Genomic DNA, 228367 nt, shown 5'->3' on the forward strand with positions numbered 1-228367 from the left:
AGACTTGGTTGCCTGTAGCCTCCACTTCGGCACCCGTTAGGAGCATTCCACTTTCAAAAGGCAAAACGGGCGCTCCCAAGACTTGCAGCGCGTGGTCCTTTTTTGACACAGTTGCAGATGACATTTGCTTTGTCAAATGCAAGCTGTGTCATCAGAGAGTCAAAAGAGGGAAAAATGGCAGCAACCTCAATACCACTAATATGTGGAAACATGTGAGGACCAAGCATGAGCTGGAGTTACACAGACACACTGAAGACGTAGGCCAACGTACAGCACCACCTACCACCTCTTCAGCTCGTGTTGGGGCCTCTTCCTCCAGCTCACACACAGCTGGTTCGGCTTCCTCACAGGATTGCCAAGGAAGAACCTCTGGCACTGTTGTCCGGAGACCCTGTGACATTCCACCCACAGCACCACGTTCAAAGTCATCCTCACACTCCCAGGCCACTCGGCAGCCATCGGTAGCACAGGCATGGGAGAAAAGGCGGCCATACTCGGCAAACCATCCCCGAGCACAGGCTTTGAATGCTGGCATTGCCAAACTACTGGCCCTTGAAATGCTGTCATTCAGGCTGGTGGAGACTGACACCTTCCGGGACTTCATGGCATTGGCAGTCCCACAATACACCGTGCCCAGCCGCTTTTATTTCAGCAGGCGAGCCGTCCCTGCCCTGCAGAAACATGTGAAGGCAAACATAAAACATGCGCTACTAAACGCCGTCAGTAGCAAGGTCTACCTGACCACTGATGCGTGGACCAGTAACCATGGACAGGGACGATACCTTTCCCTCACTGCCCATTGGGTCAATGTTGTGGAGCCGGGTACAGATCTGGAGAGTGGCGCTCTACGTGTTCTGCCAACTCCACGGATTGCAGGAATCCAGTCTGTACATATTGACTCCTCCTCCTACTCCAGTTCCTCTGAAACAGCACAGCAGGAGCCTGTTACGACCGATATGAGCACAGCCGTGGCCAAACGTCATCAGGCCGTACTGAAATTAATTTCATTGGGGAATCGAAGCCACACAGCGCAGGAGCTCTGGAATGCCACCAAGCAGGAGAGTGACGTGTGGTTTGTGCCAGCGAATCTCCAGCCGGGCTTGGTAGTGTGTGACAATGGCCGAAACTCACATCCCATGTCTGGCACATGTGCTGAACTTGGTTGTGCAGGGCTTTCTGAGGGAGTATCCGGATCTTGATGCACTGCTGCACAAGGTCCGCATAGAGTGCGCTCACTTGCGTCGTTCCAGCATGGCAAGATCGCGCCTTGCTGCTCTGCAGCGCCGATTACGCCTTCCGGAACATCGCATCATATGTGACCTACCCACCAGGTGGAATTCAACGTTACATATGTTGGAGCGGTTGTGTGAGCAGCAGGCAGCAGTCATGGAGTACCAGCTGCATCAAGCGCAAACAAGTCGCAATGTGCGCCGGTCACACTACAGCACCACTGAGTGGGCCTCTATGAAGGACATCTGCTTCGTTTTGCGTGCCTTCGATGATTCCACGCGGATGGCGAGTGCAGATGATGCACTAGTCAGCATGACTGTCCCCCTTATCTGCATGCTTCAAAAAACACTGCAAGCACTAAGGGATGAGGTTTTGGAAGAGGTGGAGGATGAGGAGTCCCAAATGCCATCTGCTTCTGGACAGTCTGCGCTACGTGCTTCCTCACAAAGGCCTAGACAGGGGACACTTTATGAGGAGGATGAGGAGGAGTCGATGGAGGAGGAAGACATCGCTCCACAGGAGGGAGGTACACAAAGCTCTAGTCAGTATGTACAGCGAGGGTGGGGTGATGCAGAGCAGGCAGAGATCACGCCTCAAGCAGGGGACAGCGGTTCTTTGGCAGTTGGGAGTCTGCAGCACATGGTTGACTTCATGCTGCAGTGCCTGAGAAACGACCGCCGCATCGCCCACATTCTCTACACGGCTGATTATTGGGTGTACACGCTCCTAGATCCTCGCTACCGGGACAACTTGTAAACCCTCATACCAACGTTGAACCGGGAGCGTAAACTGCGGGAGTACCAAGACACACTGGTGCAGTCCATCATGTTTTCCATTCCACCCGACAGCAGTGGTGCTACTGCTTTACAAAGCACCTCTGTGCGTCGAGCCAGTGGAGGAAACTCGGCACAAAGAGGGAGCAGAGGCAGCGCCTCAGCACAAGGCAGGACCACTATGGCCCAAATGTGGCAAAGTTTTGTGTGTCCGCCACAACTGTCTACACCATCACTGACGACTCCAGTCAGCAGGAGGCAACGTTTCCATCAGATGGTGACAGACTACATGTCTTGCCCTGTGAGTGTACTCCCAGATGGCTCTTCCCCCTTCAAGTTTTGGGTCTCTAAGCTGGATACATGGCCAGAGCTTAGCCAGTATGCATTGGAGGTGCTGGCTTGCCCTGCTGCCAGTGTATTATCGGAACGCATCTTTAGTGCCGCAGGTGGTGTACTAACAGACCGTCGCACGCAACTTTCTTCCGATAACGTCGACCGGCTTACTTTTCTGAAAATGAACAAGGCCTGGATCTCCCCAGAATTTGCCAGTCCTCTTCCCGACTAAATAATTGGTTGGCAACTGTATCCAGGTCTCCTGTTGTGTTCATGTTTCTACCACCTGAACTATAATCCCTGGGCTTCAACACAGCCAGTTGTCGCTCAGATGTGTCGTCTGCACAGAGAAAAACACTAGCTCCTGTGTTAGTGTGGTTCAGTAACGCCAGCTGCTCCCCTGCTGTGTGGACGGCAAAGTCTCCTGCTCCATCCACATTCAAACTACTACTGATTTTTAACCCTGCTCCACTTAGGCCTCTGGCTCCACTGTCTCTAGTATTTCCCCTGGCCTCCAACCCCGCCAGTGACAGCTCTTAAGTGGCGTCTGCATAATCCACACTTGTTCCAGTGTTACTTGGCCTCAGTCACGTCAGTTGATCCCCTGATGTGTGTCCGGCAAGGTCTCCTGCTCTGTCCACATTCCCATTACTAGTAGTGTGAATGAGGACAGAGCAGGAGACCTTGCACACACATCAGGGGATCAACAGACGGGACTGAGCCACAGTTACACAGGAACAAGTGTGGATTGTGCTGACGCCACTTCAGAGCTGTCACTGGCGGGGTTGGAGGCCAGGGGAAATACTAGAGACAGTGGAGCCGGAGGCCATAGTGGAGCACGGTTACAATCAGTTGTAGTCTACTACCTCTATAAAACGTGCTGCAAGTTGGCCTCAGCCAGCTCCATGCCTCATCCTGGGCTCCAACAACGCCAGTTGGTGTTCAGAAGTGCCGTCTTCACAGAAAAAAACACACTCGCTCCTGTGTCAGTGGGGTTCAGTAATGCCAGCTGTTCCCCTGCTGTGTAGATGGCAAAGTCTCCTGCTGCCTCCACATGCCAACACCATCAGGCCTCAGCCTGCTCCATGCCTCATCCTGGGCTCCAACAACGCCAGTTGGTGTTCAGAAGTGCCATCTTCACAGAGAAAAACACACTCGCTCCTGTGTCAGTGGGGTTCAGCAATGCCAGCTGTTCCCCTGCTGTGTAGATGGCAAAGTCTCCTGCTGCCTCCACATGCCAACATCATCAGGTCTCAGCCTGCTCCATGCCTCATCCTGGGCTCCAACAACGCCAGTTGGTGTTCAGAAGTGCCGTCTTCACAGAGAAAAACACACTAGCTCCTGTGTCAGTGGGGTTCAGTAATGCCAGCTGTTCCCCTGCTGTGTAGACGGCAAAGTCTCCTGCTGCCTCCACATGCCAACACCATCAGGCCTCAGCCTGCTCCATGCCTCATCCTGGGCCCCAACAACGCCAGTTGGTGTTCAGAAGTGCCGTCTTCACAGAGAAAAACACACTAGCTCCTGTGTCAGTGGGGTTCAGTAATGCCAGCTGTTCCCCTGCTGTGTAGACGGCAAAGTCTCCTGCTGCCTCCACATGCCAACACCATCAGGCCTCAGCCTGTTTCATGCATCATCCTGGGTTCCAACAACGCCAGTTGGTGTTCAGAAGGGCCGTCTTCACAGAGAAAAACACACTCGCTACTGTGTCTGTGGGGTTCAGTAATGCCAGCAGTTCCCCTGCTGTGTAGACGGCAATGTCTCCTGCTCCATCCACATGCAAACTACTACAGATTTGTAACTTTGGTCAACTTAGGCCTCTGGCTCCACTGTCTCTAGTATTTCCCCTGGCCAACAACCACGCCAGTTACAGCTCTGAAGTGGCGTCTGCACAATCCACACTTGTTCCTGAGTTACTGTGGCTCAGTCCCGTCAGTTGATCCCCTGATGTGTGTCCGGCAAGGTCTCCTGCTCTGTCCACATTCCCATTACTAGTAGTGTGAATGAGGACAGAGCAGGAGACCTTTCCGGACACACATCAGAGGATCAACAGACGGGACTGAGCCACAGTTACACAGGAACAAGAGTGGATTGTGCTGTCACTGGCGGGGTTGTTGGCCAGGGGAAATACTAGAGACAGGGGAGCCGGAGGCCATAGTGGAGCACGGTGACAATCAGTAGTAGTCTACAACCTCTATAAAACCAGCTGCAAGTTGTCCTCCGCCTGCTGCATGCTTCATCCTGGGCTACAACACAGCCAGTTGTAGCCTGGAAGTGCTGTCCGCACAGATATAAACACTCGCTCCTGTGTCTGTGGGGTTCAGTAACGCCAGCTGTTCCCCTGCTGTGTGGACGGCAAAGTCTCCAGCTGCCTCCAAACTCACACTACAACGCTTTTTCTCCTTGCTCCAAGTAGGCCTCAGCCTGCTCGGAGCATTGATCCTGGGCTACAACACAGCCAGTTGTAGCCTGGAAGTGCTGTCCGCACAGATTGAAACACTCGCTCCTGTGTCTGTAGGGTTCAGTAACGCCAGCTGTTCCCCTGCTGTGTGGACGGCAAAGTCTCCAGCTGCCTCCAAACTCACACTACAACGCTTTTTCTCCTCGCTCCAAGTAGGCCTCAGCCTGCTCGGAGCATTGATCCTGGGCTACAACACAGCCTGTTGTAGCCTGGAAGTGCCGTCCGCACAGATATAAACACTCGCTCCTGTGTTAGTGGGGTTCAGTAATGCCAGCTGCTCCCCTGCTGTGTGTACGGCAAAGTCTCCTGCTCCATCCACATTCAAACTACTACTGATTTTTAACCCTGCTCCACTTAGGCCTCTGGCTCCACTGTCTCTAGTATTTCCACTGGCCTCTAACCCCGTCAGTGACAGCTCTGAAGTGGCGTCTGCACAATCCACACTTGTTCCTGTGTTACTTGGCCTCAGTCACGTCAGTAGTGTAGTGTGAATGAGGACAGAGCAGGAGACCTTGCCAGACACACATCGGGGGATCAACTGACGGGACTGAGGCCAAGTAACACAGGAACAAGTGTGGATTGTGCTGACGCCACTTCAGAGCTGTCACTGGTGGGGTTGGAGGCCAGGGGAAATACTAGAGACAGTGGAGCCAGAGGCCTAAGTGGAGCACGGTTACAATCAGTAGTAGTCTACAACCTCTATAAAACGTGCTGCAAGTTGGCCTCAGCCTGCTCCATGCCTCATCCTGGGCTCCAGCAATGCCAGTTGGTGTTCAGAAGTGCCGTCTTAACAAAGAAACACACACTAGCTCCTGTGTTAGTGGGGTTCAGTAATGCCAACTGTTCCCCTGCTGTGCGGATGGCAAAGTCTCCTGCTGCCTCCAACATCACACTACATGTTATTTTCCACTTGCTCCAAGTAGGCCTCCGCCTGCTCGGAGCATTATAATAATAATAATAAATTTTATTTTTATAGCGCCGACATATTCCGCAGCACTTTATATTTCAGAGGGGATTTGTACAGACAATAGACATTACAGCATAACAATAATCACATACAGTAGATTATAACAAATAACAAGAGGAGTGAGGGCCCTGCTCGCAAGCTTACAGTCTATGAGGAAAGAGGTAGACACGAAAGGTGGGTGGTAACAGTTGCTCTGATTGTATGGACCAGCCATAATGTTAAGTGTGTAACAGTACAGACACAGAGGGCTAATGGATGCATTGATCCTGGGCTTCAACACAGCCAGTTGTAGCTTGGAAGTGCCGTCCGCACAGATAGAAACACTTGCTCCTGTGTCTGTGGGGTTCAGTAACGCCAGCTGTTCCCCTGCTGTGCGGATGGCAAAGTCTCCTGCTGCCTCCAACATCACACTACATGTTATTTTCCACTTGCTCAAAGTAGGCCTCAGCCTGCTCGGAGCATTGATCCTGGGCTTCAACACAGCCAGTTGTAGCTTGGAAGTGCCGTCCGCACAGATAGAAACACTTGCTCCTGTGTCTGTGGGGTTCAGTAACGCCAGCTGTTCCCCTGCTGTGCGGATGGCAAAGTCTCCTGCTGCCTCCAACATCACACTACATGTTATTTTCCACTTGCTCAAAGTAGGCCTCAGCCTGCTCGGAGCATTGATCCTGGGCTTCAACACAGCCAGTTGTAGCTTGGAAGTGCCGTCCGCACACCTAGAAACACTCGCTCCTGTGTCTGTGGGGTTCAGTAACGCCAGCTGTTCCCCTGCTGTGCGGATGGCAAAGTCTCCTGCTGCCTCCAACATCACACTACATGTTATTTTCCATTTGCTCCAAGTAGGCCTCAGCCTGCTCGGAGCATTGATCCTGGGCTTCATCACAGCCAGTTGTAGCTTGGAAGTGCCGTCCGCACAGATAGAAACACTCGCTCCTGTGTCTGTGGGGTTCAGTAACGCCAGCTGTTCCCCTGCTGTGCGGATGGCAAAGTCTCCTGCTGCCTCCAACATCACACTACTACTGACTTTTAACCGTGGTCCACTTAGGCCTCTGGCTGTACTGTCTCTAGTATTTCCCCTGGCCTCCAACCCCGCCAGTCGCTGCTCTGATGTGCCGTCTGCACAATCCACACTTGTTCCTGTGTTACTGGGGCTCAGTCACGTCAGTTGATCCCCTGATGTGTGTCCGGCAATGTCTCCTGCTCTGTCCCCATTCCCATTAATAGTTGTGGGAATGTGGACAGAGCAGGAAACCTTACCGGACACACATCAGGGGATCAACTGACGTGACTGAGCCCCAGTAACTCAGGAACAAGTGTGGATTGTGCAGACAACTCTGCAGACCAGCAACTGCCGTGGTTGGAGGCCAGGGGAAATACTAGAGACAGTAGAGCCAGAGGCCAAAGTGGAGCACGGTTACAATCAGTAGTTGTGTACAACCAATATAAAACTCACTCCAAGTTGGCCTCAGCCTGCTGCATGATTGACCCCTGGGCTTCAACATCGCATGTTGCTGCTCAGAAGTGTGTTTGCCATGGGTACTCCCTCCTGCCCAGCCGGGTTCCAGCAACGTCAGCTGGTTCTCGGTAGTTCCATTGACTCTTGTAGCTAATGCTACCCATCCGGGTTCCAGCACCGTCAGCTGGTTCTCGGAAGTGTCTTTGGCACGGGTACTCCCTCCTGCCCAGCCTGGTTCCAGCACGCCTGCTGTTTCCGGGTAGTGTCAACGTCACTTTGCCACTGATACGTTGTCCTGTCGTGCTGCGGTCGGGTTAGCCGAGTCTATGGTGCCTGCAGTTTCAATGCTTCCTATGTGGGCTGCGGGTTCTGGTAACAAAGGCTGGTTCCATAGTGCCAATAGGACAAACACTCCCTGTAGGACTGTGGGTTTCGGTAACTGCGGCCGGCTCGTGGCCTTGCAACTTTGTTTTTCATGGGTACCTTCTGCTACCCATCCGGGTTCCAGCACCGTCAGCTGGTTCTCGGCAGTGCCTTTGGCTGAGGTGCCTCCTTGTCAGTATCCGAGTTCAAGCAACATCTGCTGGTCCATGGTAGTGCTTTTTAGCACAGGTACGTCCTACTTAGAAACCATGTTCCAGCACCGTCAGCTGGTCCACGGTTGTCCCATTGGCTCTTGTTCCTTTTGCTGCCCCTCCGGGTTCCAGCACCGCCAGCTGGTTCTCGGCAGTGTCTTTGGCACGGGTACTCCCTCCTGCCCAGCCTGGTTACAGCACGCCTGCTGTTTCCGGGTAGTGTCAACGTCACTTTGCCACTGATACGTTGTCCTGTCGTGTTGCGGTCGGGTTAGCCGAGTCTATGGTGCCTGCAGTTTCAGTGCTTCCTATGTGGACTGCAGGTTCTGGTAACAAAGGCTGGTTCCATAGTGCCAATAGGAAAAGCACCCCCTGTAGGACTGTGGGTTTTGGTAACTGCGGCCTGCTCGCGGACGCGACACTTTGTTAATCATGGGTACCTTCTGCTACCCATCCGGGTTCCAGCACCGTCAGCTGGTTCTCGGTAGTTCTATTGACTCTTGTAGCTAATGCTACCCATCCGGGTTCCAGCACAGTCAGCTGGTTCTCGGAAGTGTCTTTGGCACGGGGACTCCCTCCTGCCCAGCCTGGTTCCAGCACGCCTGCTGTTTCCGGGTAGTGTCAACGTCACTTTGCCACCAATACGTTGTCCTGTAGGACTGTGGGTTTCGGTAACTGCGGCCGTCTCACGGCCTTGCAACTGTTTTTTTCCTGGGTACCTTCTGCTACCCATCCGGGTTCCAGCACCGTCAGCTGTTTCTCGGCAGAGCCTTTGGCCTAGGTGCCTCCTTCTTGGTATCCGAGTTCCAGCAACGTCTCCTGGTCCTTGGTAGTGCTTTGTAGCACAGGTACCTCCTGCTTAGAAACCGTGTTACAGCACCGTCAGCTGGTCCACGGTTCTCCCATTGGCTCTTGTTCCTTCTGCTGACCCACCGGGTTCCAGCACCGTCAGCTGGTCCTCGCTAGTGTCATTTGCTCTTGCAGCTTCTGCTACCCATCCGGGTTCCAGCACCGTCAGCTGGTTCCCGGCAGAGCCTTTGGCCTAGGTGCCTCCTTGTCGGTATCCGAGTTCCACCAACGTCTGCTGGTCCTTGGTAGTGCTTTGGAGCACAGGTACCTCCTGCTTAGTAACCGTGTTCCAGCACCGTCAGCTGGTCCACGGTTGTGCCATTGGCTCTTGTTCCTTCTGCTGCCCCTCCGGGTTCCAGCACCATCAGCTGGTTCTCGGTAGTTCCTCAGCCTTCTTGTACCTTCTGCTACTTTTCCAAGTTCAAGCTTGTGGAAATGTTTTTTGATTCTCACTCTGGATCTCCCTGACAATGACCCTGAAGACGACGACCCTGAAGACCACACAGAAGAATACCTAAAAGATGACCCTAAAGAAGATAACCAAGAGGACAAAGAACAGGAAGACAACCACCATGATGCAGAACAACAAGAGACAGAAGACCAAAAAGCATAAAAACCAAAAGCTGAAGAACATGAAGCATAAGACTAAAAATCAGAGCAAATGATATTATCTAATTTATAAGCAGAAGAAGACTAAGCAGTGTATGGGGGTGAGTCCGTTCCTCCTCGTGGTGCCCCTGGAAAAGGCCTGCTGCTGCAGGCCAAACTGAACGCGGACAAATCCTGTTGTAAATCTTTTGTGACAAGCTGAACGGAAGGTGTAATCTTCAAACTTTTATAGATAACAACTACAGTATACACAAATAAGAATATGATGAAGAAGAATAGGAAGAAGATGAAGAAGTAGAATATGAAGAAGAATAAAAGAAGAAGAAGAAGAAGAAGAAGATACTGCTGCTGCTGAAGATGATGAAGGAGAAAGTGTGGGAGAAGTAAAAAAGAAGGTGAAGAGCATGGAAGTAGTGAAACATACATATCTGACAAAAAATTAAAGACTTTAACATAGTCAATATCTTTGTAACTACGAACGTCGTTAAAAAAAAATAAAATCCTGCTATTCCATTTGATTTGGCTAAATCTCTATGGCTTTAATGTCTCCTACACCTCCCACAATACATTCTACATTATTATTAGTTGTTTTTCTCCATGTAGCATTAACCAACAGGGAAAGAAAGGGTTTTTTTTAATTCCGATATTTCTGTTCCATTGACTTGAATGGGACTTCCGGGATCGGAATCGGCGATACCCGATACTTTTTTTTAGATCGGCCGATCCATTCCGATACGATATTTTTCAGTATCAGGTGGTATCGCTCAACACTACCAATGGTTCTAAATTTAAAATGTGGCAAATGTGTATGAGCATGTGATGTGTAATGAGAGCATCATAATACACACAGACGAGCTTACAAGTACTTACACACACGTTTTAAATGCCAAATATTTGGGAGGGCCCAAAGGAAGCCAATAAGTCCCTTACTCGAAGCAAACTCAGCTATGAAGGTAGCAGTAGGCTGTTGTATGCTGGTTAACATTACCTTATATGTTTAATTGGGTCTAGGGCTAGGGCTCAAACAAAATTTTAAACAAAGAAACTGAGGTTACACTACCTTAGGGGCTAACTTGAGCTAACTTAGCCTTCTTCCATGTCAGGCAGATTTCCCGTTTAGTACTTTGAGCCACATATCTATGTCATTAGAATAATCGGCCCAAGATGAGAGAATCAACATCCGTGTTACCCCGGCCTAAGAAGCACAAACACACAGTGACAGTGCTGCTGCTTTCTAGGAAGTGTTTTATCTCATCCCAGTTCAGGATTCACAGTCGCTCGGAACCGCTGTATACTACTGCTAATGAACATGTGCTACATAGACATAGGAGAGCAGGGATCGCTCATGTTTTTGTGTGCTGTGTATGGGATACTTTATCAATGCTGGTCTCCACTCACTAGCTGAGTGATAGCTGATAAAAAGAGATAAAGACAAACTATGATAAATTATTTTGAATTTTTATGAGTTTTCAACATTAGTGGTGTTTTTGCAAGCAATGATGCTCTTTTTTAGTAATATCTGTCCCACTGGGCTAAAAATATATAACTATTGTTCGGTTGTCTTTATGGAATTGTTTTTACACACAAAGTGTATCTGAGATGCACAAGATATTCTATGACCATAGGTTACAGTTCAGCATAACATACCTTATCTATAGAATATTATTATCAATAGAAATTGACCTTCAAAAGTCATGAACAGAGTAAAGGATAAGGTCCGATACAGTATAATACATTCACAGTAGAAGATAAAGTATCTTACATAGAGGTAATAAACGCAATTATTCATTAACTCCTCACTGAGTTTTAAGGCCCCAGAGTTGTAGCGTTAATCACTTTGAAAATTCACACAATTTTTTTGCGCCACTTTGAAACCGAACTAAAAAAATTGACCATTTCAATCCACTTTTGGCTAGCCACAGCAAATTGGGCAAAGCTGGGAATGGATGGGATGTGGTAACATCTGCCCAACAAATTTATCAAAAATGGCAGGATAGATTTTGCCAGAAATGTTAGGCCAGTCACTGACTGAAGTAACATTTCTGGCAAGACGCTCACGTTTAATAAGATGCGTTGAATTCATTAAGTGGCAAGCACTTAATAAATTTGGTGCAATCGAACACCCCTAATTTTATGAAATGCCAGTCTTACTGAATCAGGTCTTAAGGATATGTTCACATTTGGTCAATTTATTGCAGATGTTTGGGCAAAATGCATTTCATCTAAATACGTTGTTTCTGCAGCATGGGCATGTATTTCAGCCAGCCCACACTGTGCGAAACAATGTGAACATATCCTACAAGGCTCATTTTGAAAACTGTCAGATTTTTCCGCCTCTAACAAAAACTCAGAACATAAACTGTGTGAAAGTTCACATGTAGTTTTTTTTTCGTGACTTATCAGATATTCCATGCAAAAAACAACATGGATGCCACCCACGAGTTGCTTCCCATTTGAAAGGGAAGTCAAGTTTTATGGTCATACAATTTCTATGTGTAAGCCAGATTAGTGTTACGCAGGGCTTAGGTCAAAGAAGGCTGAAATACCCGGGGCCCCTGCGGAGTCCCTCCAACTAGGGAAAACCCTGTCTGACCCTCAACTCAGGGTTTTTGCTAATGGTGCAAATGCCTGAGCCTCCAACCTTTCCTTATCTCCTGCTCAGCCCTAAGCTGAACCCTCCACCCTCGACCCAGTGAGTTGTCAAACCACCAAAGCCCACACAGTAATGACAGACAGGGAGAACTTAAACCGCACCGCGCCGCATACACACAGGACAATACCGTAATGTGAACAGGGCAAAACAAAACACAAATATAGGAAGGCGAAAAGGTAACAACGGATCATACGCCACCAGCTACGAATTTCTCCCTCCAACACCTCCTCTCCAGACTGGAACCACTTGGCATAAAACACAAGCTATAATTGGCGACGCCCATAGGCCAGCACGACTATTTAAAGACCGTGGGCGTGACCAAACATCCCACCTTATTTCCAGCTAGATTAACCCCCAATAACCTGAGTAAAATCAAGCCGGCGCCACTGAGGCTATAGTGGACGGAGATGGAACTACCGCTGCCTGCCGGACGCTGTGGTGTGAATAGCGTCCGACATGACAATTAGCCCATGCTACTGTGTTAACTGCAAATCTACGGCAAAATAAAGGTTCAGCATCTCCACAAGGAGAAATGTTACCCTTTAGACCACAGTCAGAGGCCTATTATACAGCCAAATCAGATCTCATCTTTTGCACTGAGAAGGGACAACACCGCGAAACGCCCAAACTGAGATTCTGGATTTTATCATGTCATATGGCAAGGCTGGTTAAATGGTCAATATTTACTTTTAGGATTACAACTTCCAATAGGTGGCACTAGAGTTGAAGTCCTCTCCCACTCGGAATAGGCAATTTGCATATTTAATTTCCCAGAGGAGCAATGCATGGCCTATAAGTCTCCTTACACTGACATGATAGGCATGTCACTCTCCACAAGTAGAGATGTTACCCATTAGACCCAAGGTTCAGCATCAAAAATTCTGCCATTGATTTCACTTCAAAGACAGCACAATATTAATTTTTTCCACCGAAAAAATCAGCCAGGAGAGTGTACCATCAGTCAAAATTCATATTTACTTAGCATTTTGCATCAGTATCTATAAACCAAAGCCAGGAGTGGAACCCACACAGAGAAAAGGAATAATTGTAATTTCTTGACCAAATTAAATGCCAGCCTGTATAGCCCTACTACTGAGCGTCTCATTGAGTATCTGGAAAAAAATGATTGGTAATTAAAGGCAACCTGTCACTCGTTTTATACCTTATAAACCAAGCTCATTACTTCTTAAATAATGTAAACAGGGTTCTACAACCCCTTTATACCATCATAGCAAAGTTACGAAATGAGCAGGTGCCAACTTCACGTCACCAGCTCCCTGGCTGTTCGATAGGGCAGAGTGAGGCATGCCTGCGCATGTCTCAGCACTGTGTGGATGATATAGGAGATGTTAACCTCTTCTATCAAGATAGAAAAGGTGGCTCTTGAAAGGACTTGGGTGGCGCTGAGCGCGATCTGGATTCACCCATCAGACCGGACTGTACAATTTGCATGGAGCACAGAACATGAATAAAACACTTTTTGAGCAGTAGTCAGGGGTATAAAGGCCTTATAGGAACCCTATTTACATGCTTTTAAAGGGGATGACCATGGTTTATAATGTATAAAACTGATGACAGCTTTCCTTTAAACCTAAAGTTCTATGTTAAAGAAAACAACAGTAATGGTCACAGTAGAGCTCAATCCTTGTATGAGATATTTTATATCAGTAGACTTATGGGGACATTACATAACCTACAAAGGGACTGCTAGGCAGGCTCGGACTGGCCCACAGGGGAATCCCCCGGTGGGCCCCTGTGCGAATCTCTGCCCCCCAACCTTACTGTATGGGCAGTACTTGTCATATTTCACTTGATTGTCTCTGTACAGAAAAAGCAGCATCTCATTCATTAACCAAACTACCCAGTTTATTATACAGAGATATAGGTAAATTTGTGAACCAGGGTCATGTAATATTTGTATGCAAGAGAAAAGTGGGCCCCCAAAATCAATGTTACTGGTGGGCCCTTGGTTCCCCAGTCCGACACTGCTGCTAGGTATATGGCACTTCCAATTTCAAACACCAAAAACAGAACAAGGAAGCATATGCCAAAATAAAGTACACAAATCTTTATTCACAAATAATTCTAAAATTGATAGACTAAAAATAGAGACACAAATAAAAAAAACTGTCTCCAGGAACATATACCACTACGTAATGTGTAACACAAAAATCGAGAGCACTAGGAAGCCTTACAAACTCAGGAAATCTTGTTCACATAATATACAGTGGGGCAAAAAAGTATTTAGTCAGTCAGCAATAGTGCAAGTTCCACCACTTAAAAAGATGAGAGGCGTCTGTAATTTACATCATAGGTAGACCTCAACTATGGGAGACAAACTGAGAAAAAAAAATCCAGAAAATCACATTGTCTGTTTTTTTTTCATTTTATTTGCATATTATGGTGGAAAATAAGTATTTGGTCAGAAACAAAATTTCATCTCAATACTTTGTGATATATAATTTGTTGGCAATGACAGAGGTCAAACGTTTTCTGTAAGTCTTCACAAGGTTGCCACACACTGTTGTTGGTATGTTGGCCCATTCCTCCATGCAGATCTCCTCTAGAGCAGTGTTGTTTTTGGCTTTTCGCTTGGCAACACGGACTTTCAACTCCCTCCAAAGGTTTTCTATAGGGTTGAGATCTGGAGACTGGCTAGGCCACTCCAGGACCTTGAAATGCTTCTTACGAAGCCACTCCTTCGTTGCCCTGGCGGTGTGCTTTGGATCATTGTCATGTTGAAAGACCCAGCCACGTTTCATCATCAATGCCCTTGCTGATGGAAGGAGGTTTGCACTCAAAATCTCACGATACATGGCCCCATTCATTCTTTCATGTACCCGGATCAGTCGTCCTGGCCCCTTTGCAGAGAAACAGCCCCAGAGCATGATGTTTCCACCACCATGCTTTACAGTAGGTATGGTGTTTGATGGATGCAACTCAGTATTCTTTTTCCTCCAAACACGACAAGTTGTTTTTCTACCAAACAGTTCCAGTTTGGTTTCATCAGACCATAGGACATTCTCCCAAAACTCCTCTGGATCATCCAAATGCTCTCTAGCAAACTTCAGACGGGCCCGGACATGTACAGGCTTAAGCAGTGGGACACGTCTGGCACTGCAGGATCTGAGTCCATGGTGGCGTAGTGTGTTACTTATGGTAGGCCTTGTTACATTGGTCCCAGCTCTCTGCAGTTCATTCACTAGGTCCCCCCGCGTGGTTCTGGGATTTTTGCTCACCGTTCTTGTGATCATTCTGACCCCACGGGGTGGGATTTTGCGTGGAGCACCAGATTGAGGGAGATTATCAGTGGTCTTGTATGTCTTCCATTTTCTAATTATTGCTCCCACAGTTGATTTCTTCACTCCAAGCTGGTTGGCTATTGCAGATTCTGTCTTCCCAGCCTGGTGCAGGGCTACAATTTTGTTTCTGGTGTCCTTTGACAGCTCTTTGGTCTTCACCATAGTGGAGTTTGGAGTCTGACTGTTTGAGGGTGTGCACAGGTGTCTTTTTATACTGATAACAAGTTTAAACAGGTGCCATTACTACAGGTAATGAGTGGAGGAAAGAGGAGACTCTTAAAGAAGAAGTTACAGGTCTGTGAGAGCCAGAAATCTTGATTGCTTGTTTCTGACCAAATACTTATTTTCCACCATAATATGCAAATAAAATGAAAAAAAAACAGACAATGTGATTTTCTGGATTTTTTTTTCTCAGTTTGTCTCCCATAGTTGAGGTCTACCTATGATGTAAATTACAGACGCCTCTCATCTTTTTAAGTGGTGGAACTTGCACTATTGCTGACTGACTAAATACTTTTTTGCCCCACTGTATACAGACATATAATATGAGTAAATACTCATAAAAACTACTTATATGTTGATAATCAGTATAAGAAGGTATATCAATATAATGAAGGCTAGTTCCTGCCAGTGCTATGAGTAGGAGACGCTAGATGTAAATAAAGGGTTATGCATGACATCAATGAAATTAGTATAAGGCGCTTTGTGCTTATACATAAATGTAGAAGAAGCAATATGCTAAACGCGCGTCAGGGATCAGGACTGCCTCCATCAGGTCATATACCTTCTTTCCTAATTTATATACTTTACCTTTTTCTGCTGCTATCATATTGCACCTATGCATTGCTGTGCTTCATTGTGTGGGATATTGGTCCCTGGGATTGTATGCATGATATTTATTTGTGACATTTTTATGGCTATTGTAGTTGGATTAAGTACAAGTCCCATAACAGCTCTAGCAAGAAGTTCATAATATTCTGGAATGTAGGAGGTACAATGGACTCCTTGGTTCTGATGCACCAAATTAGAGAATGCTATCTTAAAGGGAAGCAAACATCAGAAAGTGACTTTTTGATTTATTAAGTTTTTCTTTAAATGCTATTTTTTAAATATTTTTGGCATAGGATAATCTGTATTACAAATAAGAAATAGAAATCTTGCATGGATAGCATCCATGTGCTGTACATGTTTAACCCCTTTACAACCTATGATATTTATGTATGTCATAGGTTGCCTCCCCCTATGTGATGGAGGATTCGACACTGAGCCCGCAATGATCTGATCAACTGTCATGTGCCCATAACAGCTGTGGCTGGAATAGCAATCCACTTGCAGCTGTTAACATTATTATTATTTTAATATTATTATTTATTATTATAGCACCATTTATTCCATGGCACCTTACATGTGAGGAGGGGTATACATAATACATACAAGTACAGTAATCTTAAACAATACAAGTCACGACTGGTACAGGATGAGAGAGGACCCTGCCCGCGAGGGTTCACAATCTACAAAGGGATGGGTGAGGATACAGTAGGCGAGGGTAGAGCTGGTCGTGCAGCGGTTTAGTGGATTGGTGGTTACTGCAGGTTGTAGGCTTTTTAGAAGAGGTAGGTCTTCAGGTTCTTTTTGAATGTTTCCATGGTAGGCGAGAGTCTGATATGTTGTGGTAAAGAGTTCCAGAGTAGAGGGGATGCGCAGGAGAAATCTTTTATGGGATTGTGGGAAGAGGAGATAAGAGTGGAGTACAGAAGGAGATCTTGTGAGGATCGGAGGTTTCATGCAGGTATGTACCAAGAGACGAGGTCACAGATGTATGGAGTACTCAGGTTGTGAATGGCTTTGCATGTCATGGTTAGGGTTTTGAACTGGAGTCTTTGGGTAAGGGGAAGCCAGTGCAGGGATTGACAGATTGGAGAGGCCGGGGAATAGTGGGGGGACAGGTGGATTATTTAACATGTTAAATACCGCTGTCAATCTCTGACAGCAGCATTTATCATGCCTGCGCCAGAAGTGCGTCACTAGCTCCACCCATCAGTACCCATTTCACATGATCATATGACCCGTTGAAGCGCAGTTAGCGCAAAACGGTCGTCGTCCACAGAAAGCATCTGCTCCTCTCCAGCTGTACAAGTGTTATGGACTAAATAAAGGAATGTTTTACCGGATGGTGAGTGCCACCTTTTTTTCTGTTTTTGGACTATAAGTGATTTATTTTTTTGGTGTGCACCCAGATTCCCACAGTTGTCTGGTGTCCAGCCTACACCCAGGTAAATTTCAATTTCAGGTGAGATAACCACAGAAATGCCGACAACTCACCTCTTTTTAAATGGACAAAAACAGAAAATCTCAAGGTGGTAAAGGGGTTAACATTGCAAAGTATATGAGAAGCTTAGGGTACCGTTATACATAGCGACACTCCAGCGATCCCAACAACTATACGACCTGGTAAGGATCGCTGGTACGTCGCTACATGGTCGCTAGTAAGCTGTCAAACAGGCAGATCTATTCAACGACGCAGCAACGATACGGCGATCTATATAACAACCTCGGCGGTCGTTGGGACCTTGTCACACTGCAGCTATTCTGACGACTCACGCCTGCGACCCTGAGTTCTGCGTTGCAAACGAGGTCGCTAGTCGTTGTCAAACACAGCGATGCATGTTGGCCAGCGGGACGCCAACGATCAAAAAATGGCCTAGGACATTCGAGCACGATCAGCAATATCCGGGGGGGGGGGGGGGGCGGTTGCCGTTATGTGTCACACATGGCGAGGTAGCTGTTGCGTCACAAAACCTGTGACGTTTCAGCAATCTCGCTAACGATCTCGTTATGTGAGACGGGGCCTTTATAATGAATATCTTTCTTTATCCATACTGGAAAAACAATGATTACACAATGATGGTAAAAATGGACACACTGGTTGAAAACACTGATGACACTGGTACTGATTTTATACGTTCTTGTTTCAACACAGACGTGTCAATGAGGCCTATGGGTATTAACGACAACATCAGATATCCAAAATTTGCTGTAAATGAAGGGATCAGCTTACATGCAGTGAAATTAAGTTCGTTCCAGGTAAAGACAGTGTAAGAAGGTGGCTTCCTCTCTCCTGAACACCTAGCGCATGTGTCACGTGCGGCACCCTGATGTTTTATTAATGCTAATATAAGGTGCGGTTCCCTAATGTTCATTAATGTGTTTCATGTTTTGTAATGTGGTGTACTAGATATGTTTAGGATTAGGGATAGAAGTTAGCATAGAGTAACAGCGGGGTTACAATAGAGGGGGACACAAAGAATAGCTAGGAGTGTTAGATACAGGCAGCATAGGGGTTATGCAGATGGGAGGAGTCAAAGAGCAGAGCAGCATAGGAAAGGCACTTACTGATTAGAGACGCCCGGGCACCTTGCCCAAGGGCAGGACGTGTGAGCACAGTATTACAGGCAGTGGGGATAAAGCTGTTGCAGTAAGGGGGCCCAGGATGCGAACCCGTTACTCTATAACTTGCAGCCGGACCTGGGACTGGTAGGAAGCTGGTGGGCCTGGAGCACTAGTGGGACAGAGATTGTCCAGAAGAGGGACTGGGATTGTCCAACAGTGACTGGAATCCGAACACTGCGGGGGGAATAAAGATAATTTCCTTCCAGCAGCATAGATCTAAGTGCCGGTGTTGGGCAGGTTTACTATGCTGTTAACCTGCAGAGTAACTCCATATCTGCAAGATAAGTGTTTTTTTACCAGGTGAATGGTTCCCTTTAAAATGTGTAAAAGAGCATGTAATGTTGTAGTTTGCAGCTCCACTCCAATCCTCTTTTCACTCACCTGCCTTATATTCCAACTCCCCAGATCACACTGGGGCCTATGGGTGAGCCAGAAGTGGCTCTTAGGCTATGTGCACACGTTGCGGATTCTGCTGTTAGCCTATGGATTTTAAAATCCGCTGTGCACATGGTGCGGATATTTCAGCGTGGCTTTGCTGCGGATTACAATCCGCAGCATGTTAATTGCTTGCGCGGAATCCACAGAGGTTTCACACCTTTAACATTGTAGAGGTGTGAAACTGCAGAGCTAAACCGCAGGCTAATCCGCAGGTCTTTTGACTTGCGGATTTACCTGCAGATTTTGCCAAATCCGCGCGGAAAAATCCGCAGCCCAATCCGCAACGTGTGCACATAGCCTTACGATGCAAGCCTTTGGAACATCAGGACAAGGCGCCATAGACTTACACTGTATGGGCTCATACCCATTTGCGAGAAAAAAAACGGTCCGATTTCCAGACCGAAAAAACGGACGAGTGTTATGCAAGTGTCATGCGATTTCCGTGCAATTTTTCCACAGAACATCCGTATGACATGTGTATGCAATCTGTATGCAATGCGATTTTAAGATAAGCTTTTACATACAGGAATTCTCTCTATGTAAAGACTCATGTTAAAATAGCATTGTAAAACACAACTGTACACATGGTTTTAAAACCAAATAATCCTCAAAACACAACACACACATATATATATATATATATATATATATATATACACACACACATATATATATATACAGTCATATGTAAAAGTTTGGGCACCCCTATTAATGGTAACCTTTTTTCTTTATAACAATTTTGGTTTTTGCAACAGGTATTTCAGTTTCATATATCTAATAACTGATGGACTCAGTTATATTTCTGGATTCAAATGAGGTTTATTGTACTAACAGAAAATGTGCAATCTGCATTTAAACAAAATTTGACCGGTGCAAAAGTATGGGCACCCTTATCATTTTCTTGATTTGCACACTCCTAACTACTTTTTACTGACTTCCTGAAGCACTAAATTGGTTTTGTAACCTCATTGAGCTTTGAACTTCATAGCCAGGTGTATCAAATCATGAGAAAAGGTATTTAAAGTGGCCACTTGCAAGTAGTTCTCCTATTTGATTCTCCTATGAAGAGTGGCATCATGGGCTCCTCAAAACAACTCTCAAATTATCTGAAAACAAAGATTATTCAACATAGCTTTTCAGGGGAAGGATACAAAAAGTTGTCTCAGAGATTTAACCTGTCAGTTTCCACTGTGAGGAACATAGTAAGGAAATGGAAGAACACAGGTACAGTTCTTGTTAAGCCCAGAAGTGGCAGGCCAAGAAAAATATCAGAAAGGCAGAGAAGAAGAATGGTGAGAACAGTCAAGGACAATCCACAGACCACCTCCAAAGACCTGCAGCATCATCTTGCTGCAGATGGTGTCACTGTGCATCGGTCAACAATACAGCGCACTTTGCACAAGGAGAAGCTGTATGGGAGAGTGATGCGAAAGAAGCCGTTTCTGCAAGCACGCCACAAACAGAGTCGCCTGAGGTATGCAAAAGCACATTTAGACAAGCCAGTTACATTTTGGAAGAAGGTCCTGTGAACTGATGAAACAAAGATTGAGTTGTTTGGTCATACAAAAAGGCGTTATGCATGCGCTGTATTGTTGACCGATGCACAGTGACACCATCTGCAGCAAGATGATGCTGCAGGTCTTTGGAGGTGGTCTGTGGATTGTCCTTGACTGTTCTCACCATTCTTATTCTCTGCCTTTCTGATATTTTTCTTGGCCTGCCACTTCTGGGCTTAACAAGAACTGTACCTGTGTTCTTCCATTTCCTTACTATGTTCCTCACAGTGGAAACTGACAGGTTAAATCTCTGAGACAACTTTTTGTATCCTTCCCCTGAAAAGCTTTGTTGAATAATCTTTGTTTTCAGATCATTTGAGAGTTGTTTTGAGGAGCCCATGATGCCACTCTTCATAGGAGAATCAAATAGGAGAACTACTTGCAAGTGGCCACTTTAAATACCTTTTCTCATGATTTGATACACCTGGTTATGAAGTTCAAAGCTCAATGAGGTTACAAAACCAATTTAGTGCTTCAGGAAGTCAGTAAAAAGTAGTTAGGAGTGTTCAAATCAAGAAAATGATAAGGGTGCCCATACTTTTGCACCGGTCAAATTTTGTTTAAATGCAGATTGCACATTTTCTGTTAGTACAATAAACCTCATTTGAATCCAGAAATATAACTGAGTCCATCAGTTATTAGATATATGAAACTGAAATAGCTGTTGCAAAAAACAAAATTGTTATAAAGAAAAAAGGTTACCATTAATAGGGGTGCCCAAACTTTTACATATGACTGTATATATATATACACACAAAAAAATGATCAGCACTTCCTAATGTGACCACGTGCAAGCTGCAAAAATGACATAATATAGACAAAAAAAGAACACAGCAGCACATGTGCATGAATCTAGGCCATGTGAAAACAGAAAAACATTCAAGATTCAATTTAGATTATATTTCTCAAAAAAAAATTTTTTTACTTACAGTAATAGATTAAAATGAAGGTTTTTAGCGAACAAATTGGCCAATTCATGTATGCTCATCAACCACGGCAAGGTGACCTCCCTCTGATGGGTCCCGACTCTACAGTATAGGCCACTTCTGGGCCACCAGCCTACAATTTTGGACAAACATGTCACTACCGGGCTTAAGGGCCCTTTACACATAGCGATATCGCTAAAGCGTCACCGATTTTGTGACGCAGCAGCGATATCGCTACATGTGATACTCATCTCCGACCGGCTCCCCCGATGGATATCGCTGATCGCGCGAGATCGGCCTGGTCCATTCCTCGTCGTCGGCTTCCTGCTGGCGCCGATGAGCGAGCCATGGACACGGGCGGAAGACTGTCACCATCGCCATGTCTGAAAGGCAAGAGCGACCGCCGACCGCTGCTGCATCGCTAGTGAGATCTGCCTGTTTGGCAGCTCACTAGCGACCATTTAGTGATGCACCAGCGATCCTGACCGGGTTGTATCATGGTCGGGATCGCTGGTGCATTGCTAAATGTAAAGGGGCCTTAAGCCTACAATTTATGGGCAGGTAGAGCTGATTACGACCACCTGCAAGGCCAATGGGAGGAGTGCAAGATCAGACTGGAGGCAGCCAGCATACAATAATTAAATAAGCAAAAAAAAAAAAAAAAAAACGATAAGCACTTCCTAATGTGAACAAGTGCAAGCTGCGAAAACTGCATAATATAGACAAAAAAAAAATGCAGCTGCACATGTGCATGAATCTAAGCCATGTGAAACCACAGAAAAACATTCAAAATTCAATTTAGATTTTACTTCTCAAAAAAAATTTATTTTTTTTTCTACTTACAGTAATCTGTCTGCCTGTTGTATAGCAAGATCCCTGCACTTGTAGACTTAATTGTAGGCTAAATATTGGGGCCTCAATAGCCTAAGGCCCTTTCATATTGCGTTTTTGCTACCGTTCGGTGGTCTTATCGTGGCTTATGTACCAATTCACCGCAAAATGGGATTCGGGCGTATGCACTGACAGAGTCAACATGTGCTCTGTCGGACATCACTTTCAGGCAAGTACGCCTGCTGGAGGTGGGCACTCAGACGTAGTACACTGCGTCTGAGTATCTGCCTGTAGTAAGCGTATATGACCGAAAATGATGCACGACAGAGTGCATGTTTTCTCTGTAGGCACCATTACCATTTTGCAGGGGGTTCGCACTCCAACTACGATAGGACCAATAAATGTGGGCAAGAACACAATGTGAAAGGGGCCTAAGGATCTATGAAATACCTGATGTTCAGTGGTTTACACTCAGGATTGTCTCCATGAACCCAATCAGGGTACCTTGTGCCAGGCCTGTCATGATCTACAGGGTTTCTCCACCCTTCTGCATATTCCAGTACCTGGCTCATTTGACTTTTCAACTGAATTTATGAAACATCATCTTAACCAATATGTGTAAGGCAACTATAGCACACTGCTAAAATCAGGGTTAGAGATGGTGCAAATCGATTACTAATGTGACAGATGGACAAGGTTGTGCCAATTTGTGGCTGATAGACAGGAGCCAAAAAAAACCCCACCTTTTACCTGATGACAGCCACAGCTCTTCTTTTGATTAGTTGGCCTGATGCAACATCATTATTGCATTGTGGCACCATTATTGCATCAGGCAAATCAAAAGAAGAGCTGTGGATGCCGTCAGTTAAGTTGAGGTTCACATGGCTCCTTTCTAGAGGCCACAAATTATATGGCCAAAGGAACTGGTCCAGTGAATCAATTCTAATCAGCGAGTCTGTCACTACTTTATGCTGCCTTTACTAATTACTGCTGATGACAAAGTGTCCACCTTGCTATGATCCTTGCAATCTCCTTATTTCTGAAGGACCATTCTAAAAAATGGAATTGTCAAAAATGGATAACACCTTTAATGGCATTACACTATGTAACGGGAAAGGAATTACAAAACCATACCTCGAATACATTTTTCGATTTGAATTGATAAAATGGGGTTTATATAACTAAAAAAACAATGTGTTGCAATCATCTCTTCTCCTGAGGTTGGACAGATAGGCCATGGCTTGCACAAAAGGAGTCGTTTGTTATACCATTCATGAAAGATTCTGAAACATCTCATGGAAATTTACCAATCTCATAAGCATTGCCATTCTTTGGATGCTAATCCAAGTGTTCCTAGGTAAGGGCACTACAAGTCTTGTGGAATAATAAAGCAATAGTCTTGACAGAGGAGTTTTAGTTCTTTAGTTTTTGCATAGGACATTAAAAGGGAGGTTGTCAAAGGGGTCTGCAATTGGGGGTAACAATTGAGGAATCTTTTCCAGACTCTGCAAGTAGTTTTCAAACTTAAAGATTAACTGAATTTATTTTTTTATAAATTTTGCCCAGCATGATAAGCTATGAAACTTTGCAAATCGTTGTTACAGGCGATTTGTCTTCATTCCTATATAAAAAAAATTGCATATAAATTGCTTAGAAACTTTGTATCTCAGTCTATTTGTCTGCCATCAGCTGCTTTGATATCAGAATTTACTCATTTAAAGTACTGATGATGGCAGTTAAATGGGTCAACACTTGTCTCCTAGACCAATCATTTCAGAACTTTCCACCTTTAGACTAGGGTCAAACAACAATTTTTTTCTTCATCTGAGAAAACCGGTCCAATTGCTAATCAGACTTTGATGAGAATGGGATCCGATTTTCTCGGAGGTTGAAGGAAAAAACTTTCCCCACCATCTCCATTATGTCCTTGTCATCTGAGTGCGGTCTGATTTCTTTCACGAGCCCAGCCCACAGACTTGAATGGACAAGTGGCATTAGATTCTCGGAGGCAAATTGTGAATACTGTGACGTTTTTCCTCAAATCACTCTGAGAAAAAAACAAACATGAACAAGACACCATAGTACAACAAGGGTACGAGTGCTATCTGTCAAAACCATGGATAGCACTTGCCCAATTTCAACGGTCATGAATACTTAATATCACCCATAATCTGCACAAATCCATTGACAAAAACTGAAATTATTCTGAGAGCGAAATAAAAATAAAACTAAATTAATTTGCTTGCATAAGTGTGAATGCCCTTTTATAATTGGGGATGCGATTGGGTTCAGAATTAGCCAATGACATTTAAAGGGGTATTCCCATCTCGAAGATCCTTTCCCATTATGTAGCAGGTGTAACTTGCAACTGTCGCTATATGATTGGTCATAACCATGGATACCTAAGCTAATTCAATGCCCTGCACATGGGGCAAACGTCATACTGAATCAGAACTTTACTACATTTCTAATTGGAGGTATCTGCTATTGTTATTATACCTACTACATATTGGGATAGGATCTTAGAAATGGGAATACCCCTTGAATTAGACTGTCTACCAATCCCGATATGTATGGGGGGCATTAGGCACCAATCTGAAAACTCATTAATGGATTTGTTAACCCCCCTCACGACATATCGGAAGCGTGTATATTGAGAGGGCTCACAGGGTGAACTCGCTCCATATTCGTCAGGTAATGGCTTGTGCTACAGCCAGAAGCTAACAATCACAGGTGGCACATTGTGAGTGATTGACAGTGGTATTTAACAAGTTAACAAACACTAACAGAGGCATTACCAATGTACCAGCATTGGGGACACATAATTCTATGCGCCCATCGGTGTACTCGTCACGTAATCACAGGTCACCGATGGGATATGAAAGCCAGGGGTCAGTTTAAGACCACCGTTCTTATCATTAGAGAGTTCCCTTAAAACACTGCCTATGGCAGAGATCATGATTTTTACTATATGCTGCAATACTGTGGAACTGCTGTGTATAGTACAAACGACAATCCCAAAGGGAACTAACATGTACTAAGTAAATTAAACCAAAAATATGTTTTAAAAAATATGAAAAAAAAACCCTTAACTAGGATAATAAATAAATAACACACATATGTGGTATCGCTGGATTCAGAAAGGTCTGATCAAAATGTAAAAATAATTAACCTGATTGGCAAAACCTGCAAACTGAAAAAATTTCAGACAGCCAAATTTACATTTTTTTGGTTACTGCAATACCACAAAAAATACTATAACAAGCGATCAAAGCATATCTATCCCAAAATGATATCACTAAAAACGTCTTTAGCCATGCAAAATATAAGCCATCACAGAGCTCCATCGACTGGAAAATGAAAGCATTATGGGTCTTGCAAAATGGTGACCTAACCCAAAAATGTTTCTTTTAGCTTATTTTTTTTCACCTCTAAAATAGGGATTTTTGTGTACTCACTGTAAAATCCTTTTCTCCGAGCCAATCATTGGGGGACACAGAGACAGTGGGTGTTATACTGCTGGCCACTAGGAGGACACTAATTAAACCAGAAAAAAGTTAGCTCCTCCCCTGCAGTATACACCCTCTCGCTGACTGAGATTTCTCCAGTTCGGTGAAAAAAGCAGCAGGAGCATAAACAGTCAATAATAACTATAACTAAGTCAAAGCCTAAGAATGCTACAGTGAGCCAATAGGCTAAACAGAGTGGGTGCTGTGTCCCCCAATGATTGGCTCGGAGAAAAGGATTTTACGGTGAGTTGACAAAAATCCCTATTTCTCCTACGCCTCATTGGGGGACACAGACAGTGGGATGTCCTAAAGCAGTCCCTGGGTGGGGAGCATACATCTGCTAATACCCCATGTACCACTGAGTCAACAGTGAGGTACTGCCGATTGCAGGCTGCATCCGCAGAGGCCTAAGAATGAATTAGGCAATGTTTGTAAAGGTATGCAGACTGGATCAAGTTGCAGCCTTGCGGATAGGCCTGAGAATGAAATTGGTAATATTTTGTAAAAAGTATGCAGACTGGACCAAGTCGCAGCCTTGCAGACCTGTTCTGCCGAGGCCTGGTGCCGAATGGCCGAACAGGCGCCCACTGACCAGGCAGAGTGTGCCTTAATCCCCACTGAGACAGTCGCGATCCTGATACAGTAGGACTACTGAATCGCCAGGGGAATCCACCTGGCTAGTGTTGCTTTGACAGGGCTAGACCCTTCCTATGCCCCTCTGGAAGCATCAACAGGGCATCTGACTTGTGGAATAGAGCCGTCCGCGAGATGTACCGCCTCAGCGCCCTAACCACAACCAGGGTGTGGAGGGCCTTCTCAATGCGATGGACTGGCGCCGGACAAAAGGAAAGGCAAAACAATTTCCTCATTGAGATGGAAAGAGGAGACGACCTTGGGCAGGAAGGACGGGGACGTCCTGAGAACTGCCTTTTCCTGATGAAAAATTCAGGAACAGAGAACGACAGGACAGAGTTGCCAATTCCAAAACTCGTCTGATTGATGTAATTGCCACTAGAAAGACCACCTTCCAAGAGAGGATGGACAGTGACACGTCCTGCGGCGGTTCGAAAGAAGCCTCCTGTAAGGCCACGAGAACCAGGTTAAGGTCCCATGATTCCAATGGCCTTCTATAAGGAGGCGCCACATGGGAAACTGAGAAACTCTCTGAATGAACGTCTTGACCTGAAGTTTGGTGGCAATTTTGCATCGGAAAAGCACTGACAAGGCCGAAATTTGGCCCTTGAGCAAGCTAAGCGCGAGACCTGATTTTAAACCAGATTAAAGGAATTCCAATATGGAAAAACACCAGAGGTGATCGACCATGATCCTTACACCACGAAAAGGTTTTCCAGGTGCTGTGATAGATTCACATGGACACAGGCTTCCTAGCACTAATCATGGTGGAAATCACGTCGCGAGAGAATCCAGCCTGTGCTAAAATCCAGGATTCAACAGCCACGCCATCAAAGACAGGGCCCCGGAGTTCTGTTGGTAAATCGGGCCCTGCGATTGTAGATCCATGCAATCTGGAAGTCGCCAGGGGACATCGGCAACTAGTTGTATTAGTTCTGCATACCATGCTCGGCGCGGCCAACCTGGCGCGACAAGGATCACTGGTACTCCCTCCGCTCTGATCTTCTTGATGACCCTCGGAAGCAAGGCAAGAGGAGGGAAGATGTACGGGAGCCGGAACCGGTGCCATGGCAGAGCTAGGGCGTCCGCTCCGATGGCGCATGGATCACGCGATCGGGCAATAAACCGAGGAACCTTGTTGTTTAGTCTTGAGGCCATGAGATCCGCATCCGGAGTCCCCCAATGATGACAAATCAGTTGAAAGACTTCCGGATGAAGAGACCACTTCCCCGAGGCAATGCCTTGGCGATTGAGAAAATCTGCCGCCCAATTTTCTATGCTCTGCCCAATGGAGGATGTGACTCGCTTTGTGCACGGCCATCCAGCTCCGGGTACCTCCCTGGCGGTTGATATACGCTATAGCCGTGGCGTTTTCGGATTGGATCCTGATGTGACCTGCGAGGAGACGGTGGAAACTCCGTAGAGCTAATCTGATTGCTTGCATCTCTAAAATGTTGATGGGGAGACTGACTCTCGGGTTAACCAATGACCCTGTGCCGTGTGGCGACGAAAGACCGCTCCCCAGCCGAGGAGACTTGCGTTGGTGGTTACTACCAACCATCTTACTGGGAGAAAAGACCTCCCTTGATTCAGGGAGGACCTCAATGTCCACCTGAGGGATTGCCTGACCTGCAGGGACAGAGGGATCCGACGGTCCAGGGAGAACGGGTTCTTGTCCTAAGCTAACAGCAACGCATGTTGTAAGGGACAGAGGTAGAACTGTGCAAATGGAACTGCTTCCATTGCTGACACCAACTTTCCTAGAACTCTCATGCCGAAACGAATGAAGTGAGGAAACAGTCGTGCTGCCTGTTGTAAGGCTTGGGTCCCTCCTGGAGGGAGAATGACCAACACGCGGGAAGTGTCCAAGATCATCCCTAAAAGGGAAATCTGCTGAGCCGGTTTTGGGAAAGACATTTCAAAGTTTATCTTCCACCCCAGGCGAGAAAGTGTATTTGCTGTTATCCATGGATTCCTCGCAGGCTGGAAGGGACGGACCCTAGATGAGTAGGTCGTCCGGATACAGTAACACCACCACTCCCCGATAGTGGAGAATGGCCATGACAGCCGCCATGACCTTGGTAAAGACTCTGGGGGCAGTGGCGAGTCCGAAGGGCAAGGCAACGAACTGGAAGTGTTCCTTGTGAATTGCAAAACGCAGGAACTGCTGGTGGGACGGGCAGATCGGAATGTGAAGGTAAGCGTCCTTGATGTCGATGGATGCTAGGAACTCTTCTTCCATGGAAGCGACAACTGATCGGAGAGATTCCATTCGGAATCGCCGTACCCTGACAAACTTATTTAACAGTTTGAGATCCAGAATGGGTCACATCGACCCGTCCTTTTTTGGAAACACAAAAAGGTTTGAATATAATCCTCTGAACCTTTCATGATGAGGGACCGGGATGATGACTGGGTTTCCAAGAGCGGTTAAGTCTGTTTGAGACCTGGGAGCCTCTGTCTCCGCGCGGGGACCGACCTGATCCGGGAGAGAATGTAGAGGAGGACCAACCGGAATTGTTGCGAGAAGATCAAAAAACTCATCGGCTGTTGGTTGCGAAACGGACGAACAGCCCCTATAGTTGAGGAAGGAATTTACTTTTTCCCCCGGTAGGATCAGAAATGAGTTGGTCCAGTTTCTCTCCAAAACGACCCGTTTGAAAGGGGAGAGAAAACAGCGATCTTTTAGGTGTGGCATCCGCCCGCCAGCTGCGGAGCCATAGGGCTCTTCTAATGGAGATCACATTAGCGGCAGTTTGAGCCACGCAATTGGCAGCATCAAAAGAAGCATCTACTACAAAGTCAGCTGCGTAAATTATCTGCCTGGCGACAGTGGTTGCCTCTGGAGGAAGATTGGTGCCTTGGAAGGAAGTAATCAAGACTTCTTCCCAAGCGGCCATTGCCGTAGTGACCCAAATTGCCTCGAAAGATGGAAAAAAATGCTGCTTCTGAAGCTTCAAAAAACTGAACGGGCAAGGTAGTCAATTTGACAATCGGAGGGGTTTCTGACTGAGGAACCCTCAGAAACAGATATGAGCGTTTTAGAAGCAAGACGCGATACAGGAGGGTCCACCGGAGGGGACTGTAACCAATCCTACATTAGGTCTGGATGAAAAGGGTATTTAGCCTGAGCAGACTTTTGCCCTGTGAACCGCTCATGTGGCCGATCCCTGTTTCTAGACGGCTGTTAAATAACGTGCGCACACGCTAGGTTTTCTTAAATGAGCTAGGGTGTGCTGGAGCGGGAATATTTTCCTCATCCAACCTCAGAATCCTGTTGACTGATTCTATGAGAATCAAGCGACTCTTGATCAGTTGGGGTATTCTGAGGGGCTGACGTGTCAGATTCTAATTCAGAGCCGTGCTCGCTGTGAACCTCAGGAGAGGGCGAGCGAGAGACAGGAGTCGCCGATGCTGAGGCGCTGACCGTCCCTTGGACGAGTATGGCCCCTTCTGGGGGATGGTTTCCGGCCGATGCCAGAGCCCTCCTCGGGAGGTAAGTATGCTTTCTGCCTGGGTCAGAGACTCCACCGACTGTGACAGGGATGCAGCCCACTCAGGGTTAAACGCAGGAGGCCCTTCAGCAGCGGCGGCGAGGGACATTGGAGCGCAGGTCACGGCGCAGTCCGGGTCGAAGTCCATGCATAATGGATTAGTCTGTGCACTGGGTAAGGCAGACTTGCAAGTGGTACACACGGTAAAAAACGCAGTGTGCTTTTTAACAGCCCTTTTAGCCTTAGATTGAGGCATAGCACTCCTGAAAGGGTTAACAGCAGTCTGTCTGCAGCTGCAGGGAATGTGCCATGAAGGAGTTAAGCTTTAATCTGAGGGCAGATGCAGCTTACCCGGTCCTGGCTGGGTCACCCGGGAGGAAAAAACGGTGGCCCGGTGGTGTCACCCGGTATCTGGCTGTCCAGAGCAGGCATAGCGCTCATGAAAGGGTTAACGGCAGCTGAAGACATGGCCCCCGAGAATAGAATTGCGCGTCTCGTAAGTAATGAGGCGCCAAGAGGGGGCGGCGACGTTAGCGCGGGCAGCGCTAATCAAATTGCGGCTTAGGCTGGTTTCACATTTGCGTTTTTTTGCGCTTGAAAAAAACGCATACGTGCGCATGCGTTTTTTCCCCTATATTTAACATGGGCGCGCTTACGTGCGCGCTGGCATGCGCACGTATGCGTTTTTCATGCGCTGCGATTTTTTGGGGTGTGCGTTTGTATTTTACAGACGCTACATGTTGCATTTTTTGGTCCGCCCAAGCACTGCAAAAAAGCGCATGCGCACGTTTTGCGCTAAAAATGGCCATTATGGCCTATGGATGCGCATACGTGCGCACTGGCATGCGCATGTATGCGTTTTTTTAGCGCTGCGTTTTTTTGGTGGTGTCCACTAGTTGTACTAGTTATAAAATTCTAAAGTAAAAAAAAAAAAGTCTATATAAAGGAGGTGCCTGCCAAAACTCTGCCACTACTACACTGACAGATTGGAGAGCAGACAGTCACCAAGGAACCCATCAGCGTCAAGAATGTGAGTATTATTACATCATATGCCTGTCCTTTTAAATTATGTATGTACTAATGATTTTTATTATTTTTACATGCAGTATGTCTTCAGAATCAGAATATTCCCCATCGCAGCAGGAATTGGCGCAAGCAGACCGTGAGGTGATTATTTTCGTGCATCTGTTAAGTATATCTGCTGCTACTCCAAATCTCTTACGTTTTTTTCAACTTTTTTAAGACATCATCATCATCATCTTCTGCGGACGGGACTACTGAGGGCGAAGAGCAGGAGCAGCGAAGCCAAGTCCCGGTGGTGATACGGAATGTATGTATCAAATGATTTGTAATGTTCTTTATTTTTTATCTTCTATTTTTACTCTTTTTTATGTTTCTTTTTTTGTAACTTTTTATTCAATTTAAATTTGATTATTCTAATGAATGTGTTTTGTCTAGGTTCCACAACGGGATGAAGACGTCTACCTGGATAATGAGCAGCTCATCAGCCTGGTCCAGGAGCGTGCGCCGTTGTGGGACAGCTGTGACCGGCTGTACAAGGACAATGTGGTGACCGGGCAGCTCTGGAATGAGGTGGCCGCAGCGTTGATGGATGGCTGGGACAGCGCCACAGCATCCTCCAAAAAGGCGTTTAGTGAGTATTTCCCTGCTCTGTATTGTGCCGCAGTGACTGTTGTCCTTGACGGCACTGTTGGGTTTCGTGCTAGGTATATTCTAGCAGGAAACCCAACAGTGTCATCGGGCTCTACAGTGACTGCTTTGAGTATTGTATTGCTGTATTGTGCCGCAGTGACTGTTGTCCTTGACGGCACTGTTGGGTTTCGTGCTAGGTATATTCTAGCAGGAAACCCAACAGTGTCATCGGGCTCTACAGTGACTGCTTTGAGTATTGTATTGCTGTATTGTGCCGCAGTGACTGTTGTCCTTGACGGCACTGTTGGGTTTCGTGCTAGGTATATTCTAGCAGGAAACCCAACAGTGTCATCAGGCTCTACAGTGACTGCTTTGAGTATTGTATTGCTGTATTGTGCCGCAGTGACTGTTGTCCTTGATGGCACTGTTTTTTTTTTCCCCAACAGTGGACAAAGTCCGAACACGTTGGCGTTCGATCAAGGACCGCTTCAACAGTGATGTTCGTGCTGAGGGCCAGGTTCGCAGTGGATCTGCGTCAAGGACCAGAACTAGATACCGTCACTATCACGCGTTGCAGTTCCTAAGACCGGTCCTTGCCACGAGATCGTAAGTATTATAAATTGTGGGTTTTTAGTTTTATTAATCTGTGTTTTTCTAATCCACAGCTGATGCTTCTTGTAAAGGCATGGTAGTAATGATTTTCCTTTCTTCCACAGCACCTGTAGCAGCACCCTGCAACCTGGCCCTAGAGCGGTCCTTCTTCGGACGTCCTCTGACCCGTCCCAGCCATCCGACAGCCAGGAAGCACCTTGCAGGTCAGCCACACACACAGCTGGTGACCAGGAAGCTGGGCCATCAGGTGTTCCCCTGTCCCAGGTCTCTGCCACTGGTTATGCGGGCACTACCCGCCAGCGGCAGAGGGCCTTGGACAGGAATGTCTTGCCCGAGTTTATGCATTTGAGAGAGGCCTTTAATTCCAGCCTCAAGTCGCTGTCCGACAGAGTTGAAAGCGGTTTTGCACTCATGGAACGTGGTTTTAACCACTTTGAACACCGCTTCAATTCTGTAGAACAGCGCCTTGACCGTCTGGAGGCCGACCTCAACAGACCAGCACACCATTTTTTTAGTAAGATTGAAAAGGGCATGGCGGAACCCCTTAGTCCTGAGCAACAGCTGAATGTGCTGCAGGCCTGCAACAATGCTTTCTTGCAGGCTATGCAGCATAATCGGTACGGTCAGCAGTCAGTGGTGTCATTTCCACCTGTGCCACCACTGACTCGCTTCACCTCACTACCGACTTGTGCTGCATACCACTGCACGGACACCTCTATTCAAAGCCAGGACACCCACCGTTACACCACCACAAGTCTGAGTGCAGCTGGTCACTTCACCGACACCACCATGGCAAGCGCTGCTCCTGTCTGGAGCACCACCGCCACTCCCATGCATGCGTGGAGCTCAGCCACCACTAGGCAAACATGGAACAGCCCTGCCGCTACAACAACATGTAGTAGCCCTGCCACCACCACTCCGCAAACCTGGACCATCACTGCCGCCACCAGTCCTCCTGCAAGGACGAGCACTGCCAACCAAGAGCAGCAGCAGCAGCCACCTCAGCAGCAGCAGCAGCCACCTCAGCAGCAGCAGCCACCTCAGCAGCAGCAGCAGCCACCTCAGCAGCAGCCGCCACCTCAGCAGCAGCAGAAGCAGCCACCCCAGCAGACGGGGGACCTACACTCAATATTTGCCCCAAGTTCAAGGCGAAATCAATCGAGGCGGGCATTGGGCCAAAGTCGGTCCAGGCACACAAGCCTACGGCGACATGCCATTACAACAAATGTACCTGAACAGATTTCCTCTCCTCCAAGTGTTCCTAGTTTAATTCCCTTAACTGGACTACCTTCCCCCACAAGTTTTGTTGCCCCTTCCCCTCAAACACCGTCTTCAACTGCAAGTGTTGCATATTCCCTGCACACCCCCAAATTGAAACCATCTGCCCCCAAACGCCGGAAAAAATAATTTTTTTGTTTATTTTTGTGATTAAAAATAAATTTACATTTGTGGTTCACCATTACAAAGTTTCATTAATGTTTGCGCCGCTCACACACACTGATGGGTACATGTTAAAAACCAACCCAAGGCCTAGTATAGTCATATGTGAAATAACACGGACTAGTATAGTCATACCAAGGCCTAGTGTAATAACTCTAGTTTTACATTTGTGGTTCACCATTACAAAGTTTCATTAATGTTGTTTGCGCCGCTCACACACACTGATGGGTACATGTTAAAAACCAACCCAAGGCCTAGTATAGTCATATGTGAAATAACACGGACTAGTATAGTCATACCAAGGCCTAGTGTAATAACTCTAGTTTTACATTTGTGGTAATACAAAGTTTCATTAATGTTGTTTGCGCCGCTCACACACACTGATGGGTACATGTTAAAAACCAACCCAAGGCCTAGTATAGTCATATGTGAAATAACACGGACTAGTATAGTCATACCAAGGCCTAGTGTAATAACTCTAGTTTTACCAACTAGAATCTGGTTTCATGAAAAACAAACTGTTGAAACTTGTCTATTTCTACACTACCACAATTTTAAATAAAAGTTGGAATTGAGCTGATTACATTCATCCACTCAATGCTGACTTGTATTCCCCATTGACTTTCATTGGGGTTGGGTTTTGAAAAAAATCACATACTTTTTTTTCAACTAGTTGGACAATTTTCTCTTGAAAAAAATTGGTTTCCTGATTCATGGCCTGCAGCTTTGCTCGTTCCAATATATTTCACGCAGACTAGCAATGCTGCATTTTAACTCATATGTGTATTTACCTGCCCAGGTGTGTGAACATCAAAAACTTCAGTTATACATGGGAAGTTTTTTTATTTAATTGGAGTTTAAAAAATATAGTGCACTCAGTAATGGTATCAAATAAGGTTTTTTATTACCATAAACAAACAAAAACATTCTTACACCATTTCATCTTGCCAGTGCACCCGTCCTACATCAGAAATAAAGTAGGCCGCAAATTGGTCCCTCATTTGGCCAACTTCAACGGATGACCTGAGAGGGTGCTGAGTGAATTCAGGCAATGGGTTAGGAGCATCATCGTCCAGTTCAAAGGTCGGGTGCTCTTTAGCCATCACAAAGTTATGTAGAACCACACAGGCCTTCACCACCTCATCGACTGTTACAAGTTTAAGATTAATGGCCGTGCCCAGAATTCGCCATCTGGAGACAAGAATCCCAAAAGCACACTCGACAGTTCTTCTGGCCCTGGTCAGCCTGTAATTAAATATTTTTTTGGTGTGGTCCAAGTCCCGGCTGGAGTAGGGTTTCAGTAAGTTTCCGCACATTTGAAAAGCCTCATCGCCAACCATTACAAAGGGCAGTGGCGGAGCTTCGGTGTGAGGAAGAGGCCGTGGCATAGGGAAATTAAATTGGTTGCCATACAACCTCCGGCCCATGTCTGAGTTTTTAAAAGCCTGTGAGTCAATACCACGGCCAAAGGCTCCAATGTCCACTGCTACAAACATACATCCGGCATCCGCAATGGCCATGAGTACTATTGAAAAGTACTTTTTGTAATTATAGTACTCTGATCCCGTTCTTTTGGGTTTGATGATCCGTATGTGTTTACCATCAACAGCTCCCAAACAGTTGGGGAAATTGCATACTGTCCAGAATTTGTCAGCAATTTCCATCCACTTTTCAGCGGTGGGCAGGGGCATAAATTCTGGACAAAGAACATTCCAGAGAGCCCGGCAGGTCTCCGCAACAATTCCAGACAAGGTAGAGATTCCAATACGGAACTGGAAGTGTAGTGAAGATAGGGTTTCTCCAGTTGCCAGGAATCTGTGAACAGAGAAAGAAGTTAAATTAATATTTATGTATATTATTTTAAAACACTATAAAATAAAATATTAGTACATTCACGAAAACTAATTACCCAAGGTTTTGAATATTAAATTTTTAAAAAAAAGCAATCAGACCGCACCCCTTGGTTTTTAAATATTACGTACCGTAATGTCACCAGTAGCCGTTCCTCAGGAGGAATCGCACGACGGAGCTGTGTGTCCTGTCTCCGGATGGATTGTTGGACACGAGCAAGCAAATCCCTGAAACTTTCTTGGGACATCCGGATATAATCTGTAAATTTCTCCGGGTTTGCCTGGAGCTCGCTGTAGAGGGTGTGGTATGCCCCACGGCTCTCCCGGAGTTCAACAATCGGATGTATCCACATACGCCGCCGCTGCCGTCTTCGCTGCCTCTCTCTCTTCCTTTGTTCATGGCAAGCAACTGCATACGCCTGAGCCATCGCGATGTCCAAATCCAAGTTGAAGTGAAAACTCTTCCAGCGCAGATCCATGGTCACGAGAAGAATCAAGCAAATGTAAAGAATACTGTAAACAGGGTCTATATATTAACATACCACACCCACAATGAAGTCCCATTGGTCTTGTGTGTTGTTGAATGGTTTGTTTTTCTTTTTTGGGGGGTTTTTCCAAAATCTGTAAAAAAACGCAAACGCACAAAAAACGCATACAAACGCACAAAAACGCTGCGTTTTTTTCCTGCATGCGCATAAAAATGCTTGAAAAAAACGCAGCGTTTGTATGCATTTGCATGCGTTTTTTCTATGCGTTTTTTGCGCTAAAAACGCGCTGGAAAAAAAAGCAAGTGTGAAATTAGCCTCAGTAGGCCAGAAAAGCCAGGGACTAAATTTTTGGCCTACCCGCGGTAGGCGCCGAGGGCGGCGCCATAGGCCTACCCGAGCGCTGAGAGCGGGGGGGGCCGCGATGATGTTAAGTCAGCGCTTCTCCCGGGGGGCAGGACCCGACCCCATACCTCCACTCCTGTGCTCAGGCAGGTTGTCGCTGTCCGGGGTCTTCTTGTCTCATCTCGGGCGATGTGGCAGAGCTGGAGGAGGTCTTAAAGGGGTGAGCTCAATCGATCCACCCTGTGGTAGGGGGATGGAGAGCTCTGGGGCTGATTCTGGGCATCCGAAAAAGCGCTGCTCAAGTCCTTCTCCATGCCCTCCTGTGCTACGTCCTGTTGTGCTTGCCCTTGTATCCGTGGAGTACCGACCGTAAGGTATACTCCGCGTGCTTGCCTGTTGTTGGTTCGGGGGAGAGCGGGCCATAGAAAGGAACCGTCGCCCCTTTCACTCCGTTAATTAAAAAATAAAAATTTACAGAAAATTCAAAAATAAAATAAAACCGGTGGGGTCTGAAACCAGACCCAAGTGCCTCCTACAGACACTAAGCAAAGAACTGGAGAAATCTCAGCCACCGATAGGGTGTATACTGCAGGGGGAGGAGCTAACTTTTTTTCTGGTTTACTTAGTGTCCTCCTAGTGGCCAGCAGCATAACACCCACTGTCTCTGTGTCCCCCAATGAGGCGTATGAGAAATAATAATAATTAAAAAAAACTCGACGTTTTGCATCATTGTAATCACACTTATGAGCAAAATCATATTGCAACGTTATTCTTCCCACTAAATGTACACCGAAAAACAATTTCCAAAAAACAATGCCAGAATTTAGGGTATTTTTTTTACAATTTCTCCCCACTTGGAATTTTTCTCCCATTTTCTTCTACATTATGTGGTAAAATTAATGGTGTCATTTGAAAGTACAACTTGTGCCACAAAATACAAGCCCTCACATGTCTATGGACAGAAAATATAAAAATTTCGGCTCTGGGAAGGAGAGAAAAAAAATGAATACACAAAACCGAAATTGACACTGTCGTGAAAGGGTTAACAGAGATGACCAGAGGGAGAAAAGTTCTTCCTAGTTTCTCCTCTTCCATGGTTACCCATAGTTTGTGTTTCATCACTAAAATTTGATTCAAATCGTAAAATGCTGCGGAATATGTTGGAATTATAGGAACAAAAACTATTTGGAAAAAAAATACAAAAATTACGGTATTACAAGTTTTAGCCTTTTGCATAACTTCCTATTGAATATATTGACTCTCCCATAAGGATTCTAATGAAATGACTGAAGTGACTGTAGTATTGTATGTAATAATTATACAATGTTTACTGAATGCTTTTTATTAACTATCCAAGTCTTAAATAAAAAAAGCAACTTTTCAGAACATTTTTTTGTAAAAGAAAGTATTTTAAAGTTTTTGATTGGCTGCAAAGTGAAAAAAATGTAATTTTTTCTTGAAATAATATATACAATATTGCAGAAAAGTACAAATTCTTAAGATGTCAGCTGTCATTCTCATCTCCAATGTCTTTACACTCTGCCTGAGTGGTGTCCTCTTCGAGCTCAGAATCACTGTCTATCTCATTCCCATCCTCTTGCGCAGACAAGTCATCTGCAGGCGCTTCAGATGCCCCGTCAATGGGGACTGCTCCCTTACGCAGAGGTAGGACGGAGAAAAAGGCTTCTTTCCAGTCTTTCTTCTCCAGGAAAGCCAGTATTATCTCAAACACTGAAAGAAAATGAAAGTAAAATTAAAAAGTCCCTTTATGAGAGGATAAGAGAACATAAAAAAAAGAGAAATTAATCCAGCTCACCACACTGCCTTGCTGGTAGGATCCAGATCCTGCGCACGGATTTGACTAGGCAGTCAATCAATAATAGGAAAGAAAAAAGAAGTTCCAGCGCCAGGAATGGAAAATTAAAAATCCATTTTATTGTGCCATTGCATATTAAAATTCCAGCAGGTACAGCATATCTGTCGGATGACTACAGAACAACGCGTTTCGACGCCTCAGGTCTTAATCATGTGCAATGGCACAATAAAATGGATTTTTAATTTTCCTTTCCTGGCGCTGGAACTTCTTTTTTCTTTCCTATTATTGATAAGAGAACATAGTTTGCTTCTTTGATTAGTACCTATAGTTGGCCAGTCCCCAGGTTATGAACTAAGTATGTTCTGTAGTTTGTTTGTAACCTGAATTTGTCTGAAAGTTGGAACAGGGCTGGCAAAAAAAACCAAAACTAATACTCATCTCATTGTCAACCTCTCTGGATACCCACCGTCTAGTCCTCATCATTACGCACCTTATCTCTGGCCTCTTCATTATAGGCCAGGACTTTCACCCATGTCAGACCTCAAAGGTCACTGTGTGTCATAAGGTTGCAGCGTACATTTGACAACATGATGTCGAGCCCTTACAACAAGCAGTAGCTTCCGAGGCCTGGATGCGGCCGGAAGGCCTGGGCTATGATCAAGATGCTGGAGATGCGGCACACAACAGTGAAAGAATAGTTCTGGATGGTGGGCAGCTGGAGACGTGAGCAAGAAGGTGTGTATTAAGTTTGGATAGCCATACATAGAGCTACCATACAAAGGAGCAGCACCTCTTCTATCTGTGTTCTTTATGAGAGAGCTGCCAACAGACATGTCGCAGAGAAAACAAAAGGTCAGTCTAAAATTGGACATGCCAGATCCCTCACATCCCCAACCTTCCATTGTCTGAGGCCTCCATAAAACATTAGATTGTCTGCGGAAACTGTAGTTATCGGTGGGTTCCGCCATCATGAGTCTAACCTCCCTACCCGATCTATCCATTATGGTAAACGGCATCATGCTCTTTCCCGCACCTGATATCCGCTGCCTCGGAGTAACTCTCGACTCTGCCCTGTCCTTCAAACCACACATCCAAACTCTTGCCACCTCCTGTCGCCTCCAACTCAAAAATATTTCCAGAATCCATCCCTTCCTCAGCCCTCAGATCTGAGATCTCGAGAGATGACCTATCAGCGCTGAGATCTCATCTCTCGAGATCTGTCCCGAGATCACCATCAGCGCATGCGCCACCCCCGGCGGTGGCAGCCATATTGCCGGAGCCAAAACAGAGGGAAACGAGAGGGAGCCCCGGGGCTCTGGCCTGTTGCAAAATGTCGGCAGAGCCCCGGGATTGGAACCGGAGACACCGCTGGGCACGTGGAGACACGGCTGGGCACCCGGAGACACCCACAGCGCCGACGGACACCCGGTAAATGTGGGCAGAGCCCCGGGCTGCTGCACAGACCCCCCTGGCAGCAGCGCAAGCCCCCCTGGCAGCAGCGCGAGCCCCCCTGGCAGCAGCACGAGCCCCCCTGGCAGCAGCACGAGCCCCCCTGGCAGCAGCACAAGCCCCCCTGGCAGCAGCACAAGCCCCCCTGGTAGCTGCACGAGCCCCCCTGGCAGCAGCACAGACCCCCCTGGCAGCAGCACAGCCCCCCTGGCAGCAGCGCGAGCCCCCTGGCAGCGTGCTGCACATCGGAGCACCCTCTCATCCCATCCTGCGGCCTGCAGTATCACCCCACTCCTGCCTCCTCCAGCAGCGACCCTGGGACCCCGCTTCACCGCAGCCACCACTCCCGGTAAGCAATAAGACACCTGGATTATAAGAGGCACCACCATTTTATTAAAAAAACGTTTTTTCCTATTTTTCTCCTCAAAATTTGTGGTGCGTCTTATAATCCAGAGCGAAAAATACGGTATGTATGTGTGTATCAGCAACCAATCACGAAGCATCTTTCATTTCACCAGAGCTGTTCAAAAGAAGCTCAGCTGTGATTGGTTGCTATGATCAACAGTTTTCCTTGCAACCAATCACTAGGCATCTCTCATTTCACCAGAGCTGGTTAAAAGTAGCTGAGCTGTGATTGGTTGCTATGAGCAAGTTTTGCCACTTGACAACACCTTAGCAGACACTGACATGGTGGGAGAAATCTAGCATCCCCAGGAACATAAGCTCCCAGCCATCGTCTGTCCCCCAGAAAGGAGCAGTGAGTACATGACAGAAATGAATCCCCTCTCCCATGTGGTATCATTAAGTGACACACATGAATGTAGGAAAGTGCACATATTAAATGTCATGTGGATTTAATATTTTCTCACAGACACTTTTATGCATTATTGATGTGTTACTGTGCTCTGATGCTGTGAGATTTTTTTGAAGTGCTACTTTCCCCATAATTCACCTGAATATACCCATATAACACGTAATGCTTTTCTCATAACAACCAATTAAATATGATACTATACTGCATACAGATGCTGTACATCCATGAGCAACTCAGCTGGACTGACGGTGCATGAAAATGTGTGTGAAGGTTTCTCTACTGTACTAATGTATAAGGTGTTATAAGCTCATTTTCTCCTTCACCTTTGATGTCCGACGAACTCCCTCTGCTGGTGAAAGGATGTAGTGAAATTGATTTGGATGGGAAAAACCTGTCATCTGAACAGGTGGAGTGTGATTGGACATCCGGAATCTCTGAGTGAATATAATACCGCCGACGCCCTGCTGGGTTGCTGGTGATCCTCTCTGCTCTGAGCTCTGGCCTCCAGTTTAGTCCTGTCTACTAAAGCTAAGTTTTTGCTCTGCTATTGTTCCATGAGATTTTGTCAGCTTTACTTAGTGTTTGTGTTCAGCCAGCCCTGGTTGGGACTGGCTGAACTCCATTTTTTGTCTCTGATCAGTTGATCTCTTTGCTCTGTTTTTAGAATATACCTGAGTGCTGATATAGTGATTTTGAAGTCTAGTGACTTCAGGGCCTTTTCTATCAGACGTGTTGGACATTATTTTTGGCAGGGTTTTTGCGTGATTGCAGACAGTTGCTTTTCTTTCCTGTCCTATCTAGTTAGTGAGGGCCCCATCGTTTGCTCAGCCTGTCTTTCTGTCTGTGTTTGTGTTTTCATCTGTTTTCACCGTCAATACATGTTGGGGGCTGTCTATTACTTTGGGGTCTGCTCTGGGGCAGTTTAGATTTCCCCTTTCTTTCTTTAGGTTTATTTAGTTCTCCGGCTGTGAACGAGGTGTCTAGGACCACCGTAGGAACACCCCGCGGCTACTGTTGTTGTGAATAGGATCAGGGGTCTGCAATCCGCTAGCTACCAACCTCTCCGGTTTTCTGGACTTAGCTTGTATTTTTGTTTTTTCCTCCTCCGGTGACTCATTCATAACAATAAGGTTTGTGCCTGTCCATTGGTGAAAAGCATGACTGATATTTATGGTGGCAGATAAGTGAGAAAATCAGCCTGATCAGTAGAAAACCTGGAATCTTAGTGAACCATGTTTCTGTGCAATTTCACTATTCTATTTTTACTGGCTTTGACGGGATGATGTGGGATATTATTGGTAGTAGTCCGGTGGCTCTGAGATGATGTGGGATATTAGGGGTAGTGGTCCGGTGGCTTTGACTGGATGATGTGGAATATTAGGGGTAGTAGTCCGGTGGCTCTGGCTGACGGGATGATGTGGGATATTAGGGGTAGTAGTCCGATAGCTCTGGCTGACGGGATGATGTGGGATATTAGGGGTAGTAGTCCGGTAGCTCTGGCTGACTGGATAATGTAGGATATTAGAGGTAGTAGTCCGATAGCTCTGGCTGACGGAATGATGTGGGATATTAGTGTTAGTAGTCCGGTAGCTCTGGCTGACGGGATGATGTGGTATATTATAGTGAAAGTGGCTATGCAGAATGGGCGGGGCTATACACTCAGCTTTATATAATATATATATTATATATATATATATATATTTCATTATAATTTGTTATAACTAACCGTAGTTAGTTACTATGCCTGGGCAGCGCCGGGCTCTTCAGCTAGTAAATAAATAACAACCTGCATGGTGGTGTGTGGGGGTGCTTAAAAATTTTAAAATTGGCGCTAGATGAAAGTTTTCATAATTTGTGTATACAATCTCCTAGTAACCAGCATTAGAACATAAAGGGGACATAATTATGCTTATTCTATTATTACCTTTGTCATGACTACACATCTCATGAACCAAACAAAAAAACATAAAAAAAGGTCAGTCAGTACAAAATACACAGAGACTCACCATGATTCACTGCTAGAACTTTGCGGCTATTCATTTTCACAAAACTCCCGAGAGGAAGCTGAGCATGGCTGATCCCAAGTGCTAGCGCTTGTTTATAAGTGATGCCCTGCAAGAATGACATCTCCACATCATGAACAGCTCAGAAAATGGTCACCTGCCAGTCACATATCCCTTGTAATTATGGTCTAGCTCAGCTTTGATACAAAGCGTCGATCACATATCAGGAGAAACGTTGCTATGAAAGCAGAGAAGGAACCTGGTGATGACCACGGACATAACACAGGGATCCATTGTGAAAACACGCTGAAGATGTGCTCCAACATGCCCCATATTGCTGACCGATATCAGGTATGCTGCTATGGAAACCAGCCTCAGATAGGTATCCATTATTAATAACACAGGTGTACCTTATGATGGTTATGATCCACTAGGCCCCCAATAATATAAGCTTTTCTTTCATCCAGCTCATGGAGCACTTCAGGGGAATCCGAGGTGAGATACACCAGGTCTTCAGGCTTCATCAGATCTTTGTAATGCTCACATTTAATATGGATATCCTAAAGAAGACAAATAAAAAGCCATATAAGCACCACCCTAACCAGTACAAGACTCTGCTATTTCCCCCACATACCTTACCATGCACATTTCAGGCTGTTTTATGGTACATATATTCGGTTTTAGGAGTTTTAAAACAGTTCTATCTTTGCTATTGAATTTTTTTTTTTGTGACACATGGGGTTTAATTTTTAGATTTGGATGTTTTTATTATAAAATATAAAGAAAAAAGGAAACATGTTTGCTTTTCACTTTTTTTAAGGATCACAAAAGGGCCATTAAAATACATTTTCAATAAAACATACGTTTTTTTTCACATAAAAGGTGGAACTAGAACAGTTCAGGTTGACAGTGGATACCCATAGCAGGGCTTCAGCCACTGGGCGGAGCTCATATACATACAGCTATGACAACCACAGGGGTATCCCGTGACCCGGGTTGTCATGCCAACCCATCGGCGACCCGCGTTCATGTGGCACGAGCGCCGATGGGCGGGGTTTGTGATGCGCTTCCGGCGCAATCATGTTAAATGTCACTGTCAGAGATTGATAGCGGCATTTCACATTATACTCTACATTAACCCCTTCATGACCGGAGGCATTTTCACTTTTTGTGTTTTTTGCTTCCCTTCTTCCCAGAGCCACAACTTTATTTTTCTGTCAATATGGTTATGTGAGGGCTTGTTTTTTGAGTGACGAGTTGTACTTTTGAACTACACCATTGGTTTTACCATGTCGTGTACTGGAAAACGAGAAAAAAATTCCAAGTGCAGTGAAATTGCAAAAAAAAAAAAAAAAAGGTGTAATTCCACAATTGCTTTTTGTTTTTCTTTTTTACTATGTTCACTAAATGCTAAAACAGACCTGCCATTAAAAAACATTTTCCAACACCCGTAGCGTCTCCATTTTTAGTGTTCTCGGGTTGGGTGAGGGATTATTTTTTTTGCCAGGCTGACGTTTTTAATGATACCATTTTAGTGCAGATACGATCTTTTGATCGCCCGTTATTGCATTTCAAAGCAATGTTGCGGCAACCAAAAAACACAATTCTGGCGTTTTGACTTTTTCTCGTTACACCGTTTAGTGACTGAGTTCATTGTTTTCTTATATTGATAGATCAGGCGATTCTGAATGCGGCGCTATCAAATATGTGTATATTCAAAACAGCTGACATGTAATGGAAACGATACGGGCTCAGCACTGGAGCCCACATCAAAGGGAGGGAGTCCGACATTGGTGTACATTTACGCCCGATGTCAGAAAGGAGTTATATCTCATTTGCCAAGTGTTTGCCCATTCAGTCATCTTATTCAGATCGTTTTGTAATATTGTAATGTCAAGGTCAGATTTTATTATCCTACATAGTTTGGTGAAAAAAAAATTCTGAAATTTTAAAGAAAGAAAACTTTCTCTTATGTCGCCATTTTCTTAGGTTCGTAGCATTTTCATTTTTCTGGATCTGGGGCTGGATGAGGGCTTATTAATTGCGCCCTCAGCTGACGATTTTATTGATACCATTTTGGGGTAGATACGATGTTTTGATCACCTCTTACTGCATTTTATTGCAGGTATTGGGGTTTTTTGCAGACCGCCAGATGTCATGACAACTCGTTGGTGCCCTGGGATCATGTAACAGGGGCTCCAACGGGCAGGATTAATGATTGAATCAGCTGTCTAGTTTGAGGAAAGATTTGGGGTCAGCGTCAAATATACGTCAAAGGTCGCGAAGGGCTGTACCTGTCAGCTGATACATGCTGCCCAAGCCTTGATTAGCCCCAAATAACTGCCCCCCAAGGGAATGTGCATGCGGACAAATATACAGAAGATTTTAAGGGTGAAAATTTGCTAAATATTACAATAGCAGCAATGTGGAGAAAATCCAGGGTAAGTTTTCCAGAATGTCGATTGTGCAGGAGATTTAAACTTTTGCAAATAAAACAGTGAAACATGGGAGAAATCCACATGAAATAATTCCCCTGTGGTCATAATGCTTCTTAGATCACAGACCCTGTGTAATTTCTCATTAACATACTAACCTTCCAATTGATCCATCCTTTGTCATATTCGTCCATGTTACTTTTCAGCTGTCCACCGTGGCTTGTTAGATAAAGCTTCAAGGAAGTAAAACAACGTCACTGCTACTGGCAAGATCTGCGCAATGCAAAGGGCATGAAGTGCAGAGAGACAATAGATTTTTCCTTAAATGCATGCATTTTGGGGAAAAAATTATTTTTACACTTGAGTTTCATTAAAATTATTGTACCATTTTCCTTCTGGACTGTGTTGCACTGTCTACTGTTGGCTGCAGAGTGAGTTAACTAAAGGCCCCGTCAGACACAGCGATTTCGCTAGCGAGATCGCTGATTTTGTGATGCCACTGTGTAACGGGGATCAGCGACCCCCCCCCCTGCCGGGTATCGCTGATTGTGCACTATCGTCCTGGGCCATTTTTTGATCACTGGTCTCCTGCTGGCCAGCGCGCTTCGCTGCGTGTGGCAACAAGAAACCGTGGCTCTTAGATACCCGATGTTTACATTGGAATCCAGCTTGCTCGCTGGTCCTGATCGCTGGAGGGGCTGTCTATGTGATAGCTCACCAGCAATCAGCCCAACGATCCCATCCATGTTGGATCGCTGGGACATCGTTATGTGTAACGGGGCCTTAAGATGTGTCAGTGAGCTCGTTGGGGCTGAATGATGGGAATTTGGAGCTCCTATCTGGCTTTTTCTGAGCTCCTCTCGGCTCATTCATGAGCACAGACCACATCACAGTTGAATCTGCAGCAAAATAGAGTCTGTAAAGGCCAGAATTTTTAATGAAACCCAATTGCAAAAATCTTTTGCCCCTAAATACAAGCATTTAAGTAAAATCAAATAAAAATTGTACCCAAAAATGAACACTCTTTAACTCACTAACACCTGACACACATCATTACGGTGTTAAACTGCCTAATTGTGCAGTGCCGCAAAACATGGTGCTCCATAACGTCAGCTTCATAAAAAATTTGAGACAGAGGACATCAAAAAGATAAGGGAATGAAGCTTATCTTCTGTTCCTGCCTCCCCAATCTCTATGTACAGCGCTCCCCATGCATTATATACAATGGTTGAAGGCAACCGCATTCAGCTCCGTGGACAGTCGGGTGGTCCTTGGTCAGTTTGGAGGAAAAAAAAGAAGCTATATCAGCTCTGTGTTCATTCTCATGAGCGGTGGGAATCCTGGAGTTCAGACCCGACAGATCATAAAGTGAGAGTATATCTTAACCATAGGGCATCAGATGGGAAAATCGCTATAACTAGACCCAGTGCCACCCTGACTGTGACGCTGAAACCAAGGTAAATCTCAGAAGTTACCTGAACGGGATGACTCGCCCTGCGATTCTCTGCATAACATCTTCGTATCTGTTTGTTTAACTTTTTAACATCCTACATGAGAAACAGAAAAACTCTAAATTTTGCAGGCGGAAAAATTAAAAAAAAGAAAAAGAAAAAAACTCATACATAAAATCAGCAACTTACCCTCAACGCCATTAAATCGTCAAAGCTGCAATCAATGACAAGCCGCACATTACTGGGCAGGATCTCCCGACACACTCTCTTGTGGACAGGGTCGTCTACATTGTGCGGCCCTTGGGCCTGGCGCTCCAGCTTCCTCTTCTGCCTTTTCTCTTTTCGTTTCTGCCTGAAAGAAAAACAAAACACGATAAATGAACCTGAATGAGGCAGGGGCCACACGGTGATGTTATGGTGTTACGATGTTAAGTCACACAATGGGGTCACTCAAATAGCAAGAAATCCAACTCGCAGGACTTCTTAGCAACTAGAGGAGCACAATGCTCCTTTCATTTTCATTGTAGCACCATCAAACTGCAATCTTTGGGCTTGAGACACGTGTCACGGCCAAAGACAGCACTTAGGTCCACCATAACGCTCTCGTTTTAATGTGTGTCCCTTCACAAACAAGAAAACACAATGGAAACTCACATTGGATAGCTCCTGTAAATGTAGAAAACTGCCATAGAACTGTGTCACGCAGTGTTATTGGGAATCTGTCACCGGATAATCAGGATTCAGGAACATGGCTTCTCCACTAATATCCCAACGGCCACAAAACAAAAAATCGTAGTTACTTACAGATAACGGTATTTCTCTGATCCCATGACGGCACCACGGAGAGAGAGGGATCCGCCCTCAGGGACAGGAAACCTACAGATGAAAAAGGCAGTACCTCTCTCCCACATCAGTTGGTTTACAGAGCATTACACAGAACTCTCAGCTGCAACTCAAACTGTTATAAAAAAAATCCAACATTAATCAAATTAAGCTTAACAAAGGCACCGCGTGGCTAAGTACTAACGCAAACTAACTCACTCTTATGTGCAGACCTGTGTGTGAAAGGGAGGGGATGTACGGGTGCCATCATGGGATCAGAGAAATACCGTTATCGGTAAGTAACTACGATTTTCTCTTTCCCCCATGACGGCACCACGGAGAGAATTACAAAGATTGTACATCTAGGGAGGGACCACCGCCTCCAGAACCCTTTTCCCAAAGGTGAGATCTGAAGAGGAGGTCAAGTCTAGACGGTAATGTTTGAAAAATGTAGAGGGGGAAGACCAAGTGGAAGCTCTACATATATGATCTATTGAAGCGCTGGCTTTCTCTGCCCAGGATGATGCCACTGCCCTGGTTGAGTGGGCCCTTACGTCCTCCAGTATGGCCGCCCCGCAAGAGGAGTAGGATAGGGTGATGGCTTCTCTTTTCCACCTCGCCAGTGTGGCCCCTCTTTTTTCCCTTTTTTCCCGGGATCGGCAGACTTCCTGGATTATTCACTGCCTCTCCCCACTCACCCTCAAAGCCCGCCGACCCCGATGGTGGTGCTTCTGGGGGGGAGCCTGTTCAAGGCCTCGACCCAGCCGAGGCAGGGAGCTCCGCTGCCTTATTGTCGGTCTGGATCGGTCCCCGGAATCCTGCGACGACTTCCAGGTATGTGCTGTAGGTTCCCCGTCAGGGACAGGAAACCAACTGATGTGGGAGAGAGGTACCGCCTTTTTCATCTGTAGGTTTCCTGTCCCTGAGGGCGGATCCCTCTCTCCGTGGTGCCATCATGGGGGAAAGAGAAAATACAATGCTGTTTTTCCAATGGAAGGGACTAATTAATCCCTTTGGAATCAGACAGTTTTTCAATTTTGCACTTTCATTATTTTCCTCCCGGTCTACGAGCAGCTATAACATTTTTTATTTTCTCCGTATAGCCATATGAGGGCTTGGTTTTTGCTGGACTAGTTGTAGTTTTGAATGACAAAATTCATTTTCCCATACATAGCACAGAAAAAATAGAGAAAAAAAATTCCAAGTGGAGTACACTGTAAAAAAAAAAACAAAAAAACTGTAATTCCACCATTGCTTTTTAGGTTTTGTTGTTACAGAGTTCATTGCGCAGAGAAAATTCACTGGCAACATGATTTTTCAGAGGGCTATGACTACGGCAATACCCAACTTGTATAGTTTGTTTTATATTTTAGTAAAAAAAAAAAATAAAATTCTTCAATTTGTAAATATATATATGCACAGCATATGACATGGGAGACGGGGGTTCAAATCCAGGCTCTGACCTGTGAAAATAAATTATATACTAAGGCTCGTTTTACACTTACCATATTTTTGCGGGCCGATTTTGCGGCCCCAATGCATTTCTATGGGGCCGCAAAAAATCAATGGTGCGCCGTGTGCCCGCATATACAGTCGTGAAAAAATATCGAACTTGCTTGATATTTTTATTCACAGAGTACGCCCATTTAAATCAACGGGGCCACAAAAACAAACCAGAAATTTGTTTTTGCGGTGCGCCATCACTTCCGGTTTTGCGGAACGCCTTTTTTTTCTCCAATACTATTTCCATAGTATTGGGAAAAAATCTGCGATCCGCAAACATTTTTTGCGGCCCGTTATTGCGGTACACCACAAAAAATGCGGCGATACGGCCCGCAAAAACGGGCCACAATAACGGACCGCAAAAATGCGGTATGTGTAAAACCACCCTTAGGCTCCTGACACTATAATACTACCTTAGGTGGCTGTTAGGCTGTGTGCACACGCTGCGGATTAGGTGCGGATTCATCCGCACGGATTTTGTAAAATCCACAGGTGAAACCGCAGGTCAAAATACCTGCGGTTTTACCTGCGGATTGCTCTGCGGTTTTTCATCTCCTCAATGGAGGAGATGGCAAACCGCAGCGGAATCCGCAGAAAGAATTGACATGTCAATTCTTTCTGCGGATTGAAAACCGCAGATAATCCGCGCTGAAAATTCCACACCGTCTGCATTGCGGTTTTTGATTCCCATAGGGAATCATGGTACTGTACACCGCAGCAAAATCCGCAGCGTGTGCACACAGCCTTATAGCTGTTAAAAGTGCACAACCACCAATGTGGTAGTCTGTGGGGTTCATACATAATATACCAGTAGTGGTCCTTGGGCAAGACTATTAACACTATAGTGCCTATCTCAATAAATATGCGAGTGTCATGAACAAAGAGTCATGCCGGCTTGGATGTCGCCCGGATTAACAAGGTCCGCGTCCGATGTCGAGAAACCAGGACAATCTGATGATAAATGTGCTACTGGAACAAACCATTCACGGACAAGGAAAGTGAACCTGAATCTGATGAAATGCTACTATAACAGCAGACCAAATGAAAGAGGATGTATGAAGTGTATGAGGAAACTCTGGATGGATATAATATCTACATGTCCACTAACTGAGAAAACAACTAGTCACCCAACGTTTCAATATCATAAAGAGAAAGCTATTATCACAACTTGAGATGGATCAACTGCACATACGCAGATCCACCCCACATGAAGACCTGGAAGAACAAAGTGTGCAACCCCGAGATCCAATCCTAGAATTAGAGAGCACTGCAGCGGATCTGAAACAGAAGATCTTAGATAAACTAAATACAATCAATACCAGAGATCGACTGCCAAGGCCAAGCAAAGAACCACCACCAGACAGTTTGCTACAAGATGCCAATAGAGCACTTGAATCAATACCTACCACCACCATAACTCAAACTAATAAACTGATCTATGTTACTGCCTCAGCAATCATGGAAATGCTTGGCTATACAACCAGCAAGAATAATAGAAGCATGTGCCCCCTTGGAAAAGAAGGCTGGAGACAAAAATCAAGGTGACACGAAGGGAAGTCAGCCAACTAACAGAAATACAGAAAGGTGTAAAGATCAAGAATAAGACTAACCTGGACAAGTACAAAGACCTGACCCCAGCTGAAGCCCTAGAGACAGCTAAGCAAAGGCTCACAGCACTCGCTGCAAGACTAGGGAGATACACTAGAGAAGCTGAGGCAAAGAAGATAAATGCCCTGTTCTCCAAAGAACCATCCAAAGTGTACTCCCAACTCCAGAACAACAGCACAAAGGCAGCAACTCCAACAATAGCAGAGACTGAACAATACTGGAGGGACATATGGGAGATGGAAAAAACACACAACACCAGTGCAATGTGGCTGCAAGATCTAAGAATGAAACACAGCAACCACCTAGAGCAAGAACCAGTCACCATTAGAGAAGCAGGGTCAAGAACATGAAGAGCTGGACAGCACCTGGCCCAGACATGATCCATACCTACTGGCTAAAGAAATTAACAGTGGTACATGAACGCATGGCAAAGCAGATGAACCAACCGCTAGAAGCAGGCCACCACCCAGCTTGGCTAACACAAGGTAGAACAGTGCTGATCTTGAAGGATCCTCATAAAGGAACAGTTCAATCTAACTACCGCCCAATACCCTGCCTTACAACAAACATGGAAACTCCTGTCAGGCATCATAGCCACCAAGCTGCAGAACCATATGAACCAGTACATGAATGCAGCTCAGAAAGGCATTGGGAACGACACCAAAGGCTCTAAGCACCAGCTCCTAGTAGATAAAGCAGTCGCTCAAGACTCAAGATCCAGACAGACCAATCTCAACACAGCCTGGATTGACTACAGGAAAGCCTATGACTTAATGCCACACACATGGATCTGTGAATGCTTTGCTCTCTACAATGTCAACAGGAAATTAAGAACCTTCCTCAGAAACTCAAATGGGGCTATGGAGAACATAATATGGAGAACATAATTGAAAGTCAACTCAAGACAACTAGCACAGGTGACCATCAAATACGGAATACACTAAGGTGATGCACTGTCACTATTGCTGTTCTGCATAGGCTTGAACCCCCTCAGTCAGATAATAACAGAGTCTGGCTATGGATACAAGTTCAAGAGTGGAAGCACCATCAGCCACTTCCTCTACATGGATGACATCAAGCTGTATGCAAAAAACGAATGAGACATCGATTCACTGATCCACCTGACAAGGATCTACAGTGAAGACATCGGGATGCCCTTTGGACTGAAGAAGTGCTGCTGGTTGGTAGTAAAGAGAGGTAAGATTGTCAAAACCGATGGAGTGGAATTATCAGCAGGGCACGTACAGACATGCTACAAGTATCTCGGCAACCCACAGGGATACGGTAACCATGATGAGGAGGCAAGGAAAGCAGCAATGTCCAAATACCATCAAAGGGTAAGACATGTTCTGAAGATCCAGCTCAATGGGAAGAATAAAATCCGCGCCATCAATACATATGCCCTGCCAGTTATCAGATACCCTGCTGGCATAGTGTGCTGGCCAAAAGAAGAGATGGAAGCTGCAGATGTGAAGACACGAAAGCTCCTCACAATTCATGGATGTCTCCACCTTAAAGGGAATCTGTCACCCTTTTTTTTGGCTTGCAGCTGCCGGCATAGACATCGGGGGCTTATCTACAGCATTCTGTAATGCGGTAGATAAGCCTCCTATGTAACCTGAAAGATAAGAAAAACACGTTATATTATACTCACAGGGGTAGGCGGTCCGGTCCGGTGGGTGCTGCGGTCCAGTCCGACGCCTCCGTTCTTCATGCGATGACGTCCTCTTCTCCCGTCCTGTAATGGCTGCGGCGCAAGTGCACTGCTCTGCCCTGTTGAGGGCAGAGCAGAGTCCTGCAGTGCGCAGGCGACGGGAGAGGTCCGGCGCCTGCGCCGCAGCCATTACAGGATGGGAGAAGAGGACGTCATCGCATGAAGAAGGGAGGCGTCGGACTGGACCACAATGCCCACCCCAATGAGTATAATCTAACCTAACTCGTTTTTCTTATCTTTCAGGTTATATCGGAGGCTTATCTACAGCATTACAGAATGCTAATCATAAGCCCCCGATGTCTATGCCGGCAGCTGCAAGCCAAAAAAAAGGGTGACAGATTCCGTTTAAGTCTAGCACCAAAAGATTGTATACCAACAGAAAGGAGGTCGAGGCTTGATAAGCATCCAAGCCACCATCACGAATTAAACAAGGAATATCCAGGAATACATCAGAAAAATGGCACCAAAAGATGAGATGCTGAGAGAATGCCTAAGGCAGCAACAATAGATCTGGAAGGAAGAACAGGAACATGACGCGCCATAGCAAGACAAGCAGATGCATGGCATGTACCATCGATAGATAATGGAGGTGGCTGACATGGAGAAATCCTACCAATGGCTGGAGAAAGCTGGACTCCGAGACAGCACAGAGGCATTAATCATAGCGGCAAAAGAGCAACACTAAGTACCAGATCCATAGAAGCAGGAATATACCACACAAGACCAGACCCAAGGTGCAGACTATGCAAAGAAACCTCAGAAACCATCCAACACAGTGTCAGGATACAAAATGCAAGCAGGAAGAGCGTATTCTGAACGCCACAACCAAGTAACGGGAATTGTATACAGGAACATCTGTTCAGCATATGGGCTAAGACCTCCTACGTCCATGTGGGAGACCCCAGAAAAAGTGGTGGAGAATGAAAGGGCTAAAATCCTGTGGGACTTCAAGATCCAGATGGATAAGTAGGTGTTGGCTAACCAACCAGACATTGTCATAGTAGACAAGGATCAGAAGACAGCAATGATAATAGATGTGACAGTGCCAAGTGACAGCAACATCAGAAAGAAGGAATATGAGAAGCTGGAGAAATACCAGGGCCTCAAAGGAGAACTGGAGAAGATGTGGAAGGTGAAGGCAACAGTGATTCCAGTGGTGATAGGAGCACTTGGAGTAGTCACCCCGAAGTTGGAAGGATGGCTACAACAGATCCCAAGTGCAATATCTGAGCTCTCTGTCCAGAAAAGCACAATACTGGGAACAACTAAGATCCTGCGCAGAACCCTGAAACTCTCAGGCCTCTGGTAGAGGACCCGAGAATAAGAAAGGACAACAAAGACCACCCCCATTGGGGGGTGAGAAGGAAGCTTTTTTTTTGCTTGTTTTGGGGGGGGGGTGATCATTTTCTGAGACCCATCATTTTATTTTTCAGTTCATGTAACTGAGTGAGGGTTTGTTCTTGTATATCCTGTATTGTAGTATTAATTAATCTATACCATTTTGAGCTACATACGACATATTGACCAGTCTTTATTACATTTTTTGAGAAACTGAAGTGACTCAAAAAATATGAATCTGAAGGTTTGTTTTTTTTTTCTTTCAGCATTCATCGCACGGTTTAAATAAGCTTTACATTTAGACAGACAAGACTTAAGGTTATGGTGATAACAAATATGTTTATTATTTTTTATTTCTTTAATTGTAAAAGGGAATCTGTCAATAGGATCAACCCTCCTTTAGCTGTCTATGTGGGCACGTAGGTCATAGGAAGCAGAATAACATGATACCTTGAAATCTGTGATTTGATGTTTTATTCCAGAGAAATCCATATTTGTCAAACATGTAAATGAGCTGTTCAGATCTATGGTCCGGACATAGATCTCCAAGAGAATCTGCCTCCAGAGCTTATTTTAAATGTATGGGGGTGTAATTTACATATTAATAAAAATGTGGAATTCTCTAGAATAAAACATTGCAGATACCAAGGTATCATTTTATTTCGCTTCCTATGGCGATCCTACTGACAGATTCCCTTCAAACTGGGAAAAAGCGGGTGAGATAAACTTTTACTTCATAATATTTTTTTAAATATCACTGCCCTTAACCTGCAATTGTTGCTTATACAACACACTGCATAACATGCAATATAGTATAAATGGCTGTCATCTCTGAAGCTCAGCCTCTAGCTAAACGTCAAAGGAATACCAAGATGTAGCGATGAGGGCCTTCAGCGGTTCCCAGGTTGCCATGGTAACCCATGACCCCCGTGATCGTGCTACATAAATGTCACTGTCCGTGATTTACAGCAGCATTTAAATAGTCATAAAGCGGCAATCGCTTATGCCTGCTGTTAGTGCAGATGCTGGCTGTGTATTACAACCAGCATTTGTCCTATATGTAGCAGGCTCAGCTCCTGAGCCCGCTCCATACTCCCTGGCAGTAACGTACACGTACAGCAGAGGCCGCAAAGCAGTTAAAGAATACAGTGGGCACATTGTTAGGACTCTGCGGTGTTCATACAAGGATTCCCACCCGTCATCCCTCTCAGCTGTGACAGATAGCCGATCACTGTGTTTGCCATAAGGAAACAGGGACTCATCTCACACTGGGTGAATTAATCATTTGCAATATCATAAACAACCTAGAGACAGGAGTGGCGCCATTTGTGGAAGCAGCCATTTTCTTTCACTCTTGTACCAACGTGGATCAATCTGTACTACCAGCAGATTAAGTAGCTCTGTAGGACGCGCAGATGTATAATTATAATGTCCAGGTCAGAGGTCGCGCTACATATTTTTCTGAGGAGTAAAAATACTCCTCCCAATATTTTTGAGGAGTATTTTTCACCACGGAGGAGTACACACACACACACCATTGCACAGACCACCCCCCACACACACACCATTGCACAGACCACCCCACACACACACACCATTGCACAGACCACCCCACACACCATTGCACAGCCCCCTCAGTGACATAATCCATTTGTTACACATATGATTGCTGATGCTCAGGAGCCAATTGTACACCGTCCATGATAACAATGGAAACAAATCAGTGCCCCCAGACACCGGTGGTCGGCTCTGCCTATAGCAGTCCGGCAGATAACAGCATGCACATACAGGTCACTGGCCACAGGCCTCAGCACAGCGGCAATAACAGCCCCCCTCCCCCTGCGAGTCCCCGGGGATTAGTACCGTACAGGCGACCTTGCTATGGATGGAGGGCGCCCTGCGCGACCACTTTCCCTCCCCTGTATATATGGCTCCGCTCCCACTCTCCCTCCCTTGTATATATGGCTCCGCTCCCACTCTCCCTCCCTTGTATATATGGCTCCGCTCCCACTCTCCCTCCCTTGTATATATGGCTCCGCTCCCACTCTCCCTCCCTTGTATATATGGCTCCGCTCCCACTCTCCCTCCCTTGTATATATGGCTCCGCTCCCACTCTCCCTCCCTTGTATATATGGCTCTGCTCCCACTCTCCCTCCCTAGTATATATGGCTCCGCTCCCACTCTCCCTCCCTTGTATATATGGCTCCGCTCCCACTCTCCCTCCCTTGTATATATGGCTCCGCTCCCACTCTCCCTCCCTTGTATATATGGCTCCGCTCCCATTCTCCCTCCCCTGTGTATATGGCTCCGCTCCCATTCTCCCTCCCCTGTGTATATGGCTCCGCTCCCATTCTCCCTCCCCTGTGTATATGGCTCCGCTCCCATTCTCCCTCCCCTGTGTATATGGCTCCGCTCCCATTCTCCCTCCCGTGTATATGGCTCCGCTCCCATTCTCCCTCCCCTGTGTATATGGCTCCGCTCCCATTCTCCCTCCCGTGTATATGGCTCCGCTCCCATTCTCCCTCCCCTGTGTATATGGCTCCGCTCCCACTCTCCCTCCCTAGTATATATGGCTCCGCTCCCATTCTCCCTCCCCTGTGTATATGGCTCCGCTCCCACTCTCTCTCCCTTATATTTATGGCTCCGCTCGGCTCCCCCATCCTCCCCATCATACTTACCCTCACGTCGCTGAACTTCCTTCCCGTCGCTGCACGTCCCTGCATCTCGTGGCGCTTCAGCTTCTTCCTGTGCGGAGCGGTCACGTGCTACCGCTCATTAAGGTCCATGAATATGGATGCCACGCCTATGGGAGATGAGTGGCGTCCATATTCATGACCTTAAATGAGCGGTAGCACGTGACCGCTCAGCGCTGGATGAAGCCGCCGCGGGATGCAGGGTATCAGCTGCTGTACCGCCCCCCGGCTCCTCTTGTGTCCGCGGACCGGCAAGGGCACTGCAACGGCCCGGTCCTGGGCCGTGGACCGGTGGTTGGGGACCCCTGGCTTAGAACGATGCGTCCCGTGGACGTATCGTACTAATCTGAAGGCGTTTTTTCGCCTGCCTGTGCGTCATAGACGCCTAGACAGGCGTTAATGCGACCTCTGGTCCAGGTTTTACCATCATCCTGTACCATCCCACAGTGTCCTGTACTGTAAGACATAGCTAAGAACGTACTTCCGGAGCTCTCGTTGGTCTTCCCATTGCTTTTGTTTGATCAGTTTCTTCATTTGCCTCTTGGACATGACATCGGGTCCTTTGTGGCCCTCCACACATTCTACATTAGTAGTGTCTGAGGGGAGACGGTCGCCATTTTTACTTCCATCCCTATAAGTGCATTGTACAGTAGATTTATTGCTCTCAGAGAGGAGAATTGATGACTCTGTGTCCATAGTGATCTGGCGGGAAATGTTCCATGAAAGTCCTGTGCTTTCTACCTGTAGGGAAAACACAAGACAGAGTAAAAGCATAGAGCAATGCAGAGGGAGCTGTGACTGGGACATTGGCAGCAGTGATGGGGGTGAGGGAGGGCAGCGATGATGGGGGGAGAGGGACAGCAGTGTTGGGCGACGGAGGGCAGCGATGATGGGGGGAGAGGGACAGCAGTGTTGGGCGACGGAGGGCAGCGGTGATGGGGAGAGGGACAGCGGTGATGGGGAAACATTGGCAGCGGTGATCAGGGACAGCGGTGATGGGCTTCAGTGGCAGCAGTGATGAGGGACAGGGGCAGTGGTGATAGGGGACAATGACAGCAGTGATGGACTTCAGTGGCAGCGGTGATGAGGGACAGGGACAGTGGTGATGGAGGGCCAGAGGTGACAGGGAGACAGGGACAGAGGTGACGAGATGACAGGGACAGCGGTGATGAGAAAACATTGGCAGCGGTGAAGAGGGACAGGGACAGCGGTGATGGGATTCAGTGGCAGCGGTGATGAGGGAGGGACAGTGGTGACGGGGAAACATTGGCAGCAGTGATGGGCTTCAGTGGCAGCGATGATGAGTGACAGGGAAGGGGTGATGGGGACAGGGACAGTGGTGATGAGGGACAGCGGTAATGGAGAAACATTGACAGTGGTGATGTGGAAACATTGGCAGCAGTGATGGGCTTCAGTGGCAGCGGTGATGAGGGACAGGGACAGTGGAGATGGGAGGACAGGGACAGCGGTGATGGGGGGGGGGGACAGGGACAGCGGTGATGGGGAAACATTGGCAGCAGTGATGGGCTTCAGTTGCAGCGGCGATGAGGGACAGGGACAGCGGTGATGGGCTTCAGTGGCAGCGGTGATGAGGGAAAGGGACAGTGGTGATGGGAGGACAGGGACAGCGGTGATGGGCTTCAGTGGCAGTGGTGATGAGGGGACAGGGACAGCGGTGATGGGGAAACATTGGCAGCAGTGATGGGCTTCAGTTGCAGTGGCGATGAGGGACAGGGACAGCGGTGATGGGCTTCAGTGGCGATGAGGGGACAGGGGTGATGGGGGGGACAGGGACAGCGGTGATGGGGAAACACTGGCAGCAGTGATGGGCTTCAGTTGCAGTGGCGATGAGGGACAGGGACAGCGGTGATGGGCTTCAGTGGCGATGAGGGGACAGGGGTGATGTGGACAGGGAAAGATCAGAGCCACCACATGATTCCTACACAATGACAGTAAGCAGAGATTGTTCTTTTATCCTGCCATCCCTAACTTGTGTCTAAGCTCCGCCCTTCAGGTTGTAAGTTACCAACACATCACTCAGCGTTCGCCAGGCTGCACCCCAGGAAAAACTTTATTAATCACTGAGCCACCACATTACAGCATCGGGCACATCCCAGCCCAACCCTCTCCCTGTGGTCACCGGTGGATAATTCTTATATGACAGACGAGCGCACCAAACATTGTCACATCTCTTCACCCAACGATGGCAGTGTCACCTGCATTAAGGAAGAGCACAGAAAACTGTGCAAATTGTCAATATATAAAGAATTATTTTTCCAGAATGGACAATCCCTTTAATAACAGAGACTCCTGTCTCACAGCTCTGTGCCAACCTGCCCTGCATATTATGGTACCCCGGGCCATTATGGCCATTTGCAGACTTCCGCAGGTATTCGGGGTGACCGATGACGCTGACGGATTAATCCCTCAGAAGACCCCAACCACAGCGCACCGTCTGGGCAGTTATACTACATGCTCCAGGGGCCGCACAACACGTGGGACACGTGTGTGTACATGGGCACGTACGTACCGCTACAGAGCGCTGCCAGCCGGTCCAGCAGCGGCGATCACACACCGTGCAGCCCGCACACAGCCGCGATCACACAACGTGCAGCCCGCACGCACACAGCCGCCGCGTCGCGCCTCTGACGTCACCGGCGCACAGCTTAGGCGCTAACTGAGTAGCCGCCATACTTGAGACTGGCGAAAGTAACACGGCTGCTGTTCTAGTGTGGCTGACTGGCTGTAGGTTGTGCACGCGTGTCAAGATCAGGATGTATTGTGTGTGATAATGCGACTCCGACTACGTGTACACATAATGTAACCCCTACAGCTGTACTCCTAGAGTTATCACAGTAATTTGGTGTTACGTAGGACTGCAGGTAACATATAGTAAATGATCTGTACTCCGAGTTATCACTGCGTGTTATCTGTAGTCGGTGGTGTAACTATAGGATGATAGACCCTAATGCAATATTGCCCCCGTTGGTCAGATGTATGGGCCCTTGTAGCGTTCTAACTTCGATCAGGAGATAAAAGTTGCGCCTTGTCCCCCATTATGTAGTAATGTCCCCCATCTTTTGCGCTTTCCTGGTATATACGGATGCTTCTCACTAAATTAGAATATCATCAAAAAGTGAAGCTCATATATTATATAGAGTCATTACAAACAGTGATCTATGTCAAGTGTTTATTTCTGTTAATGTTGATGATTATGGCTTACAGCCAATGAAAACCCAAAAGTCATTATCTCAGTAAATTAGAATACTTTATAACACCAGCTTGACAAAATGATTTTAAAATCCAAATTGTTGGCCTACTGGAATTATGATCAGTAAATGCACTCAATACTTGGTCAGGGCTCCTTTTGCATCAGTTACTGCATCAATGTGGCATGGAGGCGATCAGCCTGTGGCACTGCTGAGATGTTATGGAAGCCCAGGTTGCTTTGATAGCAGCCTTCAGCTCATCTGCATTGTTGGGTCTGGTGTCTCTCATCTTCCTCTTGACAATACCCTGTAGATTCTCTATGGGGTTAAGATCAGGTGAATTTGCTGACCAATCAAACACAGTGATACTGGTGTTTATAAACCAGGTACTTTTGGCAGTGTGGACAGGTGCCAAGTCCTGCTCAAGAATGAAATTTACATCTCCAAAAAGCTTGTCGGCAGAGGGAAGCATGAAGTACTCTTAAATTTCCTGGTGGACCTCTGCGCTAACTTTGTTCTTGATAAAACACGGTGGACCTACACCAGCAGATAACAGGGCTCCCGAAATCATCACTGATTGTGGAAACTTCACACTAGACCTTAAGCAGCTAGGATTGTGCGCCTCTCCACTCTTCCTCTACACTCTGGGACCTTTATTTTTAAATAAAATGCAAACTCTACTTTCATCTGAAAACAACACCTTGGGCCACTAGGCAATAGTCCAGTTCTTTTATTCCTTGATTGGATTCAGGTCTGGGGAATCCATTTGTATATACACTGCTCAAAAAAAAAAAGAACACTAAAATACCACATCCTAGATATCTCTGAATGAAATATTCCAGCTGCAAATTTTAATTCATTGCATAGTAGAATGCGTTTAGAACAATAAAACTTAACAATTATCAAATCTAAATCAAAATGAATATCCCATGGAGATCTGGATCTGGAATGATACTCAAAATCAAAGGGGAAAATCAAATTACAGGCTGATCCAACTTCAGTGGAAATGCCTCATGACAAGGAAATGATGCTCAGTAGTGTGTGTTGCCTCCCCGTGCCTGTATGACCGCCCTACTGTACAACGCCTGGGCATGCTCCTGATGAAGCGGCGGATGGTCTCCTGAGGAATCTCCTCCCATACCTGGACTAAAGCATTCGCCAACTCTTGGGCAGTCTGTGGTGCAATGTGACATTGGTGGATGGAGCGAGACATGATGTCCCAGATGTGCTCAATCGGATTCAGGTCTGGGGAACGGGCGGGCCAGTCCATAGCTTCAATGCCTTCATCTTGCAGGAACTGCTGACACACTCCAGCCACATGAGGTCTGGCATTGTCCTGCGTTAGGAGGAACCCAGGGCCAACCACATCAGGATATGGTCTCCCAAGAGGTCTGAGGATCTCATCTCGGTACCTAATGGCAGTCAGGCTATCTCTGGCGAGCACATGGAGGGCTGTGCGGCCCTCCAAAGAAATGCCACCCCACACCATTACTGACCCACTGCCAAATCGGTCATGCTGAAGGATGTTGCAGGCAGCAGATCGCACTCCATGGCGTCTTCAGACTCTGTCATGTCTGTCACGTGCTCAGTTTGAACCTGCTTTCATCTGTGAAGAGCACAGGGCGCCAGTGTCGAATTTGCCAATCCTGTTGTTCTGTGGCAAATGCCAAGCATCCTGCACGGTGTTGGGCTGTGAGCACAACCTCCATGTGTGGATGTCAGGCCCTCAGACCATCCTCATGTCTGTGCAGACATCATGCACATTTGTGGCCTGCTGGAGGTGATTTTGCAGGGCTCTTGCATTGTTCCTCCTTGCACAAAGGCGGAGGTAGCAGTCCTGCTGCTGGGTTGTTGCCCTCGTACGTCCCCCTCCACGTCTCCTGATGTACTGGCCTGTCTCCTGGTAGCACCTCCAGCCTCTGGACACTACGCTGACAGACACAGCAAACCTTCTTGCCACAGCTCGCATTGATGTGCCATCCTGGATGAGCTGCACTACCTGAGCCATTTGTGTGGGTTGTAGAGTCCGTCTCATGTTACCAAGAGTGTGAAAGCGCAACCAACATTCAAAAGTGACCAAAACATCCAGAAAGCATTGGTGTGGTCCCACCTGCAGAACCACTCCTTTATTAAAGGTGTCTTGATAATTGCCAATAATTTCCATCTGTTGTCTATTCCATTTGCACAACAGCATGTGAAATTGATTGTCAATCAGTGTTGCTTCTTAAGTGTACAGTTTGATTTCACAGAAGTTTGATTTACTTGGAGTTATATTCTGTTGTTTAAGTGTTCCCTTTATTTTTTTGTGCAGTGTATATGACCTCCATCCTAGTATATATGTTCCCCTTCCTGGCCCCATCCTGGTATATAACTCCCTTATTTAGGTATACATCCCCCATCCTGGTATCCTGTACATTTCCCCATCTTGATATACTTGCAAAAGTGTTTCCCCCATCCCCTTTGCTTTTTAACCTGTGTTTTTGTAATCTGATTTGTGTGTGATGCATTAGCACTAAATTGGTCTAAGTTGGAGAAGTAATATGAGAAACATGTAGGCAAAAATTAAATTTAGGGGGTCAAATAACTAAAAATTCGCATGTGCATATGTATTCACCCCTTTGGCGATGAAGCCCCTAAAAATTTCTGATGCAAGCAATTACTTTTATAAGTCTCATGCTTAGTGAAACGAAGTCCACCTGTGTGCAGTCTAAGTGTCACATGGTCTGTCATTATGTACACACCTTTTCCGAAAGGCCACAGATACTGCAACACCATTAACCAAACCATGAAGACCAAGGAAATCTCGAAACAAGTCAGAGACAGAGTTGTTGAAAAAAACAAGTCCGAGTTGGCTTATAAAAAAAATCCCAATCTCTAATGATCCCCCAAAGCATCATCAAACCTATTATCATCAAATGGAAAGAACATGGTACCACAACAAATCTGCAAAGAGAGGGCCACCCACCAAAACGCTCAACCTGGGCAAGGAGGGCATTAATCAGAGCGATAGCACAAAGACCAAAGGTAGCCCTGAAGGAGCTGCAGCGATCACAAGCAGAGACTGAAGTATCTGTCCACAAGCCTTTGACTCCATATAGGTGGCTATAGATGGGCAGAAAAAAAGCCTTACACACAAAAATTGTAAGGTTCGTTTTGAGTTTGCCAAAAGACTTAGGAGACTCCCCAAATGTATGGAGGTAGGTGCTGTGGTCAGAGGAGACTAAGATTGAACTTTTTGGCCACCAAGGTAAACGCTATGTCTGTCGACAAACCAGCACAGCTCGTCACCCCAATAATATCATCCACACAGTGAAACATGGTGGTGGCAGCATCATGCTGTAGGGATGTTTTTCAGGAGCAGGGACAGGAAAAATGGTCCAAGTTGAGGGGACGATAGATGGTGTGAAATACAGGGATATGCTTGAGCAAAACCTGTTTCAGTCTGCCAAAGATTTGAGAATGGGACAGAGGTTCGCCTTCCAGCAAGACGACCCTAAGCATACTGCTAAAGCAACACTCAAGTCGTTTAAGAGGAAACTTATAAATGTTTTGGAGTGGCCTAGTCAAGGCCCAGACATAAATCCAATTGAGAATCTGTAGTCAGACTGGAACATTGCAGTTCATCTGAGGAAACCATCTGACATGAAGGAGCTGGAGCAGTTTTGTCTTGAGAAATGGGCAAAAATCCTTGTGGCTATATGTGGAAAGCTCATTGAGATTTATCCAAAGTGACTTGTATCTGTAATTACCTACAAAGTATTGACTTTAGGGAGGTGAATAGTTGTGCACACTGAAGTTTGCAGTTATTTTATCCTATTTGTTTGCTTCACAATAGAGAAATCCAAATAAATGTTCACAGTTGTAGAATGTTCTCGACCTGAACTGATGCGAACCCTCAAAAAACAGTGAAATTGCAGGTTGTGATGTTGCAAAATCCCCAAAATGCCAAGGGGAGAAAATACTTTCACAAGTAACTGTATATATACTAAGATGGGGGTTTCACAGTCCAAATCTCACATCGGGGTCCTTCGGACTCTATTTACGCCACTGCCTCTATGTCTCCTTATGATCGCTTGGCACTCTCCACAAGGCCTCTCACCTAGTTAATTCAGATCTGCTTTGCACTGAGGAGGGGCAACACCCTGAAACACGTGTGTGCAAGTGCAGTTTCTGGTTTGACTTATTAACTTAAATCCTGTGGAAAGCTTGTTAAAATAGTTTAAAATTACTTGGATTGATACATTCAATAGGCGGCGCCAGAGGTAAAGTCCACTTCATTTTATTTTGTGATGTACCACAAAGTGAGTTACAAATTCCAAGTGTGGAGAAATTGCAAAAAAAGCTCAATTTTGAAATTGTTTTCGGCGTAATTGTTTTTACAATGTTTGTTATACAGTATAAATGACCTGGCAGTATGAATCTGCAAGTCAGTCCGATTGCTGTGATACCAAATGTGGTTAAAAAAAATGTGGAAATTCGTAAAAAAAAATTGTTGTCATTTTTCAAGACTAATAATGTTTTAATTTTTCAATTTTTGGAACTGTGAGGGCTTTTCTTTTGCTGCCTGAATTAAAGATTTTATTCATCCCATTTTGGGGTAGATACAGTGTTTTGATTGTCTCTTAATTCAATTTTTGCAGTGTTTCAGGTGCTGAGAAACTGCACTTCAAGGGTGTCTATATTTTTCACATTACAGTAATCTGGTTTATTTATTTTATATTTTTATAGACCGGAGGTTTAAGGAAGTGGAGATACCGCATATGTGTATTTGATAACTTTTTAAATTTATTTTGGATTGGGGAAAAGTGGGTGATTTGATCTTTTGGTTATTTTGCTGTTTTTGTTCTTCATATTTTTAAAAAACCTTTTTTATTCTAGTAGTACACTTAGGAGAATTGAACCTGGCCTCATCTGATTGCTTGTTTTATACACATTATTACCACAGTATTGCTGTATTCAGCAGAAATCTCAGTTTGCTATGAATGCCAGCCATAGGCTGGCTTTCATAAGATAATCATCATGGCAGGCATGGGGGCTTTCAGCAGATCTCAAGCTGTCATGGAAACACGTCGGTGCTCCACGATCGTGTCACAGTGGTGCTAATAGGCAGTTACATATGCGTGCTGTGAATGCCCCTATTCCAGATTGTCAGTGATATTTAACTAGTTAACAGCTGCAGGCGGAGTTCTACTGTTACAGGCATATGGTTGCTGAATAATACAGCCATCATCTGTCAGGAAAGTTGCGGGCTCGTATTAAAGACAGTGAGTCTACATATAAGGTACCATTACGTTGTATGTCGGTAAGAGATTTAAAGTTTTTTGATTGCTGCCGTAGATGGAGCAGTTCCCGATACTGGCTGATTGCACATTTGTCCGTAGTGTAACATCACACTCGATGCAGATGGAGCGGAGCAGGCCTAAAGGCCCCGTCACACATAGCGATCTCGCTAGCGAGATCGCTGCTGAGTCACAATTTTTGTGACACAACAGCGATCTCACCAGCGAGATCGCTATGTGTGACAGCTATCAGCGACCGGCCCCCCTACCAGTATCGCTGCAGGAAAGGCCAGGACTTTTTTTTTTTGGTCGCTGGTCTCCCGCTGGCCAGTACGCATTGCTGCATGTGACAGGTGGGAGACCAGCGATCTGCTTGCAACTAATGTACACATCGGGTATCCAAGGGACGTGCGTCCCTTAGATACCCGATGTTACGTTAGTTACCAGCGCGCTGATGCAGGGAGCTGGTAACTAACGTACACATCGGGTATCTAGGGACGCACGTCCCTTGGATACCCGATGTGTACGTTAGTTACCAGCTTCCTGCATCAGCGCGCTGGTTACTAACGTGCACAGCGACGCTGGGCGTCGCTGTGCTGATCGCTGGTGAAGCTGTCTGTTTGACAACTCATCAGCGATCACATAGCGATTCACCAGCGATCCTGACACATTGATATCGTTGTCAGGATCGCTGGTGAGTCGCTATGTGTGACTCCAGCCTAACTCTTTATTAGGTATAGCTAATTTTTTTGTGTTATCTATAATCTAGTATTGCCACTCTACTCTTTTTGTTTGGGGCCATATCAGATTTCACTTTGGACTTTAGAGGCGTTGTCCTGTATTTTACAGGGAATTGGTCACCAGTTTTTTACTCTACATCTGAGAGCAACAGGATGTTGGGGCAGAGACCATGATTCTAGCCATGTATCACTTTGCTGGTTGCTGCACTATTTAAAAAAAACCTGTAAGTTTTAACATTACAGTCAAGATACATAAAAATGTTAATATAAACATATGATTAAAGGAGTCATAAGGGGGGCAGACACACAAAAGGGCAGGAAGAATAGGGAGATGGAGGGTAGGGAAGGGGGGCCCGAGGGGGGTGGGATGTCATGAGTGTGTCACGTGTTCCTCGGAGATCTGTGATTAGGTGATGATTATGTATTCTGAATCGCATGTCTTCCATTTAGACTGTGTTTTGTTCCTCATATTAAATGGATTTCGTTTCCTTTGGCACCGAAGAGGTTGGTTAACAACTATTTGTATACTGGTTAGAGACATGCAGCTCCATCTCACAGCTACTCCTGACTTGCTCATTTTCTCTCTCTTTAAAACCTGGCCAGACCTTTTCATCCAAGCCTGTGAAAATTTACTTCCTGGCTTGCTGGAGTTGGTGTGCTGAAGTTGCAATTCGTAGTTGCTGCTGGAGATTGTTGTATGCTGTTTTTGGATATATGCTTTCTCCATTAACCTATTCCTGTTTTGGTTTGTACGTTCCTATCCTTCCCTTTATTCCTCTCTAACCTTGGTGAGTGTTTTTGTATGCAATTTGCTTTTTGTTATCCCTGTTTGTCTTTAGTATTTTTTCACTAGCATATCTTTCCCAGACCTCTTGGGAGAGGGGACATTAACAGGAGCATATTAAGGTCGGAGACTTTGACCTCTCTACCTTCAAGAGTACCCCCGGGACAGGAATAGTTAGGGTCCCAGTTCCGCAGACAGTTTGAGGCCCCTCTTCCTAACTGAAGAACGACATAGCGTGGCAGGAGATTTGTTAAGTCTCACGATTACTGGGTATTTCCAAAAGGATCAAAGGTGTCAGTTGCTTTTAGGCATAATAGTGGTGTGGCCAAAGTTTCACAAATTTAGGGACTTTTTCAGAAAGTATGGCTGTTAATTTTTCATTAGTCGTGTAACGTGAGGATTTTTTTCACTTCAGATAAATCTAGGCCTAATTTTTTTTCCAGGCTGAGGCTATGGTTTGTTTAGCTGCTAGAAATATAAATGAGATGAGAGCGTGAGAGTGTCTGGGGATATCAGATATACTTAAAAAAGTAAACCTTCCCAAAGTTTTTTTTTAGGCTAATGTCTATGACGGAGTTAATTAGAAAGTATACTCTAATCCAGAGTCTGTGGACTATGGGACAAAACCACCATATAAGATATATATCACCGGTGTAGTTGCAGCCCTAAGGCAATTGGGCTAGTTGAGCCGCTTTTTAGTATTTCAGGACCTGTCACACTAAGAGATATTGCTAGCAATATCGCTATAACTAGTGACGTTATAGCGATATTGCTAGCGATATCGCTGTGTGTGATACTTACCTACAACCCGCTCCCCTGCTGGTTATCACTGATCGCGCGAGAACGTTCAGGACTGTTTCTCGTCGTCAGCTTCCTCCAGCGCTTCCTGCTGTGAGGACGAGCGACGCGTGGAGCCGGGCGGGAGGACGCAGGATCGCCTGGTGTGACAGGTAAGTAGCGATCCCCGCCCCCAGCGATGTCGCTGGTGAGATCTGCCTGTGTGGCAGCTCATTAGTGACCACTTAGCGATGTACCAGCGATCCTGACCGCGTCATATCGCTGGTCGGGATCGCTGGTGCATCGCTAAGTGTGACAGACTGGGAACTCCCAGATCCCCTTTCAGGCGGTGACGATATAGTGTGACTCTGGGGAGGCCACTTTTCCAGATGAAGATATTAACTAGGCATTGAGTAATACACACAATAAGGTAAGTTATTTGGGGAATAGAGTCATTTTTAGCGCTCGTATGCGGCCCAACCATGAGGGTTAAAGCTTCCCCCATGTTTGGAGTAGCGAGCATAGTTTACAAAGCATTTGAGGGTAGTTCGCAGAAAAGAGGGATTCTATATTATACATTAATTTTACACGTAGATAGTCCAAGTGATTTGAAGCCCATTGAAAGGGAAAGCCTTGTTTGAGCTGTGAGATCGTGGTACCAGCAAGGAAAATGTTCATACCGCACGATTTTGTATGATTAATCTGTAGGCTAGAGACTTCTATAAACTTCTGAAGGGATTGGAGCAGGGCAGTTAGGGAAGTCTGTAGGGCAGTTAGGAGGAGCGAAATGTCATCAGCAAACATAAAAAGTTTGTGAGAAATCAACTCAATTTCTATGCCTTGAATCTCTGGGTTGAGATGAAGGTGGGTAGCCAATGGCTTAATCGCGAGAAGAAATATAAGTGGAGATAGGGACACTCTTGGCAAGTACCTCTTGATAGGGAAAATGCAGGAGAAAATCCATTACAGCTAACATGAGCTGAGGGGTGACTGTGTTAATCCAAGAGAGGGTATAAGGGGTGCACACCTTCTGAGGAAGAAACCGAAACGCGCGTCAAGGGGTACGTTGTGGCGGTTTTTGGACGTTGGGTAAATATATGCATCCTTCAGCCTCCTTATAACCATGTATTTTTTGCTATTGATTATCTATCTTCACACTATTTGATTACTTACTAATATTTTAGGGTTGGCTATGGTGTGCAAAAAATCTAGTTTTACATTTATTTCAGGCTCTCTTTTTAACATTTGCACAATAATATCTGTGAATTCAAGATAGAATTATTTGAAAGCCTGTATAAATATATAACCCATTTGTCTGTCCTCTGGGATTTATTTTGAGCCTCCATTTATTTGTATGACATTAATTCCATTTGATCTATTGTAAAAACTTTATCTTATTATTATCAGGAATTTTGGTTTAACTGTTTTATACTATATATGGGGCAAAAACTCATCCTCCCGCACAATGTTTGCAGTGTTTTTCTGTGTGTTATCATCCCTTTTAAACGAAACTTTTTATGACATGGTTCAATAAAATTCTTGTTTTTATAAAAAAAAGTCTATTGGAGGATCTTTTCTCACATGTAGGTTTTTGTCTCTCACGGTCCTCCGTGTTATAATTCTGGGTAGCCTTTTTGCCCAAGGTAGGAGAAGGAAGGGAATTATCACACACTCAAAACCTAGCAACAGTCACAGGTAAATCCACCAAATGCCTTTCTCCAATAACCACCAGCAACAACCTCCAGCCATGCAGTACAAGCTACTCTGACAATGGTGCTAGCCAGGGCCCAGTTTATATAGAAGATAGGAGTGGCTAACAGTGCACAGCTGAGAGCATTAGCTCCAGGAGCTCTCAACAGAGCACATTAACCCCTGCACTGCCCCAAAAAGTGTACACCATTTAATAAGAAGGTGAAGTGCTTCTAATCCATGCAGGAGTAGGAGAAGTCAGACGTTGCAGTCTTCTGGCTCCTCTCTGTCACAATAAACCAATGACAGCAACCTTATAAAACCAATAAAAAAAAACACAAAGTCTTAGGTAAAGTAAAAGGCAGTGGTAACTGGCAGCTGCATACAAAGTAGGCACTTGTCCATCCTGAAGACGCAGCGAACCATTAGCAAATGATTTAGAATTCAAAGTGGCGCTCTAATGAAGTACCTGGAACAAGAATACTCTGTAATACAGTATGAAGCATCTTGAGTCTAGTGAGGCATTGTGGTAATTGTGAGTCATTTTAAACAAAAACGTTAGGTGTCTTTTGCATAAAACACTGTACAATAAAATTTGAAGGGAAAAAAGGTTTTTCATAAGCAAGTCATTTTTTTTTTCTGGAAATTAGGTAGAGCTGGACCAAGCAGCATCAAGTTCAAGGAGGGATGAGTGGGTCGCATGGTCTGGAGCGACGATCTTTGCATTGTTGTGGTGAATATAAAGTTTATGGTGGTTCCACAAGCTGTAATTTAATGGAAGAGGACTATGTAGACCCCAACCAGGTGGGTAAAGATCAGTTTGAATGGGAATCCCCAACGATATATGCTGTCCTTGAAGTGGAGGATTCCCAGGTACGTTTTCATGGCCCATCTCTTATCAATGGCTGTGGGGGCACATCTGGGAAAAGTTCTTAGTTGTAACCTTGAAACTTCAGACGTGAAGGATTCCGGGCTGTTAATAGTAGTTGTTCTTTTGTTTTATAAAAGTGAAGTTTTATTTATTCTGCTTTGCATATATAACGCTATCATATTCTGTAGCACTTTACATACATTATCAATGCTGTCCCCCATGGAGCTCACAATCTAAATTCCTTATCAGTATTTCTTGGAGTGTGGGAAGAAACCGGAGTACCCAAAAGAAACCCATGCAAACACAAGGAGAATATACATACTCCTTACAGATCTTGTCCTCCGTGGTACTTGAACCCAGAACCACAGCACTGCAATATTGCAGTGCTAACCATTGAGCCAACCTGCTGTCCAAATTTGAGGATAATGTTGCGAGGTGGACCATCAGGTTTGCTTTACTTAGGGCTCTGTGGATGCGGTCCATCTCTAGTCATTCCATGGGGATTCCAGATAGGAGTTCCTGAAATAAGGCTGTAGCGGTGAATCGGATTTCTAATTGAATTGGTCTGAGGTAGGAGTGCACGGTATTCTGGTTGTGGATGCTGGAATTATTTCTGGGTCGACTCTGTCTGGCGTAGAGGAGCAGGATGATTCAGGTGGAGAGTGTGGTTCCGGAAGACATATTGTCGCTAGAGGCTGATTCCTGTGGTTAAGATTCACTGAAGCGGTTCTGTACACCTTCAATATGAGGCCAGCTATTGATTGTTAGGTAATCCAGTAGCAATAGCCCAGCACTTGTTAAAAAAGCCAAAGGGAAAACATATTGAGTTTTGTGCTTTACAGGGTGAAGAGGTGAGAGGGTTAGGTCATAATGGAAGTTCCGGGCTTCAGCCCGTGGAAGTAATTGGTTTTAAATACATTTAATCTCAGATTGAAGAATATAGTCAGTTAACGAGGTCACAGACTGATGTTTTTCTTGTCTGGGCAGCATGAAAAATTGTAGGTTGTAGGTAGCAGCTTCTGTGATTAATGTTGTACTTATAACTAGTAACCACTAGATGTCAGGAGAGACCCACAGGATATTTCCATAAGTGTAGGATTAATTCATATAAGGTTGGACGCTTAGCAGCAATACCAAAGTTTATGAAGCATAATGTTCGGAGCCGAGGAGACTCTAAAGGCCCTTATAGCTTCAGTCCTGAAGGGGTCCTAGTTAGGAGACTGTTGGGAGGCCCCTGTGATGGTCTCCTATTTGTGAATATCTGAAGCCTGGAGGCTATTGATGGAGATTGGTCAGCAGGGCTTTGTAGTCAGTAAGCCAAACCTCCGACTCTGACTCCTTAATGTCTCTGACTCCGATTCCTGACTCCGACTCCCTCACACATGGCTCATATTTAAGTGATACATTTACTGTAGTAAAATGGTAACATCAGGCTTTTCATCACCATTATGATACAATAATCACACTATTTCTGTTCAATCTCCAGTTCTGAGATGAGTGAATTCATTCCTTCCCAGTGCCTTTCTCCTTTGATCTGTAGAGAAGGAGCTTCACTACAGAGCATGTACATAAAGGGCAGTACAGATTAATTTCCACAAAATACCGAGATCCTTACATCAGGAATAGAGCAGACATTTATAGAACATTTCTTAACTTTCCCAAATTCTTATGAAAATTTATTCAGCACATCCTGCATTGAACTACTGTACCCAATTTATTATATATTTTAGGAGTCGGAGCTGGTCCTTTTTATATCAACTCTGACTCCACCAAAATGGTCACTGACTCCAGGACTCTGAACCACAGACAAGTGGTCAGAGGCCCAAGAGGGCTATTAGTATAGCCAGTGGGGAGCTCTTGTTGGTAGGGGGTTTCCCTCCCTAGCAGTCATACCACGCAAGAGAAGGGGATCTGCTGGGAGCAATGTAAGCCTCAGCGCGCATCAGTGCCAGCACCCGTACTGCTGGGAGACAAGGCGACGGAAATCCCCCTTGCAGTGAGGCACAGTGATCTCTCACCTCTGGAGCCTTGTTGCTCACCAGACACCGCCAGTCAGGCCACCCTTTGCTGGAGGAGAATAGAGGGAAGAACGCCACTAGAACTGGGCAGGCACAGGAGAGGCCCTGGTTTCAGGCCCACAATTTGGCTTCGATGATGACCTCACTGACACAAGTTACTACATCTTCAGGGCTATAACTAAAAAAAAGACATGGACCGAATATACAAACCTTATACATTAATCTATTGCAGCTAGGCAAGAATTTCCAAAACTGAACATGAAGTTCTTAGTTTAACATTTAGATCAGACTGTATGAAGCCCACAGCCACATCATGGTGAAAAGCTCAGTGGGTCTCTGAAGTAAAAGGTGCAACGCCATGCTCCATCCACCGCTGAAGCTTTAGTGCGCCAGCAGAGGGAATGACATGATGGCCCACAGTACCTATGCTGCAAGGTAAAGACCCCACAGCTGCAAATCACACCACTCAACAGGCAAAGCAATACAACAGCAATGGAGACACAGCACCAGCACCAAGTGAAAGAAATTAAAAAAAACTCAACATGTTCTCAAACTGTGAGATGAGAGATTCACCTTGACGTATCAGTGAGCTTCATATAGTCTGATCAGAATTTTGAACTAAGAACCTCATGTGACAGTGAACCCAGGGGCATGACTGCCGCGGTCGTAGCTGCGACGGAGCCCGGAGTGCTTAGGGGCCCAATCGCGGAGCTGCAGCCGCTCATTGGCTGTGCAGCTCTGTGCTTTGATTGGCTGCCAGGCTACAATTGGCCTGACGCGATGGCTGCTCTGTGAGCACAGGACCTGTGATGAGGTGACAGGAGGGGAGGAATCAGGGGTCACATGATTAGGAGCTTCCGTGTATGCAGGACTCTGCTGTGGTGGTTGTCATGGTGCTGGATGAGGGTAAGTTTCTGTGTGTGGTCAGGAGGGGTTTACAGGGAGGATGTAGCAGAACCGTATGTGTACAAGGTGTATGGAGCGGAGCCATGTGTGTACGAAGTGTATGGAGCGCAGCCGTGTGTGTATGGAGAGAAGCCGCATGTGTACGAAGTGTATGGAGAGGAGCCAAGTGTGTATGAGGTGGACGGAGCGGAGCTGCATGTGTACGAAGTGTACAGAGCGGAGCTGCATGTGTTTGAGGTGGACGGAGAGGAGCCGCGTGTGTACGAGGTGTTCGGAGCGGAGCCACATGTGTATGAGTTGGACGGAGAGGAGCCGTGTGTGTACGAAGTGTACGGAGTGGAGCCGCATGTGTATGAGGTGGACGGAGAGGAGCCGTGTGTGTACGAAGTGTACGGAGCGGAGCCGCATGTGTAAGAGGTGGACGGAGAGGAGCCGTGTGTGTATGAGGTGGACGGAGTGGAGCCGCATGTGTACGAAGTGTACGGAGCGGAGCCGCATGTGTATGAGGTGGACTGAGAGGAGCCGTGTGTGTACGGAGTGGAGTCGAACGTGTACGAGGTGTACGGAGCGGAGCTGTGTGTGTACGAGGTGTACGGAGCGGAGCCGCGCGTGTACGAGGTGTACGGAGCGGAGCCGCGCGTGTACGAGGTGTACGGAGCGGAGCCGCGCGTGTACGAGGTGTACTGAGCGGAGATGTGTGTGTACAAGGTGTGCGGAGCAGAGCTGCGCGTGTACGGAGCGGAGACGTGCCTGTATTTTGGCATGGGGGGCCCCATTTGAAAGTTCGCACCGGGGCCCATAACTTTGCAGTTATGCCACTGAGTGAACCTCTCATTTCACAGTCTGAGAACTTGTAGAAGGTTAGTTTTTTAGCTACTTTAACTTGGTGTTGGTGCTGTGTGATGGCCATTGTTGCTGTAGTGTTGTTGTAGTGTTGTGCCTGTGAAGTTCTGTTGCCTGAAGCCATGGGGCTTTGCCTTGTAGCATGAGCGCTATGCTGCAGCAGGACACTGCTCCTGCTAGTGAGTAGTTGCTTTGGCTGTGGTCGGTGCATTGTGTTGCATCTTTTAGGTCAGGGACCCACTGAGAGGTTCGCCATTATGTGGTAATGGAAATCACAGGCCAGTGATACCAGGAAAGATCTTGGAACAAATTAATAAACACTGTGAATGTAAGTACTAAGATAAGACTACAGTAATTAACTAGAGCCAGCATGGGTTTGTAGCAAACAAGTTATGCCAGACTAAAGGCCCCGTTACACGCATCAATGTCCCAGCGATCCCACCCACGCTCCGACGTGGATGGGATCGCTGGGACATAGCTGATCGCTGGTGAGCTGTCACATAGACAGACCCACCAGCGATCAGGACCAGCGAGCAAGCTGGTTTCCAAGGTGAACAGCGGGTAACTAAGAGCCACGCGGCTCTTAGATACCCGCTGTTTACATTGATAACCAGCTCCCACCATCGCTGATCGTTGGTCTCTCGCTGTCACATGCAGCGATGCGTGCTGGCCAGCGGGAGACCAACGGTCAAAAAATGGCCCAGGATGTTCGAGCGCGATCAGCAATACCCAGCAGAGGGGCCGGTCGCTGATACATGTCACACACAGTGATCTCGCTGTGGCGTCACAAAATCAACGATCTCACTGTGTGTGACGGGGCCCTAATATGATTGAACCACTGGCTGGGTGGATGAGGGAAATGTGGTAGATATATCTTGACTTTAGCAAAGCATTTGATAAAGTAGCTCACACCATACTTATTGAAAAAATGATCAAGTATGGGAATGATAAGGCTACGGGTAGGTGGATTCATAACTGGCACAGTGATTGTACTCAAAAAGTGGTAATAAATGGTTGCACATCCAATTGAAAAAGTGTTTCAAGTGAGATACCACAAGGCTCTGTTAAGTTGCTCCACATTTTATGAATGATCTAGATAAGGGAACTGAAGGTAAACTAATCAAATTTGCAAATTGTGCAAAGCTAGGAAGGATAGCTAACACTAGAGAAGACAGAGAAAAACTCAGAAGGATCTAGATAAGCTTGATCGATGGTCAGCGACTAATAGAATGATATTTAACAGGGAGTAATACAAGTTTCTACATCTGGGAAACAAAAACGAGAAAGACATTACAGAATGGGAAGAACAGAACTAGGCAACAGGGCGTGTGAAAAAAATCTTGGGTATACTAATATATCACAGACTGCACATGAGTCAATAGAGTGATGCAGCAGGAAAAAAGGCAAACACAGTTCTGGGATGTATTAAGAGAAGTATAGAGTCTTGATCACATGAAGTAATTATCTCTCGCTACTCTTCCTTGGTCATGCCTCATCTAGAATACTGTGTCTAGTTCTGGACACCACATTTTAAAAAAGACATTGAAAAACTGGAGCAAATTCAGAGAAATGCTACCAGGATAGTGAGCGGACTCCAAACTATATCCTACGAGGAATGGTTTAAAGATGTGGTAATGTTTAGCCTGCAAAAAAAAACACTAACAGGAGACGTAATAGTTGTGTACAAATATCAGAAGGGATTTCACTGTGTAGAGGGATCATCCTTATTCTCAGTTGCACATGAAAACACGAGACGTAATGGAATGAAACGCAAAGGGAGAATCTACAGATTAGATATTAGAAAAAACATTTTTCCATCATACATGACGGCACCACGAGAGAGGAGATCCGCCCTTCAAGACAGGAAACCTTCAAGATAAAAGGGGCGGCTCCTCTCTCCGCATCAGTTGGTTTCCTGTCCTTGATGGGGAACCCTCAAGATGAAGACTCTTGAAAACTCTTGTAAAAAGAAGAGAATGCCTGGGCTTGGGTCAAGTGGTTACTGGCAGCACTGGTCTGCTACATCCGTCGCCAGGTACCGGTAGTCGCCTCGGGGGCCATGTATTCCCATGCCCCCGCTGAGCGAATGCATGGCCACAGCCCGTGAGGCAGATGCCCGGGTGAAGTTTAAAGCCTCGGATGTCACATTGGGTGCACCCTCCCTGATGCCGACATGCCCCATGGAAGTCCTCGGAGGCCACTTTCTGTGCCTCTCCCTGTTGAATATGTGGCCATGCAGCCCGTGAGGCACATTGGTGCCCGGACAGAAGTAAAACTCCTCGGAGGTCTGATTCATCTACCCTCCCTGTTGAGCCCAAGACGCTAGTCATCGTTTTGCCCATACTAAAGAAAAGAAGCAGTACCTGCAGGAATCAGTGGTGGCTAGCGGCATGATTGCTCCCTCCAGGTGAAGGCCAGACTCACAGGTATGGAGGAGGTGGCGGTGCCGGGTGTCATGGTAGCCAGGCGTTATGGAACGCCAAGACGGTGCAGCATCAGTGCCCCCTCCGGTCAAGTCCAGGTATGGAGAGGGCAGCGGTATTAGGTGTCATGGCGGCCGGGGGTCATAGAACACCGAGAATAGGCCGAGAGCCGGCACTCATCGGAAGTGACGCTGGGAAGCACATCAGAAGCCGGTATGTGCGGGGAGCACATACACCGGGAGACAGAGGACGCACCAACAACCAGTCACGGCATCCCGAGCGCTGAGAGGGTGCGCACACCGGGAAGAGTTCAGCGCGCATCGATAGTGATTACCGGGTGCGCGCACAAGCCAGGCATAGTGCGCATGCGTAGGGATAAATCCAGAAAGCACAAGCAGCCGGCAGGTGCAGGATCAACCAGGTGAAAAAAAAAATGGGGTCATGCTGTCAGAAGTGCTGGCATATGTCACCAGCCATTCTGGGTTGAATGTGACTGCTCTCATCAGGAAGCAGCAGCAGCTAGACAGCTGGTAAGATTGAGAACCTTTCACCAAAGCACTTACAGCCGCACCAGAAGGCGCAAGAGTGGCGGTCTGGCTCAGATGAGAAGAGCCAGACGCGCCAAAACAACAGTGGAAGCCGCTCGGACAGCGTAAGTAAGGGCTTTGCAGTCAACGGACACAGCAAAGCAAGGGATAGGCCAGCCCCTCGTTGATCTCTCAGGAGGGCTCCACAGGATCAGAGGAGGACTCAGTTAAATCTCGCTAATCAGAAAGTAACTCAGATGAGAAAGATACATTCCTAGTGGAAGCTACAGTACAGACAAGCTTATTAAAGCAGTCTGGCCTACCATGGGGCTGAGAAAGCAAAAAGCCATAGAACTCATGTTCGACAGCGTGTTATAAGAAAAGCGTAGAGCCTTCCCTATTAACTAACAGTAGCAAGGACTCATTAAAAGGGAATGAGAAAAACAGAGAAGTCCCAGATAATCAATTCCCTGAAAAGGAGGTACCCCTTTGAAGAAGAGGCTTCCTCATCCTGGGATAAGGCTCCAAAGATTGACGTAGCGATCTCAAAGGTCGCCAGAAAGTCCTCCCTGCTCTTTGAGGATTTAGGTTCCCTGAAAGAACCTCTGATAGAAAGACAGATAATTGTCTTAAAAACAGCCTGGGAGGCCTCGGCTGGGGCACTAAGGCCGCCTATCATGGCCACTTGTGTGGTTAGATCCCTTAAAATATGGATTAATAACCTGGAAGATCAGCTAGAGCAAAGAGTCCCTAGGGAGTCTATCCCAGAAGCAATACCGGCCATAAGAGCAGCGGCAAGGCTAGCAGCAAAATCAGCAGTCTGTGTGGGACGCCGTGCAGTATGGCTTAAATGCTGGCCGGGGGACACACAGGCAAAGATGTAACTGCTCTTTACCGTGTGAGGGAAATTTCCTGTTTTGGACAGGCATAGGATGACATATTAGGAAAAGCCGACAACAAAAGAAAAATTTCCCAAAAAAAGCCATTTCAAGCCTTTTCGGCGCTCCTTTCAGAAGGGCCGGAAGTCCAGGAGACAGCAATATAAGGATCGAGACAGAAACGACTCTGACAAGCAATCCAGAGGTGGGAGAGGCTTCTACTTTGGCAAGGCCTCCAAAGACACCAAAAAACCCTCCCAGTAACAGGCCTTCTCAGGTGTACTTCCTCCCAGCTTGGGAGAGGATCTCGTCCAGCACCTAGATCCGGCAAATTGTGGGATCAGGTCTGGAGTTAAGGTTCCACCACTGGCCTCCACGAGGATATATGCAGTCCTCTCAAGAAAAACAGTCTGGAAGGGGAAGTAATCTCACTCCTAGACAAATATGTCCTGGAAGAGATTCCGGTAGAAGGGTAGAGTTTTACTCCCCTCTATTTCTAGAAGAAGAAAAAAACGCACCCCATACAATTCCTGGAGGACAATTACAAATCTGGAAAGACCTCAAACAGGTATCTGATAACCCCGTCTTCCAAGATGGAGACGATAAGGCCAGCAGTAAACTCCTCCTTCATCAATGTTATATGGCAGTCCTGAACCTCAAGAACGCTTATCACCACATTCTGATCCGGCAATAAGGCCGCAAGTATCTCAGAATGGCAGTCCAGATGGGGTCTCAGTGGTGTCACTTTCAATACAGGGCTCTGCCCTTTGGGGTAGTGATAGCCCCTCAAGTTTCACAAGATTAATTGCAGAGGTCACAGCGCACCTCAGAGAAAAAAAATATATATATATACTCTGGTGATGACATATCTGGACAACTTCTTGATAGTGGGAAGAAATCTCCCTTACTATCAAGAATAAGTTAGAATAGTGATGGAAACACTACAGACGCTGGGATGGCAGCTGAACCCAAACTGGAACCAGCAATGAAGCTATAAATGACTCTGTGAAGGACCATGTCGGTGTTGGGGTCCCTCACCTCCTGCATACCAGCGGTGAAATGGGCCCAGTTCCACAAAAGGGAACGGCAAGGGTGTGTGCCGCAGAACAGCCTGGAACTTCAGGGACGGTTAGAGCAGAAGCTCACCTTCCCGGACTCTGTACCCCGATCACTTAGGTGGTGGTTACAGATAAGTCATCTCCGAGAGCAGTACCCTGCACACACACACAGCCTCCAAGGTAGTCACAACGGATGCCAGCCCTTGGAGGTGGGGAGCCCACCTAGACACATTGTGGCTCCAGGATCCCTAGGCCCAGGAGGAAAGAAAATCTATCCTCGAATGATTGGGAGCTTCTAACAATCAAAAGGCACTAAAGGAATTGTTACCACACTTAAAGAGGACACCATCTGAGAGTCCTATCAGACGACCAAACAGTGGTTGCATATGTAAACCACCAGGGAAACACCCTTTCTCAGTCCTTGATGCAGATAGTCACCGGCCCTTATAGGCTGAAGGTGACTGCTCTCATCAGATGGCCTCCGCTAAGCAGCTTGAGGCTGGGCCAGAAAAAAACAAAGAGGATCATGACTCTGGCAGAACACCAGTTCCTCTCATTATCGGCCCTGCATATCCGAGGTGTAGACAACCTGAAGGCAGACTTTCTGAACAGGAACCACCCGAGACAAGGAGAATGGTACCTAAAAGAGTTCATTTTTTAACGGATAGTGCACATATGGGGAAAACCCAGTATAGATCTCTTCACCTCAAAAGCCAACAGGAAGGTTCAGAAATTCTGTTCCCTAAGTCCAGGAGACAGGCCATTGGCAGTAGACGCCTTCAGGATAGAGTGATCATCAGGTCTCCTGTACACCTTCCCTTCAATATGCCTCATACCAGCGGTTCTGAGGAAGATCAGGGAGGACAGAGCCAGAGTGATTGTGATAGCCTCCTTTTGGCCGAAAACACCATGGTTCTACTGGCTGAGAGTAATGTCAGTGACGGACCCATGGGTACTCCCAGAGGTCCAGAACCTTCTAACGCAGGGTCCCTTCAGTCACCCTCAGAAGTCCGGGCTGCATGTAACAACCTGGAATGTGAAAGGTCACTACTAGAGAAAAAGGGATTCTCAGCAGGGTTAATATCCACCTCACTCAGTAGCAGAAAACCAGTGACAACAAAAATTTATGGGAGAATGTGGGAAAAAATTCTTATCTGTCTCAGGCCCAATACGGGAAGGGGAAGTCCCGATGGTGGCAATACTGGAATTTCTGCAGAAAGGTTTAGAGTTGGGGTTAGCTGTCAGTACCCTCAAAGTACACGTCTCAGCCCTGGCAGCTTTATTCAGCTGTGACCTGCAAACAATAGGTGGGTGACCAGGTTTATCCGAACCTGTACTAGAACTGACTCTGTCCCTTCTCCTCCTCCTCCTCCTTGGGATCTAAATTTAGTCTTAGAGAGTCTGTTTGAACCACTAAACACAACATCAGATAAGATTCTAACATTAAAAACAGCCTTATTAGTGGCGCTCACATCGGCCCATAGGTTGAGGATTTACACACATTATCAGCAGACCTTCCCTACACTCAGGCTATGGACCATAGAGTTGTGGTAAAATTAGATCCAACATACCTTCCCAAGGTGGTATCAAAATTCCATAGGGCACAGGAGATAATCTTGCCATCCTTTTGTCCTAACCCTAACAACCAGAAGGAGGAGAGGCTTCATTGCTTAGATACGAGAAGATGTCTCCTGCAGTATTTAGAGGTAACAAGACCTTGGAGAAAGCAGATGGCCTTATTTGTCTCATACCAGTGGACAAGGAAGGGCCTTAAAGCCTCTAAACAGACTATAGCTAGATGGGTGAGAAAGGTCATTATGCCAGCATATAGCAGTCAGGCAGGGCTATTCCAGAAGGTATAAAAGCCCACTCTACGAGGGCCATGGCGACGTCCTGGACGGAGAGAGGAGGCGCTCCCATTGACCAAAAAATCTGTAAGTAGGCCACTTGGTCCACTCCGTCTACCTTTGTCAAACATTATAGGTTAGACTTATTTGCTACCTCTGATCTCACATTCGGGAGAAGAGTTTTACTAGCAGTGGTCCCTGCCTAAGAGAATACAAATCTCTGTAACTCTCTCGTGGTGCCGTCATGTATGTTGGATAAACACGGGTATTACATACCTGGTAATGTGTTTTTTCATGAGACATGACGGCACCCTTATATTCCCTCCCTATTGATCACATCATTAGTGGGATGCATTATTAGCATAATACACTCCCTTGGGTGTTGGAAATTTAGCAGTGTAAAGGATGTATTATTTATATGTACACTAACCTGCAGAGTTCCTCTCGTGCTCTGTAAAACAACTGATGCGGAGAGAGGAGCCGCCCTTTTTATCTTGATGGTTTCCTGTCCTTGAAGGGTAGATCCCCTCTCTCGTGGTGCTGTCATGTCTCATGAAAAAAACACATTACCAGGTATGTAATACCCGTATTTTGATAGTGAGGGTGAGAAATGAGTGGAACAGGCTGCCATGAGAGGTGGTGAGTTCTCCTTTAATGGAAGCTTTCAAATAGAGTCTGACAGACATCGGCATGAGATGATTTAGTGAATCCTGCATTGAGGAGGGGGTTGGACACGATGACCCTGGAGGTCGCTTCCAACTCTAACATTCTATGAACCTCATGTGTTGCTTTGTCATTTTTGGCTTAGCCGCAATAGATCAACACATGATTCTTGGATGTGCAGTCCATGTCTTTTTTTCTACAGTTATAACTTCTTCATATTCTTATCCGTCCCACTTCAGCTATAGCTGCCACTATAGTGCCTCTTTCTGCTGTAAATAAATATAGGCTTCTGAGATATGAAATGACTTTGGGATTTGGTCTAGATTTATTAACAGTTCTTGTCTGGGGTATATAGTCGTTTCAGGATTTGATCTGAGACAGGAGAGGATGTACCATTAATGTAGCCTAAGAAGCCATACGAGGACTCAAGAGTTAAGGGGGCCCACTTCCACCTCCAAAGAAGGAAGAATAGTCCATTATGACGATCTGTGGGACTGCAAAGGGCCCATATATTGTTCTTACACATAGACCTTCATCTGTCCACACCTGATCTGAGAACTAAATAAAATAGAATCTGGCCTTGGCCCAAATTTATTTTGGTGTCCAGGTTGAGTTTAAGGTTTGGTCTAGCCTGTGAAAAGACTAATTTAGTTTGAAGTCTGGATTTCTTTTGAGGTCTGCTCTGGAGTCTAGATTAGTTTTGGGACCTACTCTGAAGCCTTGAGCAATTTTAAAGTCTGAATTATTTTGGGAGGTCTGAAGTTTTTGGAAAATTACTGCAAGAAAAGGGCACATTAAAATCAAAGAAATGCCACAGGAATATGTCTGGTATATATGGCATGGAATATGTCACGCAATGGAGCATCATTTTATTTTACTAACAGATTCATCAGGTTGCCGTCCATATGAAATCATAAATCCACGGTGCTACGATAGGGTCTTCTAGAGAATGATGGAAACCATATACACGTTTGTATAATTTTTCATTGCAGAGACAATTTGGAAGATATATTATTCTAAAGTGAAATTTGTGACCAAAAATTGTCTTTCATGCATTGTATCACATTTATTATACATTTTTGCACCTTGTCCAACTATTTTCCTTAACCCCCTCCAAACATGATCAATTTCTGTTTTTGCCTTTTTGTTTTTTTCTCCCCTTCTTCCAAGACCCATATCTTTTTTTAATTTACTGTTCACATATAGGCATGAGTGCTTGTTTTTTGTTGTAGGTTGAATGACACCATTCTTTTTATCACATAGTGTACTGGGAAAATGGGGGAAAAAAAGTACGGTGAGATTGCCAAAAATAAACAATTTTGACATTGTTTTTACGGTTTACATTGTGTAATGAAAATGACTTGACGATTTTATTCTACCCATTAGTATAATTTTGGGGATACCAAACAGAATTTTTTGTTATTATTATTGTTTTAGTGGTGAAAAAAAATGAGAAATTTGTAAAAAAAAAAAAAATTTGATTGTGTAACCATATTCTGAGACCTGTAACATTCATTTCATTGGTTGACTGAGCTGTGTGAGGGCTTATTTTTTGTGGGGCGAGACAACATTTACATTGGTATAATTATTTGACAGTTATGACATTTGAATTGCTTTTCACAGCACTGGTATTGCAGCGACCCAAAAAAATTGCAATTTGCCGTTTATATTTTTCGCTATGCTTACAATCGTTACCAATTGGGTTAATTATTTTTATATCTTAATACATTGGAGTTTTATGTACTTGTCCATACCTATTGCGCACAGCTGCCAGTAGCTCACATCCTTGTAGGGATATCTATTGACCACACTCAGTCCGGTGACTTGTGCCCTGTGAGGATGGGTGGGTGGAAATTCTCATTTTTCTTCACCGATAAGATTAATCTATCTTACATTTAGATTAAGGCCTCTTTCACACTTCCGTTTTTGACAATCAGTCAAGATCCGCCAATTTTGAAAAAAAACGGATCCGCCATTTTTCTTTGCGGATCCGTTTTTTTCCCCATTGACTTTCATTATTGGCGGATCCTGACTGATTGCCGTCCGTTGCATCCGTTTTTTTGAGGATCCGCCACGATGTTAGTGTCCGTCAACATCCTCAAAGATTTCCAAACGGAGCTTGCAACGTTTTTTTCTCCGGCGGATCCTCCAGACAGTGAATTAACTCCAAAATCTGTCTGGGTGCCGGAAAAAAAAAAAAAATCTCTCTCTCTCTCTCTCTCTCTCTCAACGTGTCAATGCCAAATATATGTGTGTGTGTGGGGGGGGGGTAAATTCTTTTATTTTCAATGGGGCAAAAAATGGGGAGGGGTGATATTACCTTTTTTTATTATTTACTTTTTACAGTACTTACTAGTACTTGAAGTTGCGATCGTCCGATTGCTTGTGCTATACAGAGCAGTACATCAACATTGCTCTGAATGAGCAAAAGTCACAATTTCCTATGAACGCTCTGTTTTAGCATGTGGTTTTGCCCCTCCATTACGCTTATCTCCGCTGACATGTTGCTCTTCTCATTTTACTCAACACAGACTGACAGTCATCTCTGGTTTGTCACATGGTGAGCAGGTATCTGTCTACCCATTAAATAGGGATTGCACGAGTTCCAACAGCAGCTGCAAGATAAAGAAAGTCGTGGCATCGGCATGGCATCACCTTGAGCACATCGTCCATAATGGGACAACCATCCAATACAGCAATATCCAGCCCCTCCAATCCCTGGAGCAGATGGCATTTTTGTCTGGAACAAGCTGATGGGTGAGCATCAAAACAGTGTATAAGATTGCTGCCCGAGCTCCACATTCCTGGAGGAGCTGAATTCACAGGCGGTTGTGAAGCCTGTTCCTTTTCAATCTTCTAGAAATTTGGATGGAGAACCATGTCTGCAGCCTGAGCCTGAGTACATCTGATCACACTACGTTCGTGATGGCAGCATGTTAAGGATTAAACAAACCCGATGGAGGACCGAAACCCCTAGGGGTTTCAAGGTACGCAGGCTTGTACAAGCACCATTCATTAAATCTTCCCTTGCTGAAGGGGTTCACCGTATATCTAAAAGACACCCTGGGGGCAACTGACTAAGCGGAAGATTACAAACACGGGAAAGTTTCTTTATTATGTGAACCCCAGAAGTGTTGTTTTTGAGTACTTTAAGAGGCCCTGCAACGTCAGTGAGATTTTGAGCAAGCTGGCCAATCTACTACTGTCCAACCGCACCACCCTTAAGGTTTTAAAGCATGTCTCCAGAATCACCCAGTACCAAATGAAAGCCACACCAGTAAACATCCAGAGACCTAAGCTGTATAAGGCCTGTGAGGTCTTCATAAATTTTCCAACAGACTTGCAGAAGAAGCTATACAGTGGAATCTACAGAGAGGTGGTAAGCAAGAGGTACACAGTGCAAGAGGCATACCACCCAGACCAATGTTGCCCAGTCTTGGCCAATGGGTCACGTAAAATGCAAGGGGAAGAACGTTTTTTTTAACTTCCTCCACAGCGACAATTCAACGACGTGCCCCTCAAAGACAACTGCACAGTGCCAAAGACTATTGGAGGTTTCAAGACCAATATTTTTACAGTGCATAAAGGCTGTCCAAAATGGGAGAACAGATGGCATGGAAGTCACCTTCTACCTACAGGCCCTCCTCATTCTCAAACACGTCAAAAAGCCAGGTGTAGTGGCTCACATGACTGTAAGTTATGATGTCCTACTCAGTCATCTTCCATTGCTATACAACTTTAACCATTTCCCATATTTCACCACACAGGTTAAAAAGTGGAATGCGAAAACGCATTATGTGCATGGCTGCAGTCGCAAGCCTCTTATCAGTGTAAAGACACACAAATCTTCAGCCACTCAAGTGGCCTCATTCGTCCTCTCAGAGGATGAAGAAGCGGTGATTTCACCACTGATGCCCCCATTCAAAATCTGAAAGGTACCCTCAGACTCGATTAGGTTAACTGTGGATTTTTCTTTTACAGTGGTTTGAGATCTACTCAGAATGGGTCAAACCCATTATCATCTCTGGTCAGAGTGCCATCAAGAACTTCTTTGTGACGATCACCTGCAGGGCCATCAGTAAGCCATCTAATGGCACCCTGAAATATCCATAGACTTAACATGGGGTCGAGTTGCCTCAATTCTTAGGGCTGCTGCTAAACGAAGAAAAGATCAATCCTTCTAAATTTTACAGAGTTTGTACAGGACAGATAGTGCTACAAGAGACAAGTTTTGGATTTTTGATCATGAAAAAATGATGATGAATGAACTCATGGAGATCAACATCCAACACTGCGGAGACACCATCACATGTTTCTCAACGCAGTGATTCTAGAGCAATGCCCCCATCCCTTATGGGAAATATGCAAAAACATGCAAAACACAAGCCGCGGAGACACCATCACATGTTTCTCAACGCAAGCAATGACTAGCCAGGTCTTTCCCCGGGAAGGAACAACCACGGGAAGGGCAGTCTCCAATGAAGGAAACCACCTATGCCAAAACATGGTATCCATCCACAGACAGCTGTTTCGGGGTATTGCCCCTCATCAGTATGGAGTAGGAAACTGGCTAGTAGGAGCAATGCCTAGTAAAAGACTGTGAAAAAATGAGGATGAATGAACTCATGGAGATCAACATCCAACACTGCGGAGACACCATCACATGTTTCTCAATGCAGTGATTCTAGAGCAATGCCCCCATCCCTTATGGGAAATATGCAAAAACATGCAAAACACAAGCCGCGGAGACACCATCACATGTTTCTCAACGCAAGCAATGACTAGCCAGGTCTTTCCCCGGGAAGGAACAACCACGGGAAGGGCAGTCTCCAATGAAGGAAACCACCTATGCCAAAACATGGTATCCATCCACAGACAGCTGTTTCGGGGTATTGCCCCTCATCAGTGTGGAGTAGGAAACTGGCTAGTAGGAGCAATGCCTAGTAAAAGACTGTGAAAAAATGAGGATGAATGAACTCATGGAGATCAACATCCAACACTGCAGAGACACCATCACATGTTTCTCAACGCAGTGATTCTAGAGCAATAGATTCCAGTCTCCAATGAAGGAAACCACCTATGTGATGGTGTCTCCGCAGTGTTGGATGTTGATCTCCATGAGTTCATTCATCCTCATTTTTTCACAGTCTTTTACTAGGCATTGCTCCTACTAGCCAGTTTCCTACTCCACACTGATGAGGGGCAATACCCCGAAACAGCTGTCTGTGGATGGATACCATGTTTTGGCATAGGTGGTTTCCTTCATTGGAGACTGCCCTTCCCGTGGTTGTTCCTTCCCGGAGAAAGACCTGGCTAGTCATTGCTTGCGTTGAGAAACATGTGATGGTGTCTCCGCGGCTTGTGTTTTGGATTTTTGATCAGATCTCTGGAAGTGGCAGCAATCGGTACCGGCAGTTCAGGTACTCCTGGGTCCACAAATCAGTGGCATGGCTCTTTGTGTTGCTCTAGATGTGCTCTATGTACTCTGAATGTTTGGTCAAACTTGAACCTTCTAATGCGGGGAATCTGGCACCGGAATGGGGTATCCCAAACCATCTGTAAACTTAACATGGGGTCATGGTGCCTCACTTTTTGAGGCTGCTGCTACTTAAGAAAAAGAGCAATCCTCCTAAAATTTACAGGGTTTGTACAGGACAATAAGAAACACATTTTGGATTTTCAATAGGAACCCTGGAACTGGGAGCAATTGGTACCAGAAGACCTGTTTCTCGGATTCATGGGGCCACAAATAAGTTCCACCTGTTTTTGTGTAGGACTAGATGTCCTCTATGAACCCTGAAAGTTTAGTGATATTGAGACCTACAGCAGAGAAACCGGCACTGGATGGGGGCATCCCGAACCTTCCATTGGCTTAACAAAAGGCCGAGTTGCCTCAATTTTCGGGTGCTGCGCCTCGATGAAAAGAGCAATCCTCCCCAGATTTTCATAGTTTGTAGGGGACATCTAGGGCTACAAGAGACAAGTTTTGGATTTTCTATCGGACCCCTGGAATCAGGAACACTCAGTACCAGAATTTCAAGAAGACCCCAGGAGCCACAAATAAGTGGCACCACTTCTTGTGTAGGTCTAGATGTCCTATAATATATCATTTCCTACACATCCTGTTCCTATTTTTTTGACAATTTCACCTTCTGTATTTGTCTGAATTGTGTGGTCTGTTGTTTGACTTTCTTTCCTCTCCTTCATTATAGAGCCTATTAGGGCGGTTTAGGGAGAGCCTACGTTGAGCGGGGTACCATTGCGCAGGTCTTAGGGTGCCAACCTCAGTGGCAAGGTAGGTGATAGACAGATTGCAATTAGGGATACTGTGCACTTTTGTATTTCATCCAAACAATGGATATTGTTTTTATGACCGTATGAATGTTTTGTTTGTTTGTTATTTATTATACTGTATATTAAAAGTTGTTTTATTAAGGGAATTACTAATCTAGTGTTTTTTGGTCGGTGATTAGTTAACTGCTGGGACAGTTGTATAGGTCCGGTCGTTCGGGACTCGGCGATACCAAATATGTGTACTTTTATTGTTTATATTTTTTTCGTACAAATATTTATTTATAGTTACAATATCTTTTATTTTTTTATTTTTTTGTAATCTTTTTACAATTATTAAACTTTTTTTTAAATATTTTTACTTTGTCCCACTATGGGACTATCATTTCTTTGCAGTCTGATCGCTTGTACAGCATGGGGATGCAGCAGCATACTCATGCTGTAGAAACTGTCAGCTCTGCACTAACAGAAACGTGCTGGTCATGCACTGCACATGATCAGCAACTTTCCTAGCTCTGTTTACCTGGATGTCATCATGACCACATCAGGTCACCATGGCATTGATAGAGACCCCGCGTCACGTTGTGGGGTCTCTGATCCAAAGGCAGAGGGGCTGTCAGCCCTCTGCCAGCTCCCAGAATGCTGCAATCATTTGATCACAGCATTTAGTGGGTTAAAGTGCCGGGAGTGGTGCATAACCACTCCAGGCACTTAGTGCCGGATGTCAGCTGTCAGAATCAACTGACACCCAGCGGCAGTCTCCTGCACAGAACCCGTGTGCACGGGCAATCGCAAAGATGTAATAATCCGTCGCTGGTCAGACAGACCCAGGACACTTGGACGGATTATTATGTCCAATGTCAGAAAGGGGTTAATCATAGCTATGGATCCAAATCAGGAGATACATATAAGATTCACAATATGTCATGTTTTCATCATCTGACACTGATTCCTGGAACTTTCTATAGATTTATTGGACAGTGACAGAAATTCTAGTAAATCTTAGCCACATTATTGCAAAAAAAACACATCCAGCAAAAAACTGCATAGAAGATCAAGACGAAAACAATGCAAGAACTCCGGATTCCATCAGAAATCGCCTCAGGAGAAGCAAGTGTTTTCAACACTGTATGTAGTTAATCTTTCGTCCTTTTTCCTTAAGGTACTGTCACACTTAGCGATGCACCAGCGATCCCGACCAGCGATATGATGCGGTCAGGATCGCTGGTACATCGCTAAGTGGTCGCTAGTGAGCTGTCACACAGGCAGATCTCACCAGCGACATAGCAGCGGTCGGCGGTCGCTACTTACCTGTCAGACGAGGCGATCCTAATGTCCTCCCGCCCGCGTCCACGCGTCGCTCGTCGGCGCCACAGGAAGCCGACAACGAGAAACGGCCCAGGCCGTTCTCGCGCGATCAGCGATAACCAGCGGGGGAGCCGGTCGGAGGTAAGTATCACACATAGCGATATCGCTAGCAATATCGCTGCTACGCCACAAAACCAGTGACGTTATAGCGATATTGCTAGCGATATCGCTTAGTGTGACAGGCCCTTTACAAATGCTGAAAATCATCTTAAATATATTTGCTGTCATTAAGGACATTAATCATTTTGTCTGGGATCTTATCATCAGGAAACATTTTTGGTCAGAGGACAAACATGACACTCCTGATCCTTCTCCCCAAGTTACTAATGTTTATAAAGGTCTCAGTTTCACTGAACAAATAAGTCTCATGTGCCTCATGGAATTGGACCAAGATTCATCTCCAATACAAAATGTGAATAATATCACCACTTTCCCCACAAAAAAATCTCATATCTATCATGATCAGACACGAGCTTCTGCTATGGACCATTTCCAGGATGACATTGAAAGAGATCTCAAAGCCTTGTAACGTGATTTATCACCACAGAAATATAACTTTTCCAAATCTGAACAAGAAGCTTTTGACAAGCTCTGCACTTGACCGGATATTGTTATAAAAATGTCAGACTATGCCTTCCAGCTGTAAGCACTCACCAGTATGCGCCAACGGGACATAGATAATAATGGTGCCGAAAAAGTCAACATGTGCTCTGATGTGCATTATTTTTGGGCATATACGTCTATTGGAAGCGGCACCTAGACATAGTAGAGTGCATCTGAGTGTCAGCCCCCAGCAGGCGTATACACCCAAAAATGATGCACGACAGAGCGCGCGTTGACTCTGTTGGTAGCATTATAGTCTACCGCCCCGACGGTGCATATGCCCAAATTTCGTTTTGGAGGGGATCCAGATTCCCATTCTTCTTCAGCCGCAGTGGAGCCTGCTCAGCAGATTATTCGGTCCCGGCGCTCTGCCCAGGCCAACTCTGTGGGTTTGCTTGCTGCTGCCACCTCTGGCACAGCTATGACAATGCATGCTGCTCAGCAGCGAGATTCTCCAGGGACTAAGTCCTCATGTCGGGCCACTGAGCATGCCCGTGGAGTGATCTCCCATTGGAGATCGAGAGTCACGTGCTCAGGTCCTGCTCGTGTTCAGATTGGCCCATCCGAGAAGCCAGGAAGGTCCCGGCTGCCCATGGCTATAAAAGGTTCACATGGCCGCTCGCCCATGCGCTAGGATAGACTGTATTTACAGACTATGTGGAGTGAGTGATGTATGCACGTATGAATGTCTCTGGTGAATGACTCATTAAGAAACCCCTACCCTTGGTACGCATGTGTTGTGCAGCCTAGCCTGCTAGCGCCCAGGCTTAGGCATAGGTAGGTCTGAGGTTGAGTCAGACATCAGGCCTCACCAGGGACTCAGCACGCCTCAGTGTACGTGCTCCATAGCCAGCGTCTATAGCGGTGCTCGCGGCAGCGACGCCGCGCGTTCAGTGGGCATGGAAGGACTCTAACCCTGTGTCCTTGGGGTAGAGTTCTGTGGCCGTACACTGTGCGCCCTTTTGGCCAGGCTCTGTGAGCTAAACAGGCTCCGGCATCTACTTTCAGCGGTGGTGCGGCTCTGTGCAGTAACAGAGTTCGCCCTGTTCACATTGGGTGACGTAACCCACGTGTGGCTGGTTTCACACCGCTTAATTCTTCCGCCATTACTTAGCAGCAGTGTACCACCTCTGCACGGTGGACCCCGGGCTGCGAACGCACCTACTATTATTTTATAATTTGGTGCGTTCCGCCAGCCCTAACACCTATATACCACACTGGTCATCCTCATCATTGCCACTCTTCTCAATGACCTCTGTTTTTACCATACATGTTTTGTGTGACACAATAACAATCACAGTTTAAATAATGAAGGTACCATCCAAAATAATCATTAACTAGAAGACCTTTGGTCAATAAAACTAACACATGGAGTTTGGAATCTGACCTTTACTACATCTAGATAATTATTGTTCTTCAGGCTGAATCTTTCCTTGCCTAGTCTGAGTCTCTCCCCAGTAACAACTGGTCACTGGTTCCTAGTGACTGAACTAAGGCTGCCATTGGAGTAGGAGATCGGAATAATGATATCGCTCACATTTTTTTTACTTTGTATATTTTCTACATTTTCTGCTTCCATTAAGGGTAAGTGTATTTTTACACAATGTAGAGACTTTCTAGTGAGATGCTTTCACCTAGGTTTGCTTAGATAGCACAGACTGATTGTGAGTAGTAAGTGGTCACAAGCCATATAATGTGTCACATATTCTATATATACATAGGCTATACATATCTGAAAATAGTTTGGTGTGGGATTGTATAGCATTCCTTGGTATGATGTGTTTGGAAATGTGGAGGGGAACTGTTGTTTGTTCTAGTTCTACCTAACATGTTATCATATATTGTGACTTTAGAGTAAGCAGAATATTTGATTAAAAGAAGAAAAATTAGCAAACTTATCAAACGATTTAAAACTTGGAAATTCTATGGTACTACTTAAAAAGTCTACCACTCACAAAGCGGTAATTAAACTGCTTAATGACGTTCTGTTGTTTCCTGAAGAAGTCAGAACTGACTTCGAAACACGTTGAGAAGAAACCGCATATCTTTTAAACATCAAAAATCCTGGATTTATTTATCTACCGGTAGCGCAGCACTACCCACCTTTCAGACAATTTATTATTATTATTTTTTTTTATTATTATAGCACCATTTATTCCATGGCGATTTACAAGTGAAAAGGGGTGTACATAATAAATACAAGTACAATAATCTTAATCAATACAAGTCACGACGTACAGGAGAGAGGACCCTGCCTACGAGGGCTCACAATCTACAAGGGCTGGGTGAGGATACAATAGGTGAGGGCAGAGCTTGTTGTGCAGCGATTTGGTGGATCAGTGGTTACTGCGTGTTGTAGGCTTGTCCGAAGAGGTAGGTCTTCAGGTTCCTTTTGAAGATTTTCATGGTAGGTGAGAGTCTAATATGTTGGGGTAGAGAGTTCCAGAGAAGGGGGGATGCACGGGAGAAAGCTTGTATGCGATTGTGGGAAGAGGAGATAAGAGAAGAGTAGAGAAAGAGATCTTGTGAGGATCGGGGGTTGCATGCTGGTAGGCACCGGGAGACGAGGCTACAGATGTATGGAGGAGAAATGTTGTGGGTGGCTTTGCATGCCAAAGTTAGGGTTTTGAACTGGTGTCTCTGGGTAATGAAGAGCCAGTGAAGAGCTTGACAGAGAGGAGAGGCCAGGAATAGAGGGGGGATAGGTGGATTAGTCGGGCAGCAGAGTTTAGGATAGATTGGAGGGGCTCGAGAGTGTAAGTGGGGAGGCCACCATGCAGGAGGTTGCAGTAGTCAAGGTGGGAGATGATGAGAGCATGGACTAGAGTTTTTGCAGATTCTAGGTTGGGGAATGTACGGATTCGGGAGATGTTTTTGAGTTAAAGTCGGCAGGAAGTGGACAGGGCTTGGCTATGTGGTTTGAAGGAGAGATCAGCGTCAAGTATTTCCTGAGGCAGCGAGCTTGTGAGACTGGGGAGAGTGAGCAGCCATTTACTTTAATGGATAGGTTTGTTGGGGGAGTCGAGTGAGATGGGGGAAAGATGATGAATTCTGTTTTGTCGATGTTATATTTTAGAAATCTAGTGGAGAAGAAGGATGAAATAACTTACAGACATTGTGGGGTTTTGGTTAGTAGGCAGGAGATATCTGCTCCAGAGCGGTAGATCTGTGTGTCATCATCATAGAGGTGATACCTCAAGCCATGAGATTCTATGAGCTGTCCCAGGCCGAAGGTGTAAATGGAGAAGAGCAGGGGCCCTAGGACTGAACCTTGCGGGACTCCGACAGATAGGGGACGAGGTGAGGAGGATATTGATAGGTTGAAGAAATGGGTTAGAGTTGGGATGAATACTGTGGTGAGGTTTGGGATGAAGTGGGATGGGATCTGGTCAAGTGCACAGGTGGTGAGATGTGATCTCGAGAGTAGGGCGAAAAGTTGCTCTTCTATAATGGTGCAGAAGCTGGATTTGGTGGAGGAGAGTTGAGTAGTTAGGAAGAGGGGTTGTAGCCCAAAGCTTTCTCTGATGTTATCAATCTTTTGTTTGAAGAATGAGGCAAAGTCTTCAGCTGAGATGAGTGGAGAGGGAGGAGGTGTTGGGGGACGGAGGAGAGAATTGAAGGTGTTGAATAGCTGTCTAGGATTGTGAGACAGGGAGGATCTGAGAGATGAGAAGTAGATTTGTTTTGCTGCAGCGAATGTGGCCTTGGAAGTAATGAGGGACTGTATGAATGCGATGAAGTGCTCTTTGGAGTGGGATCTTTTCCATCTCCGCTCAGCAACCCTGGAAGCCCATCTTAGTTCTTTGGTCAGGCTGGTGTGCCAGGGTTGAGTTAAACATTTATATATTTAACACCTATAAAAATGGTACCAGGCATATACAGTTTAACATTATATTTTAAGAAAATCTTTTATTTATGCAAATGAGGGTGCTTCAGTGCACCCTTAGCATGGCATATAGCTTGGTGTACCATTAAGCCCTCCTATTTACCTGTTATGGACAGTCCCCCATTGATTTTCAGCGCTTACTTGGCAAGAGTGAACGTTGTTTAAAATTGATCCAGTTTGTGCACTTGCGCACTGACAGTGGAGCAGCCGAGCGGCACTCTCACAGTAACAGTGCGATCGCACGCACAATATAGCTGCAATCGTGCTCTCGCGCATGGCTCCTGCCTAAGTGTGGCCACCACTCAAGTGAAGAGAGTAAGCGACTTCATAGAGGAGGTGAGGGTATTGAAGATTTGTGACGTAAGCCAAGAGCCAGGAGTCAGAGCGTGCTCACAGGCTTGTTATATATCACACTGACTCTGTGAGCACTCCGCTGAGCTCCAACAGTGGGATTTGCAGACTTTTGGCCACGTTCTGATTAGATGTGCTCGGCCTCACTCAGTTCACTTATACTCAGCGAGGCTGAGCACATCTAGTTGGCAAATGACCGCTTGCATGCAAACCTGATATTGCGGTCACATGACCACCCGCTTTCACCGGTGACACTGGAGAATCCTCGCAGTATGCGGCATGCGCTATAAAGATTCAGAAATCTGTAGCCATATAAAGTGACTGCAGACTTTTAGCAGAAGACCAGAGAACCCCTTTAAGTTTCATTTTCTATACTTTGCACTTTTATCCACCGCTATATTCAAGATCCTTCCTTGCTATTTGTGCATAGAAACATTATCTTTTACAACTTCTTCTAACACACAGCTGAGATTTTGTTACAATGTATTAATCTACAAAATCCCATGTGAGTTAAATACAGTACAAATCTTTTATTACTCTCTTGAATAGGAAATCTGTAGTTCTGGAGGAATATCAGGGAGAGGAATTTACAAACTTTATTGCAGGATAGTAGTACAGTAGCTACAGCTAGGATCATACTTACAGTATATAAACCAGATTCATCTGCATTTGTACATTGGCTCGGTTTTGAAGAAGTTGGCAATACGATCTCATTATTGTAAGAGCAAGGTTTTCTCTGTATTACACATTATCTACTATTTCTTAGTATTTTACTGCGCCTATTTATTGATTAAATCATCCTGTTCTGAAGGTTAGTGCTCCTGCAGAGATAACTTCCCATAGCTATTAGCTTGTAAAGACACTTGGTGGAGCAAGGTATTAAATCCAGGAGTTTAGATAAGTAGGATAGCTGAGGTTTCTGGGCACTAATTGATAATCTAGCTCTTGATAAACAGGTTACAGCAATGCTATATCATTTTTAGAACACAGACCTTATCAGACTGTTTCACCAAGTCAAGAAAACTTTGGACAACTGTCCTTATTGTGTCCTTGAGTTGTCACTTTCTATATTTCAGGTATGTCATGGAAAAAAAAGTCTACAGATTTAAAGAGTTGTTCCTATGCTCATTATTTTTCCGTCAATATGGCCATGTCAGGGCTTGTTTTTTGTGGGATGAGTTGTACTTTTGAACAACATCATTGGTTTTGACATATTGTTGTACTGGAAAATGGGAAAAATATTGCAAGTGCAGTGAAATTGCAAAAAAAAAGTGCAATCCCACAGTTGTTTTGCTTTTTTACCATGTTCACTTTATGATAAAACTAACCTGCCATCACGATTCTCCAGGTCATTACAAGTTCATAGACACCAAACATGTCTAGGTTCTTTTTTATCTAAGTGGTGAAAAAAATTCCAAACTTTGTTAAAAAGAAATACATTTGTGTGATATTCCAACACCCATAGCGCCTCCACTTTTCGTGATCTCAGGTTGGGTGAGGGCTTATTTTTTGCGTGCTGAGCTGACTTTTTTAATGATACCATTTTGGTGCAGATATGATCTTTTGATCGCCCGTTATTGCATTTTTATGCAATGTCAAGGTTATCCAAAAATCGTAATTCTGGTGTTTTGACTTTTTTTTATCATTACGCTGTTTAGCGAATAGGTTAATCCTTTTTTTTTTACATTGATAGAGCGGGTGATTCTGAATGCAGCGATACCATATATGTGTATGTTTGATTTTTTTAATGTTTTATTTTTGAATGGTGAGATAGAGGGGTGATTTGAACGTTTACATTTTTTATTTTTTTATATTTTTAAAAACATTTTTTTGCTCTTTTTGCATGCTTTAGTAGTCTCCATGGGAGACTAGAAGCTGCCATTGTTAGGACGGCGGAACACGCTTAAAAAAATATAAATAAAGCGTGTTCGCCGCCCGGGGTCCACCGTGCAGCAGGTGTGGAAACCGCTGCTAGAGAGGCAGAACACTTAAAGGGTAGTGTGCACGGGGTTCAGAATCACCCAAGTGCAACCAAGCAGTCTCTGTTTTAGGCTCACAGAGCTGCACAGGAAAACAATAGAAAAGGTACGCTGAGCCTGTTAAGTGCACAGGATCACAGCGGCACACATACGGTAGTCAGGGACCGGAGTAGTTTGGTAACGTCACTACAACTGAACAGACTTACCGCAACTGCGAATGCCTAAACGGACTGCAAGCGCAATATAGCAGGCGCAAAGCAGGACGCTGTCTGCTGCAACAGATGGAGCTTGAGCGCGCTGGCACTAGCGCTGCTACTGGCTGATCCAATCACTCACACACTCGTAATAACCAAGGAGGGGGATATTTAATGACCAGTCCAAGCATCCATCATCAAACACACAGCAGCAAGTATAGAAAATACTAGCACATGGCAGAACAGCCATGCGCACTTTTTATAGCGTACGGGACCTTCCGGAAATCTCCAGAGCCCAGAGCAGAGCCAATGAAATCAGGAGCAGGACCTGAGCACCTGACTCCTCAACTACAACTACTCAACTACTCAACTACTCTCAACTACAATGAGAGCTCGTCCCGTGAGCATGCTCAGAAGCAGGGAAAAAGGACTTAGCCTCTGGAGACAAATGTGAGAATCTGGGTCTCGGCATAGGCATAGAAGGACCCAGATTCCTAACAGCCATAACCTAAACTCCTCTGCTACATACAGGTGATCATCACTTGCTATGAGCGCCGACCACCGGGCGGCGCTCATAGCAATTCGGCAGTGACAACTATAGAGGTCTACAGGAGACCTCTGGTTGTCATGCCAACCCATTGGTGACCCGCGATCACGTGACGCCACACCACGATTTGCACAGAAAGCAAAAATACAAAGAAAAAACACAAAAATTGAGCTTAGTTGAAGTTGGTATACATGCAGCAAATAAACGCATGTTCACTTTGGCCATAAAACACTGCAAAAACCTACAAAAAACACAGCAAACAAAAACCCTGCTATAACTAAATAAGTAAATAGCAAGTGCTTTTAAATAACACAGGGTTCTTAGTAATACGATTTTTGATCAAAAAAAGCATGAAAGCCATCTCACCGTCGCCAAGATGACCCTGATCGAGATGGTCTTACACTGTCTAATATTAAAACCTTACCATGTGTCGAAGTTGACCTCAGTATGTGAATAAGGGCAGACAAAAGGACCAGATCCCAACCTAAGGACACCAGCCAGGGGAATCTTTTAAATGTGATTTACAGCCCAAAAGGGTGAGGCCACACCCCTACTTGCACAGAATGCAAAAATACAAAGAAAAAACACAAAAATTGAGCTGGCTGGTGTCCTTAAGTAGTGGGCCTGCTGCGCTGTCATGTTGCTCCAAGGACAGAGCACCAACCTTCCCCTGCTTCATGCGCTGTCTTCTCGCCAAGTCTCCAGCTCTTTTCCCGCTCACAGCCCCATTTATCAAAGACACGCCCCCTGTTGAACAGTGCAAAGGGCGGTCCAGGTTGGAAAGCTTTCCCCCGGGCAACAATGGTAACAGCCCCGACAGTTCGGGAAGCGGTGCAAGAGATGTATCCCCGGTCCGGTCCATCTTACATATCCCCTACCAAATCCCCTTAAAGTAAAGAGTTTATTTTTGAATAGTGGTTTCCCCCATTGAACTGAGAAACATCTGGTCCTGGCAGACCAGCAATATTTGTTACATACGGCCTGCATGGGCAAAAGAACTTCACAGTAAAAGTCCTCACACCCAGTCAGTACCTCCACTTTCATGTAACATGCTGGGGTGCCACAGATGAGTGCTTCACCCACAAATACCGCCCCGCAACATGTTAAGGTACTGTCACACTTAGCGATGTACCAGCGATCCCTCCAGCAATATGACGCGGTCAGGATCGCTGGTACATCGCTAAGTGGTCGCTAGTGAGCTGCCACACAGGCAGATCTCACCAGCGACATCGCAGGGGTCGGGGGTCGCTACTTACGTGTCAGACGAGGCGATCCTGATGTCCTCCCGCCCGCGTCCACGCGTCGCTCGTCGTCACAACAGGAAGCCCCAGCAGGAAGCTGACGATGAGAAACTGTCCAGGACGTTCTCGCACGATCAGCGATAACCAGCGGGGGAGCCGGTCGGAGGTATCAGACATAGCGATATCACTAGCAATATCACTATAATGTCACAAAAACCAGTGATGTTATAGCGATATTGCTAGCGATATCGCTTAGTGTGACAGGCCCTTTACACATTCTTCGATGCTATGCAGTACAGCATTCAAGGGGCGCAGTGGTACTGAAGCTGACCTCCAGCAATCCAGCCAGCTTCATTGCAGTTCCTACAAGCTCAATTGTCAAAAGCTTTTAGGCATCAAGCAGTGCCAAAACAGCAAATTACCCCATTTTATAATCTTTATCTCTGAATGAATCAATCTAAGGGTGAAGTGATCGTATTGACAAGACAGGTGTGTTACAGAATTTCATACCATTGGGCAGTGAAGAAAAAATAATTACATTTCTACCACAGAAATTTTGTTTTAGCCTTAGATTTTACATTTTCACACTAGGGAATGGGTAAAAATAGTTTCTGCTGATTGTGGCAATGCTCTATATGTGACTGTATAGTGCTGCTTAGCCACACAGAGAGACTTGGAAGGGAAGGAGCGCAACTAACTCTCGCAGAACAAATTATCGTAGAATAGTTTACGAACTCCATATATTACACCCTTAAGTGCCAGAAGAGCAGAATCCCTTCTCAAGTGACCCCATTTTGGAAATTACTCCCCTCTGGAAATGTATCTACCAGTGTAGTGACGATTTTGACTCCAGTGGTGTTTTCCAGAAACAAGCAACAGTGGTTGTTGCTGATTGAAAATTGTAAATCTGACGTTGTGGTGCTCGTACATTGCAGTGCCCAGTAAATTATAAGTATGAGAGACCAAGGAGATTGTTGACCAATCGTTTGAGCCATCATTCAGTCAACAGTCAACTAAGGTATATAGATGGTATATAGGTGACTTATTTATCTCTGGTTTCTGGAGTTTATATTATTTTGAAACCTCATTACCAATTTATTTATTTTACTCACTTATATAGAGCAATTAGTTTTACAGCGTTTTTCATACATTATTGGCGCTGTCCCCATTGGGGCTCACAATCTAGATACTCTATCAGTATATTTGGTGGGATTTTCACCCAGGAACCCAGTGCTGCACTCCTGCAGTGCTAACCTCTGAGCCTTCGTGCTGCCCAATATGTATTATCATTGGTCACACAGACCAATATGTCTAATTGTCAGCATTAAAATGCAATGGCGCTTACTCCTTTATAAGATCTTTTTTACGCATAAGGCTGGTTTCACATTAGCGCTTTTTAAGCGCACGCACGGCCGCTAGGAGGCGGCGCTACAAGCAAGGGGCGGGCACGCCGGGCAGAGAGCCGGCTCGGGGGCGGAGCTACCCCCGGCCGTGCGTGCGCTTAAAAAGCGCTAATGTGAAACCAGCCTAACACAGTGTTGATTACCCCAAATTCCCTCACAGTCATTTTTTTGGCCTACTTATCTCCTTGATGTCACTTTCAGTGTGTCCATTGCTGGTTGTATTTTCTCTCCACTTCCTCTCTTTATATCAGGGTTTTGAAAGGTTTAATATTGCGCCATCTCTCCTTCCACAGTCCTAGTTGGGGCATACTTTCAGCAGTTTTGGTGTTCAGTGCTATCGTGGTAATAATACACAATAACATATATCACTGCTCTCATTTTAAATGCTCTAGTGGGTGCTTGTCATCTGTCAATTTATGTCCTCCTTGTTATCTCAAACTCAGTCTTTCAAAAACTGAGCTTCTTCTTTGTCATTCTTCGTATTCTTCACTTAAATCTGATGTCTCCATCTCCCCTGGTGACCATCATCCTCATCTGACACTATGCAAGAGTTATTCTTGACTCTGAGCTCACATTGTTTCAGTCTATTGGAAAACCATGTTGCATTTACCTCTAAAAACAATAACTATCCACTGACCCTACCAGATCATTAATCCAGACCTCAATCAATTCTCAACTCAATTACTGAAATTTAATACTAGTGTAGTTGGCATAAAACAGCTCTGCTTCAGTCCATCATGATTGCAGCATGCAGAGTGATTTTTCTGTTTAGCGATTATACTAATACCTCTAAAGGGCATGTCACACTAAGCGATATCGCTAGCAATATCGCTATAACTTGTGACGTTATAGCGATATTGCTAGCGATATCGCTGTGTGTGGTACTTACCTACGACCGGCTCCCCCGCTGGTTATCGCTGATCGCGCGAGAACGTCCTGGATTGTTTCTCGTCGTCAGCTTCCTGCAGCGCTTCCTGCTGTGACGACGAGCGACGCGTGGACGCGGGCGGGAGGACGCAGGATCGCCTGGTTTGACAGGTAAGTAGCGACCCCCGACCCCAGCCATGTCGCTAGTGAGATCTGCCTGTGTAGCAGCTCACTAGCGACCACTTAGCGATGTACCAGTGATCCTGACAGAGTCATATCGCTGGTCAGGATCGCTGGTACATCGCTAAGTGTGACAGTACCTTAACACTATTTCTTAAATTCTAAATTCTCCTACTGTGCTTTGCTAATATGTGTATGTATGTATATATATATATAGAGAGAGAGAGAGAGTGTGTAGGGAAAAAAGTATTTAGTCAGCCACCAACTGTGCAAGTTCTCCCACTTAAAAAGATGAGAGAGGCCTGTAATTGACATCATAGGTAGACCACAACTATGAGAGCCAAAATGAGAAAACAAATCCAGAAAATCACCTTGTCTGATTTGGCAAGTTTTATTTAGCAAATTATGGTGGAAAATAAGTATTTGGTCACCTAAATACATGCAAGATTTCTGGCTCTCACAGACCTGTAACTTCATCTTTAAGAGGCTCCTCTGTCCTTCACTCATTACCTGTAGTAATGGCACCTGTTTGAACTTGTTATCAGTATAAAAGACACAATTGTGAATACCACAACGCAGGCCATACATAGATGTTGACATCGACACACCCTCCCGGGCACCAAGGCAGCAGCTGGCAGAAGAGACAAGGCAGGTGCCAGGATGAGTGGAAGGGTTGGCGATCTGCGTCCCAAGCAGGAGGAGGCCTTAGGCAAGTTCCGTGAAAATGTGAAAGACCTTCTGCCCCAGCTCCCTTCCTACTGCCAGGATGACTACTTTCTGCTGAGCTGGCTTCGGGCCCGATGCTTTAACCTGCAGAAATCAGAGAGTATGCTTCGAAAGAATATGAAGTTTAGAAAGCACATAGATTCTGACAATGTGCTGGAGAAGTGGCAGCCTCCAGAAGTATTTGTCAGGAGGACTATGTTGGTATGACCTGGAAGGCTGCCCTATCTGGTACGATGTTATCGGGCCTTTGAACCCAAAGGGTTTGCTCTTCTCTGCTTCCAGGCAAGACCTTATAAAGAGAGACTTTGAGAGATTGCATCTGGAATGCCGTAGGCAGAGTGAAAAGCTGGGTAGAAGGGTTGAAGAAGTTGTGATGATCTATGATGTTGAAGGATTGGGATTAAAGCATCTGTGGAAACCAGCTGTAGATTTATATTGTGAGTGTCATGGTCCAGTCCGGAGTTTATCTTCTGCTGTCTTCACTCCGGACTGGTCATGCGGGGGTTAATCTCCTCAGCCTCGTTCTGGAGCTAGCTGGGCTATTTAAATCCCTCACAGCCTGCTGACCAGTGTTAGTGATAGCTCAAGCTTGCAGTTTAGAGCCGCTGACCCTTGTACCCTGGTGATCCTCCTGCCTTTGACTGATATTCACATGTATGACCCGGACTGATTTCTGACCCCGTCTCTTGGTATTCGTCTCTGCTGTTACGTTCCCTCTCTGGCATCTGACTCCCTGGCTTGTACCCCGACCACGTATTTCGTCTCACGTTTTGGACCCCGTGCTCATGTTCTGGCTTTCTGACTCTCGGCTTTGGTATTTTGACTACGTGTTTTGCTGCTCCTTCTGGTACGTCTGCTCCTGCTAGTTTCTGACTCGGTTCGTCTGACTATTCTCTCTCGTTACCTGTGGCACCTGTGCTATTGCTCAGGGTTGCTGCTCTTAGTGTATAACCTCTCTTCCCTCACCAGCTCCCCCTGGTGGAGGTTTCACTACAGTGAGGTCATGCAAATGTTTGAAGATAATTATCCCGAGGCTTTAAAAAGACTCTTTGTGATTAAAGCTCCTAAACTTTTCCCCGTTGCATGTAACCTTGTTAAACACTTTTTGAGTGAAGACACCAGGAGGAAGATCATTGTGGTAGGAGACAACTGGAAAGAAGTTCTTCAGAAATACATTCCAGCAAATGAAATCCCCAAGTACTATGGAGGAACCCTAGAAGACCCAGATGGTGATCCAAAATGTAAATCCAAGATACATAGATGTTTGTAGTTTATTGTGTATCAATGTACTATCGTAACATAAATGGTAATGAATGGTTATGAACATACCCACAGGGAAAAAAAGAATAAAAAGCAAAAACATGAATGAAGTTAAATAAAAAGTAAAAATGTATATGAACAGATGCAGTGTAGTCAGTTTTAAGATGATCAGTGTTCCAACGTGTTACACAAAATAGTGTGCCAAGGTAAGGGTGAAGACAGGTAGGTACCCTTATAATAGGTTCACTAAACGTGCACTACAGCTGCACTGCTTATATCACACAATGGTAATAAAGAAGCATCAGTCAGTATATGACAATAAGTAAAAGATAATGGTTTTACCCATAACGTGCCAATGTGCCTGTGTGTGTCAGCAAAAACCCTGACGGACGTTTCGCGTTGGCTTCCTCGCGGGGGCCAGTATAGTATGTGTTAGGTGGAGTATAAAAATGAACCAAACCCCTGTCCATCAGGTGTATACAATATGCACCGCAATCAATGGGCGCCTGTGCACCGAACTTCGATGCATGTGAGGAGAAAGTTCCTGTGACGTCACGTGACAGGTATCGCTGCATACAGGTGTCCTAGGTGATGGGGCCGGGTAGGAGGATCTGTACAAATGCGCACCTAGCAGTGACATTTGTACTGCAGTAAAGGACGTTCAAATCTTTTCAAGAAAGCTTATATTGTAAAAATTACACTTCAGGACTGATTCTTCTCTGGGTCTTAACATTTATCCATCCTTCCATGAACTCTGGGCAGCTGCCACCACCATGTTTGACAGTGAGGATAGGCGTTTTCAGGGTGATGTGCAGTGTTAGTTTTCCACCACACATAGCATTTTGCATCTAGCCCAAAAAAGTTGTACATTGGTCTCACCTGAGTAGAGCATTAAATTACACACAGGTGGACTAAATTTACTAATTATGTTACTTCTGGGAGCAACTGGTCACTGAGGATTTTATTTAAAATCAATAGACTACAGAGAGTAGATTGCAAATGCATATAACAATTTTCAGATTTATATAAAAAAAATTAGAAAACCAAGTTCTTTTTTTTACACTTCACAAATACTCACCTTGCTTTCCTCTGTAAGTCTGCTCATGTGCCACACTCTTTTTGTTTAACTCAATGTCTCTGGAGCATTAGACTTGCCCTCAATATTTCAAGTTTAAAACTTGATTTGAAAATTCATTTTTTCCCACAACAAAACCTGACCTGATTTGCAGATAACGCCATTATTTTTCCTCAGCTTGGTAGCTTTGTTGCATCATTCAGTGACATATTTCTATATTGTAATAATATCTGGAAAGATAAAAAGTGCAATAGTGTCTTATCCGTGTTAAAAGAGGAACACAGGCAGAGAAAATGCTCACCTGGGGGGGGGTGCGAAAGTCACAACCCCTATGTTAGCTTCTACAGATATACAGTGGCTTGCGAAAGTATTCACCCACTTGGCTTTTTACCTATTTTGTTACATTACAACTTGTGTTTAAATATTTAGGTAATCTGATTTCTGTGTAATGCATCAGCACTAAATAGTTTAGGTTGGTGATGTGAAGTGAGAAAAATATAGGCATACAATTTAATTTATGTGATCAAATAGCTAAAAATTGGCATATGCATATGTATTCACCCTTTTTGTGATGTAGCCCCTAAAAATTTCTCGTGCAAGCAATTACCTTTATAAGTCACATGCCTAGTGAAAGGAAGCCCACCTGTGTGCAATCTAAGGGCCCTATGGTCTGTCAGTATATACACACCTTTTCTGAATGGCCACCCAGGCTGCAACACCATTAAGGCAACAGACACCATTAAATAAATAACACCATGAAGACCAAGGAGATTTTCAAGCAAGTCAGGGATAAAGTTGTTGAGATGTACAAGTCAGGGTTGGGTTATAAAAGATCTCCCAAGCTCTGATGATCTATTGGAGCACTATAAAATCCATTAAAATTGAATGGAAAGAACATGGTACCACATCAAAAATGCCAATTGTTCCCCCCTCCAAAATTCTCAGCCATGGGCAAAGAGGGCATTGATCTGAGAGGCAGCAAAGAGACCAATGGTAACCCTGAAAGAGCTGCAGAGTTCCCAAGCAAGAAATAGGAGGAAACCACTATGGCTAAATAGAGCTGTAAGGGGCGCAATAAGAGATAAAAATAAAGCATTTAGAGAATTAAAGCAAGTAGGTAGTGATGAGGCATTAAATAAATACAGAAGATTAAATAAATTCTGTAAAAAGCAAATCAAGACAGCAAAGATTGAGACAGAGAGACTCATTGCCAGAGAAAGTAAAAATAATCCCAAAATATTCTTTAACTACATAAATAGTAAGAAGCTAAAAAATGATAGTGTTGGTCCCCTTAAAAATAGTCTGGGTGAAATGGTGGATGAGGATGAGGAAAAAGCCAATATGCTAAATGACTTTTTTTCAACAGTATTTACACAAGAAAATCCCATGACGGATAACATGATCAGGGATAAAAATTCTCCATTAAATGTCACCTGCTTAACCCAGCAGGAAGTACGGCGGCGTCTACAAATCACTAAAATTGACAAATCCCCGGGCCCGGATGGGATACACCCCCGAGTACTGCAGGAATTAAGCACAGTCATAGATAGACCACTATTTTTAATCTTTAAAGATTCCATAATAACAGGGTCTGTACCACAGGACTGGCGTATAGCAAATGTGGTGCCAATATTCAAAAAGGGGACAAAAACTGAACTTGGAAATTATAGGCCAGTAAGTTTAACCTCAACTGTGGGTAAAATCCTGGAGGGTTTTCTAAGAGATACTATACTGGAGTATCTGGAGAAGAATAACCTTATGACCCAATATCAACATGGGTTTACAAGAGACCGTTCCTGTCAGACTAATCTGATAAGCTTTTATGAAGAGGTAAGTTCCGGACTGGACCAAGGGAATGCAGTGGACGTGGTGTACATGGACTTTTCAAAAGCTTTTGATATGGTGCCACACAAAAGGTTGATACATAAAATGAGAACAATGGGGATAGGGGAAAATATGTGTAGGTGGGTTAAGAGCTGGCTCAGGGATAGGAAACAAAGGGGGGTTATTAATGGAGCACACTCGGACTGGGTCACGGTTAGCAGTGGGGTACCACAGGGGTCAGTTTTGGGCCCGCTTCTTTTTAACATATTTATTAATGACCTTGTAGGGGGCATAGAGAGTAGAATTTCAATATTTGCAGATGACACTAAACTCTGCAGGGTAATTAATACAGAGGAGGATAATTTTATATTACAGGAGGATTTATGTAAACTAGAAGCTTGGGCTGATAAATGGCAAATGAGCTTTAATGGGGATAAATGTAAGGTCATGCACTTGGGTAGAACGAACAAGTTGTATAATTATGTGCTTAATTGTAAAACACTGGGCAAAACAGTCACTGAAAAAGACCTGGGTGTATGGGTGGACGACAAACTCACATTTAGTGGCCAGAGTCAAGCAGCTGCTGCAAAGGCAAATAAAATAATGGGATGCATTAAAAGAGGCATAGATGCTCATGAGGAGAACATAATTTTACCTCTATATAAGTCACTAGTGCGACCACACTTAGAATACTGTGTACAGTTCTGGTCTCCGGTGTATAAGAAAGACATAGCTGAACTGGAGCGGGTGCAGAGAAGAGCGACCAAGGTTATTAGGGAACTAGGGGGTCTGCAATACCAAGACAGGTTATTACACTTGGGGTTATTTAGTTTGGAGAATCGAAGGCTTAGGGGTGATCTTATTACAATGTATAAATATATGTGGGGACAATACAAAGACCTTTCTAATGATCTTTTTACTCTTAGACCTGTGACGGGGACAAGGGGGCATCCTCTACGTCTGGAGGAAAGAAGGCTTAAGCATACTCACAGACGCGGATTCTTTACTGTAAGAGCAGTGAGACTATGGAACTCTCTGCCATATGATGTTGTAATGAGTGATTCACTACTAAAATTTAAGAAGGGACTGGATGCCTTTCTTGAAAAGTATAATATTACAGGGTATATACACTAGTCTCCTTAATATTGCGTTGATCCAGGGAGCTAGTCTGATTGCCGTATGTGGAGTCGGGAAGGAATTTTTTTCCCCAATGTGAAGCTTACTGTTGCCACATGGGGTTTTTTTTGCCTTCCTCTGGATCAACATGTTAGGGCAAGTTAGGATAGGATATGGGTTGAACTAGATGGACTTAAAGTCTCCCTTCAACCTTAATAACTATGTTACTATGTTACTAAGCAGAGACTGGAGTGTCTGACTATAGAATCACAATAAGCCATACACCCCATATAAGTGGCCTTTATGAAAGAATGGGTTTAAAAATATGTTTATATACACACAAAAAATTGTAAGGCTTGTTTTGAGTTTGCCAAAAGACATGTGGGAGACTCCACAAATGTATGGAAGTAGATGCTGTGGTCAGGTGAGACCAAAATTGAACTTTTTGGCCACCAAAGTAAACACTATGTCTGGCTCCAAAACAACACAACTCATCACTGCAAGAACACCATCTCTACAGTGAAACATGATGGTGGCAGCATGATGCTGTGGGGATGTTTTTCAGCAGCTGGGACAGGGAAAATGCAGAATAAGAAATCCGGCACTCCCAAATGCAGAAAAAATAGTTTTGTTTTGGGACAGGGAAAATGGTCTGAGTCAGGGGGAATACAAATGGTGTGACATACAGGGATATTCTTGTGCAAATCCTGTTTCAGTCAGTGATTTAATTCTGGGACGGAGATTCGTCTTCCAATAAGAAAATGACCCAAAACAGACTAAAGCAACCCTCGAGTGGTTTAAGGGGAAACGTGTCAATGTTTTGGAGTGGCCTTGTCAAAGCTCAGACCTTAATCCAGTTGAGAATCTGTGGTTAGACTTGAAGATTGCAGTTCACTAGAGGAAACCATCTAACTTGAAGGAGATGTGTTTTGAGGAATGGACAAAAATCCCAGTGGCAAGATGTGTAAATGGAGACTTATCCAAAGCGACTTGCAACTGGCAGCTCTAATTTCCGCAAAAGGAGGCTCTATAAAGTATTAACTTTACAGAGGTATATAAGCTGGATAAAAAGTGGAGGTAATTGCGTGCTGCCAATGGTATCAAATTTAGAAGGAGACCGTACAGATTCAAGTTCTCCTTCTGCACTTGATACCTTTAACAACGCGGAACTACCTCCACTTTTTCTCGAGCTTCTATATGGTATTTCTACATTGACATCGGTAATGCAATCTTAATAAATAAGCTATAAGTCAACAGGTGGTCATCATACTTTCCATACATGGGACCCTCTACTATCTCTGTACAGTTTAGCTGTAAGCAAATGCTTAGGGTCCTCTTGCTGTACAATATTTTTTCTGTTAAAGGTAAGTAACAGTATCTAGTATGGACAGGGGTAATATGGAATGTGCTATTATTTTTTTCTCTGCAGTAGTGTTTATTAGTGTTAGAAACTGGCATCACTTTGGAGTTATCTAATGAGTTCTCTTGAAATACTGTTTTAAAAATACTTTTTAGTGAAATATGTTTGGCTGTTATTTTAAACACATAGCTTCTTGATTTTTCAAAAAGAATTTGGCACTGCTTCTCCTGCTGTCTTTAGCAGCATGACAAAATGTAACAGTGACCTAGGGTATTACACAAAGTCCTGTGTTAGGTGGCGCTGTAGAGTAAAAGTCCTCTTTCTTTCTGAAGAGGCAATTTGCATGTGTGTTATCAGTCACCTTTGTGCTCAAAAAATTACACAGGTATGCAAAATTTGGATTTATGAAAATCTTTTCAAATTCAATGACTGCGGATATAACTTATCTGTGCTAGCGCTGCGGGTGTCCGATGCTTGCCGCCGCGCTCTGTCCCTGGTGCTGCCAGGTGCTTGTCGCCGCGCTCTGTCCCCTGGTGCTTGCCGTCGTGCTCTGTCCCGTGCTGTGTGGAGGGCTCTGCCGTTCCACCCATGCTTTCCTGTGCGTGTGCAGTGGATTCCTTCCGGAAGAATGGCCGCCGGGAGGTGGCGCATGCGCAGATTAAGATCTCGACACTGAAATCTTGGGAGATGAGACTTCAGCGCTGAAATCTCATCTCCCAAGATTTCAGTGCCGAGATGCCCATCTGCGCATGCGCCGCCTCTTGCCGGCCATTTTTCCCGAAGGAATCCACCGCATACACACAGGAAAGCATGGATGGAACGGCAGAGCCCCCACACAGCACGGGACAGAGCGTGGCGGCAAGCACCAGGTGACAGAGCGTGGCGGCAGCACCAGGGACAGAGTGCAGCGGCAAGCACCAGGGGACAGAGCGCAGCGGCAGCACCCGGCAACACTGGGGACAGAGCACAGTGGCAGCATCTGACACCTGCAGCAGCGCGCCGCACATTGGAACACCCCCTCATCCCAGCCTGCGGCCTGTAGCAGCGTTCCACTCCTGCCTCCTCCAGTAGCAACCCTGGGATTCCGCTTCACCGCAGCCACCACCCCCGGAAATCAATAAGACGCATGGATTATAAGAAGCACCACCATTTTATTAAAAAAAAGTTTTCTCCTATTTTTCTCCTCAAAATTCGGGGTGCGTCTTATAATCCAGCGCTTCTTAAAGCGAAAAATATGGTACTTAAATTTTGGGTCTTTGTTGTTACCTAAGTACAGACTTTGTACACAGGTACTTAAAAGTCTAAATTCTCATAGCTTTCCTTCAAGTATACAGAATGTCCTATAGGCATTGAAGCGTACTCACTGCCATTGTGCAGTAGCACAGCTTTCAGACTTTTTATTTGATGAATCAATAAAGTGTTTCCACTTGCTCACATTGCCAAAAACATGGACACAAAGACACCACGTATCGATGAGCACACCCAAATATCAATAAAATATACAAAAAAAAATTATTGAGTAATGTGAACTACAGTAAAATCATTTAAAACCAAAGAATATCACTCTCAAATAACCACAGTAAGGCAATAATGTGTCAAGAATGTAACCCACAGTGTACAGTAACAATTAAGTAATGCATATCTAAACACATTAATGCATACAGTAAGCTGTCTCCAGAGAAGGTAGAGAAGCAATAAAAGACATGTAATGGACCCATAGCTGCGTAGACACAAAAATCACCAAAAAATGACAGTAAACAATGTATGGCATATATATCCTGTAGACTGTAGAAAAAGGTGGCTTTTCTGTCATCCTCTTCCACTATTTCACTGAGATTATTTTTGACGGGGGGGGGACAACACTATAAATTTTGAGTCTCCTAATCTCTTTTTATTTTTATAGGTGAAGATTACTTTGGAAACATTTTTACTTTCTTATACAATGAGCCTTTCTGTGTCCAACTATATTGCCTTGATTGGTCTTTAACACAATTTGTTTTTCTCTCTACAATTTTGCAACATCTTGTCACTGCCCTCTTCTTTACTTCTACAAACGCTTTCTTCTTGTCATTTATTGCAAACCTTACAGCTCTATTTAGCCATAATGATTTTCTCACTATTGACCTATTGGTTAAAATTAGATACAAATGCCCCTCGCTTTTGTTGGGTCCTGTTCTAGTTGTGAGAGGTAATTATCTTTAATGTTTTATCAAAAATCTGTTTCCTTTTCTGGACCTGCTCCTCAATTTCTATCAGGGTAGTTGAAGTCCGCCATAATACTTACTTAGTCCTCATATTCTGCCTCATCTATTTACCGTACTTTCTTGCTGCTTCCATTATACTTGGAGACCTATGAAAAATCATATTCTTTCTCCCTCCCCTTATCTCTACCCATGAGGACTCTACATTTTCATTGTCCTCACATATATTATCACTCAGGATTTGTATTATGGAAAATTTTACATATAAGCAAACCTCATCCCCTCGCTTGTTTGTACAGTCATTCCTGAATAGACTATAGCCCTTTAACTTAGCAGCCCAGTCATAGCCAGTGGCGGATTAAGTGGACTATGGGCCCGGGGCTGTTCATAAAACCTGGGCCCCTGTACCCCCCTTCCCACCTGAGCGCTGCGGTCCCCGTGCGGGAATTGACAGCCGTACGGACCGCAGCACTTGGTTTGCTGCGGGTCCATACGGAAAACCCGCCACCATTCCACCACGTGTGGACATGGCCTAAAAAGATGTTGCACATAAGCTGTAGGCCTACGGCCAATACGCACAAAATCGCCCAACATGATCCTGGCCATAGGGGATCCACTTTAATGTCCCCACTTTAATTTGAAGTCCCCTTACTTCATCCATTGCAGTCCCCTATCACCCACTCACTTCATCTGCAGTGCAGCTTCATCATTTGCAGCCCCTTATCCCCCCTTCCATTTTATCATGTGCAGTCCCCTTCCCCCCCAACTTCATGTTCAGCCCCACTACCCCATCATCATGTGCAGTTAATTTTACCCCCACATCATGTGCAGTCCCCCTTACCCCCAATTCATCATGTGCAGCCCCACTCACCCCCCTTCATCATATGCAGCCCCACTCACCCCCCTTCATCATGTGCAGCCCCACTCACCCCCCTTCATCATGTGCAGCCCCACTCACCCCCCTTCATCATGTGAAGCCCCCACTCATCCCCCCTTCATCCCCTTCATCCTGTACAACCCCAGTCACCCCCCCTTCATCATATACAGCCCCCAGTCACCCCCCCTTCATCATATACAGGCCCCAGTCACCCCCCCTTCATCATATACAGCCCCCAGTCACCCCCCTTCATCATATACAGGCCCCAGTCACCCCCCCTTCATCATATACAGGCCCCAGTCACCCCCCCTTCATCATATACAGCCCCCAGTCACCCCCCTTCATCATATACAGCCCCCAGTCACCCCCCTTCATCATATACAGGCCCCAGTCACCCCCCCTTCATCATATACAGCCCCCAGTCACCCCCCCCTTCATCATATACAGCCCCCAGTCACCCCCCCTTCATCATATACAGGCCCCAGTCACCCCCCCCTTCATCATATACAGGCCCCAGTCACCCCCCCTTCATCATATACAGCCCCCAGTCACCCCCCTTCATCATATACAGCCCCCAGTCACCCCCCCTTCATCATATACAGCCCCCAGTCACCCCCCCTTCATCATATACAGGCCCCAGTCACCCCTCCATCATATACGGGCCCCAGTCACCCCCCCTTCATCATATACAGGCCCCAGTCACCCCCCTTCATCATATACAGGCCCCAGTCACCCCCCCTTCATTGTGTACAGCCCCCACTCACCCCCCCTTCATCATATACAGCCCCACTCACCCCCTCCCCCATTTAATTCATTTTATAAATAAAAAAAAATAAAAAAAGTTCCCCATACTTACCTCACAGCCGGCTCGCTCCCCAGCAGCGCCTCTGCTTTCAGCATCCTCCGGGACATGTCGGCGCGTGCACGATGACGTCATCGCGCACGTCCGACATCTGACCCGGAAGTACAGCCGGAGCTGAGCAGCCGTCAAGGTGACGGCCGTGCACAGCTCCCGGCCCCTCATAGAATGTGACGCGGGCGGCTGTCTGCTGCCGGCGGCATCACAGCACAGGGCACGGCCGGCCCTGTACAGGTGCTGGGGGAGCGGTCCGGGGGGCATTTGCCTCTCTGCCACCCGGCCCAGCCCGCCCCTGCCCCTGGGCCCCCAAAAAACCTTGGGCCCGGGGCGACCGCCCCATCCGCCCCTATTAAGATCCGCCATTGGTCATAGCTGACGTCCACCCAAGTCTTCGTTATCCACACAATACCATCATTTTTATACAACATTATTATTTTTAATTTTTCCATCTTGTTGGTGAGACTTCTTACATAAGTATAAATTCACTTTATAAATATTTTTAGTTCCTTGTAATACTCCTCTGTGAATTAACTGTTCTAACCCATGCTTCCATGCACCCCCATTTTAATTTTTTTTGGCCCAGGTCCCTACCTGCATTATCTTCCCCTCTTGAACAGTAATTACCCTCCCATCAATCCCTAATTTAAACACTCCTTCAACCTTCTAGCTATTTTTTCCCCCAGCAAAGTTGCTAACCCACATCCTGAAATCATGGCTAAGATTCGTCAAAGTGTTTTTCCCTGAATTCTGGCTTAAAACACTTTGATAAGAGGCAAAATCTTTACACAACTTGAGCATGTTCTTTTTCTTTATTTTTATGCCAAATCCGCCAAGCTCCACGAAAAAATAGATGAAGCTGGGGTGGAACTGGGGTATGATGCCACAGCTCGTCTACGGGGATCCCCCTTATTGGATGGTTATGTGTTGGTGGTCTGGTGAGAAGTGGGTGATGCCCGACGAGGAAATTGGGGTCACATTACGAGGGCACCCGGCAATGGTAGTCAGGTGCATAGTAAATATAGGTGGGTATCCGACGACTGTAGTCAGGTACAGGTTAACGGTGGAGGCAACCTCTTCCCTCGATTCATGGTGCTTCCGAGCAGGAAAAGACGCAGCTGGGAGCGAAGGGGCAATGCCAATGGTGGCACAATCACCAGACCAGGACAGTGATAGCTTCGAGGGGGGCCCACCAAGTGTCTTTAATTATTAATAAAAGTTGGCTGCTGTGGCCATCCTTATCCAAAGTTGAACGTGTGGTGTGTACTTTGTTTAGAAATAGTAAAGGGGAATGCTGGGAAGGGGGGGTGAGTGGGGTGACAGCCATAGGAACTCAACCTTTCCAGAGTCAAGTAACCGCCGGACGAAACCCCAGAAGGGGGTTGGAAGTAGGCAGGCATGACACTGGTATGGAGGAAGTGACTGGGAAAAAAGGGGAAAAGGAATAGGGGGAAGTGACATGGACAGAAGAGGGATCAGGGACAACAAAAGGACTCATGAGAGGCCGGACCCCTCTTGTCGACCAGGACGCCAGCCAGCACGATGGAATGTTATTTTTGGTATGCCTGCTGAAACTTTCCGTAATGCCTTGTGCCATTCAATGATGGAAATCTCATTTTCTGCGACCAACCAGTCATTGCTACCGAGGTTGTTAATGTGGAACATACCACACAGTATCCCCCGAACATTGCATCCTATTTTTTAATAGGGAACTGTCAGCTGTTTTATGTGTACTGCCCTAACTACAGCCTGGATGAAATACAGGCAGGCTTCTTCCTTACTCTGAAGCCTCGGTGTCTTAGAAAACAATGTTTGAAAAACAAGTTAGGAAAGAGGAGAGCAGTGAGCTGATCACCTCCACACAACTTCTCCTTGCCCAGCTCTGCTTGACGTGGGGAGAGAGCTGCTATTCAAGCTCAGAAACCAGAGAGAACTTTGTAGTAGAATCCTGGGGGCCAACATCCTTATTTATTTATCTCTTTTGCAGCAATGATATTCACCGGTTGCATCTTCTGCCGTTTTCAGCAGTGCTCTGGTCAACTACAACCTCATGTGACCGCTCCATCACACAGTGTCTGCTGTGTGCAACAGATGTCACGTTCTCATTGCATGTCTATGAGGCTACTCAGAACATGCTCAGAAATTGCATTGGGAAAATGTAAAAAGTGACCTCTGCCCCACACATCACACATTGGTACATGTCATCCCCTGAGGAAGAAGCTTTTAACTTTGAAACGCGTTGGGAAATAAATGTTTTAAAGCACACAACTTGTGAGGAGTGATGGTCTGGCAGCGCACGGCTAATCCATAAAAATTCCTTCTTTGAAACTGTGTGATTTAGCAGGTCACAAATGCGATGACTTGATGCTGGAGTGAAGGGCCGAAGAGCGGCTGAAAATGGCAGAAGATGGTGAGAATGAAACTGCACTCATCACACATACACATATCAACATTGCTACCAAGGAGAAAAATGAAGAACTCACTGGAGTTCTCATTTCATGCTAACAGGAGAAATAGAAAAAAATACAGAGATGAGACCCCAGTGTGCACATTAGCACCATACATTGTATTAGTATCCTATGTCTTTAACAGCAACGACAAACTAGGACTTGAAGTCAGGCATGACATTTGAAAACCTGCGGGCCTTCTTGCTGTGTCGTGAGTAAGTAATATGTTTGCACGCTTGTGGTTCATGGCTGATCCGAGTGTTTATCACATTTATAGAATGCAATTTGTTGTACACTGCACTCTGAACTATAGACAAATGACATCATGTGAAATTTGAACTTTCTCCCAGCAAACTACCTCGATGTACTCTAGTGCACCGAGTTAGAGGATAATAAATGGCATGTTGCCCTTACGCACCCGCTTCCCTACAGGGAATATAGCTCTGCCTGTTACCGGAGAGCATTTAAATGTAATTCAAAAATGCAGCCCCTTGTTCTGAATTAAAAGACTGTATCAAACTACATAGCATAGTTTCCCCCAATTAACCAACACTATACACCCCCCCCGACCCTTCCCATAACAGTATAACTGCTCTGGAAAAGATATATGCCTATGACAACCCCAGTAATCTCGATCCCTGCGGCAGCCAGAGGAACTGATATTGCTGACGACTATGATATTAGTCTGAACGAATAGAGAGAGTGCAGCCAGTGATCTCTTTTATTATCACCTGTTCCCGCTACTTATTTGGGGCACTGACAAACCACAAGACACAATATAGTATATCCTACTATTAGATAAAGTGAAACACAGAGGTATTAAAAGTACCAGCATATCTTAGCAATAAATAAATAGACAGTAGAACACAAAGGCATAAGAAGTCAGCTAGAATCCAGTAATAGATAAACATAAAGTGTAGTGCAAAGACACTGTAAGTCCCAGCAAAACCTATAAAACAAAAAAGTATCCAACTCAGATCAGTGTAAACTGTGCTATGGGCTATGTACAGAAAGAAGTGTTTTATGCTGTGTAGCTGTAGAATAATGACTTTTTTTCACCCAGTACTAGTCTTAGGCTAATTGTCCATGCTGAATATTTAGTGAGATCTTGTGTATTTTCATACTGATCAGACCATGTTCCTGTATGGTGAAACACAGCCATTACACAGTACACAGCAGTGGCACATTTATAAGATTATCTCAGCACAGGAACATTTTATTTAAGCATATGCAATTGTGGAACATAGTATTATTCCAAGACCTATTGAATAAAATTAACTTTGTTCGTCGGAAATCTCCTTTAACTTTAGTTTAAAAAATCTGCTGTCAATCAAGACAAAACTGAGTAGGATAGGTGTTCCAGATAATGCAACCCCATCCACAGTGCACTGAACACCTAGTTTGCATATCAGCATAAAAAATGTTTTCTCCTAAACTATCAAGTAGATTTTTAAACTAAACTTATTGCTCCTCTTAGGGCTTATACTCAAATGCATTTAGAAAATTGGTCCTATGTCGGTCCCGACAAGTGTCATGTGAGTACAATGTGTCTCGGGGTTACAACAGCAACAGAGAGGAGCCTGAAGATCGCAGCGTCTAATTGTTCCTACTCCTGCACTTAAAACAAGCACTTCACCTTCTTTTTAAATGGTGTTAATTTATTTTGGCAGAACAGGGGTTAATCATCCATGTTGGGAGCTCTGGGAGTCTGAGCTCTCAGCTGAGCATGGTTAGCCACTCCCATCCCCTTTATAATCTGGGTCCTGATTGAAACCCATGTCAGAGCTAGCTTATGATGCATGGCTTGGAGGAGAGGTGTTTGTATAAGAAGGATTTTGGTTATCTGTGACTGTTGCTGGGTTTGTAAGTGTGATAATTCCCTTTCCTTCTCTTACATTGGTTTTTCCCCAACCTTCACTCCTCGGTGCATTCCTCTGTTATATGTGAGTGAATATTTGAATGCCTGGTATTTTCATTTACCCTTGTTCGCGTTGCCTTGTTTGTCGGGTTGAGTCGGTGCACGGCAGCTCCCCTCTTCCCGGGGTGGGGGAAGGGAACAGACGGAGGGCTTATTCAGGAGATAAGGCATGGGTGGAGGACCCAGCATCTTCACCTTCAGGGGTATGCAAAGGAATAGTGTAAGCTAGGGTGCCCCTAGTGTTAGGGACACAGAAGGAGCCCCTGGTCCTGGGTCACCCAACAGCTGAGTCGTGACACAATGTAATTTTTCTTGCCTAGCATCTGAATGAAATTTGCATGACATGCGTATGCAATCCATATGCAATGCGTTTTTGACATCTTTTACATACAGGAATTCTCTATGTCATTAGTTTAGGAACTAATAAAACAATCTTAGATACAAATATAGATAGATAGACAGATAGAATACATAGATACTGTGACAGAGTCACTGGTGCTGTATGTGAGGGGAGATATGTGTCACAAAGGTTGCCATGTTTTGTGATGTGAAATCCAGAAGTTTCTCCTCAGCATGATACGTACTGAGGAGTTAATCAGCCTTTACAAGGGTTTGTTTTTTTTGTGAGTAGGTGCAAGAGATGGGCGGGATGTCTATTCTCCATATCTCACTCTCAAGGGTGTGGTTGGGGATATTAAATGTATGTTTTTTCTCTGTTTTTTCTCTGCTGTATGTTTGGAGACTAAAGTCTCCAGGTGGTAGCTCCAGCAAGAGCTGAAGTGCACTGGATCCTGAGCGGGTAAAGCCCGTAGATATTTGGACTGTGCTACAAGTTATGTTTCATTTTGCCATTATGCCAGAAAGGCCATGTTTATTTTGTTAAATCTGCCATGGCTTATGTCGTGTATTAATAAACCAGCAGGCGATTGACCCTAGATGCGTTCCTTTATCTACCTATGAAAGCAGCTGAGTGAGTCAACCTACCACAATACTTAAGGGGGTTTTACACATAGCAATATCGCTAGCAATATCGCTAAAGCATCACCGATTTGGTGATGCAAATGTGTGATACTTACGATGTGTGATATTACTATGTGTGATACTTACCTCCAACCGGCTCCCCCGCTGTCTGTCGTTGATCGCGTGAGATCGCGCAGCTCCATTTCTCGTCGGGCGCTTCCTGCTGGCGCCGACGAGCGACACGTGGACGCGGGCGGGAGGACGTCAGGATCGCCGCGTCTGAAAGGTAAGTAACGACCGCTGTATCGCTGCTGCATCGCTGTGAGATCTGCCTGTGTGGCAGCTCACTAGACCATTTAGCGATGCACCAGCGATCCTGACCAAGTCGTATCGTTGTCGGGATCGCTGGTGCATCGCTAAGTGTAAAGGGGCCTTTAGATGAAATTGAGGCAATCAGTGCAGTGCAGCTTACTGTACATGTATTTAGTTCATAATTGAATATGTAAAAAAATGGTGTGTGGTTCCCAAAATTTTTAATAACCAGCTAAGGGAAAGCCAACAGCTGGGGGCTGATGTTTATTGCCCGGGAAAGGGGTAATAAACATAGAGCTTCTCGGGCTATTAATATCAGCTGTCTACTTAGTCTTTACTGGTTATTAAAATGGACCCCCCAAAAAATATTATGTGGGGTCCCCCTATAATTAATAATCAGCAAAGGCTAGGCTGACAGCTGCGAACTGATATTAATAGGCTAAGAAGGGGCCATGAATATTGGCCTTCACCCAGACTAAGAACATCAGCCCTCATCCGCCCCAGAAATGGTGCCTCCATAAGATGTGCCAAATCTGGCACTTAGCCTTGCCCTTCCCACTTTCTCTGATGTGGTGGCAAGTGGGGTAATAGGGTTGGGGTTGATATCAGCAGTTTTATGGCCGCTAACATCAAGTAAATATTAATGGAGAGACGGCTATAAAATGCAACCATTACTAACCCCATAGTCATATTGTAAAAAATACAATGCCAGAATAAAGTCTTTTAATTGAAAGAAAGATACAGACGCCTTTATTTTATATAAATACTCCCAGTCCCTCATTTTCCCATTTATTACGGTAAAATAAAAAATAATGATCCACCATATTCTTCACCTGTCCGCTGAGAATCTCTCCAGTTGTGTGAAAAATGTTTGCCCCTCTTCCTGATTTTCTATTATTTTGCATGTTTGTCACACTTAAATGTTTTAGATCACCAAACAGACTTAAATATTAGACAAAGATAACACAAATAATCACAAAATGCAGTTTTTAAATGAATGCCTTTATTATTAAGGGAAAAAGAAATCCAAACCTACATGGCCCATTGTGAAAAACTGATTGCCTGAAGGGCTGTGTTTTAGTTTTCCCTTCATGCCGCTATATAATAAACCAATAGAAGATTTAGGCCAGGGTCAGACTTGCGAGAAACTCGCACGAGTCTCGCACGTCAATACCCGTCACTGTCGTCGGCACTCTGGACTGGAGCATTCAGCTGCAAAGAAATAAAAGCAGCTGAACGCTCCGATCCGAGTCCCGGGTATTGACGTGCGAAACTCGTGCGAGTTTCTCGCATGTCTGACCCCGGCCTTAAAGAGACAGTGTTCCTGTTTTCTACCTCCGTGTATCGCTGAATGAGTTGAACTACCACAATGTGCATATAGAGACAGCTGTCAATCACTGATAAGACCGTCCATAGGACTGGAAATCTCAGAAAGAGCAGAGGTTTAAATGATTAATGCACAGGTTATACTGAGACTTTTCCCACATAACTATATAACATTCTACTCTGCTCCCCTGCTCTATAACATGGGGCCTGCAGATTGCACTTGTTAGGAGTTGGATTTCTGCGTTTACTTCGCAGGGATCCAGATCCTCACATTCTGCAGTCTCCTGCTCTTTATCTACTGTAGAGGAGATTGCAGAGGAGATTGCCTTGCAGCAAATCTCTCCTGAGGCTAAGTCCTTCTGTCTTCCTACTGAGCATGCTCATGGGACGAACTCCCATTGGAGATCGAGAGTCATGTGCTCAGGTCCCACTCCTGATCTCATTGGACCATCTCAGAGATCTGGAGGTTTGCAGAAGGTCCCAGCTGCTATAAAAGGCGCACATGGCTGTTCCACCATGCGCTAGTATAGTCTTACTTGCTGCTGTGTGTATGAGGACGGATGTATGATTCTGGTGAATGACTCATTATAAACCCCTTCCCTGTGATATTACGTATGTGGTTAGGGACTGAGTTAGAATCTGCGCCAGCGCTCCTCTGCTGCAACATCCACAGCTGCTAGCGTCCGACATTGTGCTTGCGTCATAGCATTGTCGTTTAGCGGCAGTGTCCACGCCACGCTGCAGTGGCAGCTCTCCTTAGCGTCTGCAGCTGCGACGCCGCACACGGTAGGTCTAGACGGACGTAGTGCCGCCGTCTTGGGCTACTCCTGTGACCGGATACCGAGGGTGTATTTATACTGAGCACTGTGACCTCAACAGGCTCTGTCTTTGTATTTGTGTTTGTTTTTGCATCTCTGTGACTTAACTGAGATTGCTCTGCGCACCTGGGTGAAGTTTACCCCCGTGCGCATTACCGCCATATTGCTCCTGCCAGCACTTAGCAGCGGTTATATCACCTACTGCACGGTGGACCCCGAGCGGCGAACGCACTTTATTATTATTTTTATTTAGTGCGTTCCGCTGTTCCTAACATTATACTAGCACCAGGGTCTGGCTAGTGATGGCAGAATAGCAGCAACTCTTACAGTGTATTCGGCAGCTTGAGGGCCACTTGGCCACTCTTGAGAGGGCTCTCTCAGCTGCACATTGCACCGAAGCTGCTGTAAAGGCAATCACAGACGCGGTTTCCCGTATGTCCACGTCCTCCCTCGCGCCGACAGTTACCCACCTCCCGTTGCCCAATAAGTTTTCTGGCGATGGCGCCTCCTGTACGGGTTTCATCAGTCAGTGCTCTATTCAGCTGGAGTTACTGGCTGTGCGATTCCCTACAGAACGGGCCAAGGTGGGGTTTATTGTTTCCCTTCTGTCGGGCAAGGCGTTTGAGTGGACTACGCCATTATGGGAGCGTGGTGACCCATAGGTTCGGACTGCTGCTCACTTTCTAACAGCTATTAAGCAGGTCTTCCTCAGGCCACGGGTCAAGCACGACACCTCTCTTCAGCTTCTTGCTTTGAATCAGGGTTCCCTCTCGGTTAGTCAGTATGCCGTCCGTTTTCGGACACTGGCATCCGAGTTGGAGTGGTCCGATAAAGCCCTCATCCCTGTGTTTTGGAGAGGTTTGGCGGAGCTTGTTAAAGATGCTCTCTCTACCAGAGAGGTTCCTGCAAGTTTGGAGGAGCTGATTGCCATTTCCACCCGCATTGACCTCCGTTTTTCGGAGCGCGGTATGGAGCGTGCTCAATCCAAATGGAAGGTTACCTCGGCTCCCAATTTTTTTGAGCCTCTGGAACTACCCGAGCCAGAGGTCCCACCCCCAGAGCCCATGGAGGTGTCTCGCGCCGTTCTCCAGGCACGTCCGGCACAAGACTCTAGTTGCGGTTATACTTGTCAACACGCTGTGTCTCAGAACAACAGTGCCCCGCAACTGCCAATTTCTGTGCTGCCGGGCAAGACCTTTGTTCCTCCCCGCCTTCAGCCGAAGGTGCTCGCGTGGGCACACGCGTCCAGGAGGGGTGGTCACTCTGGCTATATGCAGACCACAAAACTCCTGGCAGGGTCTTACTGGTGGCCGCACAGGGCTCGGGATGTTAAAAAATATATTCAGGCCTGCACCTTTTGTGCTCGGAATAGCCTCTCTAAACGAAGGGTGGAGATGCCTGCCGACACACGGTGGCGTTCCACTTTAACTTCTGCTCCCATTGTCTCCCACGGGTCCCTTCTCAGACCTGGCAAGTTTGTCGCCCCTGACGCCTTCCACTTGTCTCGGCTCTCACTGTCACCTACCGGGACATCAGACTTGCCTTCGGACGAGTCTGAGGCCTATATCTCTGGTGGGCACAAGTTGGTGGATCAGAAGGCTCAGGGAGGAGGGAGCCCTAGGAGGGGGGGTAATGTTAGGAGTCGGATTTCTGCGTTTTCTTCGCAGGGTTCCAGGTTCTCACATTCTGCAGTCTCCTGCTCTTTATCTACTGCAGAGGAGATTGCAGAGGAGATTGCCTTGCAGCAAATCTCTCCTGAGGCTAAGTTCTTCTGTCTTCCTACTGAGCATGCTCATGGGACGATCTCCCATTGGAGATCGAGAGTCATGTGCTCAGGTCCCGCTCCTGATCTCATTGGTCCATCTCAGAGATCTGGAGGTTTGCGGAAGGTCCCGGCTGCTATTAAAGGCGCGCATGGCTATTCCGCCATGCGCTAGTATAGACTTACTTGCTGCTGTGTGTATGAGGACGGATGCATGATTCTGGTGAATGACTCATTATAAAACTCCTTCCCTCTGATATTACGTATGTGGTTAGGGACTGAGTTAGAATCAGCGCCAGCGCTCCTCTGCTGCAACATCCACAGCTGCTAGCGTCCGACATTGCGCTTGCATCATAGCATTGTCATTTAGCGGCAGTGTCCTCGCCGCACTGCAGTAGCAGCTCTCCTTAGCGTCCGCAGCTGCGACGCCGCACACAGTAGGTCTAGACGGACGTAGTGCCGCCATCTTAGGCTACTCCTGTGACCGTATACCGTGTGTGTATTCATACTGAGTACTGTGACCTCAACAGGCTCAGTCTTTGTGTTTGTGTTTGTTTTTGCATCTCTGTGACTTAATTGAGATTGCTCTGCGCACCTGGGTGAAGTTTACCCCCGTGCGCATTACCGCCATATTGCTCCTGCCAGCACTTAGCAGCGGTTATATCACCTACTGCACGGTGGACCCCGAGCGGCGAACGCACTTTATTATTATTTTTATTTAGTGTGTTCCGCCGTTCCTAACAGCACTATAGTGCTGTCATGGTGACAGGTTCCCTTTAAACTCAAAATATGGCTCCTCAGTGCATTTGTCTGATCATAACCTTCAGCCTAAGCAGTTATTTCAGTCTTCTATGGATAAACATTTGTAAACATTTTTGTTTGTTTTAGTGTAGTCACAATTTCTAAGCTTTTTTTGTCTATAATCATATTTGTGTTGTAATGAAATATTACTGTTGCTACAAGCTAAAACTATTAGTAAACTATCCTTCAGTTATAAGACATGCATGGCCTCCTACATAACCCCACAGTCCCAGCTGTTGTTATCCTGTGACAGGATCTACTGCCCTATGACAGACTGAGTGCGAGAGTCCATGGAGCTGCATGTGTTCAGTGTGGGAGGCTGCTCAGTGAATGTCAGCGAGAATTTATCTTCTTGTTCCTCCTTAATAAGACTTGTTGTTAATGACATCTAATGTCAAGATAACCTATTAATACATATGCACTTCAGATCACAATGTATCATTGCTTTGTGTGCATTAGCACTGGTCCAGCCATACACTTACATAACCTCATTGAGGTATGCTGTATAATGGCTGTAAATCAAGAAGACATTCGATTCAAGAATATTCACCCCACATATTCTTCTCAATCAGTTTGTTTTGAAACATAAGTAGAAAATATCCATAAAATTGTAATCCAGCTCCTCCTCCTCCTCGTAATATTCTCCTTTACTTTCATAAAATTTTGTCTCCTATTACAGTTCAAGAAGTTGTTCACTACTGGGACAACTTTTCGCCATACCCCTCGCTTGGACCCATAAAATAATAAAGCTTATACTCAAATCCCGACACGCGGTGACAGCAGTCACTCTCCTAGGGGCTCTCTTGCAGTATTGTGACACGTGTCCCCGACACCCAATCAGCGCTGGCGTCACTGTCTCCACCTTTGGACAAATCAAACATGAGGAGGAACGAAGCCAAGGATCAGCCACAGCCAAGACTTCCTCTTCATGACCGATTTGTCCGAAAGCAGAGACAGTGACGCCGGATTGGGTGCCAGGGTCATGTGACACAGCACCGTGTGTGGGCCCAGGGAGAGCGAGTGCTGACACCGCAGGAACGGAGCCAGCATGGAAGGTGAGTATAGGTCTTATTATTTTATGGGGGCCAATCATTTTGATCAATAAGGGATTGCCCTACTAGTGGACTTTAATCCCTTCCCACTCCCACCACCAGTTTTCTTATTGTGCCTTATTTTTTCCTCCTCTTGCAAAATTCATAACTTTTTATCTTTTTGTCAACATAGCCATGTGAGGGCGTACTTTTTGCTGTACGAGTTGACTTTTTTCTTTTACTCTTATTTTTTTTAATTTCCCATAGGGGTCTTCAACCTGCTATCATTTGAATACTACTTTTATATATTGTAATGCGACTATTGTAATATATAGCTAAAATCATGGTCTCCATAGGCTTTACAGAAGTACCAACATACCAAGAATAGAGCCCTTGAGCAAACCCTCTGTTTCCATAGCAACCCATTGGCGCCTTAAGATTGCCTTAGATAGGGTGGGGAGTAGTGATGAGCGAGTGTGCTTGTTACTTGAATTTTCCGAGCATGCTCCAGTGTCATCCAAGTATTCTGGTGTGCTTGAAGATTATGTTTGAGTCCCCGCAGCTGCATGATTTGCGGCTGCTAGACAGCCTGAATACATGTAGGGATTGCCTGTTTGTTCGAGAATCCCCACATGTATTCAGGCTGTCTAGCAGCCGCAAATCATGCAGCTGTGGGGACTAAAACATAATCTCCGAGAACAAAATACTTGGAGGACACCGGAGCATGCTTGGAAAACTCGAGTAATGGGCACACTCACTCATCACTAGTGGGAAGCAATGGGCGTCTGAAACAGTGCTCCTCCAAAATGGTACATCTTAAATCTCACTGGCTGTAGGACAGCTGGCTGTAGTAGGAGCATTTCTCCTCTTCCTATGTCTGACACAATGATTGTAAGAATCCACCATTTTCTAATGCTCATCAGATGTTCCTCAGCTGATGGGATGGTTCTACAGGACTGTTTTTTCTTTTCACGTAAATCTCCTTTCTACTTTTGTCATTCATAGGTGTTCACTTTCAGAGTTGCTTTAACTCTTAGGTGTTTTAGCAATCTGCATTCTTCCTCCCTAGTTTATAATACTGCAGAGTAGAAGCACATGTTCTGTGAGGCCACTTTTATACATAGCATACTTGTAAAAATTGTATTAAGAATACAGGTGGACAGAGTTTTAGAAAACCCTATTCATAGGTTGTGAAAACATGTTTCTAGCTGATTTCATGTGAAGTTTAAACATGGATTTCTAGTGAGTCACCTGTTGCTTCCTAATGTCTTCAGTAGATGATGGTAATGGTCTGCAGGGCTGGAGCAAGGAGTAGGTGTGGGTTATGTCTGAGTGACTCATGGTAAAAAGTGAGAAGTGACAGAGAATTTAATAAATATCATTTCATTGTTAAAAGGGTTGTCCACAGGAGGATTTTACAGGAGGATTATTCTTTGGCTTGTCCGTTAATATATGTTTATTAGGGAAACTGGAATAGGTTATCAATATTTACTCCTTTAAAAAAGGGCACATAGTCTATTGTTGAACATTTTTTTTATCCACTCTTCCTCTAAAAATCACCTTTTCCGAAGACCAGACTCCTTTTGTGGGCATTGTTTAGACAAAGTCCTCATCAGAAACATCCTCTCGATTATTTGCAAACTGTCCCTCGCACCCTATGGAACAACAAACCTTCCCCTGTTGCTTCTGCAATGGGAAGATGACCTTGATCTTACTCTCACAACCGCCCAGCGACACAGGATTTTAAGAATTGCCCACAAAGCTTTTATCAGCTCCAAATTTCAAGAAGCGGGTTTCAATATCTTATCAAGGTGGTACATATTATTTATCCGCTTACATGCTCTTTTCTTAAAAGTTGACACCCCCTCCTGGAGTTGTGAGAAAGCAGTTGCAGTGCTGCATTTTTTTGGTCCTGCCATCAGTTGTCAGCTTTCTGGTCCGACATTTTTCTATGGGTGATAGAAAAATGACTAACCTTTACATTGAGATGGAGGCAGAGTTCTTTCTCCATCACTTTGAGATGTCTTTTTTGCTTACAAAAAGTTTACCTTAAGGCATTTGGTAATGGCTGCACACTCATGTATTCCTTTATACTAGAAGAGGAAATACCCTCTTCCCTTTGTGAATGATATTATGCACATAATATTGCTAAAGAACATTCATGATAGGTTCCGTAGATCCTGGTTTTACTACATGGAATCCTAAAACACTGTGAAATTCAAAGACCTCCTTCTGAAGTTCTTCAGCTCTAATATGAATTATTCAGATAGGTTCAAGTACTCATCACCTATTTTACTTTCTACAGTGGTACTCAAAAGTTTACATGCCCCAGCAGAATTTTTGCTTTCTTGGCCTTTTTTCAGAGAATTTGAATGATAACACCAAAACTTTTTCTCAACTCATGGTTAGTGGTTGGGTGAAGCCATTTATTGTCAAACTTCTCTTTTTAAATCATAGTGACAACCCAAAATATCCAAATGACCATGATCAAAAGTTCACATACCCCAATTCTTAATAACGTGTATTGCCTCCTCTAACATCAATGACAGCTTGAAGACTTTTGTGTTCAGATAGTAAAGCTTCCCACTCTTCTTGGCAAAAAGCCTCCAGTTCCTGTAAATTCCTGGGCTGTCTAGCATGAACTGCATGCTTGAGATCTCCCCAGGATTGCTCCGTGATATTGAGGTCAGGAGACTGAGATGGCCACTCCAGAACCTTCACTTTGTTCTGCTGTAGCCACTGACAGGTCGATTTGGCCTTGTATTTTGGGTCGTTGTCATGTTGGAGCCTCCAAGTACGTCCCATGCACAGCTACCGGGCTGATGCTTGCAGATTTGCCTCCAGTATTTGCTGATAATGTGCTGCATTCATCTTTCCTTCAACTTTGACCGAGTTTTCTGTGCCTTTGTAGCTAGCACATCCCCAAAATGTCAGCGATCCACCTCCGTGCTTTACAGTAGGAATGGTGTTCCTTCCATCATAGGCCTTGTTGACCTATCTCCAAACATAACATTTATGGTTGTGGCCAAAAAGTTGAATTTTGGTCTCATCACTCCAAATTACCTTGTTCCAGAAATTTTGAGGCTTGTCTCTGTGCTTTTTTTGCACATTGTAGGTGAGATACTTTGTGGCATTTGCGCAGTAATGGCTTTCTTTGGTGACTTGACCATGCAGCCAATTTTCTTCAAGTGCCTCCTTATTGTGCATCTTGAAACAACCACACTGCTAGTTTTCAGAGAGTTCAGTATTCGAGCTGATGTTATTTGTGGGTTTTTCTTTGCATCCCGAGTAATTTTCCTGGCAGTTGTGGACAAAAGCTGTATTGGTCTACCTGACCGTGGTTTTGTTTTTACAGAGGCCATGATTTTCCATTTGTTAATCACAGTTTGAACGCTGCTGACTTGCATTATCAATTCCTTGGATATCTTTTTGTAGCCCTTTCCTGTTTTATACAGTTCAACTACCTTTTCCCTTAGATCCGTTCATTATTCTTTTGCTTTCCTCATGACTCACAATCCAGAAACGTCAGTGGCTGTATGAAAGATGCAAGAGTCTGTATGGATCCCAGAAACTCACTCCGCTTTTATGCACACATACTGATTACAAGCAAACAGGTTACAGGTGAGGATGTTACCTTTAGTAGCCATTCAAACCCATTTGTGTCAACTTCTGTGCATGTTATCAGGCCAAAATCACCAGGGTATGTGAACTTTTGATCAGGGTCATTTGTATGTTTTGTGTTGTCATTATGATTTATGTCATTAGGATTTAAAAAGAGAAAACAGTAGTTTGACAATAAATGGCTTCACCCTTCCACTAACCATGAGCGGAGAAAAAGTTTTGGTGTTATAATTCATATTCTCTGAAACAAAAGGCAGAAAAAAGAAATTCTGCCTTGGTATGTAAACTTTTGAGCACAACTGTATATATACAGTATGGTGTTATTCATTTATATACGGAGAGATATATACTGTATATTCATTCAGTCATGGCCAAAAGTGTTGCCAACCATGAAATTGCCCCAGAAAATGAAGTATTTCTCCCAGAAAATTATTTTTTATTACACATGTTTTGTATCTATATATATATATATATATATATATAAATAGATATATATTTTATTTATTATTTTTTTGGAAAAAAAAAAACAGACAAATAAAAGGAAAATTGGACATCATGTCACATATAACTCCAAAATGGGTTGGCACCTTTCCAAAATTGTTGGTAAGCAACTTTGTTTCAAACATGTGATGCTCATTGAAACTCAATCGTGGCAAGTTACAGATGTGGCCAATATGAAAACTCCTGAAAACATACTAAGAACAGAAAAAAAAGAGAATTGTCTGAGGATTTAAAAACCAAAATTATTGAAAAATATCAACATTCTCAATGTTACAAGTCCATCTCCAGAGATCTTGATGTTCCTTTGTCCATGGTGCATAACATAATCAAGAGGTTTACAACCCATGGCATTGTAGCTAATCTCCCTGGATGTGAAAAGTGAAAAATTGATGAAAGGTTGCAACGCAAGTGGTCTCAAATGTGGATAAGCAGCCCCAATCAAGTTCCAAAGAAATTTAAGCTGTCCTGCAGGCTCAGGTGAATCAGCACAAACTATCAGTTGACATTTGAATGAAAATGAAATACTATGGCAGGAGACCAAGGAGGACTCCACTGCTGACACAGAGACATAAAAAAGCTAGACTGCAGCTTGCCAAAATGTACCTGAGTAAGCCAAAATCCTTCTGGGAAAGCATCTTGTGGACAGATGAGAGCAAAATAGAGCTTTTTGGAAAAGCACATCATTCTACTGTTTACTGAAAATTTAATGAGACCTACAAAGAAAAGAACACAGTACATAAAGTCAAATATGGTGGAGGTTCAAAGGTGTTTTGGGGTTGTTTTGCTGCCTCTGACACTGGGTTTATTGACAAAGCATCATTAAATCTTAAGATCAACAGATTTTGGGTTGCAATATAGTGGCCAGTGTCAGAAATCTGGGTTTGCTTCCTAGGTCCTGGGTCTTCCAGAAGTACAATTACCCCAAACATACTTCAAGGAGCACCCAGAAATAGATTAAAACAAAGCACTGGAGCGTTCTGAAGTAGCCATCAATGAGTCTAGATATAAATTCCATTGAACACCAGTGGAGAGATATTAAAATTATTGTTGGGATTAGACTCCTTTCAAATATGAGAGACCTGGACAGTATTCAAAAGAAGAATGGTCCTTCTTTTCCCTTTCATTTTCTCTTTCTGTTTCACCTTGACTCTACAACTCTTTCTATCTGAAGTTATCTTTTTAAAGACAAGAAAGCAGAAAGTTTTGAGCCCTTTCTTTTATGCTATCTCAAGTTGTCAACCTTTAATGATATTATATATGTCAATATCATGATATTGGTTTTGTCCAGTAGTAGTAAGTGGGGGGTGGTTAACTGAAATTTTCCTTTAGTTATGGTCAACATGACAGAGAGGGCCACCCGTCCATTCTTAGACTCTCCAGTAGATGATGGCAATGGTCTTCAATGCTGAATCAGGGAGCAGGTGTGGCATATGTCAATGTGGGACATAGTAAATAGGGGGAAGTGACAAGAGAAATAATAGGGGTCATGTATCAATCAATCTAAAAAATACAGACTGTTTATACAGTATGTCATTCTTTATACTCTGATTTTAGCCCTACGCACTGATAGAAACATTAGAATTTGGTATATAATACATATGTATGTTTGCCAGATGTCAAGTTACTTCAAGAAAATTAACTGTCCTGATAGATTTGAATAAATATACTATAATCATTACAAAATTGCTGTTGTAACAATTATCCTATTGGTACATGCCCTGTAATGTCACCTTGCTGGAGTATTTCTGTAAAGGCCACATTAAGTAAGACATAATTCCAGAAATACACTAAAACTTTTAGTCAAATGTCAAGTTGATATTGAGTACAAACGTTATGTAGAAAAGGAAAAATGTTTTATGAAATATAGGTGTGAACATTGGACTATAATTTTAGCAGTAAAAGGGAGGAACAGATTCTCCGATCATAGCGCAGATAACAGTAGTGATGGTAGTAGCAGACATAATCTTTACACAATATCCACCACACGGTAGCTGTTAAAGCAAAGTGATTTATGTGTAATCTACCTTAGGATCATGGATTGAAGTCTTCATGGGCTCATCTGCTGCTTTTACCATATATAGTAGACTTTCTGGGCAGGTTGGCAGGTCCTCCTGAAACACGGCCTGACAGATTCCAGTTCCAGTGTGTTACTGTTACTATTCAGGTTAATGATAGTGTTTTTGCTGCCACCATTTAGCACTAAAAATAAGTGGCTAAAGTATATTTGGATACATTTTGATACTTGATTATTTCTCTCGTAAAACTGGTCCTGGCAATAGTACTACAGCTTAATTTAAAGGGAATCTGTCAGCACATTTGTCCTATCTAAACTATTAATATGTGCATGCAGGTTATGTCTCATATCAGATGTGTTGTTGTTGAGAAATCATCTTTTATCACTTTATTTAAGTGACCTCTCCCAGGCTCCGGGGCGGATCGTGCCTGGAAGATAACTCTGCCTCTAGAGCTTGTTTTAAAGGGAATCTGTCACCCCTTTTTTGAGATATCATATAATGATATCATTCAATTGTGTGTCACATAAGGATTCTCTTAGTACTTTTGCTTCCCCCTGACCCCGCACCTTTCATGCATAAATACCTTTTTTATATCGGTTCAGATGTATGTAAACTGCCACGGTCCGGTCCGATGGGCGGGGCTTATTTAACTGCTCCCCCCCTCCCTGTCTTGCTCTACACAAGAAGAAATGCGAGAAGAAAAAGAACACTCCAGCAATATATGATAAATCAATATATTATATATTATACATAGTTTAATAAATTAGCAATGTGTTCCTTTAAGGTTGGATGGCAGACCATCCGGTATCAATAAACAAGGGAAAATTACCAAGTGATGTATACGAACCACAAATGATAAATGTGTATATATAGAAAATTAAGGAATTAATAAAAACCAAGTTCCCCCTGACGAAGGAGTTCTTCCGAAACGCGCGTCGGGGCGCGTTATTCTGGTAACCCGTTTCCACCACTGTCCTCTATTCAGCTAATTGGGTAATATGTTATGCTTTGTTAGGCTAAATGCACACTCTACTCTTGGGTGTTAGACACTCTGTGCATTGCACTATGTTAGAGACTGTTATCCTTTGCTGGCCCATTTTTACTACATAGCGCTATATGGCGATTTATTGTATCATATTAAGTTATATGTTTTACCATTAAGCGCTCTGCACAGTGACTCACACAAGTTCCTTCTTGTGTTGGCCCATTTTCTATATCTATTGCCGCCTGGCAGTTCATTCTAATATATTGGGTCATATGCTTTCTGGACTATAAGAGCGCTGGATCTTTCTCCTATTGTGCATATGGCGCGCTAGATTTCTGTTTATACAAGCGCTTCTTTAATTGCCGATTGCATTTCAGTGTTGACCCTTTTTATGCCATGTAGCGCTGTATGATTATTCATTTTATTATATCACTGTTATACATTATTTTTATGTGCTGGTTTATTATTGCCAGATAGCGCTGCATGGCAGCTTATTCTATTATATTGGGTCATATGCTTTTTATATTCTAGAAACGTTGGATATCTTGCTCATTGTATAGCTTTCTATTTAGTGTCCAAATTGTATATATAAGCGTTTCCCCATGTATCGAATATTCTAGCACTCCTTTGTGAGTTTAGTATTTTTCACCTTATCATCTTAGCAGCCGAAATTTTGTTCACAATTTTGTGTTCATTCACTTTCTTTTATCAACATACAATTGTTTTTCACATTTTATTTTTATTTTTTCCTTTTCTGTGAACCACACTGCAAATTTTGGTGTAGTTATATTTGATAATTTTATTATTATTATTTTTTTGCACTTACACACATTTTTTTGCTGCTTTATTTAGGGACTATATTATATATGCTGAATTTACATCTTATAAAAAAACCCTTTTTGTACAGTGGTGAGACTAATAAAATATGTTATTAGAGTATTAATATACCTACGGGTTCATTTTGTCATATTATAACATTTCTATATGTTTTTTATCTATTGTAGTTGTATATTGTGTCAGAATCTATAATAAATATTATTTTTGTTATATTCACTTGGTTTTTATTAATTCCTTAATTTTCTATATATACACATTTATCAATTGTGGTTCGTGTACATCACTTGGTAATTTTCCCTTGTTTTACAAGAAGAAATGCGTAGAGCAAGACAGGGAGGGGGGAGCAGGTGAATAAGCCCCGCCCAGCGGACCGGACAGTGGCAGTTTACATACATCTGAACCGATATAAAAAAGGTATTTATGCATGAAAGGTGCGGGGTCAGGGGGAAGCAAAAGTACTAAGAGAATCCTTATGTGACACACAATTGAATGATATCATTATATGATACCTCAAAAAAGGGGTGACAGATTCCCTTTAAAAGGTTTGTCTACTAATAGGACAACCACTTCTTAAACTAACTGTTCGGCTCCAATAAAATAATAAAGCCTATACTCACCTCCCATGCTGGTGCCGTTCCCGCAGTGTCAGCACTCGCTCTCTCTGGGGCTTTGAAGTGGTGTTGTGACACATGACACCGGTGCCAAATCAGCTCTGGTGTCACTGTCCCTGCCTTATGACAAAATGAACATGAAGATGAAGGAGGAAATTCAGGCTACAGATAATCCCTGGATTCCTCTTCATGTTCAATTTCTCCGAAGGCAGAGACAGTGACTCCGGAGCTTACTGGATACATTTTATTTCAACTGTATATACATATATATACAGTCCAAACCAGACATTTACATACATTATGTGAAAAAAATATATATTAATAATTATTGAAAAAAGCATCCATATTTGCCAAATGCCAGAATAATGAGAGAGAAAATGCTTTAAGGCATTTTTATTACTTACTGCAAAGTCAAAAGTTTAAATACATTTCATTAGTATTTGGTACCATTGCCCTTAAACTGAACGACTTGGGTCAAACGTTTGGCACCTCTGCATGATTTCCCTCCTCCCACCAGGCAGGGACTTTGGCTTAATCACTGCCCTGGTGGCAACAGCGCTCTCCTGAGCCGCCTCCTCCTCTGTGGATGCCACACTGTGTTCTGTGTTATGAATGAGTCACCGTAGGAGGCAAAAACAGAAATACTAGCTAAGTCCAGAAAACCAGAGAAGTTGGCAGCTATCGGATTGCAGACCCCTGAACCTATCAACAACAACTAGCAGTAGCCGTGGGGGGTTCCTACGGTGCCCTAGACCCCTCGATCACAGCCAGAGAACTAGATAGCCTAAAGACAGAAAGGGAAATCTAAACTGCCCCAGAACAGACCCCAAAGCAAAGGCAGCCCCCAACATATAATGACGGTGAAGCAAGATGAAAAAACACTCACACAGATAGAAAGATAGGCTGAGCAAATGATGGGGCCCAAGCTAACTAAATAGGACAGGATAGAAAAGCTGCTGTCTGCAATCCGCCAAAACCCTATCAAAACAAGGGCCAACAGGCTGATAGGGAAAAAAGCCCTGAAGACGCTAGGCTTCAAAAAGACTATATCAGTGCTCAGGTATTTTCTGAAGACAGAGCAAAAAGGAATTCAGCTCACCCCAGCAGGGAATGGCAGAAATCCAGAAAAACAAGGCAAAACAAAACCAAAACACAAATGCAAAAAGCAGAGCAGAAAACTTAGCTTTTGAGGAGCAGGAATCAAACTGGTCTCCTAGAATCCCTCAGAGAGATCACCAGCAAGGCTGAAGGGCATCGGCTGCCTTATATCCAGTCAGCAATTCCCGTCACCCAGTCATCATCATCCAGCTCAGGTGCTTGGTAATCAGCCTCACTACCTTCCTTCACCAGAAGAGGGAGTTCATCAGACCTCAATGGTGAAGGGGAAAATTAACTCACAACAGTACCTCCCCCTTGAGGAGGGGTCACCGAACCCTCATCCACGCCACCAGGGCGATCAGGGTGAGCCCGATGAAAGGCATGCACCAATCTTTTGGCATGAATATCAGAGGCAGAGACCCAGGAATTATCCTCCTGACCATAACCCTTCCACTTAACAAAATACTGGAGTCTCCGTCTAGCCAGACGGGAATCCAGTATCTTCTCTACCTCATATTCCATGTTACCTTCAACCAATACAGGGTCCGGAGGTGCCACCCCAGGAACTACTGGTTCAACAAACCTCTTCAACAAGGACTTATGAAACACATTATGGATTTTAAATGTGACAGGAAGAGCCAATCGAAAAGAGACCGGATAAATAATCTCCAAAATCTTGTAAGGTCCAATAAATCTAGGCTTAAACTTAGGAGAAGCCACCTTCATAGCGGTATTTTTTGATGATAGCCAAGCCATATCACCAACCTTAAACTGGGGACCAATGGTCCTATGTCGGTTGGAAAACCGCTGGGCCTTTTCCTGGGAGAGAGATAACTTATCCACCACTTGGTCCCAGATCTGGTGCATTCTCTCCACCACAGTGTCAACACCTGGGCAGGCAGAAGGCTCCACCTGCCCTGAAGAAAATCGAGGATGAAACCCAAAGTTACAAAAAAAAGGTGACATCAAAGTGGCAGAACTAGCTCTATTATTTAAAGCAAATTTGGCCAAGGGCAAAAATGAAACCCAATCATCCTGATCAACGGAAATAAAACATCTCAAATACGACTCCAAGGTCTGGTTTGTTCTCTCCGTCTGCCCATTGGACTGAGGGTGAAAAGCAGAGGAGAAGGACAACTGAAGTCCCAGCTTGGAACAGAAAGTCCTCCAAAATCTAGACACAAACTGAACTCCTCTGTCAGATACAATGTTCTCAGGAATCCCGTGCAAGCGAACCACCTGTTGCAAAAACAGGGGCACCAACTCAGAGGAAGATGGCAACTTAGGGAGTGGTACAAGATGGACCATCTTAGAGAACCTATCACAAATCACCCAAATAACAGTCATTCTCTGAGAGACAGGCATATCAGAGATGAAATCCATTGAAATATGGGTCCATGGCCTCCTGGGGACTGGCAAAGGCATCAACAACCCACTAGAGCGAGAACAAGGTTTAGACCGGGAGCAAGTCCCACAGGACTGCACAAAATTCCTGACATCACGAGACAAGGCGGGCCACCAAAATGACCGACTCACCAGATCTCTAGTACCAAAAATACCTGGATGACCAGCCAATGCAGAGCAATGAACTTCAGACATCACTCTCTTCTTCCACTGGTCAGGAACATACAACTTTCCACTGGGACAACGCTCAGGTTTGTCCTCCAGGAACTCTTCCAGGGCACGTCTCAAATCGGGCGAGATGGCAGAAAGAACTACCCCTTCACCTAAGATGGTAGCAGGCTTGGTCACCACAGGAGAATCAGCAAAGAAGCTCCTAGAGAGAGCGTCAGCCTTGACATTCTTAGTGCCAGGAAGAAAAGAGACCACAAAATCAAAACGTGTAAAAAACAAGGCCCACCTAGCCTGTCTAGGGTTCAAGCGTTTGGCCGACTCCAGGTTAAATCAAATTCTTGTGGTCAGTGAGGACCACGACTTGATGTTTAGCTCCCTCCAACCAATGTCTCCACTCCTCAAATGCCCATTTCATGGCTAACAGTTCCGGATTCCCCACATCATAGTTACGTTCAGATGGAGAGAACTTTCGGGAAAAGAAAGCACAGGGATTCATTTTAGATGTTACAGGATCCTTTTGGGACAAAACAGCTCCTGCACCAATCTCAGAAGCGTCCACCTCTACCTGGAACGGGAGTGAGACATCAGGTTGCCGCAAAACCGGGGCAGAAGTGAATCTTCACTTCAGCTCCTGAAAGGAAGAAACAGCCTCCGGAGACCAATTCAACACATCAGCACCCTTCTTAGTCAGATCAGTCAATGGCTTGGCAATACTAGAAAATTTTGCTATAAATTTCGGATAAAAATTAGCAAAACCCAAAAACTTCTGGAGGGCCTTCAATGAAGTGGGCTGAACCCAATCATAAATGGCCTGTACCATGGCCAGGTCCATTTCAATAGTTGATGGAGACAAAGTAAATCCCAGAAATGAAATCCTCTGTACCCCAAAAAGGCATTTCGATCCTTTGACATACAGGGAATTCTCCCTCAAGATCCGGAACACAGTCCGAACATGTTCCACATGAGAATCCCAATCCTTGGAGAAGATCAAAATATCATCCAGATAGATAATCAAAAATGTATCCACAAAGTCTCGGAAAATGTCGTTCATGAAGCACTGGAAGACAGAAGGGGCATTAGTGAGCCCAAAAGGCATCACCAGGTACTCAAAATGTCCCTCCGGAGTATTAAACGCCGTCTTCCATTCATCCCCATGCTTAATGCGGATAAGATTATACGCCCCCCTGAGGTCAAGCTTGGTAAACCAGCAAGCACCTTTAACTCTGGAGAATGATCGGAAATCAGGGGTAACGGATACTGATATTTAATAGTAATTTGTTGAGGGCACGATAATCAATACAAGGCCTTAATGAACCATCCTTTTTGGCCACGAAAAAAAAACCCAGCACCTAAGGGTGAAGAGGATGGTCTAATATGACCCTTCTCCAACGCCTCCTTAATATAGGATCGCATAGCCTCATGCTCGGGTACAGATAAATTGAAGAGCCGACCCTTGGGAAATTTACACCCCGGGCTCAGTTCAATTGCACAGTCATAACTCCTATGAGGAGGCAAAGACGCAGACTCGTTCTCACTAAATACATCATAAAAGTCCGCCAAATAGTCAGGAACATCATGCGACTGAGGAGAGGTGGAAAAAACCAGAGCTTCACTAAGGGCACACCGACAACCCCAACTCACCACAGACACAGATTTCCAATCCAAAACTGGATTATGAATTTGCAACCAGGGAAACCCCAGAACAATGGTATCATGCAAATTATGCAACACCAAAAATCTGCAATTTTCTTGATGGTCTGGCGCGACCCGCATTACCACCTGGGTCCAAAACTGTGGTTTATTTTTCGCCAAAGGAGTAGCATCAATCCCCCTCAAAGGGATAGGCGTCCGCAGAGGTGTCATCGGAAATCCACAACGTTTAGCAAAATCCAAGTCCATTAGGTTCAGGGCTGCTCCCGAATCCACAAAAGCCTTGGCAGAAAATGTGGACAGGGAGCAGATCAGAGAAATTGCCAGAAGAAACTTAGGTTGAACACCACCCACAGAAAACGTGTGTGCAAAACATTTCTCTCGTTTAGGCCAGACAGAAATAATGTGCAAGGCATCTCCACAAAAAAAACACAGCTTATTACGCCTTCTGAACTCCTGACGTTGCTCCCTGGACAAAACTCTATCACATTGCATAGGTTCAGACACTTGTTCAACAGGTGGCAACACCTCTCGTGCAGTCCTGCGTTCACGTAAACGCCGATCAACCTGAATGGCTAATGACATAGAATCATCAAGACCAGAGGGAACAGGAAATCCCACCATAGTATCTTTTACGGCTTCTGACAAACCCTTCCGAAAGAGAGCTGCCAAGGCATTATCATTCCAGGTAGTAAGGACCGCCCACTTTTGGAATTTTTGACAGTACAATTCTGCAGAATCTCGACTCTGGCTCAATGCCAACAGGGTCTTTTCAGCCTGATCAATAGCATTAGGTTCGTCATACAACAACCCCAAGGCTTGAAAAAATGCGTTCACATTAGTCAGAATAGGATCATCTGGTTTCAAAGAAAACGCCCAATCCTGGGGATCGCCACGCAGCAAAGAGATGACAATTTTAACCTGCTGCGCAGAGCTCCCTGACGAGTTAGGCTTCAAGGCAAAAAATAATTTACAATTATTTTTGAAATTCAAAAATTTAGACCGATCCCCAAAAAACACATCAGGAGTAGGGATCTTTGGTTCAGCAGCATGTGAATGAGCCAGGTAGGCGGAAATTCCCCGCATTTCCGCAGCGAGCTGCTCCACACGATCAGACAATTGCTTTATCTCCATTGAGAGAAAAAAAATTCCCCCTACGGCCTCAGAGATATAGAGGAAAAAATATACACACTTTTTTTTTTTTTTAACAATTCTTTCCTGCTATTGCGTACCCTAGGATCTGCGGTATGGCTGGTGATTCTCTAATGAATGAGTCACCGTAGGAGGCAAAAACAGAAATACTAGCTAAGTCCAGAAAACCAGAGGCGTTGGCAGCTATCGGTTTGCAGACCCCTGGACCTATCAACAACATCTAGCAGTAGCCGTGGGGGGTTCCTACGGTGCCCTAGACCCCTCGATCACAGCCGGAGAACTAGATAGCCTAAAGACGGAAAGGGAAATCTAAACTGCCCCAGAGCAGACCCCAAAGCAATAGGCAGCCCCCAACATATAATGACGGTGAAGCAAGATGAAAAAACACTCACACAGATAGAAAGATAGGCTGAGCAAATGATGGGGCCCAAGCTAACTAAATAGGACAGGATAGAAAAGCTGCTGTCTGCAATCTGCCAAAACCCTATCAAAACAAGGGCCAACAGGCTGATAGGGAAAAAAGCCCTGAAGACGCTAGGCTTCAAAAAGACTATATCAGTGCTCAGGTATTTTCTGAAGACAGAGCAAAAAGGAATTCAGCTCACCCCAGCAGGGAATGGCAGAAATCCAGAAAAACAAGGCAAAACAAAACCAAAACACAAATGCAAAAAGCAGAGCAGAAAACTTAGCTTTTGAGGAGCAGGAATCAAACTGGTCTCCTAGAATCCCTCAGAGAGATCACCAGCAAGGCAGAAGGGCGTCGGCTGCCTTATATCCAGTCAGCAATTCCCGTCACCCAGTCATCATTATCCAGCTCAGGTGCTTGGTAATCAGCCTCACTACCTTCCTTCACCAGAAGAGGGAGTTCATCAGACCTCAATGGTGAAGGGGAAAATGAACTCACAACAGTTCTGGTAGCGTGCCTAATGTGCATGTGCCCGTGTTCCCCTGCCATTAAAGGGGCAGTGCATGCTTGTGCTAAAATGCCCCCAGCTAGCAGGTGGGAGGCATGTAGTTAATGTGATCCCCTGCAAGTTGTCTTCCAGCCAGTAGCTGGGAGGCATCTTATATAAAAGGTCTAAGCAGCCTTATAGTTATTCTTAGTGTGTTGGTGTGTGCAGCTTTATGTTGCCAGGTCCCCTGTCCATAGTTTGCTAAAGTTATTCCCATATCCTGTGTTCCTGTTAGCCTAGTATAGTATTTCCATGGACCTGTGACCACTTTGACAGTACCCTAATCCTGAAACCATATCTGTGGTACTTATACCCAATCGCGTTGTCCTGGTGTGGCCAGTCCTGTGTCCGATATCACTGGTCCTAGTGCAGCCAGCTCCAGAACGGTATCCTGATATCTACGTGTGTGAACAAGAACCTATCTTCATTATACAAGCTGACCATACAGCCATCTGTCTCTGGTACCTGCTTGTCAGTGAACTCTGTCACATCTCCCCATGCCAGTGAACCTGGCCCCTGGGATTGGAAGCAGCAGTTCCAAGTCTGGCCCTGTGGCACAGTGGGTCCAGGAACCACATGCGCCACCTGCGGGTGTGACACTCTTCCATGAAGGCCATATTTGTGCAGGTTTCTCTGAACAGTAGAACAATGTACCACAACTCCAGAGTCTGCTAAATCTTTCTGAAGGTCTTTTTCAGTCAAGCGGCGGTTCTGATTTGCCTCTCTAGCAATCATACAAACAGCACTCACTGAAATTTTGCTTGGTCTTCCAGACCTTATCTTGACCTCCACTGTTTCTGTTAACTGCCATTTCTTAATTACATTTCAAACTGAGGAAAGGGCAACTTGAAAATGCTTAGCTATCTTCTTATAGCCTTTTCATGCTTTGTGAACCCCACCAATAGGTCGTACATAAAAAACGAGGCCCAGTGGCATGCTGCTGCCAGCAGAGAGATGGTCAGAATTCTCATATCTATAATAATAAATGCCCTAACCAGCTTCCGGTTGTAACAACTTCCGTCCAGTTGTAACCGGTGACGTCACCACACACACACGCACGTTAACCCTCAACACACCACACCGTCTCAACACACACTCCTCTCACCTTTCACCTCCACTCATGTCCACTCACTCTTTCACTCCACATACGTTCCTTTCTCTCACTCCGTTTCTCATACTCACACCGTCATCGTCGCTGCCCCAACATCTTCCTCCGCCGCCGCGATCCAGGATCCAGACGTTCTCCAGGCCGCCGACATCGGGATCCAAAAAGATGGCGTCGGCGAAATCTCGCGAGATTACGCCGACGCCATTTTGGATCCCGATGTCGCCCATGCCAGCAACATGTTGTTGCGGCGACGCCATCTTGAATATCGCGGGACTTCACGAAATTCAAGATGGCGTCCCGCAAGAACATGTCGGCGGCCTGGAGAACGTCTGGATCCTGGATCGCGGCGGCGGAGGAAGATGTCGGGGCAGCGACGATGACGGTGTGAGTATGAGAAACGGAGTGAGAGAAAGGAACGTATGTGGAGTGAAAGAGTGAGTGGACATGAGTGGAGGTGAAAGGTGAGAGGAGTGTGTGTTGAGGCGGTGTGGTGTGTTGAGGGTTAACATGGCAAGAGGTGTGAGGCTGTGTGCACACGCTGCGGATTTTGCTGCGGTTCCGCAGCAAAAATTGCTGCGGTGTACAGTACCATGATTCCCTATGGGAACATGTCAATTCTTTCTGCGGATTCTCCTGCGGTTTGCCATCTCCTCTATTGAGGAGATGAAAAACCGCAGGGCAAAACCGCAGAGCAATCCGCAGGTAAAACCGCAGGTCTTTTGACCTGCGGTTTCACCTGCGGATTTTACAAAATCCGCGCGGATGAATCCGCACCTAATCCGCAGCGTGTGCACACAGCCTTAACGACGTCGGCGAAATCTCGCGAGATTTCACCGACGCCATCTTGCATTCGTGAAATTGCGTCATTTACCTCACGCCGACTTGCTGTGCGGACGCTTGGCATTGCCTGTACCACCATAACTACTGCTGCCTTGGTCCTATGCCTGTTTACTGCCGGTGTCTAATTACAGGGCCAATTTGCCTATACTGCCATAACTATTGCTACCTTGCTACTCTGCCGGTGTCTAATTACAGGGCCAATTTGCCTCTATCGCCATAACTACTGCTGCCTTGCTACTCTGCCGGTGTCTAATTACAGGGCTAATTTGCCTCTACCACCATAACTACTGCTGCCTTGCTCCTCTGCCGGTGTCTAATTACAGGGCCAATTTGCCTCTACCGCCATAACTACTGCTGCCTTGCTCCTCTGCCGGTGTCTAATTACAGGGCTAATTTGCCTATACCGCCATAACTACTGCTGCCTTGCTACTCTGCCGGTGTCTAATTACAGGGCTAATTTGCCTCTACCGCCATAACTACTGCTGCCTTGCTCCTCTGCCGGTGTCTAATTACAGGGCTAATTTGCCTATACCGCCATAACTACTGCTGCATTGCTCCTCTGCCGGTGTCTAATTACAGGGCCAATTTGCCTCTACCGCCATAACTACTGCTGCCTTGCTACTCTGCCGGTGTCTAATTACAGGGCTAATTTGCCTCTACCGCCATAACTACTGCTGCCTTGCTCCTCTGCCGGTGTCTAATTACAGGGCTAATTTGCCTATACCGCCATAACTACTGCTGCATTGCTCCTCTGCCGGTGTCTAATTACAGGGCTAATTTGCCTCTACCGCCATAACTACTGCTGCCTTGCTCCTCTGCCGGTGTCTAATTACAGGGCTAATTTGCCTCTACCGCCATAACTACTGCTGCCTTGCTCCTCTGCCGGTGTCTAATTACAGGGCTAATTTGCCTATACCGCCATAACTACTGCTGCATTGCTCCTCTGCTGGTGTCTAATTACAGGGCCAATTTGCCTCTACCGCCATAACTACTGCTGCCTTGCTACTCTGCCGGTGTCTAATTACAGGGCTAATTTGCCTCTACCGCCATAACTACTGCTGCCTTGCTCCTCTGCCGGTGTCTAATTACAGGGCTAATTTGCCTCTACCGCCATAACTACTGCTGCCTTGCTCCTCTGCCGGTGTCTAATTACAGGGCTAATTTGCCTCTACCGCCATAACTACTGCTGCCTTGCTCCTCTGCCGGTGTCTAATTACAGGGCTAATTTGCCTCTACCGCCATAACTACTGCTGCCTTGCTACTCTGCCGGTGTCTAATTACAGGGCTAATTTGCCTCTACCGCCATAACTACTGCTGCCTTGCTCCTCTGCCGGTGTCTAATTACAGGGCTAATTTGCCTATACCGCCATAACTACTGCTGCATTGCTCCTCTGCCGGTGTCTAATTACAGGGCCAATTTGCCTCTACCGCCATAACTACTGCTGCCTTGCTACTCTGCCGGTGTCTAATTACAGGGCTAATTTGCCTCTACCGCCATAACTACTGCTGCCTTGCTCCTCTCCCGGTGTCTAATTACAGGGCTAATTTGCCTATACCGCCATAACTACTGCTGCATTGCTCCTCTGCCGGTGTCTAATTACAGGGCTAATTTGCCTCTACCGCCATAACTACTGCTGCCTTGCTCCTCTGCCGGTGTCTAATTACAGGGCTAATTTGCCTCTACCGCCATAACTACTGCTGCCTTGCTCCTCTGCCGGTGTCTAATTACAGGGCTAATTTGCCTATACCGCCATAACTACTGCTGCCTTGCTCCTCTGCCGGTGTCTAATTACAGGGCTAATTTGCCTATACCGCCATAACTACTGCTGCCTTGCTCCTCTGCCGGTGTCTAATTACAGGGCTAATTTGCCTCTACCGCCATAACTACTGCTGCCTTGCTCCTCTGCCGGTGTCTAATTACAGGGCCAATTTGCCTATACCGCCATAACTACTGCTGCATTGCTCCTCTGCCGGTGTCTAATTACAGGGCCAATTTGCCTATACCGCCATAACTACTGCTGCCTTGGTCCTATGCCTGTTTACTGCCGGTGTCTAATTACAGGGCCAATTTGCCTATACTGCCATAACTATTGCTACCTTGCTACTCTGCCGGTGTCTAATTACAGGGCTAATTTGCCTATACCGCCATAACTACTGCTGCCTTGCTCCTCTGCCGGTGTCTAATTACAGGGCTAATTTGCCTCTACCGCCATAACTACTGCTGCCTTGCTCCTCTGCCGGTGTCTAATTACAGGGCCAATTTGCCTATACCGCCATAACTACTGCTGCATTGCTCCTCTGCCGGTGTCTAATTACAGGGCTAATTTGCCTCTACCGCCATAACTACTGCTGCATTGCTCCTCTGCCGGTGTCTAATTACAGGATCAATTTGCCTCTACCGCCATAACTACTGCTGCCTTGCTCCTCTGCCGGTGTCTAATTACAGGGCTAATTTGCCTCTACTGCCATAACTACTGCTGCCTTGCTCCTCTGCCGGTGTCTAATTACAGGATCAATTTGCCTCTACCGCCATAACTACTGCTGCATTGCTCCTCTGCTGGTGTCTAATTACAGGGCCAATTTGCCAATACCACCATAACTACTGCTGCCTTGCTCCTCTGCTGGTGTCTAATTACAGGATCAATTTGCCTCTACCGCCATAACTACTGCTGCCTTGCTCCTCTGCCGGTGTCTAATTACAGGATCAATTTGCCTCTACCGTCATAACTACTGCTGCATTGCTCCTCTGCTGGTGTCTAATTACAGGGCCAATTTGCCTATACCGCCATAACTACTGCTGCCTTGCTCCTCTGCCGGTGTCTAATTACAGGGCCAATTTGCCTCTACCGCCATAAGTACTGCTGCCTTGCTCCTCTGACTGTTCACTGCCTGTGTCTAATTACAGGGCCAATTTGCCTCTACCGCCATAACTACTGCTGCCTTGCTCCTCTGCCGGTGTCTAATTACAGGGCCAATTTGCCTCTACCGCCATAACTACTGCTGCCTTGCTCCTCTGGCGGTGTCTAATTACAGGGCCAATTTGCCTCTACCGCCATAACTACTGCTGCCTTGCTCCTCTGCCGGTGTCTAACTACAGGGCCAATTTGCCACTACCACTTCATAACTACTGCTGGGCAATTACAGGGTCAATTAGTATCTGTTTACTCTACAATACTCCAGGACGCCTTCTTCACTGCCAGATAACTGCCAAATAGACTCCTTTACCTGTGCCAACATGAGTCATAACAAAAAGTATGCCAATGCCAGTGAAAGGAAAGCAGCTTTAGCACTACGACAAAAACAACGCCGTGCTAATGAGACTCCTGAGGAAAAACACCATCGCCTTGAGAAGATTAAGGCTTATAAACGCCGTCGCCTCACACACGAATCCCCTAACTCTAAATCCATAAGATTGGCTGAAGAAGCCTCTGCACGCCGTCACCGCCGACAACAGACGGCCTCTTCCTCATCATTATTATTAGACTCACAACAGGATGCTTCCACATCAGCATGTGGAACAATTTACTGCTACACTTCATCCCATATGCCGTTCACTGACATAACTAATCAGCAATCTGTTTCTGCCCTATCAATGCCACCATTCAATACCGATGCACAGTATGCCAATGCCAGTGAAAGGAAAGCAGCTTTAGCACTACGACAAAAACAACGCCGTGCTAATGAGACTCCTGAGGAAAAACAGCATCGACTTGACAAGATTAAGGCTTATAAACGCCGTCGTCTCACACACGAATCCCCTAACTCTAAATCTATTACATTGGCTGAAGAAGCCTCTACACGCCATCACCGCCAACAACAGACGGCTTCTTCCTCATCATCTATAATAATAAATGCCCTAAGCAGCTTCCGGTTGTAACAACTTCCGTCCAGTTGTAACCGGTGACGTCACCACACACACGCACATGTTAACCCTCAACACACCACACCGCCTCAACACACACTCCTCTCACCTTTCACCTCCACTCACATCCACTCACTCTTTCACTCCACATACGTTTCTTTCTCTCACTCCGTTTCTCATACTCACACCATCATCGTCGCTGCCCCGACATCTTCCTCCGCCACCGCGATCCTGGATCCAGACGTTCTCCAGACCGCCGACATGTTCTTGCGGCGACGCCATCTTGGATTTCGTGAAATCCCGCGAGATTCAAGATGTCGTCGCCGCAAGAACATGTCACTGGCGTGGACGACTCGGGATCCAAAAAGATGGCGTCGGCGAAATCTCGCGAGATTACGCCGACGCCATTTTGGATCCCGATGTCGTCCACGCCGGCGACATGTTCTTGCGGCGACGCCATTTTGGATCGGCGAAATCCCGCGATAGTCAAGATGGCGTCGCCGCAAGAACATGTCACCGGCGAGGACGACGTCGGGATCCAAAATGGCGTCGGCGAAAACTCGCGAGATTTCGCCGACGCCATTTTGGATCCCGACGTCGTCCACGCCGGCAACATGTTCTTCCGGCGACGCTATCTTGACTATCGCGGGATTTCACGATACTCAAGATGGCGTCGCCGCAAGAACATGTCGCCGGCGTGGACAACGTCTGGATCCAGGATGGCACCGGCGGAAGAAGATGTCGGGGATCGTGGAGCAGCGGCGATGACGGCGTGAGTATGAGAGACGGAGTGAGAGAAGGGGTCGTATGTGGAGTGAAAGAGTGAGTGGAGATGGTGAAAGGTGAGAGGAGTGTGTGTTGAGGAGTGTGTGTGTTGAGGGTTAACATGGCAAGAGGTGTGATGCTATCGCATCCTCCCGATGCGATAGCATCGGGCCATAATCTAGTAAATTAATAAATGGCAATCCCGAACATTGAAATCCTTTCAGCACACAACTGGATCACATTCTTCAAATAGATGCAGGGACCCGCATTTAACATACATTTATGGCATACTCTGTGAATATGCCAAACATGTACATAATGGAAATTTAACTTATGAATTCAGGTACATTGTTGTTGGTATATTTATAGCTGACGTGTAAGACCAACCAGTCCTCACCTCTACAGAGCAGGCGGGCTGACTCCTGATATATTGACAGCTGTTAAAAAGAAAAACTTTCCCATTCACTCCTGTCAAACATAATTGGAGCCTATTGCTTTCCTGATTGCCACCATTCACTGAATGCGAAATTCAATCAGTGTCAAAGCAACGTAAGTTAGCACTGTCACAACGATATATAAAATGGGAAATTATAAAGGTAAATAAAAATAATTTATTGCTTCCAAAAGGTTCTCTGTCAACATGCCTTATAAAGTATCCTGAATGTATAACATAAGAGTATGCTGGGCAGGTGACAGATATGCATACTTAGCATGTCACTGACTAAGCCCGAGACACTTGCTTGTGCATGCATTACAAAGATATGCAGGATTCTATGACATGACTTAATTATAGACCACACATACTTATGCAATTAGTGATCAGTAAATATTCTCAACTTGAAAGCGACATCTCCAACTATAGCATTGAAATGTATTTTCCTCTAATATTACAATTTAGGAAACGCAATTCAATGACAAACTGAAGACTCCATAAATACGCATTTTACCTTAAGGAATATTTTTCTTTCTAACTTTAATGTGTGCATCTTGAGCTAAAAAAATTTTTTTGAAATTGGATTTAATGAAATATTTTGCACCATTTTCCTTCTATAGATGTGTTGCACTATCATTTGCTAGCTGCAGAATGAGTTAACTAAGAATCTGTCAGTGAGTTCATTCTGATGGGGAGTTTAAGACAACTCCTTTATCTGTGTTTGGCTAAGCTCACCCAGCCCTATAAAAAATTGTCTGATTTTCATCCGGAAAGAAATGGACAATTATTCACCTATATTGTCATCTGTATGCCATCCGAATGTATATGGCATTCATTATTATACATCTGCTGTAAATAGAATTTACAAGACCAAACACAGTCTTCTATGATAATAATGGCGATGTATCCATATAAATCGGATGCTATATAGTTGATTCATATGAAATTTTGCACCTATACACTTGAATAGGAGAGTCTCTTCTGAAATACAGAAGACTAGTGCATGCAGGAATTATTTTCAAAAATTCAATCCATGTAAAATATAAAAAAAACAGTCATCTGAACAACCCAACTAAATAACATTGGTCTAAGTACTGTCCGCTTTTAGCACTGACAACGCTCGCAGTAAAAATGCGAACTCGTGATCGTGATTTATGATCTCAGCCTTTCATGCATGAGCTAACGCGTTCAGGCATTACATTTGTGGGGAAGGTGACTTGACGGACAGACGTGACTGGCAGTAGGAGGGGACAGTTTGTACAGGGGAGATTGGAGCCCGGGTGGGAAATTCCCCTGTGAGAGAGGGGATAAATAGAAGAAGGCGGGGCTCGAGGGGAGTCTAGTCCCGGGAGGAGCTCAGAAGAAGACTGGAAAGAGAGAAGAGCTCGGCCAGGGGACGGACAATGGAGAGACAGTCAGGGGGGTGGCTCTGACCCGACAAACCGCAGGACAGGCAAGGAGAAGAGACAGCCATGGGGAGACCCTGACCCGACAGACCGCAGGACAGACGAGGCCCCGGGGGTACCGATTGGAAGACGACCTCGGGCAGGTGAAGTGCTGGGGGTAGATTGGTCTAGGACAGCCCCCAGTGAAAGATCCGCGAGGTGCATTACTGCGACTGTAGCTGTAGAATAGAATAGGTACCCGGGCCTGGCGATACGGTGGTGTAAAGAAGCTGCGGTGCGTGTTTGGTGGTCGTCAGGAGGACGACTAATCCGGAACTGTTACAAGTGGAAGCTGTCTCCGTCTCGTCTTTGCCTCGTCTGGTAAGCAGTGGTCCTCCCCCCTATCCCGGCCCCTACCACACATTGCTGGATGCAAGCAGGGGCAGATTAACAGTAGCCAGGCCCCCAGGGAGTTTAGAAGGTGTGGGGCCCACCCAGGTATGCAATGTATCACGTGACATGTCACATGATCCCCTTTGATAGATCATAGCACACAGGTGCTCTGGTGCACATCTGTAGATGCAAAATGACATAGATAGGTTTGGCGTTGTTTTTCAGCCAATGTCACTTTGAACATTTCACCTTTTAAAGGTAAAAATTGAGTCAATTAAATTTCAACAAATTCTTGATGCAAACATAACACCATCTGTAAAAAAGATGAAGATGAAAAAAGGATGGCTTCTAAAAATGGATAATGATCCTAAACACACATCAAAATCCACAATAGACTACCTCAAAAGTCACAAGCTGAAGGTTTTACAGTAGCCTTCACAGTCCCCTGATCTGAACATCATTGAAAATCTGTGGCTAGACCTCAAACCAGCAGTGCATGCAAGACGAACCAAGAATCTCAAAGAATTAGAAGAATTTTCCAATGAAGAATGGATGAAAATCCCTCAGAACAAGAATTGAAAGACTCTTGGCTGGCTACAAAAACCATTTACAAGCTGTGATACTTTCACCAGGGAGTGCTACTAGGTACTAACCATGCAGGGTGCCCATAAGCTTATTTTCCTTTTTGCAAATTTTAAAATGTAAAAAATGACAATATCTTTATTTTTTTGCCTAAAATACAAAGGAATAACGTCATCTTCAACTTTAGCCCTTTTAGAGATCATTTTATCTTCAACTTGCTTAACTGTTCACAACAACAGTAATTTAGACCAGGGGTGCCCAAACTTTTACAAGCCACTCTACAGTATGAGTCTCCACATCGGGAGTACGCTGAGCCATGTATACAAGGGGGAGGACGCCAAGCCATGTATACAATGAAGAGGACGGGGAGGACGCCGAGTCATGAACACAAGATGAAGGACAGGGGAGGATGCCAAGCCATGTATACAAGGGGAGGACGGGGGGGGGACGCCGAGCCATGTATACAAGGGGGAGGATAGGGGAGCCATGCGTGCAACAGTGGGAGCCACACATACCAGGACAGGAATGAGGGGACAATGCATACCCGGCTTATACTCAAGTCTATAAGCTTACCCAGTTTTCCGTGGCAATATTACGTGTCTTGGCTTATACTTGGATCGGCTTATACTCGAGTATATACTGAAATTGAAACTAGAGAACTAAAATGGGAAAATAGAGGTGATGTCAACACAACACCAGCCATTCTTACCCTTGAACAACCAAGCCCACCCTTGCCCAGCCAGTGCAGAGAAAAGGAAAAGCGATAGGTTTTAACCATTTGTTGTCCAGAGTGTCATGAAATCTATACTCTATTTTATTAGTTCAAAGAGAGATAATGGCCACGATTCAGCAAAGCATTTATGCCAGAAATCTGAATAAACACTTTGAAAAGTCACAAAACTTTTGCGCAACACAGAGTTGTGAAAAAATGTTGTGATTGTCATTTTCTCCTAAATTCGGCTCCCTCCGCTGAAATGGGCGGAGAGAGGGTGGGACAAGGCACCTCCCACTTGTCTAGGTCTTGATTTATGGCGAGGCACCTCTCAATGAACCTGTCATGCCCCGCTGTATACTCACCCGGCCTCCGGTCCCGCGCCTCCCTCCTGACCTGGAAGCCCCATCGGAACAATGGCAGACCAGGCAGGGGTATATCAGGCCGCCCTCCTTTGATGGAGGAGCCTGATCTTCATGTTTGTTAGCACACTGGGCCCCTGTTCCATCGTACACTCGCTTGTCTCCTGCAGTCCAGCCTTCCATGTTCCTACTCCATCCTGCTGTCTGTGCCCCAGTCCCGCACTCCTACTCCGGTGTTCCTGTCCCATCCTGCAATCTGTACTCCATTCATGCCTTCCGTGTTCCTGCTGTCTGTGCTCCAGTCTCGCAGTCCTACTCCGGTGTTCCTGTCCTGTCCTACCATCTGTACTCCAGTCCTGCAGTCCTACTCCAGTCCTGCCTTCCATGTTCCTGCTCCATCCTGCTGTCTGTGCTCTACTCCCGCAGTCCTACTCCGGTGTTCCTGCTCCGACCTGCCATCTGTGCTCCAATCCTACAATCCTACTCTGGTCCTGTCTTCTACAGTCCCGTGGTCCTACTCCAGTCTGTTCTGAGCCGCCCCTCTCGGTACCGGCTATCGTGGTACCTGAACCCCTGGTCCTGCTCCTAATGATCCCTGTATAGGGGTCGGCTCCAACTGGCGGCTCAACCGTGGTCTCCTCGGTGCCACGATCCAGAGGGTCCACTTCTGGAGATTTTCCTTACCTGACCGTCCGCGGTAACAGAACCTGGCACCTATTACTCCACCGTGCTCCCTCATCAACACTGGTGTCTTGATGGACCAACACCAATATGTTTTGAGATAAAGCTGTTTTGATAGAGGTCAGAGGACAAGAAAGCCACAAAGCTACGATTAGTATTTTGTCTAAGGCCGGGGTCACACTAACCGACGCAAAATATGGTCAGTATTTTACATGCGTAATACGGATGAATGACCCCTAAATAGTTCTCCGTATGTCATCCGTAAGCAAGGTGTGGTCACGTATTTTGCGCATGTCAGCATCCGTATGTAATCCGTATGGCATCCGTATGGCGAGATGTTCTCGCAGGCTTGGAAAATGGACATATAATGGAGCCCTATGACAGGGTTTCTAACAGAAACCAAAGAATAGATATAGACACATAGAATGCATATATATATATATATATATATATATATATATGTATTCTATGTGTCTATATCTATTCTTTCGTTTCTTTATTAGAACTGTCAGTGTGAGTTTACTGTATAGCGCACTGAATTGCCGGCTTTGCTAAAAGACACCGGGTGCGTATTTCTCGCAAGTCACATGTGTTGTCTGTGTGTAATCCGTATTTTTTGCGCACCCATAGACTTGCATTGGCGTATTACGGGCGTAGTACGCTGACAATCGCAGCATGCTGCGATTGGCACGGACCGTAGAATATGGACGAGAAATATACGGCTGATGGGAGCTGCCCCATAGAGAATCATTGGTCCGTGTGTAATGCATGCTTTTAACGCCTCTCACTCGTCCGTATTCCTCGCTAGTGTGACCCCGGCCTAAGGCCTAAAATTGCAATATTATTTTCCAGTTTTATTTATACCCATATCTGAAGATAAATACCTATGATCTATCTATATAACCTAGTATATACTGAACATTTTGATATTACCTGTCAAGCTGATCACTGAGGGTTCCACCATCAGAACACTTGATTGGCCTATCATCATGTAAAGCTTTAAAAAAGGGATTATCCAAATCTACAATCTCTTTAATGTAAATAAGTAATCGACCACTGAGAATATTAGTGACCAATGCTCTTGGTCCATGCAGGAGGCACAAGTCTAATCATTAGCAGTTTGTCTTTAGAAGAAGTGGTCTAGAATTAGAGAGGGGCCTTATGGTATATACAAATATTTTAAAGAAAAGCTATCATTAGAGAATGACCTATTGTTGAAAGACGACCTGACACTATGTCAAAAGTAGCCAATATTAGTGTTTTTTTTTCAATCTGCCATAAGGTTCCAGAAACATGGTATTTTTTTTATTTAGAGCTAATTTTTATGGTCTTTAAGCTACTTTCACACTTGCGTTTTTTTTGCACCTCGCTGCGTGCTCAGTGCAAACGCACATAAAAAACGCATCATGCGTTTTTATGCATTTTCTTGTTTTTTTGCGCATGCGTATTTTTGCGCTGACGTGCGCATGACCATGTGCATGTCAGCGCACCCATAGACTATAATGTGTTTTTGGGTGAATTTCGTGCGCATTGCGTGCGCATCCTTTTTTTTGAGACAGGTCGGGCGCACAAAAAATGCAACAGGATGCATTTTGTGTGCCCGGGCGCACACTACAAAAAAACGTATGCGCATACAAACGCATGACTATGCGCACCCATGATAAGTATAGGGAAAAAACGCATGTGCATTTATGCGCAAAAACGCAGCGCAAAAAAACGCAAGTGTGAAACCAGCCTTACTAAGTGGGTCTCACAGGGTAATACAGAGCAGGATAAAAAATCCACCGTCAAAGAATCATCTGAGCTACACCCTATTTGTAAAGACCATAACAATTAGCACTACATAAAAAGGCCCATATCTCTGAAACCATATGGATTAAAAAAACAACTTCCTGCACAGGGTAGTAGAGGAAGAGTAAAAAAAATACTACACCTTCACAAGAAAAAGGACAAGCCATATTTCATTGTCAGAAATCAATAATAGAATGATTAGTCCTGCACTATAATCATTTTTCGTGAACATGTAGATATGCTTTTAATCGGGTTTTGATGTTAAGTATATAGATTTTTTTCATTTTGTCTTTTCAACCATCTGTATTAAAAAAAAAAAAATGAAATCTTGTATTTTTCACATTGGCCACTGAGGCGTTTTCAGACTCTAACTTCCTTTTGTTTCAGAAAATGCATATGAACATTAGCCACAATGAACATTAGCCACAATGAACAGACTCAATCTTTTGTATTGAAGCATCTAATGAGCGTGTGCAAAGCGTGTGAAGGGAAAGGGCGCAGGAAGTGCTGTGATATTGCCTATTTTGATTGGTGGTAGCTGTGTACACAGGTGTTACCTGTTATTTTAAACCTTCCTCTGATGATAAAGAGCCTGCTGAAAACTCTTTCTGAAAGGACAGAGGTTAGAGTCTAAATAAAACTCAGTGGCCACTGTGAAAATTGCAAGATTATTAATTATGCTGTTTAATAAAAAATCATAAATATGTGAAAAAATAAAAACAAAAAAAATACACGTAACACAAAAACGTGATTTAAACAATGTAATTTTCTGATGATAGCATACATTAAGCATGGATTTACGTTACGTTCCACTAAAAGTTACAATAAAACCATATTTCCCGTGTGCATGGATGTAAATGTTGGATTCCATTACTGCTTCTTGGCCTTCTGTTTGCATTGTAATATAGTGGTTGAATGCACAGTTTTTCCTTACTCAACAATTAGTCTATGAAAAATATCCTTGGAACGGGTCGATACGGGTCCTGTCGTTGTATGTTAATTGTATGGATGGAAACATTAGTTGGACTGAGCAGAATGGAGTGACAGAGCAGTAAATGCATGTTTTATAATGGCAGTTTTTTACTCTTTTTGATGCAGTACATACAGCGGGTCCAAGGCTAAACAATGACAAGGTATATAAATATGCCCACTCTACGGAAGTGCTGATCGATAAACCAAGAGGATCCCTAGAGGACAGCGTGGGCTACAAGATATTGTCAGACGTGGAAGTCAACTTGATATGGCGAAACCCAACCAACAAAGATGACCAACTCATCAAGATTGCGGTATTTGTACACATGAACCACTGACTGCGCGTTTTCAGCCCTTCTTAATGCCACGTTTATGAAAACAAGTCCAACAGTAGGTGCTCCATTATGAGCTGTGATAGGCAATGAGCCAATGCTAGAAACTATAGAGTTTTCTAGATTTCCCTTAGTCAGTTTGGATACCATGTAAGATAATAAACCAAATGGGTGGTCCTTAGGATGGTCCATCCCCAGGCACTCCCACTGATCCATTGTTACCAGGTCCAGCAGCAGCCTTATTGGCCACTCCCGGTACTGCAGAACAACTCCTGGTTATTTGACTGACCGATTATTTCCATTATGTAGTTTGTCTAACAATTCTTATTAAGTTGTTTCTTTTTATTATAGATGAAAAATATTAAAGTAGAAAATATACACATACGCCCACAAGGTCAGAATATTTTTACTGACACCAATGATGCTAAACTACTTGGAGAAAGTAACTTAGCTATCCTTCAGAAACCGATTCTTGTGCAGTGGACTAATGGAAAGGTAAGAGAGTAAAATTCATACTGCAGAAATATGATCAGACTATGGAATTACGCCATGCATGCCATTTTAGACTCTATTCTCACCAATGATGAAGGCTCAGGTAGGAGTGTGCAGGTGACTGGAGCAGGATGTTATTGGCTATTGGCTGACCACTGCAGCCAGTCATAGGCTTCAACAATTAAACCACTGGAATGGCCATCTTTGGCCATCTGTAATGCTGTAGATAAGCCCCCGGTCTGACCTGAAAGAAAAGAAAAATAAGTTTTATCAACCTGGGGGGCGGTCCCGTCCAATGGGTGTAGCAGGTCCTGGGTCCGGCGCTTCCCATCTTCATGCAATGTCATCATCCTGCTTGCTTCGTGCCGCGCTCCTGCCAGGCATACTGATCTTCCCTGTTGAGGGCACAGCCAAGTACTGCAGTGTGCAGGCGCCGGGCCTCTCTGACCTTTCCCTGCCATGCCCAAAAGAACGGGTGCTCAATCCGAAAAAAACAAATCCAATGTCCATATGAAAAAAATAAGAAGGATGGCACTCACCATTCTAAAATCCAAATCTTTATTTCATCATTAAAAAACTTTGGCAGAGGAGCAATGTGTTAGATATGGACCTGACACATTGCTCCTCTGCTGAAATTTCTCCATGATGAAATAAAAATTTGGATTTTAGAAGCATAATATAGAGTCCCCGATTCCAGAATTTGATATCATTAACAACTGGTTAAAGAAAGCCTCCTGTAGTTGTCACATATTAAGTCTTTAAAGACTTTAAGCATTAATGTGGAGTAAAACGAACCTTCTGTTATCAGATTGTACTAATAAAACTAATAAATTGGATATGTGTACAAAGGTCACACATAACCAATAAAAGAAAGCCACATGTACAAATCAGTGGAAGCCTTATCTGGATACTGTGGAAATGTGAAAAAAATGCAAAACAACTGCTTCCAGGATACATGGACCTTTATAAAGGAGGCTTAATTATTGCTCACAAACCTTATTGTGAAACGCGCCTTAGTCATAGGATCAACTGTTTCCTTCGTCATCTGTAATTTCAGGAAAGGAATTTCTTTGTGGACATTTTTTGCTAATATTTTGTTTTCCAAACTCTTACATTGTGTAAAAGAAGTCTATAGATAAAATGGGAATAAACATTTTGCAGATAAAAAAAAGCTAATGTTATATCGAAATTATTCATACAAATTAGATTTAAATTAACCTGTCAGCAATCTTTACCTCCCTCCCTCCATTAATTTGACTGTGTATCATTATAAAATATAAGCTTGTCGATGTCTTTATGACCTCAAAGTGCTACTCTAGAAGTGAGAAATCACATTTTGAAGTTCATTCTGGAAGTGCACTGGGCAGAAATGATGCACTTACAGCTCCTCACGCTCCCCTGTGTTCCAAAACTAGCAGCACTCTCCCTTGGCTGATGACAAGTTGTTTTCTCTGGTACACCAACCACTGACCTGTCAATGAGCCAAGGGAGAGTTCTACTAGATAGGGAATACAGCGGAGGCTGAGGCGCTGTAAGTGCATCTTCAATCCCCAATGCACTTCCAGACCGTACTTAAAAATGCAATTTATCACTGCTGAAGAAGAACTTTGGGGTCATTAAGAAATCGACTCCCAATAAGCGCATGTAGGCTGAGACCAGTCAATCCAGGGTAGCTGGTGGTGAGAGACACTGGCGGCTTTTAAAGTATGTACTCTCCCCAGGATATGCACGGAGGCATATGAAGACCATAGGTGTGCATGGCAGTCACGGGCGTAGCTGTGACTGCAATGCAGACTGATAATAAAAGTAAGTGTTGTCTTGGACATGTTAGTGTCCAAGGCAGAGGTACGGAAACCTGCTCTGGATGTTGTGTTTGAAGCAGACTGCAGGATAGTAATTTGTGCAGTCTGTTCCATTCCGGACCAAGGTTTTCCATGTGATTGAAAGCCACAGGTTTCTGTGATAAAAGCCCTGCAGGAAAGGGTTAGTGAGTTCAGACTGAGTGAGTGCTTAGTGAGTCTCAGGTGTGTCATTGCCTGGCAACCCACAGCATATATAGTGGTGCTGCTGTCCACGATGACTGGTCACGGATGTGGACAGGTCTTCTGCCCAGAGGTGAACCGGAGGTAGACAGTCCTGTGCCCGAAGGAAGGACCAGCTGCCGACAGGTCTGTGTACGGCTGTGAGTAGAGACTGTGATATAGCAGTGCAGGACACTCACGGGAACTAGTCAGAGGAGGACTTGCGTGTGTAGTGACTGCAATATAAAGGAGGCGTGGATTGGAACCTTTTCTGTGGGAAGATAACACATTAAAGAGACTTATGTTTGAACCTTGCGGGTCACTGCCTCATCACTGTGTACGGTGCTACCGCTGCCTTAAACCATACATTCATCATCTGTGTCTAGCTTTGCCGCACCACCCCATAAACTTCTTAAAGGGAATCTATTAGTATGATCATCTAGCCATCTATATGTGCACGTGCATCCATAAGGCTATGTGCCCACGTATGCAAGAAAATTTCTGCATGAAAACCGGACTCCTTCCCAGAAAACGGGCTGTTTTTTTCCGTGCGTTTTTGATGCGTTTTTTCCGCGCGTCCCCAGGCACATAGAAAATAGCTAAAAACGTGCAGTTTTCCGCAAAATTAATGAGCATGCTGCGTTTTTTTACCGCAAAGCGTTTTTTTTGCAGAAAAAAACGCATCAATATGCACAAAAAGTGCAAAATGCATCAAAATGAATGGGATGCTTCTTTTAAGCGATTTTTTCCGGTAAAAACGCTTAAACGCAAAAAAAACGCTTACGTGGGCACACAGCCTAAATGTAACATTTTTCCATCAATGGAACTATATGAGAGCTTATTGTTAGCGGTGTGGCTCTCACTTTCAACCTGAATGCCATTAGCTCACTCCTCCATCAATCTAACTGTGCGTCGTAGCTCTGGCATTACTATATCGTGCCCGCTGTGCAGATTTTCAGAGCACACATCATGGAGACCGGAGCAGCAGGGGAGCTGGGAGGGGTGAGTAATATACTTATTTTCTGTTAGAACAATTAGTACATTGTTCTCATTGAGGTGATGATGCTGTGTGTGGGGCCTTTATACTGCTTGGAGGGCTATGTGAGGACCATTAGACAGTGTGGAAGGCCACTGGACTGTGTGGGGTCTATTATACAGTGTGGAGGACTGGGGGGCCCATTATACCATGTGGGGGCTATTATACAGTGTGGAGAGCTGTGTGGAGGGCCATTATGCTGTGTGGACGGCTGTGCTTGGGCCATCATATTTTGTGGGAGGACTGAGTCGGGGTCATCATACTGTGTGTGGAGGACTGTAGGGGGCCATCATACTGTACTGAGGTCACTGTAGGGGCAATTTGGGTTCATCATGGTGTGCATGAGATGGGTAATGTGAAGTAATTCCATGTGAGATATCACACTGTGTTTTGGGGACACATTTGTTGGCATCATACTTTATGAGGGCCATGAAACGGGTACATTTTTAGTGGTTGCAAAGTTATGAGATATGCTCTTCTGTGTTCCCTCAGAATATTTTAACATTCTTTTTTTTTGTGGGGAAACCCAATTAAGACTTCTGCTATGGGGCCCATGACTTCTATGTACGCCCCTGGCTGTGTCTTTACTGGCAGCTGGGAGTAATCCGGGTCAGGAATTAGAAGCCCTAGAGTCATGATGCCATGTCAGGGTGAAGATGCACTGCTTTTTCATGTCCTTTTTTGTTTTCTTTTTAAAGAAGCAATGTTTTTCTAATTTAGTACAATCTTTTTAAAGAGAATCTGTAAGCAGGTTTTTGCTAGATAATCTGAGAGCAGCATGATGTAAGGGCAGCAAGCCCTTGAGCTGTGCATAGTATGCTGAGCTGTGCATAACCCCATCCGCACCCGCTGACTGGCAGCTGGCTGACAGTGTGCAGTGTACACAGGAATCCAACAATCAGTGGTGGGGCGGGGGTATACAGATTAGCTGAACTGACTTGCCCGTGACCTAGTCTGGCAGTGATAATATCCTGCTGATAAAACACTAATTGTATTAAAATTACAGCACACAGCCCCGTGAGTGAAACATCCCTGGAATCAGGCTCTCTTGCCCTATATTATGTTGCTCTCAGATTCCATAGCAAAACCTGTTGACAGATTAATGGTAACAAGGATTTATTTTTCTCAAATAGATTCTCTTAATGGCTGCAGATTATAATACTAGTTGGTTATCCAACAATCCACAACAACATTCTCAACTCCTGCACAAAACACTTTGCAACATTTTTTAAAAATATATATATACTCACCTCCATGGGCACTTCAGTGGCTCCTTTGCCTGGTAATCTGCTGTCTCTGTATAATCCAGCCATCTTTGATGGTGTCTTGTCGGGTGTCTGCACAACCACCTATGATGATGGCTCATATCATTCATCAAAGAAGGTCAGTTGGCATAGTGACTGGCAGACAACCAGGCAACAGAGCCCCAGACAATTCTGCACCAAAATTTGCACAGCTTGGTGTAGAGTTGCTCCTGCAGATGTCTCTGTAGTTTCTTGTGATATTGTCAATTTCTTTACCTTTCTTTTAAGTTTTGCTTAGTATTTATTACTAATGTGTTTTGAAAATCTAAATAAATGATCTAATGGAATGGTTTCCAGTAACTCGCGTATATTACAGTTTTGTGTGATCTCCAAACCATAGTCCATTTTATGACTCATGAGTCATCTTCCATAGATGAGGTTACACTAGGATAACACAAAGGGTAATTCTGAGAACAGTGCATTATTCAAAGAAATCAGTGTGCTTCATGAAATATGTGAGAAGCATCTCAGAGCCCAGTGCTCACAGTTACGTACATTTTGTAATACTTTTCTGGCTAAATTATAAGAAGACATAGACATTAAACACTAACCGTGAATATTATATCAAACATAGGTAAAACTGAAATTGACATAGACTAAATTGGATTTATATCATTAACCCCTTAGTGACACCCACAATACAAGTACTGTATGTGCCGTGGCGGACACAGATAGCAAAGGATCTCTGTGCAAGAACAATATATGGGTTCTTTGCAGTACAGTGGTTCTGTCTGTGAGAGAAGCTGTTTGCTGCTTTGGAAGTGATAGTGGCCTCTTTACGTCTTGGGCCTTTGTGTGGCTGTACAGGTTGCACCAGTGATATGCCCGCCCAGTGGCGGATTATAATGAGGTCAATTTGGGCAGTTGCCCCGGGCCCAGTGGGGTTAAGGGGCCCACAGCCCAGGCCAGTAAATTGCCCCATTATAATCCGCCACCGCGCAGGGCCGGATTATAGGCAGGGCAGGCGGGGCTTCAGCCCCGGGGCCCCCACCACAAGAGCTTCTAAGGGGGCCCCACCACATTCCTGCTGGCTGCTGCAATGGCACTCCATCTTCTCCCCACCTAAAAGTGAGTGACCGTGGGGGCGGCATTATGTGCTCTGCTACCAGCAGCATCTACAAGTAGCGTGAACGCTGATACTGCTGGTAGCGTGCAAAGGCTTGTGATGAGATCACAGGAGGTAAGGTGTCAGGGCCCCCGATCATGTGACCCCTGTCTCCTCCCCTCCTGTGACCTCATCACAGGTCCTGTGCGCACAGCACAGAGCACTGAGAGCAGCCATGTATGTGGAGTGTGGCTCTGTGGGTGGAGGTAGGTGCTGGAGGCTCCATTATTCTCTATGTGGAGTGCGGCTCTGCGGGTGGAGGTAGGTGCTGGAGGCTCCATTATTCTCTATGTGGAGTGCGGCTCTGCGGGTGGAGGTCGGTGCCGGAGGCTCCATTATTCTCTATGTGGAGTGCGGCTCTGCGGGTGGAGGTCGGTGCCGGAGGCTCCATTATTCTCAGTGTGGTGTGCGGCTCTGCGGGTGGAGGTCGGTGCTGGAGGCTCCATTATTCTCTATGTGGAGTGTGGCTCTGCGGGTGGAGGTCAGTGCTGGAGGCTCCATTATTCTCTATGTGGAGTGCGGCTCTGCGGGTGGAGGTCGGTGCTGGAGGCTCCATTATTCTCTATGTGGAGTGTGGCTCTGCGGGTGGAGGTTGGTGCTGGAGGCTCCATTATTCTCTATGTGGAGTGCGGCTCTGCGGGTGGAGGTCGGTGCTGGAGGCTCCATTATTCTCTATGTGGAGTGTGGCTCTGCGGGTGGAGGTCAGTGCTGGAGGCTCCATTATTCTCTATGTGGAGTGTGGCTCTGCGGGTGGAGGTTGGTGCTGGAGGCTCCATTATTCTCTATGTGGAGTGTGGCTCTGCGGGTGGAGGTCGGTGCTGGAGGCTCCATTATTCTCTATGTGGAGTGCGGCTCTGCGGGTGGAGGTAGGTGCTGGAGGCTCCATTATTCTCTATGTGGAGTGCGGCTCTGCGGGTGGAGGTCGGTGCTGGAGGCTCCATTATTCTCTATGTGGAGTGTGGCTCTGCGGGTGGAGGTCAGTGCTGGAGGCTCCATTATTCTCTATGTGGAGTGCGGCTCTGCGGGTGGAGGTTGGTGCTGGAGGCTCCATTATTCTCTATGTGGAGTGTGGCTCTGCGGGTGGAGGTCGGTGCTGGAGGCTCCATTATTCTCTATGTGGAGTGCGGCTCTGCGGGTGGAGGTAGGTGCTGGAGGCTCCATTATTCTCTATGTGGAGTGTGGCTCTGTGGGTGGAGGTAGGTGCTGGAGGCTCCATTATTCTCTATGTGGAGTGTGGCTCTGTGGGTGGAGGTAGGTGCTGGAGGCTCCATTATTCTCTATGTGGAGTGCGGCTCTGCGGGTGGAGGTAGGTGCTGGAGGCTCCATTATTCTCTATGTGGAGTGCGGCTCTGCGGGTGGAGGTCGGTGCCGGAGGCTCCATTATTCTCTATGTGGAGTGCGGCTCTGCGGGTGGAGGTCGGTGCCGGAGGCTCCATTATTCTCAGTGTGGTGTGCGGCTCTGCGGGTGGAGGTCGGTGCTGGAGGCTCCATTATTCTCTATGTGGAGTGCGGCTCTGCGGGTGGAGGTTGGTGCTGGAGGCTCCATTATTCTCTATGTGGAGTGTGGCTCTGCGGGTGGAGGTTGGTGCTGGAGGCTCCATTATTCTCTATGTGGAGTGCGGCTCTGCGGGTGGAGGTAGGTGCTGGAGGCTCCATTATTCTCTATGTGGAGTGCGGCTCTGCGGGTGGAGGTCAGTGCTGGAGGCTCCATTATTCTCTATGTGGAGTGTGGCTCTGCAGGTGGAGGTCGGTGCTGGAGGCCCCATTATTCTCTATGTGGAGTGTGGGTGGAGGTAGGTGCTGGAGGCTCCATTATTCTCTATGTGGAGTGTGGCTCTGCGGGTGGAGGTCGGTGCTGGAGGCTCCATTATTCTCTATGTGGAGTGCGGCTCTGCGGGTGGAGGTCGGTGCTGGAGGCTCCATTATTCTCTATGTGGAGTGCGGCTCTGCGGGTGGAGGTCGGTGCTGGAGGCGCCATTATTCTCTATGTGGAGTGCAGCTCTGCGGGTGGAGGTCGGTGCTGGAGGCTCCATTATTCTCTATGTGGAGTGTGGCTCTGCGGGTGGAGGTCGGTGCTGGAGGCCCCATTATTCTCTATGTGGAGTGCGGCTCTGCGGGTGGAGGTCGGTGCCGGAGGCTCCATTATTCTCTATGTGGAGTGCGGCTCTGCGGGTGGAGGTCGGTGCTGGAGGCTCCATTATTCTCTATGTGGAGTGTGGCTCTGCGGGTGGAGGTTGGTGCTGGAGTCCCCATTATTCTCTATGTGGAGTGGGACTCTGCAGGTGGAGGTCGGTGCTGGAGGCTCCATTATTCTCTATGTGGAGTGCGGCTCTGCGGGTGGAGGTTGGTGCTGGAGTCCCCATTATTCTCTATGTGGAGTGTGGCTCTGCGGGTGGAGGTCGGTGCTGGAGGCTCCATTATTCTCTATGTGGAGTGCGGCTCTGCGGGTGGAGGTCGGTGCTGGAGGCCCCATTATTCTCTATGTGGAGTGCGGCTCTGCGGGTGGAGGTCAGTGCCGGAGGCTCCATTATTCTCTATGTGGAGTGCGGCTCTGCGGGTGGAGGTCGGTGCTGGAGGCTCCATTATTCTCTATGTGGAGTGTGGCTCTGCGGGTGGAGGTTGGTGCTGGAGTCCCCATTATTCTCTATGTGGAGTGGGACTCTGCAGGTGGAGGTCGGTGCTGGAGGCTCCATTATTCTCTATGTGGAGTGCGGCTCTGCGGGTGGAGGTTGGTGCTGGAGGCTCCATTATTCTCTATGTGGAGTGTGGCTCTGCGGGTGGAGGTCGGTGCTGGAGGCTCCATTATTCTCTATGTGGAGTGTGGCTCTGCGGGTGGAGGTCGGTGCTGGAGGCTCCATTATTCTCTATGTGGAGTGGGACTCTGCAGGTGGAGGTCGGTGCTGGAGGCTCCATTATTCTCTATGTGGAGTGCGGCTCTGCGGGTGGAGGTCGGTGCTGGAGGCTCCATTATTCTCTATGTGGAGTGCGGCTCTGCGGGTGGAGGTCAGTGCTGGAGGCTCCATTATTCTCTATGTGGAGTGTGGCTCTGCGGGTGGAGGTTGGTGCTGGAGTCCCCATTATTCTCTATGTGGAGTGTGGGTGGAGGTAGGTGCTGGAGGCCCCATTATTCTCTATGTGGAGTGTGGGTGGAGGTAGGTGCTGGAGGCTCCATTATTCTCTATGTGGAGTGGGGCTCTGCGGGTGGAGGTCGGTGCTGGAGGCTCCATTATTCTCTATGTGGAGTGTGGCTCTGCGGGTGGAGGTTGGTGCTGGAGTCCCCATTATTCTCTATGTGGAGTGGGACTCTGCAGGTGGAGGTCGGTGCTGGAGGCTCCATTATTCTCTATGTGGAGTGCGGCTCTGCGGGTGGAGGTTGGTGCTGGAGTCCCCATTATTCTCTATGTGGAGTGTGGCTCTGCGGGTGGAGGTCGGTGCTGGAGGCTCCATTATTCTCTATGTGGAGTGCGGCTCTGCGGGTGGAGGTCGGTGCTGGAGGCTCCATTATTCTCTATGTGGAGTGCGGCTCTGCGGGTGGAGGTCAGTGCTGGAGGCTCCATTATTCTCTATGTGGAGTGTGGCTCTGCAGGTGGAGGTCGGTGCTGGAGGCCCCATTATTCTCTATGTGGAGTGTGGGTGGAGGTAGGTGCTGGAGGCTCCATTATTCTCTATGTGGAGTGTGGCTCTGCGGGTGGAGGTTGGTGCTGGAGTCCCCATTATTCTCTATGTGGAGTGTTCCTCTGCGGGTGGAGGTCGGTGCTGGAGGCTCCATTATTCTCTATGTGGAGTGTGGCTCTGCGGGTGGAGGTCGGTGCTGGAGGCCCCATTATTCTCTATGTGGAGTGTGGCTCTGCGGGTGGAGGTCGGTGCTGGAGGCGCCATTATTCTCTATGTGGAGTGTGGCTCTGCGGGTGGAGGTCGGTGCTGGAGGCCCCATTATTCTCTATGTGGAGTGTGGCTCTGCGGGTGGAGGTCGGTGCTGGAGGCTCCATTATTCTCTATGTGGAGTGCGGGTGGAGGTCGGTGCTGGAGGCTCCATTATTCTCTATGTGGAGTGTGGCTCTGCGGGTGGAGGTCGGTGCTGGAGGCCCCATTATTATCTATGTGGAGTGTGCCTCTGCGGGTGGAGGTGGGTGCTGGAGGCTCCATTATTCTCTATGTGGAGTGTGGCTCTGCGGGTGGAGGTCAGTGCTGGAGACTCCATTATTCTCTATGTGGAGTGCGGCTCTGCGGGTGGAGGTTGGTGCTGGAGGCTCCATTATTCTCTATGTGGAGTGTGGCTCTGCGGGTGGAGGTCAGTGCTGGAGGCCCCATTATTCTCTATGTGGAGTGTGGCTCTGCGGGTGGAGGTCGGTGCTGGAGGCGCCATTATTCTCTATGTGGAGTGCGGCTCTGCGGGTGGAGGTCGGTGCTGGAGGCTCCATTATTCTCTATGTGGAGTGTGGCTCTGCGGGTGGAGGTCGGTGCTGGAGGCCCCATTATTCTCTATGTGGAGTGCGGGTGGAGGTCGGTCCTGGAGGCTCCATTATTCTCTATGTGGAGTGCGGGTGGAGGTCGGTGCTGGAGGCTCCATTATTCTCTATGTGGAGTGTGGCTCTGCGGGTGGAGGTCGGTGCTGGAGGCTCCATTATTCTCTATGTGGAGTGTGGCTCTGCGGGTGGAGGTCAGTGCTGGAGGCTCCATTATTCTCTATGTGGAGTGCGGCTCTGCGGGTGGAGGTCGGTGCTGGAGGCTCCATTATTCTCTCTGTGGAGTGTGGCTCTGCGGGTGGAGGTCTGTGCTGGAGGCCCCATTATTCTCTATGTGGAGTGTGGCTCTGCGGGTGGAGGTCGGTGCTGGAGGCTCCATTATTCTCTATGTGGAGTGCGGGTGGAGACCGGTGCTGGAGGCTCCATTATTCTCTATGTGGAGTGCGGGTGGAGACCGGTGCTGGAGGCTCAATTATTCTCTATGTGGAGTGTGGCTCTGCGGGTGGAGGTCGGTGCTGGAGTCCCCATTATTCTCTATGTGGAGTGGGGCTCTGCGGGTGGAGGTCGGTGCTGGAGGCTCCATTATTCTCTATGTGGAGTGGGGCTCTGCGGGTGGAGGTCAGTGCTGGAGGCTCCATTATTCTCTATGTGAAGTGTGGCTCTGCGGGTGGAGGTTGGTGCTGGAGGCTCCATTATTCTCTATGTGGAGTGTGGCTCTGCGGGTGGAGGTTGGTGCTGGAGACTCCATTATTCTCTATGTGGAGTGGGGCTCTGCGGGTGGAGGTTGGTGCTGGAGGCTCCATTATTCTCTATGTGAAGTGTGGCTCTGCGGGTGGAGGTTGGTGCTGGAGGCTCCATTATTCTCTATGTGGAGTGTGGCTCTGCGGGTGGAGGTTGGTGCTGGAGGCTCCATTATTCTCTATGTGGAGTGGGGCTCTGCGGGTGGAGGTCAGTGCTGGAGGCTCCATTATTCTCTATGTGGAGTGGGGCTCTGCAGGTGGAGGTCGTGCTGGAGGCTCCATTATTCTCTATGTGGAGTGTGGCTCTGCGGGTGGAGGTAGGTGCTGGAGGCCCCATTATTCTCTATGTGGAGTGCGGCTCTGCGGGTGGAGGTCAGTGCTGGAGGCTCCATTATTCTCTATGTGGAGTGGGGCTCTGCAGGTGGAGGTCGGTGCTGGAGGCTCCATTATTCTCTATGTGGAGGTCGGTGCTGGAGGCTCCATTATTCTCTATGTGGAGTGGGGCTCTGCGGGTGGAGGTCAGTGCTGGAGGCTCCATTATTCTCTATGTGGAGTGTGGCTCTGCGGGTGGAGGTTGGTGCTGGAGGCTCCATTATTCTCTATGTGGAGTGGGGCTCTGCGGGTGGAGGTTGGTGCTGGAGGCTCCATTATTCTCTATGTGAAGTGTGGCTCTGCGGGTGGAGGTTGGTGCTGGAGGCTCCATTATTCTCTATGTGGAGTGTGGCTCTGCGGGTGGAGGTTGGTGCTGGAGGCTCCATTATTCTCTATGTGGAGTGGGGCTCTGCGGGTGGAGGTCAGTGCTGGAGGCTCCATTATTCTCTATGTGGAGTGCGGCTCTGTGGGTGGAGGTCAGTGCTGGAGGCTCCATTATTCTCTATGTGGAGTGGGGCTCTGCAGGTGGAGGTCGGTGCTGGAGGCTCCATTATTCTCTATGTGGAGTGTGGCTCTGCAGGTGGAGGTCGGTGCTGGAGGCTCCATTATTCTCTATGTGGAGTGTGGCTCTGCGGGTGGAGGTCAGTGCTGGAGGCTCCATTATTCTCTATGTGGATTGCGGCTCTGTGGGTGGAGGTCAGTGCTGGAGGCTCCATTATTCTCTATGTGGAGTGGGGCTCTGCAGGTGGAGGTCGGTGCTGGAGGCTCCATTATTCTCTATGTGGAGTGTGGCTCTGCAGGTGGAGGTCGGTGCTGGAGGCTCCATTATTCTCTATGTGGAGTGGTGCTCTGCAGGTGGAGGTCGGTGCTGGAGGCTCCATTATTCTCTATGTGGAGTGGGACTCTGCAGGTGGAGGTCGGTGCTGGAGGCTCCATTATTCTCTATGTGGAGTGTGGCTCTGCGGGTGGAGGTCGGTGCTGGAGGCGCCATTATTCTCTATGTGGAGTGCGGCTCTGCGGGTGGAGGTCGGTGCTGGAGGCTCCATTATTCTCTATGTGGAGTGTGGCTCTGCGGGTGGAGGTCGGTGCTGGAGGCTCCATTATTCTCTATGCGGAGTGTGGCTCTGCGGGTGGAGGTCAGTGCTGGAGGCTCCATTATTCTCTATGTGGAGTGCGGCTCTGCGGGTGGAGGTCGGTGCTGGAGGCTCCATTATTCTCTATGTGGAGTGTGGCTCTGCGGGTGGAGGTCGGTGCTGGAGGCCCCATTATTCTCTATGTGGAGTGCGGGTGGAGGTCGGTGCTGGAGGCTCCATTATTCTCTATGTGGAGTGTGGCTCTGCGGGTGGAGGTCGGTGCTGGAGGCTCCATTATTCTCTATGTGGAGTGTGGCTCTGCGGGTGGAGGTCGGTGCTGGAGGCCCCATTATTCTCTATGTGGAGTGCGGGTGGAGGTCGGTGCTGGAGGCTCCATTATTCTCTATGTGGAGTGCGGCTCTGCGGGTGGAGGTCGGTGCTGGAGGCTCCATTATTCTCTATGTGTAGTGTGGCTCTGCGGGTGGAGGTAGGTGCCGGAGGCTCCATTATTCTCTATGTGGAGTGAGGCTCTGCGGGTGGAGGTCGGTGCCGGAGGCCCCATTATTCTCTATGTGGAGTGTGGCTCTGCGGGTGGAGGTAGGTGCTGGAGGCTCCATTATTCTCTATGTGGAGTGCGGCTCTGCGGGTGGAGGTTGGTGCTGGAGGCTCCATTATTCTCTATGGGGAGTGAGGCTCTGCGGGTGGAGGTCGGTGTTGGAGGCTCCATTATTCTCTATGTGGAGTGCGGCTCTGCGGGTGGAGGTCGGTGCTGGAGGCTCCATTATTCTCTATGTGGAGTGCGGCTCTGCGGGTGGAGGTCGGTGCTGGAGTCCCCATTATTCTCTATGTAGAGTGTGGCTCTGCGGGTGGAGGTCGGTGCTGGAGGCCCCATTATTCTCTATGTAGAGTGTAGCTCTACGATTCGTGACCCCCCGTCACGTGACGAGGGGGGGCCCACAGAGTCTGAACTGCCCCGGGCCCTGGCTACCCTTAATCCACCCCTGTGCCCGCCAATAGCATGGCGCATTCATGCGGGAGTTGTATTGATAGTTGTAAGAGTCAGCTGTGGTGAATAGCCTCGCGGGTGGTGATGGGTTATTATTCCAGTTGGGGGCTTACTGAATGACCCCATGTCTTCAGTGTTACTACTCCATTGATGTCCAATAAGCTGCAGTATTTCAGTGTTTTCAACTACAAAAATATATAACAAAAAATAGTGAAAAAACATATTAAACTACAACTTCTCCAAAAAAATTACCAGACTCCTTTTTTAGATAACATACTTAAATTTAAAAAAAAAATCTAAAAATAAAAATGATTTGCCATACCCATGTCCTCAATTGGCCAAACTAATAAACTACCATAATAGCCTTTCTTCTTTGGTGAACACTAGGGATGAGCGAATAGCTTTGGATAAAACACGGTATTGACGGTATTAAATGAAGTATACTTAGAGCCCCATGAGGTAGAAAAGGATTGACCCGACTCGTCGAAGCCACCCAGTGTGGCAAAACGCGTCGGGTCATTCCTTTTCTACCTCATGGGGCTCTAAGTATACTTCATTTGATACCGTCACAGCAGTGTATTTGATTCCTCTTATGGGCAGTCTCCACAGCATATGCTACAATTTGTGCTGAGTTCCCACTGGATTGCTCAGTCTATATTAGTCTATATTATAGGCTTCATTAGCAGGGATTTCTGGTGGCACAGCAATTGGTTATTGTCTCTACAAATGGCTGTTCTGAGATATGGGCTGTTGCGGTTTTTTACTGCATGGTAAAACACACGTGTGTATAGGTCTATTATTTGCTTTGTGTTGCCTTATGCTTTAATTGTTTTTGATAATCTTGGGGTGCACTAAGGTATTTTTATCTAATTAAGGTATACATATGTGATTTACATTCAGACATTTGTATTAGCAGTAAAAAATTGTTTTGATGGTATGCTGTTTATATTTACACATATTGCCCACTTTTGAGTCCGATGGGTAGTGGCTTTATTATACGCCTATGTATTGTGTTTGTGTGTCACATGTGTGACCGTTTTTAATGGAATTTGTGTGTTTTATATGTCTAATAGAATTTCTATGCACCATTTCCATGCCTTGTGGTGATCCCCTCTTTTTTGGCCTATACTTTTCTCTGTTTTTGCTTGGACTATTGTTGTTATAGGCTGAGGTTGGATCCCTTGAAGATTACTCTGTGGTGCCCCCTCAATCTGATTTAAGCCTGTAATTCTGCTGCATAGAGGTGATCTGAGCATCACCTCTATGTAGCAGAGGCGATCGCCCTATGGAGGCTATTGAAGCATGCCAAAAGTAAAAAAAAAAGTGTTCAAAAATATAAAAAATAAAAAAAACATAAAAGATCAAATCACCCCTTCGCCCCAATCAAAATAAAACAATAAAAAAAAATCAAACCTACACATATTTGGTATTGCCGCGTTCAGAATCGCCCGATCTATCAATAAGAAAAAGCATTAACCTAATCGCTAAATGGCGTAGCGATAAAAAAAATCAAAACACCAGAATTACTTTTTTTGGTCACCGCGATATTGCATTAAAATGCAATAACGGGCAATCAAAAGATCATATCTGCACACGGTGGTATCATTAAAAACATCAGCTCGGTGTGCAAAAAATAAACCCGCAGCCAACCCGAGATCACGAAAAATGGAGACACTAAAGATCTCGGAAAATTGCGCTTTTTTTTTTTTTTTTTTTGCAAAAAAAGAGAACCTAGACATGTTTGGTGTCTATGAACTCGTAATGACATGAAGAATCATAATAGTGGGTCAGTTCTAGCATTTAGTGAACTTAGCAAAAAAAGCCAAACAAAAAAACAAGTGTGGGATTGCGCTTTTTTGAAATTTCACCACACTTGGAATTTATTTTCCGTTTTCGAGTACACAACATGGTAAAACCAATGGTGTCGTTCAAAAGTACAACTCATCCCGCAAAAAATAAGCCCTCACACGGCCATAGTAACCGAAAAATAAAAAAGTTATGGCTCTGGAAAGAAGGGGAGCGAAAAACGAAAACTCTCAAAAAGCTACGGTCATGAAGGGGTTAAAAACCTTACGTGATAGAGACTTTTGGAGCACATATTAGTGTTCAGCATATCAAAATCTATGATACAATAAAATTTTCTCCGGGGACAAGAACTTCCCTGAAATTTGTTGCGCAGTGTTACTATTGAGGTGCAGGATATATGCTTGTTAGATGACCCCACATATCTATAGTAAAGGGGTAGATTTTGCTAACAATTAGGCTGAGTTCACACGTGGCGTTTTTTTCGCATTTCCGCGGCGGTTTTAACCGCGCGATTTTGCCGCGAAAACGCAAAAAATAAGCATCCCATGCATTCCTATGGGATTCTGCAATGCAGTGCTAATGCTGCGGTTTTTACCGCGGCGGAATCGCTTCGCGGTAAAAAACGCAGCATGCTCATTAATTTTGCGGAATCGCGGCGATCCTGCACCCATAGGAATGCATTGTTCCGCTTACTTCCCGCATGTGGCTGTGCACACCATGTGAAAAGTAAGCAGAACAATTGCGGATGGTACCCACGGTCCGGAGAAGAGGAGACTGTCCTCCGTGCTTTGGGTACCATATCCCTGTAAAAAATAGAATTTAAATAAAAAATGGTGTTATTCGTGCAACGTCATCGCAAATTACCGGGATTACTGGGAACGAGAGCGTGGAGAGAGGCGGAAAGGCTGCTCGGGACGTCGGAAGGTAAGAATAACACCATTTTTTATTTTTTTTATTATTTTTTACATTTTATCTTTTACTACTGATGCTGCATAGGCGGCCTCAGTAGTAAAAAGTTGGTCACACTTGTCAAACACTATGTTTGACGAGTGTGACCAACCTGTCAATCAGTTCTCCAAGCGATGCTCCAGATCGCTTGGAAAACGCTAGCATTTTGCGAGCTAATTCCGCGGGAAAATCACGGGAATTTAAAATGCGATTTTCCCGTGGAATGGAATTCCGGAACTCTCACGGTAATTTCCGCGAGAGTTCCGCTACGTGTGAACTTAGCCTTACAGTTTTACTCATCACATCCAGTCAATTATAAAGCGTGGTATGAATTTGCTTTTGTTTATATCTTCTGGTGTGTTGAGCCTTAAGGCCCCGTTACACTAAACGATGCACCAGCGATCCCGACAACGATACGACCTTGGTTTCTAAGGTAAATATCGGGTTACTAAAACTGGTTTCACACTTGCGTTTTTTGCGCATAAATGTACATGCGTTTTTTTCTATCCTTAACATGGGTGCGCATAGTCATGCGTTTGTACGCGTTTGTATGCGCATGCGTTTTTTTGTAGTGTGCGCCCGGGCACACAAAATGCATCCTGTTGCATTTTTTGTGCGCCCGACCTGTCTCAAAAAAACGCATGCGCACGCAATGCGCACAAAATTCACATATTATAGTCTATGGGTGCGCTGCATGCATTTTTTTTTTTTTAAAAACCATGCACAAAAAACAAGAAAACGCATAAAAAATGCTTGATGCGTTTTTTATGCACATTTGCAAAAAACGCAAGTGTGAAAGTAGCCTAAGCGGCGCATGTCACTTAGTTACCCGATGTGTACCTTAGAAAACTGCGTGCTCGCACCGGGAGCTGCCAGCACGCAGGTTTCTAAGGTACACATCGGGTAACTAAGTAACACGCGCCGCTTAGTAACCCGATATTTACCTTAGAGACCAGCTCCCAGCGCCTGCCACACGCAGCGATGCGTGCTGACCAGCTGGAGACCAGCGATCAAAAAATGGCCGTGCACGATCAGCGATACCCAGCGGGGGGGCGGTCACTGATCCCGTCACACACAGCGATCTCGATGGTGAGATCGCTGTGGCATCACAAAATCAGCGATCTCGCTAGCAAGATTGCTGTGTGTGACGGGGCCTTTATGTGGAAATGTTAAGCTATCACCCTAAATCATTTATTCTTTAGATCAAGATAATACAGCTGTTATCTTTGTGCATAGAAGTGACAGCAAAGGTGACAGTCCTCAAGTGCACTAACCTGTCCTTTTTTGACTTTTCACATATATTCTAATTGGTGGCAAAACAGACATAAAGTAAAACTATATGAGGAGAGTTAAGATATTGATAAGATAGTGGCATCCAAATGATTCAGTCAACACACACCTATCTCTCCCAACATCCCCATGCACAGAAACACTCAGTTCTGCCAGATCATTCCAGTGTTCTCTATGTGAAGAGCAGAGTAAGCGACTGCCACAAATATCTGGCAGTGGCTTATTTTCCCACAGAAAAAAAAGGATCAGATAATTGAACTCCAACCACACGATCCTTGTGACCCCTCAAAATTAAGCAGGTTTCATTAGAATTTTATCTTTGTGTATGGGAATCTTTAGAAGCAATAGAATTAAAAATGACACACACAAAGAGCCTTATGTGAAAAAATAATTACTAGCACTTGTGCAAAAATTCCAGAAGTAAAGGGCATAATAATCCAGTGTATTCACCATTTAATCACCCTAAAATGGCAGATTGTCCATAAGAATCAGGATCAGACAAGTAGTGTTCACAAGACTGGTATTTAATGTCAGATGTCAGCTTGACCCTGCAGAGATACTGTGACCCGCAGCTGTGACTCGCAGTAAAAAGCTTGGGCTGATGAGACTACTCCTCCCATCAGGCTATGTCTGCTGTCACTGATAACAGTGATGGCAAGAGCCGTTGATGAGAGAAGTATTCTCTCGTCAGCCGGTGCCTTTGCTCACACTTACAAAAAAAAATTTAAAATAATTACATACATATTCAAATAAAAATAAAAAACACATTATACTCACCTAACACTAAGTCCCTGATGCCCTTGTCTCCTAGAAAAAATGTAAAATAAAAAAATATATACTCACCTTAACACCCAATCCCTGATGCCCATGTCTACTATAAAAAAATATTAAAAAAAATAAACCACCATATACTCACCTGTCCGCCGCAGTCCACGTAATGCCGAGTGTCCCACAGTGATCTTAAATATAGAACAGTCACTTCGGGAGATGTGACTGCTCTACCCGGCCACCAGCATACACTGTCAGAAGCATGATCGCTCCCAGTGTATCATTGAGCTGTTGTGAGAGAGTTCCCCGAAAATCATCAGCTGATCAACTCCGGTGCTCTCACTTACTTTCTCACGCAGCAGTGGTGCCGTAAGGGAGATCACCGGAGCTGATCAGCTGATCAACTCTAGAGAACTCTCTCACAGCAGCTTAGTGCTATACACTGCAGGAGAGATTACCTCATTTCAGTGTATCACCGGCTTTCTTTGAGAGCTATGACTGCTCTCAAAGTCTTCAAGATCATCGTGGGACATTATGGATTATCTTCTCCGTGGACAGGCGAGGAATATTGTGGTTTATTTTATTTTTGTTGCAGGAGACGTAGGCGTCAGCGAATTAGGTGTTCAGTGAGTATGGTTTAATTTAGATTCAATAAAGGAGTCTGTGTCATTATTTCAAATAAAGGCCTTTATTCTGGGTGTGTGTTTTATGATATCACCACGGGGTTAGTAATGGGGGCGTCTTTTAGACGTCTCTCCATTACTTACCTGTGCGCTTAACGTCACTTGACAATACAAAGGTGACATCAACCCCCCCAACATTACTCCACTTGCCACCACTACCAGGCAAGTGGGAAGAGTGAGGCTAAGCGCAAAATTTGGTGCATGATATAGTTGCGCCTCTTCTGGGGTGGCTGAGAGCTGATGAGGGGGCCAATATCCATGGCCTCTTCCTAGGCTATTAATATCATCCCACAGCTGTCTGCCTAGCGTTTTCTGGTTAGATTTTATAGGGGGACCCTATGTCAATTTTTTTCTGGAGTCCCCCTGTAAACTAGCCAGTAAACACTAAGCTGATAGCTGTGAGCTGATATTAATAGCCTGGGAACCTTTATGGCTATTGACTCCGTCCCAGAACATTAACATCATTCCTCAGCCATCGGCTTTCCCTCTGCTGGCCATGAAAATAATGCGGGAGCCCATGCATTTTTTTTTTCAAATATTAGTTGCTGTTTGGTTACAGCCTTGTAGGTTCATTCTGTTAACACTCCTACATAGGGTGGTGACTGTGTGTGTAGGTTTGTGTGTGTTTGTTTGTGTGCCTGTTTTTGCTTACTTACCGACTTAGTAATGAGTAATGACCTCTTTTCATTATGAAACCTAGGGCCAGGTGTCAATGACAGCTGCTGACACCAAGCCCTAATCCCATTAACTTGATGCTACTGCATCAGAATGAAAAAGGTGGTGTTGAACCAAGAAATTACATCACAAAACTTTTTTTTAATATCTTTATTTATTTCAAAAAGCCTTCATTACTGTACAAAAACACATGCAAAAATTGCATGCAAAAAACGCATACAAAAAAATGGCAAAAACACACTAAAAATTGTGGCAAAATGCACATTTTTATTGCAGCGTTTATGCGGCCAAGAGATGCAGAAACCTTGCAGAAATTTCTGCAAGCAAATGCTCAACGTGCACACATAGCCTTAATGCTCCACCTAGCTTGCTGCTGCTTCATGTATACACTGTATTGTCTGACCCCTTGTCCATTTACATTATATTTAGGACAGCTCTATATAGTGGGCATATGACCTCATCATAATAATAAGAGATCATTTATTACTATCATTTATTTTATAGAGCCCTTAGATGGGTTTTCTTACCATGATATTGATGAACAATCCTTAGGATAATCAGTAATGATGAGCGAGTGTGCTGGGGACTGTTTGTTACTTGATAGAACATTAGGGTGTTCGGGCACGCTCGCTACTCTACCGAGTATTGGGGGTGCTCAAGTGCCTGTCCTGCATGTTTCAGGGGTTAAGAGAGCCAATCAACATGCAAGGATTGCCTGTTATACACAGTAATGCAGTAGCCATGAGGCCCAGAAACTTTAAGGGAGCTGGGATGCCTGGAGGCAGTGAACTCTTTTAATTTTCAGCTGGGAACTTTAGTAACATTAAACTCTCCCTTAAGGTAACCAGGCCTCACAGTCGACAGTCTGGCACTCTGTGCATGACAAAGAGCCAGGGGAGTCCATCAATCAGACGCACTACAGCGATGCCTCCAGGTCATGCGAATTGCCAGAATGCTGGTCACAGTGCTCTATGAGACTCAGCTGGTTTTGAATTGAGGTTACATCAGTTCATAGACAGCCGGTTTTGCGGAGCAGGTTAACCGACAGTGGCAGCTGCGAAAATTCCGGCGCTAAATATGCTTCCATGACGTGTGACATCATGGAATCATTGGACGAGTTTGTAACTGATGGGGTTTGATTTTTTTTAAAAAAAGTGGAAGAACAAGGGCATTTGTCAGGGAGTGTTTTTGTGAATGAAGGATCTTTATGTCTGTTTTTTTTCCTTTTTCTTAATGGGTTAGTAATGGGGGTGACTGACAGACACTTCTCCATTACTAACCTCATGGGTTGATGCCAGCTGTGATTTTTAACAAATCACAGTTGTTCCATTACCCTTATTGCCACCGCACCATGGTAATTGGGAAGAGATGACACAGGACACCAGAATTGGCACATCTAATGTAAGGTGTGAGTTCTGTGGAGGCTGAGGATCGGTATTTTTAGGCTGGGAAGGGGCCAATATCCATGGACTTTAAAAACCTGATAATATCAGCCCGCAGCTGTCTGCTTTGCCTTGGCTTCTCATTAAAAATATGGGGACCTCATGTCATTTTTTAAATTATTTATTTATTACTAATAACAATAGGGTAATGTTGAGAGAGATGTCATTTTTTTCTCTCTTTTTTATTTTGCCTAATCATTAGACAGGAAAGACTGTTTCCTAACCTTTTTTTCCTGTAAAATCCATGTTATCTTCAGTTTTGTATATTTTAATGTCAGTCAGTAAAAGTGGCATAATACTCTGACAACATTGTCCTGGGAGTTAGAGATGCATCCAGGGGTTTTCCCCATGCTGTTCCTATTCCATTTCTGTGGTGTTTCCATCCATTTCAGTGATTTTGTGCTCTCCCCCCAGACCTCCTGTAGGGCCTGCCGGAAAAGTTTTCCATTGACTTTGATGATTTAGCGAATCCTGCTTTGAGCAGGGGGTTGGACCAGATGGCCCAGGAGGTCCCTTCCAACTCTACGATTCTATGATTATGCTTGTAACTCAAAGTGAGCACCCAAGCATCACGATTTGCTCAATTCGATTAACGAGCACCTGGGCATTTTATTGCTCACTCATCACTAGTCATCAGTATCCGGTCAGAACCCAACACCTAGCACCACCACTGATCAGCTGTTACCAGCTTCTGTATACTGTAGATTAACTGAGCTCTTTTTCTTTTTGACAAGCTAAAGAGGAGGAGCACAGAGTAATGTTGTTTAGAATTTAACAAATCAGTAATGACTTTGGTGAAAGGGATTGTACACCTTTGATGACTTTGTTTTTACCGGAATTCATGTATTTGAGCCTTATAATCATTTTATCAATTAGGATTCATTCAAAATGTTGCATTCTTTGCCTTCTAATGCCTCTGTGTTGTACAGTCCATTGCTGGCTGCAGAATGAATTAAAAGGGAATCCGTTAGTGAGCTCATTTTGAACGGACTGACACTTCTCTTTGACTGCATATGAGCTCATCTCAGCAGATTTATGATCTCAGATCATTACAAAGTTGAATGCGAAGGGAGACAGAGGCACTGTAAAAGCGAAATGGTGCAAAATTTTTAATAAAACCATATAGCATTTAAGTAAAAAAGAAAATTCTTCCCAGTTAGACAATCACCTTAATGAGAGCTTGTTACGAGGTCGAAATTGGACAGTTTTTGCTCCTATTTTTACTACTTCTGCTTCCTTGAGTATTTTACAGGGGTTAAGACTTCAGTTTTAGAGTAAGTGATACAGATTGCCTATTTAGCACACTATGAAATGAGACCAGGTTGTCTGAAAGTGCAGTGGCTATTTATTACTGTTTAGTTTCTTTTATTAGAATTTTCTGGCCTACTGCTGACAATTCGCCATGGACACTAAGTTGGCATCTGATACGTCATACTGTATAGAGGCAACATACAGCAGAACCTCGATTGTCTCCTAGCCCATCATATGGACCTGTAGAGACTCTAAGCAGTCTGTACAACCAGCATTGCAACGTGCATAAACCAGCAGCCATTTTTAGGATTTGCACTAAAATCTTCCAAAACATTACATAAGATTGTAGTAAGGTATGTCAGCATTATCAAATATTAACGACTTGAAAATGCCTTCATCCGAATAAAATAAAAAATCATATTTATAGCAGAAATTCTGTCATTGTCTACTGTATGTCCAATTCAAAACAAGCACACAAACATATCGCTGGTAATAATACAAACACATAGTTATTAGGAAAAGTGATTGCTCGCACTTGAACTTCAAAATTTATTGCAATTGTCACTTTTTTGTTAATATGCCTTCTCTGGGTATATTAGTCAGACCTGCTTCATTTTGCAAGATTCTATTTTCAAGATTATTCTTAGTCAAGCTGGAAGTAAGGATACAAAGTGTAAAGCAACACATAACAGCAGGTGATATCGTAGTTCAAAGACTACTGAACTGGGACACGTCACTATCAATATAATATTGTGATACTTGGTAGGTCAGTAACTTGAAACATTAAAACCTTCATGGCTGATAAAATTATTCCATGTCTATTCTACCTTGGTATTCTTTCACTTCTCTATTGGAGACCACACAAGTTACCGATGACACCACAAAGCTGGAGGGAGACTTTCATTGACATTTTGCATTCATTTCATAAATCGAAGTGAATCTGTCAGTTGGATCACCCCTCCGATGCTGTCTATGTGGGCACGTAGATCATAGGAACCGGAATAACATGATACCTTGATGTCTGCAATTCTGTATTATTCCAGAGAAATCCACATTTTTTTCTTAATATATAAATGAGCTGTTCAGATCTATGGACTGGATACAGATCTCCCTAAGAATCTGCCTCCAGAGCTTAATTTAAATGAAAAAGGGTGTTGCCAGAGTGAGACCTATTTAATGACACTCTCCTTTCCTGATTTGCATGTTTCCAGGGTCAGACTTGGGTGTCTTAAGCCCAAGAATTGACTCTTGAGGCCCACCCTACAACTATATGAAAATATCTGTTAACTGTTATCTCCATTAACACCAAAAGAGTGATGTACAATTGCGGTAGATTGCATCAAAAGGGTTCTTTGGTGAAAACACGTAATCAGCTATCCACAGGATCCAAAGGATAGGTGATAACTTATAGATCATTGGGGTCCTAACACATATATATATATATATAGCCACAAACACATACATGTATATATTACATAGTCTACTTTATTCTGTATATTACTGTCACGCTTGCGCCTTGGCTGAGTGGCGCAAGCCAGGGGGTTGTGGCCCCACTGTGCCACAAACCAGACTACCCTGAAAGGGGCGTAACTACGGCAGCTACCTCGGTCTTCACTGGAGCCTCTGATGGTGAGGTCAGGCTTGTGCGGCAGGTAGCTGCCGGGTGCCACTCCAGGGTGGTGTCTGGCTGTGGCTGCTGATCCCACTCGGGAACAGGACACCTGGACCGGTGTGAGTGACAAGCAGGCTGAGACACAGGGCAAGCAGACACGGCTGAGACACAGGGCAAGCAGGCACGGCTTGGTAACCTGGCAGGCGGGCACAGCTTGAAGACACTGGACAGGAGAGCACGGCTTGAGACACAGGATAGGCGGGCACAGCTTGGAGACACAGGACAGGCGGGCACAGCTTGGAGACACAGGACAGATGGGCACTTCTTGAAGACACTGGACGGATGGGCACGGCTTGAGACACAGGACAGGCGGGCACGGCTTGAGACACAGGACAGGCGGGCACGGCTTGATACACAGGACAGACTGGCGTGGTATGAGAAGGGACAGGTAAGGACCTGTTCACACAGCAGGTGTAGGCGGGAAGGAGTGGTGTATGTTGGAACAGGATTTGGACCTGTTCACACAGGAGGTGCAGGTATGGATATAGGCTGGAGTGTGGAGTAGGCAGAGCCGCAGGGGTGCGGAGCAGGCTGGGCTGCAAGGGGGCCAGGCAGGCAGAGCGGCTAGGGAGCCGTGCAGGCAGAGCGGCTAGGGAGCCGTGCAGGCAGAGCGGCTAGAGAGCCATGCAGGCGGAGCGGCTAGTGAGCCGAGCAGGCGGAGCGGCTAGGGAGCCGAGCAGGCGGAGCGGCTAGGGAGTCGAGCAGGCGGAGCGGCTAGGGAGCCGAGCAGGCGGAGCGGCTAGGGAGCCGAGCAGGCGGAGCGGCTAGGGAGCCGAGCAGGCGGAGCAGCTAGGGTGCAGATGCACAGGCAGAGCAGCTAGGGTGCAGATGCACAGACAGAGCTGCAAGGGAGCTGATGCACAGACAGAGAGGACACAAGGAAAGACACAGCAGGGAAGGAAGCCACAGACAAGGAGAAAGGGAGACTAAGGTAGGACAGAGTACAGACAAGGTACTGGGACCAAGACTCAAGGGCCAGGATATTCAGCCTCCTGGCAGGCGGACAGAGAAGTACTAGGCAAGGTACCAAGACACAGGAATATGCAATAAGAGCGTTCAGAGAGGGCAAGACATAGGACAGGGCCTGGCTAACTCAGCAGCAAGGAGCTAACTGAGTTTAGACATTGCACAGGCCATGTTTCAGTGGGTGTGGTGGAACTAAATAGTCAAGGGCTCTAGGTGATTGGTCAGGGACAGATTAGACAGGTGCTCCCTGACTGCAAAAGAACCAGAGAGTTCTGGCGCCGCCCCCTATACACACATAGCCAGGAAACATACAGAAGAGCAGAGGCACAGAGCACAGGACTGGCAATAGACAGAATTCACAGCATGACCCGGAGCAGTGAGTAAGTTCATGTGCGGGGGATGAGAGGCCATGCAGTGACGCCAGCAGGGTTGTTACAATTAACATCCCTTATTATACAGTGCCCTCTCTTGTTATGTACTGCACCATCTTTTGCATATAGGATTATATAGAACCATTTTTTTATAACATACAATCCTTTCTTGTTAGCTGTATAATACAATGACGGTTGATGGAGCATGGGAAAGCTTATTTTCTAATGGAGCAGATGATGAACTGGTTGTCTGATCACCAGCCCCTCCATCAGCAGTCATTTTATATCTAAAAAGAGAGGGAGCTGTGAATAACAAAATTAACAAGAATACACTATGTAAGAGACAGAACTGTACATAACAGCAGAGGAAACTATATAATAAGGGAAGGCACCATATATAGCTAGAGAGGATGGTACATAATAAGGGACGGTGTTATACATAATAAATGAGGAAACTATGTAACTAAGGATGGTGTAATACATAATACGTGAGTACACTCTATACTAAGGGACTGTGTTATACATAATAAGTGCATACACTATATACTAAGGGATTGTGTTAGACATAATAAGCGATAATAATGTCTTCCTCCACCTTCCCCTGTTACTAAGTCCATTATAAGTCCCCCTTCCTCCCATCCCAATCCCCCACATCCCTTATTGTCCTCCTCCCCCCGCATCCCATTATTGTCCTCTCCCCCACCCCATCTTTGCACTCTTCACCACCTCCATCATTGCCTTCTCCCCCACCACTATCATTGCTTTCTCCCCCTCCACCCCATCATTGCCCATTCCACAACCCCCATCATTTCGTTCTCCCCACCACCCCCATCATTGTCTTTTCCCCACCAATCCTATCATTGCCCTTTCCATCACCTCCATCATTTCCTCCTCCCCCACACCCCATTATAGCCTTTCCCACCACTACCATCATTGTCCTTTCCACCACCACCATCATTGCCCTTTCCACCACCACCATCATTGCATTCTCCCCCACCACCCCATGACTGTTCTTTCCACCACCTCCATCATTGCTTTTCCCCCACCACCCCATCATTGCCCTTTCCACCACCTCCATCATTGCCTTCTCCTCCACCACCACCATCATTGCCTTCTCCCCCACTTCCATAATTGCCTTCTCCCCATCCCCATCATTGCCCTTTCCACAACCTCCATCATTTCCTCCTCCCCCACCATCCCCATCATTGCCCTTTCCACCACCTCATCATTTCCTCCTCCCCGCCATCCCCATCATTGCCCTTTCCACTACGTCCATCATTGCCTTCTCCACCACACCATCATTGCCTTCTCCCCACCTCCATTATTGACTTCTCCCCCACCCCATCATTGCCCTTTCCACCACCTCCATCATTTCCTCCTCCCCCGCCATCTCCATCATTGCCCTTACCACCACCTCCATCATTTCCTCCTCCCCCACCATCCCCATCATTGCTCTTCCACCACCTCCATCATTGCCTTCTCCACCACCACCATCATTGCCTTCTCCCCCACCCCCATCATTGCCCTTTCCACCACCACCATCATTTCCTCCTCCCCACCATCCCCATCATTGCCTTCTCCCCCACCCCCATCATTGCCCTTCCCACCACCTCCATCATTTCCTCCTCCCCGCCATCCCCATCATTGTCTTCTCCCCCACCCCCATCATTGCCCTTTCCACCACCTCCATCATTTCCTCCTCCCCCGCCATCCCCATCATTGCCCTTTCCACCACCTCCATCATTTCCTCCTCCCTCACCATCCCCATCATTGCCCTTTCCACCACCAACATCATTGTCCTTTCCACAACCACCATCTTTGCCCATTGCACCACCTCCATCATTTCCTCCCCCTCCACCCCATTATAGCCCTTTCCACCATCTCCATCATTACCTTCTCCCCCACCACCATCATTGCCCATTCCACCACCTCCATCATTTCCTCATCCCCCACCATACCCATCCTTTCCCATTCCACCACCTCCATCATTTCTTTCTCACCCACCATCCCCTTCCTTGCCCATTCCACCACTTCCATAATTTCCTCCACCCCATCATTGCTCTCTCTATCACCCCATCATTGCCTTCTCCCCTCTACCTCCACCCCATCATTGCCCTCTCCCCCACCTACACACACACAGACACACACAGCACCAATCACCTCTTTGCACATTCCCCTACAGCGCTACGCACGCCCGCACACCACCACTTATCTCTACACACACACACAACACACGTACATACAAAATGCACACACAGTACCACTCACCACTCCGCGCCTCTCACCTCTCCGCACGCTCTCCCATCGCCAGCAGATTCCTTTCTCTGGCACAGCCGGCCACTGAATGATGACATCATCCAGCGGTGCTGCTGTCTGTGTGAGAGAGACAGGAAAAGCGGGCAGGAAGCAGGACAGATCGCTGCTGCTCTGCTACGCTGCATTTTCTCTTGTAGGCAGCGGAGCTGCAGGGATCACTCCCTGCCCGCCGCACTTGAGGGCAATCTGGACAGGGGCCCCCTGGAGCCTCAGGGACGGATAAACAGGCCAGATTGCCCTCATTATTAGCCATCCTGCAGGGGCCCCCTCCACTTCCACACAGGCTGCAAATGTGGTATGTCCGCCCATGCTCATTTACATATTAAGATAAATGTGAATTTCTTGCGAATATGACATCAGATTGCAGATATCAAAGTATTATTTTAGTCATTTTTCTGTGAACTGCATGACTTTATAGACAGCTTAGGAAGAATGATCCTATTGAACTATTCCCTTTAATAGCATACCTACCTAAATAGCATACCTGAACTGAAGTAAAAGGCTTGTTCACTGCTTAATATATTGCAATCATCACATTATATAGCAATCATCATAGCACTGTGTACTTACAATTGCTCATTTTGCCTTTCTACCCAGTTGATTATTCTGTTTTTTTCAGATTTATGTAGAAACAGGAAGTCTCTTGTCCCTGCATTCATCATTCCCCCCCCTTATCAACTTCTGACCCAGATGCTCTGCTCTTCCCCCTGCCATAGACTTTTTCAGTGACTCATGACATGTGCAGACAGACCTCCTGTCAATCATAAAGTTTAGAAGGATTACGCTAGTAAGTTTTTAATCACGTGATGTCATAGATCTAATGGAAAACAGAACAATTAACTGGGTAGAAGGGCAAAATGATCAATTGTAAGTACTCAGTGCTATACAATATGATGATTGCACTGTATTAAGAGGATAAAGAAATTTAAATTATAAAGTGAACTATGTAAAATGAAAACAGCATAAATTCACTTTCTGGACTGCCAGATTTCCAGGGATGTAGACACTGTGTCTATGGGTGCTGAGAGAAATTGTTATGTTATGTGAGCCCTGCAGCCATCAATGGCTGCTGATAGGCTGCAATGCTCACATGACATAACAATTGATGAGAGCTTCAGCAAACACAGAGCAGACATCGCTGGAACAATGCTGGTGCCTGAGGTGATTTTATGCTGTTCTTATTTCGTATGGGGCACTGTTTCATTTAAGAAAGGAAAGACCAAGTAGTGAACAACCCATTTAATAGTATTGTGTTTAGAAATGTGTGTTTCACGGATTTACCGCGACAGAGAGGAGCCAGAAGACCGCAGCATCTAATTTCTCCTACTCCTGCACTGTTTAGAAGCACTTTACCTTCATATTAAACAGTGCAGGTTTCCTTTAGTAATGCAGAGGTTAATCTGCTCAGTTGAGGGTTCTTGGAAGCTTTCCTACATTAAGGCTCTCAACTGTTCACTGTTAACCAATCACCTCTCCTAAATATTCTGGGCCCGACCCTGGTAAGCACAGATTGCCAGAGTTATCTTCATGCTGCATGGTTAGGAGATGATCGATATCATCCAAACAAAAAACATTATATGGTAATGTGTCAAAAATATTTTGATTATGTTGACTTTGGCAGCCCCTGAGGAAGCCCATGCGAAAAGCGCGTTGGGGCTGCCAGTTTTTGAACATTTCCACACAGGGCAATATGGGTAAGATGGTCCTCTCTCATGCAATTTATTTCCCCCTTCTACCTGTGCATGTGGCTTCACCCCAGTAATCTAATGCAGATGATTTACTTTTTCCTTTGCCATTTGATACTGCCTGCACACAATTGTTAGTTTATTCTATATGGAGGATAATACAATGAGTGTATAGCTTACCTTTTCCTGCAGTTAGCGATGAATACCACTTTATACTCTCAACTTTGTTATATGAATATACAGGTCCTCTGACTGCAGATATCATATGCTTCTTGCATAACATGCATTTATCAGTTTAACATTTACCTATGCCCATTACCATTGTATGGATCTGTTGCATACTGATTTCCTGTGCTATCACCATAGACTGTTTTATTGTACCTTGTTTGCCTTATCTTTGATTTGCTTTGTAATAAATTTGTTTATACTTTTTCAAAAAACCTTTTTTGGACGTTAACTCCTAGTCTCTTATAGGTTATATGGTTAGAAGATGGTGATTTGTTATTGTTTGAGAAGGCTTTTGGTGAATTTATCTGAGATTGCCTCTAGGTTTTGGTTGTGTGCTAGTTCCTTTCCTTCTCCTACTTTGGTTTAACGCCATCCTCCACTCCCCAGTGTTGTTGTTTGTGTGTGTATATTTGTATGATTAGTATTTTCATTTATCCCTGTTTGCATTACCTTGTTAGTCTACTGTAGTTGGTGTATTACAGTACACTACTACTCCCCTCTTACCTGGGTGGGAGAAGGGTACAGACTGAGGGCGGATTCAGGAGCTAAGGCAAGGTATATGACCCTGGCATCTTCACCATCAGAAGTAATCCGGGGAACAGGGTGAGCTAGGGCACCCCTAGCAGTAGGGACAGGGAAGGAGCCCCTGGTCCGAGACACCAGACAACAGAATCGTGACAGTGTGGTTTTCACTATAACATTCAGGAGGCAACTGCTGCTGCGGTGTATGACATCTCAGAAAAGCAAGTTGAAGCATTTGCAGGCACATAACATGTCTGCAGTTCTCCTTACATGTCTGTTCTAGGAAATGCTAATAACTTCCTCCAGGAGGAAGACAGCTGTCTCTCTAGGGCCAACTACTGGAGGTAGCTGCCTTTTATGGGTTAATGTCGAATATTGAATATCAATCAAATTAGAGTATTGTTCAAAAAGGAGCAGAAGCCCATCCACAGACAGCTATTTTGAGCTATTCTTGGCCCTTCTATGTGATGAACATGGTATTACAAGGTGACTCTCTTGCTACTCTACCAGGAAAAATTGCTGTAACGTCTAAAAGAGATGATCTATTGTATTGAAATTTGAACTGTACATACGTTGGTGCATGTGAAATTGATATTTTAAAGCAGGCATTGAAAATATCCACCGTTCACATCTAAGCATGGCTGCATGCACTGTTCCATATTGTTGAAAATATTCCACAGGATGTCTGGGGTCATAGCCTGAATTTCTCGCTACATATTCTCTTGAAGTCTTGAAGTGCCTGTAATGTTCTTGGCTTGTTACTGTACACGTGACCTTTCAAGTGGCCCCAAAGGAAAAAAGCCTAATTTAACACAGGTGGATAGCTCCATCATGCCTATCCACTAATGTTCCTGTACATCTCAGCTTATTCACGAATGAACGAATGCATGGTCTGGACTGCGCATTTCAACCTCCAAACTTTTTTTAGAAACTTACTTTTGTACCTCTTTAAGAACTCAGTTTTTATTCTCAATAATTTATCACAATGAAAACACAATCCTCCATACTGTAACTGTCCATTTTTAACAAAGGAAGAAGGAATTAGGAAGGAATCAATTGCAAGCGCCACACAAACTACCGATGCGCAGAAAGGTGTGCAGCAAGTCTGTCTCGTAGTGGAGATGACCCACAGGGTGACAAGTCTGCAAGACCACTTGGCACGAGGATGTTTCTTGTCACTGTGGCTGAGGTTCATTACACTCTCACTTCTCATGAACCAAAGTATGTACCGTTCAAATTTCAGTATGGTCGACACTCTCTTTTAGAAATTACAGCAATTTTCTGGCTAAAGTAGCTAGTGAACCATTCTGTACTTAGCTAAGTGTGAGGTCTTTGGCAGATTTCTGAGAGAATGCAGTATTTCCTAGGCAAAATTGTCAGTTAGTGAAGTGAGACTTGTAGACAAAGCAATGCTCCTTGAGACAATATATGTAAATTAGCTCTCCACCAGAAGAAAAGAAGTTACCAGTAGCTCTAGTAACACTGAGGGTTTTTGCAAAGGCTTAGGCACAGACTTCAGTAGGTGGCATTAGGAAGACAGATAACTTGCATACATATTTTTGGGAGCAATGCCTGGCCATCAAGTCTCCCTACACCAGCTAGTGGTCTGTGCAAGAAGAAAGCGTTACCCCCACCTCACCCCTGTATATTCTAGGAAATACAACCCACCACATTTATTTACATACATTTCTGCAAGTGTTCCTCCACGCTACAAACAACATTTAGGTTAACTGTCATCTTTGGAAATGGCCATAGTGGGTGTGCATGTGCCTGAGACAGGAAAAATATATTGTGAGCCCCACTGGGGACAAGAGCTGATATAATTTATGACAGTTTCTATACCGCTGTGGAGTATGTTGGTGCTATAAATACATATTAACTGACTGTTAATTTCAAGTAATAACAAGTCAATTGACAAAACACATAGAAAATACATATACTGTGTATCATATCAAATGTCAAGTTACTAAATGTTAATTTGTTTTCTTAGGTAAAAACACTTTATCTGCACCAGAATGAACCCACAATCCTTGTTAATATCAAGAGAGGCTTGGCAAGCTTGTTCCAGATCCAGCTCAGCCCTGGTACAGTCACTGAGGTAATAGACTTGCAAGATGTGGGCAGTTAACACAAGTGGCAGCATGTGGTCCAGCAGGAAGCTAGTCAGGCCATAAAAGTCTTTGGACTTAAGATTCCTGCATAAGTCATCTCCTGTGCCTAGGAGGAGTAGAATCATATTCTTGTTGTGGGTGGGTAGGAAAGGAATAATGGAATGTGTAGGATTGTTCATCAACTGTTAAACCTGTTTATTCATAAATCTTTTCTTATCATCACACATAGCCAACACGTACCAAAGGAATGGCAGTAGGATGCAGGAGAATTTGGACAAAGGTTTTTCAGAATGATGTAACTACAAGTTCTACAGACAAATCAAAATTCTCATATTTCACATGTTAGATGATTGATGGTCACTTTTAAAATAAGAATATGAATCATTTTTATGACAAGATATCAGTAGATTTTCTTGGAGAAGGGAATTAGGAAAAGGGGATCACCAATACTTTCTTTACCATTACTCTCCAATATCAACATTCAGGTCTCGAGCGCATGGCCATATTATCGTGATGTACAACCTCCAAGTTTTACAGACCTGTAACAGAACCCAGAATTATTTGGATCTTTTTATTCGTCTAAACTAATCTGATTTTTTTTTCAGGTTGATGTTTCTGGAAATTGTAAAGTTACCTATCGGTCAAAACAGAACCAAGTGACCAAAATCAAGGAACTTGACAGCTGCAAGATTTCCAAAACTGGTTTTACTAACTCTAACAAGGTATTTCAACATATTGTGAATGCATTACTGTATGACTTGGAATCCATTAATATAGGGTCACCAGGTTTTGGTGAAAGATAGTTTCAAAATCAGTCAATAAACCTGCATAACAGTCTCGCATTAGAAATAAGATGGTCCATCATAACTAATGCTAGTTTGGAAAGCAAGATTTTGAAGCCCAGGTTCACTGTAATATTTTGTCCATCTATCCCAGCAATCCTGGATACAGTTAGCTCCAATATGGACTTAAGGTGCAGACTAGACTCTCAGCCTAAATGAAGTAAGGGTTTTGGAATTACAACTAATCATTATGTAACTTCATCTTGTTAAAGAAACTAAAACTAATTGGACAATTATCTCAAAAGCTGTTTAACCCCTTTCCGATGTTAGCCGTAATAGTACACCCACATCGGACTCCCCCCTGCCTTTTTCCCCCAAAGCTGGAGCCTTCACCTTTCCAGACACATGAGTGCTGGTCTATACAGGTGACATGTGCCCACAACAGCCATGGGTGGAATTGCGAGCCACTCACGGCTGTTAACTTGGTAAATTCTGGTGTCATTTTCTGACAGCGGCATTTAACTCCCACTTACTGGAAGAACGTCGTAAATCCCGCCCATCGGTGACCCCGTCACTTGATCGGGGGGTCACCGATGGGTCGACATGACAACCAGAGGTGTGTAGCAGACCTCTATGGTTGTCATTGCCAGATTGCTATGAGCGACGCCCCATGGTCTGCGCTCATAGCAAGTGAGAATTTTTGTTACACACAGGTGATCTGATCATCACCTGTATGTAGCAGAAGCGATCAAAGTACAGCAGCGTCTCGTCTCCATGAAGACTATTAAAGCATGCAAAAAGTAAAAAAAGTTTTTAAAAATATTAAAAAATAAAATAATATAAAAGTTCAAATCGCCCCCTTTTTGCCCCATTCAAAATAAAACAATAAAAAAATCTAATATACACATATTTGGTATCACCGCGTTCAGAATTGCCCGATCTATCAAGATAAAAAAATAATTAATCCGATCGTTAAATGGCGTAACAAGAAAAAAAATTAAAAACGCCAGAATTATGTTTTTTTGGTCGTCGCTACTTTGCAATAAAATGCAGTAATGGGCGATGAATAGATCGTATCTACACCAAAAAGGTATCAATAAAAATGACAGCTTGGCGCGCAAAAAAATAAACCCCCACTCAGCCCCAGATCACGAAAAATGGAGACGCTACAGTTCTTGGAAAATGTCTTTTTTTTTTTTTAACAAATTTTGGATTTTTCTTTCACCACTTAAATAAAAAAGAACCTATAAATATTTGGTGTCTGTGAACTCATAATGACCTGGAGAATCATAATGGTAGGTCAGGTTTAGCATTTAGTGAACATGGTAAAAAAAAAAAAAAAAAAAACAACAACAACTGTGGAATTGCACTTTTTTTGCAATTTCACCTCACTTGAAATTTTTTCCCATTTTTCAGTACATGATATGTTAAAACCAATGGTGTTATTCTAAAGTACACCTTGTTCCGCAAAAAACAAGCCCTCACATAGCCATATTGACCAAAAAATGAAAAAGTTATGGCTCTGGGAAGAAGGGAAGCAAAAAAACAGAAATGCAATAACTGAAATACTCCTGGTCGTTAACGGGTTAATGGGCTGCATGGGCTATTCCCTTGCTAATCCATCATCAATTAAGCAGGTAAAGGGTCTGGAGCTGATTCTAGGTGTGGCATTTGCATTTGGAAGTTTTTGCTATGAACCTACACCATGAGATCAATGAAGCTCTCAATGTAAGTGAAACCGACCATCAATAGGCCGAAAAAAAATAAGAAATTCATCAGAGAGTTAGCGAAAATTTTATCAGTGGCAAAATCAACACTTTCGTACATTGCGCCCAAAAAATAGAGCACTCTCGTGAGATTTCAAAATCAAAAAGGTCTGGAAATCTATGAAAGACAACAGTGGTGGATGAGTGCAGAATCCTTTCCATGATGAAGAAAAACCCCTTCAAAACATCCATCCAAGTGAAGACCACTATAGGAAGAAGGTGTTTCAGTACCTAAGTCTACCAAAAAAAGAAGACTTCATTATAGAAAATACAGAGGGTTCACCACAAGATTCAAACCGTTGATCAATCTTAAAAATAGATAGGCCAGATTAGACTTTGCCAAAAATAATCTAAAGAAGCCAGTCTTTTTCTGGAATATTCTTTGGACAGATGAAACTAAGATCAACCAGTACCAAAATGATGGGAAGAAGAAAGAATGGAGAAGGCTTGGAATGGCTCATGATCCAAAGCACACCACATCCTCTGTAAAACATGATGGAGGCAGTGTGATGGCATGGGCATGCATGGTTTCCAATGGTACTGATCACTAGTGTTTATTGCTTATGTGACTGAAGACAGAAGCAGCCGGATCAATTCTGAAGTATACAGGGCTATACTTTCTGCTGAGATTCAGCTAAATGCAGTAAGTGTGATTGGACTGCACTTCACAGTACAGATCGACAATGGCCCAAAACATACTGTAAAACAAGCCAGGAGATTTTTAAAACAAATAAGTAGAATATTCTGCAGTGGCTGAGTCAATCACTAGATCTCAATTCCATTGAGCATGCATTTCACATACTTAAGACAAAGCTTAAGGCAAAAAGACCCACAAAGAAGCAACAACTGAAGTCAGCTGCAGTAAAGGCTTGGTGAAGCATGCAAAGGAGGAAACCCAGCATTTGGTGAAGTCCATGGCTTCCAGACCTCAGGCAGTCATTGCCTGCAAAGGATTCTCTGCAAAGTATTAAAAAATAAACATTTTATTTTTGGTAAAGTTAATTTGTCCACTTACTTTTAAGCCTGTTATAATGAGTCTTTGTAAAAAATGGTTGCAATTTCTAAACATTTCACAAGATATTTTTGTGTAACCACTTTAATTAAATTTAAATGTCTGCACTTTTTGTTTCATTTTAAATAAAAAAATAGCGGCATGCACCACCCAAATCAAGAATATTCAGTCACTGCGCACAAAACTTTATATATTCAACATTCAAATACATTTGCTGTGGTCTGCAAACTAATAACACATTTATTGTACAGGTCCTGGGCATCTCCAACAAGGAAACATCTAGTACAATTTACCAAATCGAAGATAACAACATAAAGTCTGTGCTGGCGGAAGAAAATCATGTTCTGATGCTCAATGTATATGAAACCATTGCAGCAAAAGTTACTTGTAGGTCAGTGGTCAGACTCTGCTGTCTAAGTCTTTGTTACCAAGAATAAAGTGTAAACCATACTACTGTAAATAGAAACTTAGGCTGAATTCAGACATCCATGTTACACAGTCTGTGTACTGACCACAACGCCAGGTCCAGCCCTGGTTTCCCAACTAACAGCCTTATAGGCATATATAAAGCTCTTGGGAGGCTCATGGCTAATCTGTACATTGTGGACTGTATACGGATCTGATATGCATATCCATCCTACAATGTCTTTTTGCTATTTCATCCTTTTTCTCTGCTAGATTTCTAAAACTTAACATAATTCATCGTCTTTCCTCCATCTTTTTTAACCCTTCTAACAGACCTATTTATACATTAAAGTCAATGGTTGCTCACTCTCCCCAGTCCAGCAAGCTTGCTGCCTGGGGGTAACCCTTGATTCTGATCTCCCCTTCAAACCACATCTCCAAGCCCTTTCCACCTCCTGTCGACTCCAACTCAACAATATTTCCTAGATCCGTACATTAATCAAGAATCTTCAAAAAACACTAGTGCATGCCTTCATCATCTCCCGTCTCGACTACTGCAATCTCCTGCTCTGTGGCCTCCATTCTTACACTTTTGCACCCTTCAATCTATCCTAAATTCTGCTGTGTGACTAATCCACCTGTCCCTCTGCTATTCCCCAGCCTCTCCCCTCTGTCAATAACTTCACTGGCTCCCCATTGCCCAGAGACTCCAGTTCAAAACCCTAACCATGGCATGCAAAGTCATCCACAACCTGTCTCCTCCATACATCTGTGACCTCGTCTCCCGGGACTTACCTGCACGCAACCTCCAATCCTCACAAGGTCTCCTTCTGTACTCCCCTCTCATCTCCTCTTGCCACAATCGCATACAAGATTTTCCCTGTGCATCCCCTCTACTTTGGAACTCTATACCCCAACATATCAAACTCTCGCCTACCGTGGAAAGCTACAAACCACACTGCTGCACAACCAGCTCTACCCTTACCAGGGTCCTCTCTTCTCCTGTACCAGTTGGTGATGTATTTTGTTCAAGATTATTATACTTATTTTTTATTATGTTTACATCTTTTCACATGTGAAGCGCCATGGAATAATAAATTAAAATAGTAATTATTATAAGGACCATGAAGTTTGGACATCTGAATTCAGCCTAAAAGAAAGTAAAAAGAATCATTAAGGCATTAAAGTGATCAGAATCTCATCATTAAGATATTCAAAATACCATATGTTTTGCTTTGCTGTCCGTCATGTACAATATTTTCTCGCAAGCCTTGTGTGGGTTCAAATTTCTATCAATATCTAAATACTATAAACCCACACCACAAAGCATGGTGGAAGTATCACATAAGGGACACAATCGGTGACACACAAACCCCATCAAATTATAATAGGTTCAGTTGGGTTTCGCCACGGTGTTTATAGCTTTGCCTCAAAAAATTTCAGAATGTGATATTATTCCTCTGATAATTTATTTAAAGGGAACCTGTCAGAAATGTTAAGCTAATACCCTACTAGGTCTTAACTGTTTCCTGCAAAGCTTTTTTGCTGGTATTGTCTCCTGTCAGCAAATTTAGCATCTTTTGAAATGAAACAGTAGCCAATTGCCTTTTCTTTATTTTATATTTTTTAAATTGTGGACATTTAAAAGACATCTGTGTGTAGCATTTATGGAAAGCAAATTTTTGGTATACATGTATGGCAGCCATAAGGTGATGTAGGAAATTAAAAGGGCATATTTTCAGCATCTCTAAAGTTGCACCAAAATCGTTATGCCTTATGCCCAATTTGATAATTTTGGTGCAATTTTCAGCAATTTTACATTTAGTTGTCATTGCTTATTATTTTATATCTTTTGCCCTTTGCCTGCATTTGCCAGGTATATATTTACAGCACTGCATGGTTATCCATTTTGCATTACCCTACATATAACTGCTGTTATTAGTTTTGGCATATTGGCTGTGATATACTTGTTTTGCTGCCTTACTTCTGCAATGTTTCATTTCTTTACACATGTAGACAAAAGCTAGAGCTAAAATCAAGTGAAGCCGGGCCTAAAGAGGTTGCTGGAAAGCAATTGTCCAATGTGGTAAAAGCAGTAGATCCCAAATATGTAGCCATGTCCGTAGTGGCTGATCCATTAAAATCAGAATGTAAAAACTGCCCCCTGGTGAGTGAAATATTTCTTCTTTTTTAAGACTCATTTAAAATAAAACTTATTTTTGGTAAACATTTTTGATGATTTACTAAGTTTATGTATTTTAGCTATTGCAGCAATGGAAGATTATTCGTAAGGACCTGGAACCTGAAAATCTTTCAAAAACCAGTGCGGCACGTAGCTTTTTGAAACTGATTCAGAGTCTTCGAAGTGCTAGCAAGTCAGACATTGTGACACTTCTCAAGTCAGAGAAAGATGATGTCCTGTGAGTAATAGTATACAGACTACAGTTCTGTAGTTATGGGCGCAGGCCTCTTTTATCACATGTATATGATTCCAGATTAGATATCAAACCAAAAAAGGGGACAAAAATGGCTTGGGAGGAATATATTAATTATTAACAAAATAGGGAGAACCCCCATAAAAGCGCCTCTCTTTCAAACCATGAAATTTTACTTTTAGTAGTAATTATATTAAAATACTTAAGGGTATAAAAACGTGTCCCTGATCTGTGATCTGCCTCTAATTAATTATTCCTAACAGTTATCACTTATATGTGTTCATTTGATGACACCCGGGGGTGCCACCACCTGTATAGCTGAATACGACAATCAAAACATAGCACAAGTCCCCCCAACATGTTTCACTCCATGTGCAGCGTCATCAGGGGATGGGACACTGGCATGAATCCTATTCTGCCATATAGGTGGTGGCAACCCGGGTGTTAACAAATGAACACATTTAAGTGATAATTGTTAGGAATATTTAATTATAGGCAGATTAGGGACAAGATTTTCTACACTGAAGTATTTTAATATAATTACTATTAAAAGTTAAATTTTATGGTTTGATAGAGGTATTTTTATGGAGTTCTCCCCATTTTGTTAAGGATTCCATATTAAATACTAAATATGTGGGGAATTTACGTATAAAGGATGAGACAAAGTTTATTTTCAAATTACAGATAGACTTGAAATCTATTGAAGATCAACTGTGAACTTTTGAAACTGATCTTCACTGTGGTCAAGTAATAAGAATCCTGAAATTTGATATTGAATAGAGTATATAACATTTTCTAAACTGGATAACCCCATTATGTATAGAGTCACCCTTAAAGCAAATCACCAGACTCAAATTCATTACCATGATTTTATTATTGATAAGCTATTCTTACAATAGATCATTAATGTCAGATGAGATCAGATCCTACTCCCATCATCCCCAGCTATCACATCTCATTGAAGGAACAGCCACTCTCTTCGGTGAGGGTGGTGATCTCTTTATTACCGTATTTACCATTGAGTTGAAATATGAACCCATGTTAAGATTCCATGTATGTTCCAGGCATGTAGCCATTTCCACCCAAATATCACACTTTTATGTACATTTTATTCATCATATAATCAGATTTGAATAATAATATTTTAGTGAAATTATATTCTTATGCTATAACTATGCTCTGCCAACAGCCCTCAGCTGGTTGATGCCATAACGTTTGCGCAAACACCTGATACTCTAGAGGCCCTCTTGGAGTTTTTGGACTTTAGCAATGGAAGTAGACCTTTGTTACAAGAAAGGTTTTTATATGCCTGTGGCCTTGCCTCACATCCAAATGAAAGCATGCTGCGAGCTCTGCTTGTAAGTTTACTTAATTCTTACAGTCTACAATATTTAAGACAAAGTTAGAAGACTGCTAATCATTTTCATGGCATCTTATGAGATCAACTTCATCAGGTAGCACCAGCAATTTAGCTTTAAGCGGTGTAACAGTTAAAATTTTAGCAAGGCCCAAGTACCAGAGGGTTTTCTGAACGGTCATTGGAGGGGATAAATGTACCAAGTGGCTCAAGAAAGTTGTGATTTGTAAAGCTTCTAGCTTAATGTACCACCCCAGATTTTTTATTTATCCCTTTGTTAGGGATCACGTATGTATGTGTAGTGCATGTAGTTACTGTACATACTCACCAGTTGGCACCTTCATCTGTTTCAACACTGGTCGCTCCGGCATCAAGTATCATGTATTTTCTAACCTGCCAGATCACTACAAATCTATGGAATTAAAAACAAGGCTACAGAGCCTCATCCTGAATTCTTGCATTGGGAAGATGAAAAAAAAAAGTGATTTCCACTTCAAACCACAATTGCTGTATGTCATTTGTCAGGTAACAACTGCTGTCTCGTGATGTGAGAGCGGGCCTGAAATTGGGTGGAGACATACATTATACTCACATGATCACTGTGAAGGAAATCTATAATTGTAAGGGAAACTATAATAAACAGAGAGGTTTCAAACATGACACCTCTGCTCCTGGACCCTTAGCTTCAAAGGAGCTAGCAGATAGTTTGTTGCTAGAAGAATACGGTATTTAGAATTGAGAGTCCTCAGTGGTTGATACCTTTTAATGGCTAACTGAAAAGATGGTAACACATTGCAAGCTTTCGAGACTATGTGGTAGGGGCCTGGATTGGATGGTGGACGACTGCTTACCCTGTCCGGATGACACAGACACCAGGCGATGCAAGGACGAGGCAGAGATAGATTTCAGTTGTAACAGTTCCGGATTTATTCGTCGTCCTCCTGACGACCACAACCACGCACTGCAGCCTCTTTACAGTTCTCTGTCTCCAGACCCGGGTACCTGCACCTTTGCTCCAGTCGAAGTAACGTCCCTCGTGGATCTTTCGCTGGGGCTGTCCTAGACCAATCGACCGCCAGCGCTTCACCTGCCCGAGGTCGTCGTCCAATCGGTACCCCGGGGGCCTTGTCTGTCCTGCGGTCCGTCGGGTCAGGGCCACCCCCCGACTGTCTCTTTGTTGTCCGTCCCCTGGTTGAGCTCTTCTTTCTTCACCGTCTTCTACCGAGCTCCTCCCGGGACTGACCTGTCTGGAAACCTAACCAGTCTTATTTATCCCCTCTCTCACTGGGAATTCCCCTCCTGGGTTCCTATCTCCCCGCCCCCCATGACTAAGCATTTCTCAAGCCGTAAGCTGATGTTAAGTCCTAAGCTACTCCCCCCTGCCATCTTGTGGTCATTTCTAAGTACTGCACTCTCCTATCCACCTTTCCCAGCTGTCACCCTTCTATCCTGTCAATCTCCGTCTCTAGTGCACAAACCGTCCCCTCCTACTACCAGTCACGTCTGTCCGTCAAGTCACCTTCCCCACACTCCCCCTCCCTTTGTCCATTGTCGTCCTGACAATTGTACTCCCTACCTACGTCGTTCTGAAGCTTGTCCACAGTCTGTTGTCGGACCGGTTATTGGGCCAAACCTGCTGCCCACGGGGGCCGAACTAAACCGAGAGCACCATGCTCCGAGCAGCCTACTGCTACTCGCCAGCGCGCACGCCACGTGACAACTTCTTTCAGGTTGGCGAAGTCCACCCGGACTACTCTACGGCGTGTACCTCCCACTGCTCTCCCCTTTTACTACCTTCAGCTGTCCAGAACGCCAAGACCGAGGCCTGTTGTCTACCAGGTCGTCATTGGCGCCCGCCCGTCCTTTTAGGGTGTCCGTGGTGTCGGGGACCTGACTGACGGACCACTGTCTGGTTCGATATCTCTCCTCTCTTTGTCCTTCACTTAAGAGTCACGGTCGGCGTCTTCGTCACATCTACCTCGTACCCGGAAACTGTTACACACATTTTTGTTTTGTTATGGACACTACTCACTAAATCAACTCTTAACATACTATTATTTTTACTTTAATAACCATAGGAGTTACTCAACCGGAGTAACCCCTTTTTCTCTCTCATTTTTTTTCTCCTTTTTTTTTTTCAAACACGCTAACATTGTTTCCAACACAATATTTTCCACACAGCATCTTTAAAACAAATACTCCCCCTCCCTTTAACACTAGTACTCCCTTCCCCGCATCCCCGTTATATCAGGAGAAAAAGATCAAACAATATAAAAACATTCTTTGTAACCTGGACGGAAAACTGTCCTCGTGGCCTGCACAAAAGTGCAGCGAAGTCCCGAAAGTCCGGGCCATCTCCTGATAGCCGGTCGCAAGGGGCCCCACAGTCTTGGAGCTCCCGGGATGCAGGGAATGTCTCTAGGGGTCCTTTTCACGGGGGTTCGTGGCCTCCAGGTTCAGCAATTACGGCTAACGCATAGTAGCCGCGAGGACAGTACTCTTTGTAGTACGATACCAAGTCCCCCTCTCGCAACGCCCGGCCGTGACAGATGGAGGTCACGTTGATGTACACCTTCTGGCCGGTTTCAAGGTCCCGAATGAACCCGAATCCCTTCTCCAGGTTGGTGTACACGAGCCGCCAAATAGATCGTGAAGCCACCATGCCAGCCTCCCCTCTCTCATGGAGCAGGTTCCAGACCTCCTGCTCCCTGGCCTTTTTCTTCCATATGACCTCCGCGACCCAGACGGAGGGTCCGATGTAGGCCCCGGAGTCCGGTGGGCGGGACACAGCCGGAGTTGAGAGCAGGGCAGAGGCGGCTGTAGATGTCGGCGGCCCAGCAGCCGCTAGGGCCGGGCGGCGGGCGGGGACAGCCGTGGTTCCCGATGGGTAGGCTGCAGGGCCCAACAAGCAGACTGCGGCCGGGGACGGGGCCGGAGTGGTGGCCGGCTTCAGGGGATAGGCCGCTGCTGGCAGGTGGAACGCAGCAGCGTCAGCCGCGGGCTGGTTCTGCACCGGTGACACCGGACGTGGTGCCGCTGGGCGGGGTGGCTTGGGGACATGGGTGGAAGCGCCGCTCAGCCCGGCGGAGGCCGCAGAGTTTTCCGCAGCTGGGCCTACAGCAACGCAGGAGGCCGCGCGGGGAGGCCGGGCAGTGGGGGCCGCTTGCGGAGCTTCCGGCAGAGCCGGGGGAACTCACACCTTCCCCGGCGCCGCAGCCTCCAATCTTCACCCCGCCGTCCGGCAGGGCTAGCCTCCAGGCTCATGGGTCCCGCGGAGAGGCTCCCAGGTGATGTCTTTGGCGGCTGCTCCCGCAGGGCCCGCAGTCGCTCCTCTTCTCCGCCCGATGTCTTGAGGACTGTACGTGATTCCAGAAAGCAGGTCTCCCAGCAAGACTCCCGACGCCACCGCCACTCCAGGCATCCGAGGCCACAGCAACTGCAGCGTCACATCCCGTCCGGTGGGCAACAGTTGAATGGCGCCAATCAGCCGCAGCCGTTCTTCCCTCCCGGGCCACTCCTGCTCCTGGGTGGGGTGATGGCCAACTTCTCCGCCCATCTGCCCGGGTCCAGTATGAGGGGGCAGCAGTCTCCAGACGCACACCGCTCCCCCCGGGGGTACGATGGAGATGGCCCCAGTCCGTCCAGAACAACTGCAAACGCCCGGGCCTCTTGCCGGCGTTGGAGTACCACAGCCATATTGGACAGCTTCTGGTGCTGCCCCGGATCCTCTGATGGCAGCAATGATCCGGAACAAAGTCTCCAATTTATAATCCCCTGGTGAGCAGTCTTGTAATCCACAGGTATTTGTAATTCACAGGGGAGCAGTCCGAGTCCTCTTGGGTTCTTCATATATTAGATCACGTGATCATATGGTTGGTAGGGATAGGACTTGCTTAATATATATGCGCAGACGCAATGTTTAGCTTCTTTGGTTTCTATGATACTAATCTGGCACATGCGCTTTCGCTGGATTTGTCCTATTCCTCTCGACTTTATATACTACAGTATGTAGTATGATGCGTCTATTGCTCCTAGGATATTTCTTTTGCGCATGTACATACTGTATGTAATTTCCTTTGCATGTATACTGATACTTGGCACGCTAGTCCCCTTGACTGTTGTAACACTATAATTCTCGACTTCAGCACTCTCTAATGTTAATGGGTTAAGAAATATGTCTGTTGATCTCCAAGATGTACTAGCACACTGCAAGGACCTTTCATTAGATCATGTGACCATATGGTTGATCATGTGACTATATCGCTGATAGAGACAGGACCAGCAGACCATGTGCGCAGACGCTGTGCTTAGCGTCGGTGGTATCCATGACATCAACCTGGCACATGCGCTCTTGCTGGATCTGACTTAACCTCTTTAAACCTTGCATACATTGCGCCATTGAGCGTCTATTGTTTCCATGGTACTTTGTCGGCGCATGCGCCCATGTAACTTCCTGTAGTGGCAATACACTGATATCGGGCGCAATACTCATGTGGTGAGTCTCACCAAATCTTGTGAATCCACAATTATTTATACTTATTTATACTTGGTAGATGTACTAAGGTTCACTACTTCCTTTCACTCCAGATGTAGTCACACTAGTGACGATACGCGTCGCGTAACGGGAGTGGCATCTCGCTCCTGGGACCAGGGCATTCATTATGGCTTGTTATGTTCAGTGAGCATGTCTTTTTCCTGCTGGTAGCAAGGGTGACTTACTATAAGAAAAGGGTATTATATTTTTTATATATTTTTATTGTCTTGGGCTTCTGACTAATACATTAACCGCTTGTATTGGTTCTTTATTAGGTGCCAATCCTATTGCTAATATGGTTGTGTGTTATCTTTATGGTGGTTTTATGTAATATCATTATCCATCAATATCTCTTGTGTAAACTCGAGATTAATTTTGACTGTAGAGATATTAGAAATTCTGAGTTTTTCATCGGCCACAACTAATACACTGAATATATATGATCATTATTTGTTGCTTTGACATGCTACACAGAATACTGAACCTTTATTGAGTATTGTACATTAATATATTGCTCAGGACCGTTTAGCCACTCCCATAGAAGCAGGTCACGTTTGGTGACACCTGTATATATATTTTTAAATGTTTTTATTGTTGTCGTGTCTATTTGTACATCTATATGTAATAAAAATTGTAATTGCTTAAGGGTGATCCCTGCATGTGTGTATGTCTACTTTGCTCTTTTTTCTTTTGGAATTTACTTTTTGACATACAGCGGTTGGATTCCTGATGTATTTGATTTGTTTATACTGATGGTGCCCTCCCTGTTCTGGTATTATATAAGTCTCTTGGGTTCTTCAGGCGCAGGCCTGCCGCGGAAGGTGTCGTTTTAGCGGCGGCGATCCTGCCGACTACGCCAAAATGTGGTAGGGGCCCGGATTGGGGGGTGGACCACTGCTTACCCTGTCCAGATGACACAGACACCAGGCGATGCAAGGACGAGGCGGAGACAGATTTCAGTTGTAACAGTTCCGGATTTATTCGTCGTCCTCCTGACGACCACAACCACGCACCGCAGCCTCTTTACAGTTCTTTGTCTCCAGGCCCGGGTACCTGCACCTTTGCTCCAGTCGAAGTAACGTCCCTTGGGGATCTTTCGCGGGGGGCTGTCCTAGACCAATCTACCACCAGCGCTTCACCTGCCCGAGGTCGTCCAATCGGTACCCCCGGGGCCTCGTCTGTCCTGCGGTCCGTCGGGTCAGGGCCACCCCCCTGACTGTCTTTTGTTGTCCGTCCCCTGGTCGAGCTCTTCTCTCTTCACCATCTTCTACCGAGCTCCTCCCGGAACTAACCTGTCTGGTACCCTAACCAGTCTTATTTATCCCCTCTCTCACCGGGAATTCCCCTCCTGGGTTCCTATCTCCCCGACCCCCATGATTAAGCGTTTCTCAAGCCGTAAGCTGATGTTAAGTCCTAAGCTACTCCCCCCTGCCATCTTGTGGTCATTTCTAGGTACTGCACTCTCCTATCCACCTTTCCCAGCTGTCACCCTTCTATCCTGTAAATCTCCGTCTCTAGTGCACAAACCGCCCCCTCCTACTACCAGTCACGACTGTCCGTCAAGTCGCCTTCCCCACAACTACTCAGGTCTCTTCATCAGGCATTGACTAATACAACATCTGAAGACTCACATATTTATGCACAACCTGAGAAGTCTCGAAAGCTTGCAATTTGTTACCATCTTTTCAGTTAGCCATTAAAAGGTATCATACACTGAGGACTCTCAATTCTGAATATTCTTCTATCTACTGGCTAACATGGTACAAAGATATATATCTAGCTTGTAACTAGGCAATTTTCTATTGACTGTATAGTCGTAGAGCTGTAGGAGAGATCAGTGCAACATAGGGTATTATCTGAGGAGTATGGCAGGTGATAAAATCAAAATTACTTACCTTTTATGAGTATCTAGAAAGCATGTAATAAAGCACATCATCTGCAGTAGAGCCACAGGTCAGTAAATGACAAAGCGATATCCAGGAAAGAAAGGAGAGGTTTGTGGATGATTTCGGCGCTTGCTGATCAATAATGAGACGTTTATCACAGAATGTCTAATGGATGGTGGTTTATTCTATGCATTTCAATGTACAAAAGACTTCTTCATCAGGAAACACCACAAGTATACACTTGTGGTGTTCCTGATGAAGAGGTCTTTTGTACTTTGAAACGCATAGAATAAACCACTATCTATTGACTGTATAGAGAGGAGTGGGGGAGACACAGGGCATTTGAAATGTAAGGTCATAACTTAGCCCATCTGTGGTAAGGGGCCAGATTGGGGGGTGGTCCACTGCTTACCACGACCGGACGATGCAAAGACGAGACGGAGGGAGAATTCAGTTGTAACAAATCCGGGTTTATTGGCCGTCCTCCTAACGACCATAGCCATGCACCGCAGTTCCTTTACAGCTCTCCGTTTCCAGGCCCGGGTACCTTTCACCTTTCCTTTAGTCGTGATGACGTCCCTCTTGGATCTTTCGCTGGGGCTGTCCTAGACCAATCTACCACCAGCGCTTCACCTGCCCGAGGTCGTCGTCCAATCGGTACCCCCGGGGCCTCATCTGTCCTGCGGTACGTCGTGTCAGGGTCACCCCCCTGACTGTCTTCTCCTGTCAGTCCCCTGGTCGAGCTCTTCACCGTTCTCCGTCTTCTGTCCCGAGTCTCCCTCTTCTGAGCTCCTCCCAGGACTAAGCTGCCTGGAACCCCAACCAGTCCTATTTATCCCCTCTCTCACTGGGACTTCCTGGGTTCTAACTCACTGGGTTCCTAACTCCCCGCCCCCCTTGACTAAGCGTTTCTCAAGCCCTAAGCTGCTGTTGAGTCCTGAACTACTACCCTTGCCATCTTGTGGTCATTTCTAGGTACTGCACTCTCTTGTCTGTCTTTCCTAGCTATCACCCTGCTGTCCTTGTCAATCTCCGTCCATAGTGCACCAACCTTTCCCTCCTACTTCCAGTCAAGTCTGTCGTCAAGTCACCTTCCCCTCACATCGTTCAGTCACAAGCAGCAACTTTTAAATGGGTCAATCTGAGTCATCCTGTTAATATGAGTCTGTGGTCAGGACTAAAAAAAAGCTGGGTGGCACAAAAGAAAGTTGTTCACATGTGGGGCTGCCAATTCTGCTTGTGATTCATAATTTATTTTCTCCTTCCCCCAAGAGCAATAGGTATTTCTCCCTTTTTATTTTCTAACTGTTTTGCATATTTGTGTGTCATTTTAAATTTACCTTTTTTATATCTTTAATGATAAACACTGTATATTTTTATATTAAAGCTTAAAATCTTTAATAAGTTTGATCCATGTTTGCTCTAAAGAAGCCTTTCAGAAAGTGTGTGACCTTTGATTGTCTGACTGTAACACATTTTGGGGACTCATCACTCCATGTGTTTGATGAGTGGTAGATTGAGAAATCGGGGTGTGCAGATTGTGTCGCGGTGTGATTTATGCGCACTTTATAGCCTAGAACAGAGGCTGAGTGTTGGCTTCAGTGAGTGGAGATAAATGAACCCTTCCAGGTGCACCTCTCATCACGTGCTAAGGCTGGTTTCACACTAGCGTTTTTTAGCGCAGCGCATAGTGCGCATGCATGCGCCATGCTCCCCTATGTTTAACATGGGGGCGCATGGTCTAGCGTTTGCACGCGTTTGTATGCGTTTTCGTGCACATGCGTTTTTTTTTGTAGTGTGCGCCTAGGCACGCCAGACGCAACCTGTTGCATTTTTGGTCTGTCCAACCTGTGTCAAAAAAACGCATGCGCACGGAATGTGCAAAAAATCACATTAGTCTATGGGAACGCAGGCGTGCGCATATCTATGCGCACGCCTGCGTTTAAAATCGCATGCGTTTTAAGAGTTAAATTGGCTACAAACTGGTTAAAACGCATGCGCCTAAATAAAGCAAATGCATGCAAAACGCATTATGCATTTTGCATGTGTTTCTATTGCGCACGAAGCGCTGCGCTAAAAAATGCTAATGTGAAACTAGCCTAAGAAGTGTGTACATGAGTGACAATCACTGACAAAGGGGTAAACAAGAAAAACGCTGGAATGATGTTTTCAATGGGAACTGTACTTTCATCAAACTTTGCATAAATCAATAATGCAGGCAAATATGCAAATTTTTGCAATACATCTTAACGCAGAAATATGCTTCTTTCTCCACTTATGAGCTACTTCTTTCAAATTCCCCTTCCTCCTGAACCCATCATGCACTCTAAAAAAAAAAAAGATCAAATACAGTCTTGTTCAAGAGAAAACAGACTGGCAGCCTACAGTGTGGTGTCAGGTCACACAGCCTTATACTTTGTTTCATTAAATTAAAAAAAATCCAATGAGGCCCTCTACATTTTTTCATTGTTATTTTAGCATCTTTTAAAACATCTTGGCTTTTTATTTAAAGGGAATCTGTCACCTTTTTTTTGACTATGAGCTCCCGCCACTGACATCAGGGGCTATCTGCAGCATTCTGTAATGCTGTAGATAAGCCCATGATGTAACCTGAAAAAAGAGTTAGCTTATACTCACCCTGGCGTCCGGTCCGGTTCGATGGATGTCGTCGTCCCGTCTGGCGCCTCCCATCTTCTAACGGTGATGTCTTCTTCTTTCCTTCCAGTCGCGGCTCCTGTGCAGGCGCACTGCTCTGCCTTGTTGAGGGCAGAGCAAGAGTACTGCAGTGCGCAGGTGCCGGGAGAGGTCAGGCGCCTGCACACTGCAGTATTCTGCTCTGCCCTTAACAGGGCAAAACAGTGCGCCTGCGCCGGAGCCACGACAGGAAGGAAAGAAGAGGACGTCATTGTTGGAAGATGGGAGGCGCCGGATAGCAACAACCATTGGACCAAGACCGGACCGCCCCCCCCGGTGAGTATAATCTAAGTCCTTTTTTTTCTCTTTCAGGTTACATCGGGGGCTTATCTACAGCATTACAGAATGCTGTAGATAAGCCCCTGATGTCAGTGGCGGCAGCTCATAGTCGAAAAAAGGGTGACAGATTCCCTTTAATGCTAAACAAGGGTGCACATACCATAGAGACAGATGTTTCAGATTCCTCGGTGCTCGTGGACCCACCTTTGTTGAACCAGTTTTTGCATTTCAGCAGTGATAATAGCAGTTTATTATCCCTTCTATACACATACAAGTAGATTAATAATCTCCTGTTTCTTGTGTGCGGAGATTGGATGTGGTGCCAGCCATCAGAAAGAAAAGTGGTTTCAGTTATGCCATGTTGTCTTTTCATTTCCTCATAGGATATCCTTGGTTGTATGCATAATTTAAAATAATAGTTATTTAGACTTTCTTTATATTTATTTCCACTTTTTAATTGCTCTTTATTATATACCATTACAGGACAAGTACAAAGGAAAAATAGCAAATGATGAGATTAGAGAAACCGTGGTTATAATTATCGGTGCCCTCATCAAGAAACTTCACCAGGGTACAGGTTCTGAATTACCGGTAAATGGCTTACATTGTGTACAAGTATTTTGTTGTGTGCTTGTGCTCTGGTTTGGATTTTTGGGTATCACTATTTGATATACATGCTAAAAATCTGACATTGTAGTACTTGAGTATGTGGAATCATTCTAAATTATTGAGTAGTAGAGTAAAAAAAATAGTTTTATTATATTAGAAAACAAAGTACTTTTTGTGTTTTTTCTATTTTTTTTGTCATATATCGTATATACATAATTAATTGGTTTTAACAGGTAGATATTACATTTGAGTGATATTTTTCACAATGTTACATGTGTTACGGTAGGTGTGAGGCGAGGAGTGAGGACCGCTATAAAATTAAAATTAGTTAACATGTCGGAAGTGGGAATTTCTCATCTGCATTGTTTGCTTTACAGGCAGTTTTGGAAGCCAAGAATTTAATCTTGGATGGGTTACAAAAGGCGGACAAACCTTCTGATGTTAAGATGTATCTTCTAGCCCTGAAAAATGCCAATCTGCCAGAAGGAATTCCATTGCTGTTGAAATATTCAGAATCTGGAGAGGGCCCTGTCAGCAGCATTGCTATCAGCGCTCTCCAGAAATATCATATCTCCTTCATCACCGACGAGGTAAATTCACGTAGAGACCTTCAAATTCCAGTACTACGCAGCAGTGTTCATGTATTTCTATTTTTTAATAACATGAAAAATCTGAAGACTGTATCATCTGTGACATCTTCCAGGGTAAGCCACGTGAACCTCTGAGGCTACGTTCGCACATTCCTTTTTCTACTGTAATAATCAGATCAGTGGCATAACCAATCCAAATAACCATTGATTATGATAGGATCCATAGGTGTTACATTATGTGTTAGTTTTAGAACACAATAAAAAGTTCAGCTTAGTGATCTTTAGAGAATCCATTCTAAAAGCGAATGTATAACGGACCCCATAATAATGAATGGGGTACTCCCGCTTTTCCTTGCATTGATTATGCAACTGATCTGTTCTTCTTTACATTCTGTCTGTCTGATCCTAAAAATGTAACAGACAAAGGGAATATCAAAACATGAGTGTGAAGGTTGTTAAGATAAAGTGAACTTTGCTCATTTCCTTCTGTGGTGACCTGAGAATTGCATCCATGCGATGGACCATACCACAAATTTTTTGGCCAGGTTCTTCAAAAATACAACAGAAAAAAAAAAAAAAACATAACTAATCAAAAGCAGATGGAATTACTAAGGAATCCTCATGGACCTCTACGGCAGCCCTATTATATCACCGTCCAAAATATCAGTTTACATGAGCTCTAACTTATCTTTTCATATAGACAAATTAAATATAAACGTTAAAGTGCTGAATTTAGAAGTATTCAATTTCATTTTCATGTTTTACTAAATTATTATTTTTTTTATTTTACAAGGTAAAAAAGGTCATGAACAGAATTTACCACCAGAGTTATAAAATACATGAGAAAACGGTGAGAACTTCAGCAGCAGATATTATACTGAACAGCCAGCCTACGTACATGGAGGTTAAAAATCTGCTTCTTTCTATTGGCGAGCTCCCGCTAGAGATGAACAAGTATATGCTGTCGGTTTTTCAAGACATTCTTCAATTTGAGATGCCAGCCAGGTACATGAATCTATGAATTTACAGCTAGGAAGGCTATTATGGGGATTAATGATTGGAAGCATAAGGGATGGAAGCATAAGGCAAACTACATGTAGTCCATAACCTAATGCCTCCCAATTTTTGCTTAATTACTTACAGTAGTGTGATATTAATTTTTTTGAGTTTCTTAATATGTGAATCATTTGGGATGCCTTTAAAATGGAGTAATACTTTCATAAAGTTACTCAATATGAGATGCACAAGGATCTATAATGTTATATACTGTATATGTCCTTTCTGTTCTTTAGTAAGCTCATTCGTCAAGTGCTGAAAGATATGAAGGTTCATAACTATGATCGCTTTTCAAAGCCTGGATCCTCATCTGCTTATTCAGGATATGTGACCCGTAAGTTGCAAATTCTCTTCTCTCCTATCCATTTCCATCTTCAGTCTTCTCAAGGATAAACATACACTTATGGTATAGTCTGAATAGGATGCATGATATCAAAAAAGCACATATGAAGCTATCATTCGTTAATGATGCCAGTTAGTATGTCTATCATAGCTGTAGTAGAGGGACCACTAAGATATTAATATACACCATGATCATGAAGTGTGAAGTAATGACCTTAGGCCCCTCATGGACAGTGGTTATTTTATAAATATGTGGTGGTCCAGAAAAAGTCACAATAATTGCTATGATTTGTGATTTGCATGTATTTCCTAGTAAAGACTGGTTTCCTCCATTAGGTGGACCTGACTCATCAACGACATACAGTCTTGATATTCTATATTCAGGATCTGGCATTCTGAGAAGAAGCAACATAGATACCTTTGTCTACTCCAAAAACACTGAGCTGCATGCCATTCAGGTAATCAGATATGTCACCAACTTAATTATCCAAGCAGCCTGCCACGTACCCTTGCGGGACTTGTCCTCTAGGCCTTGCTCTATGCACAGAAAACTTCCGGCAAGATCTGTTGCCTGACATGTTGAATTTCACGGCAAATTAGCAGCTCAACAGCTGCCTATTTCTGAAATCCACCAAGTAAAATGCATGTATGTTATTCTCCAAGGAGAAGGCAAAATGTTTTCTTACACTACCCATGTGGTACAGGGTTTCTGTCCTGTCTATCCTTGTTTCTGAATTTGGGTTATTACAGAAAAGTCTTACGGTAAATTGCATAATGTCTTGTAGGCTATATCAAGAGTATTTAACAAATGACACGGTTTGACCTTACTCTTTTGACGACCATAGTGGTTTGATCCTAAATGAGAAGACACTTTAATATTTTATTTGTGAAGCTGTCAAAATACATTTTTTTTCCTAACACGCTGAAGATGTTTTTTTGCAGGAAAATAATACAAAAAGTAAAAAAGAAATACTTTTTATTTGATTAGTTTATTTATTTTGCACATATGTACTAAAGTAAAGTGAGTTCTAATGAGTTTACATTTGTTATCTTTGGTCATTTTGACAACAATATTCAATACAGGTTTAATAATTATCGGAGGCAGGATTAACTAATCTACTATATAATCGTCTAATTATGTCTGTCTGTAATGGAAATCCAGCATCGCTGATTGGTCACGCCCGACGGTGCAGTCCGCCCGTGAATTGCCGCGGGATTTGAACCACGCTTTTCTGATTGGTCGTGCCCGGCAACATATTCTAGAATACCCGATGCGTTAGAATCGAGCCACCATCTAGTGTTACATAATTGTCTAATGCTGAAGGAGAAAATGACATTGAAAAAGCGAGATTGGTTCTTGTTTGAAAGTTACAGAAGGAAAAATATAGAACGTTGAGTTTAAAAAGATTTTTATTTTTTCAAAAAGAAAATATTTTACTACCGAGAACAAACATGACAGAAGATCATTTCACTCAATGAACAAGCGTTTTGCTAGTTCATCTGATGATCGGCAGCCTGTTCACACTGAAATTTTGTATCGTGAAACAAATGTTCTGAAGAACGCTCATTCATGATTATCTTTCAGTGTAAATGCAGCTTAAGAAGGGTTTCCATGACTGTATAGAAATTTTTAGTTTGAGTTGCATATACCAGTGCAGTGAGAACATTGCCCTTGGGGAAAATCACTGCCTTCAAACTGACCATTAAAGAATATATTAACAGACACCATTCATGGTAATTGTGGTAATTGTACATGATGCCCAAAGATGCTACAATACTGTTGACATTGTTACAGAAAGTACACCAGTTTGAACATGGTTAGATGGAAGGGTGTATGTTTTTTCCGTGTCGTGACTGTAAATTCTGCGACTGGTTGAGCTCAGATAAAACCAGTACCTCGCAGGAAGCGTGTGCTATATCTGTGATTTTGCCAACTGCAAATCCGAAGGACTGATTTATGTGGCGACCTGCACATGACCATTTAATTATGTCGGAAACACGACAAGGGAATTCAGATGGAGAGTTGGGGAGCACATACGGCACAAACAGGACACACTCATAGGGAGACATATTAATTGTGTACTTCATGGAAATATGCGGGAAATATCGTTTTGTCATACAATTGGTCAAGAAATGTATCAGAAGGGTGTTCACGATAGATTAATATTGAGAAAAGAAAATGAAGGATTAACTGTGTATCCCCGAAGGGATTTAATGAGCAGTCGTCATCTGCACCATTTCTCTAGGTATAGGAATTATGCCTTTTTTGCATTTTGAGTTGGTCTGGGGACTCTTCAAGTATTAACCCTGTCATACTTCTGGGTTGTCCATGTAAGAAGACTCATCATAATTGACGGAATTATCGAATCACCTCCTCTTTTTTTCCCTTTTTCCTTTTTTATGTTCCCTTTTTTTAATCCCTCTCTTCTTCTAATCATCCTTTCTTCCCATGGTGTTGGGGATAAGTCATGTACATCCTCATTTGTGGGACATAACAAGAGTTAATATTGGGTATAAAGTAGGGTTTATGGGTTGTATCCCCATCTATTCATAAATTATTGGTTAATTGGAGCCACACCAGAAGGGAGGATCTTTGTTATGAAATGGGCATCAGATGTAAGTGTATTATATTTTGATTATGTTTATCCACTATCTTATCTACTTAGAAGGGGACGGAGCTAGAAAGATGAGAGAAATTCCTCCCCTTCCCCTATCTAAACGGGGAAGCACTTGTTTTAGCATACCATGCTAGGCTTATAATATTGATTTATCATTATATCGGCCTCCCGAGGAACCTTGACATGGGGAAACGCGTTGAGGCTTTGCCTGACCAACAACAATGTGTTTGATCAATCTAAGTACCCCCTATTTGTTAACTACAGCGATTTATTTCACTGCGTTTGAAAAAAAGATGATTTCTCTGGTTGTTATTACTGGTCATCAAGTGTAGTCAGAGCTATCGAAGGATAGGCGCCATTATCGTCATAAAATAGGGTGCCAACCGCTGCAGGACAGACAGGTACTGAATATGTATGATCAGATAGAGATGAGCTGCCAGCTATTATCAGAATCTATCTGAGAATAGAGTTTTTTTTATACTTTGCACATAGTCCCTTTCTGTCTGCACATTATCACTTTGTTTCCAATACTTGCATTTAGCTGGTTTGGTGTGAATATTGCCAGATGAGTTTGAGTACACTATTCCTTGTCACCCCACTGTAACAGGAGGGATATCAAGGGTCACAGAGGGAAAGCCGTTGAGGAGTGGGGTACCATTCTCTTTATCACAATAGGGTGCCTATAGGTGGGCAGCAAAAGAGCAAAAATGTTTACCCATACAGGCCTCCAGACAAATGCACTACATTGTGCATTAACATACCAAGCAACCGCCCCCTCCATGTAGTGGTAGGCTGCGAGCGGTTGTTTTATCGGTATTCTTGCACCTGTGTTGTCATCTTAATTATATGGGTCCAGTGCATCCTGATAGTGCATTTGTCTGGAGGCCTGTACGGGTAAACCTTTTTGCTCTTTTGCTGTTTTATATTATTGGTGGACTTTCAAGTCCTCTTTCTGTGCTGTATCAGTGTGTGATGGTTCCCAAGGGTGAACCCACTGGACCGCGGTAAGCGAACCTCCCCTGGGCGAGCGGGCCAGGTGGACCACCCCCTATACAGGGAGCGTTAGGGACAGGCCCAGGGGAAACTACTCACCACGGCAGCTGGTACCCGAGGAGGATGGAGGGCACGACAAGAGATGTAACAGGCAGGCAGATGGAAGAGCTGGACCGGAACCGGTAGGACTGGAACTCAGGAACGGAGGCTGGAGGATACTGGCAGACAAGGCAGGAACGGTGAAACACGGGTCAGACGAAGACACCGGCTGGAAGCGGACACGAGATGGCGGGCACTGGGAAGAACACAAGGACCAGGTTAAACAGGGAGCACGGGAAACGACAGGCAGACTGAGAGCCAGAGTCACAGTAAGAGACACAAGTGACGATCAGGCAGTGATTCAGAGGAAGAGGCTGCCTCTTATGGAGACAAGAGTTCCGGGTCAGGTCAGCAGGGTCAGGAAGGCGGGGAGAAGGACTGGCTTGGCCTGTACTGGGATCTGAGGCGCAAGGCGCGCATGCGCCGCGAGTAGACCACCGGGACTGAGCGCGGGCCAGAGGGCAGGAGTGCAGGCGAGTGCGCGCCTGCTGCAGGAGCGCGCCGAAGGCGGCGGGCGCTCCCGGAGGCCACGGGCGACGCGGAGCCCGATAGGGAGGCGACAGCAGGAGCCAAACATGAGGTGGGGGCGGTGAGCGTGGAACCAGCGGAGGCGGTAAGCGTGACACAGTGCCTATAGGTGGGACATAATAGCACTGATTGTTTTTCTTATCGGTTGTTGATTGGACCGCCTCTCCTGGCAATAAGTGGCATAGGTATATGACCAGTGTTATGCTTAGTGTCAGAATATTGTTTTGATTTCGGTGTAATTTATAGTATGGTCAAGTTTATAGATTTTAATGTATAGCTAATAAATTAAGTTTCATTCTATGTTAGACTTACAGAAAGTGAGATCACATTCTCCACAATAGAACTGTTGAAAACATTGTTGATTGCAGCAAAAGTAGGTCACTTTCACATTTTCTGCAAGGTGTTTCCATTGTTTCAGTCCAGTAAAGCAGAAACATAGCCCATGTATTCAAGATCAGCACCTGTCTCCGCATTCACCCAGAGATGCAGGATTGTCCAATTTAAAAATAGAAGGTTGTACCAGGTTGACGTTCAAGAACAAACGTTTTAAAATTGGCACGGCCGACAGAATAAGAACATGAACAAAAAGATCAGTGTCAATCACTTTATGTTGCGTACTAACTCAGCATGGAAATAACAAAAGAACAGAAACATCAGCTCACCCTGTAGGAAAATATGCCAAAATATGGTGCGGTGCAAAGAAGCCTCATGCCAATTCCTGAGTATGTTAGTCATGAAAAAGGAGAAAAAATGCCAGCCATCGCAAAAATAAATCAATACATCACATTTATTGTAGTAATTAAAAATACAAAGAGAAGTTTAAAATTACATTACAAAAATATGAAAACGGGTCTACGTGTTTTGAGGTGACTACTCCTAGTTATGTTTTTATTGCAAAAAACTTCCTAATTTTTGTAGAACAGTATAATTACCGTAAGGCTGAGTGCAGACGTACTTTTTGGCCCTGCGGATTTTTCCGCGCAGAATGGAAGAAGTCCGCAGGTCAAATGACCTGCATTTTTCCTGCGGATTTCTTCCATTTTTCATGCGGTTTTCCTGCGGTTTTTGTGCGGTTTTCCATCGCGGTTTTCCCCCTGCGGATTTGGTGAGAGGGGAGATGGAAAACCGCACAAAAGAAGTAACATGCTGCGGATTTTGTACCGCGGGAAAACCGCGCGGAAAAATCTGCAGCGTCTGCACAGCGTTTTTTTTTTTACATTGATTTTAAGGCTACTGTACATCACAATGCGGATATGCAACGTTTCTGCGCGGTAAAATCCGCTGCGGAACCGCTGCAAATCTGCATCGTGTGCACACAGCCTTAGTGGTTCTGACTAAAAGGAAGTTCTGACTATGGAACAGAAAAAAAAAGAAAATATATTTGATACTTTATTCATACAATACTGGTAATGGATCAGCTCAGATTGTCGTGGATACAAAATCCTTGAAGGAATTCTATCACCAGGTTTTTGCTATCCTATCTGATGTGAGTGCAGAGAACCTAATTGTAGCAGTGTATCACTTACTGGACTGTGTGTTGTCTTTTTTATATAAAATCACTGCTTTATCTGCTGCAGACCTACCAATTCTCTGAATACTGAGCTTTATATAAAGCCCAACCACACCACTGATTGGCATTTAGTGGTGGGGGCGGTGTTTTACAGAGCTCATGAATATGGAGAATAACATCAGTCCTCTGCTGATAAAATATATATTTATCTAAACAACAAGAAGAAACCCAGTAAGTGAAAGACTGCTGGAATCAAAGTCTGTGTATCTACAACCAGGTACCCTCAGGTGGAAAAATATGGTGACAGATTCCCTTTAAAAACAATAGGCCAAAACAAAATTCCATCTTTCCTCCTGACTTTTTAATAAAGATATTACACTGTGATATGCCTCTTTAACAACTAGATATCATCATCCTAGTATACGTCTTTTTTATTGCTTTATTTTTTGCTACACTTTGGCAGAAAATAAAAGCCCCACATTTTCCTTATATGGATTCTGTATGCCTATGTCACTGCCATGCTGTCCTACTACGTCCCTAGCGTGTTCCAAAATATATACACACTTTATTAAGGGGCTGTCATGTGTTGACCGCGACAGAGAGGAGCCAGAAGACTGAAGCGTCTTATTTCTTTTACTCCTCCACAGAATAGAAGCACTTCACCTTCTTATTAAATGGTGTAAATTTCTTTGGGCAGTGCATGGGCTAATCTGCTCTGTTGAGAGCTCTTGGAGCTAAGGCTCTCAGCTGTGCACTGTTGGCCACTCCCATACCCTATATAATATTACCTTGTTAAGTCTGATTGGTGTATTACGGTATACTACTACTCCCCTCTTCCCTGGTTGGTGAAAGGGTACAGACTGGGGGTGAATTCAGGAGCTAAGGCAAGGTACAGTTAGGTCCATATACATTTGGACAGAGACAACATTTTTCTAATTTTGGTTCTAGACATTACCACAATGAATTTTAAACAAAACAATTCATATGCAGTTGAAGTTCAGACTTTCAGCTTTCATTTGAGGGTATCCACATTAAAATTGGATGAAGGGTTTACGAGATTCAGCTCCTTAACATGTGCCACCCTGTTTTTAAAGGGACCAAAAGTAATTGGACAGATTAAATAATTGTAAATAAAATGTTCATTTCTAGTAGTTGGTTGAAAACCCTTTGTTGGCAATGACTGCCTGAAGTCTTGAACTCATGGGCATCACCAGACGCTGTGTTTCCTCCCTTCTGATGCTCTGCCAGGCCTTCACGGCGGTGGTTTTCAGTTGCTGTTTGTTTGTGGGCCTTTCTGTCTGAAGTTTAGTCTTTAACAAGTGAAATGCATGCTCAATTGGGTTGAGATCAGCTGACTGACTTGGCCATTCAAGAATATTCCACTTCTTTGCTTTAATAAGCTCCTGGGTTGCTTTGGCTTTATGTTTTGGGTCATTGTCCATCTGTAGCATTGTCATGATCTGACAGTTTTAAATTGCACTGGGTGAATTTTTTTTACTTTGGAAAGTTCCAAGGTGTCTTGACTGTCCCCGGTGGTGGTTAGTGGTATTGCACTTTAGGTTTTTGTGCACTTAATTATGTATCAGGTGTGACACCCTATAAAGGTGTGCTAGGGGTGTGCAATCACTGGCTGTGATATTGTGAGTTTGTTTTCACTTTGAGTTTGAGAGCCTGGATGAAGGATGGAGCTGGTGAGGAGTCCTGCGCAGCTTAGCCAGGGGGGATGTGTTTCAGCTATGGTGTCTGGACGAAGGGCTGGCATGGCGTGGTGGGGTCGCAGTGATGGTGTCAGCAGGAAGTGTCTGCATGGACTGGTGGAGTGACTACTATGGAGAGTGGCACTCACCATGTGGGACTTGGCTGCTGAGCTGGACTCAAGCATGCTTGACTTCGTGGCAGAAGCTGGACTCATCCTTGGGACTCTGTTACTAAGCTGCAGCAACGGGTGGTGGACTCTGCTCCTAGGCAGCACTATGGTGCAGGATCCTGTTATGGTGATGGATCCGGGTGGAGGAGAAGACGCACGCAGGTGGTGGGCTCTGTTGCTAGGAGCGCACGCAACAGAGCAAAGCTAAGTGGTGTTTCCCCTGTATTGTCTCTTTCCTCATGTGTGTTATTAGTGCAGTGGTGGGATTAGTCTCCGCACCGACCTATTCCCTAGTGAGGGTTTAGGTTCAGGGCGAGCAAGGGGTTTAAGGTTCGCGTGCGGCGACAGGTTCGGAGCCTGTATAGGGAACGTAAGGAGTGCAGGGACACTGGCTCAGGGGAGCTTAGGAGGTCTCCACGTCCCCCATTCCCTATTGCAGGGCCCACCATTGTTAAAGTTTCCCAGGTTCCCCTTTATTTAAATTCGCCTTACTGGAGGCGGGGTTTCCAGATTGTATTGTATAACGTGTAATACCTAAATTCGCCAGGTGGAGGCGGCGTATCCACCTGCACGTTTTATTATTTAAATGCGCCCCACTGGAGGCGGTGTATCCAGGGTCATGTGTGTTATGGGTCCGCCTTGCGGTAACATCTGCGTCCTGACACACGTGACCATGACAAGCATGAAACGACGACCAATCAGTTTGGCTGCATTTGGCTGGATCTGAGCACACAGTATGGCTCTGAATACCTCAGAATTCATTCGGCTGCTTCTGTCCTGTGTCACATCATCAATAAACACTAGTGACCCAGTGCCACTGACAGCCATGCGTGCCCAAGCCATCACACTGCCTCCGCCGTGTTTTACAGATGATGTGGTATGCTTTGGATCATGAGCTGCACCATGCCTTCGCCATGCTTTTCTCTTTCCATCATTCTGGTAGAGGTTGATCTTGGTTTCATCTGTCCAAAGAATGTTCTTCCAGAAATGTACTGGCTTTTTTAAATGTTTTTAGCAAAGCCCAGTCTAGCCTTTTGATTCTTGATGCTTATGAGTGGCTTGCACCGTGCAGTGAACCTTCTGTATTTACTTTCATGCCCACACCTGTCCATGAAATAGCCTTGGAGTCAATTGTCCAATTACTTTTGGTCCCTTTAAAAACAGGGTGGCACATGTTAAGGAGCTGAAACTCCTAAACCCTTCATCCAATTTTAATGTGGATACCCTCAAATGAAAGCTGAAAGTCTGAACTTTAACTGCATCTGAATTGTTTTGTTTAAAATTCATTGGGGTAATGTCTAGAACCAAAATTAGAAAAATGTTGTCTGTGCCAAATATATATGAACCTAACTGTACGTGTTCCCGGCGAAGTAATCCAGGGAGCAGGGCGAGCTAGGACACCCTCTAGAGGTAGGGACAGGGAAGTAGCCTCTGGTCCCAAGACATCCAACAACAGAGTCGTGACAGGGGCATGGCAAATGTCGGTACTAATTTTGAACCATCTTGGAATTTTGGTCCAGTTAGTCAAAAAACCTAATACTCATTTACAATCATTATCATTCTGTATATCTCTAGTAATAAGAATATGTGTAATGAATTTAAAGTCTTCCATTTTTATATCATTATGTAAAGCTCAAAAATATCCATGTGTTAGTTTGTTAAACATGCTCAAATATTGACAGCTATTATTTTTTGCATATGGATACATTACACCTATTATAATAAAGCACTCTTAATTTTAGGTTGTGATTGAAGCTCAAGGTCTTGAAAGTTTAATAGCTGCCACCGCTGATGAAGGAGAAGAAGATCTGGAGTCCTTTGCCGGAATGTCAGCCATCTTGTTTGATGTCCAGCTTCGTCCTGTAACCTTCTTCCAAGGATACAGTGATTTGATGTCCAAAATGTTCTCCGCAACTGGTGACCCTATAAGTGTAGTAAAAGGATTTGTGCTACTAACAGATCATTCTGAGGTAAACTACACCAAACCTTATATATTCATTTTCTGTATATGCATTTCTAAGATGTTTTAAAGGAAGCATGTCATGTCATTTTGCTCTACTAAGCTGGCCCCAGTGCCATACAGGTGATGCAATATGCATCTCTATAAAACTAATTGCCCCAGTATATAAGGTTTATGTAAATGACAGTCACGTGGGTGGCGCTGGATGCCAGACAGTCACGCTCCTCTGTCCACTACAGTTTGAACTGTTATGATGTCACAGCTGTCTCTGAGGAAATTGCATGGCTTCTCGCTGACTGCCAGCCATCTCAGTATATGCATTGAACCTGGTTGTACTGGTCCAGCTTAATTTTCAATCTGCGCATGCTCTGGAAGGCTCTGGTATTTAGAGGTTTGCTACATACCATGAGCGTGTCACTCACATTGCTCTTCATGCTCCAGACATGCACAACGTCTTTGAGTACCAGGAATTTCTGGTGCAATCACAGACAGGAAGTGTTGGGGACGTACACTCAGTTTCAATGTATAGGCCCTTGGAGCTGAATGTCAGTCCTAAGCAGAGGGATTTCCTCGGAGAGGGCAATGATTTGCGGGCAGTCCAGTCCATTGATCAAACTCGGGTGGGCATGACTACTGGCCGGGAGAGCATGACTATACCAATATCCAGCACCACCCCTATGACTGGAAGCCAGGAGTTTACATAGAAGGTGAAAAAAGATTAAAATTATTTTCTCACTTACATACTTACACAATAGGGATCTACATTACAAGACCTCTACATCATTGGGGGCAGTTTAGCAGGGCAAAATGACATGACAGGTTCCCTTCAATAAACCCAGGGCTAAAGTGCTCTCCGTACATTCTCCATACCTGCTACACGAGACTCGCTGATGGTCATGTATACATTACCAACACCTCATTGAAGTCTATCTCATATTGCATTTCGTAGTGTTAATTTCCTTTCACAGACTTTAGTTTTGCAAGCATCCATGTTTTCACTCTATATTTTACAGCAGATCATACAACACCTCCCAGTATTGTATATCACCACTCAAGCAACCCTGTCATACCGTCTGTCAGAAATACACCAGGAATGTTGTAGATTTTATCAGTTGAACTTGCAGCTTTTTTTTTTAATCCAAAGAACCATAAGTACAGAATTAAAAATGAGAAATCCAAAGATCTAGAAATATAGTCTGAAGTCTGGACCAGCGAACCGATCATCAGAAATTACCGTAGTTTAGTTATTTTGTTTTCCTCTTGGCCTTGTTTAAACTCTTCCTGATGGGCTCAGTTTTCATTTTTTGCACTTTGATTTTTTTTCCTCCCGTTCTACTTATACTTTTTAATTTCTCAATTTACCATATAATATCCTAATAATGAGGAAAAATGTGAAGTTGTGTTAATAGAAAAAAAAACACAGTTCCGGCATTTTTGAGATTTGCTCTTATGGAGTACAGTGTGCATTAAAAATCACTTGGGACAGGGAAGCTGAACATGAAATGCAGATCACATTTCTGGATTTGTCTGTACTTTAACTTTTAATATAGTAGTTTAATATAGTAGTTAAAAGTTTTTAAAAAAAATTCTGCATTTTACAAAAAAAATTTCATTTGTGTTGCTATTTTCTGAAATGCATAACTTTTACATTTTTCTTACAATGGGCTCGTGTTTTACATGGCTATTGTTTTGTTTGTTATAAAATTGGGGTTCATAGCATGTTACGATCGCTTTTAATTTCATTTTTATGACTAGTACAGCAACTAAAAAAACAGCAATGCTGGAGCTTTGATTTATTTTAAGGTGTTTGCTTTTCCAGTTATATAATTGTATATTTTGAAAGATCATACTTTTTCAGATGTGATGCTAAATATATGTATACAGCTGTGGCAAAAATTAAGAGACCACTGCACAGTTTTATAAAAATCAGCTTCTCTACATGTCTGACAGCCATTCCATTCCAGTGTCAGTTGAAAGCCAACCAGAGTACACCTCATTCTACTTAATGTGCTTCTGATTAGGTGATCACCTGAACCAAATCTTATTTAACTAAGGGAAGTATAAAAAACCCTCCTGTGGTGTTCCCAATCCTCTTGCAATAAGACAAGCCGGATGGCAAAACAAGTGCTAGTAATATCCCAGGTAATAGAAATGAAAAATAACTTTTAACCGTGCCAAAGGAGTTGAAAAGAAAAGTCTTGAGTGAGGAAAAGAATGGCTCAATTCTGGCTTTACTAGCAGAGGGATACAGTGAGCGTGATGCTGCCTCCATCCTTAAAATTTCTAAGATGGCAGTCCATTACAACAGGGTCAAGCAGCAGACATTGGGGACAACAAAGCTACAGACTGGCAGAGGGCGAAAACGACTCTCCACTGACCAGGATGATCATCATCTTATTCAAATGTCACTCAGCAACCGCAGGATGACATCAAGTGACCTACCAAAGGAATGGCAAATGGCAGCTGGGGTGAAGTGCACGGCAAGAACAGTTTGTAACAGGCTCCTAGAGGCAGGGCTCAAGTCAAGTAAAGGTAGAAAAAAGCCTTTCATCAATGAGAAGCAAAGGAGAGCCAGGCTGAAGTTTGCCATAAGGATTGGGACATAGAGGACTGGAGTAAGGTAATCTTCTATGATGGGTCTAATTTTCAGCCTTGCCCAACACCTGGTCATCTAATGGTTAGACTGAGACATGGAGAGGCGTACAAGCCACAGTGTCTTGCACCCACCAAGGCTGGGATTGGGCAAGTTATCTTTGTGAAGTATGTATGAATAAAGCCGCATATAAGGTTAACTTGGAAAAACAGTTTCTGCTCAGGCAATGTTCCCCAACTCTGAGGACTGTTTTTTCCAGCAGGACAATGTGCTATGCTACACAGCTAGTTCAATCAATGTGTGGATGAAGGACCACCACATTAAATCCCTGTCATGGCGAGCCCAATCTCCAGACCTAGACCCCATTGAAAACCTCTGAAATGTAATCAAGAGGAAGATGGATAGTCACAAACCATCAAACAAAGAAGAGCTGCTTACATTTTTGTACCAGGAGTGGCATAAAGTCACCCAAAAGCAGTGTGAGAGACTGGTGGAAAGCATGCCAAGACGCATGAAAGTTGTGATTAAAAATTATGGATATTCCACAAAATATTGATGTCTGAACTCTTCCTGAGTTAAAACATTAGTATTGTTGTTCCTAAATGATTATGAATTTGTTTTCTTAGCATTATTTGAAGTCTGCAAGCACTGCATTTTTTTGTTATTTTGACCATTTCTCATTTTCTGAAAATAAATACAAAATTTAGTGCTTGGAAATTCGAAGACATGTTGTCAGTAGTTTATAGAATAAAAGAGCAATTTACATTTTACTCAAAAATATACCTATAAAGAGAAAAATCAGACAAGCTGAAAATTTTGCAGTGGTCTCTTAATTTTTGCCAGAGTTGTATTTTTCAATTGGGAAAAGCAGGTGATACGAACTTCATTTTGTAGACTTGAACTTGCGATCACTTGCTTGTTTATATTGCAGTATATATTGACATTACAAAACGACCTTTCATTTTATTTTTTTTTCTTCCATAAGTACCCATGAAAATAAGAAACTTTGTACTAAATTATTTAAGAGAAATCTGCTTCTTTCTCTTTCTGGACAAAACAATCTCAATTTTTAGGCAAAAATCTGTTTTCAGTGAATACAGACTTTCCAATTACTGAGATAGGATGTGGCTGCTGGTGCTCATAAAGTTGTATGGAGAGAGGAGGAGGAGGAGATAAATGCAGGGACAGACACTGTCCTGCAAGTTCACCTGAACTGACACTTACACTTTACCCCCTTAGCTACAAAGTCAATTTGGTACTTAAAGACCAAGCCAATTTTTACAATTCTGACCACTGTCATTTTATGAGGTTATAGCTCTAGAATGCTTCAACGTATCCCACTGATTCTGAGATTGTTTTTTCGTGACATATTGTACTTCATGTTTATGGTAAAATTTCTTCGATATGGCTTGGGTTTATTTATGAAAAAAATGGAAATTTGGCAAAATTTTTAAAAATTTTGCAATTTTCAAAATTTACATTTTTGTATTTTTAAATCAGAGACTGGTGTCACACAAAATAGTTGATAAATAACATTTTCCACATGTCAACTTTACATCAGCACAATTTTGGAAACATTTTTTTTGCTAGGACGTTATAAGGGTTAAAAGTTGACCAGCGATTTCTTATTTTTCCAACAAAATTTACAAAACCAATTTTTTTAGGGGCCACCTCACATTTGAAGTGAGTTTGAGGGGATCAATATAAGAGAAAATGCCCAAAAGTGATGACATTCTAAAAACGGCACCTCTCAAGGTGCGCAAAACCACATTCAAGAAGTTTATTAACCCTTTAGATGCTTCACGAGAACTAAAGCAACGTGGAAGGAAAAAATGAACATTTTACTTTTTTTGCAAAAAGTTTACTTTGGAACCAATTTTTTTTAATTTTCACAAGGGTATCAGGAGAAAATGGACCACAAAATTAGTTGTGCACTTTCTCCTGAGTACACCAATACCCCATATGTGGGAGAAAGCTACTGTTTGGGTGCATGGCAGAGCTCAGAAGGGAGGGAGCACCATTTGACTTTTTGAATGCAAAATTGACTGGAACCAATGGTGGTGCCATGTCGCGTTTTATTTTGATCACTGTGATTGGGTCTATCACAGTGATCAAAATAAATCAATAGGAAAAATTTCCTATTGTTGCGAGGTTCCGGCTGGCATATCTCGGCGGGCGCAGTACACATGAGCCCGCCATTTTCTTCCCAGAAGAAGACACCAGCGGCCAGGAGACAGGACCGAGGGATGCAGGAGGGTCCAGGGACATCGGAGGTACCGGGGGGAATCGAGGGACCTAATTTCTGTCTCCTCTGATGTGCGATCACATAAGAGGAGAGAGAAATTAAATAGGAAATCTGACTTTTTTTTGTGGTTGCCGTTATTCCTTTAATAAAGGTGATCACAACACTGGGGTCGGTAAAAAACAACCCGAATCATGTTCACTGGTTGAGGCAGACACCATTAGAGCCAGAGATTGGCTAACTGAACAGCAAGCTGGGACCAAGAAGTAGACACCTGTAGGAAACAAATAAGCTTTGGGACAGGAGACCTGGCATATCGGTATGGATTTTTAAAAATATTTGTTTTATATATATTGCCCTGTGTTGGTAAATAAGAAGTTCGAGCAGTAGCAAAGAGTGTATTTACAGTGGGAAAATAAGTATCTGAGTATTTGATACACTGCCAATTTTGAAAATTTTTTTAACCTACAAAGAATGAGGAGGTCTGTAATTTTTATTGTAGGTACACTTCAACTGTGAGAGACAGAATCTAAAAAAATCCAGAAAATCACATTGTATTATTTTGATATAATTAATTTGCACTTTATTGCATTAAGTAAGTATTTGATACAAATGACAAACAGAAGGTACAGAAACCTTTGTTTGCAATTACAGAGGTCAGACGTTTCTTTTAGTGCTTGACCAAGTTTGCACATACCGCAACAGGGATTTTGGCCCACTCCTCCTCAGGTTTCGTGGCTGTCACTGGGCAAAATTGACTTTCAGCTCTGTCCAAAGATTTTCTATTCTGTTCAGGTCCCACGCTATACAGATCTTCTCTAGATCTTTCAGGTTTTAGGGCTGCCAATGGGCAACATTTAGTTTCAGCTCCCCTCAAAGATTTTCTGGCTGTGTGTTTTGGGTCATTATCATGCTGGAAAACCCAGCGACTACTATCTTCAATGCTCTTACTGAGGGAAGAAGCTTGTTAGCAAAAATCTCACGATACATGACCCAATCAATCCTCCCTTCAATATGGTACAGTCGTCCTGTCCCCTTTGCAGAAAAGTGTGATGCTTCACGGTTGGGATGGTGTTCTTGGGGCTGTACTCCTCCTTCTTGTGGAGTTGATACCCAAAAATTCTATTTTGGTCTCATTTGACCACGACTTTCACCATGCTTCCTCTGGATCATCCAGATGGTCATTGGCGAACTTCGAACTTCAAATGGGTCATTGTGCTGAATTCACACATATAGTACCCAGATTTTAGTATTTTGATGACTTGTTGTGTAATCCTTGTATATCGAATATAATTTTACATTGCAGCAGAGTTCCCAGCTGTTGATTAAAGTGCAGTATCGCAGGCCAATAGAATTAAGTCTCATTAGGGTATATTGTTATTAGCTCTGCATTGGTAAGATACTGTACTATTATTTTGAAACAGACTATGGTGGGTGCTAGAGATGGCAGTGAAATAGTGAAATATGGTGTCAAATTCCATGGCTGGCATATAAAGGCAAGATATATTTTTCTTTGATGCCACAATTCATACTGATCCATGTTAAAATTTACCATGGTGATATAAGTAATATTGTGCAATAATAAAATAAAAAGAGGTTTCAGATTGCCCATCCCTGGGACTGATAATGATACCATGCTATAACTTTCCTAGATTATTCAGCTGCAATCTGGGCTGCAAGCCAGTGTAGAGTTCCAGGGTGGACTGGCCATTGATATCTCTGGAGGAATGGATTTCAGCCTTTGGTATAGAGAATCCAAAACCAGTGTTAATAATCGGTAAGAAAACCTATAACCACTCTTCATCTGTATGTCCAGTAAATAACTTATCAACCTAGTAAGGGGATGCTCCTAACAAGTAAAATGTCTGCTGCCCTCATTTCCCAACCGGAAAAGTGAGTATTTTTATCTGATTAGTTACTTCATCTAAACTACTGTGGAATTTCTGCATAAATAGCATGTGACACTTTAAACCTCAAGCTTTGTCAGATATTTAGCATACAAGGAAGGCTGGGAAAGTTCAACTCTGAAAGCTGCAGAATTATGAATGTAGCTCTGGACTATTATAAAGTCTGTAGCGTAACGGAGTTGACCGCCCCTTTTTTAATATACTAAGACTCAGTTTACGCTAAAAATAAAACAAAGCGCATACTCGCCTACCTATTTTGTGCCACTCTCCCTTAGAGTTGCCTGGGTCCCCCGGCGGTCTCCTTTACTTCTCGTAGGACCATGATTGCTGCAGTTAATCGGTACCTCAGCCCTGATTGGTTGCTGGAAATATCAGAAGAGAAATAAAGGAGACCAGTGGGGGAACTTTGTAGTGTTACAAAGAAGCAGCAGCGATTGGTAGGTACAACATTCTTTGGTGTTTGGGAGAAAAACAAAGAGGTGGACAACCTCTCTAAGTCAAGTATAATATCAGGAAAGCAATGTATCTAAGGGTAAGAATCTTTTTATGCAGATTTCATCTATGCAATAACTGTAAAACTGGCTACACACTATTCACCATTCACAGAGTATATTGTGGTTTGGTGTCTGCTTAGTATATTGGTTGACAATTGATAGAAAAAGCAGAGAACTAATGTGATATCTTCAGGATCTTCCCTAATTTCCAAAACACGCACGATCATCATTTTAAAATGTAATATTATGAGTCACAAAGATTCTCCTGTCACATTTCAGGTGACACATATATCTATTCATACGTACATGTACTCACACGTCGCCTTGTCCTTCACAGTGGGGCCTTGGTTATTTTGGGTAACGTAACCATCGATTCAGAATTTGCTAATGTTGGTATGGAAACTCGCTTCGAAACAGAGTCATCCTTCAACTTTATCACAACTGTGAAGTTTTCATCCTATCCATTTTTGGTTTGCATGCAAATGGACAAAGGGGCATTTCCATTCAGGTAAATCTTTTCTAACTGTATTAGATATGAATGTTTATGGAGTGTGTACCTACTGCAATCTTCTGAACCTTTGACAACCTCAAATTGATTATTCTGAGAGTAAATTAATAGTAATTATAGAGACTATAGGCTCATACATCAATGTATTTATGCCGGTTGGCGAAAAACTCTTTGAAAAGTCACAAACAACACAAAGGTGCACAAAAATGTTGTGACTTTTCGTGTTTTCCAGACTGGAGTAACAATTGTGATGGCGTGCATGCCACTGATGAGGTGTGTCAAATTCATTACGTGGCGAACGTCTCTAAATAAAGTTGGTGGATCTTATTGCTGCACACCCCTCACTAAGACAGGCATACAAAACGTCAGTCTTAATAAATTAGGACCTCTTAAGTTTTTGTAAAAAAATTGCATGGTCAGCAAAGACAATGTATCTTCTTTGCCTACCCACTTTGTGGCAGTATGAGGCTTTGTTTTACATGCAACATATTTTTTTTTATCAATAGTTTGTTACTTATAAATTACCATACAATATATGTAATTTTTTGGTGACACAAAAATAGAAAAAAAAACAAATTTTCATTTTTTCATTTATATTTTTTTTAGGCTATGTGCTTGCATTGAGCATTTGCAGCAGATTTTTTTTTCACCATAAAGCAATGTCTTTCAGAAAAAGAAAAAAAAAAACAATAAATAACAAATGTCAATTCCATATAACAATTTAGACACCAACGGGGACAGGACTGTTTAAAATTACAGAGAATGACAAGACATGGTAAAAAAAACACAAGAAACATATAATAAAACATATAATAAAACTAAGGGGAGCAGGTCATCACAAACAGCACTAAGGAATGTATTTTTCGGACTATAAGACTCACCGAACCATAAGACGCACCCCAATTTTCAGAAGGAAAATAGGGAAAAAAATAATAATGTGTCAAATGGGGGCCCATCTTACAGTCCGAATTCAGCTTACCTGGGAAGGGATCCGGCACAGGTGGAGGAGTGGTCACAGGGGTCATTCAGTGGTCCAGGCTCGTGCGGTGGCGGCTCTGTGCTGGGGCAGGTTGGTTGTGCTGGAGCAGCTGGGCTGTACTGGGGCAGCTGGGCTGAGCTGTGCTGGGGCAGGTGGGCTGTGCTGGGGCAGGTGGGCTGGGCTGTGGCAGCTGTGCTGGGGCAGCTGGGCTGGGGCAGGGGCAGCTGGGCTGAGGCAGCTGTGCCGTGCTGGGGCAGTTGTGCTGGGGTTGGGGCAGCTGTGCTGGGGCTGCTGGGCTGTGCTGGGGCTGCTGGGCTGTGCTGGGCTGGGGCAGCTGTGCTGGGGCTGGGGCAGCTGTGCTGGGGCTGGGGCAGCTGGGCTGTGCTGGGGCAGCTGTGCTGGGGCAGCTGTGCTGGGGCTGGGGCAGCTGGGCTGGGGATTGCCGAGATTTGAATCTCGTCCCCCGAGATCTCGGGACGAGATCTGAACCTGCGCATGCGCCGTCCCCGGACCGGCGGCCATCTTCCCGGCGTCCATGTTCCCGGAGGCCACCGCAACATGGCGGCGGCCAGCAAGGGATGTGTGGGGACCTCCGGGCATGGAGGAAATGCCGGCGGAGCCGCCGCCCCTGCACCGGAGCAGAGAGCCGCTACCCCTGCACCAGAGCACAGCCCGCTGCCACCACCGCACTACAGAGCCCCGCGGCACCCGCACCAGCCTCCAGCCATGATCTGAGGTTAGTATATTGCGACCATAAGACGCACCCCTCACTTTCCCCCAAAATTTTGGGGGGAAAAAGTGCGTCTTATGGTCCGAAAAATACGGTAATCAATAAATAACATATATAAAGAATGGAGAGTTTACCCGGTAATGTGAACAGTAAATGATATACAAATTGAGCAAAATAAAATGCAGTGCAAAAGCTATTTTTTGGTGTTGTCATACAAGTTCATATTAGAAGGTACAATCAATAACCATTAAGTGCAACATTGCAATCAAGGAAATTGCATAGTGCAGGGTATATGAAGGTATATCTCCATGAGAGATAAAGGAGGAAAAGTAATACTAACTGGAATTCATGCTGCATGTACTGGCGCTGCCACCCCACACTCCAACACGTGTTTCACAAGTTGCTTCATCAGATATGAAAACATTTTTATTTTTTATTACATTTTTTTCCAAATGTCTTATATGAGTATATTTATTACACAATTAGTTGAACATAAAACATAACAGTTTAACTAAACATAAAAGATTTCTGAGAAAATATTTTTTCCCCTATTGTTAATATTTGCGATTATAACTAGGGCATCCATAGGAGCCCAAGTTACAGAGACAAACTGTTTCCAGCTGTGCCATACAATAACTGGCAGAGCTGATCTGGAGCTGGTAGGACCCAGCAGCTCTGATATTTCAGCCAGACCCTGGGCGACCAAGTGATTGCCAGGTCCTACAAAAGCATCGGTAATGCTCTTGCTTCTATTCACTGCATAGCGCTTATTGTGTGCTAAATGTAGCTGGTGAAATAGAAGACAGAAGCAGTAATAAACTGCTTCTCTTCAAGGTCCCTACTATACAAAAGCTGTGATACAAGGGCATCCCATGTGTCAATTCTGTATATATAGTAACAAACACAAATTGTGTGATATTTAATGAATCTCCTAAACTTTTGTTTTGATTTTGCAGGCGTTACATTACAAAGTATGAGAAACTGCCTTGTGGCAAGTCATTTGTGTCACGAAAAGGAAAAATACAAACAATGGCAGGTTCTGAGCTTCCTCTTCATCAGGAAAACTCCAATATGTGCAGAGAAGTTTTTGAAGATAAAGAAGACTCCACAGGCAGCTGGTTTTGAAGAGTAACCTCAGTGCATTCCGCCAGTGTACGCGCATCACTGGAGGGTTGTGTATGTACTGTACTCGTCTGGTGCATGCATAAAGTTTACATATTTACACTTATTTAAGTAATTTGTAAAGTGTTAGGAAATAAGTTGTGGTGGATATTATGTGCACTAGTATTATAAAAAGTAAGTCTGTATTATCCCCTTCAGTGTTGGGCTGCCTAGTACATTACCAAATTTGTTTCCCCTCCACATTTTAGATATTCAGTACTGTTATTTAAGTATTTTATAAAGAATAGCAGTTGCATTCACATGTGGCTTAACATATACACATTAAAGTGCGGTAATCCACATGGATTGGAATTTGTTAATCTGTATGGGAATTAAAGCCCCTCTATTTTAATGAAGAATCAATGTCAATACATACCAGGGCTGTGCATTGTCATCATCATGTTTGCAGTAAGCACATTGTGGCAAGCCTCCAAATGGTAAAGAGAACCTGTCAGTAGGATCAATCCTCCTAAGTCATCTATATGGGCATGCAGGTCTTAAAAAGTTTAACAAAATGGTACATCGAAATCTGCGATCTGATGTCTTATTCCTGAGAAATCCAAATTTTTTGTTTATATATGTAAATGAGCTGTTAAGATCTATGGGCTCGACATAGATCTCCACGAAATTCTGACTCCAGAGCTTACTGTATTTTAAATCAAAGGGGCCAATACCATTGTGAGACATGTAGATCAGGAGTGCAACCTATTAGTCATTACATTGATAACGCCCTGTTTCATATAAAATAAGCTCTGGGGGCAGATTCTGAAGGAGATCTATGTCCGATCCTGAGATCTTAATATATCATTTGCATATTAAGAAAATATAGATTTCTCTGGAGTAGGACATCAGATTATAGATATATTTGTATAATTATTCTCAACTTTTGGCTAGTGCTACTGACAGATTCCCTTTCAGACAAAGATTCACCAAATTCACTCTTTTATACCTAACCCTATTTGATCCAGAAGGAGTAAGGAAACACTTAAAGGCATAGATCAATTTGATATTAATGCTAAATTCTCACAGTGAGTATTTGGTGAGATTTTGCTGCTTATCTTTAGAACTTCTGCACCTATTAGATAAATTAGATTACTTGTGTATTTTTCATGGCGTTTTTGAATGCTTTTATACATGTGGCATTATCAAGTTTTTAATGCTTTTTGTCTTTTTTCGATGTCATTTTTTCAACAAAGCTGCTTTGTTTTTTATACTTTTTGGTGTCTGGCTTTGACAAAAACTAAGTGATACAGTCATGCACGTATCATACACATTTTTATTGTGTTTCTGCTGTGGATATGCACTAAAAATGCATGTGCGTTTTTTACCGGCAGATTTTGAACATCTAATGCAATTCTATTGGGAAACTCTGCATAAAACTCAGTGTTCCCTCAAGAAAACTTTACATTTTTCAGATTTCAGACGTGTACCAAAGGTCAGTTTATGCAGTGTAAAAAAAAAAAGCACAGTGGGAATGAGGCGGCTGTAAATCCCATCCCCTTTTCTGGAACAGTGAAACACTGTTCACACAGCAAAAATTTGCAGCATCAAAAACTCACCGGAAACACATCTTGGGAACTTAGCCAACTTGTTAAACCGAGTAACCCTATACAGTATATTGTATATATTGTCTTTCATAAAAATAACATCTACCCTTTTCTTAAATATTTATTGAGGGAATACCCCTTTCGCTGAACAAGTGATAAATGCTAAATTTGTGTGGGCCAGTAGCTAGGACCACCACCCTAGTTCCTATTCCCACCAGCTGCAAGACTACGGCGAGAAAAATGTTTCAGATATTGACCTTTGAGACAGCATCATTTTTGTATGTTGAAAATAAATCCCTTACTTTAGATGAAGTGACTGTGTTTTCTGTGGAGTGGAAGAATATTTTTATTTCAGAAACTCTAGCTTATTCAAAGTAGGTCATATTAGGCAAACCCTTATACTGTTTCGGGGTTTTTGCCTCTCAGCACAGAAAAGGTTGGCTGGCCGGCTAAATGCGATGCCTTAGGCACAGCCCATGGCGAAAACCGGCTCTAATTGAGTAAATTTCCTTTCAAGGCAAAGTTCGAAAAGAAAATACAGGTTCTTCTCACAAAATTAGAATATCATCAAAAAGTTAATTTATTTCAGTTCTTCAATACAGTAAGTGAAACTCATATATTATATAGAGTCATTACAAACAGAGTGATCTATTTCAAGTGTTCATTTCTGTTAATGTTGATGATTATGGCTTACAGCCAATGAAAACCCAAAAGTAATTATCTCAGTAAATTAGAATACTTTATAACGCCAGCTTGAAAAATTCTTTTAATATCCAAAATGTTGGCCTACTGAAAGGTATATTCAGTAAATGCACTCAATACTTGGTAGGGGCTCCTTTTGCATCAATTACTGCATCAATGTGGCATGGCATGGAGGCCATCAGCCTGTGGCACTGCTGAGGTGGTATACAAGCCCAGGTTGCTTTGATAGCAGCCTTCAGCTCATCTGCATTGTTGGGTCTGGTGTCTCTCATCTTCCTCTTGACAATACCCCATAGATTCTCTATGGGGTTAAGGTCAGGTGAGTTTTCTGACCAATCAAACACAGTGATACTGTTGTTTTTAAACCAGGTATTGGTCCTTTAGGCAGTGTGGACAGGTGCCAAGTCCTGCTAGAGAATGAAATTTCCATCTCCAAAAAGCTTGTTAGCAGAGGGAAGTATGAAGTGTTCTAAAATTTCCTGATAGATGGCTGCGCTGACTTTGGTCTTGACAAAACACAGTGGACGTACACCAACAGATGACATGGCTCCCCAAACCATCACTGATTGTAGAAACTTCACACTAGACCTCAAGCAGTATGGGTTGTGGCCTCTCCATTCTTCCTCCAGACTCTGGGACCTTGATTTCCAAATGAAATGAAAAATTTAATTTAATCTGAAAGCAACACCTTGGACCACTGAGCAACAGTCCAGTTCTTTTTCTCCTTGGCCCAGGTAAGACACGACTGGCATTGCCTATTGGTCAAGAGTGGCTGGACACAAGGAATTTGACACTTGTAGCCCATGTCCTAGATATTTCTGTGTAGTGGCTCTTGAAGCAATGACTCCAGCAGCAGTCCACTCCTTATGAATCTCCCAAAAATTTTTGAATGGCCTTTTCTTAACAATCCTTACAAGGCTGTATTTATCCCAGTTGCATGTGCACCTTTTTCTACCACACTTTTTCCTTCTACTCAAATTTCCATTAATATCCTTGGATACAACAGTCTGTGAACAGCCAGATTCTTTAGCAATGACCTTTTGTGACTTAAAAGTATTAAACAACAATATAGTGGCGCTAAGGTGCACAAGAGCTCCAGCAGCAAAAATAAAAGACATTGGTCACCGCAATGTCAGTATTAAAAATTTTTTGGATAACAGACGTATTTTGCGCTCAGATACCCTTGTAGGAGGGAGAATATGAATGTAAAGAATATTATAACACCAATAAACTGGTCAACAAAAATAAACAAAATGGCTTAGGTAAAGAAGCTCTAAAAAGTTAGACTAAAATAGTGAATCCACAATAAAATGTAATAAATAGCTCATAAACAGTGATAACCATGAGATAAAATGTGCTAAAATGCCTCCAAACGCAAGGTTCATGCAGTAAGCTAAAGTGCCACAGTGCCTCTACATGAGAGTCTTATATATTTATATGATAACAAAGACTATAAAATGCTTTTCAGATCATAAATAAAAAGGAATACACTGAGGAAAGTTACCTCATCTGGTGTGGCAATGTAAAAGTAGGTTCTTCCTCTTTAGTAGTCCATATCTCGTGTAGACCACAGCGTAACTTCTGGATGCAACAGATCCCGCAGTAAATAAGATAAAATGGTAGCTGATAGCAGCGCTGCCCCGGCCGGAGGCAGCGACCGCTAAAAAGACTGAAGGTAGATCAATGAAAAAACTCTCCGGCGGTGATACCGGTGTGTGAGACTGCCACGCCAGTGCTCGTCAGCACAGGACCTGCGTGACATCAGAAAACACGTGGTACCGCTGGGCTGCAGCCGCTACGGATCGCAAAAAGGACCAAAACACTTTCCAACACGTTTTGAGACATCTGTCTCCTTCCTCAGGGAATGGTCCTGTTTGCAGTCATGGACTATTTATAGAAACTTAGCATATCAGTTAATGCAGCAATAGAGGTGATTTTTCCATTCAATAAAAACCAAAAAGTTTGGTCTCACTATTAAGTCCTCTTGGTATGAGTGTGTCCAGAGTAAATATCCAGCGGGATTCAGCACGTGACATTAGTTTGATATGGTTACCCTTGCGTGTTTGTGGTTGGACATATTCCACACCTGTAACTGTCATATTTGATACAGACCCCTCATGATGATTGGCCAAGTGTTTAGATAATGGATGTGTGACGCCCTGTGTCTTTATCGCCACAAAAGGGTTAAATATGTACTGTTTTGTATGTGTTTTGTGAGCAATGGAAGTTATGCTTTCTCTGTTAGAGACCACAACACACACACACAATTCGCCTCCCTGCCTCACTTGTCTGAAGCTTAGAGCTTTGCAGATATGCCCTAATTGGGAGGGGGAGGAGTCAAAGTTGTTGTTTCAGTGAAGGAGAAGAACAACGCTCTTGGGAGCCATTAGACATGTGCTTGACCCAGGAGTGAGAGCTAAGAAGCATCAGGGAATCAGCCCCTAGACCATCC

General features: G+C 44.7%; 2 protein-coding genes and 1 pseudogene across 4 annotated transcripts; 2 read left to right on the forward strand and 1 right to left on the reverse strand.

Moving 5' to 3' along the window:
* Positions 1 to 37753: 37753 nt before the first annotated feature.
* TRMT10A (tRNA methyltransferase 10A) lies at positions 37754 to 58755 on the reverse strand. Its single transcript, XM_073589611.1, has 8 exons — positions 58604 to 58755; positions 56555 to 56814; positions 46585 to 46747; positions 46420 to 46491; positions 45103 to 45177; positions 42920 to 43069; positions 42513 to 42618; positions 37754 to 38158 (listed from the first exon to the last, which is right to left on the reverse strand). The coding sequence occupies exons 2-8, from the start codon at positions 56767 to 56769 to the stop codon at positions 37932 to 37934; spliced, it is 1008 nt and encodes a 335-aa protein (XP_073445712.1). The 5' UTR covers positions 56770 to 56814; positions 58604 to 58755; the 3' UTR covers positions 37754 to 37931.
* A 31521-nt stretch (positions 58756 to 90276) lies between these two features.
* Positions 90277 to 223656, forward strand: MTTP (microsomal triglyceride transfer protein). Of its 3 annotated transcripts, XM_073589639.1 has the most exons (18): positions 90277 to 90431; positions 151176 to 151363; positions 151733 to 151876; positions 183610 to 183717; positions 184336 to 184452; positions 187542 to 187681; positions 189712 to 189862; positions 189958 to 190115; positions 191320 to 191488; positions 201364 to 201471; positions 201867 to 202079; positions 202873 to 203084; positions 203372 to 203469; positions 203814 to 203935; positions 212835 to 213062; positions 219540 to 219664; positions 220626 to 220796; positions 223462 to 223656. In XM_073589639.1, exons 1-18 carry the CDS (start codon positions 90371 to 90373, stop codon positions 223628 to 223630), a joined length of 2682 nt encoding a protein of 893 aa, XP_073445740.1. In that variant the 5' UTR covers positions 90277 to 90370; the 3' UTR covers positions 223631 to 223656. The 3 variants fall into 3 exon arrangements, with proteins under 3 accessions (XP_073445740.1, XP_073445749.1, XP_073445757.1); XM_073589648.1 differs by lacking the exons at positions 90277 to 90431; positions 151176 to 151363; positions 151733 to 151876 and adding an exon at positions 153894 to 154041; XM_073589656.1 differs by lacking the exons at positions 90277 to 90431; positions 151176 to 151363; positions 151733 to 151876 and adding an exon at positions 157431 to 157545.
* LOC141100886 (SEC14-like protein 2 pseudogene) lies at positions 100066 to 100744 on the forward strand (annotated as a pseudogene).
* Positions 223657 to 228367: the final 4711 nt, after the last annotated feature.

The sequence above is a fragment of the Dendrobates tinctorius genome, unplaced genomic scaffold, assembly GCF_039654945.1.
Source record: "Dendrobates tinctorius isolate UK_male_01 unplaced genomic scaffold, ASM3965494v1 ptg000011l, whole genome shotgun sequence".
In the NCBI taxonomy this organism is placed as follows: Eukaryota; Metazoa; Chordata; class Amphibia; order Anura; family Dendrobatidae; genus Dendrobates; species Dendrobates tinctorius.

What these genes read in the sequence shown, in the direction of transcription:
- TRMT10A (XM_073589611.1), bottom strand. Translation starts at nt 56,769, where the DNA reads ATGGACACAGAGTCATCAATTCTCCTCTCTGAGAGCAATAAATCTACT. An exon ending in GGGCGAGTCATCCCGTTCAG is followed by an intron (nt 45,178 to 46,419) that starts GTAACTTCTGAG and finishes ACTTCCTTGAAG; the next exon opens with CTTTATCTAACAAGCCACGG. An exon ending in AAGGATGGATCAATTGGAAG is followed by an intron (nt 43,070 to 45,102) that starts GTTAGTATGTTA and finishes TGTCTTCTTTAG; the next exon opens with GATATCCATATTAAATGTGA.
- MTTP (XM_073589639.1), top strand. Translation starts at nt 90,371, where the DNA reads ATGATATCGCTCACATTTTTTTTACTTTGTATATTTTCTACATTTTCT. An exon ending in ACCAACTCATCAAGATTGCG is followed by an intron (nt 151,364 to 151,732) that starts GTATTTGTACAC and finishes TTTTTATTATAG; the next exon opens with ATGAAAAATATTAAAGTAGA. An exon ending in GCATGCTGCGAGCTCTGCTT is followed by an intron (nt 191,489 to 201,363) that starts GTAAGTTTACTT and finishes ATACCATTACAG; the next exon opens with GACAAGTACAAAGGAAAAAT.